Here is a 264144-nt window from a genome sequence, read left to right as displayed (position 1 = left end):
AGCGCTCCTCCTCAGAGAACTCTCCTACGTCCCACCAGTAATCCACTACTCCTTCCTTCTTCAATATGAACCGCGTACGGTCAATCCAGGCCTCATACCCCTCAAACATGGGCGCCCACCACCTGGTTTCTCTCTCCCTTACTCTCCATACTGTGGCTGTAGTATCTTCACTATCATTTGGCTCTCCCCCGGATGAGATTCCGGAAGTCCCTGTAGACCTGGAATTTGACCCTAGGCGCTTAGGCCTGCACTTTACATTCACAATACTTTTACCATCACTAGTACATGATGACACTCTACGCATAGACATTTCCCTCCCCGATCCCTCATCGGAGGTAAAGCAATCGCCCCAGTCCAGATTTTCCCCAGTCCGTTCATCGGATGTGTCCCATGACTCCCCAGATAACCCTTGGCTCGACTGGGACCAAGATAAGGAAGTGACAGGGGCAGGGGTTTTAACTAAGGCCGGGTGCTGGGCATAGGGAAAGGCAAGGGGCCGATGCGGTACAATGACCCGCAGCTTCTCGCTACCTTGACCGGTGCCATCGGGTTGGTGTTCCGGCTCGCCCGTCTCCTGGTTCCCAGGCTTCTGCAGGGCCTGCCAGCTCTTGCTCTTGGCTGCTCCAATTGATCTGCATAGCGGTCGCGAGGACGCGGCCATCTTCCATCCGGTTCCGCAGTGTCCGCCGGAAGTGAGGTCATCGATCTCGCGGGACTCACCGCCGCCATCTTGGGTTGAGCTCCCGACCGGAACCTCTTCTTCCACAACGACGTCCGCCGCCGGAAGTGAAGGTTCTTCTCTCCGTTCCGCTTGGGCCTGGGCTAGGCCTTCCGTCTCTGCCGCCACCGACGCCTGTGGAGGGTAAGGGTGTATCTCACCACTCCAGCGGTTGTCGATGGGGCCTCCTCCGCCGTCCGCGCTGGAAGTCACCATGGCCGTGGTACTCCTCCGCTCCGGTTGCCTCCACACAGGTGATCTCGGCACCTCGAGACTCTGCTCCGCTGCTTTGCAGGTAAGGCCTGATTCTTTTACAGCGCCGCTGTAGTGGTCCGCCGGTAGGCACATCACCACCGATGTCGGGCTCGCTTGCTCTTCATCCTAAGATGCAGACTCCGACTCGGGGAGTGGCACTCCCATAGGGGACCGACGGCGAGGCTCTAGGTTCTCACCATGGTTGCAGGCCCCTGTCTCCGTAGGCTCTATTGCGATCATTAACAGCGATCCCCATTCTCCGGGATCAGCTTGTTCTTCCTTGATTTTGGGCGAGGCTTCAGCCGTCAGCTTGGCTGTCTCCGCTCCCGCCTCCACGGCCTGTCCCAGCACAAAGGGCTGCACGGCCCATAGATAGTGGATGCCACATTGGGGGCACCTTGCCGTTGTACTGGCTACTCCACCCGGCAATCAGCACTGCATGCACAGGCATCGTATCATTTCGGTGTTACCTGCCTTGAGCACCAGGAAGCCTCCTGGCAACGAGTAGGGGTGGGCTGAGATGTCCATCTCTTTTCCACTTGCAGCGCTGGTTACAGGGGACACTTTGCACAGTGGTCTTGCCTGTTCACCAGCTCCTCGCAACTGAAGGGCAGGGGTTGTTTCTTTAACTCCTCCCTCAGCTAGCTCCGCTCTCATTTGGCAAAGGTAGAGACCCCTCCCCCTGGTAGATATTAGGGGAGGGTCCCACAAATTCACTGGGTGACCCAGCACTGGCTCTGAGCCTGTCACAGTCCAGGAGGGCGCGGCAAAAGCTTTCGCGCCATACCCCCCAGCAGGGTGGGGTTCTCGTTTTGACTCCAATCCCGGCCAACTGTCTGCAACTTTAGCATTTGCAGAATTTTCTGCACTCGGCCCAAGCGGTCTCCCAGGGAAGCGGGAACCGCCATCTTGATTTGTCCGGCCATTCACTATAGCAATTGAGGGAGATTTTTGTATTGGCATCACCGTCTGGCAATCAGATTCTCCATTTTCTTCGCACATAACCACAATGTCCTCAACACTGTCCTCCATGGTAGCACCCCGAGATCCTAGGCAGGACCAAAACGGCGCGGTCACAGCCTTGGCACTACTCCACAACAGACTTGCAAAAGTTCCTTCTTCAGCCTTTTCCTCCGTGGCATATACACCACGTGCGCTCCCTCCATCAGCCGCAGTCTGCCATCTTGGACTCTCCGCACCGCGCGGAGCTTCTCTACTTGCGGTCGCCATCTTCACACTGTAATTTCTCTTATCACACATGGCGCTCCTCTCTGCGGGGCAGCTGCCACTCCGATGCAATAAAGAATGCCACGATGCACCACCTACGTGTATCTAATGTACGTCTGACTCATGTTGCACTACCTCAGGCTAGGCTCACTCTCTCTGTGTATGCTGTGTCCACCTTCCTCCAGTCTGTGCTCTGTGGTAAGTGTCCTGGTTACTGGCTAGAGAACTCTGGCTTCTCCCATGCAGTACTAGGGCGTCCACTAGCGCAGACCCTCTCCAGAATTCCTGACCCGTTATCCAGGCTATCCCTTCAGGCATTCTACCACTAGCTGCCTCAAGGTGACTAGGACAGCTATAGCCCTGTCTCCAGACCCACTTTACTCCACTCAGGATCCCAGGTTATCCTTGCGAGCTGACAAATCCATCAGTCTCCTGACTCCTGACTACCCCTAGGCTCCGTCACCATACACAGCACTGACTGGCAGCATACACTCTCCCTGTTTCCTAGTGTGCCCAGCAAAAGCCTGTCCTGTTGATAGGCATCTCAGCAGCACCTCCAAAATGTAACGGTGTTTCCAGCCCACCCAATCTCACATTGGCCCCTGTGGTCTACTGGCCCCATTACATGTCTGTATGTCGTGTGGTGCACCTGCTGGCTTACAGGACTCCTGAGTCTCCCGCTGGGTGTTAGTGGGGATATCAGCACGACAGGCATCAGAGGTAGTGTGCTATGAGTCTTACTCACATACGATGCAGCGCCTCCACCTCATCAGGATCTCTGCGGCCGCAGGGGGATGTATCTGATGAGGACCTCCTCTGTGGTACCTCCTTCTGTAGAATGACTCCACACTCACACAGAAGGGTTGTAGTGAACAAGGGCATCTTTATTTTCATCATCCTGGACAGACTGCCCCTATAGCGGTCGTACTAGCCACTCATCCTGTTGGAGTACATTCCTCTCAGAAGGTTCCTCCTCTCTCAATAGAGTTGGCTCACCTCTCCCCTAAGGGAGATCACCATCTGTGTCAGGTCCCTGAACACAGTGTGTAGTCGGCTAGTAAAGAAATCTGACAGCCTTGAATTGCTGCAGACTCTCCCTGAACTTGAACACTCCAGAACTTGCACTCAGTCTTAAAAACACTAACTTTTGGCAGTTCAGTGTCTTATATAGACTCAGAAACAGACATACCTCTTGTGTCACTAATAGTGGACACAGAGCATGTTGTCACTTCCCTTGTATACAGTACATATGACACCCAATGCTGGCAACCCTGCACACTTACCAGGTTTACTGCCAGCATGAGAAAGAACTGTATACCATTTTTATACATGGCTATATATATATATATATATATATATATATATATATATATATATATATATATATATATATATATATATATATATATATACTGCACCGACACACTTTATTCGAGCAAATACCCAGTATGTACCTGGCAGATACCTGGAATGCGCCGCTCCTCACCTCTGACAAGCCCCGTTGCGTTTGCCTTCCCAGCCTGGGTTCATGCCTGGCTGACGGGCTGCTGATCTGTTAAATGATAATGATTAGGATTTAATAGGCTTCAATGCTTCGCATGTCTACCAGATGGCACAAATTCATGAATTGTAATGCAGTATATATATATATACTGTGCAGTATTGCAGCCAGCGGGAATAAAATGCTTCAATCCCTGCCTGGAAAATACCTCAATGCACTCGGGCAGAAAACAGTCACAAACCTCAATACACCCGGGTATACCCGAATTCGTGGGACTAGCCGAGCTCGAATAAAGTGTGTCGCCAGTGTATATATATATATATATCTGCCAACTCTGATTTGGCATAAACAATGTGTGTTAAAGGAGCATTCCATGCAATATCCTACATGTGTGTTTTGTTGTTAAATAAATCAGTCCTGTAGTATTAGATGACACTTACTTCCTTTTTATATTTTAAAATTCAACTCCATGCCATTTTTAATAAGTTTTAATATACTGAGCACCTTTTGATTTCTATAGCAGGTTTAGCCCACCTCCCCAGCAGTGCAAGATCTTTGTAACACTTTCCTGTTTGTGATCACTTATCGCAAATATTCACAGCCGTTTGAGTTGCAAACTGTAACAATAGATAATATTACCTTACAATTATAGGAATACATTGTAGCTGCTGAGTTACACTGACTGAAGGATTGATTGAAACTGAAAGGTGGCCATTTAGTGAATGGGAAGATCCTGGGATCTTTGCTGATCGATAACGGGAGAACGAATCATTCAGCAGCGTAGGTAATTAGCTTTCAATAAAGGTAACCAAAGGCTGCGTATATTAAAACCAAAATATACTGTATATAATATTTTTAAGTTGCTTGGATTTAATGTTTAGACTAAGTGGGATTGCATCTTTCAATGCTGCTGTGCTTGGTAGCAAGTAATAATATTTTTAAATGACCAAAGTAAATTAAAAAAAATCTAAAAGGAAACCAGATGCGTATTAATTCAGGAAAGGCATTACCGCAGCAAAGTCTGAAGAGATATTGATTTGGTGTTGTAACCAATATCCTCTGATTCTGGCCTCAAACTCACATTAATCGAATCCGTTTCCTCCTTGTAGAACTGGTACAAGGTGCTAGAGGTGATCAGGAAGCAGAGATAAATACTGTCCGTCATCAATAACCAATTTCCCTGTCCATTCTCCAATTTAAAAGTAATGGTTACACCCGGTGGAAGCGCACATTAAATCCACAATATTGTTTTATATTATAGCATGTTGATTTCAAGAACTGCCGCCTTATACCATTTGCTGCCGGAGGTTCCCGCGAGCATTTGTTTGGCAATGTTGCGTTGGCTTCTCTGGAAGTGAAAGGAACCATATAAGAACCAGATAAAAAAGACAGCAGAGCATGAAAATGCTCAAGGAATCTGGTGCTCAAAAGTCTCTCACAAGTAAGAAAATAAGGCAGAAGTTCTGTTGTATAATCAAACAGTAATCCCTCAGTGGGTAATAGTACTCACGGCTTTGTAATGGGCTGCTGGAGAGGGGGAAGCCTGGTGTGGTAAATCGGGTAAATATTACTCGCCTTACATCAGGGAGTAGACCTCGACTGGCACATCTCTCACGGCACTGTTGAAGTCGAGTGTGGAATCCACGTCTCCCGCGTTGCTTCTCTCTGCTCGGTGGCGGCTCTCACAGCTCCGCGTCACCGCCTGTAGTGATTACCACCGGGACCCTCATACCTCTCCGCCCAAACCGCGTGACGTCATCTCAGTAAAAATGTATGGTGGCCTGTAGCTTCCAAATATAAACAGCATAATGGTTCTTCTGCTCAGCGTGCTCCCTGGTGTCTAGACCCAGTATGTAAAGAACTCCCCAACAGGGGACAAACCGGTGCACAGCATAAATAGATGAATTAATAATCAGAAGGATTTATTAAAAAAAAAAGGTGGACAAAAAATGATGCAGTTACTCTAACGCGTTTCACACGCAGGGTGCTTTATCAAACAGTGAACATAAATCACTGAGTGAACATAGATGGGCTATAAGAACATCATTCAGTGATTTATGTTCACTCTTTGATAAAGCACCCTGCGTGTGAAACGCGTTAGAGTGACTGCACCAGTGCTTTTTTGTCCATGTTTTTTATTTAATAAATCCTTCTGATTATTCATTCATCTATTTATGCTGTGCACCAGTTTGTCCCCTGTTGGGGAGATCTTTACAAGAACCAGATAAAGACTCATTGAAAACTCCTTGAAAAAGCGCCTTTAGGGGGCGTGAAACGCTTGGGAGGAGTGTTTCACTGTTTGTTCATGGTTTATATGTAGTTCGAATAAATTATTTTTAAACAGTTTTTGCTGGTGAGTTTTCCCTCCTTTTTGTAAGAAGCGGCGATTACCTTAATCTATTTTTCTTCTACTTATCTACCGGGTCGAAAAGGACGACATCAGGGATAAACTGGAGGATCCATGCAGTCAAGTGGCGTTCACACAGACAGTGCCAGTCTTCAGAAGCTGCAGGACAGTGATCAATCATGAGTAGAAGCTACTCCACACAGGTTGAACCGAAAACACATGGTTTCAGTACATGTTTACATATTAGTCCCATATACAGTATGTCTCCTCCTGCTCCTTATTGAATACTTCATATGAATTAACTGCAAGAGTTACCTTCCCAACCAAATTTCCTAGGCTCCGTGATCATACCATATTATCACTTGTTACTTACCTCAATTGGTTGCTTTAACTCCTTGAGCTTAAATTTGGTTATGTTTTGCCTGTATTAAACGCTAGGCAGTCAGCCCGGGCATCTATATAGGTGATGTCTGCATAGAGTCCGTAGATCAAAGGGGAGAAAGGAAGTAGCGAGGTGTCGGGCCATTTGGTTGAGCAGGGCAGAAGAACAGGTCCAGAAGCAAGGCTCCCCGCGGGGGAGACTCTTTGTTCTCTGAGACACTGTGGAACCTACCCAGCGGGAGGTATGGGGCTGGCATGGGGAAAGCTGTTGCTTGTGGGCACGGTTCCCATTGGCCAGTTTGATTTTCCTGCTCACTAGCTACCTGAGCCCTTCGGTACGCCCCCACCTCTGATGAATGCAACCAGCCCAGCCCCCCCGTCTGTGAGTGGTGGTTGCATTGCGATCCATGAGCTGGTTGGTCGGCAGTCCCTGTTCCATGTTAGACATAGAACACCGAGGTCTATGTAAGGGACTGCCCGATCAGAAAGCTCTACGAGTCTCTCAGACTAAGGCTGCGCATATAGTGCCGGTGGAGGTGACACGACATCGCCTCAAAACAAATGCATTGCCGCAGTCGCATGTGCTTATAGTAAGCGCGACGCGACAGAACGACGGCTTGGTCGCGATCGCTGGACGTCATCTTTATTTGATTTTTCCAGCGACCGTAGCCGGACGTCACCGTCGCCTGCACTATAAGCGCAGCCTTACAGACAATCTTGGGACTTGGTTTAGTGAAGCGCTGGCAGGCTTTTCACAGGTGTCTTGCTCGCAATAGCAAAGCACTCGGCATTGAGGTGCCGGAGAAGCCTAGCCTAGCTGAGGACAAGTCCTGAGAAACAATGGTACTTGCTCCAGGCTTAGTCCTGTGACGCGACCGGCGGGTGCTCTGCTTAGAGGTGCAGGGGTAGCGTGAGACTATACACTGTATTTTCATTTTGCGACTTATTTGGATTACAGTACTATACAGTACTGTATTATTAATGTTCTCTTTTCCCATTAAACATGATTTTAAAGGGTTTTCTGCATTAAGTGTGATTTTATTATATTTTAGTACGTTTTAATATGTATTTTTTTCTGTAGAAACATATCTCCAATTATATAATGAAAGTCAATTGTAAAATAGGGTTCGATATACCGACTTTCCGTTTACCGAGAAATTTTCCGGAACGTATCTATTCCGTATATAGAGGGATTCCTGTGCTCGATAATTCACTTTGATACAGTGTCTGCTACCTAATAATTAAAGATACCAATTTGTTACTTAAAATAAACCGCAGTTCTTGAGAAATTTGTAGACAACAGCAATGTATATGAATTAATCAGAATCAACTTGCATAATGCACATAATTCTAATACAAGCATGTAGAAAGTATCTTCTGTACAATAAATCATTACAGAAGACATCTGACATGTTCATCATTTAAACCCTTTGGTTGTAGTATGTATGTGATATATACTAGCTCATATACCCGGCGTTGCCCGGGATTTCATGTCCACTTATACTGACCCAGTCGTGACGCAGGATTGAGCTGCCAGGACTTCAAACCTGCACTGGTAAGTAATGGGTGTGTGTGTTTCTGCTCCTCCTGCTCACGAGGTGTCTCCCCGTCCTGCCCCCGGTCCCAGCATGGCAAACAGAGTCACCTAGGTCCCTATTATCACGCACTCATGGTGCACTAGTACAAAGTAAAATATCCAATAATAAACGCAATTACCCCACTACCCCGGAAGGGGTTAACAAAGGTGACAGACGTGCAGTCTGTTAGAAACAGAAAATAACAAAAGTTTATCAGTAATTAATGAATGACGCCGAAACAAGTGTGAGTGTGTACAAGTGAAAATAAAAGAGGAATAAAATTGATCCCGAGGGGAGGGTGCCTAGAACAGACTGACAATAAAGGGAATAAGCTAATTGGCTAATAAATAATAATAATCCTTGTCCCTTATCAGTCCCCCTGAAGTGTCTTGCGACACGGAACGTACGTCGGGGTGCGGTGACGTCACGCTCGTGGCGCCTGCGAGCGGGACGGTGTCTAGCACGGTGGAACTGATCAACCTCCCTCCCTGCCCAGGATACGGTCGTATACCCACTGCTGCATGATTTATGTTGTGGCAACACTGCTAATTGTGTGCTGTGGCAGCGCCTCCAACTGTCACGGGTATTCCCTCTGGTCTGACCCACCAAACCTCACATTGACCCCTGTTGTCTATCCAGCACTCATTACATGTTCGTGTCTGGTGGTGCACCTGTAGGCAACAGGACTCCTGAGTCTCCTGCATGATGGTATTTGGGGATGTCACGCCAGACAGGCAGCTGAGGTAGTGGGTGCGAGTCCTACCTATATCAGGTGCAGCGCCTCCTCCTCATCAGGATCTATGCGTCCGCAGGGAGAGGGTCCTGATGAGGAACTCCTTCTTGGTGGTGATGGCCCCTGGAGAGTAATTGCAGACTCACACCATGGGGTTCTCATTGAACAAGCCATCTTTATTGTGCGTGGTGATATGGGCCAGCTGCCCCTCACAGTCAGTGCTTCAGCCGCACATCGCTCCGTGCTCCCTTTAAAAGGTACGCCCTCCCAATAAGTGGGATCCCCTCTCCCTCACAGGGAGATCACCCCTGTGCCAGGTCCCTGGACACAGTTGGCCTTCTCTGGCTGGATATAGAACGGTGCCACTAGTTACTGCACTAGCGGGCACATCAGAACTTGCTGCTTCGCCTTCACCTTGCAGCATCAACCTAACTTTAGGCAGTGCAGTGCCTTATATACCTCAGGAGGCAGACACATCTCTGTTGTCACTAACTGTGGACTCAGAGCATGTAGCCACTCCCATCCATACATAGGGCACCTCAACCAGGGTGTGAGGGCAAACCTCCATGATTACTGCTGGCATCCCTGTAACTTACCAGGTTTTGCTGCCAGCAGGAGAGATGACTGTAGACCATTGTTATGCATGGCTACACTTACATACACATATACTCCTGTCCCATTGTGGCATTTTTTGAGCTGCGAGATACACCACACACAGTGTTTGTGCTGTTATGCTACAGCCTCTTTTATGATCATCTTCTATCATCTTCTGTGACTATGTTAGCATAATATACCCTACACACATACATTGCTATATTCATCTGTGGGTCTCTACACCTGTGCAGGATAATATTTACAAGCCGCAGACTGCGTCCACCAGATTATATTTTTTTGACTGATAAGGGACAAGGATTATTAATTTATTAGCTAATTATCTTATTCCCTTTATTGTCAGTCTGTTCTAGGCACCCTCCCCTCAGGGGATCAATTTTATTCCTCTTTTATTTTCCCTTGTACACACTCACACTTGTTTCGGCGTGATTCATTAATTACTAATAAACTTTTGTTATTTTCTGTTTTTAACAGACTGCACGTCTGTCACCTTTGTTAACCCCTTCTGGGGTAGTGGGGTAATTGCGTTTATTCTTAGATATTTTCCTTGTACTTTGTACTAGTGCACCATAAGTGCGTAATAATAGGGACCTAGGTGACTCTGTTTGCCATTGTGTTTTTCTGTGCTCTCTCTTTTCCCTACGCACCTGGAGCCTAATATTACTGTGTTCATCTTGGGTATTGAGCGATAACCTTATTGTTGTATGATTACCACAGCATGACAGAACTCGGCATTGTAGTCGTTGCACACAAAAACAAAACGTTTATTTTGAAGATAATTACTTGCATACAAATATAGTAAAAATGGCGACGGTGACGTTCCAAATAAATGATGGTATTCTTAAGGATGGTTGCACATAGCAGCTTTCTGTTTCTGCGTGGATCTTAATATCATGATAAAACGTCTGTTTCCTCCATCTTGTATATAATCTCTCACTCTCTCTCTCTTTTCTTGGGGATATATCAATCATCCAGTGCCTCTCCGCCTTTCTCCTCCTTCTCTCAGCAGCTAACACTGCTAGATATCCAGATAATATCTGTGAATCAGCTGTTACTATATATTTCTTATTCCAAATTAGGTCCTGCAGCTTCAAACTGATGTCATAGGAACTGCCCACACCTCCATACATAGAATACTGGAGTACTCTCAGATCTCCTGATTAATCCAACCTAACTGTCATAGCCTCTTCGGTTGCATCAGCTAAAACCTACAGTTGTCAATAATCACCCAGTGTCAACCTAAACAGGGCTTCTCTATAGAGGCAGCTGTACCCTTCATATAACAATCCAATGTACGGTAACTGACTATATCCCAATACATACCAATTAAGAATATACAACATATGTAATATAGAAAGAGCCATCAGAATTATACTGCATATTTTGACACACTGTCTTGATAACTGGATTCACACATTACAATATAATTGAATCGTTGAATTGGATTTCTTACACAAACACTGGCAGTGCAAGCAAAGGGTGAACTAAAGTGCATAGTCTATATCAGCCACAACGGCAGAGAGGGCCTTTTTCAGCCAAAATTCCCCATTCAGTCGAATGGGGACTTTCGGTCAAAAGCATCTGGATTGATCACTTCGGCAGATCTAGAATAATCCCCCCCAAGCCACCGTCGTTCCTTGTTTTTCTCAGGAACATTATTAGAGCTGTTACCAAGCGAGGAAAAGTCCCGGCAGAAAACCATGACCAGCTCCCAGCCAATTGTAGCTTTTCTTTGCTCGTTAATTACGTAGTTTGTACCTGAAATACAAAGAGGGAGTTAGAAAGATTTGGGAAGGCGGAGAGTGTGATCCAGTCCGTAAGCGGGAAGCTCTCGCTCATCTATATTGGTCCTGTAGATCCGCAGATACTCATCTCCAAAGGCGTCATGCTTCATTTATTTAACCCTTTATGTATGCCCTTTCACACGTGTAACACGTTCCTGTGTTATTCGGTCTCAGCCTGCTACCGTCTCTTGAAACAGTGATTATGTTTAGACTATGGGACAGTAAGAAATATAATGCATTTATTGTAGGTACCTGCTTCAGTGGACTTTACCTTGACGGGGTTAGCAGGCTTAAATCATAGGCTTAAATTGCAAGCCAATGTGGGAGTATTTGTTTCCCAGGTCACGCAAACCTGGCATCTCCAGTCTGGGGAATGGACTTCAGAGTGTCTTCTGTTTCCAGTGTGACAGCATCTCATCAAATGTATCGATTTTTATAATCAGGGTTCTACAATAGGAACCATTTTTAATAGGCAATCTGTATAGTGTCTAGATTAAATGTCTAGAAGTTCCTGCTGCCACAAGACCTCCATACAAATGAAGTCTATATCGACATGAGCAATATATCAGAGGACATCCTCATTACCATAATCCCCTTCAGCCTTATACCCAATGATGTTGTGAAACGCACACATACTGCAGCTCACAATAATTGACACTCTTAATAGCCAAGATCCATCATGTTGTGTCAGTGTATACCGGCTAAAGGGCCAGCAATATACACAGTGGTAACGCGACACATGTGACAACATGAGACCATTTGTCTTCGATCGTTGTTGTGCGATGACCTTCATCAGAGAAGGACGTGTCGCTGATTTGAAGGTTTCAGCGTTCAAATTACTGGGAACTTTATTGGGGCTCAACAGGTGGAGTGTACTTATTACTGCAAATGTTGAAAATAAACAAATGTCGGACTGGAGATTGTATTTAACTTCTTGTGTTTCGCTAACGGATAGGGAACGTTTTACCATTTATAAACATTCGGAAGGGTGAAAAGATTGATTATATAATGTATTTTCATGCTGATTGGGTTTAAAACCCGGCTTATGATGTTACGGATAAACCATGCACACATGATAAAAGCAAAGTTGACACGCTCGCCCAACAACGCGGTACAAAATAAAGCGTTTTCCTAGTAAGGAAGAAAAAAAACACACTGCAGATCTAATAAAGCTTGACACAGTTAAATGTGATACTTTTGTTAAAAAACAAAAAAAAGATGTGTTGGGAATAACCCCTACTGCAAAAAGATATTTATAAATATAAATGTCTTCACATTTGTGCCTTAGCACTGAGTATCAATTTAAACGTGGCTGTCAGTGGAAGGCTCAGAATGTATTGCTTGTCTCAGACGTTTTGTTGGCGAGAACCTTTAAGCTACATAGAGCAGCGCTGGGGGAAAAAAAGTAATAATCTGAACATAGAAATGAGATATTTCAGCTATTTATACACTGCACAGTGATGATGAATGTTATTGGAAGGTATTGATCATTCGTCCTTCTGCATGTGTACTGTATACCATTTATTTGATATACCAGAAGTGTATGTTCTATTTTCCTGCCTTTTCACGGATTGTGCAAGTTTTACCCCAGCCTGACAATTGAAGCATTTTGTATCTCTCTGGCGGCTGAGCTGTCTTGCAGAAAGCTGCCGCAGAATGGATTATCGTGTCTGGAAAGAGTACTGTACCCGATTACACGTGTAGGCTCAGGTTGATTAATGTGTTTTCCCGAACTACCAAAACAGGGCATACTGTATCTAGGCATCGTAACTCCACTGTTATTAAAAGACAACAACTAGGAGAGCAAAATACATTCCTCCTACACAAAGAGGAGTACTTTTTAACACCTGCCGTGCTGGAGATTTCAAAAGGTATTGAACCTTCTTTTTTTTACCAGAGGGGCCTGCAATGCATTACAAGTGTTAACGTTTCGGTCACACTTACGTAGGTCGTGACCTGGAGAAGTGCAGATTTGTCGCAGGTAGCGATAACTTCTAGTGGAACTTTTAGCTCTCCAAAGTTTAAATCAGGAGTGGTCAACTTCAGTCCTCAAGGGCCACTAACAGGTTGGGTTTTAAGGATATCCCTGCTTCAGCACAAGTGGCTCAGTCGTTGAGGACTGGAGTTGGCCACCCCCTGGATTAAATGGTGTCAAGGACTGACAATGTACAGCATAATGTGATCTATGAAGAATTATGAAAACAAAAAGAACGATTCCTGCGCTCCTACCAATTAGGCTAAGATATGGCATGCAGGCTTACAAATGCTTTGGCCAAAGGGTTTAACAAAATACCCTTTTTCATGAGATTATTATTTTATCTTAGCCTAATTGGTAGGAGCGCAGGAAGGGTTCTTTTTGTTTTTCTATATGTTAAGGCCTATCTTTTTACCTGCAGCAACTTCTATAGGGAGGAGCGCGGTATTATGTACAGTTTCTCACTATGAAGAATTATGTGCATTGTCTAAATGGCGTTCTTAGGGGGATATTCATTAAACCGCGACCGTGCCGATTGAATTTAATGTGAGTTTCCGTGTGAAAGTGCCCTGATCGGTACTATCGCAGTTTAATTAATAACTCCTTCCATAAACCTGTAACAAATGTGCATTGTCCCCCTTTAGAAATGTATATTGCATTTGCAGTAATGTTGACGCATTACAGCTTCACCTCCCACGTGTGACTTCATTTCGTGGCTGTTTCCTCGTCTAACATTTGCTTCATATCTTGTCCAATTAGACGCTATATACCCAACAACCAATTGCAGGGAACACAAAATACCTTGATGAGGCGAGATTGTAGCGACGACTTCAACGATGCAGGGATTTGGGCTGCGTTACATCTGAGGAACAGCTAAGAAAACATATAGTTTTTCAGCTCAGGTAGTTGGAGCAATCATAGTACATTAAGGTTATACAAATATGGATCCACTCACTCGATTGGGCAGCAAGCTGCCTTTCCATACCTGGAGTCATGGAATAGCATCACTTTGTAAGCATGGACCTAGTAGGGATGATTTGTTTGACAATACGTCAAGTGCTGGTTGCTGGTAAGGTCTAGTAAACTCTTCTATGCATTTAATTCAGATACACGTACTCCTCTCTCTTCACTAACCATACTCCATTTACCTGTAAGCTCTTGGGAACAAGAATTCCATCTATACACTGATCTGATGTCTGTCACCCTGTCTATGGACCAGTGTCCTGCCATCCCCAGCAAAAAGCATTGTCAAAAATAGCAGTGCATTGCGGTCAGTGAAAGGACAGAGGGGGTAATGCATCACAGGCTCAGCTACAAGCCTGGAGCAAAAAGAGAGCGCACAAGATTCATCAAAAAAGGAAACCCCCGTAGGATACAATGGGGTTTAAAGTGTTGATAAATATGGTACTTTTATTGCTCCCTTTTGCAGCTGTGATACACACAGGAATAGGATACACAAAAATACATAGACCCCCTAGAGTGTTATTGTTACATTATTTACAATTAACTGTTGCACTAGTGTCATTTTACCATTTTTCATGCTAAACAGAGTTTATATTTGTAAGGGATGTGACATGTGGAATTCAGCTATTGCAGTAAACAGAATCTGGAATTACTTACACATAATAAATGGCTCCTGTGAAGGATTCCAGTTATGAGGCACTTTATACGTTAACAGCTGTAGATCCAAAGGGCTTAAGAGCGTTGTAACATATATATGTATGTATGTATATCTTTATTTATGTAGCCCCGGCCCCAGTTTACCTCCGTGGTGGGTGCGGGAACGGGGGGAGGCTGCAGAGGGACGTCCGGGTGCCGCCGGAGCTGCGGTCGGACCCGGCGAGGTGCAGGGAGACGCTCCGGTGCTGCGGAGCCCATCTTGCCTTTCGCGCATGCGCAGTGTAGTCCTTGCGCACGCGCATTGAACAAGAGTTGCGGTGGACACTACTACATATCCCAGCAGCCCCAGGGGGTGCTCACCACATGGGAAAACGCAGGGTGAGGATGTGTTCAGGGTGCCCCTGAACTAGGCCAGAGATTCCTCATAGAGCACAGCTAGGCCCCGACTCACCTCAGCTTGTGGCTGCTACAGGGAAGGCCCATAGGTAGGGACACTTCCCCAATAGCAAGCAGTAGGATTAGTGCATCGGTGATGGACACACTGTGCGCGGCCTGCGGTCTGGGACCAGACCCAGGCATATAATATCAGTGACTTTAAGGGACACCCTCCAGCTGGAGCTCCCTCAAGAGGCGGACGCCTGCGGACACGATCCGGTAGATGCATCGTGGGATCACGTTGCAGTTCCGCGGATCCACTATCTCAAGTCGCCCTGGTCTGGCCTAAGACCAGGAAGGTACCACGTGCACCAACGGCCACACACGGGGTAGCACTACTCCATACACTCTTTGGGTGGGCTTTGTGTGTGGACACTAAGGTGGTTAAGTGCCCAGGCACCTCAGTACTTTGGGGGTTCCACCGGGGTGATACATACTGTATTGTGTGGGTATTGCATTGTGTGGCCTGTGCTGTTATTGGGTATTACGTGTATGTGTCAGTAAAGATAAGTTCGTTATACCAGTGTGTGTATATTTATTCCCTGACAGTATTGGGTCCTGTGAGGGGTTATCCAGCTGCGCTAGGATGCCTCCCAGGTGGAGGTGCTGTCACCAGATAGATCGCGATCCCCCCCGGCTCCCAGTGGCGGAGGATCAGGCCTCCTGTACGCCAGAGAGGTACTCAGCATGCGTAGTTCCCATAGACACAGGGAAAGGGGACTACGTGTATATAGCGCCATTAATGTGCCTAGCGCTTCACAGCAGTTATATACGTGACATAATAATATAAATAACAAATACAAATAACACATATTGGGAAGAAGCGCTTCAGACATACATGTAACATTTAGCAAAAGGCGTCTCTTTCCCGAAGAGCTTACAATCTACGTGGTAAGTAGGAAGAACGTACAGAGACCATAGGAAGATGTTCCTTGTGAGTGCGTCTGCAGGGGGCCACGGTCGATGTAAAGTATGAATCTATACACCATCCCATTCTGCTCAAGGATGTCTTCTCTCTACTCCATTTTGTATCAAAAGCCCTCTCCCGCCTTAAACCTTTCTCATTGACTGCCCCACACCTCTGGAATGCCCTTCCCCTCAATACCCGACTAGCACCCTCTCTATCCACCTTTAAGAACCACCTTAAAACATACCTCCTTAACGAAGCATATGAGTAGCTCTGTGGCTGATACTATACACCTCATACATCGACCTTGGCCCCTTGCAGTCACTTACCAGAACACCCACTACTGTCTCTGTACGTTCTTTCTACCTATCAATTAGATACTAAATGTTACTTTTATGGCTGAAGCACATCTTCCCATTATGTGTTATTTGTATTATATGTTATTTATATGATTGTCATGTGTATTACTGCTTTGAAGCACTATGTACTGTACATTAATGGCGCTATATAAAGACATAGTTAGGTCCGGAAATAATTGGACACTGACAATTTTCATAATTTTGGCTCTGTACGCCACCACAATGGATTTGAAATGAAACAACCAAGATGCAATAGAAGTGCAGACTTTCAGCTTCAATTCAAGGGGTTGAACAAAAATATTGTATGAAACGTTTAGGAATTGCAACCATTTTCATACACAGTCCCCTTATTTCAGGGGCTTAAATGTAATTGGACAAATTAACACAATCATAAATAAAATGTTCATTTTTAATACTTTGTCGAGAATCCTTTGCAGGCAATGACTGCTTAAAGTCTGGAACGCATGGGCATCACCAAACGCTGTTTCCTCCTTTGTGATGCTTTGCCAGGCCTTTACTGCAGCTGTCTTCAGTTGTTGTTTGTTCGTGGGTCTTTCTGCCTTAAGTTTTGTCTTCAGCAAGTGAAATGCATGCTCGATCGTGTTGAGATCAGGTGATTGACTCGCCCATTGCAGAATATTCCACTTCTTTGCCTTAAAAAACTCCAGGGTTGCTTTCGCAGTATGTTTTGGGTCATTGTCCATCTGTAAAGTGTAGCGCCGTCCAATCAACTTCGCTGAATTTGGCTGAATCTGAGCAGACAATATATCCCTCTACACTTCAGAATTCATCCGGCTGCTCCTGTCTCCTGTCACATCATCAACAAACACTAGTTACCCAGTGCCATTGTAAGCCATGCATGCCCATGCCATCACACTGCCTCCACCGTGTTTTACAGATGATGTGGTATGCTTTGGATCATGAGCCGTTCCAAGTCTTCTCCATACTTTTTTCTTCCCATCATTCTGGTACAGGTTGATCTTAGTTTCATCTGTCCAAAGAACGTTGTTCCAGAACTGGGCTGGCTTTTTCAGATATTGTTTGGCAAAAAGTCTAATCTGGCCTTTCTATTCTTGAGGCTTATGAATGGTTTGCACCTTGTGGTGAACTCTCTGTATTTGCTCTCGTGAAGTCTTCTCTTTTTGGTAGACTTGGATAATGATATGCCTACCTCCTGGAGAGTGTTCTTCACTTGGCTGGATGTTGTGAAGGGGGTTTTCTTTACCATGGAAAGGATCCTACGATCATCCACCACTGTTGTCTTCCGTAGACGTCCAGGCCTTTTTGTGTTGCAGAGCTCACCAGTGCGTTCTTTTTTTCCCCCTCAGAATATGCCAAACTGTTGATTTGGCCACTCCTAATGTGCCTGCTATCTCTCTGATGGCTTTTTTTTTTTTTTTTTTGCAGCATAAGGATGCCGTTTCATTTGCATTGAGAGCTCCTTTTGACCGCATGTTGTGGGTTCACAGCAATAACTTCCAAATGCGAATGCCACACCTGGAATCAACTCCAGACCTTTTACCTGCTTAATTGATGATGAAATAACAAAGGAATAGCCCACACCTGTCCATGAAACAGCTTTTGAGTCAATTGTCCAATTACTTTTGGCCCCTTGAAAAAGAGGGGGCTACATATTAGAGATGTAATTTCTAAAACCCTTCCTCCAATTTGGATGTGAATACCCTCAAGTTAAAGCTGATAGACTGCCCTTTAAGCCCATATTCATTATTTAACGGAAACGTAAATTTATTTTGGTAAACAGCCGCAATAACAAAACTTGTATCAGTGTCCAATTATTTCCGGACCTAACTGTACGTACATACATACATACATACATACTATACACCGTATGTATGTATCAGCCACAGAGCTACTCTTTGTTAAGGAGGTGGGTCTTAAGATGGGTCTTAAAGGTGAATAGAGGGTGCTAGTCGGGTATTGAGGGGAAGTGCATTCCAGAGGTGTGGGGCAGACAGTGAGAGAGGTTTAAGGCAGGAGAGACACAAAAGGGGTAGAGAGAAGACATCCTTGAGCAGTACACAAGTCGTGATGGTGCATAGCGAGAGTATGTAGTATCACATCACAACATCTGAAAGAGGAGCCAGGATTGTACGGACCCATGAGCAGGGCGTAAAGCAGCAGTCCAAGCTGCGTTTTTTCTCTCCAATTGTATTTAATTTTCCCTTTAAAATGTGCATTGAAACAATCCTCACAATGATAAGTAATTAGCCAAGTTGCAGATCGATTCGTTCTCCTGTGATCGATCAGTGAAGAAAAGGGCTAACAAAGGGGTGCCAGAGCCTGTTTCAAAAGAGGAAGGGGATGTGACTTTGTAAATAGTTGCTATAGAAACAAAAATGCTTTTTACATTATAATACATTAAAAATGTAATTGAGGGTTTTTTTTTTTAAATGCTAAGGAGATCCAAGGATCAGATCTACTGGGAAGGAAAGGACTCTGGGAACAAACACCATACATTTCTTAGGCTGGGTTACTTAAGCATACATTAGGGTAGCGCCCCCACACAGCAGTGAACCAGGAACCAGCAGCCGCCTGGTCACTTCATCTCCCTGCCTGTTCTTGTCAAGAGGGGGTGAGAGAGGAATTTGAGAGGGCAGGCTCTCGTACAGGGGAGGACGAGTGGTTGGTGTGTGTGTGTCTGTATGTGTAAGTGGGAGAGTGTGTGTAAGTGGGAGAGTGTGTGTGTATGTATGTGTGTATGTATGTATGTATGTATGTATGTATGTATGTGTGTATGTATGTATGTATGTATGTATGTATGTATGTATGTATGTATGTGTATAAGTGGGATAGTGGGAGAGTGTGTGTGTATAAGTGTGTGTGTGTGTATGTGTACAAGTGGGGGAGTGGGTGTGTGTGTGTATCTGTATGGGTATAAGTGTGTGGGAGAGTGTGTGTGTGTATAAGTGAGAGTGTGTGTATATAAGTGGGGGAGTGTGTGTGTCTGTATGTGTATAAGTGTGTGGGAGAGTGTGTGTGTGTATAAGTGGGAGTGTGTGCTTGTTTGTGTGTGCAAGTGGGAGTATGTGTGTATAAGTGGGAGTGTGGGTATATAAGTGGGGGAGAGTGGGAGTGTGTAAGAGGGGGAGAGTGGGAGTGTGTAAGAAGGGGAGAGTGGGAGTGTGTAAGAGGGGGAGAGTGGGAGTGTGTATGAGGGAGAGAGAGTCAGAGCGACAGGGGGGAGGGGAATAGAGACGGGGCGATGGGGGGGGGGGGGGGGAAGGGTTGGGGTTCCCCAGAATTTCAAAATCGCATTCTGGGGTTCCCTAATCTAAAAAAAGGTTGAAAACCACTGGCATAGATGATTTGGTGTGACCTCAAGGCCACATCTCCATCAGTAAAGCAAGTCAAGTCGTGCTGGGAAGGCTAGGACCTTAACACGCACACACTGGAAGAAAGGAAGATGGGATAGTGGTGCATACGTCATTACAGCCGAAGCATTAAAACACGTGTATACACCATATGTATAAAAATGGTGTAACGTGCTCCAAAACAGAGGAAATATTTGCAGTTGCATCAATTTGCGCCCACGACCCATATACAAAGATTATTAATCTTACTGCAGATCTCATAGGAGCAAAGGCTCACTCCACCTGAAACTGGCAGATTTATTTGATGCAGAGAGGAGACAACTGGACCAGTTATAGGCGAACGTTTTAATACAGCTCATTTAAAATATTGTGCTGACTTTGTCCTCCCCAGACTCCTCTTATGACCACTTCTCGACGGTAGGAGTCCAGAGACCAGGATATTAAAGGTTAAGCCTGGTCTCTCGCCCCTATCCATCTGATCTACCTGTGGCTCATGTGGCCAGCATGTGAAGAGTTAAATGTATGTAGTGCAATGTTAAGATGCATGTCTTTCTTTCCTAGGCTGGTAATACGATTGCCCAGTCTGCACGTCCAGGAGCCCGGGTTGGCTTGGTTCCATGGGGAGATTGGTGACAATGGAGGGTGGGGATGAGCACTCTTTCTATATGGGAGACGTTGGTCCGAAGAGCAGAGCCATTCTCTGCTTAGACGGAGAGGTGCCTATCTTCTCAGGACATAGCAAGCCGGCACTGAGAGCAAGGGGCGGTAGGTTCTGCTCTCATTGGTCGGTTCGTAATTCCCACCCGCCTCGGCTCCCCGTCACACCTCCAGCGCGGACTGGCCAACACAGACAAGCCCTCGCACTGTGATTGGCTCCCCACACAACATCTGTGCTTCGATTGGACGCTGCCCCGTTCATGATTTCCTATGGAAACTGGGAACCTAGATGAACAGCGACCAATCTGGGGGAGGGGGGGTGGGGAACGGGACTCTGAGGACGTGCCAGAGATTCCCGAAGTCGAGGCTGCTTGTACAGCAAGCTGGAAGATTTGAACTTGCCTTCCTGCAACTTGCATCCAGCGCTGCCTGAATACTCTGTACTACAGAAGTGGAAGCTGCTCTGGGAAAGTCATTTTGGTGCCGCCGGACACCTAAGCGATTGGGATTCCCTGTCTTGTGTTGAAGTTTGAGAGCATAAACTCTATTATGACTTTGTGCTGCGTCGGTTGGCTCCGGCCGAAATACACCTATTTATTTGATGTCATGTCTGGTGCTTGGTCCCGTGAAAGAGTCCTGCTCTCCGATGACAAGCACCTTGATACAGTCACACAGTGTTTAAAGTGATGCAATTTATCCATTTATCAAAACTTCAAACATATCCCTAATGGTGATACGCTGGAGGGTACCAAACTTCTGGGGAATTTGAGGACGTTCTATTTTACTGAAGGAGCAGCAGCATCAAGTGATAGCTTTTCAACCAAAGTGCCAAAGGCAAATATGGTCTATTAATTAAAAATATATGTGCGACCAATAGAAGGAAAATCTACAGGGATAGGAAGTTTTAGGAAAGGGTGATAGCCGCGATTCACTAAGCCACAATACGGGGGTATCGTGCCACCGTCCGGATAAGGGACCTATAAACGGCATTGTGGCTTACTGAAACCAAGCCATAGAGTAGGTTGTAGGACTATCGGATTTTGTAGCATATGGGAAATGGGTAGACTAGTAATGGCCTTTATCTGCTACCAATTTATAGGTTTCAGTATGATCAAACTAAACAATGCTTTCCTGTTATGAAGATATAGATTTTTCAGAGGAAAACTACAGGTCATACAATAAACTAGAGGATTAAAGGCTCAGAGGAAATACATGTAGAAGACAATTTCTTCACTGAAACAGTGGTTGATACATGATACAGTCTACTACAGAGGTGGCCAACTCCAGTCCACAAGGGCCACCAACAGGCCAGGTATTAGGGATATCCCTGCTTCAGCAGAAGGTGCAGTATTTGGCTGAGCCACCTGTGCTGAAGCAGGGATATCCTTAAAACCTGACCTGTTGGTGGCCCTTGAGGACTGGATTTGGTCACTCCTGGTCAACTACAAATAAAGTGATGGTGGTGCCAATCTTATAAAATACGACAACTTGGCTTGGTGTTAAAGAACAGATATATTAACAACATACACACATTTGCTTGGAAAGTCTGTTTTATTACTTTATTACTGAAAAAATAATTGCACACAGGCACATAAAAACCCAATTCCTTCAATACAGAACTACATTCTTGTTCTAGGTCTTTAACAGGAAGCAGGAAAACAAGTGTACACGGAAAAGACATTTCATACGAGAAATACTGTTAAAGTAGAAATGGCAGTCGCGGCAGAAAGTGATTTACAAAAAAAAAAAAACATTCACCAGACGGGAAAAGGAAAGTAATTGTGGTAGTAATGTTAAATAAATGATGGTTCATGTAAAAAGAATAATAAATGATATATATTTGATTCCTTTTATTGGTCCCACAGGACAGTCTTAGATGAAATGGTAGCCTAATTGTTTTAGAACAGTGCCCCATTGCAAAGGTGGAAAACCTCTTCGGAAACCATCAATGGCCCAGTTTTATAGCACGAGATTATTTGCATTGATGAATTTAGGCCACAGGGTAAGAGTGGCCAGTTACAGCATGTTCTGTATTTAGACAACTTATTTGTATCCATGAAAGGTCAAAAATTACAGTTTATGTGACTACTTGAATTAGGTGTGCATTTAATGTACTTTATGTTTTTTTATTTTGTATACTGTACTGTATATTATCCAATTAAAATTAGAATGAATTTCTTCATAATTAATATATGAATTCTAATAGAAGACGTCTTGTTCTAAGAACTCCTGATGAAGGTTAACTTGGAGTGCTGAAGTCATAGGATTAGAGGCGGGTTGTTTACTCAATCCTACAATGTTTTTTGTTTTTTTTACAAACTATAAATAAAATGCTTTCAACATCTGAGAAGCTTAGATTTAATGAAATACCACAAATGCAGTGCATAGGAATGAATTAAGATTATGGGCCAAAGAGATGCTTGTTTGGAGAATAATTTGTTGTTCGTACAGAAGTTGAGCCACAATGCAACTTTTGGGGTGTGTAAAAGGTCATGTCCAGTCAAAGATATCTTATGTACTGTACTGCATGCCCAATACACATCAATTGCCTGCAAACAATTGCCTCTCCAGGATCAATAACTAGTAATTTAAGTCACCAGGTGACCATCCTGCTCATTCTATACACTATAATTTAGTGTTTTCCTTACTGTCCCCAACAATATAATTCCTCAAAACGTGACATACATTTGGAGTCGCAGACACACTGGGGTTATTGTACAAATAAGCCACACACCACAACCCAATGACCACATCGCTTGAAGAAGGATGGATACCTGTATGTTGCAAGATTTGAAACCTAGGAATTTGAAGATAGAGCTCAACCCCGTTATAACGCGATCCGTTACAACGCGAATCCGCTTATAACGCGATGCAAGCGTGGCTCCCAGTTTTCGTATTTATGAATACTTTACAACACGATTATTGGTATGTTAAATACTTTATTGTACAATGTATACAATTGTACATTATTTCTAACACGATCCTCTTATAACACGATGTGATTCCTTGGACCCAAAGCACAGCGTTATAAGGGGGTTGAGCTGTATTAAGTGTGATGGCATATATTTTTGGGATGTGATCTGGAATGTATTAATACATCATAGGGAGATCAGAGATATTGTGGATAAACAATTGCATAATGCCACATGGGCGTACAAAGCCTGAGTTGGGAAGTGGAGGTGATTACGACTATACGACTACCTACCCCAGCAACCACAATTGAAACACTTTGTGCTATCACCATGCTGGTAAATGGTGTCATCAGCTCAAGGATGTGAGACTGTACGGGATGTGATGGTGGTGGCCACTGTACAATGTTTTAAGAAGGTCACCCAGGTGACTGTCGGCAACCTCATGAAGTAACAAGTCACGTTACGATGTATTCACCTTTTTGCTCCAATTCCGCAATACGTTTTACAGGTGGTTCTCTTAACTGGCAGTGACAATCTAGGGGGTCGTGTATCAAACATCCTCTGCAGGAAAACTGGTGCAATACTGGTAGGAGAATCCCATATATCTTCTCACGAGCTTGGCGGTTGGGAGAGTTGACTTGCACATGGATTCTAGTATCTTGAGCAGGGTTCCACCCTTGGCTTCCCACTTCACTAGTAGCATTGTGCCAAGATTAAGGGGATTTTGGTTAAAGACACAGGGCCGTATCCTATATTTACTGAAGCGGTCATTCAGGGCCATGTTCGACCAAAGTTCCAAATAGATTTCAATGGGGATTTTAGGGCAAAGACAGCCCAAACAGCCCGCTAGAATAAGGCTATTATACATATAATAAACTCTATATGTATAAATCCCATCTTCTTTCTGATAAGCGGTGTATACGTATATATATATATATATATATATATATATATATATATATATATATATATATATATATATATATATATAATTAGCAGCAGTCTAGATTCATTACCATGTTTCAACTGATTTGTAACATACATTGAAGGTCAAATTCCCAGTACCATATTTAAACGAATAATGACTTTTGATATAAAATGTAATAACACACAAAAAATAAAAAGTTAAAATCAAGCAGGAAATGACTACAGACAGGAAGAGATTCTGTGTTTGTATCCGCCAGTAATAGACTTCTAACATTTAATAACCTCAGGTTGGTGCGCATCTCTCAGCTATTGGTGTATATATACAAGGAACATACAGTATACACACTTACGCACAAAAGATCGTCAAGGCCGCAAAGTACTGTTACAGTATATAAAAATCTGTTATAGGTCACGCCAAGAATTGGCAGACTTTCCTATCTAACAAACTGTAAATGCAGCAGACAAATGATTGGAGCAAAAGCACTTTGCATCGTACTTCCAGATTTTGTGGCCAAAAACTCTCTTTCTTCCCTCCCCCCCCCCCCACCCCCCAACAGGTCAGGTTTTCAGGATATCCCAGCTTCAGTACAGGTGTCTCAGTCGAAAACTGAGACTCTGATTGAGCCACCTGTGCTGAAGCAGAGACTGATTGAGCCACCTGTGCTGAAGCAGGAATATCAGTAGTGTTTTAACCTCATGTTTTGAAACCATTTGATAAATTGCCTACTTAGTATGCTACTCCCAATATATAATTTGGAATGGGGTACAATATGTAATGGAAACGTTAGGCATGGGAATCATATCACTACTGGACTTGGGAAGGTTCAGCGAGGCAAGATATCTGGGCAGGAATATTCATTCTGCAGAAAGCAAGCTGCAGACTCTCAGTTTGCCCGCAGCTTTACTATGTACAATCAGACAAGCAGGCAAGGCATCGTATCTGCCGGCATTTCTACATGTGTCTAAGTGCAATGATTCGTATGCCCAAATGCAGCCCCACATACCCGCCACTCACTGAAGCAGCCCTACATACCCGCCACTCACTGAAGCAGCCCTACATACCCAGCCACTCACTGAAGCAGCCCACATACCCGCCACTCACTGAAGCAGCCCTACATACCCGCCACTCACTGAAGCAGCCCTACATACCCGCCACTCACTGAAGCAGCACCACATACCCGCCACTCACTGAAGCAGCCCTACATACCCGCCACTCACTCAAGCAGCCCTACATACCCGCCACTCACTGAAGCAGCACCACATACCCAGCCACTCACTGAAGCAGCCCCACATACCCGCCACTCACTGAAGCATCCCTACATACCCGCCACTCACTGAAGCAGCCCTACAAACCCAGCCACTCACTGAAGCAGCCCACATACCCGCCACTCACTGAAGCAGCCCTACATACCCGCCACTCACTGAAGCAGCCCTACATACCCGCCACTCACTGAAGCAGCACCACATACCCGCCACTCACTGAAGCAGCACCACATACCCGCCACTCACTGAAGCAGCCCTACATACCCGCCACTCACTGAAGCAGCACCACATACCCAGCCACTCACTGAAGCAGCCCCACATACCCAGCCACTCACTGAAGAAGCCCTACATACCAAGCCACTCACTGAAGCAACCCTACATACCCAGCCACTCACTGAAGCAGCACTACATACCCGCCACTCACTGAAGCAGCCCCACATACCCGCCACTCACTGAAGCAGCCCTACATACCTGCCACTCACTGAAGCAGCTCCACATACCCAGCCACTCACTGAAGCAGCCCTACATACCCGCCACTCACTGAAGCAGCCCACATACCCGCCACTCACTGAAGCAGCCCCACATACCCAGCTACTCACTGAAGCAGCCCACATACCCAGCCACTCACTGAAGCAGCCCCACATTTCCGCCACTCACTGAAGCAACCCTACATACCCGCCACTCACTGAAGCAGCCCTACATACCCGCCACTCACTGAAGCAGCCCCACATACCCAGCCACTCACTGAAGCAGCCCTACATACCAGCCACTCACTGAAGCAGCCCCACATACCCGCCACTCACTGAAGCAGCCCCACATACCCGCCACTCACTGAAGCAGCCCTACATACCCGCCACTCACTGAAGCAGCCCTACATACCCGCCACTCACTGAAGCAGCCCCACATACCCAGCCACTCACTGAAGCAGCCCCACATACCCGCCACTCACTGAAGCAGCCCCACATACCCAGCCACTCACTGAAGCAGCCCTACATACCCAGCCACTCACTGAAGCAGCCCTACATACCAGCCACTCACTGAAGCAGCCCCACATACCAGCCACTCACTGAAGCAGCCCCACATACCCAGCTACTCACTGAAGCAGCCCTACATACCCAGCCACTCACTGAAGCAGCCCCACATACCCAGCCACTCACTGAAGCAGCCGACATACCCAGCCACTCACTGAAGCAGCCCTACATACCCGCCACTCACTGAAGCAGCCCCACATACCCAGCCACTCCCTGAAGCAGCCCCACATACCCGCCACTCACTGAAGCAGCCCCACATACCCGCCACTCACTGAAGCAGCCCTACATACCCAGCCACTCCCTGAAGCAGCCCCACATACCCAGCCACTCCCTGAAGCAGCCCCACATACCCGCCACTCACTGAAGCAGCCCCACATACCCGCCACTCACTGAAGCAGCCCACATACCCGCCACTCACTGAAGCAGCCCCACATACCCAGCCACTCACTGAAGCAGCCCCACATACCCAGCCACTCACTGAAGCAGCCCCACATACCCGCCACTCACTGAAGCAGCCCCACATACCCAGCCACTCACTGAAGCAGCCCCACATACCCGCCACTCACTGAAGCAGCTCCACATACCCAGCCACTCACTGAAGCAGCCCACATACCCGCCACTCACTGAAGCAGCCCCACATACCCAGCCACTCCCTGAAGCAGCCCCACATACCCGCCACTCACTGAAGCAGCCCCACATACCCGCCACTCACTGAAGCAGCCCACATACCCGCCACTCACTGAAGCAGCCCCACATACCCAGCCACTCACTGAAGCAGCCCCACATACCCGCCACTCACTGAAGCAGCCCCACATACCCAGCCACTCACTGAAGCAGCCCCACATACCCACCACTCACTGAAGCAGCCCTACATACCCAGCCACTCACTGAAGCAGCCCCACATACCCGCCACTCACTGAAGCAGCCCCACATACCAGCCACTCACTGAAGCAGCCCCACATACCCAGCCACTCACTGAAGCAGCCCAGAGTGATGCTGAAAACGCCTTCAGTGTTACAGAATTCTGCAAGTCACAGTGCTGCAGCCCCTCGGGCACTGAAGGGGTTTTATATATCCCAGACTGAAAGAAAATGTATAGGTTCCTCACCAATTCCATAAGTTACCATGGCTAAACCATCATCATCTTTTTTTTTTTTTTTTTTAAAGCAGAGTTGCGCTAAGTTGCAAAATGCCTCTTGGGATTCATCCCGGACCCTCTAATCGAACCCATGCCAATCACTCTGCTCCGAGTCATACTCCAGCTCTGCGCCAACGCACTTGACTCCATCCAGCAGCATTGGTGTCCCATGGTGTCGATCTAGTAGAGGAAACAAAACATGGTTTATAGAGTCTATTTAACACAATGACAAAGTCATACTAAATGCATCATTCCACACCTGCACACAACTGGAGTCAGATCGTTACGTCCAGTTAACGCCAATGACACTTGGCCACATCAAGTTAAACCTTTAGCTTACAGTAATGCAGCACCCAAACATTTTGTGTTGCTTTTTTGTTTTGTTCAAAGAATGTTCAAGTTGGACATGGGGTGGGCATATCCCTGCTTCAGCACAGGAGGCTCAACCAGTGGCCCAGTCAAAGACTGCATCACCTGTGCGGAAGCAGGGATATCCCGAATACCTGACCTGTTGATGGCTCGAGGACTGGAGTTGCCCACCCCTGCACTAGCTGAACACGTTTATTGTGATGGTTACAGAATGCTCATGGGAATCAATCACAGATCAAGAACCCATAACCCTCGATTGCCGACCTTCCCCGGTAACACACACACACACACACACACACACACACACACACACACACACACACACACACACACAACTGAGAATGTTAAAGGAATGGAAAACCATCGATTTTAAATATCTACGTCATTCTAAACATGTCGAAATTCCAAGAATATCACAGTGCGGATTTATTACTCACAGTTTGGATAACGACTTGGAAGAAGCTAATTAGCACAGTTTTGTTGATGTGAAATGCTTTTGATGCACGTCCAGATGGACAGATTTTTTTGGGGGAACAAAACACTTCACAGACATCTGAACATAAACATCTCTCCCGCTTACTAAGCACATGAGGCTAATGCGCTTTAACTTGATGTTCATCAATCTGAGCCTTAAAGGGGCAGCACCATGTACAGGTCAATTTTGTTATTGTTACCTCAATGTAATTGGCTTCCTTCAAAATATTCAATCACCCTTCCACATATTTGATTCCGGGGGGAGGGAGAGATGATACGTTTCTAATTTTCACAGGTCCATTTAATTTTAACCCTATCCAGCAAGTATCTTTGTCTCAGTGGATAAATGATGGCAGCATAGTTTAACTCCTTGAGTGCCTCATGAATAGCTACCACGTTGTGGGGTGTGGCACACCACGGGTCACACGACGTAGTAGTGGCATCACGGGCGTTTTTCTCAGTTTGTAGGAGAGTGCTCTGCGCTCTTGTCTGACCAGATGCGGAACGGAAGAGGATACTTCTCTTCCGTTCTCGTCATCAGCGACGTCGCGATCGCCCTCAAGGAAATATTTAAAAAATAAAGGAATATTCCCTCCTAAAACCAAAGTTCACTAATGACAGTCCTATATGTAATGGATTTAGGCGATTGGCACCATTTAAAAATAAATAATGTACTTTAAAAAGTATTTAAAATATAAACATTTGTAAACTTCAGATGTCTTCATAGTAACACAATAATCTGCAGTGTTTTTACAATCTTTACCTCGTCTCTTGTGGGTGGTAAGGTGGTAAGACTGTGTTGTCAACACACGTACAATGTTCTCTTTGTTGAGAGGAACCCTTTGAGTTCCAGAATGGCCACAGCCTCTCCAGCACATGTCGATTGTGCCATCATTCCTCAACGTCATCATTAAACGATCCCATACGTATAAAAACTAAAGGGAGTATCGTATTGAAACAGAAGGAGGGAGCAAACCTAAACAGAGCAAACTAATTAAGGGCAACAGTTTGGGGGATGAACCCCATCTTCAGGCCCGTTCCCAAAGTCACAATTGGTACGCCCCTTTCTCCTGTCTATAATTTAAAAGGTGGATGACTCAGACGAGTTTCTGATCATCAATCCAAATGTGGTTAGAACAAAGCAAGTCCCCGCGCGTTTCCCGTTCTGGACGCTTCGCTAACTGTTTACTTCCTGCCTTACCCTGGAAGCACAGCCAGAAGAGCTGCTCCAGAAGCTTTTTCTACGACCAGGCAAAGTTGACCTGTATGACTGCATCCGGGCCGGTGTTTGGCATTTAAGTAGCCCATATATACTGATTTCCTTCTTATTCTGTGCTATTGCTCTATTATCTGGAAATCGCATCTCCGAAATTCCTTTCCAGTGTTCTTTAAGATCTATTATAACCATTCCTCCTAAATCCCTATGGTTTTCATACATACTCCAGATGTAAGTCGTCAGGGCATGGAATCCATTTTCCTCAATTTCCTTTAACTCCTGGTTATTTGATCCCATTTGAAACGTCCGTTTGCTAATTATAATGAGAGCTACCCATATGGATGGCATTATACAAAGTAAAACACGCACACGTACGGTACTCGATTGCATCTTGTTCTATGGCTCCGCACTGCAAATGTGGAGAGGCAGCAAACACTGAATTCATACAAAAAACGAAAATGGTCACACTTAGCATTGTAGATTGTAATAATTTTTATGCCATGTAAATTAAACGTAATTACCTTTAAAAGAAACGTGATGAGATTCAAGTAAGAAATGAAGGTGTATTACTCAATGTTTTATTACACTTATTCGACTAGATTTAATTTAGCAGATCGTAGATTATAACTGATGATGCGACTGATGTTCCAGATTATTGTACTGCAGCAGCCAAGAAAACTAAGGCTGCGCTTATAGCGCCGACAGCGGCGACAGTCACATCACGCTGCGCTGCTGGGAAAATCAAATTGACTTGACTTCCAGCGATCGTGACCAAGCCATCGCGCCGCTTCTACTATAAGCGCACGCGACGGCGGCGGCAATACATGTGTATAAAGTCCAAAAAGCAGGAGAAAAAAAAATCATATTGCTTATTCAAAGTTATCAAAACGAATGCTGCTGGTGGAAGCACGAAAAATGATCAAAAAGCAAAACACGGGGGCGTGCGCACAGACAGCAGAAAAAAACCCAAAGATGGTGCCGCCGAGCGCACGTCTACAACTGTAAAAAAAGAAGGAGAGAGGCAAGTTGCGGGACCTGAGGGGGATATCCCTGATAGAAAAGCAACTTTGAGAAACTCTGAAGAGGGCCACAGCAGGGGAGGAGGCAGTGGGGAGAGCTGCTTCTAACAGAGAGCTGAGAATGGCAGAGGGAGACACAGTGATTACAAAGCAGGACCTCCAGAACATGCTTAAAGAAATGCAAGCAGGCTTTCAGTTGGCTCTGCATAGAGCTGTAAAGGAATTTAAAACAGACGTTTCTTTATTGGCTAAAAGAACTATGGAGCTTGAAAATAAGATGGACATTTCCCTACAAAACCAGGTAAACACCGACGATGAGGTCCTGCGTCTTAATGAAGAGATAAGAGCTATGAGAGATGGTATAGATGATCTGGAGAACAGGGAGCGAAGGCAGAATTTACGAATCAGTGATGACCGTGAGTCGGTGTCTGCAGAAGCCCTCCAGGATCTGTCCAGGATGACAATTGAGAGGAGAAGAGGGCTTCGACCAGTGACGGCGGTAATCCAGGAAAAGGGTATTCTCTACCGGTAGGCCTTGCCATTCCGCCTTCTAGTCAACCATGAAGGCAGACCGGTCTCGCTCCATTACCCCAAGGAATCAGCATCTTTTCTGCCGGCGTTAAACCCCCAGAGATGATCAGGTCAGCACCGAAGACCTTGGGACGACAACACAGATGACCATCGATCGGCTGAGGTTGCCTGGAAATAAAAGATTTAAGACCGACTGTGTATTTGAGGGACTCTCGTCGAGTCACCCCACCGCGGTTCTCTAGAACATTGGAAGACTTAATTGGAGCCCACGGCTGTTTCCTCTAATTGGCGATCCGTCTACTTACGACGACGGATCTATAATGTTTGCTTCCCCTCTGCTTTTTCCCCCCATTTTTATTTCTTATAACCTTTGTAGGGACAGTTTCATCAGCGATTTGGAGTCTACAGTCTATATCCTGGAAGCTGGTCTGCTGATTGGTGGATTAAAAACGGAGACCGTTCTGTTTACGGGCCCTGGCAATGGCTCGGATGAAGGAGACTGAGAATAGAGGAAGGCGGAGCGTGTGGGCTGGGTAGAAGCCCTGTATGCCTGACGTCAAGCCGCCTCCAGTAGGTCCATATGCCCGCCAGGGTTTGGCCGCAAAATTGGGATGAGTGGTTGGTTACACATCTTTCTCTACAGTTTAATTTCTGTTTTTGGTGGGGGTTTTTTGTGTTATCCAAGTTCCTGGAGGGGGAAAGTTCCCTTATTTTTCTTTCTACCCCCACCTGTTCACCGCAACCATTAATGTTTTCTGTTCACAACTTTCCCATGAGAGAGAGACATGACAATGGGAACGACTAGTCAAGCGCCATTGAAGTTAGTGTCCTTGAATGTTAAAGGCCTTAATAGCAATTGTAAGTGCAGATTGGACCTAAAAGAATTTAGGAATATGAAAGCAAATTTTGTTTTTCTGCTAGACACATTTTGACACCCAGGAGCCCCCGAATACTTTCAGCGGGATATTCCCTATAGCATCTTACTCGTCTTTTACTAGCAAAAAAAAAATGGGGTGGCGATACTGATAAAAAAGGGTATTCCGTTTCAGCCACTGGAAATCAAGAGATAAAGGAGGGAGGTGTCTTGTGGTTCACGGGCTCCTCTAAGGCCAATAGATTACGTTAGTAAATATTTACGCTCCCAACGAGGGACAAATTTATTTTTTAAGGGAAACATTGGAATCTATGAGGGACTCAGAACATCCACACACTGCGATCAGACAGTGTTGCAAAGACATTTAGACTGCTACTTAAAGAATTTGGTCTGTGGGGTGCCTGGCGCGGCTCACAAAGGACAGAGGGATTATTCTTTTTATTCGCCCCCACACGACTCGTACTCTAGAATCGATAATATATTTGTAGCCCCAAATATCTTGAAAATATTGGACCATTCAGATATAGGGCCTATTAAGTGGTCAGACCACGCCCCCGTGGCGATCTTGTTCAATCTCTCATTTGTTAGAGCTTGATAATTTCATTGGAGGATGAATGACTCCCTAATGAATTACCGAAAGATTAGTACTCAAATTGGAGAGTCGCTTAAAAATTATTTCCATATTAATAACGGATCTGTAGAATCAACAGCAATGCTATGGGAGGCACACAAGGCCACGATCAGAGGACAGCGCATTTCAACAGCATGACATAGAAAGAGAACAAAAATAGTTAGAATACTCACACAAAAAAAATCCGTCGAGTAAAGTTTATACAATTTTGAGTCAGGCAAGAGTAGAACTCAAGAGGCTGCAATTAGAAGATGTAGAGAAGGCCCTGACGTGGACTTAACAGATGTATTATGATAAGGGAGATAAGGGAGACATAGCGGACCGTTTATTGGCAAATAAACTCAGAGGGATTAGGTCGAGAACTTTGGTTCCTGCTATTAGAATGAAAGGAGGAGAAGTGCCTTACAGTACAACCCCTCTAAGATAGCAGGGGAATTTGCTAAATTCTATATGGACCTCTATAATCTAGATAACTCAGACCCAAATTCTAAAATCCCGGACCCGTCCCAGATTGAGGATTATGTTAGAGGTGGCAACCTTCCGAAACTGACAGAGGAAGATCATAACATTGTAAATGCAAAAATAACTCAGAGCTACAGTAGTAAGGGCAGTTAGCTCATTGAAGCTGTCAAAGGCACCTGGCCCAGATGTTTTTTCAAATTTGTATTATAAAAACTTTATAGGAATCCTAAGCCCGTGTCCATTTGATTTATTTAACGATTTTCTTAGCGGAAAAACAAATACCCTCACAGATGACGAAAACGAATATAGTGGTGATCCCTAAACAGGGTAAGGACCCTCTGTTGTGGCAGCTACAGACCAATTTCCCTGCTTAACACAGATCTGAAAATGTATAGTAAAATTCTGGCTAACAGGTTGAACCCAATACTTAATAATAATAGCATGTTCTTGTATAGCGCTGCTAGTTTTACGCAGCACTTTACAGAGACATTTTGCAGGCACAGGTCCCTGCCCCATGGAGCTTACAATCTATTTGTTGGTGCCTGAGGCACAGGGAGATAAAGTAACTTGCCCAAGGTCACAAGGAGCCAACACCAGGAAATGAACCAGGCTCCCCTGCTTCAAACTCTCAGTGCTAGTCAGTGTCTTTACTCACCGAGCCACTCCCTCTCCCTGTACTTCCTAGATTAATAGGATAAAATGGGATTTTCTGGATAAACGTTAGAGGCATTTGGATTTTCTGTTTTGTTTTTTACAATGGGTCCATGGGTCTCAGTGCTAGTCAGTGTCTTTACTCACTGAGCCACTCCCTCTCCCTGTTCTAGATTACTGAGCCACTCCCTCTCCCTGTTCTAGATTACTGAGCCACTCCCTCTCCCTGTTCTAGATTACTGAGCCACTCCCTCTCCCTGTACTTCCTAGATTAACAGGATAAAATGGGATTTTCTGGATAAAACGTTAGAGGCATTTGGATTTTCTGTTTTGTTTTTTACAATGGGTCCATGCCCTTTATCAGACACAGACAGCCACTTTGAAGATTCCAGGGGGGGGGGGGGGGGAGAGGAACCTGATAACAATTAAGAATGGAACTAGTAGACAGGGGTGCCTCCTTTCTCCTCTTCTTTTTGCCCTGGCAATCGAGCCTCTCGCAGCTACAATCAGAACTTCCTCAAATATACAAGATTTCAGATCTTGTAATACAAATAACAGATCATGGGAATAAGTGTTCCAGACATAAAAGTAAAATTTCGGAAGAGGAGTCCCTGCTCCGAAGAGCTTACAATCTAAAATAGATGCCAGACAGAAATTAAAGCCACCATCCAATCCACAGATACAAAAATATAGACATTTGACTATTTACATGAAACAAAGGAAAGCCAATTTAAAGACTGTGATTGGAGCCCATTCAGAAACTGAAAACATTTGTATTTTTGTGATGAGATACAGATTTTCTTAGGAGACAAATCACCATGTATTTTTATATCCTGTTGGTTTATAGACTACAATATGTTAATTTTAACGCACAACTCATGTTTATGTACATTTTAGGTTTTATTTATTTGTCAAGATTTTTCTGTAGTCTCCCTGGCAGCATGGAAAATACTTTGTCCAAAACATGTGCCAAGGGAACCCACCCAGGGAAGTTATTTAGGCTGTTACCTGGGTGAATGCACAAACTTCATATCTTGTTAGTAACAAAAGTTACATCTTAACACTAACATGGTTCTTATAATTAAAAGTGACGTGGCTTCTTATGGTTCTTTAAGTAGAACACTGACAAACATAACTCATCTAACATGCATATATTATCTGTAAAGAAGGGTGAGAAGCGGTGTTGGTCCTTTATTCCATGTACTAACATCAGAAGGCTAGGGAGCAGGTCAGTGTTTTTCAGCCGGGGTTCCCGGGGCATCCGCTAAAAGGGTTCCCTGCAATTTCCAGGTCATTTGAAAACAGTACCAAATTCAGAAGAATTTTACAATACGTCATTTCTTAGACGCGCTATTACAGAGGGTTGTGGTTCCTTACTATGCATCTGATCTCAGACGCGCTATTAGAGAGGGTCGTGGTTCCTTACAATGCATCTGTCAGACTCGCTATAAGAGTGTGTTGGGGTTCCTTACAATGAATCTGATGTCAGACTCGCGTATTAGAGAGTGTTGGGGTTCCTTACAATGAATCTGATCTCAGACATGCTAGTATAGAGGGTTGTTGTTCCTTACAATGAATCTGATCACAGACGCGCTATTAGAGAGGGGTTTTTTTTTTTTACACGCTATTAGAGAGGGTTGGGGTTCCTTACAATGCATCTGATCTCAGACGCGCTATTAGAGAGGGTTGGGATTCTTTGGAATTTCACACTATAATTATGGGGTTCCTTAATCAAAAAAAGTCTGAAAACCGCTGGAGTAAGTGGTAGCATAGCAACTCATCAAAAAGGTATACCACCTACTCCTGCCTTTGTTACATATATTATCTCTAACTGTCCATGAAATGTCTTTAAATATAATGTATAACCTCTGTTCATTTAATGGAACCATGTAGTCGCCATAACTCTGTGCCCAGGACATACATGAAGATGAGAGGTAGCTACCAATGTATTATTTCCTGGTAAAAACATTTTTATTAACAATTTTTTTTTTTTTTAAATAACGGCTACTGATAAATGAATTGGTTTAGTGGAACCCACCTTTCATGTAATTATAATACATATGTGTGTATAATATGTAACGGGTGGACCCCCCTTGTCTGACCCACCCAATCTCACATTGGCCCGTGTGGTCTAACCGGTCCCCATTACGTGATCGTGTATGGTGGTGCACCTGCAAGTAACAGGACTCCTGAGTCTCCCGCTTGATGGTATTAGGGGATGTCATCAGGACAGGTATCTGAGGTAGTGGTGATGAGTCCAACTTACTTCATGTGCAGCGCCTCCAGCTCATCAGGATCTATGCTTCCGCAGGGAGATGGTCCTGGTGAGGAACTCCTTCTCGGTGGTGACTGCCACTGCAGAGTAATCTCACACTCACACAGCGGGGGTATCTTTGAACATGGCATCTTTATTGTGGTTTGGGATGTAGCAGACTGCCCCATGCAGCTGCCGGCTCTAGCCGCACATCTCATCGTGCTGTCCCTTTGCCAGGTACGCCCTCCCGTATTGAAGTGGGATTCCCTGTCTCCTAGGGATATCCCCCTTGCGCCAGGTCCCTGGACACAGTGTGGCTTAGACAGACTTGATTGGTCACTCTGCTACCGCTAGTTACAGCACTAGGGTCACAAAAGTATTCCTCCAATCCCTTATGCAGGAGCATACATTTTACCAGCTGCTTCACGCAACTGCTGGCCAACAACACTAACTGACAGTGCTGTGCCCTTTATACCTCAGGGGGCAGGCGCATCTCTGATGTCACTATCCAGGGACTCAGAGCATACAGCCACGCCCTTCCTTACACAGGGCACCACACCAGGGTGTGAGGGAAAACCTCCATAACTACTGTTGGCAGGCCTGTACTTACCAGGACTAACTGCCAACAGGGAAGATGTATGCAGTCATTATTATGCATGGCTACAAATATAAAAAACTTCCGACTTTCAAGATTCAACTGCACGTGATATTGTTGCAAAAAAGGGTATACAATACAGATTATCGCACATTTAAAAGGCAGGTCTCCATTAAAAGGGCAGGAAGTGGAAGCATTAAGGCATAAATTATGAATTGTTTGACAGCTTGGTTATCCTTCAGGAGATGGCTACAAAGCAAAACAAGTGATGCAACCTGTATAATGTTCATGTCTGCATCTCTTTGTGGACACTCATAGATGACACTCATCGAGCTGGATCACAGAATCATGTGGTCGCTTCAGTGCCTGCTCCTTACAGAAGAGAACTCTTCTTTCTTCCCAATAGCTGTCACCTTTCGGCATGATATGCACTGTGCAGTAGCCGGGGCTGACAGGATGACATCTTTATCACAGCTGACAAGAAAACAATTTTAAGGAAAAGGTCTTGCTTATTTCAAACTGGCGTCTCTGGAACATCTTCCCGTCTTACGAGTTGCAGTTGTGGTTCATTAAATCTAAAAAAAAAAATGTCAATCTCCAGAATTCGGAGGCTACAGAGTCACAGCTGCTTATTTCCCAAACTCATTTAATAATAAAATGGATATGAAAGCAATAAACGCTTAGTCATAATCAGGCAGACCTCTGATGGGAAAAACAAAATGAGTCTACGAGGCTTATGATGGGCATTTCAAAGCAGAGGTCCACTGTAGAATATAAAATAGACAAGATCAGACAAAGAAATTCTTTTTTTCCCACCTCCATCCCCTTTAGGCTGAAGACTGCTACCATCCCCAGAGGGGACTCTTTCTTATTGGCTGCCACGGTACAGTCCCTGGTATTAATTTGCTATTTTTAATGCCAGAGAGGCCAGCAACAGATCTACTTTCAGGAAATCAATGAGTTACCAAAGGGTGGGCTTATCACTGAAGTCGGGGGTCTCATAAAAGCTTACAAAATCAAGTCATCTGGGATCTTTAGAAGGTAACTAAAAAGGCAAAGTCCCTGAAGCCTTGAAAAATACAACCTGGCAGGCGAAGCTGAAAGTCCAGACTGATGTCAAATAGTAGGACTGCCAATAAATAGTAGGGTTAAGACTGGGAGAGGATTCTGGGAGAGGATATCGCAGTCCCCGAGCAGCAATCCTTAAACAGTTCAGCTCCAAGGAACCAATTTTTTCCCCAAGGGAAATATATTTCCATAAATGTAAAAAGCAGCACGATGGTATCTTCAAAACTAAAACGTCTTTGCTTCATTGACTTGTTTGGGAAATCCATTTCCATTTAAAAACGTGAATATGCCCTATTAAATGGGGTAGTGGAACAGTCACTATAAGTAATTGACTTCCTTAAAAATATTTAATCGCCTCAATATAATAATTTTTTTTTACTTATATGCTTCATGTGTGAGAATAAGTTTATATTTTCTTTAGGTATGTGTGATTCCAATGTTATCTATACAGTAAATACAAACACCAATTGTGAGCACATTGACACGTATCAGACATGTGCATGTGTCTTTCCCCATGATCAATTAGCAAACAGTGCTTCAACTGCAGCCAGGGATTCTGGGTAATGACATGCAAATGGGCACTCACAGTGAGCCACTCTTTACTTCTCATCCATTTTAACATGGAACCCTGTGAGTTTAGGACTGCTGTGTTACACAGCTTTTCCGCACAGTCTGGGTTTTAAAGAAGCGCATAACCATGTTATCTGGTAATTATTGTTCTCTCATTTTCTCCTTAAACTAATTATGCTGCCATCATTAGCCCAATCACCACCAAAAGGGTGCGACGCTGAATGAGCCATCTCCTTGCATATATAATAGCTTACAAACAGTTTTATCAAAATAGAGAATAAGGAAAGATCGAATAAATACTTCAAAGCATCTAGATACCATGGAGACATTAAAAAGGTAAAAAAAAATTAAAAAATGGTTTTACAAATACTTAATCCAAGGGGAAGATGCACTTGCAAATAAAACCCTACTGCCGCGAGTGCGCAGTCCCAGCGCACGGTGCTCGGTACGGACACCGACCAAGTCTAAGGTACAAAGTAGAGAGCAGAGCGGCACTATAATGGTCTTCTAAATAAAAGGTGTGTTTATTGAGCAGTGATCGACGTTGCAGTCCGCTTCTCAAACATCGATCGCTGCTCAATAAACCCACCTTTCATGAAGACCATTGCAGTGCCGCTCTGTTTTCTACTTTTTACAAATACTTATACTTGTCTGATGAAAAATGATGGCAGGTCACAATAAAAACAATGCAAATTGTATTGCCTCTGTACGCACATTCCTAGGACAAAAGTGAACTGTGATCTGTTTAACAGATGCAGCTGTTGCTTCGCCTTGAGGGGAGGTCCTAGTCTTCCATTCCTCCGCGTGGCGCGCTTCCGGTCTACGATGCAGGAGGATCACGGGTGCAATCAGGTACAGGTGGGGTCAGCAGGATTGTAGCAATGAAACCGGAAGTGAGGCGACGGGAGAGAGATCTGAGCTGAGGAGGGTGGTGAGAATCAGAGAGCAGTATTCGCTTTTATTACTTGCTCACTATATGATTTTATGATGTAAGTGTACATCCATATGCCTTTTTATTAGATAAAGCAGATGATATTATCATTATTGGGTTGCACTATGTTTGGTCTCTTGTTTTACATCTATGTACCACTGTCCATACAGCGACCTGAGTGACACCACACCATTGAGAGAGGACTGATCCACAGGACATCTCGCACCATTGATTTTGCCATAGTTATGGAGATGCATTATATTTTTTGAAAGATTGAGTCTCGAATTCAAAGCAATCTTCAACGCAAATAAATATCATCAACATTGTTGCACTATATTGTATTTTTATTTTTTCATATACCACCGATTGATTTGCGCTCCCCTTCTATCTGCAAAAGGACCCACAGGTGACATCCATAGGGTTGGAGTTGGAGCCCGAGATAGACACATACTGGGATTTACCTATGGGTATGAGTGAAATCAGGTTCCCCTATTCCAGAGCACTGAAGCTTGTTTAACAAGATAACATGATCAACAGTATCAAAAGCCTTTACAAAATCTAGGCACCAGTAAGTTGTCCCAGTTCCATTCCACACTGGATCTCATTGCAAACTTTAAAGAGGATAGTTACCGTGGAGTGGTTTGGGCGAAAGCAGATTGCAGTTGGCTAAGGAAATTTGCTTCGGTATAGCTATAGTAAATCGTTTAATTGGGAGTGGACACATTTTTCCATGACTTTGGATAGCATTGGGAAAAGTCCAAATGGTCTTTAATTGTGTTTTTGCCCCCAATTTTGAAGACTAGGATAGTACTGGCAGATTTCCAGATCTGTGGGATATGGCCTGAAGACAAAATAGAGATGAGGGAGGGAAGCGGTATGGCAATGACTGGGAGACCGAGACGTAGGAACTTTGATTGCACTAGGTCAGGTCCACATTGGCTGTTTAGTTTTAATGTGAGGCTATAGAGGTTCTCACAGGTTAAGTTTCATGATTGTTCTGTAGTTAGGATTGCACTTTTATATTAGGGATGTATCACACCCCACAAAGTATTAATGGAACGCGTTTGCAATGTCAGTGGGAGTTGTCAGGGTAGTATCATACTTTTTGATATTAGATGGTTGTTGATGGCTGGAAGGTTGGAATATATGGTTTATGACCTTCCAGAAGTTTGCTGAATTTTATGTATTTTGGTAAAGATTGTCAGAGTAATATTGGGCTTTTGCTAGTCTTGTTTGACTTGTCCATGTATTAAAGTTGTTGTTGGTTAAGATCCTTGGTAGTGGCAGTTACTTTATCTGTTCCACAAGGCATCCCTAAGATGGTAAAGAGCAATAAGGTCGGTTGTAACACATGGAAGGTGGGCCCCCTGTACTCCTACTCTGTATAGTGGGGCATGGGTATCACAGAGTTTTAAGAAAATAATCAAGCTCAGAATTGGGGTCAGGTATCAGGTTGATTCTGTACCAAGATCAGTTGTGGGTTAAAGTTTCTAAATGTTCTAGTGAGTAGAACTTTAGGGCTGGACTTGGGTGGTTTGATTTTCCTTACACAGTACATTATTGCATCGTCACTTAAATGTCAGGTAGATTACCAGAGGATTGGATTCTGTTGGGACAAGAGGATAGAATCCAATCTACTGTAGCAAGGAATGTGCATCAGGTTTTTAGTTTTGTCTGTGCGAGTTGGGAAATTAGTTGGGTTAAATTTAGTGACTAGAATGGTGTGCAGATTTTGTTGTTTTTATGGTAAAGTCAATTGAGGTTGAAACCCCCAAGAACTAAGAGCTCACTCTTCATATTCAAACAGGAAATTGTGCCAACAAAAATTAGTGATATCAATCAGGGATTGTAGTGGGAGTTTAGGGGCGGGGAGGTAGATGCCAGCAATAAGAATAGGCTTAGAGAAGGGGAGGTAATTACCAACTAGGATTTCAAGAGAGGTGGGCTTGGGGGACAATTTAGCAGCATAAAAATAGAAAGACGCATTCAATATAAAATTGAACCCCTCCTCCTCTCTGACCTATCTTTCTTAAAAATGGAGTATCCCTGAACAGAGACGGATGCATCAAGTGTTTTAGGAATTAGCCATGTTTCGGTGAGAATGATGACTTTAGTTCATCTAGTTTGGGCAGTGGGCTTCGATTAAGTATATGGGCGACAGAGAGCCCTTTTTGGAATTTAAAAGGGGCATTATGAGGTCCTGGGTTGAGTTCAATATCCCCTGCTAATGAGAGTGACAGTATAAAGAGAAATGTGAGTAATTGTATGCTGCAAAGTTGCGATGTTCGCCATTAGAATGAGTGGCATTAGGTGTGCTGGTTTTCAGAGCTCTCCACCTACATTCCGTAGACAATGCCAGGCTTTCGCGTAGTCCAGGGTGTGTAATTACATTGGGTGTGGGCCAGGAGGTTGGAGCTTGTGGTGGTTTGTAGAGTACCATTTACACGAGGCCACAATAAAGAACAGATGGAGTTAAGTAGCAGGTTCATTATCAGAAACCAGAGCGCAATTATATAAAATCACAGATTATGCCCACAGCAGCACCAAGCCCCCACCTGCATTGTATCCACACATCTGTGTGGTTCATAAACACATGAATTACGATATAACCTTTAGTTCCCTAATGTTTCAGTGGTGTGTTGCTTATAAAAAGCCCACAATAATACTCAGTAAGGAATTGGATAGAACTCAAATGTCGTTTTAAATTAGTCTTTTGTTTTAACTTTTTGGAGAGAAATTAAATGTATTTTCATTGTAAAAGGATAAAAAAAGGACACTCAGTTATAGTTTTTTTTTCTTGCAGAAACGTGAATCAGCTGCTTTGTTAATCTTTATTTCCGTAGGAGTTTGAATAAACACTGTACATGTTAAAGGGGGGGGGGGAAAGTATACATTTTGGGATGTGATCGCATTTAATTATTTAGAATATATTGTCAACTTTACTATCCAACAAATGTAAGAATAATAAAGGTTGAGGGGGAAAAACAAGTGGCATTACAGTACATCTTGAGCTTATTAATGTATTTACACAATGTTTGCAATTTGGCAGTTGTTAAAAGATTGGTCTTGCGTTCCACTGGCCAATACAGCATATGAAATACCTTTTATGGGGACAAAATATTATTTTAAGATCACATAAGCCCCTCTTCCTGCAGAGTAAACATAATGTTTCTCTAGGCTATGTCAGCAATGAGATGGATAGTTACACTGCTCACAGATCATATCACTGTGGCGCTGTTAGAATAACCACACATTTCAACGCTAGGCCTGTTGATTTCTGGAACAGCCCATGAATGCCAGTCCACACTGCAGCCTGTGAAACATCCATCGTTTCATGAGGGGACTCAGGCCGGTGTAACAAGTGAACCTTGTTGCTGTATTGATGCGAGAAATTGGTTGTGGATTGTAAGAATGCAGGTGCTGGGTTTGCAGAAGCGGCTGCTCTGCTAACATTACTGCGGGACAAGATAGGCAAAGGAGGATGTAATTCGACTGTAACGGATTCCATGTACAGTATGTAGTCACAGGTGCAGTTGTCTTCCTGCAGTTTTCGAAAATAAATCAGTGCCCGTCTACTGATGGCACCCCTATACTTTTAAACAATTTTCTGTGAAGAGATCAGGTTGTGTCAGATCTTCAGGATAGGGCAAAACTCAAAATTTAAATGTCTCAGAAAGATTCAGTATGTCATACGGTAACTTTTTGGCATGGAGGCCAAAAAGAGCTGCTCAAGTCAGTCGTCCATGTGAAAAGGATAGTTTAACCCCTATTGCTGTACGAACCTGCCCAGATACTAAAAAAAAGCTGTGTGTGCTGTGCACGCGCATAGTAAGTGAAACTTTTTTGTGTGTTGTCAGCAACATATAAAGTAACAATAATATTATTACTGTTTAGAGCATGAGTACATTTGATTGGCGGGGTCGTGTTTATTGGCAGCAGTACCAGCATCATGGATGTTGAGCGGGTGGGGGAGCTCACGAGGGGGAGAGCTCACGGGGGGGGGGGGGGGAGCTCACGGGGGGGGAGAGCTCACGGGGGGGGAGAGCTCACGGGGGGGAGAGCTCACGGGGGGGAGAGCTCACGGGGGGGAGCTCATGGGGGGGGGAGCTCACGGGGGGGGGTGAGCTCACGGGGGGGGGGGGGTGGGGGAGCTCATGGGGGGTGGGGGAGCTCACGGGGGGTGGGGGTGGGGGAGCTCACGGGGGGTGGGGGGGAATAGGCACATCATTCAGGGGCGGTGTTCAGCGCATCACTGGGGTGTGTGTGTGTCAGTCAGTGTGTGTGTGTATGTGTGTCAGTCAGTGTGTGTGTGTATGTGTGTCAGTCAGTGTGTGTGCGTGTGTATGTGTGTCAGTCAGTGTGTGTGTGTGTCAGTCAGTGTGTGTGTGTGTGTGTATGTCAGTCAGTGTATGTGTGTCAGTCAGTGTGTGTGTGTGTGTATGTGTGTCAGTCAGTGTGTGTGTGTGTGTGTGTATGTGTGTCAGTCAGTGTGTGTGTGTGTGTCTGTGTGTGTCCTGCCCCCCATCCCTTCTCCTGACTCCCCCTCCTCCTGACTCCCCCCAGCACACTTGTCCTCCCCCTAGCACCCTTATCCTTTCCCTGCCCCCCCTCTCCTGACTCCCCCCAGCACCCTTATCCTTTCCATGCCTCCCCTCTCCTGACTCCCCCCAGCACCCTTATCCTTTCCCATCCCCCTCTCTCCTGACTCCCCCCAGCACACTTGTCCACCCCCCAGCCCCTTTCAGCCTACCAGATTGCGGCACAGAGGCGATGGAGGCAGTGTCGGCGGGGGGAGGGGGGCAGCGCGTCATCGTCAGCTGGAGCCGGCTGATGGTGCTGTGGGGAAAGCAGCGCACTCAACCACCCTCCCCCCCCCCCGATACGGGAGCAGGAGCCGTTCCATGCCTCGGCCAGGGGAGGTCAGCAGGGACACAGGCATGCACCGGGAGGAGAAGCCGCGGGAGATCAGGGCCTGCATAGGGCCCCGGGGAGCAGTGTGGGCTGCAGTGTCCCAGTGAGGAGAGCCACTCGTCTTGAGCGTCACCATGACTACCGTGCATGCGCGGCATATCAATGGGCGGGGAACGGCGGCAGTTAGGATTGGCTGTATCTCCTCGGGCTGCGGTCCGGTACCGGGTCTCCGAGCCGTGGCGTCCGGTGTGGGGGAGCGTTAGGAGTAGCGGCGATTACATTTTGAGGGGGAGCGGCGCCGCCGCCGCTTCTCAGCGGGTGGTGGGAGCAGTGCTCGTTAGGAGCTGCGGCGGCGGCGAGTAAATGTTGAGCAGGTGGGGGGGAGCGTGTAAGCGGCCGTGTGGGGGGGAACAAAGATGGTTAGGAGCGGCGACGATGATTTGCCAGAACACAGCCTGGCCTCAACTGCCAGCACTGTGACGTCACATCCGTTTCATTTCTGTCCCCACAATCCATTTTTGTCCCATTAGGAATGAGGTGCCACTAAAGAAGTTTCACTTCAAAAGGCAGATATTAAATAATCTGAGAGAACACCAGCTGCATGTTTTGGAATGGTCTGCATGAATGGATAAAACAGACCCGCGTTTGGGAAAAGAACCCTTAAAGATAATTAATGACATTCTGGCACATGGGGTCTAACAATTGGGTCTGAATAGTGCCCTCACATTTGAGATACTAGTTACCAACATGGGTACATGGCTCGAAGTCGGACATCGTAAATGATAGGAAACGGTGTTCATAAATTGGAGTGGTGGTCTACAATATGCAAGCATGTGCAGAATCACATTAACAGGTGTCATACATGTGCAAAACGAGCCACAGCTAGACCGCTAACAAGAGGTACGCTTACAGTATGAGAGATATTCTCAGGGCACGAATAACACATTGATTTTGTAGGCATATTGCCAACCACTACATGTAAAAATACAATTCTTTCCCCACTCCTGGCCAATCTGCAGGCAGAACTGCCAAAAGTCTTGTGAAGGATTTTCTGCACCGCGGGTGTGCCAGCTACAACGGAGTCAGATAACGGAGGAGAGTTTGTGAATTACATCATACAGCAAATAAAAATCACATGTGAATATGTTCACATGTCTCAGACAGGTCTGCAACCCGCTTCTTACCATTATTTCCTAGCATACAATGCTTCCACTGCAGCAAGGAATTCTGGGAAATGACATGCAAATGAACAGCGTCATTTTTTGCTTCAAATTTATTTCAACAGCTCATGCCTGCCACATTTCACATCTTTCCAGCACAGCCTGGATTAAAGTGCATAGCCAGCAAACCCACTCACAGACAGCGGTTTCGACCTTTTGGGTCTCATCAGTGGGAGGTTGGTTAAACTGGCCTCGCAATTTGAAGCTGTGATAGGTTTCAACCACACCTTAATGAAGTTATGGTGGGTAAAAGTGGCATGAAAGAGGTGGATGTGCCCTGGACTTTTCATATTCCATACCACCCCCAGACAGGAGGGCTTGTGGGAAGGATGAACGGCTCGCTAAAGAGCGGACTAAAACCTGCCATGCTAGTAACAGTAATTGGGATGATTTATTACCTTTTGTATTATGCGTCCCAAGATCAAGGGTGAACAGACATACCGACCGTACAGACAGTCCCGTTAGGATGCAGAACGCAAGCCTGGGAGAAAGAGAAAATGTACTCATCTTACTGTCATTTTATTTCCCTCTACTGCACTAATTGCCATTAGCGGAGCACAGGAAAAGAAACGTACAATAAGCTGAATAAATCTTCTCTGTTCCTGTTCCCACATGGCAGTGGGTAGTAATTGGGACATACCAGAACTTACACAATACAAAAAAAGAAACCGTTTATTCAATGTATAATCGCTTGCAGAAACTTTCTGCCTAAGCTTGCTTCATCTGAGCGGCGAACATCCAGCTTGTGGTATTTCACAAAGGTGTGAAATGAAGATCAGAGCGCAGCTTCACAGATCTGTGTCGGAGATGCTAAGGCTTTGAATGCCCATGGTGCAGAGAGTGCTCTGGTCGAGGGCGCCTTTATTCCCTGCGGGGCGTGTTTGTTCTAAAAGTTGTAGCCGATTTGATGCATGAAGTAATCCATCACGATATGCTGGCCCTTGAGACTTGCTGCCCCCTTCTAGCACACTCTGGGTGTATAAACAGCCGGTCTGATTTTCTGTATTCGATAATTCTGAGTAAGTATGCCCTCCGATACCTTACTACGTTAAAATGACGAAATCTCCCTTTAGGATTAGTAGGATTCGGGCAGAATGACGGCATAATCATCTCTTGGTAGAGATTAAATGACGACAACCTTTGGAAGGAGTCACGACAGGTCTTAGGACGGTTTTATCCTGGTGAATACAGTATGGGAAGAGGTTCCCTGTACGAGACAGCCTGCAACTCTCCCACTCTTCTTGCAGAAGTGCTATGAAAAATAATGTTTTTCAAGTTAATAATCTGAACGCTATATGCAGCAATGGTTTGAACGGGTGATCCACTAGAGCTTGCAATAGCCATCTTGAAGCTAGGAGCAACCATCATCATAAATGGATCCAGACTATCCCCTATGGAGAGTTTAGTAGATTGAAGCATAATTGTTCATCCGGGACAGATTTCTTAGAACAATTTATACTTGGAAAAACAAAAGAGAGCTAGAAACCCAATAAGGCACTCAATTCCCAAAGCTGAATGTTTAGTGATATGAATTAAAAATTAATTTTATTGTACATCATTTAAAAGAATGGGGGTTAAAATCCACTGAAGGACACACACATAACAATCCTATGTCGAGTGCTAGATGTACTCTGGATTGAAAATGAACGAAACAATTGAGTGGAATTAAATCAATGTTTCGAATGAAGGTACTGGTATACAGTTAACCTAAGAAATGAAGGTGTTGCTTCAACAGTAAGGGGTGTACAAACACTGAGTGATAAATGTAACAGCCCATATGCAATGGTTGAACCAGTAGGGTTAATGAATACCCTGTGACAAAGTAGGATCAATTCAGATAATTTCCTACAAGGAGTATTACTTAGCAACCAATGAGGTGATATATATATATATATATATATATATATATATATGAGTTCCTGCATGCATATGCAAACCGGTTGTCTGTGCCCATTAGATGTAACTGCTGCACAGTAGTTTGAGATGATGATAGGAAATGCCTGTCGTAGAGTATGTAACTCAAACTACACTGGTTGCAGAAACACTAGAGATGCGGTTTGGCTACAGTATGTGAATGCCTAAGCCCATATTAATGAATGGGTTAACCGCTAGTGTTCTGCACTCCAGTACTAGCCGGTGGGTGTTTCCCCTAAATGAAATCTGATCACTATTGGAGCTGATAAGCCCTCTAAACATCACGGCGTGGCTGTTAGTATGCCTGAGTCCATATTCATGAATGGACAAAACCGCGTGATAGCAGGGATACAGATATACTCAGTAATGTGTCCACTTTCTGTGAGGACGAATGAACACCTAGTTCTCCTACTCGAGTGAGTGTTTGCACTCGCAGAATCTAGCAGCTGATCGCAGTGCGATACTGAATGCTGCCACGCTGATGCTGACAATGTGCGTGCACGTGATAGCCGACGCGCGCGTTTCGCGTGAGAAACGCTTTCTCAAGGCAATAATGAGAGGGGGGGAGCCCCATAGAAGCAGTAAATTATTTATGCAGTGTAAAGTGTTGCTATTGGTTGGTTAACTCACTGGAGGCTGATAGAGGTGATGATCTGATTGGATTACACAGATCATCATAAGAACTTATTAACTTGCTCAGCCTTGAATAATATACTCTTGAAACTGGCACATCTATGCATAAGTATATTGGTAATAAATATTATACTATTGCAATTAGATGGTATGTTTGTAAGACCAATTCACATAACATTATATCTCAAAGTGCCTCAATAAAGAGCCCTGATGTTGAAATTTAGGGCTGCAGAGAAGAGGAATAGCTCCCTGCCATAATACAGTATAAGTGAGTAATATAAATATCTGTTAAAGTGTGATGAACTAACTGTCCCACAATTTATACTTGACATTTTTTTTTTAACGCTAATGGGTATGATCATCAGTTAATAGCAACTGCTTTTACTAAAGCTCAAATCATTGGATAGATCTGATCTCTTAGACTCATCTAGAATGAACATTTGTGATGGAAGGACCAGTGAGGCTCAGGCAAATAAAAAGGGTGAGAACTTGATCCATCCTTATCACAAGATTGAATCAATCAGCAAAGATCAAAAGTATATTGCTTAATCATTGCAGAATATCAACATGTGATCAGATACTCCAAATGTAGCTTTCCGCAAGGCAAAAAAAAAAAAAACGTTTTTAAAACATTAGCCCCTAGTAAAATTGAGAATCATTGATTCTCAAACTATTATTAATTCAGAGCCTATGGACAGTCTCTCATGTAATAGAGGAAGGTGCCTTACGTGTCAACACATGCTGATTAAAAAAACACATATTTGTACATCAAGTGGAGAAAGATGTCAGGTTCCGGGTCACATAACATGTAGGACGCAGTTGACAGTACGGTATAGCTCATTACCTATAGGGGAAGGGCAGTGGAAACAGCGCTAATGCATTAAAAATGAAAAATTAGTGACTACTAGACAACTAATAATTATTATTAAACCCCTAATATAAAGGTGAAGGCAGCCTGGAAAAAAATGGGTGACGCAAACCAAAAAACACAGTAAAAACAGATAAACCGGCGCCTTAAGGAAATAAAATTCTGACCAAATATAGTCCAATCTAGACGGCTGGGATGAATTCCAGGGAAGTGTCCTCAAAGTAATCTCAAACAAACAAACATGTAAGACAACAACATGAACGAGAAAAAAAAAAGATCATAGTGCAACAAATAACAAATCACTGATATAAAGTATGCTGTTATAGACAGCAGTTTAATAAAAGAAATAAATAGTATATAAAACAACAAACATATGCTTGTTGGGCAAAAACCACTAATAAAGTGATGGCATCCAGTGGGGCTAAAATTGAGACCCTACTTACAGCAAAGCCGATATATAAATGCCTGTAGCTCAAAATCACTCATCGCTCCGGGGCCTGGAGGGAAGATGGTACCGCTCGATCGCCTGTAAACCCTGCACCGCTAGGAAGCTCAAACGCTGAGGCTCCACGCCGCCAGTCACCACACCTGTCTTCAACGCTGATGAGCTCTGGGATAGGAAGCCGCCCAGGCTCAGTGCCGCCGAAGGACTCACAGGGATAGTCACGCAGACCAGAAGGTCTCGCGATAGTCTCTGACGTCACCGCTATGGGCCAGGATGTGGGAGGGGCACACGCAAGTGCTACGGGCTCAGACAGCCAAAGCCACTGGCTATAAGGAACGGGCTATCAGGGAGGAAGCCAAAAAGTCTCTGCCAGAGAATAGTCCACCCTACGCGTTTCGTGACGTCAGTCACTTCGTCAGGGGAATGTTCATGACGAAGTGACTGACGTCACGAAACGCGTAGGGTGGACTATTCTCTGGCAGAGACTTTTTGGCTTCCTCCCTGATAGCCAAAGCCACGGGCTATAAGGAACGGGCGGTCTGAGCCCGTAGCACTTGCGTGTGCCCCTCCCACATCCTGGCCCATAGCGGTGACATCAGAGACTATCGCGAGACCTTCTGGTCTGCGTGACTATCCCTGTGATTCCTTCGGCGGCACTGAGCCTGGGCGGCTTCCTATCCCAGAGCTCATCAGCGTTGAAGACAGGTGTGGTGGCTGGCGGCGTGGAGCCTCAGCGTTTGAGCTTCCTAGCGGTGCAGGGTTTACAGGCGATCGAGCGGTACCATCTTCCCTCCAGGCCCCGGAGCGATGAGTGATTTTGAGCTACAGGCATTTATATATCGGCTTTGCTGTAAGTAGGGTCTCAATTTTAGCCCCACTGGATGCCATCACTTTATTAGTGGTTTTTGCCCAACAAGCATATGTTTGTTGTTTTATATACTATTTATTTCTTTTATTAAACTGCTGTCTATAACAGCATACTTTATATCAGTGATTTGTTATTTGTTGCACTATGATCTTTTTTTTTTCTCTTTTTTCTCGTTCATGTTGTTGTCTTACATGTTTGTTTGTTTGAGATTACTTTGAGGACACTTCCCTGGAATTCATCCCAGCCATCTAGATTGGACTATATTTGGTCAGAATTTTATTTCCTTAAGGCGCCGGCATAGCTCATTACCTGCAGCTGTGGACTCCATTACGTAGGTCGCACTAAGCGACCTTTATGTGTTCATTTTCTGGAACACAGAAGGGCTATTATTAATGGGACACTTACACATGGAGTCCCCAGACATCTCGGAAGGGCAAAGAACATGTCCCCATTTTACTACCAGGGTCTGACATTCAAAATGTTGTGTCGCCAAGAATCCTTCTGGATGTTTAAGCTGAATTCAGTATCAGTAATGGAATAGAGAATCTCCCAAAAGGGTGGGTGTGTACCCCACTCAAATGCTAGGGAGGGTATTTGAATTGTGTTTGTAAATTTAGAGAAACTCCAATACAAATGTCGTGAGGGGGTGGTGCTAACAGGGCATATGAAACATGAAATACTTAAAGAGAAAGAAAGAATCCCTATAGTGTTGCACTTAGAGGACACCCCTAGACGGGTTTAAAATAATTTTATTAATGCTAAATCATGCAAATATGTATGTATTGGAGTAGACGCAAAAGTGTGAACCAAAAAAAATGAAATCCATTAAAAACAAAGAGAGGCAAAGAGAGGCTGGTATAGCACTAGGAACACATCAGAGAGGTCTGTTTGGTCCTGAGCATTGCGCTTTGAGCTACCGATAGGCAGTATTACAATCTTTACATATATGTATATGTTCTCCAGACCATCCATGACAACCATTTCATTGTTAAGGGATTGGGGAGCTTGGATTGTATCACTTATCTAGGACGCATCAGTTGAATTGATGGGAGCCACCTGTAAACACAGTTAATTCAATAGTATAACTGTGATTATTAAGTATCATTACTACAGCTGACGTCCCACAGTATTGTTTTGTGTTCCTAGTGCTATACCAGCCTCTCTTTGTTTTAATTGATTTTATTATTTTTGGTTCAGACTTTTGAGTTCAGTATCAGTACTGATGCCCCCGAGGAAGCCGTTCAATTGTGAAACTAGGTGGGCTGGATTTGCCACTGCTGTGACCTCCCTGTCCCAGATGTGGAGGAGGAACCCGGATCGGAGAATTGGCCGCGCTGTGACCCTGGGCGCTCTCAATGCCTATTTTTTTTACCTGTAGCATGTGCGTTTAACCCTATGTTTACTCTTTTTAATTGTTATTAAAAGAATACTAGCACTATGTCCATTTTCCTTCTCTCTAAACTCACTGGAGAGGATTTCTGATATACCCACAAGCCTTAAGTGATCCTGGACACCCTTTCACCACCATTGGGTATAAGATATCCCTTCTATTCTGAGGCATGATGTCATATTCCCAAAGTCTAACTGCTGATTTCCGGGTTTAAGTGCAATACATGCCTGGGTTATCCCGCTAACATGTGAGTGCAACTATTACCCTTCTACCTCAGAATACAAACCTTAAATCACAGAATTGCGCTAATTGTGTTTATTCTACCCCGCATGTGCTTCCTGGGAGACGCGCTCCAATCTTTGCATCTGTGTTCCACATATATTCTTGCCTTATTATGTTTACAATTGTTCACATAAGTCAATACGATGTTAAATGTATTTCATATGTTAATTTGAGTTAAGCGCTTCTATTTTTCTCCTGTTTGTATCCAGCATTTTGGATTTGGCTTTGTGCAAATTACAAGCTGCTAATTCCACCCATCACCTAAATTCCTGTTATTGTATTTACTCCCTTATTGGCTATTGAGAGGCAACTCTATATGGGGAGGGACTTTATACATGAAATAATAATAATTATTAATAATATTTACCACTTATTGATTTAGGTTATTTATTTGTATTCACTTTAACATCAAGATTTAGCGCTGGAATTCAGACAGAAAGACTGACATACAGTGGTGAGAAAAGTTTGTGATAAACTATATAGTTCTATTATAGAAATTCGTTTTTCCATGATCACCTTCTTGAATCAAACCAGTCTTTTCTTAAACATCCAATAGGGTTCATATTAACCAATTCTAGGTCTTTTGAAACAAAATGATGTATGAATTAGACAAATCAATGAGTATTTAAGAGTCAGGGTTCTTTTGTTTCCCTTCTCTTAGTGTGTGTGGGGTGCTGAGCCACCCCTGCGTTTACAGCTGCAGACGCCATTATCCCCAACACGGTTATGTGGCACTTATTATTTAATGTTTAACTACCTCACTGTGGGAGTTGTGGTTTAATTTTTTATACATTTTTTATCACTAAATTGATGGTATAGTCACTGCACTGTATATATTTATACATTTAAACTTTATAGGTAGTTAGGTAGTAGCGCACAGTTTTGTTTTTTGTGCAGGGTATGTGCAACCCTGGTTTAATCAGCTAAATTAAAGGGGATAATTAGAATCAGGTGTTTAAATAATTGTGTAGATCTTCAGGGGTGAGTTTGGGAGGCCCCACCTATATAAAGATAGAAACTTTGTGAGCTTGGGTCTTCACCAAATAGGTATCTGGAAACAGGTCCTCAGATTTCTTTTTATTGTGGCATGACATCAGAAAAGCAGTTATTGATGATCATCAGTCTAGAAAGAGTTCAAAACCATTTCTAAAGATAGTCTACAAACGGAGAAAGTTCAAGAACAGTGTCACTCTACCCAGGAATAGTCGTCCTACCAAACTCTCTCCAAAAACAAACCGGCAAATCATCAACGATGTCACACAGAACTCTAGAGTAACATCCAAGGATCTGCAGGCCACTCTCACCTTGGCTAATGTGATTGTTCATGACTCGACTATCAGAAAAAGACTGAACAAGAATGGTGTTCAAGGAAGGATAGCCAGGAGGAAACCACTGCTCTCTTGGAAGAACATTGCTGCCACCTGAAGTTGGCCAAAGAGCACATAGATGAGCCACAAGACTTTTGGAACAATGTTCTCTGGACAGACGCGTCAAAGGTAGAACTTTTTGGCCTTCATTAGAAATTTTATTTTTTATGAAAACAAAACATTGCATTCGAACAGAAGAACCTCATCCCAACCATCAAGCATGGTGGTGGAAGTATGATAATTTGGGGTTGCTTTGCTGCCTCAGGACCTGGACGTAAAGCATCACTGATACAACCATGAATTCTGCACTGCATCAGAAGATTCTAGAGGCGAATGTCAGGTCATAAGTCCATGAGCTGAAGCGAAAGTGGGACGTGCAACAAGACAATGAGCCAAAAAATAACAGCAGATCTACAAAATAATGGCTGCAGAAAAAGAAATTCCACGAGAATGGCTTAGTTAAAGTCCGGACTTAAACCCTATCGAAATGTTTAACACCCCAATTGCACCACATACTGTACACTTCATTTCAGGCAAAATCTTTGCACGATTGTCAATTTTGGCATGCCCACATATAAAGCACAAATATGGCTTCTATATTAGGAGGAGAAAGTCTGGGCATAGCTGATCAATTCAATAGCTGCTGAGATCCTAAGGGCAACCAATTACGTTTGAGGTGTTGCTACATTAAGTATACAAACCATTCTATCAGTCTGGTCTATATCTTACATTACCTCACATTCAAAATGGGTCTCTGATTTTTCATGGTCTAGGGCAGTGGTGCTCAAAACCAGTCCTCAAGCCCTCCCAACAGGTCAGGTTTTCAGGATATCCCTGCAAGACTGAGCCTCTGATTGAGCCACCAGTGCTGAAGCAGGGATATCCTGAAAACCTGACCTGTTGGGAGGGAGTTGAGCACCCCTGATCTAGGTTGATCATGGATTTAAATCCTGTGTTACAATTGGGAATTTCAGAAAATTTGAGGGATTGGTTCATGTTAATGCTACTGTTCAACTGGAAAGGAAGTTGCAGGGCATTGCTGATACTGACAAGTTAAAGTTCCACATGATACTACTATAATCACAAGTATCGGACATGAATTACACAGGGATGCACAATTAACATGGTCTGAGGGGCCTTTTTGCCATTAATCTCACTGCAAATTCTGATTTCGCTCTACAGTACTTCTTAATCCGATCATTTTCATGGTTTTAACTGAAGTTCTTTTAATCTAGAATTAGACTGTAATTAGACTGTAAGCTCCTCGGGGCAGGGACTCCTCTTCCTTAATGTCACTTTTATGTCTGAAGCCCTTATTCCCATGATCTGTTATTTATATTATCTGTTATTTATTTGATTACCCTGTGTATTACTACTGTGAAGCGCTATGTACATTAATGGCGCTATATAAATAAAGACGTACAATACAATCTTTGTATTGGTATACATCGTGTGCCGTGGTAGTAAGAAGATGTTAACGGAAATGAATCTCCTGCCTGCAAAAAGAAAAGTAGGGTACTACTGAATATTGTGGCCTCTATGAATGATACTTAATATTTTGATGCAATGTGATCCCCAGAAGAGTTTGTGCGAGGTAATTGAAGAACAAAGTTAATGGAGTCATGTGCTTTCTGATGACTGTAAACTAAGACGGTTACAATTGTCACGGCGCAAAGCGATTCGGGTCCGTGACATAGAGCGCTTGTCGGCGTGCCAGACAGGACAAACAACCAAAGACTTGGAACCTGCGACCTTTATTTGTACTCATCCAGGTACAGTACTTGGATTATAAACGCTTTTGAACTCATCTGATCGTTTTTGGATTGAGATCACAACACAAAGCACGGCGTATGGACGCTGTAAGTATGTGCACGAAAGTTAACAACTTGATTTTACGATTAACATCATCATTGCCCCAAGGTAAATAATACGGGCATACGTGGATAGGAGAGGAACACCCACCCAGAGTTAGGTAGTAAGATATCAAATCAGAAAGGGATGGACACATTTTTATTTTGTATTGTATGTCTTTATTTATATAGCGCCATTAATGTACATAGCGCTTCACAGCAGTAATACACGTGGTAATCAAATAAATAACAGATAATATAAATAACAGATCATGGGAATAAGTGCTTCGGACATAAAAGTAACATTAAGGAAGAGGAGTCCCTGCTCCGAGGAGCTTACAGTCTAATTGGTAGGTAGGGAGAACGTACAGAGACAGTAGGAGGGAGTTCTGGTAAGTGCTTTTGCAGGGGGCCAAGCTTTATGTATCATGTGTCCATGATTATCCACAGTGCTATTCATATGCTTCTTTAAGCAAGTGTGTCTTAAGGTGGGTCTTAAAGGTGGATAGAGAGGGTGCTAGTCGGGTACTGAGGGGAAGGGCATTCCAGAGGTGTGGGGCAGTCAGTGAAAAAGGTTTAAGGCGGGAGAGGGCTTTAGATACAAAGGGGGTAGAAAGAAGACATCCTTGAGAAGAACGCAAGAGTCTGGATGGTGCATAACGAGAAATTAGGGCTGAGATGTAAGGAGGGGCAGAAGAGTGTAAAGCTTTAAAAGTGAGGAGAAGTGAGGAGAATTGAGAAGAATTTCTTCCAGTTAACATATATTAAAAAAACGCAACTACGGTGGCCCAAACAGTATGAAAATTCAGTAAATTGGTATGATATACAATATATGTTATGTTCACGTTAGAAAAGTACAAGCTGTGGATAGGAGAGTGTTCCCTACATACTTTTGCCGCGCACTCGGGCCTGGTGTGAAGTCACATAGCTATTGCAGCCGCCTCTTTGCTGCAGCCCTCCTCCTCCTCCTGAACCACGGCGTCAAACGACGCCACGAATGTCACCAATGTAATGCCACAGCGTCTCCTTACCATGGCAACGCAACCTTGCAGCGCCAAATTATGTTGCGTTTCCATGGCTACGTGACACCGCGCAGCATTATGTTGGTGACGTCCGCCACGTAATTTTACGCAGAGGTTCAGGGGGGCGGCAGGTAAGGAGGCGGCCGCAACAGGTAAGTGCCTGGGGGGCGGTGGATTTTTAAATCCTCCGCTGATTGCAGTGATTGCTTTAGCCCAGTATCAGTCATTTCTAGTGCAGAAGAGCTTACACTAGTATTCCAACATGTTCATAGGGCCCCTCGGGTCTGCAATGTGTTTCAGTAGGACGACTGGAATGTAGCACAAAGACAAGGATGCAACAGAGCTGGGAGCTGGTAAATCAAGGTCAAAACCACACCTATGGAATGCCCTTCCCCTCAGTACCCGACTAGCAACCTCTCTATCCACCTTTAAGACCCAACTTAAGACACACTTGCTTAAAGAAGCATATGAATAGTACTGTGGATAATACTGGACACATATTACATAAAGCTTGGCCCCCTGCAGACGCACTTACCAGAACTCCCTCCTACTGTCTCTGTACGTTCTCCCTACCTACCAATTAGACTGTAAGCTCCTCGGAGCAGGGACTCCTCTTCCTTAATGTCTAAAGCACTTATTCCCATGGTCTGTTATTTATATTATCTATTATTTATTTGATTACCACATGTATTACTGCTGTGAAGCGCTATGTACATTAATTGCGCTATATAAATAAAGACATACAATACAATACAAAGATGGGTAATATATTTTGGTTAGACCAGGCAATGAGAGAGAAACTATCAAACCAGCTTTCTCCCGTTAGAAAATAATTAGAGGTAGAAGAATAAACTCTAGTGAGCTATTTAAATGATAATATTCATTAGCGGTGTTGCCCTAATGCATGACTAATATGATGAGAATCCCGTAGTAATGTATACATTCGATTGCTTTCATATATTTCTTTGTAACCGTTATTTCCATCCTGCGCCTTTCCCTGCTTGCGAGAGGCAGGATGCATTTCTATACTGAGACAAAGCCTTCCTGAATGATTTACTGTCGAGCCTTTAGAACATTACATTTGACTACCTCCTTACACAAACCCCTAGTGGACTGGGTGCGTCAGCATACAGATTGGCAATTGATTGATTATTGCTAATAGAAAAACAGTATCCATCTCAAACACCGTCGTGATGGGAGAAAAAGTGCAAGTGCGTGCCACTGAACATGCATGTGATTTACTTTGCAAAATATTCAACGGTAAAAAGGAAATGGGAGATTTTTGCCATGGAATAGAAGGCAAAGCTTTACCCAGGCACGTCGCTCCTCAAAAAGATATTTCCTACAGGTCAGATGTACCCTGGCAATTCAAATGCGTTTCCAGGCAAACCAGCATTTTCCGATATCCTCCATGGGAAAGTAAATGTGCTATGGAAAGAAACCCTCGTACGAGACGCGAGGTATCCCCGGTCTCACAATCTAGGGGAGTAACCCACACAAGATCTCCCAAAGGAAAAGATAATATTGCTTTCAAAAGGATTTGTTTCTTTGATAAATCTCGTGTAGTTTATGTGCCCCAGTTTTTCAGATGGGAGGCGGATATATGACCACAATGTTTTGAGGGCCCCTTCTCACGATACTGCGTTTGTAGGTGACAATTTAACCTGGTCTTTAGACCGCAGGGCTTGTTTACGTGCCGATTACAGATTGGCCATATTTCTGTCCCAGAGTTTGCAAAAATACTCAGAGGAAATGTAATTTTCCCAAGGCAAATATTCAAAAACGTTCATGCGATTCCAAACTCCCGCCACCTACATAGTACAACCATGTCTTTGGGTACCCCAAGTTCAAGAAAAGGACCACAGAGATGTGCTGGATTTAAAGAAGATTAATCAACAGGCAAGAGTACGACAATCCAACATGGAGCCCTTCAGGACATACCATCATATTCCAATAGTTTGGGATCATAATCTTAAAAAGGTTCCTAAAGTTCACATTTTTACTCTTACCATGTGGAAATGCAACAGCTCCAACAACTTGAACAAAGACTAAAGAGGCCTATTCACTAAACTTCGATAAATTCAGAGCATTGCCGAGCGACTTTGCATTGTCTTACCGCACTATAAAAAAAAATGTGTCAAAACGGTATTCATTGAGAAAACAACCCCCCCCCCCTTTTTTTTTAAAGTTCGGTTAAAAAAAAATGCAAGATTCCAATACTTCTCTTTTTTTTTAAATTTCCCCCTAATTCTTATCACACTGAAACTGTTTAGACTGCAGCCTGGAAGGGTTGGAAACAACAAAAAGTGAAAAGCAAGCTGCTTACACTAGATCCCTTCTTATAGCACTCAGAGTATACGGTAGTATATCATGTATTGTGACTTTGTAAGTGAAGGAATACTGTACCAATATTCCCACTGATTGGGTAACAGTCAACCCCTCACTCAGTATGACAGAGAGAGTACGGTAAAGTTAAGAAAAATAATAACATTGTAATAATTCATTTGTAGAAACGACGCAAGTGATTAACATATTTCCAGTGATAGGTTAAAATCCCCAGAGGCAGCTCAGTTAATGTACTGGTAAATAGAGTTTGTCTGGATCCTTACATAGAAAAAATATAAACCACCCACTTAACATCACTACATAAAGATACTGATATATAGCATTAGTCCAATTCAATTTTTAATATCACATCAGTTGTATGATAATATAGCCATAAGTACTAGCTAGATAGACTGGTAATGATTATATCTATAGCTCCAATAACTATATAGCCTTGTATAGCATAATAAAAACTAATCACATACTAAACTGCATAACTGGCAGTAATGCTAACCTGTAAAGATGTCTCTCAGGTATTAGCTAACCGATAGTTGTAAAAATCAGTGGCTAAATAGTGACATAGGGGTTTTACAGCTTCTATATATATATGTAACCAAATAGATCATTGTTATTCCTTAAGTATCTGGGGTTTGGAGCTCTGACCTGTATGGATCCTGATGGGTTAGGTAATAATCAGGAAGGTGCTATGATACAGCCACATGACTAGATTACTCAGAGTTACCAGCCTTGGTGCGTCTATAAGGTTACATAAACATGTATGACACAGTGTATATCTATGTGTGGCAAGTGTGTTTGCAAATACTGTACCCTGCTGACACAAATAGTGGCTCCGTCAGACAATGAACAGCAATAATGATTGTAATAAATCACAGTGCAGTTGCAGGAAAACGCTTATACAATGTATCTTTGGTTTTTTAGGCACAGGATACTTCCGGGTGCTGAGCCGCCTCCCTCGATGATGCCACCGTCGTGGCGCCCTACAACCCTACGCACGTTTCGTGTGCTGACGCACACTTCCACTGTTGCCTGGAAGAGCTGCACGGAGAGCGCTGCATCTCCCTGCACAGCTCTTAGGCTGCGGCCATGGTGCTGCAGGCAGTGCGGAGGCGTCCGCACGCAAGAGCATGTTGAGTGAGAAATCAGTTAAACTGATTTCTCAGCGTGACAGACCTGTCACGTGACCGGTTCGCCGAATGAGGACGAACCAGTTCCGTGACGCCCCTAGGAACGCCCCCACAGCCTGTCCACCATGGCCAGGGAAAGCGCCCTCTTTCCCACAGCCTCCGCGCGCCTCGTACAGGCGATCGTACAGTTTTAATGTTAATTTTAATAACAGAGTATAGAAGCAGGGGGTCTCCTGAGCTAAACCACATTCATTTCAGCCTCGGGGACCCCCTGCTTCCCGAGATACAGGCCCCGTTATGGGGAGCCGGTGTCCCTGCCATGTTTAAATCCTGCAGGTCACGGCCCACGTGACCGGGGTATTTAAATACTGCAGGGAGATACCGGGGCCTGTAACTCAGGAACAGGGGGTCCCCAAGGCTGAAATGAATGCGGTTTAGCTCAGGAGACCCCCTGCTTCCATACTCTATTAAAAATCACATAAAGCACCTTCATGTCCTTAGCGGCTACATGCTAAGGCAATAAAGGGGTTAAGGCAAAGTAGCTGGTTTATTGGGTGTACAGGGGGTGGATGAATGGGTGTACTTGGCCGAGGGTGGGTGGTTATGCCTACCAGGGAGGTTGCAGGTGTTAACCGCTATGGTAATAAAGGGGTTAACCCTGCCCACTACCCACCTGAGAGGCCTAACCACTTACCCTTGGCGAAGTACCCCAATTCACACCCCTGTACTCACAATAAACATTAAAATACCTAACCCCTACCAATAACTCCCCCCCCCCCCATACAGTAATGGGCAAAATTACTATGATCCAGATATGGATAATAGTGCATTTGCCCATTAAAAATAAAATCAGCCAGCATCAAGTAAATTAAAAGTTCTACTTACCCCTGCCAGGATGAAGGATGAAGGCCGTCCTAGTCTTCCTCCCCGTCCTTCGTAGGCAGCAACATAAAATAAAAACTAAATGGCCATTAACCCCTAAATCACTTTAGCGGTTAGTAACTACTATAGTAATTAAGGGGTTAACCTCCCTCCCCAGCTACCCACCCGGGTGGCCTAACCACCCTTTCTAGGGTAACTACCCCCACCCTTGCTACCCATTGATTAGTACAGTGGTAAACCATGCCCCTAATATGGGCATGGATTGCCACACTGATAATGAATGGGCAAGCTAAAAAAAATTTTTTTTTTAAAAAGCCACAAAATAAAACACATTACATTGAAATAAAACAAGCATTTGACAATAAACCAATTGATTGGCACAGTGGTAAACCATGCCCATAATATTTGTATTGTAATGTTGCTGCCCACGGAGGACGGGGAGGACCATGATGAGGAAGTGGGTGGCCTTCAAGGCCCTGACACGGGTAACTGCATCTTTTATTTACTTTATGCTGGCTGGGTAATGTTTTATGGGCAAACATGCTATTAGCCATATCAAGATAATAGTCATTTCCCCCATTACTGTACTGTGTGTTGTGGGGGGGTGCAGGTTGGGGGGGGGTTGTGGTTGAGGGGTTGTATTTATTTTATTGCACTGTAATGTTTTTTTTTTGTATGGGGAAAAGCACTATTAGTCTTCTTTGGTTCATAGCACTTTTACCCATTCCGGTGTGGTGTTGGTGGTACAGGGGATGGATGAAGCTTGCTGTTGCCCAAGGGTGGGTGTTTAGGCCTTGCGGGAGAATAGCATGAGGAGTTAACCCCTACATTGCCTTAGCGGTTGTAACCAACATCAAACCAGCGCCTGCTATTTAACCCTCTCATTATCTTAGTGGTTAACCGCTAAGGTAATGAAACTGACTGCAATTTTTTTTTACTGCACAGGACTGATACCGTTGACCCCTGAAGACGCGGGGGACCCCCGGAGATGCGGGGACCCCCATATCTCCGGTGTCCCCGCCGGCCTACAGTATCAATCCTATGCAGTAAAACTAAAAGAAACTCCTTTTATGCATCTTGCAATTCCTTCAGCGACAGCCTTTAGCTGGCGAGGAAAGATTGTATTTATAGTACTATATGTATACCGGAGATTAGTGAATAACAGTTCCTGGCATTTTTTTGCTTACCGCACGGCTTGTTTTAGCCAGAGTGTTATAGTTCTCTAAAACGTTTTAGTGTGATATTGCCCTGTTATCTGAGCTTTGCGAGTAGCTAAATAGGCGCTATTGCACTATGAGGGCATTTATAGTGCTATAAGCCACGTATCGAAGTTTAGTGAATAAGCCCCTATGGCTGTAATTGCAGCTGATCTCTGGAGACTAGGAATTTGTTGAGATTTTGTATCTTGATCACTGGGCAGGCAAAGCAATGTCAAAGGAAGAAACAGATTAGCACACAGTATGTCAACTGTCAGAGGTGCTATAATCACATCGCTGGATAAGCAAGTATGAAAGCGCAGGCGTATTATTTCCTCTCTCAGGATCAGTTTCTCCGAGAAATCTTTGGCACTGATGTAGCCCAAATGGAATTATGAAGACATTGCTTCATTAGCTGCAAACTGATTACATGTAAAACCTGGACTAAGCACTTTGAATACTGAACTTATGAATGTTTAAAAAGGGCAGAACAAAGCGCTGCCAGGTTGCTACTTTGCTGACATCATTTATGATCTAGCTTTGATGCAGAGATTCAAGTGAGAGACATGAAATTCACGTAAACATTCACCATTCCCCGTATGAGGAATGGGATCCATGGCCACGGCCAAAGCGCTGGTAACTACAACTCATCACCGGGAAGGTCGCCGCTGTACAATTTGCCGGACTTCAGCCGTGCGGTGCTCCCAGTCCTGTGACCGCCTGCTGTCGGAGCGGCGGCCACGGGACTAGAAACGGCTTTAGTGCAGTGAATGACACAGCGGCCGCCTGCCCGGGTGTGTGCTGTATTGGCGGCGCCGGTTCCTCCCGCTGGGGTGACCCAGTCCCTTTTCCCCATTACATGCGGTTTTAACGGTTTTATCTGGTAATTGCACATTTGTTGCCTTCACACTACACTTTGAACGAAAAAGGTTTTACACTATTAGGGGTTTGTGTGCGCACGCTTCTATTCCCTTGTCCTACAGTACCTATTTGGACAACAGGGGGTTTGGAAACACCTCTGAGGAAGACTGCGTAACCCCTATTGTGAATTCCTTCATCCTGGACCTATACCATGTACAGGTTTTCCCTGTCCCCTATTGACACTTATTCTAGCTACAAGGTTTATCCGCTCGTTAGGATACGGTTTTATTCTTTTCTTCATTAAAAAGGACAGATTTTGATTTGTAAATAGATGTAGAGGTACAGTACCAAGAACCCCTCAGAACCACCACATAGGACCCCTGCCTGCCAGATACATTTGGATTCAATCTATAAATGAAGACTTTGCTGCATTAGTTGCAAATGACATGAAACTGTGGACAATACGAGATCACAAATATATTTTGATAAGTTTGCCAATTACACCAGCTGGGGGAATTTCTTGTTTGTTTAGTCTAGACTGGGGAATAACGGCTATTGAGAATCTGGATTCAATACAATTTATCTGCTTTTCCAACTCAGACACATTATGCAATGTAGTAACGCAAGATAACCAAATGACACTTCTGCTGGCCCATAACCAGCTACTTCACATTCACAGAAAAAGAACAAACAGCGCACAACTCCCGTAGTGTAGGAAGTTTAATTATATTATGAAAATATGAAAAAGTCGCGAGTACCGCACATACATCAAGTTTGATCAATAAAAGCAATACATGAATAGGCACATGTTACCACACCGGCACTCTGCTGGTCCCCTCATCTGGCAGGCAACAGGACGGTCCACTCCCAGGTATGAGGTACTCTCAGCGTTCCTCACGATGGCCAAGTACTGCTGTATCCTGGTGTCCACAATCCAAAAGTCCCGATGGTTCCACTTTGGGGCCGGTGTTAATGGTATTGATAATAGCTAGGGGTAGAAATGCTCCTGCACAAGACTGGTTTGTATACCGGAACAGATCTCAACTGCCTCCATGCGGCTGCCACTGACGTCACTAGACCTTAAATAACAAAAATGCGACTGTCAGGTTGTAATCAGAGGCAATGTGCGCTGACGCAGGGATCAGGACTTGTGCTTAGAGTCACTTCTATTTTTTTTGCTTTAATAGATACAGCCGTTGCTTAGCTTTAAGGAAAAAATTTCTCCTGTGATCGATTGGCAAAGATCCGACTTCCCAGTATGGCTGCCTATTTCCCAAAGAGGAAGTGCTGTGCTTTCGTAAATGGTTTCTAGTGCAACGCAAGAACGCTTGATAAATTAAAACACATAGGATTTTGAATGTATGGCGGGTTTAAAAACACGGGGACCGCAAAGCCCATTTCAAATATTTTTTGACTCCACATTTGAACCATTTTGGAAGCAAACCCCATAATTATTATTATTTTATGGAGACAAATCTTCAGTCATTGTGTATACATTGTGCCATAAAAACACAGAAAAATACAGCATAAGGTTTAAGCTTAATGTGAAATTACCCACCTCCATACTTTCCTGTATTGCTATCTCGGTGTGCGCGCGCACACACGTACAGATAGATCGATATATCTATATGAGAAAGGCACTTTTCGTGATGAAACGCGTCAGGACTCCTCCACTTGGAAATTACGTCATTCCCCAGGGCTCCGTCTGTGCCCTGAACGGACCCAGTGCGCTCGGCAACATTCCTGGAAGTGTAGCAGGCAGCCTGTGGATCCATTCCGGCTGCGCCCCGCGTTCTCCGGTTTAACCACCTTATAGATCGGATCCCTCCCCTCACAGCTGTGAGTTGGCTATCGGAGGATACCGTCGTCCGGAGTAGAACCTGTTGGCGGTGATTTTTGTTTCACAAATGCTATTTTATAGCATAAGTCTGTAAGTGTGCTTGTGTCCCATGATAGATATATATATATATAGATATATATATATATAGATATATATATCTATATATAGAGATAGATATCTATATATATCTATATATATATATATATATATAGATATCTATCTATCATGGTGTTGGAAACGCATGATTTAACAAGTTTGATAAGCTCTTCTGTTTCCAGAATGATTATTCCAATTATCTTTGTACTGGATAAATTGTTTTAATCTCTTCCACCGTGATCAAGTTTAACCACCCTCATTATAATCATGCAAGAATAGTGCGAAGTTATAAATATAAGACATGAGACCGTTCCTTACACTGCTTTACACTTAGTGGGAAGTTACAGAATAAGAGATGCGATGGATTCTTTGCATGGACAAATGGCCATGAATATATCTATGTATATTATGGAGTTTTCTGCTGGTTTCTGAGTCGACTTGTCTAAATAATTATATGTATTTAATGCAGGTTAAGGGCCTATCATATTGGATACTGATTAGTATTAACGACTGGTTGATATCCTCTCAATAGACTTGTCATTTAGAAATAGTGTTTAAACTTATTTTATTTATACAATATGAATATTTCTCCGACTCGAGTTTTGCTCCATGGAAATGGTTTATTTTGTTCTCACTTAAAATATCTCTCATGCTAAGGTGTTCTGTAAGAACGGTTATTATGATATCAGACAGCACGAATTGATGAGGGAAATGATTCAACCCTTCACATCTGGATTACACTTAATTCTGTTCTTGTCACTGTGGTATTGAACACAAATACAATTAGGCAAGGAATACATTACATGACGGAAGAGTGCACTGCTATGCTATTTGTATGGAAGACCTTTAGAAGGGCTAGAGATTTAAGACTCAAGGGAGGTCTCTACAATATACAGTATCAAGGCTCTTGTGGAGCAAAACTGATGTACAGAGCATCCCATTTGATTGTGTGACTGTTGGAGAACACCTAGTTTGGCGCCTATGCGAGGTAGCCAAAATAACCCCAGGTTCCCAAGGAGAGGTATTTTGCAAGAAGAATCAACGTATAGTTCCAAACCGCCTTTATTCTGTCAAATACAGTTAAATAAACAGCACTGGCACCCGTGTCCCGGGACAAGCAGCATGAAAAGAGGAGATGGTCTCCGTCAAACTCGACATCAATGTATCTTGCTCCAATTTTTCCCCATGTGAGTCAGCTTGTGGCATAGGGAGCGTCAGACGTTTCATGATGCATGCCTGGTGTTGGGTTTATCTATTTGAATCCTTTGCGAGTCTCACCTTTTTCAGTGTCAAAGGCCTGCCAGTTTGCCAAACATAACCACGTAAAAAGCACCATTATCTTCCGCAGCGTGGTACAGTGGGGGGGAACAGAATGACGAGCCAAATAAAAACAAACCAGTGCTAACAGATAGAAAAAAGGAAATTAGATCTACATATCATTTTTCACACATGATTAAAGCAGGGGGTCTCTGGAGCTGAAGCCCCATCAGGATTCTCCCCCCCCCCCCCCCCTCTCCAGAGCTGAATCCTGTTAATTTCAGCCCCAGGGGTACTCTGCTTCCAGAGATGCGTACCTCCGATAGAGGTGCCGGTATCACTCTGCTTCCAGAGATGCGTACCTCCGATAGAGGTGCCGGTATCACTCTGCTTCCAGAGATGCGTACCTCCGATAGAGGTGCCGGTATCACTCTGCTTCCAGAGATGCGTACCTCCGATAGAGGTGCCGGTATCACTCTGCTTCCAGAGATGCGTACCTCCGATAGAGGTGCCGGTATCACTCTGCTTCCAGAGATGCGTACCTCCGACCTCCGATAGAGGTGTCGGATCACTCTGCTTTAAGCTCCTGTGTCATGTGGGCCCACAGGAAGCTGCAACGGATGACATCATGGCTTCCTATTGGTCCACAGGGTGCGGGAGCTTTGAAAAGCGGCCCTTATGTGATCCTTACTAGCGTGCTAGAGCGGATACCGCCCCACCCGCCCACCAACGGACGTAAGTATCTCTGGAAGTAGGGGGTTCCCGCAGCTGAAATTAATAGGGTTCAGCCATGGACAACCCCAGCTTCAACCCTATGTTTTCTTTTGTTTTTAAACGTGCCCACTTGAGTTGCCTCTTGATGGGGCATAGTTCAAACAAAGGTCAAATGGCGACTCATTGTGAGACAGAGGATGCTTCAGGATGGAGTTTGGATAACAAGCTGGATATAGAATGACACAGCTTGAAGCACAAAATGGGACAGTGTGTCAAACTTTTTTGTATGAACAGAACCCGGAGATTGAATAGCCTTGGTCTTCTTCATAGTACAGTCTCATCTATGTATGTGGTGGTACACCCTCTAGCTCAGACACATTATACTGCTGTAGCCCTTGTACCCCTGGGGTACGGTATCTACTGATGCTGCTGTCACCTGTGAGGCTAACAAGAGGCCTGAGCCTCCGCCACTGGGAGCCTGGGGTATACTTACACTGGGTGCAGCGCCTCCACTGATGAGGGATCCCAACTTGGTGGGAGTGCTCCCTTATCAGAACCAACATATGCAGTAACCACACGCAGTTGGATAAAACAGTATTTACTTAGCATAATAATAATAACCTCTGCATAACGTTTCCTACATAAACAGCATGACATTCCCCTGCATGAATATCATCACATCACTCCACACATGTAAATGGTTGCATCACTTTAGTGTCAGTCTTTATATCACCCTAGTCCTTGGTGTACCAATGTGCCAGGGCACTTAACCTCTTAATGTCCACCAGCGATAGATTGGAGTGTGTGTGTGAGGGACAGCGCTTCCCTGTGTTGGGGCCCGTTGGTGCACTTTAATATAATACCTTCCTGGTTATGGTCCTAACCAGGAGAATCCTTGAGGAGTCTGCAATACCGCAACGTGATCCCACGCAGTACTGCACTGCTCTCTGCAGAAATGGATGCACACGCTGACTCCACAGGGGAGGGATTCCCAGCCGAATTATCCCTTTGCAAACAGTCTCTGTTATGCAATCAGTCTCTTCCTGCTACAGACTGTGCTGACAGCCAGGCTCTGTCCTGCAATCTCTTTCTCACTAGGAGTACAGTGAAGGAGTCCCTGTCTTAAGGCAGTTCCCTACACAATACAGTTACTTCTCTACTGTGACTCAGGGAATTAACTGGGCCCTGGGGTTTAACATTCTGGCCTAATCCTTGGAGCACTGCTCTTTGGATTTAACCTGCAGCTTCAGGCTCCTGGTCTTCACTGACTGCTTCCTGTTCTAGCATGCAATAGTCTTTCCTGCTATTCAGCAGAATCCTGCAGCCCTACTGGCTCCCTGGTGTCAGGTGGTGTCACTGCCCCTGAGCATCATGGGGATTGTAGTTCTATCTGCAGCCTTTAACATAGGGAGCCTCATGGAGCCTCATGCTCTCCCTCTAATGGCTGCCGCTGAGTTGCCCTGCTATGCGCAACCTCGCTGCGCGTGCATACACCAACATGGCGGTGCCCTGCGGAGGGAACCGCCCGCGACTCAGTCACTCTGCCGCACATCTCTGATGGTAAGGAGGGGGGGGAAACCAGGAGCACGGGGGGAAACCGGAGGGTACATGGCTACACTGCTTTTAAACCAACTCGGGTGAAGTTGAAGTAAGAACAGTGATATGTTAATAGGGGTTGTAAGAAATCCAGTTTAGTGATATAATTATATTGTAATATGTATGAATTCGTTATGAAGACAAAATGTCAACGTATACTGTATATTTTCGGAAGGTTCTTTTTTTACATACATATTATATTGCATATCCTTAATGAGTATTTTCTGATAAAATTCAGTTATATTGGGATTATATATGTAGTTATATTGGGTGCAGCTGTCCTGAGTTCTCTGTAGTAAAGCCCTGTTTAGGTGACAATTGAGTGATTATGGACAACTGGTCAGAGCTGATGCAACCGGAAGAGGCGATGGCAGGAGGAGTTCTGAGATCTTTCTAGAAGACGTGCCATATTAGGTTATTCTCTGTATGGAGGCGCGGACAGTTCCTTATCAGATTACATCAGTTTGAAGCTGAAGGATTTTATTTGGCAGTGGAATTAGTGTTGGCAAGAGCTGACCAGGGGATATTATCTGTATAAATATGTAGCAGGAAAGCACGGGAGAGGCACATAAGGATTCCACCATGAGCAGAGAGACGGGATAACATCAGAAAATGGAGAGAAGTTTTATGACGATATTAAGATCAAATCCAAGGATCCCACTCAGAAACATAAAACTATGCAACTATCTTTAAGAATAGCATAGTTTGGAACGTCACCGCGATTTTGTACTATTTCTATATGTGAGTATCAAAATAAACGTTTCTTTTTATGTGATGTGACCAGAATGACTGAGGTCTGTTATGCTAGAGTAATTAAAAACATTTTATAAGGTTGAAACTATGCAAATGCACCTTTAAAAATATATATATATTTTTAATGGAATGTTAACTGGTAATCAGATGTTTTGCAGGATTTGTATAATCTTTACACACAAACCTTAATTTACTGCAAGATAGGGAATCAGTATTCCCACCTAATAGAAAAATATAATTTTTAGACGATGCATACACTTTTGGGTGTGAAACCTCCTGTGTGGTGCATGCAACACTCACAGTGCCCCCCATCAGGTTCCTTTCCACTTTGCCATGGACATGTGACTCATGATGGACATAGGATCAGCCAATAACCAAGACTGTGGAAGAGGCAGGACAAAGGTGAGAGGAGCCTTTAAGAGGGATTGGCAGGGCACGTGTGGGCTAAATTTGCACGAGCCTGAACGACTTCAGGTTTGATCGAGGGTGACTCAGGGCCAGTCTAGATCCTGCTGAGAGCGGGCATTGACTGGATGGAGGACAGCAGAGCGTTCACGGAGGCAGAGCAGATCATCAGCTGGGAACCCAGACGGAGGAGCAAGAACCGTCGGAGGGGATCCTCAACAGTCACAGCCAACAGTGGTACTGAAGTTTTTTGCGAAGTACAGACCTGCTATGCGAAGTTGCATTAACGAGCTCCAACGGTTTTCCGGCACCATCACATAGGCCCAGATACTCAGGATTGGGCAGCCGCATCCTCAAGGACACAGACATACACCCGCGCCACGCTTAACGGGAATGTTAAGTCGATGTGTTATAGTATGCATGTAGTGATCCTTTCTTACGGGGCACAAGGTTCCTAAAGTATTGATTCTTGCTATATAAAACAAGTTAGATTACAAACATCATTGTAGTTGTTTCCCGTTGTCTAACCTAAAGCCACGTGTGGCATATCACCCAAGACAAAGAGGACTCGGGCTCCTACCTCAGCAACAGGTATCAGTCTGGAGGCTAGATAAGAGAGGGGTTACAGGTGATTACATCATGTTTAAGTCATTATTCTGGCATGTTGTTTAAAATTAATTATGTTTGCTAAATTATATTCCAACTTTAATATACACAAGCTTTCCTAATCAAACAGATTGCTGAATAAACTTGTGCCAAATGTTATTGTTGGGGTCCTTGCTGCAGTCTTTCAGTTTTCAAATTTCTGTATTCCTATATAATGTCATTCGTTTTCTCATTAAATAAATGGTCTTTGCGGTTTGAAGCCTGTGTACAGCTTCTCGTGAAACCTATAAATGATGTACATTATCTGCATTATTGGTCAGTAGCTTTCAGTGCAGATCCACTGTGTTTTACTCTGCTCTCTCTAGGAAACCTTTGAAAGAACCGTGGGTTTCAAGGCTCACAAATCTTGAGTGAACTCAATGGTCTCTTACAAATATCCATCTTCATCCTTTCAGACAGCCCTCTTGATTTAAATTTGTGTTGAGATCAACCAAAATTTCAACAAGATTCTGCGATTCTCATTTGTGTCTCTGGACTTCACTTAAAGTACATATTTTGGCATTTAATACAAAAAGGAAAGACATTCCTCTTAAGTAGCAGTAAATGATGACTTAAGGGTTCAATGATTATCATAACCCTCTTATTAAAGAATACTGATGTTCTTTAGCACAAAGGGGAAAAGGCCAGGTGCCAACTTCATTCCAACCCAACCAGGGTGCGATGAGAATCATTTTCCAGGGAATAAAAAATGATGTGATTTTACACTATGGCTGAATTAAGCGCTTGCATTACATTTAAAAACAGAAATATTCCATAATTGTAAACAGAGATGCAATCTGTCCAATAATGAAATTTAACCAATGCCAGTGACAATTAAGGCAACCTTAAATTTAGGTGATTGGCAATGTATTTTGCAAAAGAATCAGAAAAATGATATGAATGTATAATAAGGTTTTATAGTTAGTTTGGAAACATGGTGAGCTGAGATTTGTAAGGGGTTGATTTCCTCTGGCTGCTCCCTTTTAAACAATGTCACAATGTGCTGAACAGGAGTTTCCACAAGCAAACCCCCTCCCACCTAAAACTTTATTGGCCTTCTAACAAGGACAGGTTGAGAAACCCCCTTGATTGTCACACACTCCCCCACTTGGAGATTTTAAACTAGGAAGGAGGGAGAAGGGACAAGAAACAGATAATTAATTGAATAGATTGAAATGGGGAAATAGCAAGGGGTCATGGATGTGGAATGGGGACAAGTGGGAGTTTGGAAAGCTGGGAGACACCCATATTAAATACAGATAATACTAGAAAACTTCTAAAGACTAAATCTAATTGGAGTACAAAGGCTGGAACAGATAAGATAATAGTATAGACTGAAAAAACAACTGAAATGCATGCATGCTAATGCAAGAAGCCTGACAGATAAAATGGGGGGAGCTTGAAATAACAGCTGCAAGGGAGCAGTATGATATCATAGGCATTACTGAAACATGGTGGGATGAAACTCATGACTGGGCAGTTAATTTAGAAGGTTATTCCCTTTTTCGGAAGGATCAAGCAAATAGAAGGGGAGGTGGAGTATGTTTATATGTTAAACCGGATCTAAAACCTATTATAAGGGATGAGGTTTATGAAGGGAATGATGAAAATGTAGAGACTTTGTGGATAGAAAATATCAGAGGAGGTAAAATTATAAAGAAAATGTTTGTTGGGATATGCTATAAACCACCAAATATCTGTGAGATTGAGGAAGCTCAAATACTTTTGCAAATGGAGAAGGCATCAAAACTGGGTCATGTTTGCATAATGGGGGATTGTAATTATCCAGACTGGGGCAATGAGATTAGCGTTACAATGAAAGGAAACAGGTTTTTGGGGGCTTAAAGACCATTACATGACCCAAATTATTGAGGAACCAACCAGGAGAGGGGCAATACTGAATTTAGTAATATCAAACAATGTATATGCAATAACAAATATTGGGTAACAGCGATAATAACATGGTCTCATTTGAGATAAATTATCATAAACCATATTATTTGGGTTCAACAAAGACCTTAAACTTTAGAAAGGCAGATTTTAATAAACTGAGGACTAATCAACAAGGAATACACTGGGATGATGTTTTTGCAGGGAAAATGTGTAAGATAAAAAGGCAGTCTTTAAAATATTGTTAGAAAAGCACACAAGTGTATACCCTTGGGTAATAAATATTTATTTTCTAAGTCAAAACCAATGTGGCTAAATAAACAGGTAGGGGAGGAAATGGACAAGAAGAGGAAGGCGTTTAGATTCTTTAAGTCAGAAGGGAAAGAGACATCGTATCAGAATTATAAGGAATGTAACAAAAATTGCAAAAGGGCAATCAAATTAGCAAAAATGGATAATGAAAAAAGGATTGCAATAGAAAGTAAGATCAAACCTAAAAAGTTATTTAACAAGTACGTAAACAAAACAAAAAAAATAGAAAAGAAAATATGGGACCCTTTCAGTGCGAGATGGGAAGGCAGATTATTGGAGATAATGAAAAAGCAGAGGTATTAAACACATTTTTTTGCATATACTGTATGTATTTACCAGGGAAGAATCAATTGCACTAGAAGTGCTGCAGGAGGAAGCCACATGCTCTATATTAACGAACAATTGGTTAACTGAGGAAGAAGTTCATAGGCAGCTTGATAAAATTAAAGTAAATGAGGCACCAGGCAAGGTTCCACACAAGAGGTTAGTGTTTTTAAAATAAAGCAAATTGGACTCTGTAAAAATATTTGCACCTGGATTGAAAACTGGTTGAATGATAGACAGAGAGTTGTCATAAATGGAACTTTTTCTGGTTGGGCTAAAGCTGCGAGTGAAGTACCTCAAGGATCGGTACTGGGATCCCTGCCTTTTAACTTTGTTTTGTATTATGTAGCCATGGCTGGGTGTGGCTACTATTCTACCCGGTACTGACATATCTGTCTTGGTAACAGCAGGCAGTGTTGGGATCAATCATGGGTTTTCCCCACTCAAAGCAGTACCCTTGAGTGACGGGAGGAGGTGGGATTAGGTCTGAGGTTGCCCAATTTTGGGCCCGGACCTGGTACCATCCCCCTACAGTACTCAAGGGGGTTGCATCTATAAATTGTTAGTTGGTCTCTACCATTGAGAGAGACAAGGTATCACACCCAAGCTGCTGTGCACTGGCAGGCCTTGGGTACCTTCCCTTCAGGGGAGTGAGTGATTACCTATACCCCTGGTCCTGCTAGAGGATCAGGCAAGAGCTACGACTGCTGCGGGGGCTCTTGACCCGTAGTGAAGGTCCAGGGACCATCTGAAGTTTGAGACCAGAGATGTGACTGCATTGGGCAGAGTTGCCAAGTGACAATGCTGGGAGCAGAAGAAGAATAAAACCGTTCCTGATAGGTATATAGATACACACACACCACCTGTCTGGTGTATCATCTTTCCTGGGGGAGAGAAGTCTGTTCTATTGTGGGAGATTACCTTCATACAGTATATATGGAGCCTACAGCAGATGGAGGCGCTAAGTACAATGGAGTAAATGTCGGGTATGTACCCCAGAAGCCTTTCCTGCAGTCCCCCCAACCATCGACGGACACCTCAACCCCTTGTGAACCTACAGGTAAGCATGCACCATACACCTGTTAACAGGGGAATCTCCCATAGGGTGGTGGAAACACTGTTACAACTATATGACCTTGAGGTTGGCATTGAGAGCAAAGTCTCCATCTTTGCTGATGACACTAAATTGTGTAAGGTAGTAGAATCAGGGCAGGATGTAATTTCTCTCCAGAAGGACATGGAGAGACTGTAAACTTGGGCAGGTAAATGGCAGATGAGGTTTAATACAGATAAATGTAAGGTTATGCATTTGGGATGCAAGAATAAACTGGCAACTTACACATTAAATGGGGATAAATTGGGGGATTCCTTGATGGAGAAGGATTTAGGAGTGCTTGTAGACAGCAGGCTTAGCAATAGTGCACCAAAGTCATGCAGTAGCTGCAAAGGCAAACAAGATCTTATCTTGTATTAAACGGGCAATGGATGGAAGGGAAGTAAACATAAATATACACCTTGATAAACGCATTAGTAAGACCACACCTTGAATATGGAGAACAATTTTGGGCACCAATCCTAAGAAAAGACATTATGGAACTAGAGAGAGTGCAGAGAATAGACATCCAATTAATAAAGGGGATGGATCATCTGATTTATGAGGAGAGGCTAGCTAAATTAGATTTATTTACATTAGAAAAGAGGCGCTAAGAGGGGATATGATAACTATATACAAATATATTCGGGGACAGTACAAGGAGCTTTCAAAAGAACTATTCATCCACGGGCAGTACAAAGGACTCGGGGACATCCCTTAAGGTTGGTGGAAAAGAGATGTCACCAGCAACAAAGGAAAAGGTTCTTTACAGTAAGGGCAGTTACAGTGTGGAATTCATTACCCATAGAGACTGATATTTACTGTATCTTCACAAAAAGTTTGTTTTTAGAAAGGAAAGGCATACAGGGATATATCAAATAAGTAAACATGTGAAGGATGTTGATCCAGGGAGTAATGTGATTGCCAATATTTGGAGTTAGGAAGGAATTTATTTCCCCCCTTATGAGAAATCATTAGATGATATTTCAATAGGGTTCTTTGTTTGCCTTCCTCTGGATCAATATACTGAAAGTACGGATATAGGATAAAGTATCTATCATCTAAATTTAGCACAGGTTGAACTTGATGGACGTATGTTTTTTTTCAACCTCATCTGCTATGTAACTGATGAAATGACCATTCCCAAAAACACCTTCAGGTGTTGCAGTGAAAACCATTGAACCATTCATGCAAAACTGAACTGAGGCCCATAACTTCCTTTCATAAAACCAGAAACATTTCATGGTCCAACCCACAATTATGGATTTGATTTTGAAATGTTACCTTCAAACAATGATAAGTCAGAACATTACATGCACCGACTCATCTTTTACTATTCTTATCCACAGCACTGTCTATCCTTCATATTGATCTGTGACTCATTGATAGGTCTATAATGTCAGGTCTTAGAGTTAGAGATTGGGACACCTATCAGTGCCAAAGAGACCCCCAAGGCACTGAACAATCTGGCACAAGAGGGGTCTATTGTCCTAAATGGCTGCAAGCTACAGTACAGTATTAGCAGGTAGCTTTTGAGCCGACAACGGTGGAAACCAATCAAATTGTAGAATATGGAAAAGCTACGTCAGAAATGTGATTCGCATTGGTATTTTAATCACATTACTATACCTGTAACTTCACTTGGAACTCTGCCATGGGTACAGTGCATTAAGAAAAGAGAATTGAAATATTATAAAAAAGAATCTGTGGCTGTAAAAACCTCCACACAGGAACTGGTGCCGATCAGTTAAGAAGATCCAACAGAGCAAGTATCTTACAATCTACTGTATGGCCTTGCATTGCACGCTGGGGTAACCTCAGCGCTCACATAACTACGTATTAGGTATACCATTTAACAGTTCATGTCACAAGTAACTTAGATACCACAAAAGTACTGATTGTACCTACCCAACACTCTTGCTTGGATAACCACTTTGATGAAGGCTTTGTCATCGGTCTCGTTTGCCAGTATCATTTCTTCCTTTAACACCCCCTCCTTATGTGCAATGTACTCACATTTAACACCGTGTCCTGGGGAGAAGAAAAAAAAGAGAGATAGTTGTGTGGTCAGACTTGGTGACCTATGCCAACATGTAATGGACATCCAGAGTGTGAAGGGAGCGATGATTCAGGAACATGTACAAATTCCCTGTGAAGGTTGAGAATTTTTCTAATTCCCCTTACAACTCACTTATATTATATTTATCACTTTACTGTTGTTTAGCACCTTTCTAAATCACTTGGGTTTACTATGCCAACATGTGCCAGCTTTCAGCAGCTGCATTTAGTAAGGAAATTAAAGGGTTCTCATAATTTGCCATTGACATGCTATGGGATGAAGAATTGTAATGCAAAGAATCAGTGAGTCTCCTAAATAAATTGAAAGGGTTGGAGAAGACGCTGCTTGTAAATGGTCAAATCCACCGGACGTTAAAGCTGCAGTTCAGTCTTTTTTTTTTTTTTTTACATTTATTTTTTTACTTCAATAGTTTTATGTGTGCAATCTCTAATTAGCTAAAGAACAGTATAGCTGCAGCTCAATTCGTTTTCCATGTATTGATAGGTCGAAATTTGGTGACATATTAAAAGCTGGGATTTATTTATAATCTGCTTGACTGGCAGTGGAAGCTCATGAATATTCATGAGCACTCCTGCACTGACAAGTGCTAGAGGGAGGGCAGGGCTGACAAAGGGGTGTGCCAGAGCTTGTGACAGGACATGAAGGGGCAGTGCCTTAGCAAATGGCTGTTAAAATAGAATACAAGAAAATTGGTCTTTCAAAGTTGTTTTTTTAAAAACAGAAAATGCTAAAAGTATTTTTTCTTACTACAGAACTGATTTATTAAAAAAAAACACACATGCAGGATATTGACTGAACTGCAGCTTTAAAGCCCTTCATACACAATAGGATAACGTAAAGCACAGACTATGTTCCTGTAGGACCTTGTTTCCTACAAGGTTAACGGCTGTGCAGTTTAGGAATACTGTAGACAGCATTTATCTAATGCCAGCCTCCTAACTGTGGTCATCTCCATAGAAATATAATTTTATACTATGAAGTAGTCTTCCCTTTGCTCAGTAAGGCTTGGTCTCCACTGGCTGCTGCAGCGCTCGCTATGGCGGATGCTGCGGGGACAAGAGCCGCCTCTCAATGGGGCTGGGACCGCGGCGAGTTTTTCTTCCAGACCCGAAAATTGAGATGACACGGGCGACAGAGCACTAGGCCACGCCCCCCGGCGGTTCAGCCAATGAGGGCGAACCTGCCGGGAGATGTCATGGCCGCACCCCCATCACGCCCCCGTCTTTCCCCCTGCAGCTCTCTGCAGAACAGGGAATTCGGCTGCACGCACCACCAGCCTCGCGTGCGGCGCAGGCAGCGGGGCTGTAGCCTAAGTTTCAAGCTCCATTCATCTGAAGGAGGCTTAAATCTTCCAGATCAAAAGAAAGACAGATCCATCCACATCATATTGAATAGGGGACGAAGTGGCTGTTCCGTGCACAGACATGTTCAGAAATGTTGTATATTACAGAAGGTAAACTTTATTAGTTATTATTTCTCTCAATACTCTATTTTATAGTATGCAGTTGAACATTACCTTGATTTATTTTGCTGGTGATGTTATAGTTCTGAGACTTCTGCATTTAATTAATTGTTCCTGCCAAAACACTTATGGCATTTGTTTTCAAAGTAGTAAAAATGCAACTTGCGTGATTCATGGCATACTCTAAAGTCTCTATTAACAATTAATTACAAAGCAAAAACAGAAAATGTTGGGAGTTTGGAACATTCGGTTTAAGAGGCGCTGCTGCCTTCGGGAAGGAGAGATTGGATTGTGTGTGTTTGTCAGTTAGAAGGCACTTATAACAAACATGCTGTGGTCGCCATAGCATTTGGACAGAGTAACGCATCCAGCTGCCGACAGAAGATGCGGTTTAACAATAGTTCCTGCAAATCTAATCACAAGACAATACTGGTTTTAGATATTGAATCTGCAAGAAAATAGTGATTGTTTTTTCTGTTAAAGTGGCTTCTAGAGAAATCACCTTAAGTGATTAGCACTAGTCTTTTGCCTTGTCGTATACATGAAATCACAAACCCAGTAGCTCTCCACATGAAATATATTTATTTATATATATTTCACTGGGGTTATTTGTTTGCATTCCTCTGGATCAATATACTGTAAGTATAGATATAGGATAAAGTATCTGTCGTCTAAATTTAGCATAGGTTGAACTTTATGGACATATGGCTTTTTTCAACCTCATCTACTATGTCACTGATGAAATGACAATTCTATACACACACACACAGAGCATTGTCACAATAGTTTTATTCAATGTACCTGCCCATTTCCTTACTTTCTTAATCTCTCTAATGTTTCGCTTCCAATGATGCCCAAACCTTACATTCGTATGAAAGATAAAGGATTAAACAATCTGACTTTTATAGTGGCCAAGAAAGGCAACACAACCTTTCAGGTATCCATCTTTCTCTGCCACCACTATACTTTTTGCAAAGTGCTAATTAAGCCAAAATAGATATTTTATAGTTTGTCGGATGCTTGCGATTTTTGTAGGGCCTTTATGATGAGATCATGAGATATGAAGTATTGTATTGTATTGTATGTCTTTATTTATATAGCGCCATAAATGTACATAGCGCTTCTCAGTAGTAATACATATCATATAAATAACAAATAATATAAATAACAGATCATGGGAATAAGTGCTTCAGACATACTGTAAAAGTAACATTAAGGAAGGAGTCCCTGCTCCGAGGAGCTTACAATCTAATTGGTAGGTAGGGAGAACGTACAGAGACAGTAGGAGGGAATACTAGTAAGTGCGTCTGCAGGGGGCCAAGCTTTATGTGTCATGTGTCCATGATTATCCAGTGCTACTCAAATGCTTCTTTAAGAAGATGTGTCTTAAAGGTGGATAGCGAGGGGGCTAGTCTGGTATTGAGGGGAATGACATTCCAGAGGTGTGGGGCAGAAAGTGAGAAAGGTTTAAGGCGGGAGAGAGCTTTAGATACAAAGGGGGTAGAAAGAAGACATCCTTGAGAAGAACGCAAGAGTCGGGATGGTGCATAGCGAGAAATTAGGGCTGAGATGTAAGGAGGGGCAGAAGAATGTAAAGCTTTAAAAGTGAGCAGGAGAATTGAGTGTGAGATACGGGATTTAATCGGAAGCCAGGAGAGGGATTTCAGGAGGGGAGATGCGGAGACAGATTTAGGAAAGAGTAGAGTGATTCTGGCAGCAGCGTTTAGGATAGATTGTAGGGGAGACAGGTGAGAGGTAGGAAGGCCGGACAGCAGGAGGTTGCAGTAATCGAGACGTGAGAGAATGAGGGTCTGAGTCAGAGTTTTAGCAGTTGAGTAACAAAGGAAAGGGCGTATCTTTGTGATATTGCGGAGGAAAAAGCGAAAAGCGATGAAGTATTTTTATCAATCTGCTGCTTCAGGGGTTAATGCGGTTACCGTTTGTCTTAAAAAACAAACAAAAAAAAAAACAAGATATTGTGTTCATGACATGTCAAGACCCTTCCTGGGTTTAATTAGGTGGCTCTCATTGATGGCCCATTAAATGGCCCACGTGTCGTTTAGAAGGCTATAGACGATAGCCAGATCCTGGGCTGTCAGCCTCAGAGAAATCATTACATTCTTGAATCATCACTTGTGCATACCAGAGAGCGTGGACAATCAGGTCACAATTTAGAGGACTATATTAAATATGAGAAGTTATGTCCCTGCCACAATTCATAAGAGTAACAAAAGGGATATCGGACAACGTTGCAGCTAGACAAATCAAATAATACCACACACTGCCTGGGTAAGAGGTGCAAGAGACCTGGCAGGTGCCAGCAGGCATGCATGTGGAGAGCACAGACGCAACCGAGAACATGGCGTCTAAGTATTAGTGAAATGAAGTTTGGAGTGCGTTTCTATATTCATGTCAGACATTAAATATCACGAGACAAGAGATTTTTTTTCTTCCACGTCATGAAACAGCCTGAACAGGTGGGTTTTGTGTGTGTTTCAACGCAGAAGTTCTGGGCATAAAGGTTGGCATGTTTGAATAGAAAATAAGAATTCAACAGAGGTGTGTTTAGGATCAGAACACGTGAATTCTCTTCTACTCCAGTGACCTCTCTGGGACAGGACCTATGACATAATGTAACGTACTTTACAGTGATTTATGTTTATTTTATCATTTTATTTTAAGACGCTGCATTTATTGTAACTATGTTCTTGAAATAATCTTTTTCTGTCATCTAAAGCACTGTGTACATATATTAAAATAAATCTTTAATAAGTAATGCTTTGGACTCTGAAAGAACGGTTTGCATGCTCTATAGAGTATTTACATTTACGGACACCTTTTGCTACGACAGATGTGTGTGTTAAATGCATAGTTTTTCTTTAACAAACAGGGACCTGAGACCCTGGCATATATATATATATATATATATATATATATATATATATATATATATATATATATATATATATATATATATATATAATAACTTGACTTAGAGATGTAACCAGGGTTTATACACACGGCTACTCCAGCCAACTCACCTTTCTCCTGTTAAGATACTTTCAGCGAGTTAATATTTACCCCTTACTCGATTGCAATTGTATCTATCTGCTGCCACCACCCAAGAAATATGCAAACATGTGTAATATATATCTCTACATATCTCTATCTCTACATATATCTATATCTATACACACACACACACACACACACACACACACACACACACACACACACAAGTGTGCTGTTCATGACAGATGGTACATTGGGGTGGCTTGATGAGCCTTAACGAAGGTGAAAAGTGGGCCAGCTTGCGAGTGGTGTATTAACCCTTGTCCCGTATGCAGGCCATGTGCTCACAGGTGTGCCGCACGTGACAAGGCCTATATCAAATGAAAAAGTAGAAATGACAGTGAGCACTTTGAAAAATCAATGTTTCGTTATTTTATAGAGGAAGAAAAGTAGTAACATTGTCAGTGCCAGGGCTTTCGAGTTCTCTACAGACTACATTGATACATTGTTAAAAGGGTCATCCCTGGGGGACATTGCACATCATATTGATGACCTATCCCCCAATAGGCTGTTGCAGGCTTCACTTGAGACCCTCTTCCTAACAGAGGGTACCCAATAATGAGTAAGCAGCTCTGTAACTCCAAGGGGCGACATTTAAGGACGCCAATTAACAATAAGTACGCAATCACAGTGTGATAAACAGAATCGTAGGTTAGTAAATCTCCCCCTCAGGGGCTTCATAAAACTTGTCTTAGACTCTTGTGTGACTCAGATACAAATATGTTCCACTGATTAAGAAACAGAACGCATCAGCGAACTCTTCGGGCATTCAAAACATAAATCCAATGCACAATCTGAAAACATGTACAGAGACACAGCAGGAGAGATGCATTATGCAACTTTACCACAATGGATAAAACAGCCGACTGAAAATGATGATATTCCTCTTCCTATGTTTTCCAATACAATCTACCTGACAAAATTAGCATGGTGGTATAAATACAGGCTATAAGAGGCAATTTCTGTTAGCAATAGATCAGTTCCCTCTAGAGCAGGGGTGGTCAACTCCAGTCCTCAAGCACCCCCCCCCAACCAGTCAGGTTTTCAGGATATCCCAGCTTCAGCACAGGTGGCTCAATCAGTCGCTCCTTCAGCACAGGTGGCTCTGATTGAGCCACCTGTGTTGAAGCTGGGGCATCCTGAACCTGACCTGCTGGGGGGCTGGAGTTGAGTACCCCTGGTCTAGAGGGAACTGATCTTTTTGCCACATCTTGATTTCTGATCCAAATAATCCACACTTGATTTATTCATAGTTTTCAGAGTGCAACATCATCAATTAATTTTCACATATCCTAATATGATCATATTAGTACACTACAGTGATGGTTTATTCTGGAGTAGTACAGTATGTGCATCATGGACAACTTTAACTATATATAATTGTAACCCCGGTCTCTTTTCAGACCCAGAGACCCCCCATGTAGCGCTCCGAGGCTCTGCGACACACCCGGCTAGCGGGGGCCACCATGACAGGTTGCGCGAGCGTGCGCGTTGCTCGCGCAGGCACAGTAAGGGTAGCGCACGCGGTCCCAATGCTAAAGAGGTCCTGAGTGGACTACAAATCCCATCAGCAGCTCTGGGGATTGCCCTTTCACCCACATCACGTGCAGCCAGCCAGCAAATAGGGTTTTGCAGCTTCTCCTGTGGAGGAAGGCTACAATGTTGCGGGGACCACGTTTGGCAGTTGGAGCTGGGAGCAGGAAGGGGAAGTAAGGGGGTAGGGAGCAAGTGGCTACCAGGTAAGGTAGTTCCCCAGATCCCAGGCAGGCCCCAATCCCCACCAGGGTAGGGGGTAGGTACTGAGGGAGGGCCCCTAGATTAGGGACCCTGCCCTTAGGTGTGAGTGTGCAGTCTTGTCAGTGTCACGGCTGGCAGTGCTGTGAGCGCTGACAAGTAGGCACAGTGTGTGTGTGCAGTGTTGCTGCAGGTACCGTGTGAGTGCAGTGGGTTGCTGCAGGTTCAGTGTGAGTGCAGTGGGTTGCTGCAGGTTCAGTGTGAGTGCAGTGGGTTGCTGCAGGTTCAGTGTGAGTGCAGTGGGTTGCTGCAGGTTCAGTGTGAGTGCAGTGGGTGCTGCAGGTACCGAGTGAGTGCAGTGCGGTTGCTGCAGGTACCGTGTGAGTACAGTGGGTTGCTGCAGGTTCAGTGTGAGTGCTGTGCGTTTGCTGCAGAGGTTAGGGAGTTGTAGTCACAGGGGACCCGGGTGGTGAAGGGAGAGGTAGTGTGGGTGCAGGGTGTCAGTGACCCACCTGCATAGGACAGGCTACCCCCATAGGCCCCTAGGAGTGTTCCCTGAAGTCACCAAAGGTTGCGGTGCTGCAGGGACGGCCATAGTGGTAGCGAGCATCACCCTTACTGTGTAGACAGCTAGGGACAAAGGGACGTGCGTGCGGAGCAGGCTTGCTGGCGAGTCGTCTGGGACCAGACGGCTGGACATTGAGACCCAGGAGACAGACCGCTAATTCATCTGACCCTTTGCGAAGAGGTACCGGTCACCACCGTGACCGGAAGGTATTATAACATCAAGTGCACCAACACCGGTCAACAGGCGCTGACCCCGCCCTAGGCTAAACTCTTTAGGAACACTGAGCGAGTGGTTAAAGAACTGAGCCTATACCATCACATTAATATATATGGACACGGTGTGTGGGGCACGCGGTGAGGGGACAGAGACGTTGCTCCTGATGAGTGGCCGAGCCACTAAGGTTACACGTTAAGGTTATACCGTTAAGAGTATAAGTGTACATGTTGTGTTATTGCTACCGTGCATTATTATTAGTAAAACCAGTTACAATCATAAGGTGTTGTATGTTTCTTGCCCAGGGGAATCTCACATGACGGGGATCCTGGGTAAGTGGAGGCGCTGCGCTAAGTAAGTGTATGAGTGTTACCCCAGGCTCCCAGCTAGCGGAGGCTCAGATCTCCTGGAGCCGTAGGTGTCGTACAGTGACCAGTAGTTCCTTTGGGAGGGTTCAGAAAAAGGGCTACATAATATTGTTTATTGATTCGTGAATGTGATACAACATTAAGATGTTTTGTCTATGTCCATAGTTATATTTTTGTTTTGCTTCTGTATTTTCCTATGCGTATAGTAGGTTTAATTAAGACCAGCACACATTTACAACATTGCTTTCCAGCATGCCGACACATTTTGCCACACTGATGTCACAGCACCTTTTGGTGCTCTTTCACTTTATGGCACCCCAAGAGGGTATAGTCACGGTAGACCAGGACTTTTAAACACATTTATATTTAAGGGGTCAGTCACAAGGCAAAAGAAGGCAGTGAAATAAAATGAGGTTTACAGTATCTGGATAAGACCTCGGAAACACACAGAAACACAAAATACAGAGAATACACACACTTACTTTGGGGCTGGGGGTGAAATTTAGTCTTTCCTAGTTGCAGGGCGCCTGCTTCAGCAAGAGACGTTACCCTGTCCGCTCCAGTTGGTTCCATCCTGCTGGCTGGGATTCTCCATTCTTCTCAGGGGGGGGGGGGAGAGGAGCACCTTTGGGAAGCCCACCAGCAGCTCATTGTCTCTTCAAATCTCCAAAAAAAAAAAAAGAGAGCTCTGCTACATTGCTCTCCCTTACATAGGGCTTGATGCATATCTAATACATCGAGGGTGTTGGCAGCCAATTAGAGCATGGGTTGTGTTTGTGCATTCAATGAGAGGGGAACATTTAAAAACTTGGCAATGAAAATCGTGCATATGAGTTTGAAACCCAGCAACCGTTTTCCTGGCTAGCCCAATACCCCCTGCTGAGTAGGCTCTTCAATGTCTAGCTGGAACAAAGGCTTTCTAATCCAGACAGCAAGTCCACATCCCTTCACCCTCACCATGTGCCACAAACCTGCATGTCTTTTGCAATGAACACAGTGAGTCCCTATACTTGGGCTGGTTGCATTGAAATGCTAATCCACATCTGGCTGCCTTGTCAAAAAAACTGATTTTTCTGCATGCAGTTCAGCTCACAGCACAAACACAAAATGCATTGTAGTTTTAAAACACAGCAACACTAAAACTTGCCCTCTACCATTTGAACCTAAAACGTGGGGTCTGAACTGGGGCTCTAAAACCTGTTCTGGGATACAAGCCTTCGAAGCCCAGCTCTAATACCTTGCTGGCAGGCAATACAGGTTAACCCCGTTTTCCTCCAAATATCCCCCTTTTTCCTCATGTTCCAGAAGTCTCTGCCCTGCAGCTATTTCTCACTCGCACATAGTGAACCACACACACACACACACACACACACACACACACACACACACACACACACACACACACACACACACACTTCCTAGCTTATAACCCTATGGGGGACAGTATAAGGGGAACAAAATTACAGGGCAACACGGTAAGGTACAATATTAGACCCAAGAGCTGACACTCTCCGCCCATGCCAGACGGTTTAAGGGGTAACTAGCTGGGCGTGACCTTTATTAATGAAGGCCGGCTAGCCCCTATCGTGACAGGTATTTAGAGCACGATTTTACACACCAGTGTATCTTGAGAAAAGCGAGCGGACCGAAACGTCCATCACCGAATAAACCTTTATACCTTTTTCACACGTCCACTGAGCGCCCCTCCTTCTTATACGTCTGAATGTGCAATGGGGAAGATAGCATCAGCCTACATGCATGCTGACAACTTGATAGTACATACCGCCACAGAATAAGGAGGAGGTGCTCAATGGACAGGAGAGCACCTGGATCTCAGATGCCAACCGGAAAAAAAAAAAATGGGGTCCACAGCCCTTTCTTGAATTTACTTGTATTTATTTGGAAGTACAGACAGGAGTACTTCAGTAAATAAGAATGATTTGGGCTGCAAGGGTTCTTTGTCAAGTCAATACTGTATATACTCCACAATATTTACTTGACAAAGGAACCCTGCAGCCCGAAATGTCTGTTATTTACCAATTAAAGCAGCAAAATATGAAAAATCCTATATGTTTTTTTAAAATAAATATGTTGTGCAGTATTTTATAACACTGCCTGCATTTTTTTTTTCTAACTCCAAATGCCATTTTTAATGATTTGTTTTTAACGTACTGATCCTTTGGTTGCTACAGCAAATATTTAGAAAGTCATATCCACTTCCTCTTTTGAAATAGGCTCTCACAACTTTTTGAGCTCTGCCCTTTGGCAACAATGTATCACAAACAGACTTGACCTGTTGCTGTTCTAAACTCTGCTCTGAAATCTGTAACAATAACAATGTGTTACACTTAGTAATATAAATGTTACAGACCAGCTGCAGCATTTCACAGACTGCAGCACAAAGTTAGAAGGCGGCCATTTCGTTAGGCACACATTTTTTTTTTTTTTACAGATTTATAAAAAGAGCACCAAACGATTGCCATTTTAGGTAAGAATGTAGAATTATTCATGGTCACATGCTTTATAAAAAAAAGGTGGAAGTAGTATTGCTGCTTTAAACATACCAGAGGGAAGAGTTTGTCCAAGAGTAATCCCTTTCCTATAAGTTACTTGAGGTTCTTCTGAGAGGTTTAAGCTGTTCGTCCATCAACAATATAACTCGGTGTTTCCTTAATATCTATATACACATACTTAGGCCTGGGACATGGTGCAGGGAGCGGCGCTGGGCAGCGCTGACGCTCATGCTCTCCTGCTCAAGCAGGAGATTTTTCTTGTCCCTGCATGAGCGGCAGCGAGCGCGCTTGTGTGCCGGGTGGGAGGCTTTCGGGCGGCGGGCCTGGCGCGCCATGTCACGGACTGCCATTGGCTTCTGGCAGTCACGTGACCGGCCCTGCGCTTGCATGAGCGGCAAAATTTAAACTTGCCCGTCTCCTGCATTTCCACACACCTCCACACGCCTGCGGAAGCGCCGTCTAAAGCCGCGCTGATAGGGATAATGTTTCCCCTCCGCGCGGCTCAGCGCGCCTCAGCACGGTCTTTTTGACCATGTCCGAGGCCTTGTGGTATTATGCAGATTATAATAGTGATTCCAGAAAAAGATACCCAATTAAACTTAATTAAAAAAAGACAAAGTTCAAAGTCAGCAAGTAAAGTTATATACAACAGCTGGCGTTTTGGCATAATGCGTTCACAGACTGAAGCAAGTCCCAGTAATGGGAGACACCAATAATTCTCCATCTCTGAGCCCTGCACAGAATAACCTCATCTCTCTGATCTATATTCAACAACCTGTGCAGTGAACGTGGTACATAGAGCGCCTATCAATCAGGTTTCTTTCCCTCCATATGTGCAGAACAAGACCAAGTCTTTTCCCTCCAACACATGTTTACTAAAACCAACAATTAAGCGCGAGAGGTGGGACCACAGACTTGGACACACGACCACGTTGATGCAACGGGTCTCTGCCTCAGCTCTGCTAACACAAGTCTGTAGATAATTACGGAAATGAATGTTCATAATTATCACTGCTTGCTTCAGATTGAAGTACATTCAGTCAATTTGAGTATGCTTCTTCCTTGAAGACGTTAACCGTTTGAGAAGCAGCTGCCTCATCCCCCCGCCTCCTCCTTGAAGGCTTGTTCTCATCACTATGCAAGAACATCTCAATTCAGTAAAGGACATGACAGCCCAGTCACATGAAAAGAACGAAAGCACAATCATCATTCAAGGCAGTCTCCCAGTCTGATGGGTTTAAAAATAGCCAATTCAAAACAAGGAGGTGACTAATCTACAAACAAGGGCTTGATAAGCAAGGTCAAATCCAGTAGGTCTCATTATGCTTATGAGATAGGTCACATTTACAGTAATTTGCACAAAGTCTCTGTTGGTTGCAACTCAGGACTAAACCATTATTACATGTACTGGGCACAGACTTACAGTATTGCACCATGTTTACTAAAACAGTTATGGGCCACCAGGTATATCAATAAACTAGACTATTTAAAGCAATATCCTACATGTGTATTTTTAATTTATTTTAAATACATCAGTTCTGTACTGTAAAAAAAAAATAATACAAGTATTTTCTTTAAACGACTCTGAATGCCATTAATATTAGAATGTAAACAGAATTTTTAGTTTCTATAGCAACCATTTAGAAAGTCACATCCCCTTCCTCTTCTGAAACAAGCTCTGGTGCACCCCTTTTAGAGCCCTGCCCTCTCTTGCAGTGCACCAATTGCATCTAGTGACTGCCTGGTCACATGATCTTCCCCACAGAACTTCACATCTTTGGTTCTCTTCTTTTGGGGGCTTCAGGTTTTCCGTACACCATGTCACACTGTTCTTATGCTTAGGGTGACCACCCGTCCCCCTTTTGCCGGTACAGTACCGGTTTTTCGGGAGCTGTACCGATTTTCTGTGTGTACCGGAAATGTCCCGGATTTTCCTCAATGTGTCCCCATTTATTTATTTTTTGTCGCCGGCGGTGCGCGAGTAAGCTGCGGTGCGCGAGTAAGCTGCGGTGCGCGAGTAAGCTGCGGTGCGCTGTGCGCGAGTCTGCGGCGGCGGCGCGGAGGAGGAGACTGCAGCAGCCCGGCTGGTAAGTATTTTTTTTTTTTTAATGCCAACCCTCCCCCCCCCCCGGCAGTTTCCTACCTTGTTGGCCAATCCCCAGCGTCCCGGCATTAAGCCCCGCCCCCCGGCATTAAGCCCCGCCCCCGGCATCATCCTTCACCAAGGACCGGCATGTGGAATGGATGGAAGGAAGGGTGCCTGGGGGCGGGGCTTCCGCTTCCTGCGGCAGAGCACACGTGGTGTGTGTCTCTGCCCGCGGCTCCTGGCTCTTCTGCGCGGTGTCTCCCCCCCTCTGCCCGCCCGGGGGGATAGGAGGTGGGTTTTTTATCCTTTGCCTCCTGTCCTGGCGCTCCCTCCCCCCCCCCTGTCCCCTTGGTTCGGGAGATGGGCGCGGGGGCTGGCAGTGGTGGCTGCGCAGTGTTCCCCCATTCTGCCCCGGGAGCCCGTGGCTGCCCTCCGGGAGAGGGGGGGCGGCAGTTTACCTTTGTGTCCCGGCGCTCCTACCCCCCCCCCCCCAGGTGCGGGAGATGGGCGCGGGGGTGGGTGCAGGGGGAGGCGGAGAGCCACCTGCTCGTGGCTGCCTCTGTCTGTACTCCAGTCTGTGTGTGTGTGTACCAGTGTGTACCAGTGTGTGTGTGTGTGTGTGTGTGTGTGTGTGTGTGTGTGTGTGTGTGTGTGTGTACCAGTGTGTGTGTGTGTGTGTGTGTGTGTGTGTGTGTGTACCAGTGTCTGTGTGTGTCTGTGTGTGTGTGTACCAGTGTCTGTGTACCAGTGTGTGTGTGTGTGTACCAGTGTGTGTGTACCAGTGTGTGTGTGTGTGTGTACCAGTGTGTGTGTACCAGTGTGTGTGTGTGTGTGTGTGTGTGTGTGTATATACCAGTGTGTGTGTGTATATACCAGTGTGTGTGTACCAGTGTGTGTGTGTGTGTGTGTGTGTGTGTGTGTGTGTGTACCAGTGTCTGTGTGTGTCTGTGTGTACCAGTGTGTGTACCAGTGTGTGTGTGTACCAGTGTGTGTGTACCAGTGTGTGTGTGTGTGTGTGTGTACCAGTGTGTGTGTACCAGTGTGTGTGTGTGTGTGTGTGTGTGTGTGTGTGTGTGTGTGTGTGTGTGTGTGTGCCAGTGTGTGTGTGTGCCAGTGTGTGTGTGTGTGTGTGTGTGTGTGTACCAGTGTGTGTACCAGTGTGTGTGTGTGTGTGTGTGTGTGTGTGTGTGTGTGTGTGTGTGTGTGTACCAGTGTGTGTACCAGTGTGTGTGTGTACCAGTGTGTGTGTACCAGTGTGTGTGTGTACCAGTGTGTACCAGTGTGTGTGTGTGTGTGTGTGTACCAGTGTGTGTGTACCAGTGTGTGTGTACCAGTGTGTGTGTGTGTGTGTACCAGTGTGTGTGTGTGTGTCTGTGTACCAGTGTCTGTGTACCAGTGTGTGTGTGTGTGTACCAGTGTGTGTGTGTGTGTGTGTACCAGTGTGTGTGTGTGTGTGTGTGTACCAGTGTGTGTGTGTGTGTGTGTGTGTGTGTGTACCAGTGTGTGTGTGTGTACCAGTGTGTGTGTGTGTACCAGTGTGTGTACCAGTGTGTGTGTACCAGTGTGTGTGTACCAGTGTGTGTGTGTGTACCAGTGTGTGTGTGTGTACCAGTGTGTGTGTGTGTACCAGTGTGTGTGTGTACCAGTGTGTGTGTGTACCAGTGTGTGTGTGTGTACCAGTGTGTGTGTGTGTACCAGTGTGTGTGTGTACCAGTGTGTGTGTGTACCCGTGTCTGTCTCCCCCTCTCCCTCCCCCTCTCCCTCCCCCTGTCCCTCCCTCTCTCCCTCACGTCACCCTCTCTCTCTGTCACCCTCTCTCTCTGTCACCCTCTCTATCTCTGTGTCATCCTCTCTCTCTGTGTGTCACCCTCTCTCTCTCTGTGTGTCACCCTCTCTCTCTCTCTCTCTGTGTCACCCTCTCTCTCTCTCTGTGTCACCCTCTCTCTCTCTGTGTCACCCTCTCTCTCTCTGTGTCACCCTCTCTCTCTCTGTGTCACCCTCTCTCTCTCTGTGTCACCCTCTCTCTCTCTCTCTGTGTCACCCTCTCTCTCTCTCTCTGTGTCACCCTCTCTCTCTCTCTGTGTCACCCTCTCTCTCTCTCTGTCACCCTCTCTCTCTGTGTGTCACCCTCTCTCTCTGTGTGTCACCCTCTCTCTCTGTGTGTCACCCTCTCTCTCTCTGTGTCACCCTCTCTCTCTCTCTCTCTGTGTCACCCTCTCTCTCTCTCTCTGTGTCACGCTCTCTCTGTGTCACGCTCTCTCTCTGTGTCACGCTCTCTCTCTGTGTCACGCTCTCTCTCTGTGTCACGCTCTCTCTCTGTGTCACGCTCTCTCTCTCTGTCACGCTCTCTCTCTCTGTCACGCTCTCTCTCTCTGTCACGCTCTCTCTCTCTGTCACGCTCTCTCTCTCTGTCACCCTCTCTCTGTCACCCTCTCTCTGTCACCCTCTCTCTGTCTCTCACCCTCTGTCTCTCTCACCCTCTGTCTCTCTCACCCTCTGTCTCTCTCACCCTCTGTCTCTCTCACCCTCTGTCTCTCTCACCCTCTGTCTCTCTCACCCTCTGTCTCTCTCACCCTCTGTCTCTCTCACCCTCTGTCTCTCTCACCCTCTGTCTCTCTCACCCTCTGTCTCTCTCACCCTCTGTCTCTCTCACCCTCTGTCTCTCTCACCCTCTGTCTCTCACCCACCCTCTGTCTCTCACCCACCCTCTGTCTCTCACCCACCCTCTGTCTCTCACCCACCCTCTGTCTCTCACCCACCCTCTGTCTCTCACCCACCCTCTCCCTCTCACCCACCCTCTCCCTCTCACCCACCCTCTGTCTCTCTCACCCACCCTCTGTCTCTCTCACCCACCCTCTGTCTCTCTCACCCACCCTCTGTCTCTCTCACCCACCCTCTCTCTCTCACCCACCCTCTGTCTCTCTCACCCACCCTCTGTCTCTCTCACCCACCCTCTGTCTCTCTCACCCACCCTCTGTCTCTCTCACCCACCCTCTGTCTCTCTCACCCACCCTCTGTGTCTCTCACCCACCCTCTGTCTCTCTCACCCACCCTCTGTCTCTCTCACCCACCCTCTGTCTCTCTCACCCACTCTCTGTCTCTCTCACCCACTCTCTGTCTCTCTCACCCACTCTCTGTCTCTCTCACCCACTCTCTGTCTCTCTCACCCACTCTCTGTCTCTCTCACCCACTCTCTGTCTCTCTCACCCACTCTCTGTCTCTCTCACCCACTCTCTGTCTCTCTCTCTCCCTCTCTGTCTCTCTCTCTCCCTCTCTGTCTCTCTCTCTCCCTCTCTCTCTCCCTCTCTCCCTCTCTCTCTCCCTCTCTCCCTCTCTCTCTCCCTCTCTCCCTCTCTCTCTCCCTCTCTCCCTCTCTGTCTCTCTCCCTCTCTGTCTCTCTCCCTCTCTGTCTCTCTCCCTCTCTGTCTCTCTCCCTCTCTGTCTCTCTCCCTCTCTGTCTCTCTCCCTCTCTGTCTCTCTCTCTCCCTCTCTGTCTCTCTCTCTCTGTCTCTCTCACCCTCTGTCTCTCTCACCCTCTCACCCTCTCTCTCTCTGTCTCTCTCACCCTCTCTCTCTCTGTCTCTCTCACCCTCTCTCTCTCTGTCTCTCTCACCCTCCCTGTCTTATTTTAACTGCCGTATACCTACACCGAAGTAACCTACCCTTCTTTCTTCCAGATCTGACTCAAGTTTCACACGGGAGACCTCGAAAGACAGGTAGGGAACACCTCCCCTCCAGTATAGTACCTTGAGGGACTGCGGATCAGGTAAGATCCCAGGCGGGATTGCTGCTTTAGAAATTGTGAAGAGGGGGCATCCAGACACTGGTTAAGGGGTTCCGAATCATTCACATCTGGGTTTTTTTTGTTCGATTAGTGAGGTCAACACACACACACACACACAACTATGTAACAAAGACTAATGGTCGTAAGTATAAGTGTACTACAATAAATAAACTGTTATGTAAAAAAAAAAAATGTCCCGGTTTTTCATTTTCAAAATCTGGTCACCCTACTTATGCTCCACAAGCAGTTGTTGCTGATTTTCCATTAGTTTGATTATAATTACAACAACAGGTATCCATTCATGCTGGACAATAACCATTCCAATATTGCCTCATTTCTGTCTCGAAGATGTTTTCATTAGTGGTACTCTACCAATAATAAACAACCTCCTCCTATATTTAGAGCAGTAATTACCCTGCTTGTGATACTGGGTGTATAATAGTACTACCAACAGTAATGTAGAAGGAGGCAGCAGGGCCTGGTTTGGGAGGACGTATGAGGAGCTCAGTCTTTCACCTGTTAAGTTTGAGTCGCGGAGGGCCATCCAGGATGATATAGCAGCATTCACAGACTTTGGTCTGTACAGCAGGTGTAAGGTCAGGGTTTGAAAAGTAAATGTGTGTCATCAGCATAGAGGTGATATTTCAACCCAAGAGATGTGATACGGTCACCTAGAGAGTGCGCAAACAGAAGACGTCCCAAGACAGACCCCTGTGTTACCCCCACAGAGAGACCGATAGAGGAGGAGGTGGTGTTGGCAAACGAGACACTGAATACGATGGAGAGGTAAGAGAAGATCCAGGATAGAGCTTTGTTACGGATACCAAGAGTATGGCGAATGTGAAGGAGAAACGGGTGCCCATGGTGTCAAATGCTCCAGAGAGGTCGCGTAATATGAGCAGGGTGTAATGGCCGTTTGTCTTTGGGCACATGGCGCTCATTGGTTATTTTGGCGAGGGCTGTTTCAGTAGAGTGAGCAGTGCGGAAGCCAGATTGTAGAGGATTTAAAGGAGAATAGGAGGTAAGAAAATGGAGCAAGCAAGCGAGAGTAATAACCCAATACTCAGTACTTTACAGATTTATAGTTTCTCTTTTGATAAGACCCTAGGTAAAGAAATCATCCACCATGGAGGAGTGTTCATACTACACTCTCCTCCACAAACGAGTGATTGCAAGTTCATTACAGCACTTTCAACCTGCTCCCCCAACTGCTTTTTTTGTCTTCCTCTATTCTCATGTTTGCTCTCTTATTCTATTATCCTCATGTTTTTGTTCAGTGTAGCACCATGTTACTATACACAGCATTTAAACTGTATAGGAGTCTTAAAATGTAATATAATTATGTAATACCATATTGGCGGCTGTGTAATAAAGGAGCAGTTCCTCCTACACTTTTTATTTCAGACACTATTCCAGCCCTGGTTACCCCTAATTTTCCAGAAATAGTTACTGGTGAAACTACCGGGTTTACATTTCACTCAGGGGAAACAAAATGGCGGCCAAATCTCAGGCCAATAGGAAGCTGCAACACCGGTTGTGGCTTCCAATTGGACGGCCATTTAAATGCGCTTTAAAAAAACAGAAAGTAATACCGGTAAATTCACCAGTGAGTAATCTAGGGAACGGAGGGATCCCAAGAGCTGAAAATGATGCGGTTCAGCTCTGGTGAACGCCCCGGTTCCAGTCCTGTAACGAGGTTAGTCTTAAAGTAGACGAGCAATTTTTATCAGCTTGCGATTTAGGGAGAAGTTCAAATAGGAGATACCCTATTCACGGAATACAAAGTGGTCCCTAAAACTTGCACCAACAATTCCATCAGCAACCTACAGCAAAGGTGTCATGGAACAGGAATACCCCTGTCTGCATTTCTGTCTCACCCCCCCCCCCCCCCTTGTCCTTGCAGCCCTGCTTGTCAGCATGCTTAGTGGCAGCTGTATGTATTTGGTTCTACATGCAAATCCAATGCTTGTGTGATAATACAGAGCCATTTCCCCCTTCCCAGCAGTTTGCTGCATTAAGATGCTACATTTTGCTACATGTTGCAGCTTCTCCAGGCACTCTTGTGAGTTGCCATGGCAGCCCCAGCCTTTCTCCCAAATGGGTTAGTCTACTGTCTCCCCCTCTGTTCTGCCCACAGATGGTCTGTCCCCAGACTATCTTACACCCAGCATACACTGCTTCATCCTTTCCACCATTTTCCCTGGATTCGTGAGTACCTCTCTGTAAACCCTGTAATGGTGCTGAAGGAGAATCTTTTCACCTCCCTTGATCACTGAGCACACACAGAGACACCTACACCTCTACACAAGAGACTGTACCTTATCCTGTTTTCCCTCAATAAAACCAAGAAAAGAAACAGATCTTGTCGTGCTTAGGAAAGAGGGCGAGTTGGCACTATCTGAGCTAAGACATAACCACTTGATCCTCTAGCTTCCAGAATAAAAGGTAACATCCTTGGCAAGTTTCTCACAAAACCACACAGAGGCAAAATGTTTGCATACCTGCAGCGTGAAGCTAAATACATCTGAATCATCCTTGTACAACGCTCCCATCAGGTTTTAACAGGAACTACCATTGGCGATGGTCCTTTCCTGTTATTACTGCCCGCAACGTTGCAAAGCAACACATTACTTGCACTACGGGCAGGAAAGAGTTAAACGTGATGGGACATACACAACCGTAGCAAGCTACAAACCCAGACCCACAGAATTATAAATTTAATCGTGCCAACTGGAGCGCTACTGGGAAAGTGACGTCAATTGTACAGCAGTAAACACAAACCCCAATGCACGTCTAGTGCGACAGCAATTACGGTCGTTCATTTATATATTTTTCTTTTTAGAAGGTTGCGAACTTTAGTTCAATGTTTTAGCTAGAACATATTAAGCCTGCAACCATGTCAAGGTATGACCCTTCAAACAGGTACCGTACACCAGGGGTGCGCAAACTGCGGGCGCGGGCGCTTGCAGAGGTCCCGCGCTCTTCCCCAGGGCAATTAAATTAAATGCCGGGGGATTGCGTGAGGCCTCTGCAACTTCACTTACAGGGATTCAGATGCGTGGTGTGACGCTTCGCCATGGCGTCAAATGACGTGACGTCACATGACCCCACGTCGTAATTTGATGCCGCAAAACGAGGTAAGGGGGCACGGGCAGTAGGGGGACCAAGCAGGTGGGGGCCGCAACTCGAATAGTTTGCGCACCCCTGCCGTACACTACTAATTTTACTCTGTCCTCCACTGCTTAGAGAAAAGAGGAAATAAAACATGCGGTGCCTATGGGGCAAACATTTAGAAGCACTACTGTATGTGTTCTGTGTGTGAGCTACAGTGCCGTTAGAACTGCTTAAGAAACCAGAAGTGCCCTAAGAAGTGGCTGCAGCTTTAACATGCTTTGGTCAAAAGATTTAACTAAATGACCCATCCTTATAAGAAAGAACATATATAGACGAACTAAATACTGTCATTCTGGAAATGCGTTGGCGTTTCTTTGTTTATTGGTAAATGGGATGGGTCTCTTGTATGGAGTATGGTCCAGGGCTGGCTGGTAATATTGCTGGGATTCTTACCTTCTCCTACGTGATGTCTTCCTCGTCATGGCACCGCAACGTCAAATGGCGGCAAGTTGCCATGACAACGGGACATTGCGGGATGCCCCGTTTTCATGGCGCCACAGAACGTCCTGCTGTCATAACGTGCCACCGCAACACCATTTGACGTCACGATGCCATGATGGGACGCTACAGGAACAGATGGCAAAGGAGAAGGTACAAGTTAGAGGCCCTGCGCTCTCCCCCAGCAATCAGTTTTAAATGTTGTGGGGAAGAACGCAAGGCCTCTGTAACCGCGGGGCTCGATGCAGCAGCACCGATGGCACCGCCATCACGCCAGCCCTCAAAGTACCAACCCCTTCCCCCCCCCCCATCCATCCCAAAACCTTAATGGCTTCAGCTGTCAGACTGGGCCATATTCTAACCTGAGCCACACCTTATCCTACAATAAGCAGCCACCTTGCCTTTTAGTTTCAACATTGCCTCTTATTCCCTCTAGACTGTAAGCGCTCACGAGCAGGGCCTCCCTACATACTACTTATCTGTGTGTGCATGTTTGTCCTTACCTATATGTAACATACATGAATCTGTACCCTATTGTATATGTTGCCGCTTCACAAATAAACGATAATAGTTTACCATTTTATTTACAAACCTACAATTATTATTTTTATTTAATTTAATGCACCTTAATTGCCATCTTTACTATACTGCAAAGCCACGCGTTTCATTTCCCACCAGCCATTACATATATTTGATCATTTTACGACGTCTGTCTGCAGTTACATGCTATTCCCGGAAACCCAATGCTGTACTGTGCACTTCACAGGAACATTCACTGCATTTATAAATCTGCAAACGCTGCCATTTGTATGTACGATGCAGCATTACACAGGGTATTGTGGTCTGACAAATGCCTGCCAGGAAGAAAGAAATTATGATTTAATTCCAAATGCCTGCGACAGTCGCTAGTAATCCGACGTATTCAGTCAAATTTATAGTGTGGAAAAGAACCATCTTTCTTATGATTCATTCTGATGGATCATTTTTCACAGCGGGGCAAATTGGTCTCTTAAATAAAGACCGCTAACTGTGCCAGTCAAAACTTCCACAAAACACGCATTAATCAGCACAGTAGCCAGGCTTAGAACACGCGGAGATTGGGCTTGGTTCCAATTTCACTGCGTGCACTTTAAAAAATAAGGCTCATTACGGATTCTGCTACATAACCAAGTATAATAATTTCATATTACAATAATTATAGGGAGTCTGAATCATTACAATGAGCAAGGAGGACAGCTCCGCACTGAAGACAAATCCTTAACGAATGTATTATTCAGTAACCTTAACTTATCCAACTATGCTCTGCAGAAAGTCAAAAAAAGAAGAAAAAAAGAAAAGAAAAAAAACGTATTCATAACAAAAAAAAAGCCCTTTATTACTAAATCCGATGGGGAAAACAGGCAGACTGGCTGGACCAAGTAATCCTTGTATGCTGCCAAATTTATTCCCACCTCTCTTATTACCGCTTCTCACTCTAGCCTCCAAGATCTTCCCTGTGCTTCACCCAAATTCTGGAACACACACATTTTTTTTAAAAATCCTTAAAAACCGCACTTCAAGGAGAAACGCTCCTGATGTTGATAGAAAACCCCTTGCTAAGAAACACTATTTCTTGCGTCTCTACTGCTTTCCTTCTAGATTGTAAGCCCCTTGGGGGAAGGACATCCTTCCTATTGTCTTTGTCTGAATATATACGTATTCTTTTGTCATACAATGCCTCTCCCATTGTGCTGTGGAAAAAGTTGGCGCCATATAAATAGAATAATTTCCATCATTCTATGCTGCCCCACACCAAGTTGTATAGACAGTAAAAGATATCTACAGAGTCTAAGGCTGCGTCAATAGATGGACCAGCCGTGCTGAGGCGTGCGGACGCTCCGCGCTGAGCCCCTGCATCCTCAATGAGGATGTCTTGAGAGGGGGCTCACGCGAGCGTCCGCAGGCGTGCTGAGGCGTTGGAGGTTTCAGCCGATCGCCAAGCTGTTTTTCAGCGCGCTGTCGGCCGAAAACCTCCAATCACTGCACAGCAGCGTCAACGTCACGGCGCCGTTTTTAATCCAGTTTTAACCAGCTTTTAAAGACTCATAAAATAAATGGGTTTAGAATAGTGAGTCGTCATTATATTCTGCCTAGTAACCTAAGTTAGACAATGAAAATGATAAGTGTATATAACGCCTGCTTGGACCCTCCCCTAGCAGGGTCTCTCATTGAATTTTGGATATGATCATACTCTATGCTGTAAGGCAATAAACTATTCAATATCTAAGAACCCGCGTTTGCTCTTATATATGTGAATTTGCAAACGACAACACTTTCAGCGAAACATAAATTGTGACCCATAAATACAAAGCAGTGATATTACATAAGCCACCTTCTGGTGCCAGAGGATACACCATGTGGCCTATTCACTTCAATGGGCTGTAGGAGGGGTCTTTTGCGGCAGGAAGGGATCTCACCACTTGGCAAATATGGGCTATTGTCTCCAGGGCGAAGTGCTTACCATTAATGTGACTACAGACCCAAGACTTCTTTACCAGCTGCCATGCATCGAAGAGAATGGCCTTCAGGGATATTCATTACGGTGCGAAAGTGCAAACTGAAACACCAACGCACGGAAAATGCCATTGAAGTTTAGCATCTTTAGATCGGAGCCATGGAAGCAACAAAGACCATGTTCTCCGTAGTTTTCAAACCTCTCAGTCATCTACAGCCAGTTTCAGAAATAACTGTGGAATAGTCCATTTGTATTCAATCTACATTAATTCCCATATTTGCCAATTCCATGGCCATTTCTAAAACCTGGTATGGCTAGGGTTTTCTTTGGAGAGGTTTGACCACCACTGGTAAGCCACTGCATCTTCTTGTAGGGTGAAACATTTTTTACTAAAAAAGGGTTGCTACGCATGGAAGCCGGCATGTATGTAATAAAGCAAACGCCTCCTGGGTGACTGGTTACTGCTGCCCCATAAGTGGCGATCGCAGAGGTGAAAACACAAAATCATGGAGATGCAGCCATAGCAAAGTTTTATGGCAAGAGCTTCAATTATCTGTTGATTGAACAGCAAGGCCCCGCTTCTCAGCGATCCGCTGATACGGCGGCACCGAGAAGGGGGCTTGGAAGACGATATGAATTTAGATTGGAGATCCGCCATATTCTAAAATAAGAAAAAATACGGACCTTACAAAATACATGCAGGTTTCTCAGGCCTCCACTTTGCACCTTTTACATCTATAGCCCTCTCCCATCTTAAACCCCTCAATACCCATAGAATGTTCTTCCACTCAATATTCATCAAGCACCTTCCCTTTGCACATTCAAAGCCGAGCTGAAAATACACCTCTTACAAGAAGCAGCTCATTAAATGTTCTACACCTCTGCTACAAACTCCAGATGCACCCGACCTCCCTAATTGCACTTCTAATAATGCACTTTTACTCCTGCGTCTGTAAGCCTACCAAGAGAACACTACAATTGTAAGCTCCTTGGGACAGGGTCTCATTTTGACTCACGTTTTTGCACTAATTTCCATTACAAAAAAAAAAGAGAAAAATGCCCAATGCTACATCCAATATGACAAAATACATAGTTAAATACTTGAATGTTTGAATTGTCATAGAAATGTTCATTTAGTTAAACCCTTTGGCCTGCAGCCACGTCACGGCATGACCAGTATGCAGGTCCTATCACTGCCTGCGAGTATTCTCAGTTACTCTCTGCAGTGGGGGGGAAGAATGGCCTTAATAGACCTGTCTTGCACAAGAACATGGAAAAACCTGCTACTTAGAAAGTGGGGAGGGGCGAGCTTAACCCCAGGAGGAGCGGCCACCAGCCTCCAAACAACTGATACCAGTTAAAATGAACAAACAGAAAGAAATCCCTGCAAGCGCTAACCCCAGCACCCACCACATCATGTATATTGTTTTTCCATGTACATGTGCAGGACTGGTCTACTGAGACCTTACTCACTCCACTGCAGAGGTAACTGAGCACACTCACAGGTAGTGTTAGGACCTGCATAGTGGTTATGCCGTGCATGGGGTGGCATGGTCACAGGCTTATAACGCTTTGGCCAAAGGGTTTAACTAAATGACCCTTTCTTATGACAATACAAACATTCAAGTATTTAACTATGTATTTTGTCATATTGGATGTAGCATTGGGTATTTATGTTGTTTGTTGTATACATTTGGTCACGCCCAGCAGCATTCCTTGACACACACACCTCTCTCTCTCTGGTAGGTTTGGGCTATTATTCTGTCCTCCTCCTGTGCAATAATCCTTGGTAAGGGCAGGTTTGCCAGGAGTTAAAATGGGTTTGCACAAATGTAATTCAGTTGGTCAGAGAAGGTAGTGCTCAGGCCTTGTGTCAGTCAAGGGCACAGGGGTGGGACTACTGGATCTGTACTAAAGGAATTACCCCTTCCTGTTAGAGTGTGTTCCTCTCCAGCTTTGATAGAGGATGATTGGATCTCAGTAAGCTACCAGGGCTCTGGTAAGCTGAAGGCCCTCCCTTAGGGGAGAGGGGAAAGATATTTCTCTTGCTCCACAAAGGAGTAAGGGAAGAGTAAGGGACAGCTCCTATATCTGACGGGGAGTGTGTTTAGGAACCTCCTGGTGGTGAACATCTTTGAGAGTGCTGTGTGCTGTAACGAAGACTGCTGCTAGAAAGGAAGGACAATAAAGAGACATTTGATTTTATCGCCTGCCTGAGAGTGGAGTATATTGGGAGGAGAGGCAGACAACTCTTTTGCAGGTACTCCACCCCGCACAGCTGGGGGCTGCACAAGATGGAGGCTCTGCACCATTGAGAAAGATTCGGGCACAGTCCCAGAAGCCTGTCCTGTTATTCCCCATGTCATCGCGGGAGACTCAGGGCCCCCTGTTACCAGCAGGTATGCACCAATCAGAACCATGTAACCAGAGAGCTAGTTCCCTTAGGAGACCCTATGTGAGATTGGGCGGGGGAATCACCGTTACATATATGATATGATATGGTGGGTGCTAGGGTTAGGGCTTGAAGAGTTTTGTGTGTTCACTTATCTCCATTGTTTGCAATTTCTTGGCGTTCAATTGTAACGTTGTGAACTAGTGCTTACAGTGTTACAGTTACATGATTACATAGTAGATGAGGTTGAAAAAAGACTTCCGTCCATCAAGTTCAACCTATGCTAAATTTAATTTAAGTTTAAGTGTTGGCGCTATATAGATCAACAAAACTGTAAAATTGGCGTAAGGTAACTGGTAGGGAGGGCATTTGAAAAAGAAAATGAATCCGTTCTGACTAGATCCCAAACATGGACGTTCTGGTCGCACAGAATGAAGTGGAAGAGCTACAGGAAGAAGTCATTTCAAAAGAAACCCAGGGAGATGCAGCTCCATATCATACCCTTCTATTAAATGCCTCCATCCCAGACTATCCGCCCGGCATCGTAACCGTTCATTTAAATTGTACAACAGGAAAAGAAAAGAAAACAAGAAATAAGTAGTATTACAACCTAGATATTCGGCCGCTTTTTAATAAACGTGTAGGCATCAGGGAGCAGCAATTTAAAAAAAAAGGACAAGCACAATTACTTGTGTTCTTTATTGTATTCTTTCTGTTCCTAAACAGAATATGTCTGAGAACAAGCGATGTGCTTTCTGAGGTTGGAGAAAACCAAACAAACAACTGTATTTAGATCGCCATTACTGGATGTGCAACACATAGGTTGTACAAGATTAAAGCTGCAGACCAAGAAGGGTGTGTGGTTTTTTAAATAAATTAGTTCTGTACTATAAAAAAAATGCTACAAATATTTTTTCAAAACTCAAAATTACATTTTTAATGTATTCTAATGCAACATGCATATTGTTTCTAAAGCAACCATTTACAAAGTCACATCCCCTTCCTCTTCTGAAAAAGGCTCTGGCACACCCCTTTTTGAGCTCTGCCCTCTCTAGCAGTGCACCAATATTATCTAGTGACTGCTTGGGCACATGATCTTCCCCACAGAACTTTGCATTTTCGGTCCTCTTCTGCTGCACTGACAGCCATTTAGTGAACCCCCTAGCCAAATCTTTGCCGATAGATCACATGGGAACAGCTTGATCGTCAACTTCGATAATTACGTATCATTGTGTGGCTTGTACTGATGTACATATTAAAGGGGGAAAAATAAAAACGGCAGCTTGGACTGCTGCTTTAAGGGCCATATTTTATAAGTGGTGCTGAATAATAAGGCACTTTACAGCCTATTAAAATTGGGGTTCGCATTATTAGAAGGGTAGTACAGGCATACCCCGGTTTAAGGACACTCACTCGCGAGTAAGGATATACCGCCCAATAGGCAAACGGCAGCTCGCGCATGCGCCTGTCAGCACGTCCTGAACAGCAATACCGGCTCCCTACCTGTACCGAAGCTGTGCGCAAGCGGGGAAACTATAGAGCCTGTTACACATGCGTTATTTACATCAGTTATGCACGTATATGACGACTGCAGTACTGTACATGCACCGACAAGTGGGGAAAAGGTAGTGCTTCACTTTAAGTACATTTTCACTTTACATACATGCTCCGGTCCCATTGCGTACGTAAATGCGGGGTATGCCTGTAGTTACATACATGCTCCGATCCCATTGCGTACGTTAATGCGGGGTATGCCTGTAGTTACATACATGCTCCGGTCCCATTGCGTACGTTAATGCGGGTTATGCCTGTAGTTACATACACGGTCCGGTCCCATTGCGTACTTTAATGCGGGGTATGCCTGTAGTTACATACATGCTCCGGTTCCATTGCGTACGTTAATGCGGGGTATGCCTGTAGTTACATACATGCTCCTGTCCCATTGCGTACGTTAATGCGGGGTATGCCTGTGTTACATACATGCTCCGGTTCCATTGCGTACGTTAATGCGGGGTATGCCTGTAGTTACATACATGCTCCGGTCCCATTGCGTACGGTAATGCGGGGTATGCCTGTAGTTACATACATGCTCCGGTCCCATTGCGTACGGTAATGCGGGGTATGCCTGTAGTTACATACATGCTCCGGTCCCATTGCGTACGTTAATGCGGGGTATGCCTGTAGTTACATACATGCTCCGGTCCCATTGCGTACGGTAATGCGGGGTATGCCTGTAGTTAAAACCAGAGACAGCACATAAAACACAGACAAAGCTCAGTTTTAGCACATCCAGTGAAAATCATACACGGTACAGTGCCTAAATATATATGTATAAATATCTATTAAGTAAAATGGTCTTTTAGTTTGACATTTTTGGCCAAAATTGTTGTAAGCCCCTGAGCCAACGTCACGGCAGACCACAATTCAGGGGTCCCTAACGCTAATATAAATTCTTAATAACCTGTGTAATAACAGTGAGAATGATTTATAGTAAATCTGTCAATATTAGTTGCAAAGTTCTAAGTCTGATTGAAGCCTTTATTAACCTGTACATTACCAGGAAAAGCACTCTGTATTAGAGTTGTCGCAACCATCCTGCAAGCAAACAAGTTCCCCTGTGTGGAAGATGCTATGGAGTGAGCCCTTAACCATTTAAATGTGGGAGGGGGTGACACTCATATGCTTATATACAGTGCTTGACAAATCACCCAAAAATCTACTCGCCGAACCAAAAAATCTACTCGCCACCTAGTCCCGCCCCCAACCCCGCCCCTAGTCCCACCCACAATCCCGCCCCTAGTCCCGCCCCCGCTTTTAAAAAAATACATAAATAAAATAAATTGAATAAATTCCTAGTAAGAACATTCGTTTTTGACATAAGTTTATTTATTGTATTACATTATACTACAATTGGTCCTTGTTACGTGTGTGTGTGTATGGGAGAGAGAGATTGAGTATGTGTGTGTGTTTGTGTGAATAAATGTCAGATCTAGAAAAAAAAGCCAGATGTGAATGACTAGTTTCCTGAACCCCTTAACCAGTATCTGGACGTCCCCGCTTCACAATATTTAAAGCAGCAATCCCGCCTGGGATCTTACCTGATCCGCAGTCCCTCAATGTCCAGGTACCCTCATTCCCGCAATGTTATACATTGGAGGGGAGGTGTTCCTTACCTGTCTTCTGGGTTGGGGGGGATTCCGATGTCTCCCGGGTGAAGCTTGAGTGAGATCTGGAAGAAAGCAGTATAGGTTATTTCGGTGTAGTATAGGGCAGTTAAGATATACAGGGTAAATAAGATATCCAGATCGAGAGTGTGAGACAGAGAGTGTGTGAGACAGAGACAGAGAGACAGAGAGGGGAGAGAGACAGAGAGGGGATAGAGACAGAGAGACAGCGGGGGGAGAGACAGAGAGACAGAGAGGGGAGAGAGACAGAGAGGACAGAGAAAGAGAGGGGAGAGAGACAGAGAAGGGAGAGAGACAGAGATGGGAGAGACAGAGAGGGGAGAGACAGAGAGGGGAGAGACAGAGAGGGGAGAGACAGAGAGGGGAGAGACCGAGAGACAGAGAGGGGAGAGACCGAGAGACAGAGAGGGGAGAGACCGAGAGACAGAGAGGGGAGAGACAGAGAGACAGAGAGGGGAGAGACAGAGAGACAGAAAGGGGAGAGACAGAGAGGGGAGAGACAGAGAGGGGAGAGACAGAGAGGGGAGAGACAGAGAGGGGAGAGACAGAGAGGAGAGAGACAGAGAGGGGAGAGACATAGAGATAGAGAGGGGAGAGACAGAGAGACAGAGAGGGGAGAGACAGAGAGACAGAGAGAAAGAGAGGGGAGAGACAGAGAGGGGAGAGAGACAGAGAGGGGAGAGAGACAGAGAGGGGAGAGAGACAGAGAGGGGAGAGAGAAAGAGAGGGGAGAGAGACAGAGAGGGGGGAGAGACAGAGAGGGGGGAGAGAGAGACAGAGAGGGGGGAGAGAGAGAGGGGGGGAGAGACAGAGAAGGGGGAGAGACGGGGGGTAACTGACTGACGGGGGGGAGGCAACTGACTGACCTGGGGGGGTAACTGACTGACTGGGGGGGGGGTGGGATGACTGACTTTGACTGACTGGGTGACTTTTGACTGACTTGGTGACTGGTTGGGGGGGTGGGATGACTGACTTGGTGAGGGGATGGGATGACTGACTGGGTGACTGGGTGACTGGGTGGGGGGTGGTATGACTGACACTGACTGACTGGGGGACTTTTGACTGACTGGGTGGGGGGTGGGGTGACTGATTGGGTGACTGTGTGGGGGGTGGGGTGACTGGGTGGGGTGACTGACTGGGTGACTGGGTGGGGGGTGACTGACTGGTGGAGGGGGGGGTGACTGACTGGGGGGTTACCTCTGGTGTCCTGCACACACACATTCTCTCTCTCCCATACACACACACAAACACTCAATCACACACACACACACACACACACACACACACACACACACACACACACACACACACACACACACACACACACACACACACACACACACACACACACACACACACACACACACACACACACAATCTCTCTCTCATACCCATACACACACACACACACACACACACACACACATAATCTCTATCTCATACCCATACACACACACACACACACACACACTCAATCTCTCTCTCCCATACACACACACACACACACACACAATCTCTCTCTCATACCCATACACACACACACAGGAAGGGACCTGCGCCGGAGGGGAGAGAGAGAGGGGGGGGAAACACCCCGCTACTTCCTCCCGCCCCGCGCGAGCAGCGGGAGCACCGAGGGGAGAGAAACACCGGCAACTGCAGTATCTTCAGACCCGCGCGGGCAGCGGGAACACAGGATGGGGGGGGGGGGGGGGAGAGAAACACCGGCAACTGCAGTATCTTCAGACCCGCGCGGGCAGCGGGAACACAGGATGGGGGGGGGAGAGAAACACCGGTAACTGCAGTATCTTCAGACCCGCGCGGGCAGCGGGAACACAGGATGGGGGGGGGAGAGAAACACCGGCAACTGCAGTATCTTCAGACCCGCGCGGGGAGCGGGAACACAGGATGGGGGGGGGGATACAAACACCCCGGTTACTTCAGCATGTGACCCGCGCGGGCAGCGGGAACACAGGATGGGGGGTGGGAGAGAAACACCCCGGCCACTACAGTATGTGACCCGCGCGGGCAGCGGGAACACAGGATGGGGGGGGGGGGGCGAGAAACACCCCGGCCACTACAGTATGTGACCCGCGCGGGTAGCGGGAGCACCGGGAGGAGGGGAGGGAAACACCCCGGCTTTTGCAGTATGTTCCGACCCGCGCGGGCAGCGGGAGCACCGGAGAGAGGGGGAAGGATGTATCAGTGTATACTGTATATAAATATTTAAAGTGCATTAAATTCCCCCCACCTGAAGCATCTGTCCAAACTCCTCCATGACCGGATCAGTAAATTGTAAATTATAGGAGCTGACAGAATTATACAGCAGGATATGAGGAGGAGGAGGAGGAGCAGCAGCAGCAGCAGACGCGCATGCACGCACGCACTCAACCCCCCCCCCCCCCATTACTTACCCATGCAGAAAGGGCGGTTTGAAGTCCTGGCAACTCCATCCCGCGTCACAGCCAATCAGCTACGATTTTTTTTTTTTCAAATTTTTTTTTTTTTCCGAACAGGGGATTTTTTTTTTTGCAGAGCAGGGGAAAGGTTACTGGCCACGAGCCAATATCCGATCGCAGCTGGCGAGTTGGCGACCGGGTTTGTCGAGCACTGCTTATATATATGTTGTGGTTATTTTGGGGGTTCAATAGGAGCTTGTTAGGTGTCCAGTATATTTTACAATTGTGTTTCAGCTAGTCCTGGCTGATTGGAGGGTGGCAACCTCCTACTTAATTTAAGCTCACCCCCTCCCACATTTAAATGGTTAAGGGCTCACTCCATAGCATCTTCCACACAGGGGAACTTGTTTGCTTGCAGGATGGTTGCGACAACTCTAATACAGAGTGCTTTTCCTGGTAATGTACAGGTTAATAAAGGCTTCAATCAGACTTAGAACTTTGCAACTAATATTGACAGATTTACTATAAATCATTCTTCCTGTTATTACACAGGTTATTAAGAATTTATATTAGCGTTAGGGACCCCTGAATTGTGGTCTGCCGTGACGTTGGCTCAGGGGCTTACAACAATTTTGGCCAAAAATGTCAAACTAAAAGACCATTTTACTTAATAGATATTTATACATATATATTTAGGCACTGTACCGTGTATGATTTTCACTGGATGTGCTAAAACTGAGCTTTGTCTGTGTTTTATGTGCTGTCTCTGGTTTTAAATATATATTGCCATGCTCAGTAGCACTCCTCTGACACTCATATGCATATATATATATGTTGTGGTTATTTTGGGGGTTCAATAGGAGCTTGTTAGGTGTCCAGTATATTATGCCTGTAGTTACATACATGCTCCGGTTCCATTGCGTACGGTAATGCGGGGTATGCCTGTAGTTACATACATGCTCCGGTCCCATTGCGTACGGTAATGCGGGGTATGCCTGTAGTTAAAACCAGAGACAGCACATAAAACACAGACAAAGCTCAGTTTTAGCACATCCAGTGAAAATCATACACGGTACAGTGCCTAAATATATATGTATAAATATCTATTAAGTAAAATGGTCTTTTAGTTTGACATTTTTGGCCAAAATTGTTGTAAGCCCCTGAGCCAACGTCACGGCAGACCACAATTCAGGGGTCCCTAACGCTAATATAAATTCTTAATAACCTGTGTAATAACAGGAAGAATGATTTATAGTAAATCTGTCAATATTAGTTGCAAAGTTCTAAGTCTGATTGAAGCCTTTATTAACCTGTACATTACCAGGAAAAGCACTCTGTATTAGAGTTGTCGCAACCATCCTGCAAGCAAACAAGTTCCCCTGTGTGGAAGATGCTATGGAGTGAGCCCTTAACCATTTAAATGTGGGAGGGGGTGACACTCATATGCTTATATATATGTTGTGGTTATTTTGGGGGTTCAATAGGAGCTTGTTAGGTGTCCAGTATATTTTACAATTGTGTTTCAGCTAGTCCTGGCTGATTGGAGGGTGGCAACCTCCTACTTAATTTAAGCTCACCCCCTCCCACATTTAAATGGTTAAGGGCTCACTCCATAGCATCTTCCACACAGGGGAACTTGTTTGCTTGCAGGATGGTTGCGACAACTCTAATACAGAGTGCTTTTCCTGGTAATGTACAGGTTAATAAAGGCTTCAATCAGACTTAGAACTTTTGCAACTAATATTGACAGATTTACTATAAATCATTCTTCCTGTTATTACACAGGTTATTAAGAATTTATATTAGCGTTAGGGACCCCTGAATTGTGGTCTGCCGTGACGTTGGCTCAGGGGCTTACAACAATTTTGGCCAAAAATGTCAAACTAAAAGACCATTTTACTTAATAGATATTTATACATATATATTTAGGCACTGTACCGTGTATGATTTTCACTGGATGTGCTAAAACTGAGCTTTGTCTGTGTTTTATGTGCTGTCTCTGGTTTTAAATATATATTGCCATGCTCAGTAGCACTCCTCTGTGACACTCATATGCATATATATATATGTTGTGGTTATTTTGGGGGTTCAATAGGAGCTTGTTAGGTGTCCAGTATATTATGCCTGTAGTTACATACATGCTCCGGTTCCATTGCGTACGTTAATGCGGGGTATGCCTGTAGTTACACATGCTCCGGTCCCATTGCGTACGGTAATGCGGGGTATGCCTGTAGTAGATTAATGGATACTTCCAACAGAGGTAATAAAGCAAAGAACTTAAACCAACCACATACTAGTAAGATACAACATAAGCCCTATTTGAGCAATTATATATATTTTTGGAACAGTTAAGTAGACTAACAAAACAAAAAGGTGCAAATATGAAGTATCTTTATTGTTTAAGTTGTGCACGGCTTAAAGTATTATGTTTATTAATATATTTCAACACAGCATGTGTTGAATAAGTAAGGTTTGTGAATTTTACCTGCTCTCGTGAGTTGTTTAAAAGGAATCAAAGCCTGCAATGGAATTGGATATCTGCAAGAACAGAAAACCTATGGTTCACATGCTGGCCAAGCATGGATTATAACAATGCTCATATCCTATCCAACTACACATCCATTCCATCCTTACCAAAGAAGGCAATGATATACATAGGAGAGTTAACGGACTTGAGCACAAAATGTATATCTTACACATACAGTATAAGTACTGTATGCATCTCACCAACAAGAGGAAGCGGAGGGGGACACTGGAATATATACTAATAACTGCACTTTATTTCAGAACCACTTTTTTTGTTCTGGACACTTTATCCTGAGCACTGTCCAGTAGGACGATTGGAAGATAGGGCTGTATATACTGTACAGAGCTGCAAAGCTGGTAAAAGCAAGATCAAGACGGGTAATATATTTTGGTTGGACCAGACAGAGGAGACGTAGAACAGAAACAGCCAATTAGTGTCTCATAGAAAAAAATCAGAATAAACTCTAGTGAACGATTGAAATGATATTGATGAGGAGGCGTTTCCCAAATGCGTCACTAATATGAGAATCCCGTCGTAATGAATAGTGTATATGACTGCTTTCATATATTTCTCTGTAACCGTCTGTTCCATCCCGCGCTTTCCTTGCCCGATTGTTTATTGCGAATAGAAAAGAAAGTATTTACTGTACCTCCGACAAATGATCCCTACGCAACAAAATGACAAGAATATTGCTCCTGTGTCATATTTCGACTAATCTATTGCTTTCGATACTAGTGTCCAACCTCTTCTCTTTCCCTCTGTGTTCTACACTACAGAACCTGGAGGGTAGTTACTAAAGCCTCCCTGTTTAGGCCGCGTCCCCAGTACATTCTACAGCGCACGCCGCACGAACAAGTACCGCCCCTCAATGGGGCTGGGCCCGGTATGTACCTTGGCGCGCATTTGGCAGCCGCACTCTACCAATTTTTGCACATACAACAAAATTATAATGTACAACTTGCGACGGAGGGGTGGCCATGCCGCCGACACCGGCGGCTCAGCCAATGAGGGCGAACCCGCCGCGCAAGGTCATGGCCACGCCCCCCGGTCATAATCTCCTGCATCTCAACACAGACCGCAGTGAAGCGCCGTGCGCACGCCGCCAACCCCGCCGGACGCGCGTGCAACAGTGCTGACTGGGACCGTGGCCTTATTGCACTAGTTTTGCAGTCAGGAGACTTCAGTTAAAAGAGCTAGTGTTGTAACTCCTCCTCGTCCATCTGTCGACCTCTCCTCTCTATTTCACCAAACTGTTCACCCTACCAATCATCTTTGCTCCTAGCTTTGTTTTAATGCAGATTTATTGCGCTCCCTTATACTAGCCCTTGCTGTCCGGTCCCGAATCGCGCGCCCACATTTCTATAAACAAACTACAATCACGGTAAGCATGCAAGAGACTTATTTCCCAACGTATAAGTTGCTGTACTACACAGAATTCAATGAAGCTTCCTTTTAGCATTACAACATCTCAAATCTTCTGCTAAAATGAATCGAATTACCAATTCAGCTTGCCTGGGATTCCTAATGAGCTTGCAAATCTTAAACTCGTTTTCCCTGTGTCCAATGTCATTTCGGTAAATGGATCTAATAGCTACCAGAGGGAAAAACTCATCCTCATACTGTAAATGCATTCAGTATTCTCCTAAGTTATTTAGGCTAATGTATCTGTATGGTTCTTCACTCAGATGACAGCCGGTCGGTTCTGCACGGTTACCGAATACTCCGTGTAATAATTCCTTAACCCTATCACAGACTTGCCACTACTTTGCAAACCTGGTAGAGGGGCTTCTCAGTCTCTCTGGGCATGTGCCAACTTTGCACCTTGGCCGCTTAGCATGAGACCTGGCGCCGCTAAGTCTGGGCAGAGCAGCCATATGCCAGGGTGGCTCTTAAATTCTCTTCCTTGCTAACAAAAGGTTTAACACTCCCATATCCTGGGCTGCCTTTGAAGCTTGGAGTAGCCACTCTGTCTCTGGCGTGTTACATGAAAATCCCCATATGCCTAACATGTTGGTACAATTAAAATAGGAGAACTTTAATTCATCCATTTTTTATATAACTCTATAAAAATTGCGCGACAGGATAGTCCCCCTGAGGAAGCTGTTACCGCAAAACGCGTAGGGCGGCTATTGAGGACAGTTGTGGAGGAGAAGCTGCACACTGGAAGGAACGCACAAATCCCGTGGAGGTCTGCGCTCACCCACCAGGGCACTGTAGGAGGTCTGAGTATAGGACAGGCGGAGGACGTCAGGATCCAGACGCTCACAAATCAACATCAGTCGGAGGATACTGTGTCCTATATGTTGAATGCCCACATGCGAGTCAATTTTTTTTTTTTTTTTACCTTACTTCCATTTTATATTTGGAGAAAACTTGTTTTGCACTATGTATCTCCCTCTTGCATTAGAGGCGACCCAGGAAAGCAAAATGCAATAGGATAAAGCACCTATCCACATCTATCAGAGATTACTCTATCCTTTGAAAAACGTGACTACCAACACTGGAATGAGAATGGAGTTTTGTTGTTCCTGATGGCCTAGGTGTGTATTGGGTTTACGGTCATTTACTAAAATGTCTCCGATAGCTAAATAAGTTACTTTTGCTGTGAACAAGATGTTGTTGGCAAGATGCTGGTTATGAAACGTGCTAGTTTAGCTTGACTCACCCATTTGCCTAGCTGGGCTGTTGGCCGGTGGCCTGAATATGTTTCCTCGATAGGTTTTTCTGGCACGCAAGCTCTTCAGACTTTTAACTGCGGCAGACCGGGAGCGTATTCAGCTCTGAGCGCAGTACAAACGTGATCACAGAAATACAACTACCAGGCATCTCTGAAATAGTGAGGGTCCCCTGGTTGATATCATGCGGTATCCCGATTGCTGTATATACCCGTAGCTTAGTAACTAATAAATTGTATTTGACTAACTACTGGTATTGATATTATTCATGTGTGTATTCGTGGCTGAAATCGACAATCCGAAACAATCTCTTGAATAAGTATTTTCCTGCCAGAACAGCATATACCCTGTATTTAGATATTGCTGTGAGTCACTTGCACACTACCTTTTTGTATCACTTTTGAAGGGATTGACTGCATTTCCAGGAATGTTTCCCTAAACTGGGTTCTTGTTTTAGTGACCTAGGGAGGCGAGTGGAACAACGGTCTGGTTGTAACACACACAAACAAACACACACGGTTTCAGGCATGGACAGTAAGTGGAAGGTTTGAAATCGGACTCCAACTGGATTAACAGGAAGAAAATAAGGAACATTTAACTGGTCAGTCCAGTCCCATGTCTGGCAGTCCAAGCACTGTCTGACCTGAGGGGCTGGATCACAGTGTTGCTTTCCTCCGTGGCCAAACCAGGGGACAAACCAGGGGATATACGCATCTGTGTCCCTCTTCTCCTAAGACCTTCAATCAATTTCCTGTCCCAAGCAGGTTAGAGCTATAGGCCCTCACACCTTTTAACCGCTTATAGTGGCACTGTACCTTTAACAACCTCTAACCACCGCTTCACCTTCCCTATTGTTCCTAATTAAAAGAAAAAAAAAACTTTTTATAGTTCACTAATAAGTACTTTTTTCCCCCCTTAATGGTCATGTGGTTTACATTCATTAGACCACAAAATAAAACAAACCTTTTAAAATGGCATTAAAGGATTTTTATTCCATTTTAAAAAGGTTTTCCTACCCCTTTTGTACGGGAAGAAGCAAAGGGAGCTCTTATTCTAATCTCTATAACAGCAGTTGTCAAAAAAAAAAAAAAAAAAATCACGCCAGTTATAATGTGTCCCCAGTTCGAACAGCACGAGCTCTCCTTTAACCATTGACAAGCCACTTTATCTCCGTGCCTCAGGTACCCAATTGCATTGTAAGCTATTCAAGTCAGGACACCATTGTACCTGCATAATTCTATATACTGCGAAACAAACAAGGGCAACACTTCTTAAAAAATTAATTAAAAAAAAATTGTACTGTATTTCATACAGTATTACACCCTCCCCCCCCTAACTGGGCAAAGACCCACAACTGGCCCATTTGGAAGGAAATCAGAGAAATTAAAGAAACATTTCTATGTATCCTGTATCTAATACATTACATCAATTACATGTATTAAGATACCAAATGGAAATATGTTTCCAGAGAAAGGAGGAATGCTGGAGAAAAGGTCCTAGTCTGAAGCTATATGGTGGACGTTCCATGGGAAATTTGTGGAAGGGTTGTGGATTTTACTGAAATGGTAGTGGGTTCGTGCAACCACACTCATGTGAATGGGCTTAAAGGTGTCACCCAACACCAGAAGAGGTCTTATTGAATACCAGCGCTTGGTAAATATAGAACTGACCCAGTTACGCTGATAAGGCGGTTACATTGTTTAGGTCTTCCCCGTTATAGCAGGTAGTTCTAAGGGGGTTACATTCTTAATCTACTGATATGTTCTATAGCAGGGGTGTGCAAACTTTCCCCCCCTGCGCCCCCTGCCTACTCTCCCCCCTGCTCACATTGTCCCCGGCGTTCTGACATGTGGCGTCACGTTGCCATGCCGCCGGAGACAAGGAAAGAGAACCTAGAGGCCTTGCGCACAATCCCCGGCATTTAATATAAATGCTTTGGAGAAGAGCGCGCCCCCCAGTTGGAGCCCCCTCTTCTATACAATACATCAATTGATCCCTATGAGTTAAATTTTATTCATTTTAATGGGGCTTCAACCTTCAGCAGCTTTAAAGCATATTGAATAGATATGTATAGGTGGGTGTATAATATTTATGTAATATTTTTTACTTTATTTTTACACACCACTGCATACCACCACTCTTCAACCATTGACTTCCTTTCAAACAGTTGTTTGTTCACGATGCTAAACATCCGTACACCAATTTGCTACTAATTACCAGCACATTTTTCTCACAGATTAAATTGTCAGCAGTCCAAAGTACGGAAACACAATCTATGTTCAAACTAACAAGTGCCGTTAACGTCTGTTCATCAGATGCGCTTCATGAACCAGAAGCAGCAGAAACAAGGCACCGTTGTGCTGAAGAACGTTCATTATCTATGGAAGCGGCATGGGAGATGTCTACATTTACGTCGAAATCCCACGCGTGAGGTTTACCGGGGAAATGTTGCAGCAAAAGTACTTCTCTTTATTAACAGACTAATTATACCAATTACATTTTTTTTTAGATATTATTTTCAATCTAAAATGAAATATAAAACAGTCAGTCACTTAGGTATGATTAGATATCTGTAGTTCAAACAAAATTTGGACACCAGGAAAAAGGCCAGTTACACATGGCGGGAGGGGGGGGGGGAGGAATGTTCATTGAGTTCAACCTTTTAAATTTAAATGACAGATACTCATGCTATATTTTTTTATTTCCAGTACATTGATCCAGAGGAAGGCAAAACGGAATACTCCAGCCAAACATTATCCAATGGTGTCCCATAAGAGGAAAAGTAAATTCCTTCTTAAAGTAATAGCAATCCGCTTTCAAAATGTATAACCCGCCATTTACCTGCCCAACATACAAGTTTCTCCAAGTCCTCATAATCATCAAAAAAACAAGTTGAAAAGTAGGGGTCCCAGTACAAATCTTGGGGTACTCCATTTACAACTTTAGGCCAAAAATAGGTTATATTTATGATAATTCTGTTGTCTATCCTTCAACCAGTTGCCAATTGAGGTGCAAATATTTTTACCCAGACCAATATGCTTTATTTTGTACACCAACCTCTTGTGGCACCGTATCGAAAGCCTTTGCGAAATCTAAGTAGACTACAATTACATTCCTCTGGTCTAAATTCTTAGTTACCCACTCAAAGAAACTAATGAGCTTCGTTTGGCACGACCTGGTCTTCATAAATCCATGCTGACTATTACTAATAATTGTGTTATCCATTAGGTATTCCTGAAAAGTATCCCATAGTAAACCTTCAAGTAACTTCCCCACTATTGAAGTCAGGCTTACACTTCTCATTCGCTGGTTGTGATCTAGCTCCCCTTTAAAGCAGTGACACATTCCCCTTATTTGTATATGTTAGAAATATCGGGGAAGGGAGGAGAGGGCGAGGGGAAGCTCTTGCTACAGTCTATTAAGATGTGTGGTGCCAGGGGTAAGGAGGCAATTGGACAAACATATACCTGCCTAAGCAAGTACAAAAAGACCCCTTCAGTAACAGCACTCACTAAAGTAGTGTATAGTGTATGTGTTAAAACGTAAACTTTAACGGTTCATATATTTAATATAAGATAAGACAAAAATAGCCTAACAGACAGCACATATAACGAATACACAAAGCTAGTCATAGAAAATTGTTAAAACAATTATTACATCATATACTCTTCGTCTGGGCACTGCTAATTGGTGCCAGTATATCATTGGAAGGGCTAGTGGCTGGTGGTGTTCACCAAAACATGGCTAAATTGTGGTGTCCTAGATAAAGCGAATAAGCTGGGTTGCTATATACGCTACTTAATTTAGCATAGGTGTATAGTTGAACACCATATGCTAGATACCACTCGACCACAGTCATTCATACATACACTCAGCATGGTGTATTGGTGAACTCCACCAATATTATTCTGGCCGAGTAAATTGCCAGTACAAATGAGGTGTACAGGTAGCAATCAGTCTGTAGATAGACACAGCGTTAAATGTGGTCTTAGAGTATTGTATGCTCGATATATATATCAAGGAGCAGGCTACCAAATTGCCATGTTAAATCAACTCCCAATAAAAGTATTTATCAAACAGGAGTGGTTCTTGTATATCACAAAGACATTATAATAGCCCCCAATGAGAGAGTATTCACAATACAAGTTAATATACCTGAATAAAATCAGGATAGGCTACTATGGAGCTAAGGAGACAAATGAAGTGATTACAGTAATGTGGTCATGGTGTACTGTTAATCTCATTGCTCTAGTCGATGTCCAGATAATTGAAACATGACCTAGGTGTGATGTAATCCTAACCGGAAGTGACGCGAGACGCGGAACCGGTGAACAGCAAACGCACGTGGAGAGAGAACCAAGTGACCGGGAAGCGGCTTGTACCCTTACCTCCACGGCGCGAGACGTCCTCGGGCGCCCAACAACTTGTGTGTCCATTTTACATGTACACAATGTGAGTTCATATATATCGTTGTGCTTATTTTAAGATACATTTTTATTGGTCTGCACAATTGGGCTCGCTCCTCTTTCATGTCTCCTTGAGAATTATCAGCAACACTGTACCGTGATCCAGTCATCCCTTACTGCATCAATACCAGACCACATCACCTACTAGCAATATACCATCCTAATCCAGTCATCTGAGTTTATCTCTTACTGCTTATATGATCCGACCACACTGTAAGTAGGCATTCTATAGGAGCCAAGATTCCTTTTATATGAAGACTTGTCAAACAGTGGTACACTATATTTGTCCTTTCTCTTATCCTTGGGGTAATCCGGATACTACGTTCCCTTTGAATCCTGGACATCACTGCATTCTTTAGGGAACCTAAACCACTCCCATCAGAGGTTGAGATCTATCCACTACCTTACACTGTTTTATTGTTGTTTATACACACACTATTTTTGAGCACTTATGTTTATGTGATTATCACATTAGTGAGCACATTGTTTCACTTTCATTTTATTGTGTTTAAGCGCCGTTCAAATCACTTGGGTATCTAATAGTGACAAAGCCCATAGGGGATGTAAATAAACAAGTAAAGCCAATATCTGTGCTGTGCTTAAACATGAAGAAAATAAATGTACAGAGCATTATACAGATTCCTGTATTACATGTGCGTAAATTAATCTCTGGAAAATCGCTGTGCACATATGATTAAAGCTATATAAATAAAACTATACAGTACATTAGACTGTCACACTGTAATAAAACAAAAGTTTAACACAGATTACACCGTAAAACACTATGAATGTGCAATCTGAAATGGCATTTGGATATATTCACACATACTGTACTTCAGCCCTCTGTGTGCTCTCACAGCTCATCTCTTCACCTGTTCCCAGGCTGCAATGGGTCAGGCCATTAATCCATAGCAAAATTATATTTGACAACTAGTCATTCCATTTCATCTATTTAAACTCACATTCAACGGGAAGAACTAGATAAAAACAAATCCATCCAAGCCAAGATATATATCTAATGGTCTACAGACAAGTGACATAACATAAAACACAGACAAAGCTCAGTGCACATCCAGAAAAACTTATATACGGTACAGTGCCTAAATATACATGTATAAATAACTAATAAATAAAATGGTCTTTTAGTTTAACATTTTGGCCAAATTGTTGTAAGCCCTTGAGCCAAACTTCACGGCAGACCACGTTCAAGGGTCCCTACACTAATATAAATTCTTAATAACCTGTGCATTGCCAGGGAGAATGGGCTTACAACAATTTGGCCAAAATGTTAAACTAAAAGACCATTTTATTTATTAGTTATTTATACATGTATATTTAGGCACTGTACCGTATATAAGTTTTTCTGGATGTGCACTGAGCTTTGTCTGTGTTTTATGTTATGTCTCTGGTTTTAAATATAAATTGCCATGCTCAGTAGCACTCCTCTGTGAAACTTATATGCTTATATATATGTTGTGGGTATTTTGGGGGTTCAATTTGAGCTTGTAGGTGTTCTGTATGTTCTACAGACAAGTGTCAGGAGTTGTACTGCAGGAACCCGGGGAGTCTGGTAGCAAGACCAGTGCAATGCAATGTGATGAAGAAAGCTGCATTATGGTTTCAGATGTCAAGGTCACGGGAAGGTCTGCAATGTTTGCTTTCTATCCGAGACCCAAATGAGTGACAGATCAAACTTAAAATGATCATCCCCGTCTCTCAGGCTCGGAAAATAATCTTACATAACCAATTGGAAAATCAAATGACAGAAGATCAGAGGATCTTCAACAGAAGTTCATCGGTGGTGCACACCAAGGCGGTTAAAAACTTCACACTCACTAAAATAAATCAGAGCACATGAATAAGTGACACCGTGAAGACAAACATTTTATGTAATAAAATCAAAGAGAAGTGTGGCTGGGATGTGTAATGTTGGCCGAGAGAAAAAGTGGTTCCTTTAGCTCAGGGACCCGAGATATGTGATTATATAATGTGACCAATGTTAGTAATAATGTTGGTATTTATGAATGTGTCTGAAACACGCCACCCTTAGATCCCTGTGATCACGGCATTCATTGTGTTGTTGTAACTAGAAGCAGCAAATAGTTGCAAATTGTATTGGGATACAAAGCAACTCACTCTGCAGCCGTCATTGCAGGTGTAAGGAAATTGCCTGGAAGGTGGATATGCTCGATGTACGAGATAGAGAAGATTCAGCCCTTCTACATACGAACTGCTGCCAAGTGCTGAATAGCTTAATGAAATCCCATCAGGTACAGTAAGTGATGCCGGGATAACAGTATACAGGGGATGGTCTCGTGGATCTGTTTAATAAATGAAAGGAACCACTGTTTCTCTCAGCAAACATTATACGTCCCAGCCACACATTCCTTTGATTTTATTACATTAAATGTTTGTCTTCACGTTGTCACCGGTTCACTTCTTCATGGGCAGTGATTAATTTTAGCGATATAGTAAATGTTTCATTTTAACAGCCTAGGTGTGCACCACCAACGTATTTCCTTTTGAAGATTCTCTGACCTGTCATTTGATTTTCCAATTGGTTATCCCTTATCCTCAGTACATGGGTACCACCCCGTTGTCACTCTAGAGGCAATTAGGCACAACCACATTACTCCGTTTTCTACAAAACATAATCTGATTTTGTTGCTTGTAGAGCGGTGTGATCTCTTTGGGTTGTGTCTGAATAATCTTACCCTAAATGTAATCTACCCATGATCACAGGGATGTGAACTCCCAAAGGGAGCAGCATCGTTATCTCCCTTTAAATTGTCTCATGGATGATTAAAGGGCTAAAGAGGTCATTCCAGGCAAACCACTCTTGTGGCAAGATCAAAAGCATGTCTCTCCTTACATTCCCAGCACACTATGTCAGTGGTCGTGTTTAAAAGATCTTCCTCCATATTGTATTGTCCCCTTTTTGGAAATACTGATCCCGCTGCCTCTCTAACCGCCCCAATCCCTGGAGCACCTCCGCAAATAAAAGGCACACAAAGAAAGAGCACGAGAAAGCTAGCAAATTATCAAAAGTATAAGTGACAAAGTGCAATATAAAAACACTTCCACAAAAGTAGAAACACTGCTGCACACAGTTTTGTTAAAGAGGAGCAGGTAAAATCAGGTAAGGGGAGGGGGAGCAGGTAAAATCAGGTAAGGGGAGGGGGAGCAGGTAAAATCAGGTAAGGGGAGGGGGAGCAGGTAAAATCAGGTAAGGGGAGGGGGAGCAGGTAAAATCAGGTAAGGGGAGGGGGAGCAGGTAAAATCAGGTAAGGGGAGGGGGAGCAGGTAAAATCAGCTAAGGGGAGGGGGAGCAGGTAGAGATACAGGAATCCAGCTTTGATGCTCCTCTAGGAAAGTTCTCTTTGTTTCCGTCATGCCCTCTCGGCGTTCATCCGGGTGTCCTCAGTTGTAGTTCATGCGTGGTACTTTCCAGTGTGCCTCAGTGACATCTGTACGTCCGGCCGTAACACGCACTGATGTCAGCAACGACATCAACACGTTTCGCTGGAAAACTGCATCCACAGGCGGTCTGACGTGCACTACTCAAAGAGCCCATGATATGCTCCCCATTTTTTCAATTAGCATACTTAGTCATGGATTTTTAAGTATCAAAATTGATTCTATATCATATTAATGGACTGGTATTTATTAATTTGTTAACTTGTATGAAAATCCCCTAGAAAATCATTGGGGACATGAAGTCCCTGAAAAGCCAGACCCCCATATCCTAGCAAAAACAGCCGTAGGGCACTCAAAGAGTTAATTCTTGGTGACACTTTTGTGTTGGTGGGGGAGGGGAAGGTTGTGGGGTGTTTTTAACCATTTTGTACCAAGGCTATTTATGGAGCCTCCTCTTTCAAAACAGAATTCCCTCATCCTTGAGAAGCAATTATTATTCCATCATTAGTTAAACAATTACTGTAAGGATAAGAGGACAATAAGTGACTCCTGAAATAGAGAGTACAACTTTGCTGCTGACAAGACAAACCCTTTTCCCAGGGCATAAAATATTCACTTAAGTGGTAAACCAATATAATACCAAGTATCACTTAAGTGACCATGCAGGTTGTTTTTGTCTGACAACAGTCACCTCGTAGTACTGTATATTGAATACCCCCTGAAGGTCATATTTACTAATTGGTGCCAAGACGTAATCCATGCGAGATCTTTTGGGGAAAGCCTTTTTTTTTCTAATGGGCAATTCTTTCATAATTTACTTAGCGGAGAGTTGATAATGGGTAGACTTTCTCTCTGAAGTAGTCTGTTTACTCCCCTTGAAAATTTCTCTAGGTGAGGGCTGTCAAAACCCCTATTCTTTGGAAGGACGCATACCTGACAGACTAAGCATGCGCAGTATACATCGGACATGAAAACATGCCGACTAATTAGCAGTGCATCATACTGGTGCAGACCAGGCAGAATAATGGAACACATAAAAAGGCAAAAGTAAGAAAGGTTAACAGATGTAATTCTAGCCCGGTGAAAATACGGAACAGATAGTCACAGACTGACTGGGAAAATGAACGGGGTATACAAATCGGGAAAAATAAGGGATGGGTTTCAAGTGTTCATCATCTAATCTATGTAGGACCAGACTCCGCCAGCACTGGTTATGCAGCTCAGCGCTTGTGTGAGTTCTTCCCAGGGGAACGCAAATGACGTATATAAAGCCTGGCTGAATGTACTTCTGATAATTGAAGATGGGTGGTTATTATATTCACTGCTTAAGATAGAAATGCAATGTAATGCATCAGAGTACATTTTGCAGCATATAATCTGATAATCTAATTCCACAGTTCTTTTAAACAGAGCGCGCCTGCTTTGATGCTGGCAATAACCAGGCCAGATATTGCCTATCTGCAAACAAACTGTTAAACATATTCTTAAAAACATCCAAATTCACTCTGTATGCAGTGTAACTACAACAATCTCCAAAATAATATAACAGGACAATGCCTGCCTGTCCTCCATGGAGAACAGTGAATTCAAATACAGAGCATGCTCTTATAACAGAGTGAATATTATGACCGATTACCACTAAATGGAGCCTGAAAATGAATGAAGAGGGAGTCACACTTTCCAAATCACTGTTTTGGAGAACAAAAAGCACTGGTCAAAATCGGATGTTTTCTTGCAAATTACCCCGCTACACAGACTCCCGTGAAAACCAAAAACGTTAGAAGATTAAGTTGACGACGCACATTAAAAACGCAGATGCGCCTGCAACGCTGTCTCCCACCTACCCGTGTAGGTAACCAACAAAACTAAAAGCATATAATTATAGACAAACGCCTACAAGAACAGGAAAATGTGGCGCTCAAAGGGTTAATATGAAAATGTAGCGAAAACCAAATGTTAGAGGGTGATGCACTGTCCAATAGTCATAAATAGTTTGAGAAAAGCGTAATAATACTTGGAGTGAGTGAACACACAGAGGTGTACAAGGCAGTTACCCAACAATGAGCCCAGCCACACGCGCGATACAGAAAACGCCTCCAGTAAGCCCAAAACCATTTACTTTAATGTATCTACATGTCCGTTCCAGCGTAGGTCTTTGTCCTAAGTTGCTGCTGCCGATAGATCACCAGTCCTGTTAAAGATCTGTACAGCACGGGAGTGGGCAACTCCAGTCCTCAAGAGCCACCAACATGCCAGGTTGTCAGGATATCCCTGCTTCAGCACAAGTGGCTCAGTCTTCGATTGAGTCACCGGTGCAGAGGCAGGGATATCCTTAAAACCTGACCTACTGGTGGCCCTTGAAGGCTGGAGTTGGCCACCCCTGCTGGTACTGCAGGGTGTTCAAAAGCGAGTGCACATTCCTTGCTGTATCATGCAAACTAATTCGTACCATTTTGGCCAAATCTATTCTCGGTATGTGATGCAATTAGACCAGAGCAGAACCGTTTCCATTGTGTGCGATGGTTTTGCTCTGTGCAGTCATTGTAATCCGCATCACAAACACAAAATGAGGATGAAGATAGACAAGTTAACTCCTTTGCTGGCAACAAGGCATTGCTCTCTCTGCAGCACGAGAGGCTAAATGGACATAAGTTACAGTATGTGTGCATTGTGGTGTATTGAAAGTAATAAGTTCTGAAAAAGAAAGTATTATATACATCTGTCTCCCAACGTTCCACTTATTCAATTGTAAGCTCCCTGGGACAGCAATGTATTTTCCTATTGTCTGACTTTGTTGCATTTATTTTATAATTCCTTGTACTGTATTGTGTCTTTGTAAAGCGCAGAGTACACTGTGGGAGCTATATAAAAGATATATAGCTCAACCCCGTTATAAGCGGATTTGCGTTGTAGTGGATCGTGCTATAACACGCTCAGCGTGGCTCCCGATTTAAAAACAGCTAAGGTTTTTTTTATTTGTATTATTATAACATTCAATGCTTTGTTACACACACACCGAACCCATGACCTTTCATACGCTAGTAGCAATTCTCTAGCTGCTACACCACAGGGTTGGTGTGATGTCATTGACTCTATAAACAAACAACTTGAGTTTGTTTTATAGTGTCAATGACATCACACCAACCCTGTGGTGTAGCAGCTAGAGAATTGCTACTAGCATATGAAAGGTTCTGGGTTCGATTCCTGCATGGTATGATATAATTTATAAATGATTATTTTATATAATCATTTATAAAATATTAATAAATGATACATTATAATTAAAATAAAATAATAATACGCACGTGGACACAGCCTGATGGAGCAGGGAGAGGAGAGAGCTGCAGATGCCGGGCAAGTCCTCGCGTGTCAGCCATTTCGCGATCCCGGTTATAACGCAGTCTCATTATGTGAACCCCGAGCACCGCATTATAACGGGGTTCAGCTGTACATACTGTGATAGAGTCAGTGTCAAATTCCTCCTGGGCAGAGGCTAGTTACAGGTGTAGCTAATTAGCAGAGAACTCCTGAAGAAACTGGAGTTTTAAAAGGCAGATAGAGTGCTGCCAATCTGAGAGACTGTTTTTCCCAGAGAAGGGGGAGAGAGAAACTTCTCCCTAGCCAGGAGAAAGATGGCTGGCCTCATTCCTAGGCTTGCTGGACGTTGGTCACAGTGCCTGGGTTGCACACCCAGGAAGCAAGGACATGTCTGCTGTGGAAGCAGGGCTATGCTGCCCAGGACATTGGATCCAGAGGGATGTCCTGAACTCTCGTGGGAGGGATTCCCCCTACAGCACCAAAACAGATAAGGACGGTTATATTTTCTTATTGGACTTTTGTATTTGCTGTACATGTTTTGGGGTGGTAACCAATTTAGCTAGCCACCCAGTTAGAAAGGGCTGGAGTGGTGTAGCCAGTCTCCTAAGAGGAGTAAGCGTTTATTTTATGATTTGTTTTGCCTTAAAGGGACGGTGTGCCTATTATGTAGTTATTACTGTGCAGTAATAAAAACCCTGTTCAACAAACCCCAAGGATTCCTGCCTTAATCTGGGACAAAAGACCCCACAACGTGACGGGAGCATCACAATACATACATTTCAGTAGATAAGGACCACACAAATATTACCTTCAGATAACGGTGTGATGTTGATCACTTTGAGGTGGAGGTTAGGGAGCGGGACCACACATATACTCTTCCCAAGTCTTTGTACCGGAGGCAAAGCAAAGATGATTTCATATTTGTGCAGGATCTTCAGAAAACCGACCTGCAAAGAAGTGAAAAAAAATCTTTAAAGGCCTCGCAGTTAGCAGGGACCACGGTGCGCTGCGCCCTCCCGCCATCATGTTTTGGACGCAATACAGATTCCAAGGTTACAACCTTCATTGATTTAAATTCACTTGCAGTACAAATTTACAAATGGTGTCTCACATTGCACTGACAATATCCCAATGGGGGGGGGGCAGGAATTGTGATTAAAACCACAAAAAACGCCAATTTAAATAGAACCTTCAAATGACAAGCTACATAATGTACAACATGCCGAATTGGAAGGGACTACAAATCACAGACAGGCACAAAGAAAACAAAGTACATCAAAGAAAAGTAGAGATGTGTACCAAGATGGTGTAACCTGCTCCGAATGCAAAATGTTCATCCGCATTTGGCATATCTACACTACTATATAGCATGTTAATCTTGCGTTTTACATCTGGCGCAGCTCTTCGTAGCAGACGTCAAAGCCACTTAAACCCTATGGCTTTAATGCAAAAGCGAAGGAGAACTACACTAGATTTTAATACAAGCGCAGCACCCACGCATGACAAGCCTGGACCTGTCATAACTCAATATATGGCATTTTTAAACCTAAATTGTACTTTTAATCCCTGAAGCACCAGATGGATTAAAATACATAATATCTCATGACATTATCATGACAGGAGCAAAGCAGCGTGATAAGTTGACATAAAGCGGTGCAAAGTAAAACAAATTTAATTTGTATCCACTATTGGAGCAATTTCCGATCTGCTCTGCAAAACGAAATAAATCCCTTTTGCTGCCGTAGGAATCTGCAACACGAAAGTTTAAGTGTGGTCACCGCTTCAGCAGTAAGTGGCGATCCTCAGTTACCAAAGATAGCAAAATGTAGCTTCTAATCCTGTGACAAGTCTGGTCGTTATATTCTGCAAACGATCTAGTGCAGCGTTTCCCAAATGGTGGGTCGCGACCCGGCACCGGGCCACGGAACCAAAATTGCCGGGTCGCAGCGAGGCTGGCCGCCCGGTGGCTCCCGTCAACCCAGTCCCCCCCTCCCAGTCCCAGTTCCCCCCTCCCTCCCACCCACCCACCCAGTTCCCCCCTCCCTCCCACCCATCCAGTTCCCCCCCTCCCGACCTCCCACCCACCCAGTTCCCCCCTCCCGACCTCCCACCCACCCAGTTCCCCCCTCCCTTCCACCCACCCAGTCACTGTCACCCAGTGACTCTCTCCCACCCAGTGACTGTCACCCAGTCACTGTCTCCCACCCACCCACCCACTCACCCACAGTCTCCCACACACCCACCCAGTCACTGCCACCCACCCAAGTGTCCCAGTTCCCCCCTCCCTCCCACCCAGTTCCCCCCACCCACCCAGTCCCCCCCTCCCTCCCACCCACCCAGTTCCCCCCTCCCTCCCACCCACCCAGTCCCAGTTCCCCCCTCCCTCTCACCCACCCAGTCCCAGTTCCCCCCTCCCACCCACCCAGTCCCCCCCTCCCTCCCACCCACCCAGTCCCAGTTCCCCCCTCCCTCCCACCCACCCAGTCCCAGTTCCCCCCTCCCTCTCACCCACCCAGTCCCAGTTCCCCCCTCCCTCCCACCCACCCAGTCCCAGTTCCCCCCTCCCTCCCACCCAGTCCCAGTTCCCCCCCTCCCTCCCACCCACCCAGTTCCCCCCTCCCTCCCACCCACCCAGTCCCAGTTCCCCCCTCCCTCCCACCCACCCAGTCCCAGTTCCCCCCTCCCTCCCACCCACCCAGTCCCAGTTCCCCCCTCCCTCCCACCCACCCAGTTCCCCCCTCCCACCCATACTAAGCAAGTTGAAAGCATGTGATAGAACACAGAGCAAATATGACAACTAATTAATAACAAAGACTATTGAACGGTGAATGCTTGTGTCCCAACTCTCCTCTGACTTTTTACATGGTCAGAACCCTTTATACTAAGCGGCGATAGTTTGGAAGGTACCATATGGGCCATTCATGTTAAAGTAGTCCAGGTGGCACTTAATTGGTTTTAATATATGCAGCATTTGATTACCTTTATTGAAAATTAATTACCTATGTTGCCTGATCAATTCGTTCTTCCATAATTGATCAGCAGTTATGTGCCTTAGAGCAGTTTGGGGGTCAACTCCAGTCCTCAAGCTTAACCCAACAGGTCAGGTTTTCAGGATGTGCCAGCTTCAGCACAGGTGGTTCAATCAGAGGCTCCGTCTTCGACTGAGCCACCTGTGCTGAAGCTGGGATATACTGAAAACCTGACCTGTTGGGGGGTGGGGGGGGGGGGGTTGAGGACAGGAATTGAGCACCCCCAGCCTTACAGCATAGCACCACAGTCTTAACACTATATATATATGTATATATGAGCCTTAAACTGTTGTATAAAGTGACAGGCTGAATAAAGCCAGGGTTTAAGTTCCCCCATATCAGTCTCCCTGAGTGTGCCCCTGCACGTCTCTTACAAGGGGTCACTGACCTGCAGGTTTTACCAACAGAAATTAAACAAGCACCCCCCCCCCCCCCCCCCGTAAACTGAGAACCCAAATTCCCCACAAATATAATATATAATATACCTGCCCTATTAGGGGTCTTGAGGGTTGGAGTTGAGCCCCTGCCTCAGAGAGGACACCGTATAACAGGCTGCGCGTTCTGAATGAAACTCTCCCAGGACAGACTCCCTTAGAACGGGAACGCCCCTCTCCCTCTTTCCTAATATGCTCCTACTAAAAAGCCACGAACGAGCCTGCCACCATGGGCGACATTTTTAGAATTGCTTCCGAGCGAGCTCAGAGATTTGTGATGACAGCAATTCAATAGCTTCATTAATGGATGTGTTGATTTCCAGCCAACATCCCACTTGGCCTCCTAGTAAGGGCCATACGTTCTCATTCTCACATCTGTGCTGACCGACATGAACAGCACAAGCAAGAGGTAAGATTTTTCTTGCATCCACATTGTGCCGTTCTGAACATATGTAATTATGTATGTATGTATAACAAGAAAAGAAAGCGCCCGATCCTAGTGCAGCATGAAAAAATACAATTTAATAAAAATGAATATGAATAAAACCAACAAATGCGAACTCACAAACACAGGATAAATAAATGCATATAATGAGTATACTCATTCGCCAACCGCCCACGTTGTGCCTTGGATGGCGCGCCCTCTCTCTGTCTGGGTTTTCTCAGCTCTGCTGAACTGACATCCAGCAGGGGATACAGGAAAAAGCTCACCACAATGTGACCCGGAAGTCCTCCACAATGTTAGTGTATCCGGATATGAGGTCTGCAGTGCGTGACCCCGCGATGCAGGGGCTGATCAGAGAAGTCTCTCTGCACTCCCAAAGGCAGTCCGTAATGAGGTGGGCAGTGAGGATAGAGTCAAAATGTATATCCCGGTGTGACAGCAGCTAAAAAACGCTCTTCTCTACGCGTTTCTTCACATAAAGTGATTTCATCAGGAGATATCTGACCAGTCTACGTCAGAACATATTTATAGTGATGAGTCAATCAACCACTTGGTAGCTTAATTAGTATAAACACATGTGTGATGACAATTAAAGGAACAAACATTAATTGAAGACAATGAGTGTCCTGTTCATAGTGCACAACACCTTGCAATATCAATTAGTTATATAATTAAAAATTGGCAGATCAATAATGTTATCAAATGCGGGGTCACGCACTGCAGACCTCATATCCGGATACACTAACATTGTGGAGGACTTCCGGGTCACATTGTGGTGAGCTTTTTCCTGTATCCCCTGCTGGATGTCAGTTCAGTAGAGCTGAGAAAACCCAGACAGAGAGAGGGCGCGCCATCCAAGGCACAACGTGGGCGGTTGGCGAATGAGTATACTCATTATATGCATTTATTTATCCTGTGTTTGTGAGTTCGCATTTGTTGGTTTTATTCATATTCATTTTTATTAAATTGTATTTTTTCATGCTGCACTAGGATCGGGCGCTTTCTTTTCTTGTTGTTCACAGATTTCTGGGAGTTCGTTGGTCCTTGATGAGAGCAGCCAGATCCTAGCATGGACCCTTGGTTTGGTTGATATATTTTTACATTTTTCACATTTTTCATTTTTATTTTTATTTTTATCTTTGACACACTTAGTGTCATTTTTTCTGTATTTTTCCATTCATCATTCATTTAGTATCATTCAGGAGGGATTCATTAGTGCAGTAGTCATAACTACCAACACATGCCATTTTATTATATTTGTATTGTTCACTGGCATATATTTGTGTTTACAGCAGCTTTTTAAACATTGGCACTCAGCATTTTATTATAACATATTGCATGTATTTTTATTAGTGTGAGTCAATCATCCATAATACTGTTGCATTCACTTTTGCCATTCACCTTTGCTATATCCATTTAATACAATCATTTGGTAATTAGTCTGATTTTACACCTGAGGAGCGCAGTCTATTCTTTGTTTGTTATAATGTATGTATGTATGTATGTATGTATGCATGTATGTCTTTATATGTCTCCCATCTTCTTTACATGTACCACGTAAAACTAGTCTCCCACGCACAGGGATTCTGTGGCCAACTATACCGTACACAGCCCTTCAGATTATGAAGAACAAACCCAATGCGTACATTTGAAGCACCTCGCCCTCTACAACAAAAGGACACTGCTAACGGAGCGGGTTCTAGGAGGCAAAAGAAACAAGGAGGAAGTAATAGGGGGGAGATTTACTGAAGGGGCAGTTTCTGCATCACATTGTACATTGTATAGCACATCCGATGTCACCGCTCAGGTTTCTTTTCCCTTGCACGCTAATTACGTATTTAATTAAAAAATTATTAAAAATGCTAAAAATGATTAGAATAGTTACTAAGCCCATCTCAATCAGTGACGTAACTGAACTACAAAGACTTATCTGAGAAGACCAAGATAAAACCGTTCTCCGACAAGATCCTCTTTAGTCTGCATGGAAAACAGCTCTGCCTGGTAAGGTATTGTATGTCTTTATTTATATAGCGCCATTAATGTACATAGCGCTTCACAGAAGTAATACACGTGGTAATCAAATAAATAACAGATAATATAAATAACAGATCATGGGAATAAGTGCTTCAGACATAAAAGTAACATTAAGGAAGAGGAGTCCCTGCCCCGAGGAGCTTACAGTCTAATTGGTAGGTAGGGAGAACGTACAGAGACAGTAGGAGGGAAGAATATACAGTAGACGTTGCCATGCGAACACTACTTCAGGCTTTTGGCCTTTTTACATACAAATGACACTAAAATGCGCAGCTAGAATTTTTTTTTACAAACAAACAGGAGTTGGGGATCCGCTATAGTGAGAAAGACATTGCGCTCACTTTCAAGGCAAGGATATTTTTAAGGTGAACTGTAACCAGAATCCCTTTAGACACGTTGATCCTCCAGATAAACATTTTTGTATGGGAATATTTTTTTTTTTTACGCTACTTTTTATTTTGACAATCACATTTCATTATAAAAAAAAAAAAGGTACTTTAAATAAACCCCCAAATATTTAATCATTTTAGTGTCAACAATTGTTAATTTCCAAAAAAAAAAAAAAAAAATCTTAACGGAATAAAAAAAATTGGATATACTTTGTTAATTTTAGATTGCACTTTACACAGTTGCTGTATCTCCTTTGTCCCATACTTGAGGTCTGATACACTAAACTTCGATAAGTGCATTAATGCAGGTTAAGTGCCCTTTTCAAGCAATATTGCATGTGTGGTACCTAGTCACAGTTTTGATAACATGTGAATATCGCACTAAAATGACTTTTTAACGAGCTGTAACACTCTGGATGTAACAAGTAGTGCGGTAGCTGAAAAACTGTAGCAGGGGGCCTCCGGAGCTGAACCGCATTAATTTGAATTTCGGGGACCGCCTGCTTCCCGAGTTACAGGCCCCGGTATGGGGTGCCGGTATCCCCGTGAAGTTTGAATGTCCCGGTCACGTGATGCGGGAGATTTAAACAATGCAGAGAGATACCGGCACCCCATATCGGGGCCTGCAACTCGGGAAGCAGGCGGTCCCCGAGACTCAAATTAATGCGGTTTAGCTCCGGAGGCCCCCTGCTACAATACTATGTTATTCAAATTTAAATTAAAACTGCGCAATCACCTGTAAGATCTGTGCAGGGAGGTGCAGCCCTCTCTGTGCAGCACTCATAGACTACTGCAGTGACACGTAGTGCGGATTTGCCTTTTTTTAGCGCACGACAAAAAAAAAACTTGCAATTTTTCTTAGTAAATTCCGTTTTGGCAAATATCTTATACTGCTGTAAGAACCCGCAAACCCGCTCAGTAATGCACTGAACTTATCGAAGTTTAGTGAATAGGCCCCTTAGCTGTGTAAGCGATTTAATGCAGCAGACAAAAGATCAAGGAAATCCACATAAATTGGAATGGAAGCAAAAAAAGAGTGAGACACCTAGTGGGAGCTCAATTGCATGTCACTACCCAGAATCCCTGGCAACAGCTTAACCACTGTATGACATGTGACAATGGGATGGAAGAAGCAGGTTTGTGAGCCTGTGTAAGACATGCAAACGTATTCTCTCTAGGCTGCAGAATGGAAATCTATTTGTATGATGCCTACAGCAGACTTGTAAATAAATACCGTACAGAAAAAGTTGGAGTGTAAAGGGTTAAGTATCTTGCACTTTACTTTGGTTTCCAACCAAGCAATAAAACCTGATATTTATCTGTGCCGCATACTCTTGTCTGCTTCTCCACTGTAACCCTGGGCAGTCAGTGGGAAATGTTCCTGCAAAGCTGCAGTAATAGTATTACACCGACCACATGGGTTTATAATTTGCTTTTAGCCTTACAAATTTCTCTACCACTTATTGTGCTAATAACGTACACAGCTTCTGTGTTCAGAACAGAGAAATCATCATGGGATCGAGCGTCTTTTATGCTTTTGTATTTATTTTTTTTGCCCTAGATATATCTGACCCTTTTCTACTTAATGGGGAAAAAAATGGCCAGTCTTTCAGTATAGAAACCTCCATTATTCCCCCAACATGTCCACAATGGCATGGAAAGACACCCATTACTTACCTGTATACACTATTTGCCGTTTCCACCTGAGGAAAAGTTCACTTGTCCCCAGAAATGTAGTATTCACCCAGTCTTACCTGGGTGAATGGCCCGATATGACCCTATCCTACAGATGTGTGCGTTCATTTACTTTTTCAATAAGATTTGCCCTGTGCCAGATTTTGCGGTGATCCGGTCAGAGAATTGACAGCACCAGCACAACTACTTAAATAATAATCTACAGAAAGTTTACGGCAATTATGTACATTTCTTATTTACTTCAGGTCATGTGCCCCAAAGACATCATTAAAAAAAAAAAAAAAAACACCAGCGCCCACAATGATAAAATGTCCACTGAGTCTAAGATAAAGTCCAAGCTATTGTGATGCAAGATCAGGCTCCAATCAGTAGATCCGTGACATGCAGAAAAATATAAAAAGAAAAAAAAACATCAGTGTGCATAGTAATAACAACTGACATAAAACAATACTGACTGACAACAAACAACATAAAACATGAAACACAGAAGCTGATGACATACAAAACTAATTTATTAAGACAAGGAAGCCTGTTGTAGCGGATCATTAGGGGTTAATACCCCAAACCCTACTTACAACAGGATCGTATAAAACATGCGTTGAGCACCAGACAATGGCAATAGTCTGGACGAAGGTGGTCCTCTGCAGACACCTGCACAGGTGGGGGTAATCGCACACTCCTCCCTCTGGCCGCAAGGATCTCAGCAATGGCGCAGCAGCTTGCAGGGACCTCTCCGACAGTCTGTGTATGCTGTGAGGTGAAAACGCGTGACGCACTTCCGACTTCCTCCAAGGCGCCATGACCTCTGTCCCTACGCGTTTCGTGACGTCACTTCCTGTTCAGGGAGCTGGACAGGTGCACACTGGGCATGGATGCTTGAATGTAACAAGGATGGGCGCCAGGAACCTATTTGTATGACTCACCAAGTAAGGCCTCAGAGATTCTTCAGAGATGAAAACCAGTTAAATCCAGGTCAATTACGGAACGTGGTGAAATGTCAACTTCAATAGATTTTTCTTCGTGTTTTTGGAAATGGCAAGAGTGACAAGGGAGCAGGTTTCTGGAAACGATACGAAGCCTTTGAATAAACACATTGTGCTGGATTGGTAATAAAGTAACACCTGGTATACTACTTGTTTCAGATTTAAGAACATGGAAAATAAAGATATGTTTTTTTTGACGAGTTAAGGGGACTGGACCTCACCCATTTTCACCCTAGTTTTAACATTTAGAGTTCCACAATACTCTATGAACATCAGCTTTAAAGGTGCAGAGCCACCGCATGTTTACTGGCATGTTGTTGATTAACGCCACTCCCATCGGTCATTGACTCCTCTCAGACCTCAGTTTGCTACCTGTGTTTCTCCCTGCACTTCGCCTCAGAACTTTGGGGACTATTTCAAGATAAAAGTGGATTCGATTCACCGAGGTATCCCTTCTGTATCCTCCTCCTATTCTACACCACCTCTACTGCCTTCCTGGACTCTTTTCCTCTGACACAGAAGAGGATGCGTCACTGATGATCTGTTCTCCTACCTCTTACCGTCCACACACACACACACACACACACACTTTACCCTTACTCAAAAACAGCAAACTTGATCCTACCGGTATTTCTAATTATTCCATTGTTTCTCTCCTGCCTTTTGCCTCTAAACTCCTTGAATGTCTTGTATTCTCTCGCTTGCTCCATTGTTACAGCCTATTATCCTCCTCGGATCCTCTACAATCTGACTTCCGTACTGCTCACTCCACCGAAACAGCCCTCACCAAAATCTGTAAGGGCTCTATCCTGGATTTCCCCTTCCCTCTGTTTGTACTTGCAGTGCCTCGTTTGCCAACACCTCCTAATCCTCCGTTGATCTGTGGGCCTACCCCAGGGGCTCTGTCCTGGGACCTCTTCCCTCGACACACGCTCTCAAGGTGACCTGATCATATCTCTTGCATTCAATTATCACCTCTATTAGAACACAAATTTAGACGATAGTCTGTCTCTCCGCTAGATCATCTTGGATGGCCCCCAACCGACTCAAACTTAACAGGTCAAAAATGGACCTCCCAAGCCGGCCCCTACTTCTTCCTTCTACATTACTGTTAGCAGAAAAGAAGAAAGTTGTCCTCCAGAGCATGGTTTTGATGGTCACCCCCAATTCACATAATTGTTTGTGGAGGATTTGGAAACACCTCCTTGGACTCTTGCTGCGGGACTGAGCGACTTTGAGTATATACTTTACATTGTTTTCTAAGAGTATTTCTTTATCCATTGTGTGTGGTACTCAGTTGGCACTACTAGTGCTTTGTTATTACCGTTAGCAGCACTATCATACATCCAGTACCACAAGCACGCTGCTTAGGCGTCAGTAAGGAATCGGGGGACATGTCCCCTCCTTACCTCAATTGAGTGCCGGAGCAACCGCTGCCTCCCCCACCTCCTCCCCGAAATGCTTCATACATTGCGGTATACCACAAACAATGCATGTAATATACAGTATATAGTTTTCCCCTGATTCCCATCAGGAAAGTCATCTGAATGCAGCTCGTTATACATTATAAAATCCCTACTCTAAATGAAAACAATGCAAGACAACACATCTAAAAACGCCACGGCCTGCTTATCCATTAACATGAGGAATAACCTTGACAAAAGGTCATATTTACCAAGCAGCCATGCACTATACGACACATGTCATTTACGGCTTAGCACGTATGTCCCTGGAGCCATCACTGCATCTATTTGCAGAACATCTGTCTGCCCTCAGCCAGTACAGGGACACTGTTGGAGTTATTGAATCCTATTGGTTTGTCAGGTTCAGCAGTTGAAGGTGTATGTTGTCCTACTGTATAGATATGAGTTCTGTCAGGGGCACGGTTACAACACGTCACAGCGCAGACGCCAAGACTTCACACAAACAAAACTCCATCCACATGGGCTCAAAATAATAAGCTGGTAAAAAGGGCTTTTAACATATAGACCAAATATGGCATTATAATCAATCCTTGATTTATTCTAAAGAATAAGAAAATAAGTACGTGCTGGTCAAAGACGTTATGAACTTGGATATACATCTAAAAATAATCCCTCAATTGTGTTAACATCGGTAAAAGAAACATTGCAACATAGTATTTATATATGGTTTTATAAACGTTTTAACATGTCTTTTTCCCCACTAAATTCTTGGTTCGTTATTTTAGTTAATTTATCATATTTTAAAACATTAACCACATAATAATGTACATTTATCATTGTAATTAATGAAATGTACAAATTTAATGTTTGGGGAATTAAAATGTGAATGTACATTGAAGGGATGAATGGTTCCAGAGAGGGATTCGGACTGGTACAGAATGGTTCCAGAGAGGGATTCGGACTGGTATAGAATGGTTCCAGAGAAGGATTCGGACTGGTATAGAATGGTTCCAGAGAGGGATTAGGACTGGTACAGAATGGTTCCAGAGAGGGATTAGGACTGGTACAGAATGGTTCCAGAGAAGGGTTAGGACTGGTACAGAATGGTTCCAGAGAGGGATTCGGACTGGTATAGAATGGTTCCAGAGAGGGATTCGGACTGGTAGAGAATGGTTCCAGAGAGGGATTAGGACTGGTATAGAATGGTTCCAGAGAAGGATTCGGACTGGTATAGAATGGTTCCAGAGAGGGATTCGGACTGGTACAGAATGGTTCCAGAGAGGGATTCGGACTGGTACAGAATGGTTCCAGAGAGGGATTAGGACTGGTATAGAATGGTTCCAGAGAAGGATTCGGACTGGTATAGAATGGTTCCAGAGAGGGATTAGGACTGGTATAGAATGGTTCCAGAGAAGGATTCGGACTGGTATAGAATGGTTCCAGAGAGGGATTAGGACTGGTATAGAATGGTTACTTTCGCTCTCAATGGTGTGTGAAGTAAAAACGTCTTGTGTTAGATTGTATCATTTTAATTTACCTTTGTTTTTTTTGTTTTTTAAACGGTGTGGGACTCACCGCTATTCATTTCACTTATTTTTATATGTGTATTTGTTTGTTTTTATTATATAAATGTATTTGATAGGATTGAAATCTCACTTATATTTTCACATTGTCCTTTAGAACCCTGAAGGGGTTAATTTGGGTTGAGCCACACACACTCATTTATAATTAACACTTTGTCACACATTTATCACACAAAGAGCAGCCTAGGTTTTTGTTTGCTACAGAATAGAAAGGTAATGTTCGCACTGAATACACAACACCACAAGATTAAAAACTCTCTGCCTGAGGACATGAAGATACAGGCAACTAGAGAGCACCATTCTATCTGGTACAGAATGCAAAGTAAGGTGAAGGTCAGGTCGCTGGTCTTTATTTTCATTTCCAAACCATCATCAAAAAAAATCTATCACTTGTGAGCACATCTCAGACAGGTCTGCAACCCGACTTTTAACATTATCTCTTAACATATAATACTTCCACTGCAGCCAGGAATGATGGGAAATGGCATGCAAATGAGCACAGATGGTTATCAAAATATCTACCGAAATGTCCATGTTTGAAAGTACAGCAGGCTAAATTAAATAGCCATTTATGGAGTAAGGATATATTGATTGCACTAAACTAGTTATTTCAAACTTTATTTTGGTTAAGTAACCCTATGTGAAATTCTGAGGAGCCCAAACCCTCTTTAATAGCGCGTCTGAGATCAGATGCATTGTAAGGAACCCCAACCCTCTCTAATAGTGCGTCTGAGATCAGATGCATTGTAAGGAACCCCAACCCTCTCCAATAGCGTGTCTGAGATCAGATGCATTGTAAGGAACCCCGACCCTCTCTAATAGCGCGCCTGAGATCAGATGAATTGTAAATTCTTCTGTATTTGGTACAATTTTCAAATGACACAAAGATTGCAGGGAACCCTTTAGGGATGCCCGGGGAACCCAAGGGTTATTAGGAACCCTAGTTGAAAAACACTGCTCTAAATGATCACTAGGACAGGATACAGCATTGAATACAACTCCTGATTCATTATTCCGTTCCATATGTAAAGAAGTCATCACAATTACAAAAAACTGTTTTTAAACAGTTCTTAATACTTATTGCAGGTCTCCCCTGAACCAGAAGATCCTGTGTGTACAATATTATCAACACTAGCATTACAAAAGAATTTTTTAAAAAAATATGCATGTGCTCCAAAAATCTTGTAGAATTTGCATAATGTAAAAACGTGCAATGAAACAAATTGCATCACTAGCTTAATTCAGTGATTCTAAAAAGGCGATTCAGGAGCACTAAAGGTTTGTAGAGAGTCTCCAAAAAATTAAAAAATGGCGGATCCCAATCATAAAATCTTGAGCCCGTGTGGGGACTGTGCAATTAGTAAGGCCCTGAACGGCACCATAGGCAGAGCTTATAGTGCCAGCGATGGCGACGTCATGCTGCGCCGCGCCTACTACAAAAGGCGCACGTGACGGCGTCAATACATTTGTTTTGATGCGACGTCGCAGGCACTATAAGCGCGGCCTTAGTGTGGCTGGTATAGCAAGCACCCAAAGCAGCAAGGCATTGTGGGGCGTGACTTTGAAGCTCCAGCACAGAGTGACCGCTATACCTCCCACGTTGTCTGCACACACTGAGGTCTTAATAAACGTGTTCCCCCACTATACACAAATGGACTAAAATAAATAAATTAAAAAAATACCACAAATAAAAAACACATCAGTTCTAAATGAAAAGTAAATTCTGGAGCCCAGTACAGTGAGTTCCAACATTAGGGCCTGTAGCTTAGTACTGACAGACTGACATTACACCTGTAGCTTAGTACTGACAGACTGACATTACACCTGTAGCTTAGTACTGACAGACTGACATTACACCTGTAGCTTAGTACTGACAGACTGACATTACACCTGTAGCTTAGTACTGACAGACTGACATTACACCTGTAGCTTAGTACTGACAGACTGACATTACACCTGTAGCTTAGTACTGACAGACTGACATTACACCTGTAGCTTAGTACTGACAGACTGACATTAAACCTGTAGCTTAGTACTGACAGACTGACATTACACCTGAAGCTTTTTCAATCTGGAGTCTATTCACCAAGCTCCAAATATAACAGGAGTGGCTATAGGGTTCTTGGGGCCCTGGGCAAGAGTCATTGGGGGCCACTTTGAGGTTTGAATTTGATGACCTACCATATAAAGCAATTTGGCAAGTATCGTAATACATTCAGTGTAATTAATAATCACAACTCGCGTGAAGAATATTGCAATTTACATAATACATGAAGAATATACATTATATCAATACTGCACTCCAACAGTTACACAAGTCATAAATAACAGAAAGTGAAATGCTGTTACCTGCAAATGTAATGTAATGTAATGCCCTTACTTACCTTCTAGCTGCCAAACTGGTGCAAAAAAAGCACTAGATTACCAAAGGGGTTAAAAAAAAATATTATAATAACTTATTTAATGACCGTTTTAGCACCTTTGCGTGCTAAACGTTCTATGTAAATGATTTTTCCAGCATACATTGTGTTTTATTTATGTGCTGCATACAAACTCCCTGGTTCACATATATCTATGGGGTAGTATGGACAGGACTATGCTGTATATTTCTAGCACCCACAATCCCTGCAAGCTCTGAACACACAATATATATTCGTGTCAAAAATGAGCGCTATTGGATTTGTGACAAAATGTATACAACAAAAGACAAAAATCCCCCATGCTATATCTAATATCACAAATTCTATAGTTAAATACTAAAGTCTGTCCCATTGGATGTAGCATTGTGGATTTTTATCTTTTGTTACATACATTTGGTCACAAAGCCAATAGCACTCCTTTTGACACCAATACATATGGTGTGGTGGGTGTTGTGCGTTCAGAGCTTGCGGGGATTGTGTGTGTTTGTAAAATATCAACTGGCAACAGTAGTTGGAAGCCAAGTGACCCCACCTCCCTGGGTTTAAGCTCACCCCCTTCCCACTTATTAAGTAGCAGGTGTTCCCATGTTCCTGTGCAGGACAGGTCTATTAAGACCTTTTTCCCGCCACTGCAGAGGTAAATGAGAATGCTCACAGGTAGCGTTAGGACCTGCTTACTGGTCATGCCGTGACGTGGCTGCATACTGGTCATGCCGTGACGTGGCTGCATACTGGTCATGCCGTGACGTGGCTGCATACTGGTCATGCCGTGACGTGGCTGCATACTAGTCATGCCGTGACGTGGCTGCATACTAGTCATGCCGTGACGTGGCTGCATACTGGTCATGCCGTGACGTGGCTGCAGGCTTATAGCGCTTTGGCCAAAGAGTTTAACGAAATGACCCTTACAAATAAAAACACCCAAGTATTTAACTATATCATTTGTCCCGTTGGATGTAGTATTGGGGATGTTTGCCTTTTGTTCGATGTTTCTAGCACCTGCAGAATACTTTATTGTATTTTCTGATACATTTTGCGTGCAGCCTACACTTATTTCTTTGTTGCTCATAAATACACCCCCTCCCCCACCCCCAAATCTTTACATTTGAAGAAAAAACTAATCATTCTAATGATAACGTCCCATCCATGTAACTTGCAATATAATAAAATAATATGTAGTTCTCCGACAGAGGATCCATCCCTTCTTTTTAAATGGTTCCGTTTCAATTAAAAGCGTAAAATCGGTGACATTTTTACCTTAACTAAAATGTTTCCATCGTCTTCCTGGGAGACCATAACCACAGAGTCATGCAGCTTCTCATCGAAGTGGACATGGTTGTGGGATCCGGCTTCTTGAAGCCCTGGAGCAAAGCGAACTCCAGCCACTTTAGGCTTTGCACCTGTGAAATGGGAAAGAAGTTAAACGCAGCATTAAGGAAGGATTTCACTCTGTGAAGCCTCAAAACACATCTATAAAAGTTCGGGGTGTGAAGAAACATGGGATTGTGGTTAATATACAGTTTAACAAGACACGGCTTAAGCGGCATACAGAAGAAAGGATGAGGGGATTCAATGCAAAGCTGGATAGCTTAAAAGATTAAAGGACTTCTTGTGAAGACTGTCACAAGAGTAAAGATGTTATACCTCAGGCATGTAAGAGGCAGCAACAACCAGAGGGTACGTTTCACTTGGCACAGAATATGAAAAATCACAAATACTGCAGACTAAGGCTGGGGCCATAGAGGGGGGGAGCAGTGCTGAGGCACAGCTTCAGCAGGCGAGCCAGCGGGCACGATCGGGAGACGGGGGGAGGTGGTGGGAGGCGGGGCAGTGACGTCGCTGGGCCAATCGCCCGCGATGCACTGACGTCAACGTCACGGCGCCGTGACGTTGACGCTGCTTCGCGCTGATTGGATGTTTTCAGCCGACAGCCCGCTGAAAAACAGCTTGGCTGTCGGCTGAAAAATCCAACTCCTCAGCACGCCTGCGGACGCTCGCGTGAGCCCCCTCTAAAGACATCCTCATTGAGGATGCAGGGGCTCAGCGCGGAGCGTCCGCACTGCTCAGCGCGGCTTGTCCTTCTATGGACGCAGCCTAACATAGGTGCTTATTGCTTCAATACCAACAAATATGTATTCAATGCAATCTGCAGCAGACCAAGTTCTTGTTTTTATCTTCACAGAGGGAGTCGTTTCCAATGTAGAAAGGTTTGTCTCCAATCACCTTCAATCTAAAGATAAAAAAAAGACTTAAAAAAAAAAATGTTGAAGTCAGTAAACAGGGGTTTAACCCTTTGGGTTCCCCGTGACTCAACCATCGCGTCATGGGGTCTGGCCCTATAATATAGTGGCTATGTCATGGATTTTCTGCTCGTTGCGGAAGAGGTGGGAAGAGGTTACAGCCAAGAGAGGAATGGAAGAGGACTTCTCTTCTGTTCCAGTCACCAATGAAGTCGCGATCACTCCGTGGTGCTGCGGCCCCATCTGCACTGAAAGGGTGGAGGAACTTAAAGTAGCGAAAATATACTTGACATTAACAAATGTGTTGGTGTTTTTAACCTGAATACACACACACACAAAAAACATTTTTTTATATCTATAAGATTGCACAGCAAAGCAGCACGTTTATTAAGATGACCATAAAATGAAAGGTCACACTCACAAAAAAAATTCAATTTTTGTCGGCTCTAAATTCTTCCGCGCTCACAAGGGCCGGCCCGATAGAGCTGCGGCATTTTGTTTGCGCCGATCGCACTATGGACGCAGCCCAAGAGGAGACACTAAGCACAGCATGGACTAAGGAACGTATACAGAGGCTAATCAGTGGTACAGTGTGCACGCAGGTTACGCTATTCTGTTTTCATACTAGACTAATATCAAAACACACGAAATCCAATTTTTCCCCCTAAAAAAAGAAAAAGTTAAACCAAGTTAAAAAAAAAAAAAAAAACAAGGATATATATATTACCCTGCTCCTTTCTGCACTCACCGTTTACCCCCTCCCCACATCATCATGTCCTGCTCCACTTTGCACTCCCTTAGCCTGCGGCCAGGCAGGGAGCGAGCGAGCGAGCTTGTGCGTGGTGACGTCACGTGCTCTGCTCGGCCGGGTGATTTGTGGTTGGATAGGTGCGCGCGGGGGTGGGGGGTGCGCGGCCATGACATCACAGAGCTGGTTCGCCCTCATTGGGCGAGCCGCTCATGTGACACGCCAGCGAGTGTGTAAATCAAATTTGTTTGCTCTGCAATCAGCTAAACGGCCAGCATGAGCGCCCACTCAGCATCACCCTGGACGAGGCCTTACTGTGTCTGCTCCTCTCTGTGCACACTACACTCCCTCCTCTCATCTGTCTCCTCCTCTCCTTGCCATCTCCACTGCCATTAAAATCCCCTCCACCACCCCATGTTTCCTGGGTGAGTGCAAGGTCGCTCACTCTGTCACGGGGGGGGGGGGGGGGGGGGGGAGGCATGTATGCATATCTTTATTTATATAGCGCAGACAGTGTACTGCACGCTTTCTAAAGGCAGTACAGGGAATTATAATACAATAAGTGCAGCAAAGTCATACAACAGGAAAGCAAATCCCTGTCCGAAGTGTCAAGTTCTTGTATTCTTCACCTTCAATTTGAACTCCAGACATTTCATGTGACATTTAACATATTACACAGCCAATGTGCAGTCTCATTACACAGGCTGTGCATCCTCATTGGCTGTCTCTGGGTGAGTGTTGTTCAGCCTATCACAGAGGGAAGTGCAGACATCTTTAGAGATACAGCTAGATCTAACCATCTATTTCTTTATTAATTGAGTAATTGATTAATTATTCTCCAAGTTTCGAAAATAGAAAAGTATTGGCATTTCACACACCTAACATCACACGGTCTAGTAAACAATATAAAAAAATATATAATTTAAAAAGGGGGCGGGGCTACCATTATGTCAAAATCTAGAATCATAAAATAAAACACAGAACAAGATCTGTAATGTGTCTATCTACATTCAGACCGTTTCTCATGATCTGCATTCCTGCAGGTTGAGCAGTGTACGTGGTCTACACTATACTAAGAGCAAAACAAGCAAGGCTTCTTCAGCCAAGTGTCAGCCATACTGTCAAGAGTTAATGGCGTTCTCAGTCCGCCCTCCGGTCTAGAGACAGGGCAGCCCTCAGTGATGTGGTTCAAAGTTTAAACCCCACTGCAACAGCACAGTGAGCCATTACACAGGCCCCACATATACTGTAAGGGAGACTGCACAAGGACCGTCTCCTGTGTGCAAGGTTATCAAGGGCACCCACAAAGCGGCCGGGGTGACGGCCTGATGAATCAGTGACTGCGTTATGTAGGACGATTTCAAGCCTGAATAATAAAGATGTTATATTGTCTATATACATATTGTATTCAGAATGTAACTAGTTAAAATAATTTTTTTACAGGACACACACACACACACTTCAGTAAATCTAGCGCACCCAAATATCTTGACAAGGATTTTACCCAGGTTTTCACATCTGCAGCAGCGGTTAAAAAACGGGGGGTAGCTATATTAATCCGGAACAGCATTCCGTTCGAAGTGCAGCTAACTAAACGTGATATTGATGGTAGATACATTATTGTTGTAGGAGCACATAGGGGGCATAGAGAATCACGCTGGCCTGCTTGTACGCCCCCAGCGAGAAGAGCACGATCTTTTTCGATAAGTTTTTCAGAACCCTGAACTCAGTAGCCCAAGGGTGCGTTGTGCTAGCTGGTGACTTTAACATGGTCATGCAACCGCACCTGGATAGGTCAGGGGGTGTAGGTCAATACAACAAAGGAGCGGGTGTATCTTTGCGCCGGGGCCTCAAGACCAACCAGTTATCAGATATATGGAGGGAATTACATCCGGCAGACAGGGATTACACTTTCTTCTCTCACCCCCATGGCTCGTACAGCAGAATTGATTACTTTTTTGTATCCTGTCAACTGGTTCCTATGGTTACCCGAGCTGGGATCCATGATATTTCATGGTCTGACCATGCGCCAATAGAGCTAAGGTGCAATAATATCTGAACTGATAGACCTGGGACGAATTGGAAACTTAATGAATCAATCTTAAAAATTCCCGATATCTGTGATATCATTGGTAACGAGATAGACCAATTCTTTACTATAAATACAGGCTCTGTCGACTCACAGTTAGCTATATGGGAAGCCCATAAAGCAACATTACACGGCACGTTAATCAATATCACAGCCAGACGAAAACGAGAGAGACACCAAAATTGTCAATCGCCAAACCAAATTACAGACTCTCTCTTCGAAACATAAAAAAACTTTAGACCCTAAAAATCCACAGGAGGTAAAAGATGCCAAAATTGAACTCAACATGCTACTAGCTTCCAGAGCTGACAATTCACCGAGTTGGTCAAGGAGGAAATTTTACAAGAAAGCGAACAGGCCGGATACAATGCTGGCCCGCATGCTAAAGGACAGGCAAGCCAAGTATAACATCCAAGCTATACGCTTAAAATCTGGTACCCCCACGTCTAATCCTCAGAAAATAGTAAACGAATTTGGCTCCTTCTATGAAACACTGTATAACGGTGAAAAAGTGGCACATAACTCTATAACGAGCGGTGCCCTAAGGGATTTGTTAACCAGCTCGAAACTAGGGAGATTGACTGACACAGATAGAGCAGCTTTGAATGCTGACTTCACTATTGAAGAACTGTCTCAGGCCATTAAAGAGCTGAAACCATCAAAGGCCCCTGGGCCAGATGGATTCTCAGGGCTTTACTATAAGAAATGTATAAAGCTACTCGCCCCAAGGTTGCTCCGCATGTTTAACGCAATTTTAGCGGGAGCCCCCATCCCCAAGGAGATGTTAAAGGCGTCAATATCACTAATTCATAAAACTGGAAAAGACCCACTAGATTTCAAAAGTTACCGGCCTATATCATTAATTAACACTGATGTTAAATTATACGCTAAATTATTGGCCAATAGACTTGTCTCATCCTACCCAGACTTATACACCCAGATCAAGTCGGATTTATCAAGGGCCGGCAAGCAGCAGATAATACACGACGATTTATTGATCTGTTGGATTTGGCAAATAGTAAAACAACTCAAAGCATGTTGTGAAGTCTGGATGCAGAAAAAGCTTTCGATAGGATAGACTGGCCATATTTAAAAGAGACGCTTGCAACATTTGGCTTTGGAGATCAGGTGAGCGAAGCGATTCTGTCGCTGTACTCTAACCCTACCGCCAGGGTCATACACCAAGGCTACCCCTCTCTGCCATTCCAAATAAAGAGTGGCACAAGACAGGGCTGCCCATTATCCCCTCTTTTATTTGACCTATGTATCAAACCACTGGCGGCACAAATCAGAGGAAACCCAGACATCTCAGGGTTAAACGCATACTCCCAGACCCATAAAGCGGTCCTGTACGCGGATGACATCCTCCTGATTATCACAAAACCCTTTACTTCCCTACCAAACCTATTCGACCTACTAGACCGATTCACTAAGGTCTCCGGCTTCAAAATTAATCAATCCAAGTCGGAAGCCCTCAATGTCAACCTCCCTAGACACACGGAGAAATTACTAAAATTGAATTTCAAATTTAACTGGCAACAAAACCACATAAAATACTTGGGTGTCCACATCACCAAAACTGTAACAGACATGTACAATGCAAATTACCCCAACCTGATTCGGACCTTAAAATCTGATTTACAGAAGTGGACATCCAAAAGGATATCCTGGATTGGACGTATCTATAGTGTCAAAATGAACTTACTCCCCCGTATATTATACCTCTTCCAAACTCTTCCAGTGCCACTCAGATGGAGGGACTTGCACTGACTCCAATCTGAAATCTCCAAATTTATCTGGGGAGGTAAAAAACCGAGAGTAAGTAAATTAAATATGAAAAGATCTGTGGTGGCGGGCGGCCTAGCAGTACCCTGCCTGGTATCATATTACAAGCCGCGGCACAATTAAGCTAGATTGTACAATGGCAATCTAACCCAAAGTTGAAGAGATGGGTGGAATTAGAAAATGCTGCATGTGCACCTCTGGAACTAAGCAGCTTAATTTGGTTACCTAAAGCGGCGCGAAAATTCGACACCATGCTGCTCTCCTCTGTGGCCAACTCATTGTCAATCTGGGAGTCTACGAAAATTCGGCATTCCCTCACGACAAAACATTCCATGGTGACACCCATATGGAATAATCCTGAATTCGCTCCGGGTCTATCAGTAGGTAATATCTCAATCTGGAGACAGAGGGGCTACAATCGGATTATAGATCTGTAGGGCCATGACAGAAAAATCAAAAAATTCGACCATATCAGGCAAGAAAAAGAGATTCCCCACTCAGAATTCTTTAGATACCTACAGATCCGAGCATTTTATAACAAATTTGCCCCATACCCCCTATTAACATCTTTCGAAAAGCTCTGTCTGGCTGAGACCGACACGAAGGGACTTACATCTCAGCTATACGGAGAAGTGATCAGTTCTGGTGAACATGAACAGCAGATACCCTCATTCCGATCTCAATGGGAAACGGATTTGGGAGAAAACTTGGAGGACGAAGAATGGAGCGCTATATTTATGGCCACAGCAAAGAGCTCCATATGCACCACTCAAGGAGAACGCATATAAAGTCCTAATGCGATGGTACCTCACCTCACTGAAATTATCAAGGTTTGTGCCAGGATCCTACCCCGTGTGCCCCCGCCAGTGCGGAGGAACAGCCGACCTGTTACATATGCTGTTGGCTTGCCCACGGATCTCTCCACTATGGGAGGCGATTAGACATTGGATTCAGAGACTGTTCGATATCACAATTCCCCCAGACCCGTGGTTGTTCCTCCTGAACAGGCCACTGATGGGCCTTTCCAAAGCACATAACAAACTAATTGCCCATTTTGCAATTGCAACGCTGTGCGAGATCGCAGCATTATGGAAACAATCTGATATTCCAACCATCCCAAAGATTCGGAATCGAATTTGGTTCATTTGCCAGATGGAAAAATTAACGAGTTTAGTTAAAGACACTGGTGACAATTTTCTAAATGTCTGGACGCCCTGGCTGGCACAGACAGATATCCCGGGGATAGAGAGGACCTCAATATGGCTCTGATAGCTGTGGATGCGTTCTCCTTGGGAGGGGCTTGCAAGTGGTATTCTCTGTCCCCCAGGACCCTATATAGCAGCATTATAATGTCAGCAATGTGAGAGGCGACTCAGCCCGCAAGTGTTTGGGATGCTCGGTGCCGGGCCTCGTATTGCATCCCCTACCACCGCACTCCCCTTACCTCACCCCCAACCTCCCCTTTTCCCCTCCCCATTCCGCCCAGACCTCCCCTCCCCTTTTTTTTTTGTTTTATTGTGAGTGTGTCTTGTCTCCCCCTTTAAGTTGTGTTAAAAGTGTCTGTTTGTCCACTTAAGTAGGGACGGCTTGCACTGTATGGTCCACACCAAAATACCCGGAAGACCAGGTCCCGAAGCACAGTCGGACCTCGTTGCTACTTACACAGTTGTTAAATTATTGTTTACATACAAGACAAAAGTATTCTGTAATGTATTTTCTGCTGTTTTGATTCAATAAAAATTTAAGTTACAAAAAAAAAGTAATTTAGTATTAAGTTAGAAATGATATTGAAAAATGATTAGCTGCCTTTGCAAAGATAAGGCATAAATCAGTCTGGAGACAGGCAGGTGTAGAAATGTTTTGCGTGACTTCAGAATCCATCCTGTTTTATGAATTTCCATTTTGCATGAAACTTGGTGTGTTTAATGTCTGCTGAGTTGACTAGTATATGGTCATGAGTTTGGAATCAAAGATTAGTTAAATAGTTAGCAAGACAATACACTAGAGATCGGTCTTAAAAGATTAGGAACGTAGTTAATCCTATAGTTACTTAGTGACAGAACAAGAGTTTTGCGGTCAAAGTAAATATCGCTAAATGAAGAGACCGTGTTCTAATATTGATTATTGACTAAGAACATTGGACTCAGTGAGAAAAACAGGCGATTGCTAGGTTAAAGATTGTTTAAAAAGAAAATGTATGAAAATTTAACTTGGATGTATAGAATTCAGAATCATTTGACATCACCAAGCTAAGGACTCTCCACTCGAGAACTAAATTCTATATGCCTGAAAACCTGATGTAACTGACTGACATGATGCTGTAAAAGACGTTTTCTATTGTCTCTGAATAAACGGAGAAAGAACCGGACCGTGGACTATTTGGTATATATTGAAAGGCGAGACATTTATTTGCACCCATCTAATGAAGCAAATGTTCACGTTCCTTCTATTTATGGATCATTCTGCACCTCACATCAAGATCGTTAAAATACATAAAAACTAGGTTACTATTAGTAGAAACATTACAAATGTAAGTTCTCCAAAAAAGTTAAATATCCACAGAAAAAAAAGTAAATGCAAACCTGTTGCATCAAGACCAACTAAAAATAAAAAAATCTGGCCGATAAAGAACATAAATGAAACAAGGCGCCAACAAGAATATATTGGAGAGAAATGCAAGGTGGAGAAAGCCCTGTAAATAGCACTCACTGATCCTCCATCCGAATTGCTTTATCTGGATAACTCCACACAATACATATAGCCTATTTAAATACAAAATAAAATCCATCAGGGGACCATGAATTAGTCCCCAATAAAATATCCATCAGGGGACCATGAATTAGTCCCCAATAAAATATCCATCAGGGGACCATGAATTAGTCCCCAATAAAATATCAGGAAAATAAATTCTGAACCATAGGGGAAAAAAAGTTGCCCTGCAAACACCTCCAACAGGATATCCAAAAAGAGGGATTAGAGCAGTGGTAAGCAACATGATATACGTCAAGGGTTGCACAGTCCATAAAACAGTCCATATACATACTGGTGAGTACTGCCCCCCACTCCTCTCCTTACACTGGGCACTAGCGATTAGCACGGTCATTAGGCAATGGAGGGAGGAGGAAAAAGTTACGATCCACAGCAGCGACATCTCCACTCTCTCTGCACTGGGAAAATAGGGCTGCTGGTGCGGCCAGTAGTTGAGGCTGCATGTTGTCCACCAATGCATTAGAGTTAATGGGATGGAGTGAGAAACAAAAATTGTTCTTCCCTAGCCCAGAGCTCTGAGAAAAGTCCCTACCCAAGTTCTCATGTCTTGCCAATTCTATTACAGATGTAATAGCAGAGGGAGCATAGCCTGGTGCCATACAAGATGGCTGCAAAAACAGAGCTCTGAATTGGGAGAACATCTGTAAACATGAAAGAGAAGAAGCTGTGGATGAGGGCAGATTAAGAAAGCTGAACATCTGGGGAGCTCGAGGATATAATGCTTGTGAAGTTATTACAAGATTTAGCCATAACCTTGAAACCGCAAGGAGCAGAGGCCTGGCTGGTGGCGCCTCCTGGCTGACTCTGGGGAATAAGGGAGGCGTTGCTGGCATCTGTGCGTCACCTGTCTCTGGGATGCACCAGTAATTATTCCAGAACGTTACGTTTTCTTGGAGGCTGACCGAATAGTCTCTGGTTAGAGTTTATTGTCCTCTAAACACGTCACTTTTAGTGGGCCATAAGTAGGTTTGCCAGGTGTCCAGTATTGAACCAGGCTGTACTGTATTTGGACACACTGTACAGTAAAAAAAATTTTAGAGGCAATACCAGACATGTATGTGTCCTGTGATACCTCTCTGGGCAAAGTGACCTGACAGGCCTGGGGGGCTGGGCAGCTTTCTCCATCCTGATAGGTAATGCAACCAATTGTGAGGAGATGCCAAGGAGGAAACAGCATGGAGAAAAGAGGCGAGAGCGGTGTATTTGGTCTAATATTTTTGAAGAAGCCACCTGACAACCCTAACCATAAGTGATAGGCCCCTTCTCAATTAAGTCTTCTTTGTAGTTCTGCACAGACCCAGAAAAAGTCATTTTAATCTCAAACTTGCTACATTAACCCCTGAAGCACCATATTGATTAAAATACATAATATCTCATGATATCATGACAAGTAAATTTCCGGGTGTGAATATACATGTGTAGGAACTTGTAGTGCTTGGTGATTGTATGAAATTAACAGGAGTTCATTAAGTGAATAACCAATGCAACAAAGCAGACAAATAATAATAATAGCATGTCCTTGCATAGCGCTGCTAGTTTTACGTAGCGCTTTACAGACACATTTTGTCTGGCACAAGTCCCTGCCCCGTGGAGCTTACAATCTATGTTTTTGGTGCCAGAGGAAGATAAAGTGACTTGCCCAAGATCACAAGGAGTCGACACCGGTAATTGAACCCTGCTTCAAACTCAGTGCCAGTCAGTGTCTTTACTCACTGAGCTGCTCCTTCTCCCTAAATGGAGGACCTTATTTACCAACGTATACAATTTACCAACGTATACAATTCTCACTGCAAAGAATGGATCAGCAGTGAGGAGGATGCATCCGAAGCAATAATCTTTCTGTGTGGTAACATCTCCCGGTGGTTGAGGGTGGTACAGGAAAAGGGCAGGGGAACATATGAGATTTCCCAGCATACTTTACCAGATACAGATGTATAATGGGTAACAAAAAGCTTCCATCATACAATGTATTACCTAGTGTCCATCCACATCCCACTGGTTTTCCAATCTTGTTATAGTCTTTTAAACATATAAAAGAAAATGGGAATACATTAAGTGTACAATTTTCCTACAGTATTTGCACATCCAGAACTTCACTAAACTGTTAAAATGACGTTCATAGTTCCACAACCAGTTTATTTGTATTACTGTATCCCCTTTTCCTTTTGTGTAGTATGTTGTGTTTACCTCATTATGTATGTTTGAAAATGCTCAATAAAAAATTAAGTAATAATAATAAAAAAAATGGCGTTCATAAATCGCACCAACCAAAAGAAGAAAAACAAAAAGCATGTTGACGCAAAAATAAGACATAGCTTACTGGATGCATTGTTAGCTAGGCAGTATATAAAATAAACCTGAACTTACAGAAATAGGAGTTTCTGTTAGCAATGGGGTTTTATATAGTTGGTACTTTACACCTAAATGATTGAAACAAATATTCCCAGGAACAGAGCAATGCTGGAGAGGGTGCGGCATGTAGGGTCACCAGGTGTCCGGTTTTGAACCGGACTGACCGGTATTTTGCTACTGCGTCCAGTAAAAAATGAGTTAATACCGGACATGTATGTGTCTGGTATTACCTCTCAATGTGCGGTGGGAGTGCGAGCTGGGTCACCAACAGGTGAGAGCCGGGACAGGTGTCTCGGCGGCCAGAACAAAACTAGTTGCCGTGGGGTCCTGGCTCTCCACTCAGCTGTGGGCCCATATTTGGTGGCTGTGCCCTGTGACAAAGCCATTCTGGACCATGATCCAAAACTTAATAGAAAAGGTGGCAGGGGTCAATAGCCCTCTGGATCCAACTATATTTATATTATCGAAACCTACAGAAAATATAAACCGGCACATAGGTAAATTAACCACATCTATATTAATGGCTGCTAGGCGCTCTATCCCAGCGGCCTGGAAGAAACCTACCCCTCCATTACAAAGAGTAGTGCAGAGAATTAGGGAGGTCGAGCTAATGGAGAGGCAGACGGCCTTCCTAAAGCATACAACAAAAAAATTCTGTAAGGTTTGGGAGCTCAGAGACGATAGACCGGAATAACCGCGAGATGAGGAATTCGAGGAGCGAGGAGACCAGAAAGCATAGGTGAGGACCTGATCTGTATACAGAATGTGTTTGATAGAGGCCGTCAATGTCTATACAGTAACATGAAGTACCTCGAGATAAAGAATGTATAAAAATAAGCATTAAGACACTATATTAAATGGTTCGACAGTGGTGGTACCTCTCCCTTTTCCCCTCCCACCATTCTTCCTCTGTACCCCTACCCCATACTCTTTCGAAAATCTGAAAATAACGGGTTAAAAAATAAAAACAAACCTACACCTTTAATATGCCAAAACGTCCCCCTATAAAATCATCATATACCCGCTCTTAATAGTTAAATTATGAAGAATCTCGCATAGAGAACACAAACCTTTATATTGGGATACACTTAAAACGCTCGCTAGACAGAGCTCCTAATTGTATTGTAATTTGGACTCTCACCCGCCTTTCGCTGCCAGCATAACATTGCGGAACTTGGAGACAGACCGAGAGGTGGATGACGAGGCGAGTGTGACCGCACCTATGTTCGCGCCTGACCCAGCAAGAAGGAGAGACAGACACCATCGGAGGAGCAGCTTTGCCTCAGTGGGTGCCACAGTTCCACAAGAGAGTGCGAATTCCTTTGTATTTCTAGCGAAATGCGAGTTGAACATGTTTAAAATAAACTGAATTTCACGATGGGCGTTCTCTGCGCTTCCCTCTTTTTGGTTCTAGATGCACTAGAGGAGGAATAGAACACCTCCACCGGAGAGCAGCACACGCCTGGAACACCTCCACCGTGTAACGCTCGCGCTGCCTACAAACACCGGGCACTGAGGTGGGAAGGTATAACACCACACACCCGCAGCAGCGGAGGCGTGCCTGGAAGGTGGATAGTTTGGCGTAGCCGGGTCTCAGTTGGAGAGTGTAGGAGATGCGGTATACTTGCCGAGTTCCGGGATTGGAGAAGACAGGATAGTAGGGGTCTGTAAACCGTGGTCTGGGATTGGAGAGAGCAGCGTAGTCCGAATCCGTATACCGTGTTCAAGGGTAGGAGAGATCGCCGTAGTCGAGGGTATGCCAAAGTCCAAAATCTAGAAGGGTCCACAAACAAGCCGAGTCGGTACACAATAGGTTAACTGCAAAGGAGACAGAGCACTGCACAAATGAAGTGAGCTTCACGAGGCTACATAGGATTATGCTGAGCAAAGCATAGGAGGAAGCAGGAAGTATTTAAAGGCAGGACAGGGATGGTCGCACGTCATCGCGTGTGCGCGTGTGCGCGCGCCGTGCGGGAGAGCCGCGCAACAGGACCAGGTTCCGTGCGGCAGCTAGAAGAGCTGCGGGTGCGCACGCGCTCGGTAATGAGCGGGCATGGGCAGGAACAGTGGCCACGGCGGCAGCAGCTGGTAAGGAGGGAACACGCTGCAAAGGACGTGTTACCCGATTCCTTACACACCGGAGAGCAGCACACGCCTGGAACCCCTCCACCGGAGAGCAGCACACGCCTGGAACCCCTCCACCGGAGAGCAGCACACGCCTGGAACCCCTCCACCGGAGAGCAGCACACGCCTGGAACCCCTCCACCGGAGAGCAGCACACGCCTGGAACCCCTCCACCGGAGAGCAGCACACGCCTGGAACCCCTCCACCGGAGAGCAGCACACGCCTGGAACCCCTCCACCGGAGAGCAGCACACGCCTAGAACCCCTCCACTGGAGAGCAGCACACGCCTAGAACCCCTCCACCGGAGAGCAGCACACGCCTGGAACCCCTCCACCGGAGAGCAGCACACGCCTGGAACCCCTCCACCGGAGAGCAGCACACGCCTGGAACCCCTCCACCGGAGAGCAGCACACGCCTGGACCCTCATGCACATTGCATCAAGAAAATTGGAACTCTTATCGTTTTTGTTGTTTACAGATAAGACTATTGACTTTTTTTATATTAGACTTTATTTTCACTTATTCTTTTTTATATTTTTTTATGCACATCACCTAGTGACGCTGTCTAGTGTTAGACATTGTTTCCTAAACTAGAACATTTCCACTTGTTTTATTGTATGAGTGTATACATTGCACTTTAATATTGGTCACAGCTTAGTAGCAGCGCACTAGCACCTTTTCAGCACACTTAAAACGGTCGCTAAAGGTGGAGGAAACAGAGCTTCTCATTGTATCCAAATCGGGCAGGCGTTTCAGAATCTGCTCCACTTAACACACGTCAAAAAAGCTACAGAAACATGGCCGCACTAATGAGAATTGGTCCATCTACTGTACGTTGTAGTTCATTTTTAGGGCGACCAATTTTCAGGCAAATTAATGGGTGTAAGAGGGGAGGACATGGGAGCCGGAACGGGTCATGGCTTTTTTCCCATTTCTGGGGTCACATTAAACATAGGGTGTACAATTCATGCCACTGCTGTAGGTAGCAAAATAGCAGTGGAGACTAAACCAATATTTTGAAACAAAAAAAAAAGGGGGGTGGGGTGGGGGGGGAAGTAATATAATGGTTTATATTTAATATATTATATTTATATATAAGCGAGCATTCAAGCACACGAGATTGGGGTTATATTTTTCCATTCTGCTGGGTGATGATGGGCAGTGAACAGGTAGCCAGCCTTTCTGCTTCATTAAAACACAGCAAGAGACTGATGTTATCAGAACGTCTATTCTTATTAAAAAAAAATACTCTGTCTCCATTTCAACTCAACAGCAAAGCATTAAAACCTGAACAGACCAGGGACACTATGCCATAGTTTCTCGTCTGGTCTGGAGACCCGACGTTCGTTCTAAAGATATAAATACCACATCTAACGGAGAGCGAGAAAGCCATTACCCAAGATTAAACATTTCCAGCAGCAGCATCAAAACAAAGCAATTTCGTCATTTTAATGTTACCTACTGAAAATTGTAGAAACCTAGGGCTTTTTACTTGATAGAAGACACTTGATGTACTTGGGGGTTAATTAGTTAACCGTTGGAGTGGCTGCAGAGGCACCAGAGTGCAATAGCCCTTCTGGCATGTGGCAATCAAACGATTGTGGCTTCACTTGACACGAACAGAAGACAAGACATCTCCTCTGTTTAGATCACACCTGGCGCCACGTCCCCTAGCAAAAGGGGGGAAAGCCCATGGTGCAGCTACTATACGGAATGTGGATTGCGGCTTTAAATTATAGTACAGCAGGGCCCCGCTTCGCTTTTCGGCGATACTGAGAAGGGGGCCGCCATGTTGAATCCTAAAATCGCACATCGTAGAACGGGCGGTTGCGCCCGGCGCGCATGCGCAGAACGGGCGGTTGCGTGCGCAAACCAGGTCGTGCATGCGCAGAACGGCGAAAATGCCGGTTTGCGCATGCGCAGAACGGAAAATCGCCTGATCCGCTTTCCGGCGATTTTCACTACACAGCGAACTGGAACCGAACCCGCCGTGTACCCGGGGCCCTCCTGTACAGCAGAACACATACTATGATTTATAGCTAGGGTGACCAGATTTACAAAAGTAAAAACCGGGACACATTAAAAAAAAAAAAGTTATAAAACAAATGACATGAACTGCGCCCCTTCTCCTTTATGTCTCTCTCCTCCCCCCCCCCTCACCCCATCCTCGTTCCACCCTTCCCATTCTCCCACTGCTGGGGCTCCATGCTCTCCTCCCTGCCAGCATTCTCTGCTCTCTACTACCCCCCTTGCTCTCCTCTTGTTCTCCCCCCTGCCAGCATTCTCTGCTCTCTACTACCCCCCTTGCTCTCCTCCTGTTCTCCTCCCTGCCAGCATTCTCTGCTCTCTACTACCCCCCCTTGCTCTCCTCCCTGCCAGCATTCTCTGCTCTCTACTACCCCCCCTTGCCAGCCTTCTCTGCTCTCTACTACCCCCCTTGCTCTCCTCCTGTTCTCCTCCCTGCCAGCATTCTCTGCTCTCTACTACCCCCCCTTGCCAGCATTCTCTGCTCTCTACTACCCCCCCTTGCTCTCCTCCTGTTCTCCTCCCTGCCAGCATTCTCTGCTCTTCGCTGCCCCCCCCCCCCCCCCCGCTCTGATGGAACCTTCAATCTGTTGGGAGACAACAATATAACATACGGTTCGCACACAGAGACAGACACACACAGAGAGACAGAGAAACAAGGACAGAGACAGACACACAGACGAGCATAGCCCCCCACCCCCCCCCCCCCCCCAGTATGGCGGGAAGCTCTAAACGGAAACTTTTGGGAGACATTCGCTAGCGGCGAAGTGTCCCCTTTAGCAAGATGGACTGCACCTTGCACTTTAAACGCCGTCCACGTCATCTTTCCATATTAGAAAAGGATTTATCCCTTTCATTGCCAGCAACACATTGCCGTGCACGATAGACCCGATGTGTGTGTGTGTGTGTGTGTGTGTGTGTGTCAGACAGACAGACAGCTTTATTATTACTGACTGCAGCACTTGTAGCCATGTGAAGTGCATGTTACCGCTTGTTTAAGATCATTGAAGTTTGTCCACATGAGCGCAGGTTTCTCACAATCTCATTAAAAGCCTGAAGGCCGACACAATAGATCATCTTTTAATATGCTCGTTTGTCTTTCTGCCTCTTCAATTTAAAGCTGCAGACCAAACAATACCCTTAATGTGTTTTTTTTTTTATTGATCAGTTCTGTACTGTATAAAAAAATAATAATAAATGCTACACGCATTTTCTCAAATTGAATGATATGTTTAATGTATTGTAATGTAACAAGCCTTTTTTGTTTCTATAGCAAACATTTACAAAGTCACATTCCCTTCCCCCTCTGAAACAGGCTCTGGCACACCCCTTTTTGAGCCCTGCCCCCTCTTTAGCAGTGCTCCAATTGTATCTAGTGACTGCCTGGTCACATGATCTTCCCCACAGAACTTTGCATCTTTGGTCCTCTTCTGCTGCACTGACAGCCATTTAGTGAACCCCCGAGCCGAATCTTTGCTGATCGATCCGTTCTCTTGTGATCGATCAGCAACTTAGCTAATTACTTATTGTGTGAATTGTATTGATGCGCATATTAAAATGAGAAAAAATAAATTAAAAAAAACACGGCAGCTTGGACTGCTCCTTTTTTTTCCACAAAAAGTTTTTTTATTGTTGGGCAACAGTACATACATACCATGAACACAGCCAGAGTTCAGCACGCACACACCCGAGGGGAGCACAGCCAGAGGGCGGCACGCACACACCCGAGGGGAGCACAGCCAGAGGGCGGCACGCACACACCCGAGGGGAGCACAGCCAGAGGGCGGCACGCACACACCCGAGGGGAGCACAGCCAGAGGGCGGCACGCACACACCCGAGGGGAACACAGCCAGACGGCGGCATGCACACACCCGAGGGGAACACAGAAAGAGGGCGCATGCACACACCCGAGGGGAGCACAGCCAGAGGGCGGCACGCACACACCCGAGGGGAACACAGCCAGAGGGCGGCACGCACACACCCGAGGGGAGCACAGCCAGAGGGCGGCATGCACACACCCGAGGGGAACACAGCCAGAGGGCGGCACGCACACACCCGAGGGGAGCACAGCCAGAGGGCGGCACGCACACACCCGAGGGGAACACAGCCAGAGGGCGGCACGCACACACCCGAGGGGAACACAGCCAGAGGGCGGCACGCACACACCCGAGGGGAGCACAGCCAGAGGGCGGCACGCACACACCCGAGGGGAACACAGCCAGAGGGCGGCACGCACACACCCGAGGGGAGCACAGCCAGAGGGCGGCATGCACACACCCGAGGGGAACACAGCCAGAGGGCGGCACGCACACACCCGAGGGGAACACAGCCAGAGGGCAGCACGCACACACCCGAGGGGAACACAGCCAGAGGGCAGCACGCACACACCCGAGGGGAGCACAGCCAGAGGGCGGCACGCACACACCCGAGGGGAGCACAGCCAGAGGGCGGCACGCACACACCCGAGGGGAACACAGCCAGAGGGCGGCACGCACACACCCGAGGGGAACAAAGACAGAGGGCGGCACGCACACACCCGAGGGGAGCACAGCCAGAGGGCGGCACGCACACACCCGAGGGGAACACAGCCAGAGGGCGGCACGCACACACCCGAGGGGAGCACAGCCAGAGGGCGGCACGCACACACCCGAGGGGAACACAGCCAGCGGGCGGCACGCACACACCCAAGGGGAACACAGCCAGAGGGCGGCACGCACACACCCGAGGGGAACACAGCCAGAGGGCGGCACGCACACACCCGAGGGGAGCACAGCCAGAGGGCGGCATGCACACACCCGAGGGGAACACAGCCAGAGGGCGGCACGCACACACCCGAGGGGAACAAAGACAGAGGGCGGCACGCACACACCCGAGGGGAGCACAGCCAGAGGGCGGCACGCACACACCCGAGGGGAGCACAGCCAGCGGGCGGCACGCACACACCCAAGGGGAACACAGCCAGAGGGCGGCACGCACACACCCGAGGGGAACACAGCCAGAGGGCGGCACGCACACACCCGAGGGGAGCACAGCCAGAGGGCGGCACGCACACACCCGAGGGGAGCACAGCCAGCGGGCGGCACGCACACACCCGAGGGGAACACAGCCAGAGGGCGGCACGCACACACCCGAGGGGAGCACAGCCAGAGGGCGGCACGCACACACCCGAGGGGAGCACAGCCAGAGGGCGGCACGCACACACCCGAGGGGAACACAGCCAGAGGGCGGCACACACACACCCGAGGGGAACACAGCCAGAGGGCAGCACGCACACACCCGAGGGGAGCACAGCCAGAGGGCGGCACGCACACACCCGAGGGGAGCACAGCCAGAGGGCGGCACGCACACACCCGAGGGGAGCACAGCCAGAGGGCAGCATGCACACACCCGAGGGGAGCACAGCCAGAGGGCAGCACGCACACACCCGAGGGGAGCACAGCCAGAGGGCGGCACGCACACACCCGAGGGGAGCACAGCCAGAGGGCAGCATGCACACACCCGAGGGGAGCACAGCCAGAGGGCGGCACGCACACACCCGAGGGGAACACAGCCAGAGGGCGGCATGCACACACCCGAGGGGAGCACAGCCAGAGGGCGGCACGCACACACCCGAGGGGAACACAGCCAGAGGGCGGCACGCACACACCCGAGGGGAGCACAGCCAGAGGGCGGCACGCACACACCCGAGGGGAGCACAGCCAGAGGGCAGCATGCACACACCCGAGGGGAGCACAGCCAGAGGGCAGCACGCACACACCCGAGGGGAGCACAGCCAGAGGGCGGCACGCACACACCCGAGGGGAGCACAGCCAGAGGGCGGCACACACACACCCGAGGGGAACACAGCCAGAGGGCAGCACGCACACACCCGAGGGGAGCACAGCCAGAGGGCGGCACGCACACACCCGAGGGGAGCACAGCCAGAGGGCGGCATGCACACACCCGAGGGGAGCACAGCCAGAGGGCAGCATGCACACACCCGAGGGGAACACAGCCAGAGGGTAGCACGCACACACCCGAGGGGAGCACAGCCAGAGGGCGGCACGCACACACCCGAGGGGAGCACAGCCAGAGGGCGGCACGCACACACCCGAGGGGAGCACAGCCAGAGGGCAGCATGCACACACCCGAGGGGAACACAGCCAGAGGGCGGCACGCACACACCCGAGGGGAGCACAGCCAGAGGGCGGCACGCACACACCCGAGGAGAGCACAGCCAGAGGGCGGCATGCACACACCCGAGGGGAACACAGCCAGAGGGCGGCATGCACACACCCGAGGGGAGCACAGCCAGAGGGCAGCACGCACACACCCGAGGGGAGCACAGCCAGAGGGCAGCACGCACACACCCGAGGGGAACACAGCCAGAGGGCAGCACGCACACACCCGAGGGGAGCACAGCCAGAGGGCAGCACGCACACACCCGAGGGGAGCACAGCCAGAGGGCGGCACGCACACACCCGAGGGGAACACAGCCAGAGGGCGGCACGCACACACCCGAGGGGAGCACAGCCAGAGGGCAGCATGCACACACCCGAGGGGAGCACAGCCAGAGGGCGGCACGCACACACCCGAGGGGAACACAGCCAGAGGGCGGCATGCACACACCCGAGGGGAGCACAGCCAGAGGGCGGCACGCACACACCCGAGGGGAACACAGCCAGAGGGCGGCACGCACACACCCGAGGGGAGCACAGCCAGAGGGCGGCACGCACACACCCGAGGGGAGCACAGCCAGAGGGCAGCATGCACACACCCGAGGGGAGCACAGCCAGAGGGCGGCACGCACACACCCGAGGGGAACACAGCCAGAAGGCGGCATGCACACACCCGAGGGGAGCACAGCCAGAGGGCGGCATGCACACACCCGAGGGGAACACAGCCAGAGGGCAGCACGCACACACCCGAGGGGAGCACAGCCAGAGGGCAGCATGCACACACCCGAGGGGAACACAGCCAGAGGGCGGCACGCACACACCCGAGGGGAACACAGCCAGAGGGCGGCATGCACACACCCGAGGGGAACACAGCCAGAGGGCGGCATGCACACACCCGAGGGGAACACAGCCAGAGGGCAGCACGCACACACCCGAGGGGAGCACAGCCAGAGGGCGGCACGCACACACCCGAGGGGAACACAGCCAGAGGGCGGCATGCACACACCCGAGGGGAGCACAGCCAGAGGGCGGCACGCACACACCCGAGGGGAGCACAGCCAGAGGGCGGCACGCACACACCCGAGGGGAACACAGCCAGAGGGCGGCATGCACACACCCGAGGGGAGCACAGCCAGAGGGCGGCATGCACACACCCGAGGGGAGCACAGCCAGAGGGCGGCACGCACACACCCGAGGGGAGCACAGCCAGCGGGCGGCACGCACACACCCGAGGGGAACACAGCCAGAGGGCGGCATGCACACACCCGAGGGGAACACAGAAAGAGGGCGCATGCACACACCCGAGGGGAGCACAGCCAGAGGGCGGCATGCACACACCCGAGGGGAACACAGCCAGCGGGCGGCATGCACACACCCGAGGGGAACACAACCAGAGGGCGGCATGCACACACCCGAGGGGAACACAGCCAGAGGGCGGCATGCACACACCCGAGGGGAACACAGCCAGAGGGCGGCATGCACACATAGCAGCATGCACACATAGCAGCATGCACACATAGCAGCATACCGTCAAGGGGGTTACATACGTATTTATTTATAGATTCACAACATTTGGGCCTAGGATGCACTGCCTGCTAATTAGTCCTTGTTTAAAGCAAAATCAATTACACTCGCTTGTTTAATAGATTAAAGGTAAATAATTGGTGCAATTTAACGAAATTGGGCAAGTAACATTTTTAAAGTGCTTTAAACGTTTAACGGTTTCATGGTAAACAAATGCTTAAGTGTTTTAATAACCTATACAGTACATAGTTGAAGTTTATGAAAAAACAACAACTTTTTTTGCTATATCCATCGAGTTCTACCCATGTTAAATGTAGATACTTATTGAAAATAAGCTTACAAAAATAGGCGTGCAGCACCCTCTCTTTGCAGTCGCAGTTTCATATGGACAGGTTTTTCTATTTTAGCAGTCCCCAGTTTTATTCTTCGAGGCAATATGAGCTTTGTACATGCAGCATGTTAACGATTCTGCCTGTACACTCTGCGGCTGCCTCTTTTATACCCCTTTTCTGGCTACAAGCCAAGTGTGTTCTTCATTTCTACAAATGCCAACCATTTTTATCATCTCAAAATACCTATCTTTATGACCCTGTCCATGTTGGCTATTGATTACCTGTGGTCACAACCTACATTTTCTCATGACCTCCGCTTGTACCTCAGTGAAATGACAAAAGTGTGTGTGTAATTTAGCAAGTTGATACCACAGAAGTATAACCCCGGTCTTTACCTTGGACTAGCACCTACTGCTCAGTTCGGGGACCTGAGTTCTCCATGTATATGTGTTACCCCGCATGTGACCGCAGGTCAGACAAAGGGGAGCAGACTACAGTAATATTTATAGTATAACAGTATTTATAAAATAAGTAGCAAGGGGCACTCGTACCTTAGGATCCTTCACAGAAAGGGTCAGTGTCAGTGCTTAAGCCACCCAAAAATCCTTGGTATCATGGCCTGTGTAACTGTGCCGGTACACCGTTCGAGCTCTTAAAATAGTGTTTGTGTAACAGGCCTGTACGTCGCAAATGCTTCGGTAACCCTTTACTTGACTTCTGGTTCGGATCCCCTCTGATGGTGCACAAATCCCAGTCACTGAAACACCCACCCCCAAATTAGTGACCTTCACCCTCTTCGCAGCTTACTTTCCCCCCCTAAGGAATGTCAGGAAGGGCTCCAGCTCAGCAACCAATCACATACCTTCCTGCAAAGCATAGGCTAAATCAGTGGCCTTGTGCTGAGAAACTGACCAATCGGCAGCTTCACGGGGAGGGATCAACCAATCAGAGGCGGAACAGTTAAACCGAAGGAAACAAAACCGTCCCAAAATGTAAAAGAAACCCTAGGGTCACCTTAGCATGCAAAGGGTCTGGTCTGTAGGTTCCATGACTTGAAGTTATGGCTCTGACAGACATATTGGCTATTATAATAAAATCCATGTAACTTATTCTGCATTGGGTATACCATGCACGTACCATGTATACCAGCTGTTCCCTTCTATTGTTACTTGTCAATAGGTATAAATGAAATAGTCTCCAATATTTCATTGCAACATAACCCTACTCCCATTGTCGTTGCATCCTCTTGCTGTGAGGTTTTAAAACCCGCATTAAAAAACACTTGCGTATGCAATGGGGCCAAGGAAAAAGGCCGCAACCATGGGCAGCCAGGACAGTTGGCCGCCACAGGTAACGCGGAGTATGGGGCCTTCTGGGCAATGCCGATAACTGTGGAAAGCCTAAATACTGCGGCAAAAAGTCCAGTGGCAAATTCCTTGTGCAAAGCTCTTTGGCCATTGGTGCTGCCCAAGCCCTGCCTGTGCTGGGTGTAATGCAAGTGATGGGAACTGCAGGCGAAAGGCTGTGGTATGTAGGATGCATTAGTCATTCAAGTTTACATTTTTTAAACTAGTGGTTAAAGTAAATTTACAGGATTTTAAGAGGAGGGGAATGGAAGAAACAGAATGCGGAGAGTGTGGAGACCAACCGTTTGAGACAATTTGGAAATTCAAAAAAAATCTGACCATTTTTACTGGAAAAGGCTTGTGAAGTCAAACAGCTTTCCTTCAGTGTACAGCATCACATGGCTAGGTGGCAAAAATGGTTGTAGGGGATTAAGAACCATTGACGGACTTGTAAATTAGAAACACCCACATAAGGGTGTATGTGCGTATGTGTATAAGAACGCTTCGTTAGCTACAGTGTAGGTCTTCCAGCTAACATTTGCCAAGTTATTAAACCTTTTAAATAACAAAAAGTAAATGGGTAATGTTCTTAGCCTTTATCGTGAAGGCATAAACCTTTGAAAATATGATCCAACGTATTCACTCCCAGATGAAGCAGAATTAGGCTCTCCTGAAATCAGTCAGAGCACCGGGTCTGATTTCAGACAATATACAATGCAGGATAAAGTGTTCTATCATTGATTAGATGTATGTTCATACAAGTTCAGACAAATCCCCAGGGTACATTCATTAACTCGCTACATTACCGTGGCTTCTAAAATTAGATAAATGTATATATCTCCTTTTATCCCTCCGCATTCTACTTCAACCATTCTCCCGGAAAACAGCATGAAACATCACAGCTTTATCCTTTATAATGGCACAGATCACTGACGGAGCAGCATACCCCTAACAAATGTGATAAAGTGCATGTTTGGTAAATCCAAACCCCCAGGGGTCATTGCAAAATAAAACCAAAAATTGGTGCCAAGTGTCATATGTACCACATCAAAAGGTACCCCATATAAGACTTCTACAATGGGAGCTATTCAGGGGATTGAATGTGGTTTCACTGCTCTGATTTTGGATGGTTTATTTAATACACACACACACACACACACACACACACCTTACTTCCCGTAGCGGTCGCACTGAGCAGCGGAGTCAGAGACAGGTGCCGGCGAGATGCGGAGGATGCGGCAGGCGACCCGGTCGCCGGAGGCTATCGACGACTCCCATAGCAGGGCACCGCCATGATAGTTGTGTCCGCACATACGCAGTGTGAGGCAAGAGAGGCGGCCAATGGAAGCTCCGTGAGAGGCTACAACCCCCAGAAGCCACTGGGAGGTATACCACATGGCGCGCAACAGCCAATAGGGCGCCAGTATTCCCCTGCAGAGGGATAGTGATTCACTTCGCGCGCCGGAACTAGGACATCAGAGGGTAAGGGTGTAGGTAAGGGCCAGAGACTACCTGTTTGGCCCCAGCTAGGCCCCGACTCCCACATAGCTTGTGGCTGCTATAGGGACACGCCCCTTAGGCTGTGCTTATAGTGCCGGTAACGGAAATGTCAAAACAAATGCATTGCCGCCGTCGCGTGCGCTTATAGTAAGCGCGACGCGACTGCTTGGTCGCGATCGCTGGAAGTAATTACTATTTGATTTTTCCAGCGACTGCAGCCTGACGTCACAGTCGCGTCGCCATCACTTTAAGCGTAGCCTTAGACAAGGACACTGCCCCACTTAGTATCATTAGTGTCAAGGACACAGCAGAACGCTGCGCAAGGCACAGAGACCATCTTCATGGTGAGACACTCCTGCCGGATACCACCCCACGTGGAGGCGAATGCCTTCACTGACGACGACGGCGTGGGACGGTCGGTTCTCTTCTGTCGGTGATACCGGGTGCTGGAGCACCTGGCAGGTATCCCCATCTACAAGTGCACCAACAGTAACACGCGGGTGTGGGTAGCGCCATCACACACTTTGGGTGGGTTGACTGTGGACACCAGGGTGGTTGGGTGCCATGGGGCACCTCAGTACTTTGGGGTAAACCCCACCGGGGTGTGAACCCTGTGGGGGGAGGATGGACCTATGAGGCTTGAGTGGTTCTGTTATTATTCTTATGTGTTCAGTAAACTTGTTATTTCATACCAGTGTGTATTTCTTACATTGTGTCCTGTGAAGGGGTTATCCCACACTGCTAGGATCCCTCAAGGGTGGAGGCAGTACCACCAGATGGATCAGGTACACCCCACACTCCCACCAGCGGAAGCTCAGACCTCATGTGAGTCACAGGTAATGCACCACACACCCAGTAGCCGCCATATCTCCCAGGGGGTGGGGGGAAAGTGCGCTACACATACATATACTGTAAATGTTGAAGTAATGGAAAATATATATTAATCGTAACATTATTGTTTGACACTATACCCGTTTTATTATTTTCTTTTTCATATTGTGCACTTATATCTGAGCACCAGCGCCATTGTTCACAACAAAAATATATATACGCAGCATGCAGTTTTCATCCAACGTCTTGGTGCAATGCCCTAGCAGGTCACAATTGTTTAACGAGCTTAGTCAGCATTTTAAAGCGATGCTCTTAGATTTACAGACATTTGCAGCAAATGGTTATGTAGTGTATATATAGCTTCAAATCAGCCATTCCAAAAAAATATAGGACACATCAAGTCCACTCACAAAACAAATGCAACGTTCAGGAACCCACAAATAGTTCAATGCAGGTCACAGCAAAAGCCAAAATACAGGTAGGTATGTAGCTTACCCTTCTTCGCTGCAGCCATCTATCGTACCAGCTGAAATCTTGTGTTGCACTTCAAATAGATCAGAAAAATGCCATCCTCTCCCAGCTTCAGCTTCCTGTAAAGAAGCATTAAACAGAAATAAACTGGGGAGATCACACACAGCAAACATTTCCTGCGCACACAAGCTTAGAACTGGAGGTTCTATCGCTCACCTACACAGACCCGAAAAGTACAACCCCTTTCATAATGAACTTTGTGTCAAAAACATTAAAAAAAAAAATTGTCATTTTGAACAAGTTAATAAATTATAAAGATGATCGGGGAGGGATACAAAAAAAAATTCGAGATGAGGAAAGGGAGGGTGAGGGGGACATGGTACAATTCATATACATGTTATAATGAACTTACAATGCAGATAAAATGTACGTATTTACAGGATCAAATTCTGACGTTGTGAAGGGGAGCCAAATCTTACCGAATTCATCAAAAGACCCATTTAACAGACTTTTACAACCCATTTTTTAAATACAAATAGATCCAAGGTACGGTGTTCATGCTTTGCTCAAAAATCAGTGTTTGTCACCCACAATGCTTTGCAGGCCCCCCGGTAACAAAGGGTTACAAGTGGTTAGAAAGGGAAAAGCCCAGCTACGTTACATTGTAAGTACAGCCTTGTCAGAGTTTGTAAATGTAACGGTTAATTCCTATGTTAAGTAATGCTCAATCTTTCACCAATCCGCTAAAAAACACAGTGGTCTCCCGCGGCGGATCATTCAAATTACTCCAAAGCAACACGGCGCCCTCATTGATAAACGCTAATTTACATAATATAAGCAGAATAACACAATCATTAAACAGTACGGTCCCGTGCAACTGGGAGGGGGCCTGGGGGGAGAAGAACTAAAATAACCCCCCACCCCAAAGAAAATTATAAGTAGATGTGCAGAATGCAATAATCTAGCTAATACATTCCAGGGGCACAAAACACTGTGTTACATTCCCCAATAAATGCCTTTGTTTAACCACAAAAACTAAATATAAATTTCAACAAACAAGTCAATAAATCACCGAGCCTCCCACAGCCTGTGAAAACTGGGAGTTTGTTCCATGAGCTAACAAACAAGTCTTGTGTTAGCCCATCGGCTCCAACCAAAATAGTAGTGCTCGGTCAATTTGGGAGAGGCGGAGAGTACATATTGGTAATGTCAGGAAGGAAACGAAAACCACAAACTGTTTGCGTTCGTGCTTTCTCCCTACCGCGAAAAAAAATACAATCTAATTAGCTTTGTTTACAAGAATTTAGGACCTACTGTTTACACTTTCCTACAAACAAAAATAAACTGTGTTTCTTTGCAAGAAGATGGTGAATAAGAAATAGATATAAATACCGCTGTGGTCACGTGTCTGAGGGTTAACCAGCTAAACAGAATGTTACAACCACAACTGTTTCCCAATGTACCTGCAGCAATCAATCAGATGTGGGGGGATAGTGCTGCCACGCCAGCCCGCAGCTGGGGCCAGTAGCCTTTCGTTGGTGAAAGGTCTAGCCGTAGAAAATCTACAACTATATTGCGAGAGGCCACAACAGTGTAAGCCTCCGAGAGAGGAGGGGCAAAAAAAGGACGTTCAACATAAGGGCGTTCGTTTGTTAATTATCTAGGTGACTATGCATCAGGTAGAATCGGGGTCCGCCACGCAATGGCGCCCACCAAGTTTTTTGTGGGTGTCCACAACTGCAGTGCTGCAGACAGCTGCTCCGTGCCAGAAGTTGGGCTTAACTTCCGCCACTGGCTGCCTCCCCTAAGGTACTGAAAGTGTACTGTGCGCAGTGGTTGATGCCCGCCACTCTCGTCTGGATGCTCAAGTGTGCTCTTGGCAAAAAAAGGTTGGGGACCCCTGAGGTAAAACATATCAATGCCTCGTTATTATGATTCATAGTTACATACAGTAGTAGATGAATTTGAAAAACAGACATACAGTTGTGTGAAAAAGAAAGTACACCCTCTTTGAATTTTATGGTTTTACATATCAGGACATGATAACAATCATCTGTTCCTTAGCAGGTCTTAAAATTAGGTCAATACAACCTCAGATGAACAACAACACATGACATATTACACCGTGTCATGATTTATTTATCAACAAAAATAAAGCCAAAATGGAGAAGCTGTGTGTGAAAAACTAAGTACACCCTTACTGCTTCCATAGGAATTAAGATGCTAAGTAGCAGACAGGTGCTGCTAATCAAATGCCTTTGATTAATTGATCAGCAGCAAGTGTGACCACCTCTATAAAAGCCAAAGTTCTAGCAGTTTGCTGGTCTGGAGCATTCAGGTGTGTGTTAACACAATGCCAAGGAGGAAAGACATCAGCAATGATCTTAGAGAAGCAATCTGGGAAGGGTTATACAGGAAATTTCCAAACAATTTAAAGTCCATCATTCTACAGTGAGAAAACATTCAAGACAGTTGCCAATCTTCCCAGGAGTGGATGTCCCAGTAAATTCACCCCAAGGTCAGACCGTGCAATGCTCAGAGAAATTACAAAAAAAACAAGAGTTACATCTCAGACTCTACAGGCCTCAGTTAGCATGTTAAAGTTCATGAAAGTACAATTAGAAAAAGACTGAACAAGTATTGTTGGTTTGGAAGGGTTGCCATGAGAAAGCCTCCTCTCTAAAAACAACATGGCAGCACGGTTTAGGTTTGCAAAGTTGCATCTGAACAAACCACAAAACTTCTGGAACAATGTCCTTTGGACAGAAGAGACCAAAGTGGAGATGTTTGGCCATAATGAGCAGTGCCATGTTTGTTTTTTGCCAAACACAGCATATCAGCACAAACACCTCATACCAACTGTCAAGCACTGTGGTGGAGGGGTGATGATTTGGGCTTGTTTTGCAGCCACGGGACCTGGGAACCTTGCAGTCATTGAGTCGACCATGAACTCCTCTCTATACCAAAGTATTCTAGAGTAAAATGTGAGGCCATCTGTCCGACAGCTAAAGCTCGGCCGAAATTGGGTCATGCAACAGGACAATGATCCCAAGCATACCAGCAAATCTACAACAGAATGGCTGACAAAGAAAAGAAACAAGGTGTTGCAAAGGCCCAGTCAATGTCCAAACTTCAACACGATTGAAATGCTGTGGCTGGACCTTAAGAGAGCTGTGCATAAAAAAATGCCCACAAACCTCAATGAACTGAAGCAACGTTGTAAAGAAGATTCCTCCACAACGATGTGAGACTGATAGTCATATAGAAAACGATAACTTCAAGTTATTGCTGCTAAAGGTGGTTGAACAAGCTATTGAATCATAAGGTGTACTTAGTTTTTCACACATGGCTTCTCCATTTTGGCTTTATTTTTGTTAAATAAATCATGAAAGTGTAATATGTCAGGTGTTGTTCATCCGAGTTTGTATTTACCCAATTTTTTAGACCTGCTAAGGAAGAGATGATTGATATTATGTCATGATATGTAAAACCATGGAATTCAAAGAGTGTGTACTTTTTTTCACACAACTGTACGTCTATACAGTTCAACCTATGTTAAATTTAGACGACAGATACTTTATCCTATATTTGTACTTGCATTGTACAAATCCAGAGGAAGGCAAACAAAAAAAATCCCCCAGTGAAATCTATTTCAGAAGAGGATGGGGATGTGACATTGTAAATGGATTCTACAGGAAAAAAATGCTTGTTCATTATAATACATTATCAATGTCATTGAGTTTATAATACAAAAAAATATATATTAAAAAAAAGTGCAAACTGCTACAAGCCTCATAGTACAGAACAGATTAAAAAAAAAAATACAAAACGCACATGTGGGATATTGCTGGGTCTGCCGCTTTAATACGAGAAAAAGAAAAGTGTATAAAAACTAATGTAAGACTCGCTATGGGTCTTACTCATGAGGCTATGGAGTAGGGGTGCGCAAAGTGGGGGGCGGGAGATTATCCAGAGGGGGCGCGGCAACTACGGAGGTCCCGTGCTCTCCAAGGCATTTAAATGAAATGCTGGGGGGGACCAAGCGAGGCCTCGGCAGCTTCTCCTACTAGTCTTCGGCGACGCGTCGCCACAGTAACCGGCATCAAATGACGCCACGGGGGTCACGAGACGCCGCTTTGCCATGGACCCATGACGTCGCAATACCCCGCGGCGTCATTGACGCCGGAGCCGGGAGGGGGGGGGGAAGGTGGAGGGGTTGCCGAGCCAAGCAGGCAAAGGGGGCGCAGGTTAAAACTTTACGCACCCCTGCTCTGCAGCATTAAAACATTGGGAACACGCCTCGGTGTATGCAACCTGGGTGTTTGTTTTTTGCCTTCCCTACATTACACCGAGAAGAATTTAGGATTGAGGCCCAAAAGACCTCCATATATCTACATATTTCTGACTGGTAACAGCCTCCGGAGGTTAGGTTGCACCTCCCCCCACAGCTCGCCCCTCCCCACCTTTTTAACTTGGGAGGTTCTAGCAACTTGCTGAAATGGACAGGACTCTTCCCCTCATACAGAGGTAACAGGAAGGGTTCACAGTTTTAGTGTTAGGACCTGCATTTTTGGTTACACCTTGACGTTTGGTATGCAGGCTTACGACGCTTTGGCCAAAGGGTTTAACCAAATAACCAAGTTATTACTATTATTCAAGTATTTAAACGTTATACTCATTACCATATATGTTTTGTCAATTTGATGTAGCATTGGGCACCCGAGTCTTCTGTTGTACGTATACATTTGCCGCGCTCAGTCGCACTCATTTTGGCATAAATATATATTCATGATGTGGTGGATGTGGGAGTTTGAGCTATCTGGGAATGTGTGTTAATATATCTACATATTACTACGGAAATGTGCGGTGAGCTGTACATTGTTTTTGGACTTCATAGAGTAAGGGCGCTCAACGCCAGTCCTCTAAACCCCCCAGGACCCCCAACAGCGAAGGTTTCCAGGATATCCCAGCTTCAGCACAGGTAGCTCATCAGAGGCCTAGTTAAAAGTTTGACCTTCCGATTCAGTCCCTGCGTCTGCACAGGTGGTTCAATCAGTCTGCTTCAGCACACGTGGCTCATTGAGCCACCTGTGCTGAAGCAGGGACTAATTGTACCACCTGTGCTGAAGCAGGAATATCCTTAAACACTGGCCTGACTTGGGGACTGAAGTTGAGCAGCCCCTGTCAGAGTCCCAATTTGTCAGTCCAAGTGACAGCTCCTGCTTGGGTTACATGGGGGATATCGAAATGGCGGCTTAAATGTCCCGCATCACATAGGCCAATAGGAAGCCGTGATGCAGAGACGTCAGCGCCCCCTATGGAAGGTATGCATCTCGGTAAACAGGGGGCACCCGGAGCTCAAATAAACGTGGTTCAGCTCCATAGACCGCGGCCCCCCCAAAAACGCAAAATGTGGGAATTTTGGCAAAACACGGAGGGGGGAAGCCATTGACGGGCTTAACACTGCTTAGTACACACGGCCCTATATAAACTAATATTAGCCTGATGCAGGTCCGCTCTTATTGCGGTTGACTTGTTTCCCACATTTATTTTGAGCCTCAAAAGTTTGTGTCACAAGTCACAAAGATACATGGCAGATACATATTACTCACACTTACAGAAAGCGTTCAACGAGTTCCTATTCCCATGGGAATACTGGAAATAGAGAAATTCTACCGGAACATAAAGGTACTGTAACAAATATCATGCACCTTGAATCTTTATCTTGTGCATCATGTGTACAAGATTTTGTTCCAAGAGAAAAGGGATTACATAGGGGGGGATCAGCTATAAAACTTTGAAACACTATACCATGTAATGGAAAAAAAACTGCTCCTATATTTCAGTGTGGGAAAATGGCAAAATAAATCTCACTTTGGCCAACCTTACAGAACACAATAAGTACAGCATGCATCTTTTATGTAAATACAGCCAACAGAAATTCTCTCCATTAGTCAATTAGGTATAATGGGGCTTCACCGAAGGAAGCAATGGAGGCCTAAAGCAGTTAATGCCATGAAAAGCTACAAAAAAGTACCAATAAAAGTCCCATCATGGAAACTTATTGATGACTGCGTCACTGATCTGCTACAAATCGGAATGTTATCCTGAGGCAAGCTGTGTGTACATTGTGGTGATGTGAAATAACAGGAATAGATTGTATATTTTGTCATGGTTTTAGGTTCAGAGTCAAGATTAGAATATTAAAAGAAGTATACAGATATGGGGTTGTTTACTTAGGCAATTCACAAATATAGATTTCAGGTGTGTAAACCCCCTGTGTGTGGCAATCAACACATGCACACTGCTCCCTAGCAGGTTCCTCTCCAATGGACATGTGACTAGGATTAGCCAGTAGAGAGGCTGGGGAGGAAGAAGGGACTAAGATGGAGAGGAGTTGTTAAAAGGGGCAGTTATGGCAGCGAGAGGCAGATCTGCCCAGACCTGGGAGAGAGCGAGGCTTGATCGAGAGCAAGCTGCATGACGGGACCTGCACGCATCCCACGTGGAGACTGCACCGACTGACAGGATAGAGAACAGCCTAAAGAGACGCATAGCCCAGCTGTGGAGACCCGAACGCAGGAGACGCTGCCGATTGATGGGATCCAGCGGACGGTCACAGGATATGGTGGTATCAAATCAAACCTTTGCAAAGTACAGGCCTGCTACGCACAGTTGTAAAACACAAGCTCCAAATGGTGTACTGGTACTTCAAATATAGGCCTGACGACCCAGGTTTGGGAGGCCTATTAGGTGGACTATAATACATACATGCGCAGCGCTTATGTTAACTGAAATGAGATTTGTACTGTGACTTGTATGCGGCGCTCCTAGTTCCGAAGGATCACAAGATTGTTAATGGTTGATAGATATACCAATATATAAATCAGATATATACCCAAATGTCGTATCCCTTTAAATTACTCCATGTACGGGTGGTATCCGACACATTGACTCAGGCCCCCACCTCAGCCCCAGACATACAGTCGAAAGGAGGGGTTATAAAAAAATAAAAATAAAAAGTCAGATTCAGTGTGGAACTTGCTTTTAGCTGTCTAAGCGACCAATATGAAATTAGCACGAGCAAAGAGTTCAAGGGCATATCCAGACCCTTTGTGGGCCACCAGGTCTACCGTCTTGGTAACAAATGCTACATGTTCATACCTTCCGTCCAGCAATGGCTGAAGACGACAAGTCCAACTTACAGAACAGTCAAATTTCCCACACAGATCGATCCTGCATCTTTGGTCATAAAACTATATGTAGCACCTGTCCCCTCCCCGAATGTTGACGATGGCCTTTAAAATAACATTTCAGGGTGACCATATTTGCTGCAATGAATGCTTACCATTTTACAACCATTCTAAAATATATGTCTCAGAAATTCTAAATCCTCACAAAACCATGCAAAACAAGCCTGCTAGGTCTGGCACCAATAGTTCTTCCAATGCTCGTTGCTGCCGAACAAGCTCAAAAACCATTTAAATATTTTATGGCACGCATTGAATGTTGAAGTTTTCTGAACACTAACTTTTATTCATCCCGTTAGTCACAAAAATAGCCATTCGGTTTCCGATCACAGACCCCGAAGATTGGATGAAAAGCTTCTCCATATGTTCCACAATAATAGCACGGCCTACAAGCCAATCTCTTCTTGGCAAATAGGACGTTACTGGCATAACTGCACCATTTACCCCATTTGTATGCAAGCCTTTGAGATTGAGGTAAGTAGTGTGGAGAAGCCTGCCATGCACCAAGCTTTTCAGCAATATTCCAGTTCCTCTCTCAAGGGATCCAGGTTCTGCATTCCCCTTTGTCTGGTTTAATATGCAACTGTTGAGTTCTCATATTGCATTCTGCTGGACGTGATTTCCATCGGATCATTAATCCTAGCAAATTGGAGATGTCCGGTTATGGCTTATTAAAAAAATACTCAAAGAAGCAAATGTAGGTCACATCTCTACCAAACGAGAGCTGCAACAGATGTATCTAAACACAAGGTTCAAAACTGTAAAAGCTACATATGGAAAAGCTTTAGGCCTCGGTCCCGCTGCGCTCGTTGGCGCGGGCGGCAATGTCGCGAGTTCCCCACCAGCAGGGGAATCCTCGCGAGCCGGTCCCGGTCCCCTCTGGCTGCATAGCTGATCACACGCTGTGGCGCGTCAGCCGCTAGGAGACACCACAGAATGGTTTTTTCTAGCTTTGACGCGTCACGTGGTGTGGCTGTGAGCCAATGGGGAGGGGAGGCTGCGGGAGGAGGAGAGGCTTCGGGGAGCGGGGAGGAGTGTGGAGTGAAAGCAGGTGAGTGCCTGTCTGTATATGTGTGTGCCTGAGTGCCTGTGTGTGTGTGTGTGCCTGAGTGCCTGTCTGTGTGTGTGTGTGTATGTGTATGTGTGTGCCTGAGTGCCTGTCTGTGTATGTGTGTGCCTGAGTGCCTGTCTATGTGTGTGTGTGTGTATGAGTGCGTGTGTGTGTGTGTGTGTGTGTGTGCGTGAGTGCCTGCATGTGTGTGCGCGCGTGTGTGTGTGTATGAGTGCGTGAGTGCCTGCCTGTGTGTGTGTGTATGTGTGTATGTAGAGAGCCCGAGTCTGTGGAGGGAGGGGGGGGGGGAAGAGTAGCGGGTCCCTCCTGCAGCCCGTGGAGGGAGTGGGGGGACAGTAGCAGCTCCCTCCTGCAGTCCGTGGAGGGGGGGGGAGAGTAGCAGCTCCCTCCTGCAGTCCGTGGAGGGAGGGGGGGGGGGGGGAGAGTAGCGGGTCCCTCCGCTCAAGCCACGCCCCCCCTCCCTGTCAAACCTCCCACCTCCCGCCCACCTCCCGCTCCCTACAGACCGCAGATCGCGGTCTGTGTATCTCAGCGCACCGCCTGTCAGCAGCGCGGGTGTGCTGACTCTGGGAGCGGGGCCTTAGCCTTAGGAGCCGGGAGTCACTATTGCTGGTTTATTTGATAACCAACTTTCAGCTATTTCATTTTTTTTTTTTTTTTTTTTAAATCACGTTGTGAGGTTTAATGCCATAAACACCAGCATTACTAAAATACTGCATCAGTGTATTTCTGGAGAATGTAATTGAAATATGTACAGTACTGCCACAGGTTTCTTTATTGCTAATGGAAATACTATAAAAATCGGTGTTTACCTGTGTAACAGAGGCTCTAACACTACTAACACGCTTACACCAAATACACCATGTATTAAACTCAAGCAGGTGTTTCATAGTGGCTGCCACAACGGGTGTAATAATAAATGTACTCTCCTGGCGAGATGGAATCACATCAAGCCCATTAAACTGTTTTGTTTGACACAGACATCCTGGCAGTGACCATTTCCAACACAATCTTGTCCGTCTGATCCTTCACAATCCAAACAAAAATATGTTCACAAAGGGGCATCAATAAATCAGTGGGTAAATTTGAACACAGCGATTGTCACGTACGGCACCTACGAGCATGTGATCAGCATATGGAACAAGGGTTAAAAACACAGCTCACAAGCTAACCCACTTTTCACATTTGCAAAAAGGTCCCTCAAATGAACAATGTTTCCGCTCAATCTGTGCCCATATACCATCTGTCACGAACAGCCCACAAGTGAGCACGTGCTTAGATATGCAACCAGGCAAACTCACTTTTCGCTTCCGCAAGGTACTTTCAATGAGTTAATATTAACACCCTTACTCAATTGCAATAATATCTGTATGCTACCACCACCCAAGAAATTATGCAAAAAAAAAAAAGTGTTCGTTAGTATATCTGCCAGGGTCTCAGGATCCCTTTTATTATAGAAAAACCGATGCACTTCACACCCAAAAACGTGAGGTAGCAAAATGTGTCCTAAAACGTAAATACTCTCTCCGGAGCGTGCAAAAGTTCATTCAGAGCTCCAAAACACTACTTAAATGAGGAATTGTTTAATAGATATAGTGTGTCAGATTACAGAAAAAGATTATTAAAAGAACATACAATTACAATAAATTCAAAACAGTTTCTTAAAATAAGAGGATAAAACAGAAATCCCTTTACAATACTTACCATATGCCATAGGTTTTCCCTAGAGGTCACTGGCATAGAAATAGTTCCATACAACGTCTGGTACTTATAATGGGCCATAAGCGATGACCCACCAATTAAGTCCTCTATTAAGCTCTGGACAGACCCATTAAGTGTCTTGGCCTGTCATAAACCCAATATATTGTTTTAAAGGAAGTCAACGGGTTAAAACTCCTTTTACAGAGCAGGAAACTGCACGGGTGTTGGATTTCATACCTGAACTGGAAGGTATGTGCAGTGGCTCAGGGGCTTACAACAATTTGGCCAAAATGTAAAACTAAAAGGCCATTTTATTTAATAGATATCAATACATGTATATTTAGGCACTGTACCGTGTATAAAGTTTCGCTGGATGTGCATTGAGCTCTGTCTGTGTTTCATGTTCGTCTCTGGTTTTAAACACAATTAAATCCTGATTGAACAGATAGAGAAGGCAGGAAGTGGCTGCTTTACACTGTCCATGTTTGGCGTCTGTGAGGAGGATCACAGACAGAGTGCCCGCCCACAGGGATCCAGGCTTTGTTGACTAGAGGATTTTGCCTGGCAACAGTGGGGAACTCAAAGCCCCCACATTAGAAAAGCCTGTGCACAAAGAAGGGCAAGAGACTTCCTGGGAGCAGCAGGACCTCAAAGCCTGCGCTGGAGAAATTGGAGACGCCGGACCAGCATGTCAGATAAGACTTTCTATATTGTTCCCTATCTTACCAATATTGTGGTTATAAGTTTGGACTGGTAACTGGCTTACCCAGCCAGTCAGATAGAAACGTTTTAGTTTCCCTAACGGGAATAGGTGTTTATTTTATTTGGTTTTCTTAAAAAGGGACAGTAGCCCCAATGTTTTAGTTGTCTCCTGGGTAATAAACCAATTACGCAGAACCCTCGGTCTATGCGTCTTACTGCCCTCGCCTACAGCCCGCTCCGTCACAATTGTATTAAAAAAAAACATTAACCCCTGAAGCACCTGATTAAAACACATAATCAGTCTCATGATATTAATCATGACAGTGATTAACAGAGTTCTGGGTCACAACAACAGACACAGGACTTGCTGAATATGTCCAAACAAATGCATCAATCCCCAAGACTAAAGTGTACTAATGGCAATGATATATTTAAGGGATTACACCTGGATGTGGATGATTGCGATCTTCTGAACCCAAATCTGAATCCTCATGATATTTACAATATAAATCTATATATTTAGATTGTAGATATGATGCAAGACTTGCACGGACCGATGTGTGTGTGTGTGTGTGTGTGTGTGTGTGTGTGTGTGTGTGTGTGTGTGTGTGTAACGTACGTGCTTGCCACAAACTGGTACCGGACCGCGGGGCTGAGGTGGGGATATATAAACACCGACCTTAGGCCACGGAGTCAGGTCCGGAGTGCGGATTCCATGGTCAGACATAGCCAGGTCAGGATTGGAGAAAGCAGGGTTAACGTTATCCAGGCCGGGGTCAAGGCAGGCGGCACAGGAGCGGTGGTCAAGGCAACAAGCCGAGGTTATCAACAGGAAATCTTGGGTGAAGGTACTCAAGGGATAATAACAGGAACTGGAAATCCAGTGCTTCAGCACAGAACGGCACCCCCTAGCCGGGTACAGCCGAGAGTGGTGGAGACCACTGGGAACAGGAACTGCAGAATCCAGTGCTTCAGCACAAAACGGCACCCCCTAGCCGGGTACAGCCGAGAGTGGTGGAGACCACTGGGAACAGGAACTGCAGAATCCAGTGCTTCAGCACCGAACGGCACCCCCTAGCCGGGTACAGCCGAGAGTGGTGGAGACCACTGGGAAACAGGAACTGCCAACAGGAAGGCCACAGGAACCAGCGGTACAGACACGCCACAGGAAACACTGGGGACACCAGCTTAGCCGCTTCAGCGCGGCGGCGAAGTCTGCCAGGAACAAGGGAAGCAGCACCGGGGCTGCTAAGCAAGAAGGCCTTGTGAAGCAGGGGACTGGAAGCAGGATACCAGGCACAAGGATGCCAAGCAGGCCAAACAGGGAGTCTGTGACAAGCACAGTCACTTGCAACTTGGATTGCAAAGTCTATGTCCAGCACCTTCCTGAGGGCGGGGCAGGAACTAAATAGCACAGGAGGCCAATCAGGTCAGAGCTGCACAGGAGGCAGCAGGAGGCAGGTGATTGCAGAAGCAGGGAATAGATTGTCTGGAACCTGCAAAGCTCCGGATGGAAGGGCTCCTGCCAAAGCCAGGAGTGGATTCCTGACATTAACCCCCCTTCACGCGAGACCTCCGGACGAGCAGAGATAGGATCCCACAGAGGTCTAGGCGACATGGAATCATTTCTGAACCCTCTGGGTATAGTTTAAGAACTGCGCCGAGGGCGTTTGTCAATGAACGCTTTTTTCAAACGGAAAAGCAGTGGCACTGCAATCAATAGGTCAGCACCCCTAGGTAGGTGAGGTTTAGAGAACATCAGGTCCGATGTCTGGGCATCTACATAGAACGCAGTAGGCACGAAGAAAAAAGCAGAGAGAAGCATGCCCGTGTCCAAAGTGAGAGCACAAGAAGCAGGGACGGGCACCTCAGTCAAGGCAAGGAAGTCCAATAGGAGCATTGCAGTCTTTGATGATGACAACGTGAAATCCAGAAAGAACACATGAGGTAGTACAGAAAGTTCCATGAGGGATAATCCTAAATTTGCAGTAGCAGTCATGCAGTCATAAACGGGTACCTCCAAATACTGTGGAGGAGTCACTGTGAAACAGTATTGCCTGAGGAGTGGGAATCCCAGATTCAGAGGTAACATGAGGTACTGTGGGGGGGATAGGGAGGGAAGGATGATGCTTTACTGTGAGAATCTTAGGATCATCCATGGTTATAACAGGACGTGCAGAAGAGTCATTAGATGCAATTACAGGAATTTGGCACTTTGCAGGGAAAGGAGAAAAAGGAAACTTTGACTTGGAAACCTGAACGGTCAATGCAGGAAGGGAAGGCTCTAAGGAAAGAGATTTAGAGACACAGGCAGGGATTTCAACTCTCTGAGAAACTGGAGGGGTAACACTAGATGCTGCAAGAGAGTCAGAAAAAGGGGGTTCAGTAGGGGGATCTTCAGCGCTGATAAACTGTGACAGGGCAGCGTAGCTGGCCCGAGAGCGATCCATATGTCCCACGCTCTGGCGTGAGTGTAAACCATCTTCCAGACTGGGTCGTTTTTTCCCACAGGGTCAGGTTTTCAGGCTGGGACAGGTTTTTAGACAGGGACCAGTTCTCAGAAATGGGAAGTTTTTCAGACTGGGACAGGTTTTCAGACTGGGGCAGGTTTTCAGACTGGGACAGGTTTACAGACAGGGAGGTTAAATCAGGGCTAGGGACCGTGGCAGCTTCTCCCTTAGGCTTAAGAGGAACAAAATCAGCTTGGTAATTTCCATGAGAAGGAGGAAACCCCAAGGGTTTAGCAACAGGACTGGTAGCGCAGGGAAGCAGTCCCATAACTGCGTCGCAGGCAAGGATAGGATCCTGCTCTCTTATGTGCTGGTCCAAAGATAGGGATAATTCATGAAACATATTTTGAGTCTGCGCCAGTTTCACAGGATTACGTTTTCCCAGGTCACAGGGGAGCCAGGGGCAGGAACATAGGAAATCAGTCTGTTTTAGCTCTCTAAGGCGCTGGGCCTTAATCAGGAGTTCTTTACAGAGCTGTTTCTGAGACGGGGTTAGGCCAAAAAACAGGGACTGGGTTTCAGGTGGAGGCAGTCTCTCAAATATATACTGATCTTTAGACAGGGGCTGTTTTACAGACTGGCACCGGTTTTCAGAGGGGAACCGGCCTAACCCCACCTCAGCGGGGTCCGAGTTTGTGGGGCTGGACATAATGTAACGTATGTGCTTGCCACAAACTGGTACCGGACCGCAGGGCTGAGGTGGGGATATATAAACACCGACCTTAGGCCACGGAGTCAGGTCCGGAGTGCGGATTCCATGGTCAGACATAGCCAGGTCAGGATTGGAGAAGGTAGGGTTAACGTTATCCAGGCCGGGGTCAAGGCAGGCGGCACAGGAGCGGTGGTCGAGGAAACACGCCGAGGTCATCAACAGGAAATCTTGGGTGAAGGTACTTCAGGGATAAGAACAGGAACTGGAAATCCAGTGCTTCAGCACAGAACGGCACCCCCTAGCCGGGTAGAGCAGAGAGTGGTGGAGACCACTGGGAAACAGGAACTGCCAACAGGAAGGCCACAGGAACCAGGGGTACAGACACGCCACAGGAAACACTGGGGACACCAGCGTAGCCGCTACAGAGCGGCGGCGAAGTCTGCCAGGAACAAGGGAAGCAGCGCCGGGGCTGCTAAGCAAGTAGGCCTTGTGAAGCAGGTGACTGGAAGCAGGATACCAGGCACAAGGAGGCCAAACAGGGAGTCGGTGACAAGCACAGTTACTTGCAACTTGGATTGCAAAGTCTATGTCCAGCAACTTCCTGAGGGCGGGGCAGGAACTAAATAGCACAGGAGGCCAATCAGGCCAGAGCTGCACAGGAGGCAGCCGATTGCAGAAGCAGGGAATAGATTGTCTGGAACCTGTAAAGCTCCGGATGGAAGGGCTCCTGCCAAAGCCAGGAGTGGATTCCTGACATTACTACTACCCCCCCCCCCCCCCAGTGGATTCCTGACATTACTACTACCCCTCGTACAGGAGGAGTACGGTTTACACCAGGGGTGGCCGACCCATCCTCAAGGGCCACAAACAACTCAGGTTTTAACGATATCCCTGCTTCAGCAGGAGGTGGCTCGATCACAGACTCCGCACCGGTGCTGAAGCAGGGATATTCTTACAACCTGAGCAGTTGGTGGTCCTTGGCAACAGGAGTTGGTCACCCGTGGTTTAGGAAGATTTATGGGTTAGGAGCGATGTGAGATAGTGAGAAATGTGGAGAGCATGTAGGACCATATTTCCATCAGCAGTGTTAAGAATACATAATGTGCTTAGGATATTATGTGCAAGGCAGTGTTATCAATAGTGACAAAAAAAATAAGTCAATAGGAAAAGGGTTAAAGTGATATGAGGAGCTCAGTCTTGCATAGACATTTATACCTGTGTGTCATCTGCATAAAAGCAAGAATAAGGCCAGGACTCATTAAGTCATGATGCAGGATATCAGGCCCTAATCCGGCACCAACTTGAATGGCAATTACCACCGAATCGCAGCTTGATGAATCCTGGCCCTAAGGAAGTCACAAGGTGAAAACTGGAGAGCGAGAGAAGGACGCAGAATAGGGCTCTGAGGTATAGCCACTTATAGATCCACAGGGCTTAATGTCACCGACATTTTCTGCAGCAACAAATCAGGATTAAAGGATGCAGTGAACGTCTATTAGGTGGTAAGGACGCATCTAACAAATTTTGTGAACCCCACTACACTGGGGAATTACAAGTATTTCCTTTACTATAGAGCAGAAACACAGGCCCTTTAAAGCAGCAGTCCAAGCTGCCCTTTGTATATGATTTCCCCCCCCCCCCCACACACACTTTAATATGTGCAGCAATACAATGACACAATGATAATTAGCCAAGTTGCCGATCGATCCTTTGTTCCTCCTACCAATTAGATTGTAAGCTCTTCAGGGCAGGGACTCCTTTTCCTAAATCTTACTTTTATGTCTGATGCACTTATTCCGATGATCTGTTATTTGTATGATTTGGTATTTATACAATTGTCACGTGTATTACTGCTGTGAAGCGCTATGTACATTGATGGCGCTGTATAAATAAAGACATACATAATATTTTTTTTTCTTTTTTCTCTTAATGCAACAAGTATTTTCTCATAGAAGTCCAAAATAGGAATGATTCAGCGCACAGCCAATGGAGTGGGGTCCCAAACAAAATGAGTAAAAATATTCTTTATTGCTTCATAGTTAAAAAAAACGGAAGTATTTACATTTCTATTTTGAACTTCTACTTCTTCTGGCTGCACGCCTACCAAGACACACTGGACTGGGGTACATCAATGCGAGTACAACTATCTAATTCTACTTATCTTAAGGTGTGCGCCAAGGACTATCCCAATGAGGCTCTTGACTGGGTTCACAACCCCCTGCCTTGACCTTCAGGGAGCAACATGTCCTTTTACCGACTCCACTTCTATCAAGATCAATATTGTTATACCTCACTAGCCCCAGTGTTCGTGTCTACATTATTATGTCAATTATATGACGGATAAGAATCCAGCGCTGGAGCGCATGAATCACTAATATGCCCTAAGTATTTTCTCATAGTACAGAACTGATTTTTATTTTTTATTATCAAAAAACCCACAGGATATTGCTTGGTCTGCAGCAGCATAATGTACAGGTATCGATGCATTGCCTTGAACAGAAGTTACCACACAAACTGTGACATGACCCACTTCTCGCCATAAAGAAGAGAGATCACAGACCTGATACAGGGAACGCAGATAAAAAGCTGGCATGTGAAACAGATGATGGTTTTATGATCAAAGCCCGCAAGAACAAAACGCAGCTCATCAAAAAAGCCATTTTATACCATCTCCTCACCGCATTTATAAAAAAGGACACCATCAGAGATGGGGAGGTGGGGGGTGAACTCTTTACACACTTGGAGCCGCAATTGAAAAATACCGTTTTTCAGTGATGTCTGTTAATCACTATAAATATAAGAGCACACAATGTCTTATTACCTTCTGCTTCTATGCTGTAACTAGCTTGTGTGCCCGGCTTCGCCCAGGGATTGCAATAATGAATACATTTCCCTGCCCCCCCCCCCCCCCCGATGCTGGATGTAGTGCGGGATGAGATGTCTGTCTCCCCCCGCTGCCAGAACATGTACCCGACTTCCCCCCCCCCCCCCCCCCCCCGCACACTGATGTGTAATGTCCCCTCGCTGCCGGCACATCTCCCGCCCCCCTGTTGGTACATCTCCCCTTGATGGCAGCACATCTACTACTCCTCCTCCCCCCCCCCTAGCTGGCACCTCTCCCCCACACAATCCAGGCAAGGACACGCCACCTCCAACATTTGCTGGACAGCCAAGGGAAACTTAGAATGTCCATAATTTGGGTGGTGAGTCACATTGGAAGCTCAATAGTTGCGTTGACCTACAAATCCACAGCAGAATGTACAGTGAAAGTTTTGTTGTGCTACGTGGTGCCGATTCTGAGATTTCGATGCTTGGCACAGACGGAATCCAATTTAGAATTATAGTATAGATGTGTGTTTGTAAAAGTGACCAATTTGCCCAAATCTTTGCACGCTCCAATCCCAGCCCAACAGCATTACACAGCTCTATATAATCCCAGCCCCACAGCATTACACAGCTCTATATAATCCCAGCCCCACAGCATTATACAGCTCTATATAATCCCAGCCCAACAGCATTACACAGCTCTATATAATCCCAGCCCCACAGCATTATACAGCTCTATATAATCCCAGCCCCACAGCATTATACAGCTCTATATAATCCCAGCCCCACAGCATTATACAGCTCTATATAATCCCAGCCCACAGCATTATACAGCTCTATATAATCCCAGCCCCCCAGCATTACACAGCTATATATAATCCCAGCCCAACAGCATACTACAGCTCTATATAATCCCAGCCCCACAGCATTACACAGCTCTATATAATCCCAGCCCCACAGCATTATACAGCTCTACATAATCCCAGCCCACAGCATTATACAGCTCTATATAATCCCAGCCCCACAGCATTATACAGCTCTATATAATCCCAGCCCAACAGCATTACACAGCTCTATATAATCCCAGCCCACAGCATTATACAGCTCTATATAATCCCAGCCCCACAGCATTATACAACTCTATATAATCCCAGCCCACAGCATTATACAGCTCTATATAATCCCAGCCCCACAGCATTAAACAGCTCTATATAATCCCAGCCCCACAGCATTAAACAGCTCTATATAATCCCAGCCCACAGCATTACACAGCTCTATATAATCCCAGCCCCACAGCATTACACAGCTCTATATAATCCCAGCCCCACAGCATTACACAGCTCTATATAATCCCAGCCCCACAGCATTACACAGCTCTATATAATCCCAGCCCCACAGCATTATACAGCTCTATATAATCCCAGCCCCACAGCATTATACAGCTCTATATAATCCCAGCCCCACAGCATTATACAGCTCTATATAATCCCAGCCCCACAACATTATACAGCTCTATATAATCCCAGCCCCAAAGCATTATACAGCTCTATATAATCCCAGCCCACATTATACAGCTCTATATAATCCCAGCCCCACAACATTATACAGCTCTATATAATCCCAGCCCACATTATACAGCTCTATATAATCCCAGCCCCACAGCATTATACAGCTCTATATAAACCCAGCCCCACAGCATTATACAGCTCTATATAATCCCAGCCCCACAGCATTACACAGCTCTATATAATCCCAGCCCCACAGCATTATACAGCTCTATATAATCCCAGCCCACATTATACAGCTCTATATAATCCCAGTCCCACAGCATTATACAGCTCTATATAATCCCAGACCCAAAGCATTATACAGCTCTATATAATCCCAGCCCCACAGCATTACACAGCTCTATATAATCCCAGACCAACAGCATTATACAGCTCTATATAATCCAAGCCCCACAGCATTATACAGCTCTATATAATCCCAGCCCCACAGCATTATACAGCTCTATATAATCCCAGCCCCACAACATTATACAGCTCTATATAATCCCAGCCCCACAGCATTATACAGCTCTATATAATCCCAGCCCCACAGCATTATACAGCTCTATATAATCCCAGCCCCACAACATTATACAGCTCTATATAATCCCAGCCCCAAAGCATTATACAGCTCTATATAATCCCAGCCCACATTATACAGCTCTATATAATCCCAGCCCCACAACATTATACAGCTCTATATAATCCCAGCCCACATTATACAGCTCTATATAATCCCAGCCCCACAGCATTATACAGCTCTATATAAACCCAGCCCCACAGCATTATACAGCTCTATATAATCCCAGCCCCACAGCATTACACAGCTCTATATAATCCCAGCCCCACAGCATTATACAGCTCTATATAATCCCAGCCCACATTATACAGCTCTATATAATCCCAGTCCCACAGCATTATACAGCTCTATATAATCCCAGACCCAAAGCATTATACAGCTCTATATAATCCCAGCCCCACAGCATTACACAGCTCTATATAATCCCAGACCAACAGCATTATACAGCTCTATATAATCCAAGCCCCACAGCATTATACAGCTCTATATAATCCCAGCCCCACAGCATTATACAGCTCTATATAATCCCAGCCCCACAACATTATACAGCTCTATATAATCCCAGCCCCACAGCATTATACAGCTCTATATAATTCCAGCCCCACAGCATTATACAGCTCTATATAATCCCAGCCCCAAAGCATTACACAGCTCTATATAATCCAAGCCCCCCAGCATTATACAGCTCTATATAATCCCAGCCCCACAGTATTATACAGTTCTAGATAATCCCAGCCCCACAGCATTATACAGCTCTATATAATCCCAGCCCCACAGCATTATACAGCTATATATAATCCCAGCCCACATTATACAGCTCTATATAATCCCAGCCCCACAGCATTATACAGCTCTATATAATCCCAGCCCCACAGCATTACACAGCTCTATATAATCCCAGCCCCACAGCATTATACAGTTCTATATAATCCCAGCCCCACAGCATTATACAGCTCTATATAAACCCAGCCCCACAGCATTATACAGCTCTATATAATCCCAGCCCCACAGCATTACACAGCTCTATATAATCCCAGCCCCACAGCATTATACAGCTCTATATAATCCCTGCCCACATTATACAGCTCTATATAATCCCAGTCCCACAGCATTATACAGCTCTATATAATCCCAGACCCAAAGCATTATACAGCTCTATATAATCCCAGCCCCACAGCATTACACAGCTCTATATAATCCCAGACCAACAGCATTATACAGCTCTATATAATCCAAGCCCCACAGCATTATACAGCTCTATATAATCCCAGCCCCACAGCATTATACAGCTCTATATAATCCCAGCCCCACAACATTATACAGCTCTATATAATCCCAGCCCCACAGCATTATACAGCTCTATATAATTCCAGCCCCACAGCATTATACAGCTCTATATAATCCCAGCCCCAAAGCATTACACAGCTCTATATAATCCAAGCCCCCCAGCATTATACAGCTCTATATAATCCCAGCCCCACAGTATTATACAGTTCTAGATAATCCCAGCCCCACAGCATTATACAGCTCTATATAATCCCAGCCCCACAGCATTACACAGCTCTATATAATCCCAGCCCCACAGCATTATACAGTTCTATATAATCCCAGCCCCACAGTATTATACAGCTCTATATAATCCCAGCCCCACAGCATTACACAGCTCTATATAATCCCAGCCCAACAGCATTACACAGCTCTATATAATCCCAGCCCCACAGCATTATACAGCTCTATATAATCCCAGCCCCACAGCATTACACAGCTCTATATAATCCCAGCCCCACAGCATTATACAGTTCTAGATAATCCCAGCCCCACAACATTATACAGCTCTATATAATCCCAGCCCCACAGTATTATACAGCTCTATATAATCCCAGCCCCACAACATTATACAGCTCTATATAATCCCAGCCCCACAGTATTATACAGTTCTAGATAATCCCAGCCCCACAGCATTACACAGCTCTATATAATCCCAGCCCCACAGCATTACACAGCTCTATATAATCCCAGCCCCACAACATTATACAGCTCTATATAATCCCAGCCCACATTATACAGCTCTATATAATCCCAGCCCCAAAGCATTACACAGCTCTATATAATCCCAGCCCCACAGCATTATACAGCTTTATATAATCCCAGCCCCACAGCATTATACAGCTCTATATAATCCCAGCCCCACAGCATTACACAGCTCTATATAATCCCAGCCCCACAGCATTACACAGCTCTATATAATCCCAGCCCCACAACATTAAACAGCTCTATATAATCCCAGCCCACATTATACAGCTCTATATAATCCCAGCCCCACAGCATTATACAGCTCTATATAATCCCAGCCCCACAGCATTATACAGCTCTATATAATCCCAGCCCCACAGCATTATACAGCTCTATATAATCCCAGCCCCAAAGCATTATACAGCTCTATATAATCCCAGCCCCAAAGCATTATACAGCTCTATATAATCCCAGCCCCACAGCATTATACAGTTCTAGATAATCCCAGCCCCACAACATTATACAGCTCTAGATAATCCCAGCCCCACAGCTCTATATAATCCCAGCCCCACAGCATTACACAGCTCTATATAATCCCAGCCCACATTATACAGCTCTATATAATCCCAGCCCCACAGCATTACACAGCTCTATATAATCCCAGCCCCACAGCATTATACAGCTCTATATAATCCCAGCCCCAAAGCATTATACAGCTCTATATAATCCCAGCCCCACAGCATTACACAGCTCTATATAATCCCAGACCAACAGCATTATACAGCTCTATATAATCCCAGCCCCACAGCATTATACAGTTCTATATAATCCCAGCCCCACAACATTATACAGCTCTATATAATCCCAGCCCCACAGCATTATACAGCTCTATATAATCCCAGCCCCACAGCAGTATACAGCTCTATATGTAATTGTGCCAAATGGAGCACTACCAGGAAAGTGACCTCAAATATACAGCAGCAAACCAAATCCCAGAGCACGTCCAATAGGGTTAAATGACGCGATAAATTGATGGGTGTTTTTGCTTCTTAGAAGTAGTATGGGTCATTTAGTTCATTAATTTTGGTCAACACAAGTCTCCAACCGCATCACGGTAAAAGCTTTCAGCAGGTCCTACACTACCCGTTTTATAGTGTGTCCTACTGGTCACAATTTCTTAGGGCACTCCTGGTTTTTAAGCAAGTTTTAACTGCACTGTAGCTCAGGGTTGCACAACCCAGGAGTCCTCAGCGACACCCACACACCACACCAGGATATCACTGCTTCAGCACAGGTGGCTCAGAGGTTCTTTGACTGAGGAAATACAAAAAGACAGCATAAAACTGGAAGTGGCTCAACATGTTTTGGCCAAAAGCCTGAGAACTAAATGACCCATACTTTTTATTTATTTTTTAAATCAACTAGAAATGGATAAAATAATTTGCCATATTGGATGTGCATTGGGTGTTTTGAGTTTACGGTGTTAACTTTGACCACTATAAAATAGTTATAGATGTATACACACACAATGAAATGCCGACTTCACAATTTCTAATGGGGGTTGGAAACAAAAAATTTTTAACTCATTGTCTGCGTTTTTCACAACTATTTTTTTTCGGGGGGGGGGGGGCCTTTCCCTTTAACGAGCAGAGGTGTACAGTACCTCTATGCATGACAAGTGAATGATGCTCGAGTCTTTGGATTGACTGCATTCCGCCTTTCTCCGCAGTGAGCATTGTGCCTCTGTGGAGGCTTGTGTTTAAGCAGCGGGTTTATCATACTGCAACACACAAAGAAAACCATGACTGTAGCTGAAAGCTGACAGCACAACGCAGGCGGTGACAGACGCAAGCCAGTGAAGCAGATAAGGAGAGTAGAGGGAAGTGGCAGCTTTTTTGTTTTCCCTCCGATTTCATCTAAAAGTAAAAAAAATTAACCCTTTAGCATTTTTAGACTCATTAATTCAATATTATTTAGAAGTCAGTTTACCAGTTCATTTAAAAAGCTCCTCAAAAACTTTATTCCACCGCCATACGGTGATTAAAACTGCAGGCACAGATTTTTGTTAACATGTAGAAGAGGTCACGAAGTGTGTCACATTTCACTTTGTCCATTTTAAACATCATCGTTCCAGTACAGAAAACCCACTCACAGGTTTTATCCTCCTTTTGGACCCTTCAGCTTGAGCTGTGTCTCGGATTCTGCAGCTGGCAGTGGTTGCAAACCAGACATATTAAGGTTGTGGTGGGGGAGAAAGTATATCACAGATATCAAAACCCATGCGTGCAGGGGTGCTCAACTACACTCCTCAAGCTCCCCTCTCCCCCCCAAACAGGTCAGTGTTTCAGCAACGGTGCCTCAATCAGTCCCTGCTTCAGCACGGGTGGCTCAGAGACTCAGTCTTTGACTGATCCACTGATTGAGCCATCTGTGCTAAAGCTGGGATATGCTGAAACCCATTTTTCAGGGGCATGATAAATGTCCTTCCACCAACCTGCTAAAAAGTCACCTCGTCCATCACAAGGCTGACAAGACTGCGGGTGCAGAAGAACGGCACGGGCGGCAAAGCTGTCGCTCTCCAAAGATGTGCCCAGTAATAACTTGCACAGCACCATGCAAGGCGTTGTGTGGCACATCTTCCGAAAACTGTGCTATGATTGACAGGCGTCTACCCAACACAATTCTTCCTTGGTCTCGTCGAAAAGCCAACATTTAAAACGTGTTAACGCTACATTCTCTCTATTTGTCACCCCTAATTCTGCACCTGTCCCGGACAAGTGGGGGTTTGAGCCCAGAGAGATAAAAAGCAGACAAGGAATCTGGGTAAAGTCATACAGGGGGTAGACAAAAATCTAAATCCAGCCAACGTTGTTAGGCACAGAGTGGAGGGAGGGGGGGCGTTCCGGCTACGCTTACCCCTCCCATCAGAGGGTGCACAAAACAAGGATACATCAACAAGTACCCAAAATAGATTGAATCCTAAAGGGGCAAGTTGGGAAACTTTGTCATAGTAAAGTATGTGGTTAAAGTGGTTTATTGCTCCTGTTCATGAGGGTTGTGGAGTTTTGATTTGTAGCTTTTGAAATGCAGGCTTCTGTCATTTACTATGGGATGGGGGTCTTCCTCCTGTCACTGCCCACCTCCCTCCCAGCTCCTCAACCACACAATGTGGTGGCTCCATGTCACAGCTGTGTGTCTGCCCCCAAAACACCATTTACCCCCACCCCTGGACATTGAGACCATGGCTCTTATAGTGGAGAACACAAATGTTTCAAGTGAATTAAAGACCACCTCACTCACGTATTAACCCCAGGAGGATATCCATTAACCAGTGAAAGCAATGCCAGGAGAAGAAGTGGTCTTGCACTGAAGGTTATAAAGGAGATTGGCACATGGAAAATAGTTGGATTACTTAATTACAAAAATGAAGAGACGTAAAAGGATTAGGAAACCTGCTGCACAAGCACGAAAGAAAGACATTTGAAGTAGGATCTAGGGATCTATGATAAAGGATCTGAACGTCTGCGAAACGAACGTTTATCTGCTTTCAATTAAAATTACTAGGAGCAAAATCGTTATGAATATGGTTTCTCGGTTTTAGATTTTTTCTAATCTGGAAAGTAAAAACAGGTTAGGTTCATGAAAACTAGCATTTTTCTCCAACTTCTTATGCCCTTGCAGTTTTGATGTGTACAGACGCCGATGGTGCCATGTTTTAAAATAGTGTGGCTGCAACGTCAACCGTAGCTCTATAGACAAATGAAAATGCAGAGGCACCTCTGTATCTACAGGCGAGTCAGTCACTATATAATAATAACAACTGGAAAAACAATAAAAAAATATGTATCTTTCACCGCACAAGTAAATTCACAAATTGAAAGATGCCAATCAATGAAATTACCATCAAATACATTACTAAATGGTGTATATGTATAACAATACCGAATACTAAAGTACGCCTTTATTATGACACACACACACACACACACACCCTCTGAAGAGGCCTCTAAACCCAAATCCCACAGTAAGAATTTTACAAGGATATTTCCAGGTGGGGGTGGGGCTTCGGACTTCCAGTCCTAGGCGAAGGCCCCGTTGCACGCGTCCGCACGGCTGTCTTGCTTGCCGGCGGCGCGTACAACTCACTGCACCACGATCTGCAGGAAACCTTTTTTCGGGGCGGGGGGGGAGGGGGGTGACCAAATGGGTCGGGTGGGCGGGGCGCGGCCATGACGTGTGTCCGTGTTCTGGAGTGACATATCTCCAGTTTAAATCGGTGCTGTAAAGTCCCGTCCCGTCCACCGCCCCCCCCTCTCCCCCCTTAGTTTGCCCTGAAGCGGGGCCCCGTCCCCCAGGCCCTGCATGTAAATGAGTGTGAGGACAATGTAAATACATGTGTCCTGCTCCCCGCAGCCTCCCTGCTCCCCAAAGCCTCCCCTCCTCCTCTCCTCATTGCCAGGGGTTCCCCCGTGCATCTGCTTACACTGCAGACTTTGAGGATAGAGTCAAAAAGCCGGCAAAAAAAAAACCAAATAATAAACAGGCCGCCTCCCTACGAGCTCCTTCCCTGCTCACCTCCTCATTGGCTCACACGCGCACCACGTGACGCGTCAATGCTCCAGAACACCTTCTTCTGGTAGCGCTGGCCGGCTGACGCGTCACAGCACGTAGTGAGCCACGGAGGGAGGAAGCAGCGGAGACCAACAGATTGCAGGTAAGGGGCTGGTGGCGCACGCGGCCGCACGCACCACCGGACGCAGCGGGACCAAGCCCCTAGACTCTAGGTAGAACAGACTCTCCAACGGAACACACACTCACACTCACACTGATGCTGCAGTCCCGTTTTAACAATCTTGTGCCTTAAAACACATTTAGTTGTGCTTTACTGTAAAAGCACAAGTATTAAAAGGCGTGCTCCCTGGGTGGTCCCTTAGATCCAGACACTAATTTAATAATTCCATCGCCATTTATATACTTCACCAACTTCTTTATGTACAATAATAAATTTCTCTCCTGGCTCTTATAGTTCTCCGCATACTTCTGAATAATAATATCATCATCAATCCATCCTCATATTTAGGGTCCAAGTTTCACATCCACACGTGAGCACGGGCAGAATGCACTGGTCCTCGAGGCACAATGGAAAGTTCCCTTGAAAGATTATCTTGTTTCTTCCAAATGCCTCCATCCCATCTTTATTGTTCTATCGATTGCATTCAAAAGCTTCCCATTCATCGTTACTTTCCGGCCAAGGTAGACAGTCTTCGACTTCTAGTTCTATTCCATTTATTTTGATCTTTGCAGCGTTGACACATTTGTTGAACCTCACGTTGGTCTTGCTATATATAATTCATATGCCGGCCCACTTACTTGCTTCGCGAGTGCTCCGATTTGTTGCTGTGGGTCTTCTGAACTTGTTTTTTTGCCACAACAAGGTCACCCTCAAATCGAAGATGACAACAGTTATTTATTTTTTATTTTGATTCCTTTTCTTCCCAATTCAATGTCTTGAACAATTCAAGTGTTCCTGTGAAAAGATTTGTCGACAAGGCATCTTCCCTGTCACACTCTTGCCGATCCTCATCTTGCATGCATCGTCAAACATCAATGGTTGATGTGGCATTCCCGTAAATATTACATATATCAATGTACGCATCTTCAACACAATGCAGTTGTTCTGGCCCAAGCACATCCTGACAGATGAGAAGGGACCGGCAGGTTAACTCAATCCCATATACAGTTGTGTGAAAAAGAAAGTACACTCTGAATTCTATGGTTTTACATATCAGGACATTAACAATCATCTGTTCCTTAGCAGGTCTAAAAATTAGGTAAATACAACCTCAGATAAATCATCCACAATATGTCATGTGGTGTTGTTTAACAAAAATAAAGCCAAAATGGAGAAGCCATGTGTGAAAAACTAAGTATACCTAATGATTCGATAGCTTGTAGAACCACCTTTACCAGCAATAAACTTGAAGTTATTGTTTTCTGTATGACTTTATCAGTCTCTCACATCGTTGTGGAGGAATTTTGGCACACTCTTCTTTACAACGTTGCTTCAGTTCATTGAGGTTTGTGGGTATTTGTTTATGCACAGCTCTCTTAAGGTCCAGCCACAGCATTTCAATTGGGTTGAAGTCTGGACTTTGACTGGGCCATTGCCACACCTTGATTCTTTTCTTTTTCAGCCATTCTGTTGTAGATTTGCTGGTGTGCTTGGGATCATTGTCCTGTTGCATGACCCAATTTCGGCCAAGCTTTAGCTGGCAGACAGATGGCCTCACATTTGATTCTAGAATACTTAGGTATGGAGAGGAGTTCATGGTCGACTCAATGACTGCAAGGTTCCCAGGTCCTGTGGTTGCAAAACAAGCCCAAATCATCACCCCTCCACCACCATGCTTGACAGTTGGTATGAGATGTTTGTTCTGATATGCTGTGTTTGGTTTTGGCCAAACGTGGCGCTGTGCATTATGGCCAAAAATCTCCACTTTGGTCTCGTCTGTCCAAAGGACATTGTTCCAGAAGTCTTGTGGTTTGTTCAATTGTAAGCCGTACTGCCATGTTCTTTTTAGAGAGAAGAGGCTTTCTCCTGGCAACCCTTCCAAACAAACCATACTTGTTCAGTCTTTTTCTAATTGTACTGTCATGAACGTTAAAATTTAACATGCTAACTGAGGCCTGTAGAGTCTGAGATATAACTCTTGGGTTTTTTGCAATTTCCCTGAGCATTTCGCGGTCTGACCTTGGGGTGAGTTTGCTGGGACGTCCTGGGAAGATTGGCAACTGTCTTGAATGTTGAATGAATTGAATGAATACCTCTGTGAGCGTCCACCTACAGTGTACTTAGTTTTTCACACATGGCTTCTCCATTTTGGCTTTATTTTGTTAAATAAATCATGACATGGTGTAATATGTCGTGCTGTTGTTCATCCGAGGTTGAATTTACCTATTTTTAAGACCTGCTAAGGAACAGATGATTGTTATTATGTCCTGATATGTAAAACCATAGAATTCAGAGAGAGAGGGTGTACTTTCTTTTTCACACAACGGTACCAAGCAAGGGAACCCTCTTACTTGAAGTGTTTATTTGGGGCAACATACAAATAAAAGAGGGGGAGTACTGAGGGAAGAGGGAAATGAGAGCAATGGAGGGGAAGGAGAGCTATGATGGCAGTGGGATAAATGCAGGATATAGGGATCGGAAACAAAAAAAAAAATCAGTAACTTTACCAGGATAGGAGAGATGACTGCTCAAGATGGCTGCTGGTACGAAAAGGCAGCATGATTGTCTGGGCTGATGGGAGATTTACTGGGACAATAACACATGGCAGGGGGGGGTAGAGCAGTCCAACCTGGTAAAAAGACAGGGGGATTACCAAGGCAACTAGCTGAAGCCAAGGAACCCCACATGGGGTCGCAACAGCTAGGCTGAGGAGTGCTAGCAGCCTGAAGACAGAAAAAACACAATCCTGTTCCAGGACAGCAGTTAAAACCACCAAGGTCTAGAGAGAATCAAATGCTTTTTTCGTAATCTACGATTCCTAAACAGAGTGGTAGATCGTATTCATTACTTCGGGAAACCACTTGTATAGTTGGATGTGATCCATTGTGTTAAAGTCGCTGCGAAGTCTCGCTTGTTCTATTGGCTGGGCGAACTCCAGGGTCTCTTGCAGCCAATTCGCGAATATCTTTGTAAAAGTCTTGTAAGGGATTGGCAGTAGGCCAATTGGTCTATAGTTCGAGGTCTTCATTGTCTCCTTTCGTGGGGCTCAGGATAACTATGGTATTGTTCCATTGTTGTACAATTGTCCTTTTCTTCAAGCAGTATGTAAATAGTTTGGCAAGAATTCTCTACATCTTCACCAGCAGCTGTCAAAATTTCACTTGCAACTCCATCTTCCCTGAGGACCTTCCCATTCTCCATGGATTTTATTGCCTTTGCCGCTTCTTCTGGAAGGACGCATGGTACATCATTGGTGGTTTGTGCTCCGTCTCCTTGCTGGAATATGCCCCGTGTAATCTCTCCCTCGCAATGTGACCACATGCATTGAAACTCATCTCCGGCTGAGCATACACCCATTTTAATTTCTGTAAGACTTGCAGCTATAGCAGTGTGTGTGATATCAGCTCTAACATCTTTAGTGAAGAAGCTACTGATCTTAGCTAGAACGTTTCTGCTACACAAACATGAAAGCATATCAGAAGATAAAAGTGTAATAATAACATGTCCGGATGCAAATGGTTTAAAAAGATTCCATTTAAGTTGGGTCGACAACTACAAAGAAAAAATGATAAAACCACAAAGAATCTGCACACACACACTATGCAATCGCTTATTCTAAACACCAGCGTGCGCAAACTGGGGGAGATTGTTTGCGGGGCGCGGGGCTTACAGAAGCCCTGCGCACTTCCCGAAGGCACTTAAATTAAGTTCCGGGAAAGCGGCAAAGCCCTCTGTAAACTGCAATTATCTTGGCTCAGGCGGCTTCTGGAGACGTCGCCATGGCAACGTGGCGTCAAATGACAGCGAGGTCATGTGCCGTCATGGCAACGTGACGTCATGTCGCCAGAGCCGAGGAAAGAGGGGGGGGGGGGGGGCGTGCAGAGAGGCGCAAGTGGAAAAAAATAAATAATAATAATTTGATTGTGATCCCCTGCTATACACAATGCTTTTACACAATATAAAATCAGACCACAGGCATTGGTGTTTGAGATACTGTAATTATACCATGGCCCTATTGTGCACTTGTGTTGTACAATGTCGCTCCAACAGGTTTGTGCTGTACTCCAAAAAGCAAAACAAAGATTTAAGATAGGTCAGTGAAGCTTTACATGCCGGGTCAGTGCGGCCTGAACATGAACCTGTTTACAAAGTGGTCATTTGTGCTAACTTTGATTTCTGGAAACCTCTGCCATGTTAAGCGTCAATTAAACAAAGGGACAGGATAAGAGGGATAATGCTGAAATAAGAATAATAAATCCCCGCTTAAAAACTTACAATATTTACAGACACTGCAAGGATAAAACTATCAGAAGTTTGAAATACTGGTCTGATTTTTACGGGGGTGATTTCCATAAAAAAAAAAAAAGGGAAGATGCCTTAATTACCTTGTGTTAACTCATTAAACATGTTACTGCTGCTATTTCCCATGATCCCAAGCTTGTTGCACTGCATATTTTAACCCCACACCCCTTTACAACTTATTTCACTGCAGCCTCTCCGAAAACTGACTGCACAAATTACCTCCCACGCCCACTCAGCCCACTGAAACCCAGAACTTTCAGCATTGCATTGCTTAGCATTGCAATGCAGCAAAACATTTGACAAGGAACAGGCACACCCCTGCAGTTTAGTCTGCACACACTCACAACAGCTCCATATAGCACTGCCTACCCCTGGCATCATGAACCTGCTATGTATCTTAACTTATTTCTTTCTCCTGGCCTCATGGAGATGTTACTCTCTATACACTACAAACTCCTCCATCCTGGCCCACACCCAACAACACCATACACCCTGGACTACTCAAAAGCCTTTCACTATCTATGGAATGTTGGTGGAGAACTCTAAAAACCAGCACACCAACCACTGCTCACTCTAATGGCATACACCACAAATCACCAACTTGCAAACAACTACCCACATTTCTGCTCACACTATTACTCTCTTTAGCAGGTGATCTTGAACCAAACCCAGGTCCTCCCATTTCAAATCTGTCCCATGCCCCTGAGAATTCCACCTTTAAAATCCAAAAAGGGCTATCTGTCGACCATATAAATAGTCGGAGCCTGCTGCCCAAACTGGATGAACTAAGGGCATGGTGCCTTATGCATAAACCCAAAGCCATTGTTCTTACAGAAACATGTAAGAAACAGCTAACCCATAAAACCCCTGATGCAAATATCGCCATTCAGGGATACTCCATTTTTAGGAGAGATAGGTCAAAGAGAGGAGGAGGGGTAGTTTACACTGTTAAATTGCCCCCAAGCCCACGCTCTTTTGAAATTCTAGTTGGCAAAATCTGCCTCCCCTTTTCTAAGCCCATCTTGCTCGCTGGCATCTGCCACCCCCCTACAATACCTGGCTGATATCACCCAGTTTCTTGGCTCCATTTCCGCTCTGAACGAGAAGAGTGAGTTGCTAGTTCTTGGGGATTTCAACTTCAACTGGCTTGACCCTAGAAACAATAAAATCCAGATACAACTCAAGTCACTTAACCTATCACAACTCATTTCCCAACCCACACGGACAAACCTGAAATCGCACAACCATTCCTTACTAGACTGGATTCTCTCCTCAAACCCCAGCAGAATCCAATCCTCCGGCATCCTTCCTGACATTTTCAGTGACCATGCAATAGTGTACTGTGTAAGAAAAATTCAAACGCCCCATTCAAGCCCTAAAGGTCTCCTCACTAGAACATTTAAAAACTTTAACCCACAACAGTTTCTGGCTGACCTTACCAACTGCCCATGGCACAGAATCGATTTAATTCCCGACCGCGATTCTGCGCTCGACTATTTCCAATCCGAGTTCTTAAAACTCTGCGATACCCATGCTCTACTACGCAAAATAAGGGTACGGGGGGCCCCATCTTCCATGGGTTATATCTGACCTGATTGCACTCTACCAGCTCAGGGATGCCTTGTGGAAAAGCTACACAGTAACTGGCACTACCAAGGATCTCAATCACTACAGATGCCTGCGGAACGTGTGCACAAGGCAAACAAGGCACGCAAAAGCACAATATTACTCTGACAATCTCCACCAAAATACATCAAACCCAGCTAACTTCTGGAAGGTTATCAACAATATATTCCAGCCTCCTAACCATCAACAACCAAGTAATATCACTAAGGGGAATATTACTCTGACAAACCCCACTGGCATTGCAAATGCATTCAATGATAAGTTAGTGGCACACCCCACAAAGTAATTAGCGAAACGCAGCACAAACGCCAAACCTGAATCTCATCCTGGGAGTGCCCACATAGCCCCACCCCTTCCCAACACTGCCCACAATTTTCAATTTGGCCCAGAATCTGAAGAGGAGATTACACAAGCGCTCCTCAAACTTAAACTAAGCAGCCAATGCGGACCCGACTTGCTACAATCTAGGTTCCTACGACTTGGTGCCCCAGCAATTGCCAAACCAATTTCTTCCATAGTCAACTCTATCCTGTCTGCAGGCCATATCCCTAAGACATGGAAAACTGCCAGAGTTGTCCCAATCTTCATAAGTGGGGACAAAAACACTGTCTCAAACTACAGACCAATCTCACTTCTCCCAATTCTATCCAAAGTCATGGAAAAATGTGTCCACTCCCAATTGAACGACTATTACACCAAGACAAATTTCCCCAGCCAATTCGAATCTGGCTTTCGTCCCAAACACTCCACCGTAACTACCCTGCTAAAAGTTTGCAATGAAATCCAGTGTGGAATGGAACGGGGACAACGCACTGGTGCAGTATTCCTAGATTTTGCAAAGGCTTTAGACACAGTTGATCATGCTATCCTGCTTAACAAACTCCAGAGCTCTGGAATAGGGAAGCATGCTTTAAACTGGTTTCAGTCCTACCTATCAGGAAGATCCCAACATGTGTCCATCTCAGGCTCTAACTCCAACCCCCTGGATATCACCTTTGGTGTCCCGCAAGGCTCTGTTCTGGGGCCCCTACTCTTCTCAGTGTTCATCAATGATTCTCCCACAGCTTGTAAGGAAGCCTCAATACACATGTATGCAGATGACACAATCCTATATGCACACAGCCATAGCCTCTCTGACCTTCAACACATACTTCAGTCTGACTTTTTGAGACTCGAATACTGGATTTCCCAAAACAAACTGTTTTTAAACACTGACAAGACTGTAACAATGGTATTTGGGACCAAGACTAAATTCTTAAAGCTTCCAGTGACTGAGCTCCATATTAGAACCAACGCTAACACCACCCTAACCCCTGTAACTAGTTTTAAATACCTGGGCTTATGGTTTGACTCCCACTTAACATTCAGAATGCACATTTATACCCGGACAACCAAGACCAATGCCAAACTAGAGGTACTTTACAGGAACAAATCCTCCCCAAGTCTCCTGGTCAGAAAGCGTATCGCACAGCAGATGCTAATGCCAATTATTGACTATGGAGACATAGTATGGCACGGCACCTCAAACCCACCTTAGCAAACTTGACACCCTCTACAATTCAATTTGTCGTTTTGTTCTCCAATGCAACTACAACACACATCACTGCGAAATGCTCAAAGAACTAGATTGGTCATCACTAGAGTCTAGGCGCAAAGTTCACCTTTCCTATCTTGACTTTAAATTCTTTATGGGCAAGCTACCCAGCTATCTGAACAAGCTCCTCACCCCTACCACATGCAGTACCTATCACCTGAGATCAGACTCCAAAAGACTGTTCATGGTCCCAAGGCTCAACAAAGTATCCGGCCGTTCCTCCTCTTACCGTGCACCCCAAAACTGGAACAACCTACCAGAGACTCACATCCACCACCAGTTTAAGTTCTTTCAAATCTAAGGCTGTCTCACATTTTAATCTGGTCTGTAACTGTTTCATTCGCCCATAATATATATTTTCTTTAACTATGCATGCAATGTCTTGTATATAATGTATACCCTGTTCATTTATGTAACTGTATTTGTAACCATGTATTATTTGTCTTAACTCTGTGCCCAGGACATACGTGAAAACGAGAGGTAACTCTCAATGTATTACTTCCTGGTAAAATATTTTATAAATAAATAAATTTCAACCTGGTCCTGCACTTAAGTTCATTACAAGTACTTCTTGCCATGTGACGTTGCTCTGGTGCGTTAGGCCGCGCTTACAGTCCTTGCGGCGGCGACATCACACTGCGGTCGCTGAAAAAAATCAAATTGAATTGATTTCCAGCGATCGCGACCAAGCCGGCGCATAGCTCCTACTATAAGCACACGTGACGGATTCAATACATTTGTTTTGACGCGACGTCGCCAGGACCATAAGCGCAGCCTCAAGTCGGTCACTGCTCTTCAAATGAAAGCCTAGTCAACGCCATCCCCACCCCTCACGCATCTGTAAGCTCACCGGACACAACATGACAGTTTCACGAGTGGTAATGCAGTGTCGTATTCCTGAGCAGTCACACCCCGTCACCCAAAAAGTATTGGAACATAGATCGCTCAAAGATACAGGCAAATACCTACCAAGCAGTGCTGGAGGAAACCTTACAGACCATTAACTTCAATGGGGTCTTCAACACCGGAAGGCGTCTTATGGCAGAAAACTGCTTAGTAAATATGGGCCTCTGCTTCAACCTTTGGCATCAAGAAAAGCTCTGCTATGGGTGCAACCCCCCACCCATTCTAGTTTGGAAAAATAAAAGTGCCCAACACCGGCCACATTTTAATTGTATATTCTTCACTTTCCTTGATACAACATGTAAGTGATCCCTGCTAGGATTTTGGGGGGAGAAACAATAGGTCTGCAATGTCCTTCACCGGAAATAACGCTCCTAATAGAATACGTGTAATAGGAGTTCTCCGTACAGATACACTCAAGTCAGGGCGCTGAAGGTCTTATTGGGAGAATTGCTTTTCCGTGTCTTTTAAACTCTCTGATGGAAAATAAGGTCTCAAATAGAGATATAATTATCGAGACAAATTAATCAACGTTTGAGTTACTAAGGTGCAAAAGGAATATATATTCCCTAGTACCCAAGTAGAGATGGCCAGATTTCTTAAGCTGCGCTGCGCGCGCGCAGCAGTTTCCCAGTCTGCAGCGAGCTGCAGGGAAAAAGACAAAGGGGGTGGGGGCGTGACGGCGGCGCGGTCATGACGTCACCCGGCAGGATTGCCCTCATTGGCTGAACAGCTGCAGGGCGTGGCCTAGCGCTCCGTCGCTAGAGCTGATCACAATTTTAATGTCAGCCTGAAAAACTCGCCACGCAGCAGCCGCCCCTCGCAGCAGGCCCGGCCCCACTGAGGGGCGCCACAGCAGCCAGAAGGGACCAAGCCTCATGCGGATTTGGATCCGCCTCGGATTGGGCGGTTTCTTGGGTGCGCGGATTTCCACGAATCAGTCTCAAAAAGGGTCTATTTGTCGTTTCATTTTTTTTTTTTAAATCACAGACAATCCACTTTTTTAATAATTTGCCAAACGATTGCAGAATCTGCAGATTGGAGCCTTAAAAATCCATGCAAATTGTATCCAATGGTGGTTTTAGATTAATCCGCACTGACTGGAACAATCCGTCTATGGATTTTACACCGCGGAACGGATTATGAATGGAATGCTCAGGAGATGCCGGGAAACTGAGTTTGACAGTTTCGTCCGTCTCTATTCCCAACCCCTTTGCAGAAGAAATGCATAGCAGCATACGGTTATTGAGGCTCTCAATCACATCCAATTTCCTCTCCTCCATAAACCAAACTACTTTATAATTAAGCAGTGAAGCATCGATCAAAAAAAATCACACACTGCCCAAACTATTCAGATATTTTAAACGTGCCTGTATAAACCAAATGATTGAAAGTAAATGTCTGGTGTTCACACTGTTCATTACGGGAGTGAGCATGCAATCAGTAATTAAAACTGTACAGAGATTCATGCACTGCACATTGCACCTTTTACTTACTGGACAAGCCAACAAATTATTTCACGAAATCAGAAGAGGCAGATCAGACTCATTTACCCCAAGAACCAGTGACATTGCTATTCGGGAAGCAGAGGTAACCCAATACAGGGGGCTCAGATATCCATGCGAGGGAAGGGGGGAGGTATTCAGTTTGGACTTTGCAAGGTGTATGCAGTTACCCCACGTGTGTCTTGCTGGTTCGGTTTACATGTGACCCTCATTTCAACCCTGCAGTAACGAGCGGGTGGGGAGGGGGATACAAACTGGTTGGGCTCACAGTTTGTGAAGAATTACAACACTACATGGGATAACAAGATTAATCATCATCATAGTATACAGTACTTGGTAAATCATGTGAGACACAATTGCTGCATGGTGACAGTTTGGAAAAGCTTCCTCCAACACAGCTTTCTAAATATTTAAAGAGGTGATGTTATAAATAAAATTCGCTTCTTTTCCAGATATTTGTTTTTTTGCAAGGCAATAAGGCACTTCAAACAAAATCAAATAGCATTTGGATGATGGACCGACCTACGCTGAAATACACAGACAAATCAAAATATATATATTTGTATAAGAATATAAACCCACAAACTCTACATTCTGCCATTATTCAAATTCAAGGCCAATTCCTAAAATGCTTAAACTTTCCATTCAGATAACCATTTTTTTTTTCCACAGTTGTCATTTATCAGCAGGAAGGTGATAACATCCAGCAGTACTGCACAATCTCAAATGCTAAAGACTTTGTGAACACACACATACACAAACACACACTATGTAGTTGAAGTCTTATAGGATGCACACCATCCATCGGAAAATGCACAATCAAGCTGTACACCGAAAGATAGGCACTCCAAAATAGGAACAAAAAAAAAGGACAAACTGGTGTTTAATATGTTTCAGACTACACGATTGTTGCCAACACCAAAAAATGTTGTCATTGTGATCAAGTGCAAACTTTAGCAAATGCAGATGATAAATCTTGTTTCTAGGAACCAGACAATTATTTAGTGTGAAGTTCAGCCAACACATTTCACATCTTCTGATCTTTTAGTGAAGAATACAAACTAGGTGCATCCAAACGAAGGACTAATGACCCAGCAGGTATGTAGTGGCACGTGCTGGCACTTTAGGAAGTCTTGTAAACTCCATGCTGCACCCAACAGATTGGGATTCTTACCAATTCCCCCAATACAGTCGGAAGTTACTACTTGGTAACAGGTAATAGAATGTTGGGATGCCCAGCAGAAATGGACTGTTGGTCTGAAACCCAGTCCCCGGATTTTCTAGACGAAAGCCAAATTCCCGCACCAAAATCCATCTGCAATTGTGTACTAAAAATATCTACCCAGATTCCTCCATAACCACCGTTAAATCCATTCTGCCCAGGTAATTCTGCCCAGGTAAATCCACTCTGCTCAGGTAATTCTGCGCAGGTAGTTTTTGTGAAAAACCATCCTGCAGATTCTGGATTTTAACATATCTGCAGAACGAATTCATAAACCGTGGTCGGATTATTAACAAACCGAACTTGGATTAAATCCGCATATCTGAAATATAGTTTTTCCGTGGAGGTGGAGGATTTGCAATCCGCCGCTCAATTGTCAGTGATGGGAGAAGAAAACAGCGGATGCAGCTCTGAGACGAATCCGCGGCTGAAAGGAACTGGACAAATCCAGAAAAATAAAAAAAGTTGCCCATCTCTACTGTTCGGCTAACCCAGTTCTCAAGCCTTTGGTAGTGTAGAGAAGGGGTGCGCAAACTAGGGGGAGGGCGCAGCGGTTACAGAGGCCCAGTGCTCTTCCCCAAGGCATTTAAATTAAATGCCGGGGGAGGCGGAGGCCTCGGCAAGTCTCTTCTTACCACGATTCAGGCGCTCTGTGATCCAACGCCATGGCAACGCGGCGTCACCCCACAGCGTAATTTGATGCAGCTCCAAGGTAGGGGAGGGGCGGCGAGAGTACAGAGGCAGGCAAGACAGGGGGGCACAGCAGCAAAAGTTTGCTCTCCCCTGGACTGTAGAGGTGGCTTTGACCTTTCAGTGGGACAGGGGTGACAGTGGCTGTACAGTCACTCTCTATAGAAGCTGCAGGCTACACAACTGCAGAAACCCTTTGTGATTTGGGCTTCATTCTGCAGCCTGGAAGTGCTTTGCTCGGGCCATAAACCCCACTGGCTTCACCAAAGAGTTACACCATGCCAACAACCACGCTGCGTCCCACGTTGGCACGTGGACCAAGTGCATTTTGTTTCTGCTCTTTGTACATTTTGAAACGATTGGTCCTACTTTCTTGAACCCGCCGTCAGTATCTGTCACGTTTTCTCACTCCCCCTTGAAATACAGGGACAGAGTGCAGCACGGGACTGCCACAGAAACCACACACAATGAAAAACATCAATACCGCTTTCTTAAATAATTTGTCAAAACAAAGATATACGATTGGGTAACGTGTACAGTAAGGGGGTCTGTCCAGCTGTAATATGTTCCCTGCTCACTGGTTCTGGGCTGACTGTCAGGAATAAAACACACGGTACAGTTTACAGATGTAAGTTATCGTGGCTGCAAAGCTTCCCTCACATCCGTGGGATCTCAGGGGCGCAGGATAAGAGTTTTAGTGATGTTGCCTGGGGGAGAGGAACAGGTGGAAACAAAACACTGCCGCGGTTGCTTTGGACCTTATTAAATTAAAATGAAAACCTACAGTACAAATAAAATTAATTGAGGTTGGTGATCTGCTTTAAAGGGGCATAATAGAGCTCAAAGGATTTTTTTTTTGCGGGGGGGGGGGGTGAAAACGCAGTCTGAACACACATTCCTCTATCCCAGGGCTGCTCGTCTCCAGTCTTTGAGGCCCCCCACAGTCCCCCATAATAGGTCAGGTTTAGAGGATATCCCAGCTTCAGCACAGGTGGCTCAGCCAAAGAAGCAGGGACTGATTGAGCCATCTGTGCTGAAGCAGGGATATCCTGAAAACCTGACCTGTTGGTGGCCGTTGAGGACTGGAGTTGGCCTCCCTTGATCTATTCAAAATGTGCAATCCCTCATAATTTATAAAAAATAACATAGTATTCTGTAAATAACAATGGCCCCCGCCTGTTTGCTGAACATCACTACCTGCTTAGCACTCATCGACCACATTGCCTGTTCCCGGACCATGGTTACTTGCTTGCCTCGGACCACTGACCATCGCTACCTGCTAGCCTGTCCCAGCCACTGGACGCCAGACCCGCCGTCACTGCCCGTGACACTCAATTTGGCAGAATTGCTTACTAAAAATGTACTGTTTTCCTACGTTAATTTACCGCTTACAGGTGCTCCCTCTTAATAAAGCAGCAGGATGTCTCATCAATTAGATATATTTACTGACTTGGTATCCAGAAAAAAAAAAAATACATCAAGATTGATAACCTCTGGGGCGACAAGAATATGGGAGGGACCAAGTTCCCCAATGCAGGAGATTTCAACATAGCCGGCCTGGTTTGGTAATGTAAGCGACTGGTTATTCAAACGGCTCAATTAAAAAATATAAATCGTTTTGAATCTGCAGTGGGGTATCCCATTTCATTGGCTAATTTAGCACATTCCACTGAAGCATCCTCACCGGATTATATAAATAAACGAATATCTTATTTTTTGGACTCACTGGCATGGAAAATGCTGAGATTACAACTATATCGGAATAATTTATTAGGTTTAGCTTTCAGAGGAAACAGATTCCTGGCTGGAGATATGCATGATGCATACAAAACAATGGGACAAATCTGGTCCGATTTCTATATGATGAACGGACCGACGCATCTTTGGATATAAATATTACAAGTAGTACCTTTCTACGGAAATAGTTTTTTTAAATTGCCCTCGGAAACTAGAATGAAACAGGCTTTTTAACCCAATTGTGAGTGCATCGCACAGCACATTGCATCAGAGAGAAGGAGCGGCTCAGTGAGTAAAGACACTGACTAGCACCGAGTTTGAAGCAGTGCCTGGTCCAATTCCCGGTGTCGGCTCCTTGTGACCTTGGGAAAGTCACTTTATCTCCCTGTGCCTCAGTGTGAGGCTTCGGGGGTCACGACGGCCGCAGCGGGACCTCCCCTTTGCCGCTCCCCGTGATAGAGGGACTCCCCCTTTCCCCGGCGGACGGCCACTGTGCCGCGGGTGGCTGAGGCTCCGGAAGCAGTTTCCCCTCCTGGGCGCGCGTTCCCCCTCGTTACGGAGCGCGCGCCACAAGAAGTTAATTTATTCACTTCTCCAGCAGTGAAACCACGCCCCCTGATCACACGCAGGCTGCAATCTTGCCCCAAAGCTGCTCACCTGCATTTTCCTCAAAGCAGCCGAACCAGGACAGATCCCTGCACTCCTCCAGGTCTGCCTCCTCTTCCTATTCGCCAGCCGCACTATATAATGCCTATCTTGCCATTCCCACATCGCTCGACATAGTCTCTTCTGGCTCTCCCTTGGCTCTTCGTTTCTACAGGTGGTGACCCGGCTTGGCGGACTTCCCTCTCTGGCTGTGGGCCCCGGCTCCCTCTTGACCTTGTTGCTTCTCACGTCCCTCGACCTTGGCTTGGACTTTGACCTTCCCTCTCCCTGACCTTGGCTACGGCAACGACTACGTCTCTTCCTTTACCGGTACCGCCAAGTATTGCTACACCTATTTCCACTTGGCCTGGCAACGCCTAAAACACCACACTCCGGACACACTACTGCTGCTGCGGGTGCGTGCTCATATACATCCCCACCTCAGTATATGGGACGAATCTGGTCTGCGGGCAGCACCAGCGTAACATTCAGGCACCAAAAACAGATTGTAAGCTCCACTGGGCAGGGACCTGTGCCTGCAAAATGTCTCTGTATAGCGCTATGTAAAACTAGCAGCACTATACGAGAACGTGCTATTATGTCAATGTGTTTTATATTAAAGTCATGTTTCAGGCCTGTGCCTAGGCATACCTTAGGCTAGGGGCAGCAGGTCTCAGGAGAGAAAGGTCATAAGTATAATTGAAGCAGGGGGTCTCCAGAGCTGAACCCCATTCATTTTGGCTCTGGGAACCAGCAGCTTCCGGAGACACCTCCTTAGGGGACACCAGTATCACCTGCTCAGGTTTAAAGCCCCCAGTCACATGGGCCAATAGGAACCCACCTATGAAATTACGGCTATTTGCCCATGTGATGGGACATTTAAACCGGAGAAGGAGATACCGCCACCCCCTAAGGAGGTGTCTCCAGAAGAAGGGGGTCCCCTGCCAAAATGAATGCCGTCCAGCTCCGGAGACCCCTTGCTTCCTACATAGGGGAACAAAAAATAAAAAGTGGGGGGGGGGGGTGGCCTTACTAGGGCTTGCCCAAGGGAGGCACATAACCTAGGGACAGGCCCGGTTACACTACACGTGAGATATAGATATATTTTTTTTGGTAGTTGGGATAGGAGAGCTGTGGAGCGAGCCGATGGAGGAAAATGCCAGAAGTTGCCACAGAATACATCTGACTACTGCTAAACACCACAAGATACTGGTTTGAGAGTTCTTGAGTGCTTTATTTTGAGTGGTACACCTTTATTTCCAGCAGACTGCACTACATTTCTCTTTGCGCCATAGGGATTTTCCTTGATTTGATACCTCTTAGAGCCGTGGCTTTCAGCCTGCGTTTAATGGTCACTAGGGGTTCCCCGACAAAAATGTGGTGATGCTGAAGATAAAAAAAAAATAGTCTACACCAAATCATCTTTATTGTTTATTTAAATATTAGAGCTCAGCCCATACGCGCTTCGCAAAATAACAGGTTGTCTCATTTAATGCTCTATAATATCATCAATTCTTTCTTTCTCCTCACAACTCTTGTCTCTTTGTCTGCTTTCTATCTAAACTGTGTAGCTATCCGAATCTCCCTGCCACCAGGTTATGTGTAATAATAATAATAATAATAATAATGTTCTTGTATAGCGCTGCTACTTTCACATAGCGCTTTACAGAGACATTTTGCAGGCACAGGTCCCTGCCCCGTGGAGTTTATAATCTATGTTTTTGGTGCCTGAGGCACAGGGAGATAAAAGTGACTTGCCCAAGGTCACAAGGAGCTGACACCGGGAATTGAACTAGGTTCCTCTACTCACTGAGCCGCTCCTTCTCATTATCATATCACCGCTATCTCTCACAGAGGGGCGGACAGACTATTATAAATAAATTAAAAAAAGTTATAATTTCATAATTCAGAAAATTTAATATACTGCAGCTTTATAAAAATAATAAACTATATACCATATAGAAAGCTGGTATAATATAAAAAAAAACTACCTTAGCATTGCCATTTTTACATACATGGGATCCCACAATGTCACAATACTATTTTAATTGGTTTCATATTGTCGGAGATTAACATGAGACAATGAACCATCACAAGTCCACATAAATATAAATCGTATCATTTACAAACTTCCAAAACATTTAATAAACCTTTTAAAATATATGGCCATCTGTCTTCTCCTTGAGGATGTGGCAAAAAGCCACGAAACGCATCAGTGGTTCTCAAGCTGTGGTCTTTGTATCACTGGGGGTCCCCAAAGCATTACAAATAATTCACTTCACGCTGCTCTCCTGCAATCTGTGCATTTTCCATCACAATTTACTACGTTTTAATTCAAATAAAAAAATCATATTGATGAACACAAGTGTAAGTAGGAAGATGGATTTCCAGAAAAATTATCACTTTAGTCAGATATAAAAACTTTGGAGAACATCCCAAGTAAAACGACATTTGTGCCATATTGCATTTCTATCGCGACCGCCCCGGTCTGCGGTGCTTTGCACCTATATTATACAAGATATACAGTATACAGTTATGCAGAGGGGAATACTACAAATAGCTGTATTACACATACAGTAAAACACTACATTAAGGGAGAAGTAATCCCTGGCTGCCACAAAAAAAAATGCAATTTAACTGAAGATTTAATACTGATTTTACATGACACAATGTAAGCAGCTCCCCCCCCCCCCATCTGCTATTTAAGTTGCAAATCGATAAAAGAAGCTTTGCTCAATTTCTCACTTTCTATATACACCTCAGACTGTAAGCTCTCTATTCTCTACCTTCAATGTGAATAACAATTAACATTGGATACTTTGATTGCACCCATGGCTTAGATTAGATTGTAAGCTCCCTGGGTCAGGATTCCTTCTCACACTGTATTTATTACACAACGTAACACTTGCATCAGGGGGTATATTATGATCTAGAGATGATAGATATATGTGCATGTGTCAGGTGTGCTCAGTCACACAGCACCGGGATACAGAAACAGTCACAAATGAAACGTGATTACTGCCTCCCACCCCCCGGGGTGATTGATCCCTGATCTGCCCCTGCCTCACCTGTTACAGTTGGATAGTTGTGGCGCGCGGCGGCAGCACCCTCCCTTCCCGTCCGCCCGTCTCCAGTCCCGGGCTCAGACTGAACTCTTCATACTGCGTCCCCCTCCTGACACTACCCCGCCGTGCGCGCGCCGCTCCTCATTGGACGCGATGTTATTGCCCCGCCCCCTTCCCCATGCACACTCTCCGTTGGTCACTGCACTCCACACAGAACCCGCCTTCGCCGCTCTGCTTATTGGCCGCTCCGGCTGTGACGTCACCGCCCCATGTGAGTGCAGTTACATTGTATCTTTTTGCTTGTGCTGGCCACGTGACTGCCAGGGAGAGCATCACACATATCACATCCCCAATGCACAGGCATGGGGTTATTGGGGTTATTGGGGTTATTGGGGTTATTGAATTAATTGTGTCTATTCTTACCTTGATTTATTATTTCACTTTTGCTTCTTTGATGCATTGCTTAAAAATGATGATAATAATAAGAAAATAATAATAGTTGTTACAAGTTTTCAAAAATATTATTTCAGATGGCAAGCCACCTCACTCCCCCCCCCCAAATCACCTCACTCCCCACCCAACCACCTCACTCCCCCCTCACCACCTCACCCCCCCCAAACCACCTCACTCCCCCCACCACCACCTCATTCCCCCCCCCCAACCACCTAATTCCCCCCAACCACCTCACACTCACTCCCCCCCCCAAAAAAACACCTCACTCCCCCACCACCACCTCATGCCCCCCCCAATCACCTCATTCCCCCCGCCAACCACCTCATCCCCCCCAACCACCTCATTCCCCCCCCCCAACCACCTCATCCCCCCACCAACCACCTCATTCCCCCCCAACCACCTCATCCCCCCCCAACCACCTCATCCCCCCCCCCAACCACCTCATTCCCCCCCCCCCAACCACCTAACACCCCCCCCCAACCACCTCATCCCCCCCCAACCACCTCATTCCCCCCCCAACCACCTCATTCCCCCCCCAACCACCTCATTCCCCCCAACCACCTCACACTCACTTCCCCCACCACCCCCAAAAAAATTGAGTCATAGTATAAACTGTTTATTTATATTGTGGTGATCTGATAATTGCTTTTTTTTTGCTGAGCTTATTATTTTAGGGGAATCAGCTGTTTATTATGGGAAAACACTGTTGTTTTGATATGTGTGGATAGCAGTCTCCTCTGTGTCTATTTTAGTATCTGAGCCACTTTGCTCTGCATCTATTTGTTTATCAAAATGTTTTACCAGGAAATAATGTATTGAGAGTTACCTCTCGTTTTCCAGTGTGTCCCAGGCACCGAGTTATAACAACAATACATTATGCACATTATACACAGACATTTCATGAACAGTAAGGGACAATACATGTTATGGATGTATTTACCAGTTACAGACAAGATTAAAGCGTGATAATTGAAGTCTTGAAAGAACTTAAGCTGGAAGCAGCTATGAGTCACATCTCTCAGTATATGTATGAGTACCTCCATGAATGGGTGAATGCAGGTATGTAGCAAATGCATGAATGAGCTTGTGTATAGAAGCATTAGCGCAAGTAATATAACAATTTGTCCGTTATCATACTATTGTGGGGCACTACAATATGCTTCCCCTGTAAGCCTTTGATACCCCAGTCCGAATATATCACTAAGATACATTTATTTACTTGAATGGGCCATGAGGACCTCTTATGGAATAGCGCCTAAGTATGGGCCCAAATCCCACTGACATAAAAGCATGGATCTTGTGATGCTTTTGCACGATTATTCTACTAGATTTTCAGCAAAGGGCTCTATGTATCACAGGTAAAATGTAAACGCACAATCGTTCTTTTGCCGCCACCCGTGCTGAGGAATACCTTCTCCACGCAGTGGTCTTTGTTGCCCCATATTTTGGTACGTCTGTGTCTGCGATGAGATAAGAGATTTATGAAGGAAGTGGGCGGGGTCGGGCGGAGTTACATTTGCATATTGACGCAGGTCTATGTGTGAAAAAATGTGCGTCCTGGGATTACTGTTCTTGACGGTTTTCTGCGTTGCTTTTATCCGTCACCTTAAAGACAGTGCAAGTCTGTATTTAGATGAAGGTAGTCCGTGGAATCCGGAAGCGGAGCACAGCAACGGTGAAACAAAAAGGAGCTGCAATCTACTATGAAAATTAAAAACCTTTTATTGTGAGGAGGTGGGGGGGTCAGAACCAACTCTGACGCGTTTCGGGACGAATCCCTTTGTCAAAGAGTTGGTTCATGTTCGTTCACAGTGCCCGTTATGTATCCATAGCTCCGCCCCCAACCGTGACGTCATTCAGTGTATTTTTTTGGCGCGAAGGTTTCTTGCAGCGCTATTATTGGTTCCTACCCTCAGCCAATGTTATCCTGAGAAGGTGAATAAATTATAGGCAGCAATTGGATGGTTGCGGAGCAATAATGGAACTAAACTGGCAACTGTGTAAAACATATACAAGGGATTATAGTGCAACATAAAAACAACAATTACTAACAGTATCATTAAAAGGTCACAATGAATAAAAATAGAGATACGAACAATACATATAACCTATTCATCAGAGGAAACAGATAATGTTAATGTGGTATATAGCAATGTCACAGATATTCAGCATAATCCATAGTTAGTATATAAAAAGCTGAATATAATGGGTTGTACAGAAAAGTGCAAAAAAGCCGATTCACAGTTATAGTGTATCAACGTACTTATCATAGTGGGCAGAAACATAATGGTAATATAATGGGTAGAAAGATAATACCAAATATGCAATTATAGTGTCTCGTGAAATGTTTACAACAAGGTATCATTTTATAATAAATCTACTCATGACAAATATATGTGGTTAAGGAAAATAGTTCCGAACGAATTCATAAAAACAAGTCTGTATTTAGCGCAGAATGCTATCGCTGCATGCGCAGAACTCTAAAAAATGGTACAAATACACTTAATAAATATGTCGTGTTTTAGAGAAAATTACTATTTGTTTTAGGTAAATGCGCCAGCGCAGAGCATGTTCTAAGTACAGTATTGTAACAGGGCATTAACCCCTGTCTAAAAAGGCTTCTATAGAAAGCCTGTATTGGTCTGAGGAATCCAGCAAGGAGCTGATTAATGGCCACTAGAGACATTTAACCAGTCTCCATTTGACTCATCAGACAGGTAGAAAACCCTCCTGCTTGAACTGCAGGGGACATCTCTTGAGCACAGAGGGACTCTGTTGCCAGCAAGAGATTCCCAAGAACAAGTGGTCTTGAGCACAGGACTGGGCTGCCTGCAGGATCCCCAGGAGACAGACCTCTATTCCAGGGCACAGCGGACCCTGGAACCTGCTAGAAGGTGGCCCCCCAACGGACACCAACCCAAACACTAACATAAAGGGCCCCCTGCTTACAGGTACCTCTTTGGACTTTGAGGCTATACTGTAGGTTGGCAAGAGGCTTAGGCCTCGGTCCCGCTGCGCTCGGTGGCGCGGGCGTCCACACGCGAGTTCCCCACCAGCAGGGGAATCCTGCGGAGCCGGTCCCGGTCCCCCCTGGCTGCACAGCTTACTACACGCTGTGGCGCGTCAGCCAATATGGGATACAAGAGAATGGTGTTCCCTAGCGTTGACGCGTCACGTGGTGTGGCTGTGAGCCAATGGGGAGGGGAGGCTTCGGGAGGAAGAGAGGCTTCGGGGAGCAGGGAGGAGTGTGGAGTGAAAGTGTGTGTCTGAGTGCGTGCGTGCGTGCCTGTCTGTGTGTGTGTATGTGTGTGCCTGAGTGCGTGAGTGCCTGCCTCTGTCTGTGTGTGTGTGTATGTGTGTGCCTGAGTGCATGAGTGCCTGCCTCTGTCTGTGTGAAGACGGTGTGTGTTGCTTTACTTACCCGAGCCGTGGAGGGAGGGGGGGGAGAGTAGCGGGTCCCTCCGCTCAAGCCACGCCCCCCCTCCCGCTCAAACCTCCCACTCCCGCCCACCTCCCGCTCCGGCTCCCGCTCCCTACAGACCGCATATCGCGGTCTGTGTATGTCAGCGCCCCGCCTGTCTGCAGTGCTGGCGCGCTGACTCTGGGAGCGGGGCCTTAGCCTTGTCCTCCCAGCCCTGCAGATAGGGGCTGGGAGAGTGAGTTAGCCCTTACACAGGGGTAGGCTGTTTGTTTATTTGTGTGCTTCCTTAAACTGCATTGCTTAAAGCTACGGGCTGAATAAAAGCCATGGTTTATTTCCCCAAAATATGTCTCTTGGTTGTACCTCTGCACATGTCTCTAACAAGTACATAAACCCTCAAGTGTTTCACAATACTGTATGCCAGAGCTTGTGTAGCCCTTTTTCTGACGCCTCCCAAAGGGACTACTGGTCACTGTACACAACCTGCGGCTCCAGGAGATCTGAGCCTCCGCTAGCTGGGAGCCTGGGGTAACTATTCTAGCGCAGCGCCTCCACTTACCCAGGATCCCCGTTATGCAAGATTCCCCTGGGCAAGAAACATACCACCACAGTGCGTGCAACTAAGTTTTACTATGCAATCATACCTTGTACTCTATACATCACACATAACATATTCTTATACTATAATGCTAGTCTTGGCAGCAATACCTAACACCGTTATAACTGCTAGGGTCCTTATACTATAGTGGCTCGGCCACACCTCTAGGGAATATTGTCCTGTACAATAGTGGCTCAGCCACGCTCTTATAGAGTATTGTCCTTGTATTGTATTATGTGGTATAGGCTCAGTCCTCTAGCCACTCGCTAGTGTCCCTAAAGAGTTTAGCCTAAGGTGGGATCAGCGCCTGATGACCGGTGTTGGTGCACTTGTTGTTACAATATACCTTCCGGGTCACGGCGGTGATCGGTACCTCTTCATAAAGGATCCGATGCCTCCGACCCTTGACCTCCAGATGTCGCGGTGTCCAGCCGTCTGGTCCCAGATGACTGCAACCAGCCGCAACTCTGTGCTTTGTCCCTAACTAATGTATAGTAGGGTGACAATCACTTCCACTACAGGGCGTCCCTGCAGTACAGCAGCCTACTGTGACTCAGGGGATGCTCCTATGGGCCTGAGGGGATAGCTGGCCTATGCAGGTGGGTCACTGACCCCCTGCACTCACACTACCTCCTTCAGCTCCGTCCAGATCTCCTCTGACTAACGTGGTCTCTCCCCCACGCTTCCCTTTCCTGCTCCCGTCATCCTAGCCTTCTGATTGGTTCTTTACATCAGGTGACTGCCCAGGAGCTCATGGGAGTTGTAGTTTCTCCACGGAGCCTCTCTGCCTTAATCTGCACAGACACACAGCTATTGCATCAGCCACTGCCTTTCTCACTCTGCTCTAACACACTGCAACACTGTTGCAGACACTCCACAGGCCTCTCACTGAACAGAGTCAAACACCAACTGAACACACATCCTTACACTTGTTTATTGCGCAATGTCCTCTATAATTTATGGGTCAAATTTTGCAGAGACACCATAACATTATCGAAGAAGAAGAAGAAGAAGAAGAAGAAGAGTTTAAAGCAGAGGTTGCAGATCGTTAGAACAGTAGAGGGGAATCTATACAGATCCTCAAAAAAAGAAAATATGGAGGGCGCAAACAATGTATAAATTCTTTTATATGACATATTCAATAAAAAAAAAAAATATATATATATATATATATATATATATTGTGGCAGGACGGCCTCGCGGCGGGGTCAGTAAGACACTAGACACGTTGGGAAACGTTAAACTATAGTAGTTTATTAGCCTCAACCAAAATAAGTACGGGTGCACTGTCCCTTTAAGAAACTACTTTCTTGAAAATTAAAGCCTGTTCCCTTTAGGGAAACTAACTCACTTCTTGAGCCCCTACTAACAAGACAGCCAGATAATCTGGTCATGCCCAAAACATATGCAACACAAAGTATAACGATACATATAAGAATAAAGTCTTATCTGTTTTTCAGCTCCAACAACAAACAGGAACACGGTTCCGGGGAGCAGGCTGTGTCCAGCCTCGCAGCAATGTTTATCTTTATCCTGGGTTGGGATAGGTCCCAGCTGGTCCCAGCAGCAAAGCTCCTCGCAGGACTGGGGACCAGAGCAGCAGCAGCTGCTACGGCTTCCAAGCCGGGAGAGTTCTCCAAACCTTCCTGTGGAAAAACAAGCTCACCTTGTGTGAGCAACTTCCTGCTTTTTAAAGCACTTGTTTCACTCATGAGTACAGCCCCTGTTTAATCAGTCTTCAGCTGTGCTTTCTCTGTCTGAGGAGATTAACACTCAGTGATCTGGCTGCAGCATCTCTCCATTCACTGTCACAGCCTACTGAGTCAGTGACTCTGTCACATATCCCTCTCCCCAGCGAAACATTGTCCTGTGGAGCGGCCCGTGCACCATTCCCGTGCACCAGCATTTTTGGCGAAAATGTCTGACGTCGGCCCTTCCCTCCCCCTTTTTTTTTTTCTTGCCTTCCAATTTAGGCATTTTCTTTTTTGGGTAATTACCAGGCCATCTGGGCCTGAACACTCATCCTTCTCTACCTCTTTCTCTTGTGCCGTCCTGAGTCTAGGGTTGAAGCTCCGCCTTTGTTGTGTCCCCTTTTGCAAATGTCCCCAAGCCTCCTGCTGTCTATCAGCTATCTCTGCCTTCTTCCTCTTGGGCTCAGAGTCTCCCTTACCCTGTAGAAGAGCCAAGACCTCAGTTAGCTCATAGTATTCACTCACCAGTGCTTGTCATGCTTCTCCCTCTGTTTTTTGACCTTACTCAAAGGTTTTTTGTACTTCTTCGTCTGAATCAGAAGTCTTCCTGGCCCTTTTCTTAGAAGAACCCACACAGATTAAAGCTTCCCATGATACAGAGCTGTCAACCTTTTTCTTATCTTCCGGGCTCTTTTCCAGCTTTTGTTCCTCACCATTTTCTTTAGCTTCCTCTTGATTTTCAACAGAACCAGCACTACCAGTAGAGGACATGGTAGCACTCTTTGCTTTTTCAACCTCATCTTCTTTGTCACTTTCAGAAGGCAGCTTTGCACGCTTTTTAGGGGTGACCATTTTTTTAAAAGAGGCCCATGGTGTAATGCCTTCCTTCTTTCTTTCTCCATCAGAAATGGCCCCTTCACCTTCTGTTTCAACAGTCTGTGCTGTGTCTCCCATTATATTTTCTGTAGGAGAGGTCTCTATAGACTCATCAGGAGAAGAGGGCGAACTGTCTCCTCCATCTACCTCTGCAGGATCACGAGACTCCAATGAGACAGGTACTTGTTCTGTCACATACTCTGCCTTTGTCTCTTCTTCCCTTTATGCTTCTTGCCTGAAAGCTTCTTTAAACCAGATCCAGTGAAAAGCTTCCTTAGAGGGCTACCTTGAAGCTTAGCCTTCTCTTGTGAAGAAAGTTACTCCGCTTCAGTGGTGATGGCTTCTGGACCTTTCTCCATCAGCGTATTTTTAGTGTTGGTTTTCACCTCATTTATCTTTATAACTTCAATTTGGGTGGGGGTCTTATCAACCCTAAGTGCACCCCATGATGCCGCTCTATTACCGTCGGCAGACTCGTAGGCTTGGGCCTTTCTTTCTTGTCCCTTTAATTTACTCCGTTGGGAGTATTGCTGGATAACCTGTGATGTCTTTCTCATCTTATTTTCCAACTGAGCGGTGTCCAACATAGCCACATGCTCAGTCTTTAGGGCCTCAAGTATCTCGTCCAGGTCACGCTTTTGTTTCTCCGCCAACTTGCGGCCAGCACGCTCAGACTCCAGGTCCTTCCTCAGGTCTGGAAGCTGTCCTTCTGCATATCTTTTTTCACTCAGTGCCACTGCCAGTTCATCCTCTTTGGCGTTGAGTCGCGACTCCACATCTCTTAGCAGGTTCAGCGCAAGGCTTAAATCTGTTTCTTTTCCTCTATTTCTGACCTGCAATTGCCTGTGCTCCTCCCAGACCTTGTCCAGCTCCAGCTGCAGTCGGTCCCTCTCATTGGCCGTGTCGTCCAGCAGCCTGTGGGTATCAGCCATCTCGATTTCATAGCGCAATGTCAGGCAAGCCACCTGACGGACGGTCACCTCCTCCCTCTCGGCGAGTTGTATTTTGCGCTCAGCAATCTGCGTCTGCAGCTCTTCAATTTGATCCTGCAAATCCCCTCTCAGGGCCTTCACCTCTTCCCGGTGCTTGCTCTGGGCGTGCGTCAGCACCGTCTTCATCTTTTGGAGCTCTGTAGTTTTTGTCGCCAGTATCGCCGCTGCTTCTGTTTTCCAGGCTTCTTTCTCCTTGGCATACTGACTCATGGAGATGGAGTTGCCTCTCTGCTTCTCCAGCTCTTGCTCCAGTCTCTGGACCTTTTCGCGCTCCCTCTCACACAGAATCACCTGGCTTTCAAGCTCCGCCCCCAGCATTGCTCTTGTGGCGTACAGCGTGGCCCTCAGCTCCTCATGCTGTTCTGTGGGGACATACTGGGTACTCAGCCGTTCCTGTAGCACTTGCTGCTTCTCCTTGGCCGCTTGCAGACTTGCATGTAGCTCTTGCAGCTGGCTCTGCCATAGGTGCGCTGCTTGTGTGTGCTGCTCCAGGGAGACACGTTGCATCCTCTCTGCATTCTGCAGTGCTTCCTGCACCTCTAATTTTTCTTGCGCCAATTGCGCCTTCACTTTCTGTGCTTGGTGAAGCTTCTCAGTCCCATCACTGACCTGACCGGTCAGGTTTAAAACCTCTTCTTTCAGGTTTATATTCTCCATTTTCACAGTCTCTATATCCCTTAGGACCGTCTCATTGGCTTTCTTCAAAGTACCCAGCTCTGTTTTGAGTGCGCTAGCTTCTTGGTGAGAAACTTCTAAGTCTTTGATGAAGTTTTGCACATCTCTCTGGGACATCTGATAGTCTCTAGTCAGGACTTGTTCTCTCTGATTCCATGTTAGCAATTGCGGTGTTAGCTTTATTCAAGCTTGTCGTCAGCTCCTCCAACTCACTCCGTAAGAGATGCTCTGTTTTCTTTAAAGCCGCATACTCTTGTATAGCTGGGAGTATACACCTCTGTACCTCTGCATTAGCTTCTCGCTCCCTATTCAATTGTTTCTGCAAGACATCATAATCACGCTGAGCAGTTTGGAGTGCAGAAATTAAGGCCTCTTTTCCCTGGATCAAGGATTCAGCTTCCCTTTGCTCCTCCTTTTCCTTTGCCACCGTTCCTGTGACAATTCTGCCCATCACTCCGGTCTGCAGCACATCTCGGTGGCTTGCTGACGCCTGTTGTCCTGATATCGCAGGCTCAAGTGGTTCGGTCACTTCCTCTGTGACTTGAGAAATATTTTTATTTTTCTTCTTTCTCTTTGTTTTATTAGTTCCAGAGACATCAGTGGTACTGGGCACACACACACTGGACACTTTTGCAGCTTCCATCTGCGGGTTCGTCTCTCTTCTCGGGGCCACATATGCATCGTCATCATAATCATCATATGGCCTGAAGGGACACTGTTTTGTATGGTTATGTACATTGCAAAACTGACAAATGACGGCGGCCATTTTAAAACCCCGTTTTTTTTTTCACACCCGACGAGGCAGACTTTGCACAACACACGTAAGTTGTTTTTGCTTTACAATATTTGAACCTTCTGGGTTCTTCTTAGGGCAACTTCTTTGCAAAAATCAATTTTCACTTTCTTTCTTACCAGACAGGGCAAACTTTACTCACAGCACTTGCTAGCTGCAAATTCACTCACTTCAGCAAAAGGCATTAGCTTTACACAGCAATCCTTTCATACCCGACGGGGCAAAATTTACACTCAGCGCTTGCTAGCTGTAACTTCCATGCTTCAGCAAAAATCATTTTTTTTTCCGCTTGAGTTCAGTGTCTCAACACATCTTCATCTACTGACCCCCAGAGGCGTAGCATCCCACTTCTGACACCACCTGTGGCAGGACGGCCTCGCGGCGGGGTCAGTAAGACACTAGTAACGTTGGGAAACGTTAAACTATAGTGGTTTATTAGCCTTAACCAAAATAAGTACGGGTGCACTGTCCCTTTAAGAAACTACTTTCTTGAAAATTAAAGCCTGTTCCCTTTAGGGAAACTAACTCACTTCTTGAGCCCTTACTAACAAGACAGACAGCTAATCTGGTCATGCCCAAAACATATGCAACACAAAGTATAACGATACATATAAGAATAAAGTCTTATCTGTTTTTCAGCTCCAACAACAAACAGGAACACGGTTCCGGGGAGCAGGCTGTGTCCAGCCTCGCAGCAATGTTTATCTTTATCCTGGGTTGGGGTCCCAGCTGGTCCCAGCAGCAAAGCTCCTGGCTGGACTGGGGTCCAGAGCAGCAGCAGCTGCTACGGCTTCCAAGCCGGGATAGTTCTCTCCACCTTCCTGTGGAAAAACAAGCTCACCTTGTGTGAGCAACTTCCTGCTTTTTAAAGCACTTGTTTCACTCATGAGTTCAGCCCCTGTTTAATCAGTCTTCAGCTGTGCTTTCTCTGTCTGAGGAGATTAACACTCAGTGATCTGGCTGCAGCATCTCTCCATTCACTGTCACAGCCTACTGAGTCAGCGACTCTGTCACAATATATATATATATATAGCGCAAATGGAAATATTACTGTATGCTCATTTGCATGTCTTAGACAGGTCTGCAACCCTGCCTTTCACCATTATCACCCAGCACACAGTACTTCCACTGCAGCAAAGGATTCTGGGAAATGACATGCAAATGAGCACACAGTGCCACCTTTTGTCAAGCTCACATTACATGAACAACCCTTAAGCCAATGCATGCTGCTTTAAACACAGCTTTTAAACATAGCTTGGGATGAGATGCAAAGCTAGTAAACCCACTCACAGACAGATTGTTTCGACCTTGTGGGTCTCTTCAGTGTGAGGTTGGTTGTATATAAATATATATATATATATGAACAACAAAAAAAGAAAGCGCCCGATCCTAGTGCAATATGAAAAAAACACTTTTAATACAATCGATTAGGTCCAACAAAAATACACTCACACACAAATAAAAGGTAAAAGCATGTAATGAGTATACTCATTCGCCTCCACGTGCTGCTGTAACTCCGTTTGTAGACTGCTCTCTCTTGGGTGAAGTGTCTGCTTCTCCAGTAGCCCTTATCGGTGCAGGAACTGTGAGAGCCTCTGGAACCGTGACCTCTACTGGCAAACCGCTCCCTTCAAGGATAGAGCTCCGGCCTTTCCCGTAGTAATCCGGTGGGTATCGGGGTTGGAACTGTAACCCGGAAGTGTAATCGCCCCCTCTGTGTAAACCGGATGCGGAGCAACGGATATGCGGCCCCGCTGTTGAGATCTTATTGTACCGGCAAAGTTCCAAAGTCCTGACACAACTGTGCAATAATAAAAGGCAGCAAAACGGCAGCGAACGAGTATTAATAAAAACTGGTCTGGATACCAATAAAAAATCCTCCCTACGCGTTTCTTCACTCAGGGTGATTTCATCAGGGGATGTATGACGGAAGTACGTCATGCTATTTATACATATGTATGGCAATCAATTAATTAAATGCTTCTAGTACAACACATGATTATATTTAATTGCTATTTTCAAAACGAAGGCATCAATATATACTTTACATGTACAATTAAACCATTCTCAATTGTTTTAAACTGATTGTGGATTTTAAATAAAGTCTCATATGACATTCAATAAAACTGTTTATCCATGTCTGTTTCAGTTGGATGTATATATATATATATACACAATGTGTTCAATGAATGTTGAATTTTCATTGCTTCAATTTATTCCCATGTGTCCTTAATTTACTAATAGTACTGGGTATTGGTAGATCTTTTGTCCTTACAGACTAGGATAAAGAGTCAATTACAATTAAGCACTAATGTGAGTTAATGGTTGGAGGATAGGCGACAAGGGTGGCCATTAATTCAATGATTTAAATCTGTGTTGGTCAATATTGAATAATTTAATTTTATTATTGAGATCCTTAATGTCTGGGCAAAGTTCCATCTGAAATAGATGTTTACATATACCCTAAACATGGGCTATTTGGATCTAACATTATGGATGTAGTTTTATGGAAGAAAGGGAAGTTTAACCTAATAATGGTATTCAACCTTAGAATATTATCTTGGATTATATATTTGAATACATGTGACACTATTATTACAAACAGATGAATTTTAAATATAAATTAGATAGTGTGTAGTTATTGTGACCTAAACCATTTTAAGTAATAGAAAAGAACCGAAGACATTGGCTCGCTTTGACTTTGTATCCAAAAGTCAACTTGTAAAACAAAATTAATGTTAGATCCAAATAGCCCATGTTTAGGGTATATGTAAACATCTATTTCAGATGGGACTTTGCCCAGACATTAAGGATCTCAATAATAAAATTAAATTATTCAATATTGACCAACACAGATTTAAATCATTGAATTAATGGCCACCCTTGTCGCCTATCCTCCAACCATTAACTCACATTAGTGCTTAATTGTAATTGACTCTTTATCCTAGTCTGTAAGGACAAAAGATCTACCAATACCCAGTACTATTAGTAAATTAAGGACACATGGGAATAAATTGAAGCAATGAAAATTCAACATTCATTGAACACATTGTGTATATATATATATACATCCAACTGAAACAGACATGGATAAACAGTTTTATTGAATGTCATATGAGACTTTATTTAAAATCCACAATCAGTTTAAAACAATTGAGAATGGTTTAATTGTACATGTAAAGTATATATTGATGCCTTCGTTTTGAAAATAGCAATTAAATATAATCATGTGTTGTACTAGAAGCATTTAATTAATTGATTGCCATACATATGTATAAATAGCATGACGTACTCCGTCATACATCCCCTGATGAAATCACCCTGAGTGAAGAAACGCGTAGGGAGGATTTTTTATTGGTATCCAGACCAGTTTTTATTATTACTCGTTCGCTGCCGTTTTGCTGCCTTTTATCATTGCACAGTTGTGTCAGGACTTTGGGACTCTGCCGGTACAATAAGATCTCAACAGCGGGGTCGCACATCCGTTGCTCCGCATCCGGTTTACACAGAGGGGGCGATTACACTTCCGGGTTACAGTTCCAACCCCGATACCCACCGGATAACTACGGGAAAGGCCGGAGCTCTATCCTTGAAGGGAGCGGTTTGCCAGTAGAGGTCACGGTTCCAGAGGCTCTCACAGTTCCTGCACCGATAGGGGCTACTGGAGAAGCAGACACTTCACCCAAGAGAGAGCAGTCTACAAACGGAGTTACAGCAGCACGTGGAGGCGAATGAGTATACTCATTACATGCTTTTACCTTTTATTTGTTTGTGAGTGTATTTTTGTTGGACCTAATCGATTGTATTAAAAGTGTTTTTTTCATATTGCACTAGGATCGGGCGCTTTCTTTTTTTGTTGTTCGCAGATTCCTGGGAGGTCGTTGGTCCTTGTGGAGAGCTGCCAGATCCTATTTTTGAATCCCCCCCTTTTTTTCATTTTTCATTTTTCATTTTTTCTTTTTATTTTTCTTATTATTTTTATATATATTTTTTCTTTCACAGAAATTTGTATTTATTATATTATTATATTACTTATTTCATGTATTTGTATTAGTGATTTAGGGTTTTAGCCATTTTAGTTTATTATATACAGGTCCACAATTACACCCATTGATTTTAGTTTAGCATGTATAGAAAATACCAGTAATAATTCAGCTATTCTATTAGAAATTAATTTATGTATAGTCAATCAATTATGCTAATCAATACTGTTTATTAACTACATTTAGATCTTTATTACCTGTTGAGCGCAGTCTTTTTTCTGTCTATATATATATATATATATATATATATATATATATATATATATGTAGCCAGGTCCCCCAGGTTCACCCTTATCTCCGCTGCAATGGGAGAATAGGGGAAGGTTGCAGAGCGTACAGGGAGCGCTCCGGTGCACCGAAGGCTCCGCGGCGGCCCGAGTGTGTAGGGCGCCGCCATTTTGAGTCCTGACGCATGCGCAGTGAGCCCCGTTGGCGACGGCGACAGAGGAGAGGTCGCGCATGCGCAGTAGGAGTGTGGTAGCCCGTGAAACATGGGCCAATCAGAGGGGACGCAGCGCAGGGGACTACGAGTCCCAGGAGCCCCAGCGAGACCAGGTGACGCCAGGGAGCCTATAGGGCGACAGGATTTGAGGTAGGAAGAGTTAGGAGGTTGCGCAGGGGAGCACGTTAGACAGAGAAGACCGGGAAGGGGAAGGATAAGGAGCTCGGCTTGTAGAGAGGCAAGTAGCCTCTACACTAGGCCTCATACCCCAGGCCCAGTTATACCCTGAGTCACAGTCAGTTTGAGTTGATGCAGGGACAGGCCCTAGTATAGGAACCTGTCACATTAGAGAGAGAGAGAAAGAGACGTGTTAAGACCCAGAGACTGTCGCGGCCTCATCACCAAGGTTTGGGATCAGACCTCTTCAAGCACAGCAGCAGCCGACTGGGTGGGATCGCCCTGGGAGGTACACCTGACGCCTCTTCATCGTCAGATCCTTTGCGAAGTTTGTTTGCAGGCCCGAGCGCTGGAGCGCTCGGCAGGTAACATCCATAAGTGCACCAACTATAAATCAGTACATAAGTGGCTGCGCAGTCACACACACACATACCTTACTTTGGGGGTGGGGTTGTGGTGTGGAGGAATTGGACATGGTGTGGGCACACGGTGAAGGGTCGCGTCCTGCGAGGCGCGCTAGCTATTGTGTCTCCTAGGAGAGAGACACTTAATGTATGACATGCGTGGTTATGGTTACCGGAAGTAAAGTCACTGTTTCTTTTATATGCTGTGTACGTGGTATAATATTATTGTCCTGTGAGGAACCACTCCCGCTCTGCTGGGAGCCATCACAGGTGGAGGCGCTGCACTTGGTAAGAGATTATCTGTACATGTGGAAGCGCAGTCAAACGGGTAATGGTAGAATGACACCTTTATAGTGAATTTATAACACAAAATAATAAAAAGCAATAAACAACAATTGTTAAAAGAATGTCGATAATAAATAATGTCCATAGGATCTAATGCACTAACCCTTCCCGGCTCTAACAGGGGCTAATCGATCCTCCTCCACAGCGTTGGTAGCAGACAGACACGCTGATAGCAAAAACGCCGCCGCCCTCTCCAGAGCACGTAGCAGTGCTAGCTGAATCCAATCACTAGGACAAGTGAGAGCACAGACCCCTGGCTCCTCCTCCTACGCGTTTCACCAATAAATGGCTTCATCAGGGATACCATAGAGTTGAGTTCATAGAGTATATATACCCCTATTGATGGCTAGATTAAATGGTGTGATGTGACCGCCCTATATACAAGTATCATACACGAGAAAGGAGTGGAGGCTGTTGATTCTTTTTTACAACAAGACCCCTTTATGAGTATAGAACAGAGATCTTTTATTATAAGAAGTATAGATTTTATTTTAAAGAATAATTATTTTTTATTTGAAGGGAAATTTTATGTACAAACCATTGGAACAGCTATGGGGACGAAATTTGCCCCTAGCTTTGCCAATTTGTTCATGGGGAAATGGGAGATTGATAACATTTGGCACAATAATCCCTTCCTTAAGAATATCTGTTTTTATAAACATTGTATAGATGATCTTTTAATAATATGGAAAGGTACAACAGAAGAGCTTTTAAAATTTTATGAATATTTGAATAAGAATGATGTCAATCTACATTTTACCCATGAACATAATTCAACATCGATTAACTTTTTAGATTTAGTTTTATTTAGTGAAGGTGAAAAGATTTTAACTAAAACTTATTTTAAAAAGTTTGATTCAAACAGTTATCTTGACCGGAAAAGCAACCATTCCAGGGTTTGGATTAATAATATTCCCTATGGTCAACTTTTGAGAGTCCGTAGGAATTGTACGAAAGATTCTGATTTTGAGGAACAAGCAGAAATATTATATAATTTTTTTTAGCAAAAGGATACAATAAAGATAAACTAGATGTTGTGTTAGCAAGGGTTAGGGGGCAGAACAGACAATCTCTTATTAAAGAAAAAAGTGAAGAAAATGGAAAGGGGAAAAATAACCCCAACAACGGAGATAATTGCCTATTTATCACTAAATTTAATGGGGCCTCTAATGAAATTAGAAAAATTTTAATGAAACATTGGGGAATTATTTTAAATGACCCCATTTTAGGAAAGACCCTCAAAAAGAGACCTGGGATTGTTTTTAAACGCGCAAAAAATCTTAAGAATGTTTTAGCACCAACAGTTTTGAGGAAAGGTGAATATAACTTGACAAAAGAATTGAACCCAGACAAAGGGCCTCATGCAGAGAGCATCGTTATTTCGAAATTCGCCATTTTTTGTACAATTTCGCGCTGAAACCGGCAGAAAATGGCGAGTTACGAAAAACGCGCCATTTTGTTTTTTCTATTGCAAAAACTCGCCTCGCGGCTGGCGAGAACCTCCATCTCGCCATTTTTAAAACTCTCCGAATGCAGAGAGGTGCGAACGGCATGTAGCGGCTGTTCGCGCCAAGAAAAAGGCGCGATTCTCGCATTTTTGCCGCGCCAGGAAAAGATGGCAAGATGGCGCTCGCCGCCTATAGTAAAGGGGAAAAAAAAGGCGCGAATTTGTTTTTACACGTTTCTGAAGCGCGCATCTCGCCAATTTAAACTCGCCACACGCATCCATGTTAAACATAGCAGAATTCGCACTTTTCTGCATATGGAGAATAAAACTCTCCAAAAAAGCTACTTTTTATGAAATTCGCCAATTTTAAAATTCTATGCTCTCTGCATGAGGCCCAATATGTGGTTACCGTCATGCCCGGGAGGTTGTTACAAATGTGGATGCCTTAATTGTTTGACATGTAAACACATTGTCAATAAGAGTACAGAATTCTCGTCTAACGTCACAGGAGAAGTATTCAAAATTAAACAATTTATTAATGGTAACAATAAATATGTTATTTATTTACATAGATGCCCGTGTGGCCTTTAATATATAGGTAGAACAAAAAGAAGTTTAAAAGAACGATTCACAGAGCACAGAAGAAATATTTTAAAAGGTTTTTTTGGCCATGGGGTTTCAAGACATTTCCTTACAAAACATAATAGGAGTATTGAAGGACTCTCAATTAAGGGCATTGAACAGATTACAAAAACTAATATGAGAGGTGATAGACTTTTAAGACTTAGAAAACAGGAGACCTACTGGATTTTTAAATTACAAACACTTAGTCCAGGGGGTCTCAATGAGGAGCTTGACCTTTTAGCATTCCAATAGCAGATGGGAGGATTTTATTGATTGATGTATATCCCCCATCCTTTCCCTTAATTGTTTAAGCATCTTTGGCATTTATTGATGACAGCTTTTAATGTTTAAAGTATGTAAATACGTTTATTCTTAGATTTCAGTGTTAATTAAATTAATTAATTGTTGTTTTTTATTGTGAAATGTTAAATAGTTGCGGTTTTGTGACATGAACCATTCATGATACTTGTATATAGGGCTGTCACATCACACCATTTAATCTAGCCATCAATAGGGGTATATATACTCTATGAACTCAACTCTATGGTATCCCTGATGAAGCCATTTATTGGTGAAACGCATAAATGGAGGAGCCAGGGGTCTGTGCTCTCACTTGTCCTAGTGATTGGATTCAGCTAGCACTGCTACGTGCACTGGAGAGGGCGGCGGCGTTTTTGCTATCAGCGTGTCTGTCTGCTACCAAATATTTTGGGTTTTGTTTTTTTTTACACACTTTATTTGTTTTTACACTTTTATATATTTGATGCAAGACCCTTTATGCTCCAGAATGGTTCATGTCACTTTATAATCATTTGATATTTATTCACTGCAAGGATTTTTAATTATTTTTATAAGAGGTAGTCAAGTGTTTCAAGATTTAATCATTTGGCGCACCCACTTGTTATCTGTACATGGACCTATCACCCCAGGCTCTCCGTGGCGGAGGCTTAGGCCCTGCGAGCCAACAGGTTAGACAGCATTGGTAGCGCACTGTATTCAGAAGGAAACAGGGCTACATTTGGAGGCGCAGCCAATTGTCCAGCATGACTCTCCCCTCGCGTCAGAGCGTGAGCGAATGGACGCGGCAGATGCAGACGCCCGCCGCGTGGTGGCCGTGAGTCAAGTCCCTATGGCCTTACCTTTAGAGACATTGCAAAGTGCACTAAGGCAACTACCAGGATTCTCTAAAGCCCGCCTGGTGGATGTCCTAATAGACAAAGACGCCAAGTGGAATACCCTGCTCGTTGACTGTCGCAGAGACTTAGTTGTCCTGGAGCCAACCGCTCCCCAGTATCTACAGCTCCCCAATTCCCCACCCGGCGGATGCCCCTTCATCTACCCGTTAAGGGACATACCCACCGATGTGCCCGGCGGAGCTTATCATACACCCGTATCTGCCAACTACCCAGAAAGTGACGCGGGTAGTTGCCGGTCGGAATTCAGTTGTCCTGGTTCCAGTGCGTCCGAAGAAGCGGGACTGAGTAGGGATATGTTGCATAAACTTACTGAAAAGATAGGCCAGCTGGCTTCCCCACCAAGCTTACCACCTTTAGTAGAAGCGCTAACCCTGGCCTCGCACTCTCAAAATTACAGGAAACTGAAGACCTTCTCGGGAACCCTGCCCATCCCGACGGGAGAGGATGGGATAGAACCGTGGAAGGAACACACCCGGGTGTGTGATGGAGGAATGGTCATGCACCGACGCTGTCAAACGCCAACTCATCATGGAATGTTTGAGACCCCCAGCTTCTAAACTGGTCAGTATCCACCGGGAGCAACATCCTGCTTTAACCTCCCGGATGATAGTGGAATTTTTGATGGAGGCCTATGGCGTGGCAGAAGACGATGGGGCCCTGTGAGCCAAGTACTATGCAATCAACCAAAAGGAAGGAGAGGACTTGTCGGCCTTTAATCATCATGTGCAGATAGCGTTGGGACCGCTGCTTCACCACAAATTTGTTATGGCATCTCAGATGGATGAGTATCTCCATAAACAATACCTGCGGGGTTCCAGCCCCACTCACCCCATTGCCAACACGATTTGTGATAACCTCACCCGAGGGAGCCCCCCTTTGTTCACGGGGTTATTACAGCAAGTTAAGGAACACGAGGCTCATCTATTGCTTCATTCTCCTCAGAAATCAAAAGGGTCCTCCACCCCTAAGAATAAGGGAGCTAGTGAGAAGAAAGAGGACACCCCGAACAAAACAGTGTCAGAGCGCCCGAAGTACTCCGGGAGGGCCTCTCCCCCCTACAATTGTCGTACGCCATCCCGTGACCTGGCGTTTTATAAGTGTGGAAGAAAAGGGCATCTATCCTATGATTGCCGAATGGGAGAACGCCGTGACCGGAACCCCTCTCCCAAGAAGTTCCCACCTAGTATTATGGTCTGTGGAGTGTACACCACCGACGGGGAGGTCTCAGAGTCCCCGGCACCACCCGAGCTCCTGGCCATCAATGACCCAGTCCCAGCTCCTGCCGATGATGATGATTCTCCTTTCAACTGGAACAATCGAGTGGGACCGGTGGCCCTCATACGCGTGTTAGTGGATGGTATCTATTCCTCCGCCTTGCTGGACACGGGATCGCAAGTAACCATCATATATCGAGGATTCTATGATCAACATCTTCAGAAGAGGCCGCTGAAATCGGCCGAACATATAAAAGTGAGGGGCCTGAGCAGTGAAGACTACCCTGTCGACGGTATCGTAACGGTGTCTTTGGAAATTCAACAGCTCAACACTGGAAAATCCCACCCAATGGAAGTGGACGCCCTAGTGTGTCCGGAACCCAAAGACCTACCCAAATATCCAATTATCCTAGGGACTAACGCCGACATTGTGCGGGCCGTCATCCGAGACTACCTGCAAGAGACCAATGAATTGCCCATGTCCAGTCTTCAGCTACAACTTATTCAGGTGGGCGATAACCCCACGGCCCTGGTCCCTGAGAACTATGGACTGTTATTCTGCGGTCGAGCCGGCCTAACTGAAATTCTGCCAGGAGGAATGCAGCGGGTGCCCGCCTGGTGTTCATATACCGATCGCGAAGACACCGAGCATCTCTTCTCCTTGGAGAGCACTCCCGAAGAGGACGCCCGAAGAGGGTACCGAATAATACCTGAGTTTCGGGATTGGGCCGCCGCCATCCCTCGTCAAATGTATGTGTCAGTGCAGAATCTGTCCCCCTTCAGCATGGCTATAGATGCTGGACAGGAATTGGGTCGAATCTACCCGGTCAGCTTAGTAGAGGAACCTTTCCACGTCAATGCCGCTCGAGCCCGAGGCTCCAACGAAGGGCTAGATTTCGACTTCAGGTCGTTCGGACTGCCCGATGAGTGGAGAAAGAGGCTAAGGGGCAAGTTGGAGGACCGACGGGAAGTTTTCTCTACTGGCGAGATGGATGTAGGGTGCAGTCGCAGTGCCGAGCATACTATTCGCATGAATGATACGACCCCCTTCCGTGAGCGCTCCCGGCGCATCGCCCCTAGGGACGTCGATGATGTGCGGGCTGTGATCCATGAGATGGAAGAAGCCGGGATTGTCACGGAGTCCAGGAGCCCCTACACGTCCCCCATTGTGGTGGTGAGGAAGAAGAATGGGACGGTTAGACTGTGTGTGGATTATAAGACGTTGAATAATCGCACTGTAGACGGACGTTCACAGAGGTACACAATTGGAGACTTTATAAAATGAAATTATAATAGGCTTTATTGTGCCTTTTTACTTTTCATCAGGAAATCATCCAAACACAGAGGGGGGGGAACAAAGCTTCTCTTCACTTGGGAGTATCTCTAGTGAAAATACAATGCAATTAATTCACAACTCCCTAAGTCAAGCATGTCTCGCAGCCCCAAAACATATAGCATGAAATAAGCAGATATAAGCAGTCTCTTAATTATGAAAGTCTTATCTGTTTCTTGCTGTAGAGTAAGCTTCTCTGCTCTCCTGGAACCGCACCCGTGTGTGCACAGAAAATATCAGCATCCAGGTTTAGAAGTCTTATTTGGTGTCTTGCAATCAGCTATGCTGGGCAGAGCTCAAGACCGGTCAGCTCCAGAGATGTGTGTTCTCTTGGTCAGTCTCTCCTGGGAGACTCAAGAACACTCCTCTGTCTCCAAAGGTCAGCTCTCAGTCAGAGCTAAGGAGTCACTTCCTGTCTCAACAGACAGGCTTTTGTAAGCAATCTAGATCAGGCAGGTGGTGTTTATTAATCGACTACCAGCAGTTAACCACCACACTGCTAGATTAAAGGCACATTACTTGAACAGGGATTACTCCCCTGTTACATACCTCCCCTGTTTGTGGGAAGCTCGGGCTTGCCACGGCCAAAGCCCATCCTTCCACTCTCATTCTAGATATCTCAGTGACTTGAATGAGAGTGGATGGAGGAAGAGAACCCTCAGTCCTGTTGGGATTGGAGCCCTTTCTCCAGTTTATTCGGGTCTCCTCCTGAAGGTGTTTGAGATCAGCACCCCTCAGTCGCTCGAGGAGGACTGTCTCCAAGTATAGTCTTTTTTCTACGTGCGCGGTCATGAGATTTCACTCGCGTCGGGTGCTCGTCTTATTGTAGGCATACTGTATGGCAGCAGTTGCAGAGCATTTAAAAACAGCCCTTTTCCCACTCAATGGGGTTGCTAGTTCAGCCCCTTTTAGATTAAGTTGCAATTCCACACCCTCTTCCAGAGAATGTCCCATGTTTTCAGCTTCATCAGCTAAGGATTCTTCTGGTTTTAATTCAGCACGTGTACCTTCTTTTGTTGCCTGCTGGGTGGCTGAAGGTTTTGCTAGTGCTTGTTTAGGTGGTTCAAATTTTGCAACCTTGTCTTTCAGATGAGCAGTATTCCCAGCTCTTACTGTACCCTTGTCTTCATGGGTTTTTGAGGCTGTGGGATACTGACGCTTAGTCAGGGTCAATACTTGTCCTTGTATGACTGTAATCTCATCCGCGAGAGATCCCTGTTTTTTGAGTGCGTCTTGCAAGTCTCTTCTCAGGGAATTTATCTGCATGCTTTGATTTCTCTGAGCTTGCCTCCACATTTTTATTGCATTGTGAAGCACTATGGACTTCTTTGCTTGGGCCACAGTTACTTGTTTCAGTTTCTGGACCTCTCTTGTGCTCCCTTTTGTGCCGCGTCACCTGGGTTCTAAGCTTGGCTTTTAGCGTTGCTTTGGTGATGCTCAGAGTAGCCTTCAGTTTCTCATGCTGCCTTGCGGGGACATACTGGGTCATCAGACGTTCCTGCAGCACTTGAATTTCTTTAACAGCCTGCAGATTGTCATCCTGCAGAGTTCGCTGCTTCTCCTCTGCCTTCTTGAGGTGCGTACGCAGACCTTGCAGTTGGTTCTGCAGTCGGTGCTCTGCTTCAAACTTTTCCTTGACTTCTTCTGTCAACTGAAAATTTTCTTCTTTCAGTTTTAAGTTTTCTCTTTTTAATCTTGAATTTTCTCCTTTTTCAGTCTCTGTATTCTTCAGGGCTTCTTTGCAGTCCTCCTTCCATTTACGCACATCTGCTTTGAGAATGACAATCTCCTGGCGTGAGACTTCCTTCTCTAGGTTGAGGGTCTGAAGCTCCTTCTGAGAGACTTTGAGATCTGTACCAAGATTACCAATAGTTTCTTTAGCAATGTCCAGCTCCTCAGTGAGACTGTGTAGTTCCTTTCTGGAAACTTCCAGGTCTGTGCGGCAGCTGTTGGTCTCATGATGTGAGGCATCAAGTGCTCTGCGGAGTGTCTGAACCTCTTTCTGAGATACGTCCACTTCTATCTTATTTTTTATTATTATTTATATAATTATTTATTATATTATTTATATAATTATTATTATATTACTCTTTCTAGATACGGACACTGTTGACCTCCTGTTGTGAGGCATTCAGCTCTATACGAAGAGTGTGAACCTCTTGCTGGAAGACTGTCATCTGCTTCAGTGCCTCCTCATACTTCCGCTTTAGCGTAGCCACCATTTATCAGATTGGCTCTGCTTTTCATCCATGGCGGAAATAGTAGCCTTTGCAGTATCTAGCTCAGTCTTGAGATTGTCCAATTCTGTCCTGGCTAAAGAGTAAAATGTGAGCACATCTTTTTGTAGCCTCACGTTATTTTTCTGTAGCTCTGTTTTATCTGCTCTCTCAAGTTTCAATTGTTTTCGAAGTAGATCACAGTCACGCCTGGCAATTTTCAGGGCGTCTTCAGGGCTGGTCAAGGGATCGTCACTCACTGGTTCCGGCTCCGCTTCCCTGGGATGACTGGTTGAGGGTTCCTCACTGTTGGCACCGGACAGACACTTCTTTGGGGTACACTACTTCTGCCTTGGGCCCTCTGGATATTCGGTTAACCGCGGGACGAATTCTCCATTTTCTCTAGGCTGCAGGGCAACTCGGTCCCCCTTTTCCTCCACAGGATCTGCAGACGTGTCTGTTCCTTCCACGGTAAGTGAAGAACCGCTTTTCTTTTTCTTTTTCCGCCTTTTTGATTTGGATGACATTGTCCCTTCAGGGATATTGGGGTCTCCATCTTCATTTGAAATTTTAGCAACGTCACTGGATCCACCCGGCTTTTCTTGCAACTGTAATAGCTGACGGAAATATTCGGTGATCCACTGCTCCCGCTCTGTCTCCTGCTGATCATATTCGTCATCAAAGGGAGCGGTCTTTTTTGTTCGGCACCCCCACCATTCTTGGGATGTTTTGTGGGTGTGACTCGGTTCGGGTTCCCCGTAAGAGATGTCTTCCTCTTTATTGGACTGGAAGGGCCACTCTTCCGTGGGGTAGGGTTCATTACTGGAACGCTGCATCTTGTCCTTCATTTTTAGGCTATCAGGTGTAATTTTCTTCCTGACCTCAGGAGACACTATTGCAGCTGTTGACACTGTATTTGCTAGAACCCCCAATTGTGGTCGTCCTACAGATGGGCATATTTTGCTTGTAGAGGTTGTAGCTCTCACAGGCATCTCTGTAGACTTTTCTTTCTTGGGTAATTATTTATTTATTTTATATTTTCAATATCAGCAGTACTGTGCATGCATTTTCTCTTATCAGGTATACATGATGTGCAGTTGCTAGGTAAAAATGTCTATTTGCTTTACACCATTTACTTGCTAGGTATAATCTTTCATTAGGTATGCTGAATGTGTGGTTGCTAGGTAAAAAAAAACTTCTGTTTGCTTTACGCCATTTACTTGCTAGGTGCAATGCCCCCGCTCCAGCAACAGAATTTGGTTTTCTGCCTGAGTTCAGTCATTTTCAGTCTCATCTTTGGGTATTATGGCATTCACACTTCACACTTTGGGTGTCTGTTTTGCTCCCAAGATACAGTAGCGACATATCTTATTGCACTAAATACCGGCGGCATGCCGGGATCTGCCCCAGCTGCCGCCAGTAATGCACGCGCGCCGCCGCGTTTCCCCACTCACCCCCCCTCCTCCATCGCGCGCAATTTACACACCCTTCCGGACCCCTGTACCCCATCTGCTCTGCCACTCTGCTTCCCCGAACCCCCGCTTACCTTAATTTCATCTCCAGGGGTGTCGGGGAAGCCTGGGGAAGCCGGGGAAGACGGGGAAGCCGGGCGCGCCTGTGACTGTGACGTCACAGTGCGCCGCCACGCGCCGCGGCTACCCGCTTCCCAGCCACATACAGCCAGCGGCTTTTGCTCGAATAAGAGCTGCCGCTGCTGTATATATATATGCAGACTTTTTTTACTTGCAGAAAAAAAAACATTCTTTGCAGTGGACTATTTCTTTAATTCCCGGCAGGGTGACTCAACATTCAGCAATTGGCTTTGAAAAACCTTTTTCACAGTTCAGAAATCCCATTTTCCCCTATAGGGCAATTTTACACCCAGCATTTGTTTATCATAAAAATTCCCCTGCTTCAGCACAGTCTTGTATCAATTTTCACACTTTTCTGCATATACTCCATTCACAGCTGGTAGCCCTATGTGGTGTGGCAACCTTTATTTGCAAAATCAGTATCACTCGTGGGTCACCATCTGTATTCACTGCTTCAGCGAAACCTTTGAAAACAACAAACACCTATCCCTTTTGAAGGGCTGACTCACTTCTTGAACCCTGACTATGGCTGAAAGGCAAAACCCCTATTTCAATGACCATATTACACTTTGTGATAGGCAAAATAAGGTTTAGCTACTTCAGCAGTCTCTTCTGGGTTTTTGTAAGTTTCAGTGCTGTGTGGTTTCAGTGGTGTGTCCCTTTAACTCTGATCTCTGCTGCATGAGGTTTTTTTTTCTCAGACTGTTTGTAGGCAAAAAGCATAACAAAAAATTTCACATAAAAATCTCCGGTCCTTTTTAACTTCAAAGACACCTCTTGTCCCACCTCGGACACCATATGTAGACGGACGTTCACAGAGGTACACAATTGGAGACTTTATAAGGTGAAATTATAATAGGCTTTATTGTGCCTTTTTACTTTTCATCAGGAAATCATCCAAACACAGAGGGGGGGAACAAAGCTTCTATTCACTTGGGAGTATCTCTAGTGAAAATACTATGCAATTAATTCACAGCTGCCTAAGTCAAGCATGTCTCGCAGCCCCAAAACATATAGCATGAAATAAGCAGATATAAGCAGTCTCTTAATTATGAAAGTCTTATCTGTTTCTTGCTGTAGAGTAAGCTTCTCTGCTCTTCTGGAACCGCACCCGTGCGTGCACAGAAAATATCAGCATCCAGGTTTAGAAGTCTTATTTGGTGTCTTGCAATCAGCTATGCTGGGCAGAGCTCAAGACCGGTCAGCTCCAGAGATGTGTGATCTCTTGGTCAGTCTCTCCTGGGAGACTCAAGAACACTCCTCTGTCTCCAAAGGTCAGCTCTCAGTCAGAGCTAAGGAGTCACTTCCTGTCTCAACAGACAGGCTTTTGTAAGCAATCTAGATCAGGCAGGTGGTGTTTATTAATTGACTACCAGCAGTTAACCACCACACTGCTAGATTAAAGGCACATTACTTGAACAGGGATTACTCCCCTGTTACACACACGATCCCCGATCAGTATAACCTTCCCCGCATAGAAGAGATCCTGAATGCCCTCAATGGGAGTCAATGGTTCAGTGTGTTGGATTTAAGATCCGGATACTATCAGGTGCCCATGAGCTCCGAGGATCAAGAGAAGACTGCCTTTATCTGTCTGTTGGGGTTCTATCAATTCACCCGCATGCCGCAGGGCATTTGTGGGGCACCGGCCACCTTCCAACGACTAATGGAAAAAACATTGGGAGATATGAATCCAAGAGAATGTTTGGTGTATCTGGACGACATCATAGTCTTTGGAGGAACATGAAACATGACTCCTGAAGGTACTCGTCCGCCTCACCAAAGAAGGACTCAAGTTGTCCTTGGACAAATGCCGATTCTGTAGGACTTCAGTGACCTATGTGGGACATATCGTGTCCGCCGACGGAATAGCCACTGACCCAGCCAAAATAGAAGCTGTAGTAAACTGTCCGCGACCCGATAATATTGTAGAACTGCGCTCTTTCCTGGGGTTCTGCGGGTACTATCGTAGGTTCATGGAGGGGTATTCCTGTCGTGCCAAACCACTCAACAGTCTCCTTAAAATATATCCGGAGGACACTGGACGAAAGGTGACCTCTGCCCGGCAATCATTCGGTGACAAGTGGACTCCTGAGTGTGAGCAGGCCTTCCTGGACCTAAAACAGAGTTTGACGGCTGCCCCGGTGTTAGCCTATGCTGATTCAGAGCAACCCTATATCCTACATGTGGACGCTAGTCTCAACGGACTAGGTGCGGTGTTACATCAGAAGCACCCAGCGGGGCTTCGACCGGTAGCCTACATCAGCCGCAGTCTGACGCCCAGTGAACAAAACTATCCGGTGCATAAGTTAGCATTTCTCGCCTTAAAATGGGCTATAATGGACAAGCTCCACGACTACCTCTATGGAGTTACTTTCGAAGTGCGGACGGACAATAATCCCCTTACATACATTATGACTTCAGCTAAACTGGACACGGCTGGCCATCGTTGGTTGGCAGCGCTCTTCAGCTATAATTTCACCCTGAAATACAAACCGGGCCCTTTGAATGTGGGAGCCGATGCTCTGTCCAGAAAACCAGGGTTGGACGCCACTCCCGACGATGACCAATGGGAAGAGATTCCCGGACCCGGGATGCGGGCCATGTGCTGTACTGTGGCCATTGTTGATGATCAAGTGGCGTTCTCCGAACTAAGAGTGGCGGACTCTCTAGGGTGTGCATCCAAAGCCATCCTGGCTGCGTACTGTGACCCCAGCGGAATGCACATTACTCCTGACAAGATTATATCCTGGAGAGATATGGTGCGGTACCAGATTCGTGACTCAATAGCTGGCACTATATGCTACGCTATCCTTTTTGAAGCTGTTACCGGTCACCGCAGTGACCGGAAGGTATTTACTACAAGTGCACCAACACCGGTCAACAGGCGCTGATCCCGCCTTAGGGAACACTCTTTGGGGACACTAAGTGGAGTGGCCAAAGGACTGAGCCTTTAGACATATCATTAACTATATGGACACGGTGTGGGGCACGCGGTGACGGGACAGAGACATTACTCATTAGGAGCGTGGCCGAGCCACTAAACGTATAAGACATTTGCCAGTTATTAGTGTGTGTTAAGTATGGTTGCCAATGCTAAGAGATAAGGTTATTATTGTGTTATAGTAAAAACCGGTTCAAGCACGTGTGTTGTTATGTTTCTTGCCCAGGGGAATCTTACATGATGGGGATCCTGGGTAAGTGGAGGCGCTGCGCTATAAGTGTTACCCCAGGCTCCCAGCTAGCGGAGGCTCAGATCTCCTGGAGCCACAGGTGTGTGCAGTTACCAGTAGTCTCTTTAGAGTGTCAGAAAAAGGGCTACATATATATAACTGTGCACTCACACATAAAAATTATAAAAGGTATATTCGCCTGATGCATTAATCTCCAGTCTCCTTCCTCCTGTCTGGGTGGTCAACTACTGTTCCGTGCGATCTAATGTTCGTGACAAGGACCCGCTGGACGCCTTCCTGGTCTCTGTGGTGGGGAAAGCTGATCGCTTGAAGGTTGTAGACCCCTGTCGAGTGGCAGCGGTCTCAGCTCTGCTCTACGAAATCCTCCCCTTGCCCGACCGGCGTCCTCGTTGCTGCAGTACCCTCATGGATGTTTACGTCGCCGTCCCGGAAGTGGTGAATCCTTGCGTGCGCCCCACTAAGGCTTCTGACTGCGCGGGATACTGACTACAGGTGGGAGACAGCTAAGGAGAAGTGCCAACAATGTGCCTGCTGCAATCCCTAGCTTTGTGTGGACACAATAGTATCCCATATAAGGGTGTTACTAGTAGCCTGTATTTGTGTTTTCTGCATGTCTGCATCTACAGGGACACATCTATCAGTGGTTTTATGGCACTTTCTTTTTATATAATTGATGTTTTAATTGGTACTACTTTTTTTTAACTTAATCCAGAGTATTGGGTTTGTTGTGTGGCTGAAGCATCTAGGACTGATATTGATGTATTAACAATAATCTCATACATGCATAAGATTTCACAGATATTAGATAAGGTATATTCCTAGACAATCAGCGGGCCCATGCTTAGTGCACCATTATACGCACACCAGTGTTTGTACACAAGTAAAAAAATGTCCTGAATCTATACAGATGCCACACGTGGTATGTCATGTAGCGTGTAAAGAAGAGCAGAAGTGTAGAAAATTGGCGTCTTTGTTTGCGCAGAGTGAACCCATGGGCCAGCTCAGAGACGTCACTGCAGCTACATGACCCGTTCATGGCAGTAATTCAATGTTGTGGCTTAAAAACTGGAAGTTATCCCACAGAACTTTGTGGTGATGCTGTGTGAACGTTATCCCATTACCCTATTACTTGTTGCTTTGCTACATACATACATACATACATACATGCATGCATGCATGCATGCATGCATGCATACATACATGCATACATACATACATGCATACATGCATACATACATACATACATACATACATGCATACATACATGCATACATGCATACATACATACATACATACATGCATGCATACATGCATACATGAGAAAACGTTTGTGAACCACTTAGGATTTTCAGATATTTCAAACCTAAAATGTTATCAGATCTTAATCTAAGTCCTAATAATAGATAAAGATAACCTGATCAAACAAATACCACAAAAACATAATACTTTTATTTAAACACAAATTATTCAACATTCAATATCCATGTGTGAAAAAGTAAGTGAACCTTTAGATTCAGCACCTGGTGGCGCCCCCCTGAGCAGCAATGATTTCAACTGTGCGTTTCCTGTAACTGCTGGTCGGTCTGTCACATCAGTTTTGAGTAATTTTGACCCATTCCTCCTTACAGAACTGCTTAAACTCAGCGACATTTGTGGGTTTCCTAGCATGGACAGCTCACTTCAGGCCCTGCCACAACATTTCAAAGGGGTTTTGACAAGGCCATTCTAAATGTGGAATCTATTCTTCTGCAGACATTCTTTTGTAGATCTGCTTGTATGTTTAGGATCATTGTCTTACTGCATGACCCAGTTTTGCTTCAGCTCACAAACATTTTCCTCTATAATCTTCTGATACCAATACATGGTTGTGTCAATGATGGCAAGCCGTCCAGGTCCTGAGGCAGCAAAGCAGACCAAAGCCATCACACTCCTACCACCATACTTGACGGTTGGGAAGAAGTTCTTCAGTTCGAACATAGTGTTTGGTTTCCGCCAAACTTAACGCCTCTCATTGAGGCCAAAAAGTTCTACCTTTGACTTGTCTGTCCAGAGAACATTGTTTCAGAAGTCTTGTGTATTATCTATATGATCTTTGGCGAACTTCAGATGGCAGCAATATTCTTTTAAGAGATCAGTGGTTTCCTCCTGGCCATGAACACCATTCTTGTTCAGTCTTTTTCTCATAGTTGAGTAATGAACACTAACATTAGCCGAGGCGAGAGTGGCCTGCAGATCCTTGGATGTTACTCTGGGCTTCTCGGATGATTTTCCGGTTTGTTCTTGGAGAGATTTTGGTAGACCGCTCCTAGGTAGTGTGACTGTAGTCTTGAACTTTCTCCTGGGACTCTGTGTGCATTTAAAGGATATGAGTTTAGCTACCTGATCATACTCACTTGCCACAGTGGGCTTGGGCCAGAATAAGCTGTGAGCAGTGGGCCGAAGCAAGCTTTTGTTTGTGCTTTTACACAGCCCGCATACAGAACATCCTGTAGGTGATTACCTAAAGCCCCGGATTTTTAGGCTTTTCATTGCTGTTGTCTGTTACTACTTGCCCATCGTGTATGCCTGCAAGGCTATTATCGTGAACATGTCCACAGGGAGAGCGCCTTTCAATTTGTTTGTTCCAGCTTGTACGCAGACTGCATTTAAACTGGTACTGTATATAGCAATGTACGAATATCACTTCTGTAATGCCATTACATTCCCGAACATAAATACTCCAATTTGTTTCAGTGCCCAAATTATAGCCGAGAGACTGATAATTTTGTCCCCTGAGCATCGAGGCAATTTCGCCATTCAATTGATGGTGCCAGAGTAATTTGTACCTTATGTCTCAGCATCAATGTATTTGTCCTGTGTGTGCCTGCTTGAAGTTTGGGTACTATTAACAGCAAATAAAAACATTACTTGTGAGCATATTCACATGTCTCAGACAGGTCTGTAGCCCTGCTTTTCCCTATTATCTCTTAGGATACAGTGCTTCCACTGCAGCAAGGGATTCTGGGTAATGACATCCAAATGAGCATGGTATGAACAGAAGCAATTAGGGAGGAGAAGTATAATGTCTCCAATTCAGCATCTTCCCTTTTGTTACTGTAAAATATTCTGCAACATCGGAGCAGACAATAACCTCTCTGTCTAACAATTGACCAAAAAGCTTCCTTACATTTGACTACATGAGAAAGATTGCCCTGAAGAGCTGTGTTGTCCTCCATGCAGAAAATCTGCTTCCTTGTACGATGTGATTACCTTAACTTTAAGTTATTTTTAAGGATAAATGTACAGGGTTATAGAGAGGTACGGGGAGTGTAACAATGCTTGTCTCAAGCAGCAAGCGGACCCGCAGGGCTGAGGTAGGAACGTGATGAACTGACCTGAGCCGAGGGACAGAGTCCCCCCCAGGGGGGGCGCTAGATTTTCTGGGGGGCGCGGCATTTAATTTAAATGCCGGGGGACCGCGTGAGGCCTCTATAATACGCCTCCCTTCCAACGATGAGTCATCCTGGTAACCGGTCACGTGCCGTCACGTTACCATGGTGACATGATGTCACATGACCTCGCCTGTCATTTGACGCCAGGGTCGAGCAGGGGGGCGCGTGGCGCCGAGGAGAGCAGGCAGGGGTGCACACGGGGAAAAGTTTGCACACCCCTCGAGTAGTGCATCGTAGGCTGAAGGTCAGGGCTGGCAGCAGAGTTCATAGTCGGTGTGGATGCAGAGGTTGAGGCAGGCTGAAAACAACGATAGTCGAGGTATGTGAGCCGGGTGTGGTAACGTGGAAGACTATAGGTATACGCGCGTTGCATGAACTCAGCATGAACTGGAACTTTGCTCTGCAACTTCCTGCTCACAGGGCTGTCCTTTTAAAGGATGTTGCCAGAGACAAAGATGGATGATTCGGCCACAGAGGGCGAGTAAGAGCAAAATCCCAAACTGGAACCTGAAAACCCGGAAAGGATTTTGCCAAACCTCATAGGGAGGAGGCACTCACTGCATTTTAATGCTTGTCATTCACGTGCTGTTTGGAGATGTGAGACAACCCATGGACTCACAAAAGACAAACTGAATAGGACTGCAGGGACTCCCGCTGTGTTAATCCGATGGGCCATTTGTCTGGCTGCAGAATCTCACAGAAATGTTGCAGCGTTACTGTGAGATAGCCTCATATTTTCCCAGACAAGTTCTCAGATACTGGTGGCTGCATCTGTGTGCAGGGGAACTGTGGGTGCACAGATACCCTAGTGTGAAATATTAAAACTTACACATATCCCTTCTTTCTGTCAGCCTTAGACACTCGTGACAGAAAAACTAAGGCGCTCTCTCTACATAAAGATGAATCATGAAAATAAGCGGTTGTGATAAGTGGTTCGCTCTCATTGGCTGAACCGCTCATTTGCCCCTGACATCACCCCTCGATCGCTAGAAATATCAAAATCTTCTGGCTTCCAGTAATCGCGACAGCTAACATCTCGCGGTCGCTGTCAGGGACATCATGTACTTGCTATGGAGCTGCGCAACATCGCAGTCGCCGTAGCAAGTACTATAAACTCGGCCTAACTTGGCAGACTGTGCTCTCGTCTGCCATTATCCTGGTCACTTTTCATTTGAATTGCACACATCTTGTATGGTGTAAGGTAGGGGAGCCAAAAGGAAGAAGGCAAACCAAGATGCCTTGTTTAATAAAATCAAATAATACAAATATAAGGGTTAGGAACACTAATTGTGTTCTGGGCACGGACACAAAGTCTCGTGTCACTGTTGGCCTTCACCAAACCATTCTCTTTTACCTTTCTCAATGTCAAACACAATAAAATGAAGTTGCACTTGTATTTATTGTCTATTGGAGGTGCAGGCAGATAGGGGCATGCGCGCCGCGCACTTCCACGCAGAGCGCCGATAAGCAGTGTGGGAAGACTGGGCAGACTGGGGCCTTGCACGGCATGCGTTTCCGACTAGCAGTGGGGAGCGCCGGAGCCCGAGAGCGCCGACAAGCGGGGGAAGGCACTGAGGGCTCAATGGATGAAGCACCTCCGTAAATGAGCCGCATGGACCGGCCAGAAGAGCCGTATGCGGCTCGTGAGCCACTGCTTGCCGACCCCTGGCTTAGGGCCTCAATTTGAAGGACCTCCAAATACATTGAAAAATATATATTTTTTCAAATGCGTATAATGTATTTGTTGGGCCCTGTGATTCCAAAGGGCCTATTCCCACTAAAAAATAATTAGAATAAAATAAATGGTGGTTTGAACCTTTAGTAACAAAAGTTGAATGCACGTTAAAAGCGACCGATGTCAGGTAAAGGAACGATGGACAGTGACTCAACAAGATTTCTCAGGAGAACATAATGGTTTAGTAAGTTCTTTCCCTCAACTACATACCCATTTTAGTTCTAGGAATGTACTCTCACACCACCTTTCAGTTGGGAGGAGTACTCAAAACAGTCTGCAGTGGTTACCCTGCCCACCATATTTAATAAAAATGTTTATTTTTGAAGTGAAACTTCTTTAGTGGCACCTAGTCATGATGGGACAAAACTGGAGAGATGGAGACGAAATGTGAAACGGAAGTGACGTCACGTAATCGCCGCCGCTCCCCCCACACGCCTGCTGTGACATGCGGCGGTGGCGGCGGCAATCGCCGCCGCTCCCCCCACCCGTCCGCTGACATATGTAGCGGCGATAGCTCTTAACGGCCGCCGTTCCCCCCACACGCCCGCACAGACATGGGAGATGGATGCGCATGCGCAGATCTGACCGCGCCGGGTCCCTCACGCGCTAATGCGTCCATTGATACCAGCCAGGAAGCTATCTGTGCGAGCATGCGCACAATTGGCCGTTGCTGCGAGGCAGCGCATGCGCAGAGTCGCCCGCCGCATCCACTACATACGCCAGGCCTGCACAACATGCAGCCCGCGGTGGCTTTCCCCCTCCTCCTCCTCCCTCCCGAGTCCGCTCTCCCTCCCCGAGTCCGCTTTCCCTCTCCGCCGCGAGCCGAACCCGCTCTCCCCCTCAGCCCGCTCTCAAGACTGCACGCTCTAGCAGTGTGGCACTTCCGGTGTCCGCTGCGTGCGAGCGCGCGCAGTCCTGCCTGCTCTGCCGCCGTGATCTGAGGTGCAGGGGGGTGAGGGGAGGTGTAGGGGAGGTGCAGGGGCTGATGTGAGGTGAGGAGGTGCAGGGGGGGATGTGATGTGAGGTGAGGAGGTGCAGGGGGGTATGTGAGGTGCAAGGAGATATGTGAGGTGCAGGGGGATATGTGAAGGGCAGGGGGATATGTGAGGGGCAGGGGGATATGTGAGGGGCAGGGGGATATGTGAGGTGCAGGGGGATATGTGAGGGGCAGGGGGATATGTGAGGGGCAGGAGGATATGTGAGGTGCAGGGGGATATGTGAGGTGCTGGGGGATATGTGAGGTGCAGGGGGATATGTGAGGTGCAGGGGGATATGTGAGGGGCAGGGGGATATGTGAGGGGCAGGGGGATATGTGAGGGGTAGGGGGATATGTGAGGTGCAGGGGGGTATGTGAGGTGCAGGGGGATATGTGAGGTGCAGGGGGATATGTGAAGGGCAGGGGGATATGTGAGGGGCAGGGGGATATGTGAGGGGCAGGGGGATATGTGAGGGGCAAGGGGATATGTGAGGTGCAGGGGGATATGTGAGGGGCAGGGGGATATGTGAGGGGCAGGAGGATATGTGAGGTGCAGGGGGATATGTGAGGTGCAGGGGGATATGTGAGGTGCAGGGGGGTATGTGAGGTGCAGGGGGATATGTGAGGTGCAGGGGGATATGTGAAGGGCAGGGGGATATGTGAGGGGCAGGGGGATATGTGAGGGGCAGGGGGATATGTGAGGGGCAGGGGGATATGTGAGGTGCAGGGGGATATGTGAGGGGCAGGGGGATATGTGAGGGGCAGGAGGATATGTGAGGTGCAGGGGGATATGTGAGGTGCTGGGGGATATGTGAGGTGCAGGGGGATATGTGAGGGGTAGGGGGATATGTGAGGTGCAGGGGGATATGTGAGGTGCAGGGGGATATGTGAGGTGCAGGGGGATATGTGAGGTGCAGGGGGATATGTGAGGTGCAGGGGGATATGTGAGGTGCAGGGGGATATGTGAGGGGCATGGGGATATGTGAGGTGCAGGGGGGTATGTGAGGTGCAGGGGGGTATGTGAGGGGCAGGGGGATATGTGAGGTGCTGGGGGATATGTGAGGGGCAGGGGGATATGTGAGGTGCAGGGGGATATGTGAGGTGCAGGGGGATATGTGAGGTGCAGGGGGATATGTGAGGTGCAGGGGGATATGTGAGGGGCAGGGGGATATGTGAGGTGCAGGGGGATATGTGAGGGGCAGGGGGATATGTGAGGTGCAGGGGGATATGTGAGGTGCAGGGTGATATGTGAGGGGCAGGGGGATATGTGAGGGGCAGGGGGATATGTGAGGGGCAGGGGGATATGTGAGGGGCAGGGGGATATGTGAGGGGCAGGGGGATATGTGAGGGGCAGGGGGATATGTGAGGGGCAGGGGGATATGTGAGGTGCTGGGGGATATGTGAGGTGCAGGGGGATATGTGAGGTGGTGCAGGGGGATATGTGAGGTGGTGCAGGGGGATATGTGAGGGGCAGCGGGATATGTGAGGGGCAGGGGGATATGTGAGGGGCAGGGGGATATGTGAGGTGCAGGGGGGTATGTGAGGTGCAGGGGGGTATGTGAGGTGCAGGGGGATATGTGAGGGGCAGGGGGATATGTGAGGTGCAGGGGGATATGTGAGGGGCAGTGGGATATGTGAGGTGCAGGGGGATATGTGAGGTGCAGGGGCATATGTGAGGGGCAGGGGGATATGTGAGGTGCAGGGGGATATGTGAGGGGCAGGGGGATATGTGAGGTGCAGGGGGATATGTGAGGTGCAGGGGGATATGTGAGGGGCAGGGGGATATGTGAGGGGCAGGGGGATATGTGAGGTGCAGGAGGATATGTGATGTGCAAGGGGATATGTGAGGGGCAGGGGTATATGTGAGGGGCAGGGGGATATGTGAGGGGCAGGGGGATATGTGAGGTGCTGGGGGATATGTGAGGTGCAGGGGGATATGTGAGGGGCAGGGGGATATGTGAGGGGCAGGAGGATATGTGAGGGGCAGGGGGATATGTGAGGTGCTGGGGGATATGTGAGGTGCAGGGGGATATGTGAGGTGCTGGGGGATATGTGAGGTGCAGGGGGATATGTGAGGGGCAGGGGGATATGTGAGGGGCAGGGGGATATGTGAGGTGCAGGGGGATATGTGAGGGGCAGGGGGATATGTGAGGTGCAGGGGGATATGTGAGGTGCAGGGGGATATGTGAGGGGCAGGGGGATATGTGAGGTGCAGGGGGATATGTGAGGTGCAGGGGGATATGTGAGGTGCAGGGGGATATGTGAGGTGCAGGGGGATATGTGAGGTGCAGGGGGATATGTGAGGGGCAGGGGGATATGTGAGGGGCAGGGGGATATGTGAGGTGCAGGGCGATATGTGAGGTGCAGGGGGATATGTGAGGGGCAGGGGGATATGTGAGGTGCGGGGGGATATGTGAGGGGCGGGGGGATATGTGAGGGGCTGGGGGATATGTGAGGTGCAGGGGGATATGTGAGGTGCAGGGGGATATGTGAGGTGCAGGGGGATATGTGAGGTGCAGGGGGATATGTGAGGTGCAGGGGGATATGTGAGGTGCAAGGGGTATGTGAGGGGCAGGGGGATATGTGAGAGGCAGGGGGATATGTGAGGTGCTGGGGGATATGTGAGGTGCAGGGGGATATGTGAGGGGCAGGGGGATATGTGAGGTGCAGGGGGATATGTGAGGTGCAGGGGGATATGTGAGGTGCAGGGGGATATGTGAGGTGCAGGGGGATATGTGAGGGGCAGGGGGATATGTGAGGGGCAGGGGGATATGTGAGGTGCAGGGGGATATGTGAGGTGCAGGGGGATATGTGAGGTGCAGGGGGATATGTGAGGGGCAGGAGGATATGTGAGGGGCAGGGGGATATGTGAGGTGCAGGGGGATATGTGAGGTGCAGGGGGATATGTGAGGTGCAGGGGGATATGTGAGGTGCAGGGGGATATGTGAGGTGCAGGGGGATATGTGAGGTGCAGGGGGATATGTGAGGTGCAGGGGGATATGTGAGGTGCAGGGGGATATGTGAGGGGCAGGGGGTATGTGAGGTGCAGGGGGATATGTGAGGGGCAGGGGGATATGTGAGGGGCAGGGGGATATGTGAGGTGCTGGGGGATATGTGAGGTGCAGGGGGATATGTGAGGGGCAGGGGGATATGTGAGGGGCAGGGGGATATGTGAGGTGCAGGGGGATATGTGAGGTGCAGGGGGATATGTGAGGTGCAGGGGGATATGTGAGGTGCAGGGGGATATGTGAGGGGCAGGGGGTATGTGAGGTGCAGGGGGATATGTGAGGGGCAGGGGGATATGTGAGGGGCAGGGGGATATGTGAGGTGCTGGGGGATATGTGAGGTGCAGGGGGATATGTGAGGTGCAGGGGGATATGTGAGGGGCAGGGGGATATGTGAGGGGCAGGAGGATATGTGAGGGGCAGGGGGATATGTGAGGTGCAGGGGGATATGTGAGGGGCAGGGGGATATGTGAGGGGCAGGAGGATATGTGAGGGGCAGGAGGATATGTGAGGGGCAGGGGGATATGTGAGGGGCAGGGGGATATGTGAGGTGCAGGGGGATATGTGAGGTGCAGGGGGATATGTGAGGTGCAGGGGGATATGTGAGGTGCAGGGGGATATGTGAGGTGCAGGGGGATATGTGAGGGGCAGGGGGATATGTGAGGGGCAGGGGGATATGTGAGGTGCAGGGGGATATGTGAGGTGCAGGGGGATATGTGAGGTGCAGGGGGATATGTGAGGTGCAGGGGGATATGTGAGGTGCAGGGGGATATGTGAGGGGCAGGGGGATATGTGAGGGGCAGGAGGATATGTGAGGGGCAGGGGGATATGTGAGATGCTGGGGGATATTTGAGGGGCAGGGGGATATGTGAGGTGCTGGGGGATATGTGAGGTGCAGGGGGATATGTGAGGGGCAGGGGGATATGTGAGGGGCAGGGGGATATGTGAGGGGCAGGGGGATATGTGAGGTGCAGGGGGATATGTGAGGTGCAGGGGGATATGTGAGGTGCAGGGGGATATGTGAGGTGCAGGGGGATATGTGAGGTGCAGGGGGATATGTGAGGGGCAGGGGGATATGTGAGGGGCAGGAGGATATGTGAGGGGCAGGGGGATATGTGAGATGCTGGGGGATATTTGAGGGGCAGGGGGATATGTGAGGTGCTGGGGGATATGTGAGGTGCAGGGGGATATGTGAGGGGCAGGGGGATATGTGAGGGGCAGGGGGATATGTGAGGGGCAGGGGGATATGTGAGGGGCAGGGGGATATGTGAGGGGCAGGGGGATATGTGAGGTGCAGGGGGATATGTGAGGGGCAGGGGGATATGTGAGGGGCAGGGGGGTAATGTGAGGTGCAGGGGGATATGTGAGGTGCAGGGGGATATGTGAGGGGCAGGGGGATATGTGAGGGGCAGGGGGATATGTGAGGTGCAGGGGGATATGTGAGGGGCAGGGGGATATGTGAGGGGCAGGGGGATATGTGAGGGGCAGGGGGATATGTGAGGTGCTGGGGGATATGTGAGGGGCAGGGGGATATGTGAGGTGCAGGGGGATATGTGAGGTGCTGGGGGATATGTGAGGTGCAGGGGGATATGTGAGGGGCAGGGGGATATGTGAGGGGCAGGGGGATATGTGAGGGGCAGGGGGATATGTGAGGTGCAGGGGGATATGTGAGGGGCAGTGGGATATGTGAGGGGCAGAGGGATATGTGAGGTGCAGGGGGATATGTGAGGTGCAGGGGGTATGTGAGGTGCAGGGGGATACGTGAGGTGCAGGGGGATACGTGAGGGGCAGGGGGATACGTGAGGGGCAGGGGGATACGTGAGGGGCAGGGGGATACGTGAGGTGCAGGGGGATACGTGAGGGGCAGGGGGATACGTGAGGGGCAGGGGGATACGTGAGGTGCAGGGGGATACGTGAGGGGCAGGGGGATATGTGAGGTGCAGGGGATATGTGAGGTGCAGGGGGATATGTGAGGGGCAGGGGGATATGTGAGGTGCAGGGGGATATGTGAGGTGCAGGGGGATATGTGAGGGGCAGGGGGATATGTGAGGGGCAGGGGGATATGTGAGGTGCAGGGGGATATGTGAGGGGCAGGGGTATATGTGAGGGGCAGGGGGATATGTGAGGAGCAGGGGGATATGTGAGGTGCAGGGGGATATGTGAGGTGCAGGGGGATATGTGAGGTGCAGGGGGTATGTGAGGTGCAGGGGTGTATGTAAGGTGCAGGGGGGTATGTAAGGTGCAGGGGGATATGTGAGGGGCAGGGGGATATGTGAGGGGCAGGGGGATATGTGAGGGGCAGTGGGATATGTGAGGTGCAGGGGGATATGTGAGGTGCAGGGGGATATGTGAGGTGCAGGGGGTATGTGAGGTGCAGGGGGGTATGTGAGGTGCAGGGGGATATGTGAGGTGCAGGGGGATATGTGAGGTGCAGGGGGATATGTGAGGTGCAGGGGGATATGTGAGGGGCAGGGGGATATGTGAGGTGCAGGGGGATATGTGAGGTGCAGGGGGATATGTGAGGGGCAGGGGGATATGTGAGGGGCAGGAGGATATGTGAGGTGCAGGGGGATATGTGAGGTGCAGGGGGATATGTGAGGGGCAGGGGGATATGTGAGGGGCAGGGGGATATGTGAGGTGCAGGGGGATATGTGAGGTGCAGGGGGATATGTGAGGTGCAGGGGGTATGTGAGGTGCAGGGGGGTATGTGAGGTGCAGGGGGATATGTGAGGTGCAGGGGGATATGTGAGGTGCAGGGGGATATGTGAGGTGCAGGGGGATATGTGAGGGGCAGGGGGATATGTGAGGTGCAGGGGGATATGTGAGGTGCAGGGGGATATGTGAGGGGCAGGGGGATATGTGAGGTGCAGGAGGATATGTGAGGGGCAGGGGGATATGTGAGGTGCAGGGGGATATGTGAGGGGCAGGGGGATATGTGAGGGGCAGGGGGATATGTGAGGGGCAGGGGGATATGTGAGGGGCAGGGGGATATGTGAGGGGCAGGGGGATATGTGAGGTGCAGGGGGATATGTGAGGGGCAGGGGGATATGTGAGGTGCAGGGGGATATGTGAGGGGCAGGGGGATATGTGAGGTGCAGGGGGATATGTGAGGTGCAGGGGGATATGTGAGGTGCAGGGGGATATGTGAGGGGCAGGGGGATATGTGAGGTGCAGGGGGATATGTGAGGGGCAGGGGGATATGTGAGGGGCAGGGGGTAATGTGAGGTGCAAGGGGATATGTTAGGTGCAGGGGGATATGTGAGGGGCAGCGGGATATGTGAGGTGCAGGGGGATATGTGAGGTGCAAGGGGATATGTGAGGGGCAGCGGGATATGTGAGGTGCAGGAGGATATGTGAGGGGCAGGGGGATATGTGAGGGGCAGGGGGATATGTGAGGTGCAGGGGGATATGTGAGGTGCAGGGGGATATGTGAGGTGCAGGGGGATATGTGAGGGGCAGGGGGATATGTGAGGGGCAGGGGGATATGTGAGGTGCAGGAGGATATGTGAGGGGCAGGGGGATATGTGAGGGGCAGGGGGATATGTGAGGTGCAGGGGGATATGTGAGGTGCAGGGGGATATGTGAGGTGCAGGGGGATATGTGAGGGGCAGGGGGATATGTGAGGGGCAGGGGGATATGTGAGGTGCAGGGGGATATGTGAGGGGCATGGGGATATGTGAGGGGCAGGGGGATATGTGAGGTGCAGGGGGATATGTGAGGGGCAGGGTGATATGTGAGGGGCAGGGGGATATGTGAGGTGCAGGGGGATATGTGAGGGGCAGGGGGATATGTGAGGGGCAGGGGGATATATGAGGTGCAGGGGGATATGTGAGGGGCAGGGGGATATGTGAGGGGCAGGAGGATATGTGAGGTGCAGGGGGATATGTGAGGGGCAGGGGTATATGTGAGGTGCAGGGGGATATGTGAGGTGCAGGGGGATATGTTAGGGGCAGGGGGATATGTGAGGGGCAGGGGGATATGTGCAGGAGGATATGTGCAGGAGGATATGTGCAGGAGGATATGTTCAGGAGGATATGTGCAGGGGGATATGTGCAGGGGGATATGTGCAGGGGGATATGTGCAGGAGGATTTGTGCAGGAGGATATGTGCAGGAGGATATGTGCAGGAGGATATGTGCAGGAGGATATGTGCAGGAGGATATGTGAGGGGCAGGGGGATATGTGAGGTGCAGGAGGATATGTGAGGGGCAGGGGGATATGTGAGGGGCAGGGGGATATGTGAGGGGCAGGGGGATATGTGAGGTGCAGGGGGATATGTGAGGTGCAGGGGGATATGTGAGGTGCAGGGGGATATGTGAGGGGCAGGGGGATATGTGAGGGGCAGGGGGATATGTGAGGGGCAGGGGGATATGTGAGGTGCAGGGGGATATGTGAGGTGCAGGGGGATATGTGAGGTGCAGGAGGATATGTGAGGTGCAGTGGGATATGTGAGGTGCAGGGGGATATGTGAGGTGCAGGGGGATATGTGAGGTGCAGGAGGATATGTGAGGTGCAGGGGGATATGTGAGGTGCAGGGGGATATGTGAGGTGCAGGGGGATATGTGAGGGGAAAGGGATATGTGAGGTGCAGGGGGATATGTGAGGGGCAGGAGGATATGTGAGGTGCAGGGGGATATGTGAGGTGCAGGAGGATATGTGAGGTGCAGGGGGATATGTGAGGGGCAGGGGGATATGTGAGGTGCAGGGGGATATGTGAGGTGCAGGGGGATATGTGAGGGGCAGGGGGATATGTGAGGTGCAGGGGGATATGTGAGGGGCAGGGGGATATGTGAGGGGCAGGGGGATACGTGAGGTGCAGGGGGATACGTGAGGTGCAGGGGGATATGTGAGGGGCAGGGGGATATGTGAGGTGCAGGGGGATATGTGAGGTGCAGGGGGATATGTGAGGGGCAGGGGGATATGTGAGGGGCAGGGGGATATGTGAGGGGCAGGGGGATATGTGAGGGGCAGGGGGATATGTGAGGGGCAGGGGGATATGTGAGGGGCAGGGGGATATGTGAGCTGCAGGAGGATATGTGAGGTGCAGGGGGATATGTGAGGGGCAGGGGGATATGTGAGGTGCAGGGGGATATGTGAGGTGCAGGGGGATATGTGAGGGGCAGGGGGATATGTGAGGGGCAGGGGGATATGTGAGGGGCAGCGGGATATGTGAGGGGCAGGGGGATATGTGAGGGGCAGGGGGATATGTGAGGGGCAGCGGGATATGTGAGGGGCAGGGGGATATGTGAGGTGCAGGGGGATATGTGAGGTGCAGGGGGATATGTGAGGGGCAGGGGGATATGTGAGGGGCAGGAGGATATGTGAGGTGCAGGGGGATATGTGAGGGGCAGGGGGATATGTGAGGTGCAGGGGGATATGTGCAGGAGGATATGTGCAGGAGGATATGTGCAGGAGGATATGTGCAGGAGGATATGTGCAGGAGGATATGTGCAGGAGGGGGTGATGTGCAGGAGTCACACACACACACAGACACACACACACACACACACACACACACACACACACACACACACACACACACACACACACACACACACACACACACACACACACACACACAGACACACACACACAGACACACACACACAGACACACACACACATACACACACACAAGGAATTCACAGTTATGCGCAGAAATAAAATTACGTTCAAAATAATCTCAAAAATAAAAATGGCTACGAGTAACACAGAAAGAGTGCGTGGGTATCGTGCTCGTACTAGAGCTACGAAAACACACAAAGAAGTTTCACTTACTATGCGTGTGCTCAGCACACACAGCTTTATTTTACCTTTATTTTATTATAGCTTAGAGCTGGCAAAGTCTTAACCCGGCACTGCAATCTGTACATTTTATTTGGTCACTTAAATGTTTATCAGAAAATGCTGGTGTCTAAAGTATCACATTCAGTAACATGAAGTGGCAAGTCATGACTAGTGCTATACTCACAGAAAGCGAGTCCACGAAATAACCATCTCCCATATATTTTCCAAATTCCATTTAAAGATGAAAAGATACAGTAGATAAGAATTTGCTCTCAGCATTCCAGTGAACAGCAGAAAAGAGTGAAGCTATTAAGTGCCAGTCATTGAAGTATAGTAATATCATCTTAGAAGAGATTAGAGGGAGGGGGCTTTTGAAACAGCATTTATCCTACAGTACCATGATATGGGCCCACAGGCACAGGTAAAAAGGATATGTGCAGGATGTTTCATACTTCAGTTGATAAAGCAAATGAAAAGATATGATAGGAATGGGTGTGTTCCTATCACTTGAAGCAGACTTTGAATCAGCTTCTAGCAGGTACAGTATACACCGAGGGAGCATCAAGCTGATTTCTACCGAAATGTGCTAACGACATCTGTCCGACCGTTATGAAACATTCCATCCTCTAGTTTGCTGAAAACAATGCAGTTCAGAGGGAAAATGATAAAGTCAGTATCACTTGGATGGACATTAAGATACTCACTAGATGTAGCGTTGATCCTTATATCATGGGCGTCTTCCTTTAAAACCATTCGGCTTCAGAACTGGTGCAAGTTTTATCAAAGAAAATGAATACTGTTAAAAGCACTGGCATTTTTCCAGGCGAAGTCTGATGCTGTTTGTTTTTGCCCCAGTAATTGTTTGTATTGAAGTATTGCACCCAGGACACATTGATGAATGATCCCTGACATGTGAATACCACGGTATGTCGTTTACAGGCCACAGTTATCAGTTCTGGGAAATGCTTGTGGGCAGGTGCGCCGACAGCTCTCCCGAGGCCCGGGACTAGAGTTTCCACCGGGGGGGATCCCCCGTGTCGGAGGCCCTGCTTGTGGAACCAGAAGACACAAGAGTTAAACACCAAATGGGAAATTTGATTAAAAAGTTCATTTATTCCACCATCTAATCAATTCCAAACACGTAGGAGGAGAACATTTCATACAACTCAACAGACTAGACAGCACTCAACAAGACAACAGTCGTCTGGAAGTGACGTCACCGCATCAGGAAAACCATGTGTTCTGCACAGTTATGGCATTAACTCTTGGACAATGGGGTCTTTTTTATCAGTCGCCCACCCACAAAACCAGGGCAACAATACTGCACCAGATTTATCTGGAAACGTATAGCATTTCAAACCAATGAGATTTTCTTCTTCAATAAATATGGCACAGCTTATTAATACCAGTTTACAGCCAGGAGACTTAGATAAATAGAACCCGACGTACGGACATGACAAGCTTGCCGTGCCTTGTCTTCAATACACATCTTTCTGCGCGCGGCTGCAGCAAACCTAAGGCCTGGGACATAGTACATACTTTGGTGCTGCTGCTCGCTCTTGCTTGCTGCCGCTCGCTCTACCAGGAGCTTTTTGCTGTCCTGGCAGAGGAAACAGCAAGCGCGCTTGGGAGGCGGGTATCACTGTGTGTGTCACTTGGTAGCTGTCAGTGTGTGCGTTTGTGTCACTTTGAAGTGGTCTGTGTGTTTGTGTGTCACTGGGGAACCTGTGTGTGTGTGTGTGTGTGTGTGTGTGTGTGTGTGTGTGTGTGTGTGTGTGTGTGTGTGTGTGTGTGTGTGTGTGTGTGTGTGTGTGTGTGTGTGTGTGTGTGTGTGTGTGTGTGTGTGTATATTATATAATATTTTAAAAATTAAAAAAAAAGACATGTTGTGAGAATAAATTATTTATTAACATTGTGCAACTTTGATAAATTATTCACACACATACATCACACACACACACACATACACACACACACACACACACACACACCACCTTGCTGCTACCACTGCTCCGGGACACAACCACTTTCCCCCCTCCCCCCCGGCGGCCGCGCAACCCGCCTCCATCTCCCACGCGGGCAGGGAGGCAGCCACGGTGATCGGGGCAGAAGGGGGACACATCACCCACTCCCCCCTTCCCCCCATCCCCCCCCCCCCACGGGGGCAGCGCAACACCCCTGCATCTCCCGCACGGGCAGGGAGGCAGGCAGAAGGATCGGGGCAGAAGGGGGACACATCACCCGCTCCCCCCCCCCCGGCGGCGCAAGCCCCCTCCATCTCCCGCAGGCTGACAGCCACTGGGATTGGGCAGAAGGGGGCACATCACCCGCTCTGCTACACACACACACACACACACACACACACACACACACACACACACACACACACACACACACACACACACACACACACACACACACACACACCTCGGTGCTGCCTTTGTCTGGTCGCTCTGTAGTGAACAATGGCGGACCGGCTGCAGCCCCATTGGATGGGAGCGGTCAGGTGACCGCTCCTCCGCTTCCGCGAGTGGCAAATTTCAAACTTGCCGCTCTCGGGGAAGTTTCTCCTCCGCACGCATCAGCACGCATGCGGAGGGAGAAACTATAGCCGCGCTGATTACAGATGCAGGAGCTTTGTGCATCTGTTCAGCACGGCTCAGCCCGCCTCAGCGACGCTGATTTCACTATGTCCTGGGCCTAAGTGAGCCTGTTAATCCGGTTTCTTCAATTTCATTCGGATGCTTAGACCTGGGAAACCTGGCGGATATTTTGACATACAGTGTGAAACAAGAAATAAAAACTGATGGGCAGAATGGAGTACACCCCGTTATAATGTGACTCCTGCTGCTGCTGCTGCTGACACTCCCCGCTGCAAGCTGGCATGACGTGGAGCAAAATACATGACTACCCTGAAGCCAAGAGAAGCAAGATGAACAGTCGAACCATTTACTGCCAAAACTGCTTTCATTGAAGCCCCATGGGAAGTGCTGAAGGATCATTGAAATATTCTGGGAAGAGAGATGAAGGATCCGTTTACACGAATGTGATCTTTACTATTTTCACTGCCTTTTAAACAAATTTGTATCCAAATACAACGTAACAAAAACATGTACTTTTTAATCGTTATAAACAGGTTAGTTTAACATGACACGCGTTTCATCTGTTTTATCTAAACGTGGCGTTTGCTCCCTCCAGATATATATATATATATATACACTCAAATCTCCCTCCAAAAACATATGGAGAGACAGCTGTGCTCAAAAAGGAGCACGCCTTAGATACCCGGGAGATATGCAAATTACATTTAAATGACACACACCCCACAACTGCTAAAAGATTTCCTTAAGACCTATATTAACAATTCTAAGGCCTCCTGTGAGGAACAGAATCAAAACCCACAATCTTTACTATTCAGGGCAGCAGCTCTAATATTGAGCCAAGCCAGCTGCTGGATAGCTCCTCTGTCCCAGCATACTGTACATTAGAGCTCTACTGCTCACACCTGTAGCTAATTCTACGCATGGACAGTATTCCCCCTGGCTCCCTTCCTATACTTTGCATATGTCTATTAGGGGCCTTCGGCGGGTCAGTACAGGTCTTTTGGAAAATCCTTGTAGCAGGTGTCGGGTGAGTGATGTAAATATACTTTGCATATCTCCCAGGTATCTTATGTGGCCTCCTTTTTATTTGGAGAGCGATTTGAGGTGATATACAGGGCTTTGGACTCTGCTAAACACCTCTTTTCCTTCTCATTGCTCATTAGCACTAACGTCCGTTTCGGCTGAAAACAACACAGAACACTGCGGTAGTGAGCTGTGAAGATACCCGTTAGCAATTTACAAGGCGTTAACTTCAGTTACCGCTTCAGTAAGTCAATAAAGGAGCTTTGTGGATCTGGGCCTGTGACACTCCACAAATCACAAACTAACACACCAAGGGTAATCTTCAAGCAAAGTTCAGTGCTTCATTGATGCGAAGGCCGAGCCCACGCTAGGACTTCTGTGATTCACAGCGACGGGGTGGCGTGCCGTAGGCGTGTCCATGACGTCACATGAGCGGTTCGCCCTCATTGGCTGAACCGCTCACGTGACGCAGCCGTTGCGAGACAAAATAAAAAAAATGTTGTCTCGCGAAAAACCAGCCACGCCGTCGCTCACGTGCTCGCGCTCTACGGGCGTTCGCATACACTTGATGTGTTCGCTCGTGTGGTTGCTCTAAGCATGGACGCGGCCTAAGACTCCATGATGTCAGGTGCTGAGCGATTACTGGCCAGCTAGTTGCGTGCGTGGGGGGGGGGGCTTGCCCGTGACTTCACGTGCACAATTCGCCCTCATTGGCCAAACCGCGCACGTGACCAGGGCAAGCACGACAAATACAAAAATATTTGTCTCTCCAAGCATCGCGCCTCTGCATGCTCACAGCTTGGACACAACAATTTACTCAGCCTGGACGCGGCCTCTATAAGGCTGAGATTATAGTGTCGTAGTGCCTGCTGAGGCGCGCTGAGGCGCGCTGAGCATATATTCAGAGACCCATTATATGTCATGGTGCCATTCTGAGTGAAAGCTTCCGCTTGCTTGCTCACGCTTGCTGAACCTCGCTCAGCTTCCAGCTACAGGCAAATCTGTGTTTCTGTGCTTGCTGGAGAGGAGGTGCTGTCACCGCACAGCCTCCAATCAGAGTGCAGCACAGAAATTATCTTACACCCGAGAGCGGCCATTGTTCCCTCCGCTCCCCGTTCCCTCCGCTCCCCGTTCCCTCCGCTCCCCGTTCCCTCCGCTCCCCGTTCCCTCCGCTCCCCGTTCCCCCCGTTCCCTCCGCTCCCCGTTCCCTCCGCTCCCCGTTCCCCCCGCTCCCCGTTCCCCCCGCTCCCCGTTCCCCCCGCTCCCCGTTCCCCCCGCTCCCCGTTCCCCCGCTCCCCGTTCCCCCCGCTCCCCGTTCCCCCCGCTCCCCGTTCCCTCCGCTCCCCGTTCCCTCCGCTCCCCGTTCCCTCCGCTCCCCGTTTCCTCCGCTCCCCGCTCCCTCCGCTCCCCTTTCCCTCCGCTCCCCGTTCCCTCCGAACCCCGTTCCCCCCATTCCCTCCACTCCCCGTTCCCTCCGCTCCCCGTTCCCTCCGCTCCCCGTTCCCCCCGCTCCCCGTTCCCTCTGCTCCCCGTTCCCTCTGCTCCCCGTTCCCTCCGCTCCCCGTTCCCTCCGCTCCCCGTTCCTTCCGCTCCCCGTTCCCTCCGCTCCCCGTTCCCTCCGCGGTCGCACTAATGAAAAAAATTAATAAAACAAAAAAAGGCTGCCGCGCACCCAATCGGGAGGAGGGAGGTGCCCCCCTTCTGCCCCGGTTCCAGTGGCTGCCTGCCTGGCCGGGGCGGGTGATGGAGTGGGGGGGAAGCTGGTAAACAGTGTGTTCCCCCTCTGCCCGATCCCCGTGGCTGCCTGCCCGGGGCGGGTGATGGAGGGGGGGGGGGGGTGTTTGCGGCCGCCGGGGGGGGTCCCGAAGCATTGGTGGGAGCGGGCTCATTGTCCCCCTTCAGTCCCGATCCCCGTGGCTGCCTGCCCGGGGTGGGTGATGGAGGGGGACTGTGTGGCAGCCGGGGGGGGGGGGGGGAGATCCCGGAGCAGTGGTGGGAGCGGGGTGGTGTGCGGTTGGCCCCTGGGGCGGGCGATGGAGGCGAAGAGCCGGACGCTCTTCTCTCTCCCCCCCCCCCCCACTTTGTGTGTGTGTGCGTGAAAGAGAGAGTGAGTGTGTGTGTGTGTGCTGGTGCAGTGTATGCAGTGAGTGTGTGCAGGGTGCTGTGTGTGTGCAGTGTATGCAGTGAGTGTGTGCAGTGTGCTGTGTCTGTGCAGTGTATGCAGTGTGCTGTTAGTGCTATGTGCTGGTGCTGTGTGTGTAGTGAGTGTGTGCAGTGTGCTGTGAGTGTGCAGTGTGTGCAGTGTGCTGTGAGCTGGTGCAGTGTATGCAGTGAGTGTGTACAGTGTGCTGTGTGTGTGCAGTGTATGCAGTGTGCTGTGAGTGCTGTGTGTGCTGTGAGTGTGTGTAGTGAGTGTGTGCAGTGTGCTGTGTGTGTGCAGTGTATGCAGTGAGCTGTGAGAGTGCTGTGTGCTGGTGCTGTGTGTGCTTTGAGTGTGTGTAGTGAGTGTGTGCAGTGTACTATGTGCTAGTGCATGCAGTGAGTGTGTGCAGTGTGCTGAGTGTGTGCAGTGTGCTGTGAGAGTGCTATGTGTGCAGTGTATGCAGTGCGTGCTGTGTGCTGGTGCTGTGAGTGTGTGTAGTGAGTGTGTGCAGTGTGCAGTGTGCTGTGTGTGTGCAGTGTATGCAGTGTACAAAATGTTTTTTTAAATTATTATTTTTTTTAATTCGGAGTCTATATATATATATATAAATATTCATTATATCCATGGATATAGGGGATATATATTAAATGAGATATATATTTTATATATATGATATATATATATTTTGGATATATCTATATATATCCTATATATATCATATATATATATATACACATACATACATATCATACATACATATCCATCACACAGATCCTTGTCCCGCCTCCCGACCCGCCTCCGCCCACAAGCCCCGCCTACCAGAGCACACGCTCTGTCTGATGGGCAAGAACATGAAAAGCAGCCGCTTGGTAAAGCGAGAGGTGAGCATCAGCGCTGGAGAACACAGCCACTCTCCACTATAAACTCAGAGATACAGGGGGAAAATGCCTCTTTTATCATCAATTTCAACACGGCATCAAAAACACTGTTTTATTCTTTGCTTCATAGACCCCAATTGATTCCAACGTAATAATTCTATGTGAAACACCAGTGGCGCTGGTTACATACAGTAGGTACAGTAGCTCTGCTTGGTCGTTTCTTATGAAGACCTTTTATATGGAAGCAGGTTTGTTTCAATAAAGCACATTTACTGGGAAAGCATTTTTCATTTGTATAAGCGGTCACATTTGCAGAAAGTGACAAAGTAAGAGGAATAAAATGTTTCTACATTCATGCAGCAAATCTGTCCAACTTTCCTGTGACCAGACCTCCCCCGCACAAAAGCCTTTTTCTTTCAATACGCTTCGCATTTGCTTAGTAAGCTTCAGTTAATCTTTCTTGACTGCTTTTTAAAGAGGTCTCCATATGCTGCTTTTCTCTCACTGGCCTATGTATATGCTAGCTCATATCTCCCCCCCACCACCCCCCCTTTTTTTTTTGACTGGTGTATGGAGGTTAATCTCTAAAATAGCTGCTGCAGCTACTGCAAAAAAAAACATGATCATGCAGCACAACATCACAGATTCAGCAGCACATTCAGTGGACAAGTCTTCACCTGCTCGTCTGTGTTTATGGTCCAGCCAGCAAGTTACCCAACCATCTACAGCAGGAAGTATTGTTAGTGTAGCCCTTTTTGTGACCCGGCCGACCCACCCAATCTCACATTGGCCCCTCGTGGTCTAATCGGTTCCTTTCCCCGCAACACACCTGCTCTAAAGGGCTACTGGTGACTGTATAACACCTGTGGCTCCAGGAGATCTGAGCCTCCGCTAGCTGGGAGCCTGGGGAAACCCTTAACATTACCTGGTGCAGCGCCTCCACTTACCCAGGATCCCCCGTTAGGAAAGATAGCCCTGAGTAAGAAATACAATAACACACGTAGATAACCAATAACTAACACTTTACTTAACACACACATATAACTCATTACATAACATAACATAACATAACCTGATGCTCTATCCGCATCACCTCAGCCCAATGTCTGGTGTTCCCCACCCAGTGTCCTGTGATCCCCCACACCCAATGTCTCGTACTCCTACGAAAGGTCGTGGGTGACTGCGCAGTCACTAAATTAAGCTAGGGCCCAGTTGGTGCACTTATATTTCAGAGGTACCTTCCGAGCACTCCGATGCTCGGGCCTGCAACTCTCTTCTCAAAGGGTCAGACGTCCGTCTGATCCTTTCCAGGTACTCTGCCGGTGGACCTCAACGAGGGTCCCACCGCTCCACGGGAACTGCAACCGGATCACGGCAACACCAACCGCATGGGAACAGCAACCGCCGCTATCCCTTCCTATCACTAACTACTCCTAGAGTGACAGCAACCCTAACAGGACAGGAACCCTAACCTAGGGCCTGTCCCTGATGAACCGCAACCTGGGATGGCTTGGGGAAAACTCCTAGGGCCTGTGGAACAATAACCTGCCCCCTTCCCCCCAGCTACCCAGTCCTATTCTGTATCTGGCTAATCCTAAAAGCCTAACTCACCTGCAGCCGACACACAGCTCACACTGTCAGCCTGCAGGGATCCACACACGCTTCACACACACTGCACGCACTGCGCCCAGCACATGCAGCGACAACACACTCAGACAGCTGCAATCACACACAGCCACCTGGATCCCGCAGCAAATCCACTGCTTACACACTGTGCCTCTTTGCCAGTGCCCACAGCCCTCTCCGCTGTGGCACTGCCAAACCTGCACCTTCCGCTCCTAAGGGTCACCTCCCTAGCTATGGCCGTCCCTCTTCAGTTACCCCCTGCCCTTACCGGGAATTGGGGCCTGCCTGGGGATCTAGGGAGAACCCTTACCTCGGTACAGGAGCCACGCGCTCCCTGCACCCTTCCTACTCCTTCCTTCTCCTCTGCCTGACTGACGCAGCAAAGCCCGGGAAATGTATCTATATTCCCGGGCTGAGCTTCCTCCAGCCCTATTGGCCACACTCAGGCACCTGACGCCTGTTTCCCTAAGCCTCTTGGGAGTTGTAGTTCCCAGGGGCTGCCTAAAGCATTGGGGCCGCGTGCGCGCTTCCCCTGCGCATGCGCAAACCCCTAATGGCCGCCTCAACCTCTCTACTCCCTTCCCTACTCTCGCGCGATCTCTCCCTGCACTAGGGATCCTATCGCGCGCTTTCCGGTCCCTGCGCATGCGCGAACCTATGCGCAATGGCGGCGCCCTCTCCTTCGCAAGCCGGGCCGGTGGCAACGTGATCGCGGCCCTAGCGACGGCCCGATGGCGTCCCCGGCAACCGGCCTGCACCGCAAGGCAACGCGCTACTCCCTGCTCTGGCCCCCACCCTCGCGAAGTGCCGGCGGGTCCTTCACAGCCTCCGGCGGCACCCGCTACCACACGGCACTCGCGGAGAGGGGCCAGGGATTTCAAATTTACCTCGGGGCTACATTCTCCCCTTCGCAGAATCCCAACGTCCTCGCTTGGGTAGCAACCATACAGTGGGTTATATAATGAAAAATGCATAGTAAACAGTACACCACATACAAGCAATTTCCCATTTGTACCCAACATACCCGCATGGATACCCGAGGCCAGCTGAGTCTCAGAGTGGAGTGCCCCTAACAGACTGGGTGAGGGTATCCCACCTTGACTCCTGTGAGTCTTTTGGAACTCTAGACCTGTCCCTTGCACCAACCCACCTTCTCCCTCTCGCAGAAAAAAATGTACGGGGTCATGGGTATTGACCCCTTCCGGATCCTCCGGTCTCGTCTCACGGGAGACAGGAAGGTTCAGTCTCTTTCCTCGGTCCACCACATGGCGAACATAGCGCTCCATCGCGCACCTGGGAGAGGCCACAACTACCAGAGCGGTCTCAACAGAGTCTTTGTCCTTGTCTTTGTCTTTGTCAGCAATCCCTTTAACGGTGACTTCTTCCGCGGACGGCACCACTTCTTCGGGTAGGCCCGTTTGGAGACTCCTCTCACAGGAGTATGTGTCGCTCCGGTCCGCTACACCGGATACCTTTATGATGTCGTGTTCATTCCACGACCTGCAGAGATCTTCTGGGGGAGACACCTCCACCAGGACGCGATGACGGGGTGAGCCCATCGCCCGGGTGACCCTACCTCTGGAGTCACCAGGCTCCACGATCACCGGGGAGCTCACACCCGACACCCCTGGGGCAGTCAACTTACCCCTATCGTTGTCGCCAGGTACTGATCCCAAGCCTGGGACCGCTGGTACCTCGGTGGTAGGCCAGACTGGCAGTTGCAGGGCACACGGGCCCACATCAGGGTCTGCATCAGTTGAGGTGGTTGCCTCGGTGACCTCACTGGAGTGGTCCGCCGGCAGGCGCATCACCACGCTCGGTTGGTCGCTAGAATCACCACACATGGGCGGGGGTATAAACACCTTACCCTGGCCTTCCGGGATCTGTGGTTCTGGTCTCGGTGGTTCCTGCTCGGGAACCGGGTCTGGAACCGACATCTGGGGTTCCCACATCTGGAGCTCCGCCTCCAGCGGCTCCGGCTCAGCATCTAGAAAGTCCATTTGGGCACACGGCCCCTCCACCACCTCCATCGCTGAAGTGGACGAATCAGTAGCGGCTTCACCCACCTCGGTAGCACCATCAGGCGCCGCTTTCTCCGCAGGTTCCGCCATCAGAGGTTCCTGCTCCTCCATTTGCACGTCCCCTTTGAGAGGGTCTGCAACAGTGGTCTGGACACACGGGTCCCCGGAGGCCTCTGGAATTAAAACAAACTGAGGACAAGCATCATTTACTGTAGGAGGGGGGTCCGGCTCCTCCTCTTCTTTCTTGGCTGGTTCCGCCGCCTGGGGCAGGATAGGCTTTAGGAACCAGGCCCCGCAACACTCACATTGGGGCTCCCACGCCAGTGCCCCCCTCCGGGAACAGCCACATTTGAGGTTCCAACACTGGGTAAACGTTTCTCCATCCACCTCAGTTGACCTGAAAACTAGTTGTAACTGAGATGGTTCGACTCCATCTTTAAGGGTTTCACTCAGGCAGGGGCACATTAGCATCGTGACCTCCATTCCTGGCAAATTCCAGGGCTCATACACATTAGGGTGTAACCCCTGGCAGTCTCTCTCATCCTCGGGAAGGGAACACTCCATTTCTGCAACAAAGTCCTCTGCCGCTGGCGGTTTGGGTTGCAGGAACTGCGCCGCACAGTCAGGACACTTAGGCCCTTGGGTCAGCTCACCAACGGCACACTCACACTCATTCAGACGGCCGTGCAAGCATTCTTCCCCGTCTACTACAGTCATCGTGAGGGCGACGGATAACTCAGTGGACCCGTCCGCCCAGCCACCAGTCGCTTTCCAGTCTCTTAATGCACACGGGCACACCACCATGGACAAGTCTAAATGGGGGGCCCGTATGATCCTATACAGCCAAGGGTGTTTTTCTTGGCATCCCTTGCTTTCCAGAGGGGGAACAGAAATTTCTGATTTCTGCTCAAAACACTCCCTCCCCCTGGTGGACTCTAGAGGAGGGGCAGCACAGTCTTTTGGGGAATGTTGCAAACTCGGTACTGAGTCACTCACAGGGTGGGGGCGGGGCTCGGGTTTTCCCGCCAGTCCTGGAGAACTGTTGGCAACATTTTCCCGCGCGGCCGGGAACTTAGCACGTGGCTTTCTCCGCCTTGAGGGCTTCCCCATGACGAAACAAAAATAGGACACAAATTAGAAAAAAAACATACAGGGCACCCCAGGTCTGATCTCTCAGCAGCGCCTCCAAATGTAGCCCTTTTTGTGACCCGGCCGACCCACCCAATCTCACATTGGCCCCTCGTGGTCTAACCGGTTCCTTTCCCCGCAACACACCTGCTCTAAAGGGCTACTGGTGACTGTATAACACCTGTGGCTCCAGGAGATCTGAGCCTCCGCTAGCTGGGAGCCTGGGGAAACCCTTAACATTACCTGGTGCAGCGCCTCCACTTACCCAGGATCCCCCGTCAGGAAAGATAGCCCTGAGTAAGAAATACAATAACACACGTAGATAACCAATAACTAACACTTTACTTAACACACACATATAACTCATTACATAACATAACGTAACATAACCTGATGCTCTATCCGCATCACCTCAGCCCAATGTCTGGTGTTCCCCACCCAGTGTCCTGTGATCCCCCACACCCAATGTCTCGTACTCCTACGAAAGGTCGTGGGTGACAGCGCAGTCACTAAATTAAGCTAGGGCCCAGTTGGTGCACTTATATTTCAGAGGTACCTTCCGAGCACTCCGATGCTCGGGACCGCAACTCTCTTCTCAAAGGGTCAGACGTCCGTCTGATCCTTTCCAGGTACTCTGCCGGTGGACCCCAACGAGGGTCCCACCGCTCCACGGGAACTGCAACCGGATCACGGCAACACCAACCGCATGGGAACAGCAACCGCCGCTATCCCTTCCTATCACTAACTACTCCTAGAGTGACAGCAACCCTAACAGGACAGGAACCCTAACCTAGGGCCTGTCCCTGATGAACCGCAACCTGGGATGGCTTGGGGAAAACTCCTAGGGCCTGTGGAACAATAACCTGCCCCCCTTCCCCCCAGCTACCCAGTCCTATTCTGTATCTGGCTAATCCTAAAAGCCTAATTAACCTGCAGCCGACACACAGCTCACACTGTCAGCCTGCAGGGATCCACACACGCTTCACACACACTGCACGCACTGCGCCCAGCACATGCAGCGACAACACACTCAGACAGCTGCAATCACACACAGCCACCTGGATCCCGCAGCAAATCCACTGCTTACACACTGTGCCTCTTTGCCAGTGCCCACAGCCTCTCCGCTGTGGCACTGCCAAACCTGCACCTTCCGCTCCTAAGGGTCACCTCCCTAGCTATGGCCGTCCCTCTTCAGTTACCCCCTGCCCTTACCGGGAATTGGGGCCTGCCTGGGGATCTAGGGAGAACCCTTACCTGATGCAGGAGCCACGCGCTCCCTGCACCCTTCCTACTCCTTCCTTCTCCTCTGCCTGACTGACGCAGCAAAGCCCGGGAAATGTATCTATATTCCCGGGCTGAGCTTCCTCCAGCCCTATTGGCCACACTCAGGCACCTGACGCCTGTTTCCCTAAGCCTCTTGGGAGTTGTAGTTCCCAGGGGCTGCCTAAAGCATTGGGGCCGCGTGCGCGCTTCCCCTGCGCATGCGCGAACCCCTAATGGCCGCCTCAACCTCTCTACTCCCTTCCCTACTCTCGCGCGATCTCTCCCTGCACTAGGGATCCTATCGCGCGCTTTCCGGTCCCTGCGCATGCGCGAACCTATGCGCAATGGCGGCGCCCTCTCCTTCGCAAGCCGGGCCGGTGGCAACGCGATCGCGGCCCTAGCGACGGCCCGATCGTGTCCCCGGCAACCGGCCTGCACCGCAAGGCAACGCGCTACTCCCTGCTCTGGCCCCCACCCTCGCGAAGTGCCGGCGGGTCCTTCACAGCCTCCGGCGGCACCCGCTACCACACGGCACTCGCGGAGAGGGGCCAGGGATTTCAAATTTACCTCGGGGCTACATTAGCGTAAAGGGAAAGTGAAGAGAAGTAACATACAGTTATATCTAGTTCTTATGGAAATCCTTTTTAAGAAGGGTGGGCTGTGAGGCATTTAAATATACTTTGCATATCTCCTACTGTCGATACTACAGGTGTGCTCCCTTATTGAACACACAGGTGTCTCTCCCTATGTTATTTGGAGGGAGGCTGGGAGGGGAAAATTTGTATAAGATCCCACACCAATAGTACTACACACCGACTAAATTACATACCATATTCCAATCAGTATCACCATTTTGCTGGAGACATTGTGGACAAAAGGGGAAACAATGTTGCCCCAAATTGACACACCTGTGGAACGGTGTCATACAGATTGTAAATCGAATTCTGGGAATAGATATACCCAGAGACCCTTGGTTCCTAATCCTTGGACAACCCATCCCAGATCTCCATAACTGCGACACACGGTTACTATCCCAGATAGTTTTTGGCAACAAGATGCATAATTGGAAAGAAATGGAAGGACCCCATACCCCCCCCCCTCTTCAACATCCGTTACAGGCAAAATATGGTTAATCGTGGTAATGGAGAAGCTTACAGCCTACCTTAATGATATGGTCAGTAGATTTCCAGAGGATTTGGTCACCATGGTTTACATATGCAAGAAAACTCAGGCGTCTTCTCCCCTCATGACATTATGGTAAATAAAATAAGACACGCGACAGAATGTGTGATGGGACCGACACCCTCTCCCCCCACCCACACCCCCCCACCTCATACCACCCAAACCACGGACCCTCCTTTGTCTTTTCTATCTTGTTTGTTTATTCTTTTCCTCTTGATTTTACCTCAAAGATATTCCAAGGGCTTTGGTACTGCACATTGATATACATGTCTGCCACATCATGTGACATGTTTTAGTAACACAATGAATAAATCCTGTACCCATCCCGCCCCCTTTTTTCTTATTTTGTACCCCACCCTCGTACTTTTCTTGATGTGTTAAAATGTTCATCAAATATAAGTTTAAAAAAAAAAAAAAACGAAATAAAAATAAAAAAAGACCCACGAGTAGTGAGGATTATTTCCGTGGGCCGAACACACGTTCTTGTGTTGGGAAATTGTGAAATTAGATGTTCTTTCTAACATTAGAAATGAATGATGTCTGTCACTACAAAATGCTGCGTTTTACTTTTCAGTCAGGTGTGGAGGTGACGGTGTTAAAACCTTCTGTGTTTTTCCCATCAGCAAACTCCTCTCCCTCTCCTGTCCCACTTCCCAGCGCCGGATTTCACAACCCGCCGCCCTTTGGCACTGGCCTGTGCCGGCCGACCTCCTTTCTGCCGCCCGCCTGCTCCTTTGGAATCCCAGCGTCCAATGGCGCCGCGGACGTCAAGAATGTGATGTCGCGCGGCGGCGCGCTGCCATGGAAATGCAACGTCGTGACGTCGCGTGACGCCACATTGCCATGGCAATGAGAAGCCAGTGCGACGTCACGTTCGTGATGTCTGCGGCGTCGTTTGAGGCTGGGAATCCAAAGGAGCCGGCGGGCGGCAGAAAGGAGGCGGCCGGCACAGGCCAGTGCCTTCCCGTTAGGTCCGATAGGCCCGGGAGCGCGGCAAAATCATATGGGGGCAGACATTTCCGTTGCCCGCATATGATTTTGCCGCCCTAGGCCTGGGCCAGACACCGCCCATTCACGGTGCAGAAATATGACTTGCTAGCATACAATTATCACATTGCAGGTAACTAAAAAGAAACGTGCAAATAGCATTGGTAAAATATTCCAAAATATATTTTATTGCACTTCCCTAACAAATCAGAACTTATTTATGGCATAAAAACAATCTTGCTTACAATAAAAGCTATACAGAAGCTTTACATTGATGAGAGAAGAGATTATCTTTCTTGTGTATACGTTGCGTGCCAGGAAGGGTGGTCCAATTGCATTGTATGATCGTGCATTGTATGATCGGTGACAGACAGGGACATCTTAGCTTTGATAAAACTAGGGATTAGATACGCGCCTCATGGAAATATAGGATGAAGGGTACAGGTCCGAATGCTCCAAAACTCAGATGAAATGACCCTGTATTGGGTCACTCCAGATGTTCTACATTTGGAGATAGCAGCTCTTCAAAGTGGCAACTGCAGAGCTTAGGGAGAGATAAAAACCATAACTGTGTGTGTGTGTGTGTGTGTGTGTCGTTTGGAACAGCACGTTCTGTGCGATTGCATTTGTGCCAGCCTCCCGGAGCAAGGTAAGAACATTTATTGCAGCAGGTGGTAAAGAAACAAGCCGTTAAGAGAACATATTTCTTACACTTAGCTGATCTCATTTTCAGATCACCATAAATCTTCTTTTATTTGTTTACTGGGGGAAATGTGTTCTCTAAATGTGTTCAGCACTTGGAGTCCCACGGGAGAAAAGCGCTTCGTAAATAAAGTTATTATTATCTATTTTAGTACAGATTTGCAACTGGTAAAAGCAAAGATATTGTGCTGCTGACGTGTTTAGACCTAGATTTATTATTCAGACTGGTGGGTTTATTCGCCGAAGAGCAGGAATCCAAGAAGCAGAGTTTATTCTGTAAAGTGTGGATAGCGCTTGGAATATCGTCATTAGCTATCGTCATTCAAGAATATCCAGAAATAAATACATTGACGTGACATTAGTTAATGAGTAAGGAGTTGATGGATTATTCACTGTATCTTTAAAATGTATTTCCTACAGGTAGGTGCAAACCAGGCTATAATATGTCACATTTCTACGCAATGATATACAATAACGTCTAACATTATTAATCACTATGGAGAAAGAGTTACATGGGCACCTTTT

General features: G+C 45.9%; 2 protein-coding genes across 6 annotated transcripts in view; both read right to left on the bottom strand.

Moving 5' to 3' along the window:
- Positions 1–21952: 21952 nt before the first annotated feature.
- ADISSP (adipose secreted signaling protein) lies at positions 21953–205564 on the bottom strand. Of its 5 annotated transcripts, none has more exons than XM_075572792.1 (6): positions 205409–205564; positions 162556–162650; positions 137496–137638; positions 122611–122749; positions 75349–75471; positions 21953–27871 (listed from the first exon to the last, which is right to left on the bottom strand). In XM_075572792.1, exons 2-6 carry the CDS (start codon positions 162572–162574, stop codon positions 27771–27773), a joined length of 525 nt encoding a protein of 174 aa, XP_075428907.1. In that variant the 5' UTR covers positions 162575–162650; positions 205409–205564; the 3' UTR covers positions 21953–27770. The 5 variants fall into 5 exon arrangements, with proteins under 5 accessions (XP_075428907.1, XP_075428916.1, XP_075428934.1 ...); XM_075572801.1 differs by lacking the exon at positions 205409–205564 and adding an exon at positions 185048–185070; XM_075572819.1 differs by lacking the exon at positions 21953–27871 and adding an exon at positions 36278–37342.
- Positions 205565–263097: 57533 nt separating this feature from the next.
- SPEF1 (sperm flagellar 1) overlaps positions 263098–264144 on the bottom strand; it is a 23422-nt gene continuing 22375 nt past the window's right edge. The window contains exon 8 of the mRNA XM_075572763.1: positions 263098–264144. This exon is cut by the window's right edge and continues 614 nt beyond it. The gene's annotated coding sequence lies outside the window, so the exon portion shown is untranslated.

This window comes from Ascaphus truei, chromosome 1 (assembly GCF_040206685.1).
Source record: "Ascaphus truei isolate aAscTru1 chromosome 1, aAscTru1.hap1, whole genome shotgun sequence".
Lineage (NCBI taxonomy): Eukaryota > Metazoa > Chordata > Amphibia > Anura > Ascaphidae > Ascaphus > Ascaphus truei.
This window is presented reverse-complemented; position numbering and strand designations above follow the sequence as displayed.

Coding starts and splice junctions, on each gene's coding strand:
- ADISSP (XM_075572792.1), bottom strand. Junction 75,472..122,610: donor CATCACACCGTTATCTGAAG/GTAATATTTGTG, acceptor TCTTCTCCCCAG/GACACGGTGTTAAATGTGAG. Junction 27,872..75,348: donor TATCCAAGCAAGAGTGTTGG/GTAGGTACAATC, acceptor TTCCTCTACTAG/ATCGACACCATGGGACACCA.